The sequence below is a fragment of the Prionailurus viverrinus genome, chromosome E2 (assembly GCF_022837055.1).
Source record: "Prionailurus viverrinus isolate Anna chromosome E2, UM_Priviv_1.0, whole genome shotgun sequence".
NCBI lineage: Eukaryota > Metazoa > Chordata > Mammalia > Carnivora > Felidae > Prionailurus > Prionailurus viverrinus.
Window position 1 is genome coordinate 3915362 of NC_062575.1, and position 236733 is coordinate 4152094.

Consider the following 236733-nt stretch of genomic DNA (forward strand, 5'->3'; position numbering starts at 1 on the left):
CTTTCCGCAAGGGTGAGTTTGCACAGAGAGCGTCTCCACATTTTCCTCCTGCTTCTCTGGGAACCCAGGCTGGTTGCTCTCACGGAGAAAGAGAAGTGCTCTTCTGGGGAGGGTGGCTCTGACCCCAGACCCCAGATTCCCCGCAGTGGGTGGGGGACGCCCTCCGCTGGGGCCGCACCGACCCTGAATCCGCACGGCTGCTTCCTGGCTTGTGTCTCACGGCACAGCCCGTGGGTCTGGACCTTCTGTTCCGTCGAGGCTGTGGAACATGGAGGTCTGGGGGGTCAGTCGTGTGGTTTCGGGCCAAGAATCATAAAGCACATGGGCCTTGATGCCCGCAGGGATGGTGGACATAGAGAACTATGATATTGATATATTGAGATATATATTGATATATATTGATTCTCTTGTCCTTGAGAAACAGTAGCTACAGCGGCTGGGTCTCCCCTGGGCTTGTGCACCAGGTCTGGGAAGAGCCGCAGGTCTGTGCCCTTGAGAGGCTGGGCCACCCCAGGCCAGGAGGGCACCACAGACCCCTCCTCCGTCCCTGTCAGACCTCCTCTCCCTTCCCCCAGACTCCAGCTCTGCCTTTGAGCCCACCTTGTCAGTGGCTCAGCCAGACACTCCCTTGGGCCCTGACCCTAAAAAGCCCCAGGCCTTTCCCTTGTCTGTCTCCTCTCACAGTCCCCGCCCCCTCCACTGGGAGGTCAGTGTGGGTCTTAGAAGCCCCAGGACACATGGAGATCTTCAGCCTTCCTCCCCAGTGTGAGCAGGTGACACGGAATGTGAACGAGGCCACTGGACACATCAGAATCCCATGGAGGCATTAAGTCCCTAGAAGAACCAGGCCCTGGTAGAAGGTGCGAGAGAAACACAGGGTTCACTGAAACGTAAAGCCGGTAGACTGTGAGAGAAGCTTTTAAGAACGGAGGAAACGCAAAAGACCTAAGTCACCATGGCCTGGGAGGGCGGTGAATGACAGGGTGGAGGTGATGCTAGGATTCTGCGTTGTCCACAGGGGCAGGGGCTCCAGCCCACCTTCCCTACTGACGGTCCTGTGTTCTGTGCCACAAATGGACCCAGAGAGGCCCCTGGGGGTCCTGACAGGAATCCAGCCCCCATCCCAGCCCCAGCGGCACAGGAAGCCCTGCCCACCAACGTTTGGACGGACGTCACGGTCTCTTTACCGCATCCAGGACTTGAGGGCTTTCGGTTACAACTGGGATGTTTGAGCAGGAAACTCCTCCTGTCCGGCCTCCCTCCTCCAGCGCCCGCAGCCCCGTCAGCGCCCCCTAACTAGAGAGCCTAACCCAGCCAGCTGGGGGGCAGGGGTGAGTGAGTGCAGAGCACAGCCCAGAGTCACAGGACCCGGAGACAGGACGTCCTACCTGCACAGTGTGCCGCCTGCCTCCTTCCTCTCTGGGCACTCCCCCCCCCCCCCGCAACATGACGTCATCAGGAGAATTTCTAGAGCCCCTTTTGCCTGTGGGAAATGTGTAGTTTGAGAAGAGTCAGCCTGTTAGGACCAGAAGGGGAGCCAGAAACCCCTTTCTGTGTTGCGCCCCCTCTGTCTGTGTCTATCCACGTAACTATGCATCTTTGCACCTGTGTCTGTGTCTCTCCGTGTGTGTATGTATGTGAATACCTGTCATCTCTTCTCATGTCCGATGTACCTACTTGGGGAGCTACTCACCCCCCTATGGGTACGTTCATCGTTTACCCGTCGTCCTGTCGTCTGTGTGTCTCTGCCGTATCATCATCCCGAACCCACCGTGTCCATATTTGCACCCATATCCACGCGTCTACGTATGTTCTATCCACCCACTTACCATCCATCATCTCCTTATCTCTACCTTCCCATCATCTCTGTCTCTGTCCGTCACGGGTTAATACCGGGTGGGCCTCCTCCTGACAGGCGTTCAGCCTGGTGATGTGATATCTCACTAGAAACGGCTTCCAGAAGTCAAGGCCTCTCTGTGATCCGAAAGAGGAAGGTAGGGCTTACCCCCCCCCACCCCGTCCCCGCTTCCTTTCCGTGAGACCACAGACACCAGGCCCTCACAGCCCTTCCTGCTCGCGTCCTGACCCGCAGGCCCCTGTCCAGCCGCCCCAGGACTAGGACAGCGCACAGATGTCCCACAGCCCCATCCACTTCCCTGGATGCGGTAAAGTGAGTGGGGAGGGCAGGGGCAGGGGGGTGGAGACGCCAGCGGGGGCCAGGCCTCACCTCACTTGGCCCTCAGGGAGGACGGTCTCTGCAGGCCCTGCTGCTCTGTCCCCTGGGCCTGAGCCAGCAGTGTGGGGCCCGGGGCCTCTGACAGGTGTGCTAGAGGTTGGGACAGCGGGGGGCGAGGGGGGCCAGACACAGGCAAGGCGAGGGGGGCGTCTGGTTGGGAGTCCCAGAGACTTGTCTGCAGCCAGAGACAGGGGAGGCAGCTATGTTGGGGGAGGGGGGGGTCCTGCTGACTTGGGGAGGTGTGAAGGTCACACGGCTACATCCTTGTCGGCAGCACGCTGACCCCCGGGGAGGGAACCGGTGGCTACTGTGTCCCTCACCAGGCTTCTCTTGCAGCGCTCCGCCTCGCCAGGCGATCCACGCGCAGGAGGGCGAGTCCCGTCCACACGCTCTCTGGGGCAGCCCTGGACAGGAGTCCTGCTCCTTCCGGGAGGGACCCAGGCCCCGAGGTGCAGAGACCACAGCTGTCCTCAGCTGCATGAGGACAGCCCCTGGCTGCAGATCCCCGAGGACGCCTCAGGTCCAGCCCAGCCCGCCAGGCTGAGATTCTCGCCCACAACAACTGTCGCCAGCTCCCTCTTCCCCTTTCTCTGAGGGCCATCAGCCCCGGGTGAGAGAACACATGGGGTCCTTGAGTCCCCCTGAGCCCGCCCCACGTCCATCCCTCAGAGTCCTGTGGGTCCCACCAGCACCTCCCGCTGGGCTCCACCCCCGCCAGGATCTGCTATCCTCATAGCCCTCCATCCCCACTGTCCCCACTGTCCCCGCCTCTCCCAAGTCAGCCAGGCTCTGTCCCAGCTTTGCCTCCGGGGCTGATGCACATAACGGGTGCCTCTCCTCCTGCCCCACTGCTTCCTCAGTCCCCCGCGGTTCTCAGACAGGGTCCCGTGTCACCCCACACCTGCCCCCCCTTTTTCTATTCCTCCCCCTCACCCCCAGTTCAGCGGCTCCAAGCGCTCCGCTCAGGCCGTTAAGCGATACTCGCGCTTCTCCCTTTGGTGATCTCAGCATCTGGGGGCTTCGATTTGACATTTCAGTGGAGGGCTCCAGGGTGTAACTTCCCGCCTCCCCCATCCTGCGGCCCCGCATTCCCAGCTGCCCTCTGGGAACGGACCCCCCGGCTCTCGCTGACACCTGTCACCCGCCGGGAACGGGCCCCCCGGCTCTCGCTGACACCTGTCACCCGCCGGGAACGGGCCCCCCGGCTCTCACTGACACCTGTCACCCGCCGGGAACGGGCCCCCCGGCTCTCGCTGACACCTGTCACCCGCCGGGAACGGGCCCCCCGGCTCTCGCTGACACCTGTCACCCGCCGGGAACGGGCCCCCCGGCTCTCACTGACACCTGTCACCCGCCTTACTCAGGGAGGCCCCCAACTGCACCCGCCATGGGTCTCCACACGTCCCTGTTCTTCTCTTCCCCGGGCGCTCTGTGCCTTTCTCCGCAAGCTCACTGGGATGGCTTGTATATATCTAGAACATTGTTTAGGGAAAGTAACAGGTGCCGGGCGGAGGTGGAGAAACCGGAACCCTAATTAATGCAGGGGCGCGGCGAGCGTAAATCGGGTGGCAGTTCCCCGGAAAGTGAGCCCAGAATCGCTCACTGAGCCGGCGGTCCCAGCGCCCCGCGCGCGGGAAGAAGGACCCGGCGACGCCAGCGCGGTGTGCGCAGGCCGAAGCAACGGAAGCTGGGCCTTGGAGGGTGTGCGCCCTGGCGTCCACGCCGGCGCTATCCACACTCGCCAGTACAGCCGCAGGCTCCTGAGGTGTGGACGAGGGAAGCCAATAATTAGCATCAGCTCTGGCGCTGAGTGAGGACCCTAGTGGCAGGTGTGGGCTGCACAGACGGAGGAAGGAGCCACGTGCCCAGGAGGGTGGGCGCCTCCAGCAGCTGGAAAAGGCAGCGAAACGGGTTGAGTCTCCAGGAAGGAGGGGGCGGGGGGGGGGGCTCAGATCCACGTCAGAGTTCTGACCCCCCAGGATTTAACGATCCCAATGAACCTGCTGCCGGAAGTGTCCCCCTCTGCGCTCCTGTGTTCCGGCAGAGGAGGAGTCTCAGACGCCTGGTCTCCCAAGCTTCTGGAAACGGATTCCGGTGCCAACCTCTCCTGACCAGCGTTCCGACCTCAGTCCCTGACTCTCATACCACACTCTGACCACCAGTGCCCGGAGCCCAGCCTGGCCGCCTTCTGGAGGCCTGGGCCCCATCTCTGCGGCTCTGCAGGGGCCGGGGGCTTGTGCGCAGCGCTGGTCCCAGTGTGGCCGGGATACAGGATGAAGGACGACCTTCCCAGGCGTCACTGCATCTCTGCAGGAGGCAGGGCTCGGCGCGGTGGTTCTCCGGTGTCCTTTCTCTCAGCACAGAGGGATGGAGGGGCCACGCTCAGACTTCTCTTCAGCAGTTGTGCGCCCCCCCCCCCCCCACTGTGTCCGTCTCCCCCGGAGCACTGTCCTCAGCACGAAGGACAGGAAGGCTGCCTGCCAGGGCCCCCGCCTCCTGCCCGGAGTACGGAGCGTCCTCGTTGCACTTTTTGGCACTCGGCTTGCCAGACTCGGCCGTGGAAGGCGCTTCTGAGCCCGGCGCTGTGCTTCCCGAGGGGACCCGGCGCATCATCAGCTCTGTCTTGCTCTCCGGATTCAGTGGAGTCCCAGACTCATCTCGTGTCCCTCCTGCCCTGGACCAGGAACCCACCTTTTCTGCAAGAGTTCTTTTACCGGGGAACCGTATTTACAGAACAAGATGTGCAGGTTATGTGAACTCAGGATACTGGGCTTTTTTGTTCCTTAGGGAGCCAGTTAACACTCAGGGAGGATGGGTAGTGTGCTTTCACGGGGGTATTCCCAGCCTCGATGTGATGTCCTGTCCTGTCCTCTCCTCTCTCCTCCCCTCCCATCCCCTCCCATCCTTCTTCTAGGAAGCCTCATGTCTAGCATGGAGCCCAGTGCAGGGCTTGAACTCACAACCTTGAGATCAAGACCTGAGCGGAGATCAAGAGTCGGATGCTTAACCGACGGAGCCATTCAGGGGCCTCAATGGACTTTTTAGGTTACACTTGTATTTCTCCTACTTCAAATCCCTGCTCCTGATAAATTAACGTAATTACATTTTCGCTTCGCCCTGTGGCTTTGTTGTTAATCGGGTGTAAGCGTATCTTTACCTTGACGTGTTCATATTCGTGTCAGAGTGTGCTCTCCCCGTCTTGTATGATTTAACTGTGTTTTGGAACGTGCAGGACGTTCGTAGGTTTCAAAAGCGAAAACTCCCCGAATTGGGACATTCGAGATGACCCTCCTCACCCCCTCCCCTTTGCCCCACGCCCCCACATAGTGCAGGTGGCTATTTTTGTTACTTCCGGGTTCTCAGATGGAACGCATGATCCGTGGAAAGGGAAGTCCGCAGACACATCCTGCTACTTACCTCCTTTCTTGGATGGAAGTCAGCCCGTTCCAGCTATAGCTTTGTACCCCACTTTCCACTCTTCCAGCTTCCTGTGAAATAAACCGCCACGAACTCAGTGTTGACAACAGTGTTCGTTTATGCCCGGGCGGTTCTGTGTGGAGAAGCCTGACACGGTCCCACCGGGCCACGTGAAGGTGTCAGCAGGGCTGTGTCCCTTCCAGAAGCTGCAGGTGCTCAACAGAACACTGGTGAACAACACGTGACCCAAGAAAACATTTGTAACAGGAGCAAAAAACATCCCTAAACGAAAATGGAAACACAACAGGGCAAGACCTATGGGCTGTTGCAAGAGCACTTCTGAGAGGGAAGTTTATAGTCATGGATGCATATATTAAGAAATTGGAAAGATGTCAAATAAACAACCCAACCTCAAACCTAGAAGGACAAAAAATAAATAAATAAATGAATCCCAAAGTTAGCAGAAGGAAGGAAATAGAGATGGGAGTAGAAATAAATGTAATAGGGAAAGAAAAAAAGAAAGAAAAAAGAAAAGATCAAGGAAACTGAGTTTGTTACTTGAAAAGAGAAACCAAATTGACAAACTTTCAGTTAGACCACCTAAAGGGGGAAAAAAAGAGAGAAAATTCAATTTATCGCAATGAGAGGCAAGACAAACACACCGATCGGGACCGACACTCTTGACCAGAGTGCGGTCTCGAACAGCCAGGGTACAGAGTTTTTATAGCCGACCACATCGTCTTATTATCACCTGGGAACAGAACAAAGGAATAGTTCCCAGGTGGAAACAGTTCAAACAGGCCCTTGCCCCAATCCGATCAAACACTAATCACATCCCTTGATTGATAGGCTAAGGCTGTTATCTCTTAACCTATAGTGTTAAAACTAAGCTGTTATTTCTTAAGGCTACAGGTTAGCCCTACACTACAATTTAACCCTTACAGAATCTATCATCGAAAACCGTTCCTTCTCGGTTATTTCTTTACATAAGTTTTCTGCCCACTTCTCTCCCTCTCTCTTCCTTTTCTGTAGCCTTAATTATTCCATTCTGCCACAGAGGGTCTCCAGTGCATTAAAAACATTTTTTTAATGTTTATTTATTTTTGACAGAGAGAGAGAGACAGAGCATGAGCGGGGGAGGGGCAGAAAGAGAGCGAGACACAGAATCCAAAGCAGGCTCCAGGCTCTGAGCCGTCAGCCCAGAGCCCGACGCGGGGCTCGAACCCACAAATCTCGAGATTGTGACCTGGGCTGAAGTCGGACGCTCAACCGACTGAGCCACCCAGGCGCCCCGCATTTTTTTTTTTTAATTTCATTAACTGAATTCCTCTAGTCTAGAATTTGTGTTTGGTTCTTTTGTACGACCGCTATCTCTTTGTTAAATTTCTCTTTTTGTTCACCTATAGCTCTCTTTATTTCTTTGTCTTTCTGTGTGTTCCCATAGCCCGATGAGTTTCCTCAGTGCGGCTGTTTTGAAACCGTCGTCAGCTGTGTTGCAAAAGTCCGAGTGTGAGCTCGGTTACTGGGAGGCTGTCCTTATCTTTTGGTGGTGATGCGTGTCCTTGACTCCCACGGTCCTCGGAGTTTTGCGTGGCCGTTTTAGCATCTGAGGTGGTGCTCACCTCCGTAAATCTTTAGTTGTTTTCTTCAGGCAGGAGATAGTTTTCATCCGTCCTTCCTTCTTACGAAATTCGTGAGCTTGTATTTCCTTTCTGGTTCTTGCAACCCACCAGGCTGCTGCTGGAACCGCTCTTTTGCTTTGCTACATATTTGTGGCTTGTCTCTTGCCCACAGACCCCGGTTTGTTTTCTGAGTCTGCACAAAATATCTGGCCGCGGTGTGCAGGGAGGTGTGGGTTTTCGCACGTGGGGAGTGGAGAGCGCCCTTGGGCTGCAGCTGGCTGGCATTGAGTGGGCCCCCGCTCACCACTCTCCCTTTCCACGTCGGCTGGTTCAGACCCTGACCGTGCCACCTGGAGAGGGACGACGTTGGCAAAGTTCTTACCCCCTCAAACGCATCTCCATTTTCTTCATTTACAACGAAGGGTCCGGTGCATGTCATTTAAAAATACATGCATCCTCCTGTTCATGCTCTGTCTCTCTCTGTCTCAAAAATAAATAAACGTTAAAAAAAAATTAGGGGCGCCTGGGTGGCTCAGTTGGTTGAGCCTCTGACTTTGGCTCAGGTCATGATCTCACGATCTGTGAGTTCAAGCCCCGCGTCGGGCTCTGTGCTGACAGCTCAGAGCCTGGAGCCTGCTTCAGATTCTGTCTCTCCCTCTCTCTCTCTCTGACCCTCCCCTATTCATGCTCTCTCTCTCTCTGTATCAAAAATAAATAAACATAAAAAAAATTTTTTTAATTAAAAAAAAAAGGGGGGGGGGTCCTGGGTGGCTCGGTCGGTTAAGCCTCCGCCTTCAGCCAGGTCACGATCTCACGGTCCGTGAGTTCGAGCCTTGCGTCGGGCTCTGGGCTGATGGCTCGGAGCCTGGAGCCTGCTTCCAATTCTGTGTCTCCCTCTCTCTCTGCCCCTCCCCTGTTCATGCTCTGTCTCTCTCTGTCTCAAAAATAAATAAACGTTAAAAAAATTTAAAAATATATGCATCCTAACACTCAGTGGGGTGTTGTCTCCTGGTCTCTGTAAATGTTCAGTTGTCTCTCTTCAGCTGTTGCTAGGTTGCCCTCTGACACCTTTCCTTCCGACACAACACATAGGACATTGGCCCTACTCGTTCTATTCCCTAAGTATCTTGAATTTCCCTTTGTGGTCTCTGTATGCTGCATTCTGGAACATTTCTTCAATATTGTATTCCAGTTTTATAAATGGCTCTTCAGCTCTGCCTCGTCCCTAATGGAATGGATTTTTTTTAAAATTTTTTTTTAACGTTTTTATTTATTTTTGGGACAGAGAGAGAGCATGAACGGGGTAGGGGCACAGAGAGAGGGAGACACAGAATCGGAAACAGGCTCCAGGCTCCGAGCCATCAGCCCAGAGCCTGACGCGGGGCTCGAACTCACGGACCACGAGATCGTGACCTGGCTGAAGTCGGACGCTTAACCGACTGCGCCACCCAGGCACCCCTGGAATGGATTTTTTGAATGTATTGATTTTATTGGATTTTCATCTCTGAAACTTCTTAATCGTTTCACGAATTGCCTATATTTCTGTAACATGAGCCATATTCTTGCATCAAAAATTAAATATCTCCTTTAATTTTTTGAAAATATTTTTAATGTTCATTTATTTTTGAGAGAGAGAGACACAGAGTGCTAATGGGGGAGGGTCGGAGAGAGGGGGAGGCACGGAATCCGAAGCAGGCTCCAGGCTCTGAGCTGTCAGCACAGAGCCCAACGCAGGGCTCGAAGTCACAAACTGTGAGCTCATGACCTGAGCTGAAGTCGGACGCTTAACTGACTGAGCCACCCAGACACCCCGGGTAATAGATGAATATTTAGATAAAGGTTACCACGTCCTCCGACATCAGAGCTCTAACCCAAATAAATAAACATCTTCATGCAGGGCCCCAGAAGGGGAAGGAGGACTCTGCCCCAGACACAAGGGGCACTGAGAGACAGGAGGGACTCATGGGCGTGTTCCCAGGAAGTGGAGGTGGATGTTGACATAGGAAAATAGAGAAGTCCATGAAGGCTGTGACAGAAAGAAAGCCCACACTCTGGGACCAGGAGAGGGTTTACGTTTCCTTCTCTATTTCGCTATATTTCTCCTCTGTGTGCATCACCACGGTGACCTTGACCTGAGCCATGCAGAAATGTCACAGCTGTGTTTGCACTGACATGAGGCTGCAGAGGAGCCGGAACCCACACCCCCTGCAGCATCTCTGGGGCCTGGGGACCCCGTGGGAGGTGAAGACCCCCGGGGATGTGCTGAGAATGAAGGAGAAGTCGTAGGGGAGGCTCTGGGAGGGAAGGACGTGCCCTGGTCTCCTCACCTGGATGGGACATCTCAGGAAGCCTTGGGTCCACTTGCTGCACCATCATGGACACCAGAGTTGGGCCCCTGGAAACAGTCTGTTCCCCTTCCTGTGGGGCTGCTGACGTGACAACCCCATCACCAGGCAGACCAGCCCCCAAGTGGCCACACCCTGTGCTTCTGTCTGTCCTCCAAGCACCAAGGTCCCTCCCTCTGCACAGCCGGGGCCAGAGGCAGAGACGCCATGACCCCCACCCTCACGGCCCTGCTCCTCCTCGGTGAGATCTCAGGAGGGGAGAGGATGCCCTAGTCTGGGAGGGACCCACCCCACAAGCAGGCCCTGGGCAGTCAAAGACCTCAGGCACAGGAGGGTCATCGGGAGGAGGGGTATTGCTCAGGACTCGGGGCCATCCTCTCACAGGGACTCTCTCTTCCAGGTCTGAGTGTGGAACCCAGGACCCAAGCGCAGGCAGGTGAGTGTGTCCCCATGTGTTCCATCCCACCTCCTCACAGAGGACAGGGGTCACCCACCAGTCAGCTGGGAATGGAGAACAGCAGTTCTGGGCGGATGGAGAGGGACGTCTGGGGGTTTGGGGTTGAGCTGGGAACTGGGGGTGGGGAAGGTCTTGTGACCGAGCCTCTGTTTCCTTCCAGGGACCCTCCCCAAACCCTCCATCTGGGCTGAGCCAGGCTCTGTGGTCCCCCGAGGTAGTGCTGTGACCATTTGGTGTCAGGGAATCCTGGAGGCCCAAGTGTTCTTTCTGGATAAAGAGGAACACTCAGGGTTCTGGGATGTTCATTTCCCAAAGAAGCCTGGGAACACGGCCAAGTTCTCCATCACACACATGACAGATAGACCTGCAGGACGGTATCACTGTTCCTATCGGAGCCCCGCTGGCTTGTCAGAGCGCAGTGACCCCCTGGAGCTGGTGGTGACAGGTGCGAGCCCCCTCAGGGTCCCCGCCCCAGGCTCTGCCCTCAGGGAGGGGGTCTGCTCCCAGAGCGTCTCCCTCTCACAGTCCAGCCCTGGGGGTATTGTGGGGAGTGGAATCTGAGCCCCATTTAACATACCCCCTCCTCCTCTCCTAGGATTCCATGGCAAACCCCGTCTCTCAGCCCTGCCCAGCCCTGTCGTGACCTCAGGAGGGAAGGTGACCCTCCAGTGTGCCTCATGGGAGAAATTTGACAGGTTTGTCCTGTGGAAGGAAGGAGAACCCAGGCCCTCGTCGACCCTCGACTCCCAGCGACCCACTAGTGGGCAGTTCCAGGCCCTGTTTCCTGTGGGCCCCGTGACCCCCAACGTCAGGTGGACATTCAGATGCTATGGCTATTTCAGCAAAACCCCCCAGATGTGGTCCTACCCCAGTAAGCCCCTGGAGCTCCTGGTCTCAGGTGAGAACCTGTCCCATATGTGTTCCTGTGGTCTCCTCTAGGCTCTGTGTGGGACACCCCCGATCTAGGCTGAGAATGAGGGGTTGCAAGGGAGGGTCATCCAGAGGGACAGCCACCCCTCAGAGGAATGGAGGGCCACGGGGTCCTCCCACCCCTGCCCCTTCCTACAAGCCCATCACTAGGAGCTCCAGGTGGATGCAGGAGGGTCTTTCGGGGCTCCAGGGCAGATCCACCAGAAGAGTTTGAGCCTAGAGGGGGTCTGTCTGGGAAGCTCCAGCCCCCTACCCTCCTCTTGTCTCTTTCCCAGGAACTTCTGGGGGCCCCAGCCCCCCACCCACAGGACCTGGCTCCACAGAGAGTGAGTCACTGGGGCCTCTTTGCTCAGAAGGAGTACAGACAATCTCAGGGAGTCTGAGAGCCTCTCAGAGGATCTACCTCCCCCTGAGATGCTCAGAAACCATCTTGCGTCCAAGGGGGCTGGGAGTCCAGTAAAGATGCCAGGGAGACCACCAGGCTCCAAGCCGACAGAGGAGGGCTGGGGTGGCCGTGGCAGAGGGAGAGGGTGGGGGCCCAGCGGGGGGAGCAGGAGCCAGGCTGAAGTGAGGAGCTCGGATAGCCTCACCACCTCACCTCCCTGGGTTTATGATGTACATGGTAGGGCCCTTTGAGGGGAGAGTTCTCAGTGCTCCCTGAGACGGTGATTTGGGGCAGGTCCCTTTCCATCAGGGCCTCCGTTTCTCTATTTGTGATAGGGGAGAGTCCTGGCTCAGATTTCATGGTCATGTCCTCTCTGACCCCGTAGGGGCGCTGCCCTAGGTCTGTAGGATTGGAAGGTGCACAGTGTGGGTTGCAGGGTGCACAGAAGAGCAGAGCAGTGATGCTGGTGACGTCCCCAGTACTCTTCTGCCAGCCCTGTGGTGCTCAGCCTGGCCTTACCCAGGCAGCCCTGATGGAAAGAAATCAGCATCAAACAGAAACAAACAAGGGCTTGGCGGTCAGGCTCTAGGGGATGTAAATCCCAGATGAGCCACTTCCAGACTGTGGGTCCGCGGACAAGTCCTTTCCCTGTCTGAGTCCCCACTTCACTCCTTACTAAATGCATCTCCTACCGTCTCCCTCACGGGTTTGCTGAGAGGTTTAGGTGGGATCTTGGAAATAATATTCCTCTGTGTGGAACAGACCCACGGGGTGTGCAGGAACTGGCATGCTGAAAAGCCCAGACCGGCCCCACTTGTGAGTGTGAGGTCTGCAGCGGGGAGGACAGGTCTTGGCTGGACCTGGGAAGGCACGGAGTCCGTCCCATGCAGGCCCGGTTCTGAGCACCCCAAAGCCTCTGACAATAGGAGGTGTGTTCACCTCTGGCTACAAGAGAGGGCAGGACACATGGGGACGATGGAACAGGCCATCCCAGTCAAGGTAGGAGCCCAGAGCCTGAAGCAGGTGTCCATTAGGGTGGGCAGTGTGAGGAGGGCACAGGGAGCCCACAGTCCTGGGTTCAAATCCCAGCTCTGTCACCCGCTTCCTGGCTGGGGGATCTGAGGCACCTGACTGATCGCTCTGAGCCTTGGTCTCCTCGTCTGTGAAATGGGTGAAGGCGGGGTGGCCTTCCCCTGGTGCATGATTATAATGGGGATTAGCGGTAAATGAATGCACAGACCCCAGCACGGGTCCACACACAGTAGGTGCTCAGTTAACTGACATCATTGGTTCATTCACGACATCACTTGTGTCCAAGGTCTTGAAAAGTACCCGAAAATTGCGATCGGGGCCTCTGTGACCTTAATCTTGCTGCTTGCCCTCCTCATCCTCCTCCTCCTTCTCCGATTCCGGCGCCAGAAAAAATGCTGCAAGACAGGTAAGCGGATGGCGATGTCTGGTCTCGCTGAGAAGGGAGATCTTACCCTAAAGACATGAAGTGGCTTTTCTTAGAGCACCAGCCAACATAGGGCACCAAAACAGAAAGACGTGTTCAGTTTGGAAAAGCCTCCAAAATGAACAATAACAAAAAAAAAAATGTCTAGGAATCTCTTCCCATCACAACCTCCTTGGGACAGAGATGAGGATTCCCAGGAAGCACAGTTATGAGAGCAGGTGCCCCACATGGGGGTACCTGCACCCAACACCCAAGGACCACGCCGGTGATGAGGGGGGGGGCTCTGGGAGGGATGCAGTCTCCCTGCGGCCAAGAGCAGGGGGGAGGGGTCACAGCGGTGAGGAGTGGGAGCAGGATGCGGAAGTAGTTGGGAGATGAGTTGCTTTGAGCAAATATGTAAGTATGTCGGGGATAAAGGGAGCCCAGTTGCTCAAGATCTGCAGGGATTTATAAATGTGCAAAGGCAGGCGGCTAGAAAAAACTCTGAGCCGTTGTACCGCAATTGGAAGTGTCAGTGGGACCTCATTAAGAGATATACTTACACATCGACGGACACAAAACAGCTGTATGGGTGTGTTGGTTGTCGGGTGCACACACACACACACACACGCACACGTATGTCCCAGCTATGTCCACCAATAAAACCTAGACACTGACAGCAAACAACCATCCAGGTTCTGGCTTTTATATACGGTCCTGTAGTAAAAGGAATGGGGGGGGGGGAGGGGCTCCTGGGTGGCTCAGTTTAGCGTCTGACTCTTTTTTTTTTTTTTTTTAACGTTTATTTATTTTTGAGACAGAGAGAGACAGAGCATGAACAGGGGAGGGTCAGAGTGGGGGAGACACAGAATCCGAAGCAGGCTCCAGGCTCTGAGCCGTCAGCACAGAGCCTGATGCGGGGCTCGAACTCACGGGCTATGAGATCATGACCTGAGCTTAAGTCGGCCGCTTAACCGACTGAGCTACCCAGGCGCCCCTAGCATCTGACTCTTGATATAGGCTCAGGTCATGATCTCATGGTTCATGGGTTCAACCCTGTCCTCACTAACAGCGTGGAGGCTGCTTGGGATTCTTTCTCTGCCTCTCTTTCTCTCTCTCAAAATAAACAAATCGACTTTAAAATGTTTCATAAAAAGAAGGAATTAGGTTTCATCGGAGAAACTCTTTATTCCAGGTTGGGACGGGGGACTACTGGAGGCTGCCGGGGCATCTCAGTGTGCCAGAAAGTGCAAACATTCGCAAAGAATGATGGAGACAGGGCAGAATGACCCAGGAGCCAGCTGGAAGGAACTCCCTTTGGAAAACTCTAGAATAATCTGAGCATCCAAGTATTGGATTACAATGCACTGAATATAACGGAAATCCACTAGTTTATAGAGTAAATTAGTGAATGCATGGGGGCAGAGGGAACACTTTAATGTTCATTTATTTCTGAGACAGAGAGAGACAGAGCATGAGTGGGGGAGGGGCAGAGAGAGAGGGAGACAGAGAATCTGAAGCAGGCTCCCGGCTCTGAACTGTCAGCACAGAGCCCGACGCGGGGCTCAAACTCACAAACCGTGAGATCATGGCCCGAGCCGAAGTCAGATGCTTAACCGACTGAGCCACCCAGGCGCCCCAAGAACAGACACAGACTTTTATTTTATTTTATTAAAATATGCTTAATGTTTATCCATTTATTTTGACAGAGTGAGAGCAGGGGAGGGGCAGAGAGAGAGGGAGAGAGAGAATCCCAAGCGGGCTTTGCACTGTCAGTGCAGAGCCCGACACGGGGCTCGAACCCACAAACGATGAGATCATGAACTGAGCCAAAACCAAGAGGCAGCTGCCTAACTGACTGAGCCACCCAGGCGCCCCAGACCTAGACTTTTAAAGATGTTCTTTCAGTTTTAGAAAAAGAAAATGTATTTGAATCATCCATGCACGTTTTGTGTGTTAGAGTGTAGTGTGTTTTGTGTGTTTTGTGTGTTTTCTGTTTGGTTTCGTGTTGGCCCTGAATCCCAGATTGATGGCGGCGGCTGTATAACCTTGTCAGGGCTCAGATCTCTGAGATCCTAATGCAGCCCCGGGGGCCAGGTTGTGGGGTGGGTTAGAAGCGAATTTCTAACTTTGTGCAGGTGCTCTACATCCTGAGGCTGAGACCAGAGCCCTGCAGAAAAGGTAATTTCTCCCCAAAGATCCTCCCCCAACCTCCCACCTCTGACTGTAGCCGCTTCACTGCTGCCTAATGCCCCTGTTTTCCTCCCCTCAGCTCCGACTCCATGGCTCCTGTCCAGGAGGAGAAGCAGGGTAACTGGGAAGGAGGGAGAAAGGGCTAGGAGGAGGGGTTGGGACAGGTTCTGGGCTTCGCATGAAAACTGCCAAATCTGTGTGATTCCAGGTACATCCCTGCCCCCTGTCGGGCCTCAGTCTCCCTATCTGAGGGTGGGAGGGGCGTGTGGGACTGCAGGGTTTCAGGAATCTTGGCATGAAATAGAATCTTCTCATTCTCCAGATGCTGAGGTGAGAGAGTCCCAACCTGAGGAAGACAGACAGATGGACAGTCGGGTGAGCCCCAGCTCCTGTCCAGGGCCCCCAGCACAGCCTTGTTAATTAGCTAAATCCATGGGCTGCCTCTCCAGCTTCCTATCCCTCAACTCAGCAGCATCTGACCTCACCTTTCCTCTTGAAAGGTGATACACGCAGGCTGCTGGGACACCACTTCTCAGTGGCTTTTTTCTGACATCACGTGGGCCCCTTCTTCTCGGTCTCCTTTTAACTGCTGGTTGTCCATAATGGTAGTGCTGCCGGGGATGGTTGTATAGTTTGTGCACTGCACAATAGTGATTGTGAGGATTGAGACCCTACTTGAGGTCACATGAGTACAAAAGTACCCAAGCCAGGGATTCACATGATCCAATTTATGGTTTGGGTTTTTTTTTTTCATGTTTATTTATTTTGGAGAGAGAGAGACACAGAGTGTGAGCGGGGGAGGGGCAGAGAGAGAGGGAGACACAGAATCCGAAGCAGGCTCCAGGCTGTAAGCTTGTCAGCACAGAGCCCGATGTGGGGCTTGAACTCACGAACCATGAGATCATGACCTGAGCCGAAGTCCAACGCTCAACCAACTGAGCCACCCAGGCGCCCTCATCCGATTTATGTTTTAAAATTATCTCTGGCATCTAGGTGGACAGGTAAGTGAAGAAGGACATAGTGGACGAGTTCCACCCCCCCTCCCCGGATCCCACAGCAGAACCGTGACAGTGAGTCCCCCAGGGGAGTGACTGTGCCCCAGGGGAACCACTCAGGGGTGGGGGTGGCCACTCTTCCTTCCCCCTTGGGAGGGATTGTTGGACAGACAAGTGGGAGAGAACAGTCAGGTGGGTTCTTGCTGCTCCTGGCACCCCGGCTCCCCCACCTGTCACATACCTGACTCCTACTCCCCGCCCTCCAGGCTGCGGCATCTGAAGACCCCCAGGATGTGACCTATGCCCAGCTGAACAGCCTGAATCTTGAACAGGAGACAAGTGCACCCCCTTCCTCACGGGCAGGGGAGCTGCCCGCAGAGCCCATCATGTATGCCACTCTGGCCAGGAAGGACGCACACCCCACACTCCAGGGAGGGGACTGCAGGAACCCCAGGATGCAGTGAGGCTGCCCCCAACGACACTCAGCTAATACCCCCTGCGCCTGGGGACCTCTCATATGGGAGCAGGATATCCTGGAGCTTCAGAAGTCATCTAATTCGCCAGATGAAGAGAAATATCAGCTCCGTATTTTTAGAAAGAAAAGAAAACCCTTCTAAATAACCAGTGGACAAGAGAAGCCAGCCACAGATGAAGACAGGACTTCTTTTTTTTTTTTTTTTTTTTACTCCCATGACAATGCAAAAATTCTACATCAAAGCATAGTTTTACCTAAATGGTAATGTAAATGCCGTATGCCAAGACGAAATGGGGAAAGTCAGTGCCTGAATGCAATTAGTGCCAAGAGAAGAGAGCCTGAAAGTCAACAACGCAGGCAATGTTCTATGGGAGCTCGAGAAAGGACAGCAAATTCATCCCATGGCAGTGGGTGAAAATCAGAAGACCTTACGCTGATCACAAAGAATAAAAAAGAGAACAATCAATTGCGTGAGCTTGGGCTGCTGTAATAAGATACCATAGACGGGGGAGGCGGTGTCGTTAAACAACAGAAATGTATTTCTTCATAATTCTGGAGTGCGGAAGCCCAAGCCCAAGGTGCTGACATGTTTGGTGGTCTGGCGTCCTTCGAGGGTTCTCTGCACGGCTGACGGACGGCTGCTCGTGTGGCCTTTCCTCGGTGGGTGTGTGAGGGAAAGAGAGAGAGCCCTCCTGTTTCTTCTTATAGGGTCACTTACCTTCTTTGGCCGCCCACCCTTATGATCTCACCAACCTTCATTATTCCTTAGAGGCCCCCTCTCCAAACACAACCACACTGGGAGTTAAGGCTTCTGGAGGGGGGAGGGACATAGATACCCAGACAGTTTCATTCCACCCTGTGTCCCTCCCCCAAGATTCACGTCCTTCTCCCACGCAAAGTACATTCATTCCATCCCTACAGCCCCTCCCCCAAATTTACACTAATTCCAGCATCAACAGTCAAATCTAACATCCAGAGTTGCATCTAAATATCTTACAAAATCAGATATGGGGGAGCTTCGGGGTATGGCTCCTTCTAAGGCAGAATTCCTCTGCAGGTGGGAACCCGTGAGCCAGACAAGTGATGTGCCTCCAGAGTACAAAGCCGGGGCAGGGGTAGGAGAGAGAATTCCCACTCCCTGAGGAAGCGATAAGAAAGAAGACAGAGGTGACGGTGTTCAAAATGGAGCAACGCAGCTTCCATAGATCGGCAGGCTCCAGGATGACCCTCTTGGGCTCCAGGCTCTGCCCGCCAGCCCCTCCGTGGCACGGCGCCATCTCCGTGGTGCACGGTGCGTGGTCCTTCTGGGTGAGGACCCCCCCAAGGCTCTGCGCAGGGCCTGCCCTGTGGAAACTGAGGCAGTTTCCAAACTGAAACCAAGGAGCCAGCCTGACCTCTGAATTGCCTTTGGGGGACATTCTTCCCTCTTCTGGAAAACCAGTACACGTTTGTAGACAAGCCCACCGTCCCATCTGGTAGAGTCTGAGAAGGCTTGACGGCTTTCATTCCCGCTGTCCCAGGGGACAGTCCCCGTCCCCTGGCCGCACGTCCGCTCCTACGGTCCCTTAATGTTGGCTCCTCTCTCTCATCTGTCGGACAGTCTTCCCGCTCTTTGTTCTGTGTCCTCTGGCTCAACAGTCCGTGCCTCCATCCACCTGCCCGCTCTGGAGTCTCAGGGGGGCCCCCACCCGCGTTGCTCCTGGCACACGCCAACCCTTTGCTTAGGCGTCTCCTCAGCGAAACATGCGACTGTGTGGGGCGCTTGCCCTGTGCTCCACAAACGTCAAGACACAGCTCAGCCACGTTCTTTGCCGCTTTCAAACAGGGGTCACGTTTTTCCCCACGATCCAGAGCCTCGTTCTTCATTTTGGCCTGAGGTCCTGCCCGAACGGACTTACCCGCCCATACTTCTGTTTGGCATTTCTAAACTCCTCCAGCCTCTTTCCGTTGTCACTCTCAAAGCTTCCGCATCTTTTTTTCTTTTTTAAGTTGTATTTATTCATTTTGAGAGAGGGCTCAAGCGTGAGTGGGGGAGGAGCAGAGAGAGAGAGAGAGAGGGAGAGAGAGAGAGAGAGAGAGAATCCCAAGCAGGCTCCACGCTGTCAGCAAAGGGCCCCAACCAGGGCTTGATCCCACAAACAGATCATGAGCAGAGCCGGAAACCAAGAGTTGGGCGCCTAACGGACTGAGCTGCCCGGGTGCCCCCCGCTGCTTCCGCATTTTGGATATTTGTTCCCACAGCACCGCACTTCTTGGTACTGAAATCTGCATTCGTCTGTTCCGGCTTCTGTTAACAAAGATCGCAGACTGGGTGGTTTAAGGTACGGAAGTTTCAGGGAAGATGCCGGCACGGCTGCTGTCTGGTTTGGGATGTCGGCTGGGGTTGCAGGGAGCCCCTTCTTCCTGCGTGCTCGCCTGGCCTTTGCTCGCTGTGAGCACATAGAGAGAGATGGAGAGAGCGCTCTCTGGGCCTCTTCTTTTTTCTTTTTTAATGTTTATTTTTAAGAGAGAGAGCAAGGGAGGGGTAGAGACAGAGGGAGACACAGAAGCAGGCTCCAGGCTCCGAGCTGTCAGCCCAGAGCCCGGCGCGGGTCTCGAACCCATGAACCGTGAGATCATGACCTGAGCCGAAGTCGGACGCTTAACCCACCGAGCCACCCGGATGCCCCACCTTTGAGCTTTTAAATCAGTTACACTGCCGGTTAAAACGATCCCACAAAACTCACTCTGGGCCCAGCAAATTTTACTGTGAGCGCCTCCGAACAATTATGGATGACAAACACCATTGGTATAGACATTTTTATAGCAAATGCATTTCCGTACATTTCGTAACAAGAATATCACCCTTTGCTCTCCCACGTATGCTTAGATGTAAAATAACGTAAAAAAATGGGGGGAAATATCTAATTACATTACTGCTCCGCTCACATGCATAATGGGGAGGAGACAAATATTTCAATAAAGAATTCTCCCCGACAAATTGGGGACTTAATCTAAGCATTGTCCCCTAAATCTTATAGGCAGGCCCCCAGAATGGGGAGGAGGGCTCTGCCCCAGAGGCAAGGGGCACTGAGGAAGCAGGAGGGACTCACAGGCGTGTTTCCATGCTTGGGGCATGGACGCTGTCACAGGGAAATAGAGAAGTCCATGAATGCTGACAAACAAAGAAAACCCAAATCTGGGGCCAAGAGTGAAATCTTACTTCCTTCTCTATTTCGCTATATTTCTCCTCTGTGTGCATCACCACGTGACCTTGACCTGAGCCATGCAGAAATGTCACAGCTGTGTTTGCACTGACATGAGGCTGCAGAGGAGCCAGAACCCACACCCCCTGCAGCATCTCTGGGGCCTGGGGACCCCGTGGGAGGTGAGGACCCCCGGGGATGTGCTGAGAATGAAGGAGAAGTCGTAGGGGAGGCTCTGGGAGGGAAGGACGTGCCCTGGTCTCCTCACCTGGATGGGACATCTCAGGAAGCCTTGGGTCCACTTGCTGCACCATCATGGACACCAGAGTTGGGCCCCTGGAAACAGTCTGTTCCCCTTCCTGTGGGGCTGCTGACGTGACAACCCCATCACCAGGCAGACCAGCCCCCAAGTGGCCACACCCTGTGCTTCTGTCTGTCCTCCAAGCACCAAGGTCCCTCCCTCTGCACAGCCGGGGCCAGAGGCAGAGACGCCATGACCCCCACCCTCACGGCCCTGCTCCTCCTCGGTGAGATCTCAGGAGGGGAGGGGATGCCCTAGTCTGGGAGGGACCCGCATCACAGCCAGGCCCTGGGGTTTCAGAGACCCCAGGCACAGGAGGCTTATGGGGAGGAGGGGTTCTGCTCAGGATTTGGGGCAACCCTCTCACAGGAACTCTTTTCCAGGGCTGAGTGTGGGACCCAGGACCCGAGCTCAGGCAGGTGAGTGTGTCCCCACGTGTTCCATCCCACCTCCTCACTGGGGACAGGGGTCACCCACCAGGCAGCTGGGAATGGAGGACAGCAGTTCTGGGCAGATGGAGAGGGGACGTCTGGGGGTTTGGGGCTGAGCTAAGAACTGAGGGTGGGGAAGGTCTTGTGATACAGCCTCTGTTTCCTTACAGGGACCCTCCCCACACCCTCCATCTGGGCTGAGCCAGGCTCTGTGGTCCCCTGGGGTAGCGCTGTGAACATCTGGTGTCAGGGGACCCTGGAGGCCGTGGAGTTCTATCTGGATAAAGATGGACACTCAGTGCCCTGGGACAGACAACCCACAGTGGAGCCCAGGGACAAGGCCAAGTTCTCCATCATATACATGACAGAGCAGTATGCAGGCCAATATCACTGTTCCTATCAGAGCCCCGCTGGCTTGTCAGAGCGCAGTGACCCCCTAGAGCTGGTGGTGACAGGTGCGAGCCCCCTCAGGGTCCCCGCCCCAGGCTCTGCCCTCAGGGAGGGGGTCTGCTCCCAGAGCATCTCCCTCTCACAGTCCAGCCCTGGGGATACCGTGGGGGGATCTGTGTCCTATTTAACGTGTCCCTTCCTCCTCTCCTAGGATTCCATGGCAAACCCCGTCTCTCAGCCCTGCCCAGCCCCATGGTGACCTCAGGAGGGAAGGTGACCCTCCAGTGCACCTCATGGATGGGATTCCATAGGTTCGTCCTGATGAAGGAAGGAGAACCCAGACCCACCTGGACCCTGGACTCCCAGCGACCCACCAGTGGGCAGTTCCAGGCCCTGTTTCCTGTGGGCCCCATAACTCCCAACGTCAGGTGGACCTTCAGATGCTATGGCTATTTCAGAAACACCCCCCACATGTGGTCACTCTCCAGTGATCCCCTGGAGCTCCTGGTCTCAGGTGAGGGAGTCCGGCCCTATGTCCTCTGTGTCCTGATGATCTATTCAGGGCTCTGTCCTCAAGAGTTACCTGGGCTGGGATGGGAGCCGGTGGGGGGGAGGGGCGCTCCAAAGAGGGTCACTCAAAGGGCGATCTGCCCCTCAGTAGGTCAACAGAAACCCTCTCACACCTGCCCACCCTTTGTCCTTCTCCTGGGTCTAAAGATGCCAGGTGAGCAGCGGGAGGGTCATGGGGAGGCCACAGGGCAGGTGTAGAAGAAGTCTGAGTGAGATGGGGACTCCTGGATTAGCCCCAATCCCACCCCCCCCCCCCCCGCCCACAGGATCCAACTCAAGATTGTTGTGCTACTGGGCTGTTTGTGCTCCTTCTGAGCACAGATCACCCAAGATCAGTTCTGAGAGCCCCTCAGAGGATCTAACACCCTCTCAGATACTCAGAAACAATCCTGTGTCTCAGGGGAACTGAGATTCCAGTAGAGATGCCTGGGTGACTACATATGTCCAGGGGCTCTGAGGCTGGGTCATGGGGCACATGAGGGAGAAGACTGAGCAGAGACGGGGTCTCTAAGGGAAGCCTCAGTCCCCTACTCAACTACTGCCTCTTTCCTCAGGAACCTCTGGAGGCCCCAGCCCCCCACCCACAGATCCCAGCTCAACAGCTGGTGAGTCACAGTGGCATCTAAGGGCTTTCCTTCCTGTGTTTCAGAGATGCCAGAGCGACCACCAGGTCCAGGGTCTCTGAGGCGGGGGGGAGGAGGGCTGGGGTGGTCATGGCAGAGGGAGAGGGTGAGGGCCCAGCTAGGGGAGCAGCACCACCTCACCTCCCTGTCCTTTGATTATGAGGTATGGGGTGGAGGGGGTCTCAGTGCTCCCTGAGATGGTGATTCGCGGCAGGACCCTGGTCCTAGGTGAGGAGTCCCTCCCTGTTGCTGTCCTCTCTGGGCAGAAAAGGCCAGCTCAGGATGCTGTCTACAGGAAATTCTGAGACAGGATGCAATAAGACTATCACAAGGGGCAGTTCCACAGAGGAGGGTCCACCCAGGAGAGCTGGGATAGGCGGGACCTCTCACCAGGGGAATCGCCACCCCTGCAGTCTCAGACAGGGCTGAGGAGAGAGAGGCATGGACTTAGATCCCTCGACCCTGAGAGGAAATTAGGTCAGACTGAGGTTGCAAGGCAGAGGTCCCACCCACTTACCTCCTGGTGTCTCTGGCTCAGAAGCAGGGTGTTGGCTGCTAGCCAGGGGCAGGGGCAGGGTAGCTGCTCAACTGGAAGGCAGGTAGGACAGACGAGGATGCCCTGTGGGGCTGAGTCTTCGTGGGCTCAGCTCTCCCGAGAGGTGGAGCTTCTAAGATAGGTGCTCCCTGTCTGAAGAGGGGGGGCTGCCAGCAGTGATCCCATTTCTGGCCTCCCACTGTCCTGCCTCTCCCCAGAACTCAGACGTGGGAAGGTTCAGAAAGGTGTGGGAGATGCAGGTCCATGTGATTTTGTGCATCTGGCCTGGGTCTCAGCAGGGCAAGAGGAAGTCCCAGTACAATGGAGAACAGAAATCCCCATCGATTTAGCATCTCAGTTCCTCCTCATCTCACACAAAAACGTGGGATTTTCTCCTAAAAGCCACCCAGCCCTTGTCACCACAATCCTTAGGCCTCCAGCCAGGTGTGGAGAATGTGTGGGATACAGGATGGAGAGGGGGTGGGATGGCAGCGCTTGGTGTGCAGGCCTGACTTGGAGCACAGTGAGGATGCTGGGCTGGTGGAGGTGGGGATCTGGGACGGTCATAGAGGGCAGACCACCCACACCTGAGCCCTCTCATATCATGACTGGAGCTGCCCAGGCCAAGGTGGAAATTGCTGTGGGTGCAGGTGGAGCCCCCACGAGACAATCCCCTAAAGAGAAGTATCCCCACCTGTGGGCACCACTCTGCTGCCCTTATGAAGTTTTCTTTTATACAAATGCTTAGAAATGAGGTTTATAAATGATGCAGACACATTCTAATGTTTTATTCATTATTTTGTCTACATTCAAAGCTTAAAAGTAGTTCAACTACTTTATTCATTTATAAGTATGATTTTTTTCTTTATACTTTCTAGATAATAGTTAAGTATATACAAAACGATACTGGTTTGGTTAAATTAGTTTTATATTCTGTGATTCTATTAACTCAGTACAGATTCTCCACTTTTCAGTTGCTTTACAATTGATCTGCTTTGATTTACTGATAATAATTTTATCAAACTTAAAAAAAAGAAACTTACCTCTTCATTTCCAGATTGTGCACCAAGTTTACTTACAGCAAATACCTTATAATAATGATGACAATGTAAGACGTTAATACAAAACTCAGTGTTGCTTTAAGAAAAGATCTTCATTGATAGCCCTAATTATTTTAAGGCAAACATAAAAAAACTATATATTTATACATATAGTGATACTAACCTGTCCATTTCAGTCTATTTTTCTGTTACATTCAGGTTTCATTAGAAAAAAAAATCTTTTCTTTTTTCCTCATGTTTATTTATTTTTGAGAAAGAGAAACACAGAGCACAAGTGGGGGAGGGGCAGAGAGAGGGAGACGCAGAATCCAAAGCAGGCTCCAGGCTCCCAGCTGTCAGCACAGAGCCTGACCCAGAGCTCAAACCTGTGAACCATGAGATCATGACCTGAGCCAAGGTGGGAAGCTTAGCCAACTGAGCCACCCAGGTGCTTCAGAAAAAAATTCTTTACTCAGTATAAATTAAGAATTATTTCTGGGCTTGTACAACTCCAGGCTTATTCTTTTAAATTTATAGCCCCAGTGAGATACATTTGAAAGACTTCTTGGTACCAAAGATTTGCATACTAGCTCACTGAATGATGTGTATTCTTCATTCATACTCTGTGAATTCTATAAGCTTATGTAGAATTTTCACATGGAGATTTATAATTAGACTGATCTATAATTTTTTTATCTTGTTGCATTTTTTTTGTTTTTTTTATCTTGTTGCATATTATGTGAAATGGATTGAAATAGGTTTGCAGGATTACCTAATTTTGTGCTCACCAGTTTTATAACAAAACTGATTTTCTCTGCTCTTTATGGCTTTGAGACCAGAAGTGTGACATCCTTGGTTCTGGACATTTATATGGAGAGGAGACAGATGGTCTTTGAAGATAAAAATCAAATGACTAGTGTCCTACCTTGAAATCTTACATTCATTTTCAGAGTTAGGATTGACAAACAGAGTTAGAGACAGTGAGGAGGAGGAGAAGGAAGAAGAAGAGGAGGAGGACAGTGGTGATGATGATGGTGGTAATATTGATGATGGTGGTGGTGATGATGATAATGGGGATGATGATGATAACGGTGGTGATGAAGATGCCACCGATAATGATGGTGGTGGTGATGGTGGTGATGATGATGATGGTGATGGTGGTGATGATGATGATGATGATGATGCACCATCCCTCATCTATCCTGCCACACCTGGCCCATCTTCCATGCACCAGCCCCCCCCCCCCCGACCCTGACTCCCTATTCTCCTCTGGGATCCTCCTACAACAACAAACATGGCTTCATTTACTTCTGAAGAGCGTGCTTAGATCTTTCTGGGGACCTGCTATTTACACACATCTTCTCTGGGTCTTCACATTGCTCCTCTCAGCCTCTTTCTCCTATTCAGGAATCAACTTAAATGTCCTCTCCAAGTGCAACCCTCACCCTGACATTGTTCAGACATGTCTCCTTCCTACCTAGGGCATTTCAAGTAATTAACACAACCTATGTTGTATGCATTGAATTCTCTCTCTCTCTCTCTCTATATATATATATATATATATACACATTATATTTGTGACCAACCCCTGTTTCGTGGACACTAGGTCCTGAATTGTTGAAAATACAAGTTATCCTATCCACAAGAGGTAGCTTAGGTGCTCAGAATAAACACAGAGAATACAAGAGCCCAAGTACTTCTGTATTGAGAGATGATTTATCTCAATAAATTCTGAGCTAGGGGGACACAGGAAGACTCTGCTCCAAACCAACTCAGAAGCAAAGTCTAAATTCAAAAAAGACAGGGAGACTGAAATAATCCATTTAGAACAGAGAGGATCCTTCTATAACAGAGAAAGTATCAATTAATGACTCCATAAGAAGTTATAGCATGAGAACAAGGGGAGGTACGAGAACACGCAGCCTGGGGGACAAGTTTAAGTCTCATCAGAAATTCATCTTTCTCCACTTTTTTTTGGCTCTCAGGAGCAGTTGACACCATCAGCCCATCACAAAACAAGTCAGACCACAACACTGGTGAGTAGGAGAAAGTCTCAGTTATGGAAGTGGCATGGAGCATGAAGTCCTGTCAAGGGGAGGTGGGCACCCTGGGTGGACATACAGGATCTGGGCTGATTTGGGTCTCCCCTGACCTCAGTGACCACTTTGTACTCAATTCCTAGTGTCCCACCCCAAAGATTACACAGTAGAGAATCTCATCCGCATGGTCATGGCTGGCTTGATCCTGGTTGTCCTCGGGATTCTGCTATTTCAGGATCACTGCAGTCAGAGAGGAATCCAAGATGCATCCAGGAGGTAAACTCGAGAGAGAACAACGCAACGATCAGAATGACAGAGTCTGGGAAGCACATCTTATGTGCCCAGGAATTTCTGGAAGAGTATGTGAGCCATGTGCTGTGGGAACTGTCAACATTCCCTGTTGCCCAGACCAGTCCTCATCCTCTGTGACATCATCTCCAACCTCCAAAGACTTATTCCACATACCACACGACATAGTGGTCAAGTATATATCTTTTGTCATTATTTATTTGACACCCATAACATTCCCAGGACTAGTAATGATCAGAGAACAGGATCCATGTGAATTTAGCACATACTTTAGTATTCATGCTTGGAGCATTGTGTGAAATCTAGTTAACTTTTGTATAGATTCCTGGGAGGATGGATGGATTCAGGATCGATTATAAATGGAAAGACAGACAGAAAAGTTTACCTCTACACAAACATACACAGCAATCTGCAATAAATTAACTCAGCATCCTCCCTGTCTGCCTTCACCTTTAATTTATGTAAATTTGGTCCCTTGCTCAGTCCTGGTACAAAGAGTTCCTCTTTTGTACTCCACTCACAGAGACTACAAAAAAGTAGTGAACTAACATGAGCTAATCAAAGACAAAGCAAACTGTAGAGGCAGGGTCGCCTACATGATTTGTGGGGCAGCATAGAAAATGAACAGGCAGACAGGGAGACAAACTATAAGAGACTTTTAAATACAGAGAACAATCTAAGGGTCACTGGAGGGGAGGTGAGGGTGGGAGGGGAGATGGGCTAGATGGGTGATGGGCACTAAAGAGGGTACTTGTTGGGATGAACACTGGGTGTTATATGTAAGAGATGAATCACTGGGTTCTACTCCTGAAACCAATACTACACTCTATGTTAACTAACTTGAATTTAAATAAGTAAACTTTAGAAAAGAAAGATGCATTTTCCAAAGAAAGAAAGAAAATGAACAGGCAGTACCCCACGTTCAAATACCAGTGTGGTGAGTGTAGAGCATGAGCCTAGTTTGGAGCCCTGTCTGATCATTCAGATCACCACCCATGCATCCAGATCCACACAGAGCAGAGGCCATCTGGTTATTGCACACGACAGTACAGATCAGCATTTTTTGATGTGTCCCAGGTGCCAGGGTCTGCACTGGGTGCTGCACACACCCCACTGCTGAGTCTTTACCAGAGAACTCTTAGGTAGGGGTCATCTCCTCCCTTATAAAGATGACCTCAGACTCATGAAATTATTTGTCAAAATACACTGGATTAGGGCAACTGTCTACAAATAGGTCTGTTTCCAATTATCTGCCCATCCCACCTCACTGATGCCACCTTGGTAGAAAGCACAACATTGTCCTGGAACAGAAATTTGTAAAGAGAGTAGATCTCATAGTAAATGCTCTTACCACAACGCAAATCAAAAGAGAAAACAGAATTACATACAGGTAATCAAGCAGACACTTAGGCAAGTATGTTCATAGAAGGACTCAAAAGGCAAAAGTGAAACAATCCAAATGTCCAACAACTGAGAATGAATAAACAAACAAAAATTAAAACCAAACCAACAAACCAGAACAAAAGTATTAATTGTCTCCAACTAGTGCTTTGTGCGAAGCAGGAGACAGAATCCACAGTCCAGAAGAGCTCATATCTGGGGGACAAGACTATGAGGAGGCAGGAATGACTCAGGTTTTGATGGAGACAAGATGCTTCTGTCACAGAAAGAGAAAGTCAGAGAGAGGAAGTGTGTGAGAGAGAAACAAACCCACAAACCCAAGCCCAGATCGGAGGGGTGGTTCCCCCTGCGAGTCGCTGAACCATATGATAACGTGCTTTCCATCCTCCTCATCTTGGGGTCACCCACACTATGACAACCCCATTGGGTCCTCCAGTCAACTGAGGCAGGTGTGGGACACCTCTCAATTTCTCACTCACTTCCACATCTCACATGATGACAATCCAGACAGTTTTGCCCTGGAGCCCTCTTCCATGACCCCATCCAGCACCACAGTGAAGTGTAGTCAAAGACTCCAGACGTCATGGTGGAGCCACCATATCAGCTTCCTCCTGGCCCCAACTCCAACCCTCACCTCAGATGAAGTGTTTTATTCTCATGGCTCCAAACCTACCTGTCACTGACCCTCCCGTGAATACACGACCTGCCCACCTTTCTCCACCTTCCTCCCGTGAGACCCATGTCTCTACACATGGCCCTCCATGTGCTGACACCAGGCTGAGCTAACCTCTCCAGCCCCAGCAGGGCCCGCTCCTCCCCACAAGCAAATTCACCTCAGTTCACCCCCTCCCTCCCCAGACCACACACACTGAGTTATAAATACACGTGTGTCTTCCCAGGATGTACTTGCTGAGCACATCTGAACACAGCAGACTCTTCCCAAACCTCCAAGGCCATGAAAACAACAAAGAACTCTCGCTGCCTCTCCCCACTCAATTGTGAATGTATTTGTTACAGAGATTATGTGAGTGGATCCCAAGAACCCACAACACCATGTAGAATTCAGATCAGCTCATCACGCAGTGGTCAGATTAAAGTCAGAGTGTTAACACTGCTGGCTATCAACACCATCCTCTTACAGAACATGAATCTCCAGGGCCTGGTGCCATGACTGGACATGGTAACTACTCACTAAATGTTAGTTGATTGACAGGGTGGTGGAAGGAAGGAAGAGAATTTGCATTTACGGAACTCAGGAAAGGGAAGTGTCTCACCCAGATCACACAGCCTCTGTAAGAGACACAGCCAAAACTGGAGCTGAAATTCGGCCGGCTCCCAGGTCTGGCCCACCCTCCCCGACCTTGGCTTCTGGGACCAGAGTCACTCTCTGGACTTGGGCTTGGCGGGGAACAGGCAGAGCGGCAGGGCCGCGTGGGGTCTGGTGAGACTCACATCTGGTCTGAAAGGTCGCAGGGCCTCTGCTGTCGGGCGTCCTTCAGGGAGAGCAGAGCAAGGCCCCGGAGGGGGTGTTCCCCTTCCTGTAAGGCCTCTCGTGAGGAACCCATGATGGGGACCACAGAGCCTGGGCCATGTCACACCCTATGCATGTGTCTGTCCTGTGGACTCTGAGGACTTTTAAGCTGTCTGCACCGCTGGGACCATGGGAGGCAACGTCAGGACCCAGACCCTCACCGCCCTTCTGTGTCTCGGTGAGCTTTCTGGACAAGAGGAGGGATGGGTGGCTCCCGCCCTGCCCCCAGGCCCTGGGCCCTGAGAGACCTCAGGACTTGGGAGGCATGTTGGGGGCAGGACTTCTGGGGGCCAGAGAGTGACCCCCGTGGTCATTGGACCTGACTGGGCCTGGAACAGCTACATGCGGGTGGGGGGACACTCTCACAGGGAACTCTCTTCCAGGGCTGTGTCGGGGTCCGTGGGACCAGGTACAGGCAAGTGAGTGCTCCCCAGACCTCCTGTTTCCACCCAACAACCCGCTGGGCAGCTGGGGGGCACAGAGGGTCTGGGCTGATGGTGACCAGTCCGGGAGGGGCCTTGGGGTGACAGGTGGGAAACAGGGGAGAAGGGCACCCTTGCAATTCCCCATCTGACTCCTTTCCAGGGTACCTTCCCAAACCCTCCATCAGGGCTGACCCCAGCCCCAATGTCACCAGGGGGACCCCTGTGACCATCTGGTGTCAGGCATCTCTGCAGGCTGATGTCTACTATCTGTATAAAGAGAGGGTCTCTGAACCCACGTCCATGGAGATCTCACAGGAGTCCAGCGACAAGGCCAGTCTCTCCCTTGGATTCATGAGTCCGCACAATGCAGGGCGATACCAGTGTCAATATCACAGCAGGAACGGCTGGTCACAGCGGAGTGACCTCCTGCCCCTGGTGGTGACAGGTAAGGCAGAAGCTGGCCCCTCCCCTGGGGCCCCTCCTCCAGGTGGAAGGGAACAGAGTGTGGCCTCAGGGGACTCTCGCTCACTGTCCACACTGGGGTACGTGGGACGATGGCCCCTTTAACACTGCCCCTCCTTCTCCCTCAGGAGTGTACAACCCACCCTCCCTCTCAGCCATCCCAGGCCCTGTGGTGGCCTCAGGAGGGAACGTGTCCCTCTCCTGTAGCTCACCACATCCATGGCAAACCTTCCGTCTGCTGAAGGAGGGGGGAGCTGACGCGCCCCGACACCTGGAATTGAAGTTCCCTCGTGAGAAGAGGCAGGCACTGTTCCCTGTGGGCCCTGTGAGCACCTCCCATGGGGGGACCTACAGGTGCTACGTTTCTCCAGCTTCCTACTCGTATGCGTGGTCACTCCCCAGTGACCCTCTGCACCTTCAGGTCACAGGTGAGGGGCCCCTGCCCTGCCCCACCTACTTCCTGGGCCCAAATGACTGACCTAAGCCGAGTGCCCAGTGGGGCCTTGGGGGTGATAGAAAGTGGGTGGGGCACTGGCCTCCTGAAGTCAGACGACACACGGAAGCTATGGTGGAGGGGGGGGTGCTCATGAGAGCCTCGCCTCAGGCCCTGGGGCCAACGTGGGGTGTGCATCCCCTGGTGCCTCTGTCCCCTCCCGTCCAGGCGCCTACAGGGAGCCCACCCTCTCAGCCCAGCCGGGCTCGCTGGTGCAGCCTGGAGACAACCTGACCCTCCAGTGTCACTCTGAGGCTGGATTTGACACATTCGCTCTGATGAAGGATGAGGGGCTCACACCTCCCGTGCGTTTAGATGGGCAGCCCAGCCCCAACTTCCCCCTCGGCCTTGTGAGCATCACCCACAGGGGCCGGTACAGATGCTACGGTGGACACAACCTCTCCTCCACGTGGTCGGCCCCCAGTGTCCCCTTGGACATCTTCATCACAGGTGAGAGACCCACTCCCCATATTTCTGTCTGCTCAGGGTGTCGGGGCCATGGTCACCGCTAGGGGTGATAGGGTCCAGGATAAGGAGCAGAGGCTGAGATGGAGTCTAGGAACAGGGACAGAGAAAGGGACAGTGAAGGCCAAGGAAACAAAGGACACCCATCAGAGAGACAAGAGGAACTGAGACGGGGCACACAGAGTCCCAGCAGAGAGGACAGTCATCACCCAGCTCAGGGTCAAGGGTGTGTGAAGGGGGAAGCAGATCTATACAGGTCATGAATTTTCCTCCCGCAGGCCTGTACAGGAAACCGTCCCTCTTGGCCCAGCCAGGGCCCTCAGTGTCCTGGGGAGAGAATGTGACCCTGCAGTGTCGCTCGGAAATCTGGCTCGACACCTTCTACCTGTCCAAGGAGGGGTTACCTGCTCCTCCCCAGCACATTCATCTGCAGGACACAACTGCACCTTATCAGGTCAACTTCAACATGAGTCCTGTGACCTCAGACCATGAGGGGACCTACAGGTGCTACGCCTCATCCAGCACCTCCCCCTACCTGTTGTCACACTCCAGTGACCCCCTGGAGCTGCTGGTCTCAGGTGAGGAACCCAGACTCTGTGTCCATTTTGGACCCAGACACTTGGGTCACTGCCCTGTTACGAGACAGCTTTGGGATGGGATGGGGACGAGTAATAACAGGGGGATCAGCCACCGGGTGATCCCTCCCCACAGGGGATGGAAAAGATGGGGAGCCCCATGCCGTCTCCATGTGTTACCGCCACAAGAGGGACGGGGCGGCACCAGGTGGTTGCAGGGAGGAGACTGACGAGTTTAAAGGACGAGCTTTGAGCAGAGCAGTGGTGCTGAGGGGGACATGAGGACCACAACCCACAGCCTCCTTCCTGTTCCAGACAGCATTAGGAATCTGCAGAGCATCACCCCCCATGGACAATCCTCATGTCTGCCGGGAACAGAATCTTCTTAGCCTAGAGGAAACACAGCCTCCCCAGTCCTAGGCTGAACTTTGCTTTTCCTCTGCACTTCGAATATTTACAGAGGGGCCGTTCCCACAGGACCTGGGGCCAGGGGAGGTGGGAAGTGAAGGGAGGGGCCTCATGTGTGCAGCAGCATTGAGCTCATTGGTGCCCACTGGGTGGTAGTCAGTGTGAGGGGAAATGCATGAGGGAGAATAAGCCCATTTGAGTGCAGAGAAAAGAGCAGACTCCGCCTCTGTCCTTGGTGCTGATATCTAGAAAATAAGAGGATCATGGCACCTATGGAAATAGGTCCACCATATGAAGGGCAGAGTAGGGGCGTATCTCATTTTCTGGTCAGGAGGATGGGGGTTCACTGGAAGTCATAACGCAGGTTGTGTCAGTTCAGCCACTCTTCACTGAGACATTGACAAAATCCTATTCAGATCTGAGAGTTTGTTCTCTCAGTTGTCAAAGGCAGAATCCCATCCCCAATTTAAAAGACTAAATCGGTTCTGAACTTTGGTGTCAGTAAATTCGGTGGAATTCCTCTCTCTTGGGACTTCAGTAACCACTGACATTTTTTGAAAGGAAGGAGGGAAAGGCTGGATTTCTCCCCAATTTCCGTGAGCACTCGATTGTCAGCTGGATCAGGCCATCCTCCAAAACATCTTTCATAAGATTTCATGTTTCCTATTCTCTCCTCCCATCTGAGTGGTACTTGTTGTTTCTTGATATTTCTGTCATCATTTGATCAAAGCCTATCTCATATCTGTAGATCTCTATATTTTTGTTCATGTGTCCATCTGCATTTTTATTTTGTCATTTATCTTTATTTTGCATTTCTTTTCAGTCTTCATACCTAGATGACAAACTGAATAATTAGAAGCAATGTGAGTTATGGTAATCCTCGCTCCTAGAAAAATGCCTGATGTGTGGTGTAGAATCCATCATTTATTTTCAAAAAGAACAAATTGATAGTCAAAGAATAAAACTGCTTTGGAAATAATACAGTCACAAATCAGGGATGATAAGGAGCTGGCTGATGTGAAGGAATGATAAGGTACCCAGACTTTCACTCCATCACACTCCTGATTCTCAGAGCAAAATGAAGCCTCAAATGTTTATTTTTTGCCTCCTAATTAGATGGAAGATGAGACGCTGGAGACGCTTCCCTCCAGGAGTTGAGATTGTCATTAGCTAGTTTCAGGGACTCCCTCGACATGAGAGAAGAGATTACTTATGCATTCCTATGTCTCCTCAACCACACTCTATTTTTGACTCTCATGAGTAGTTGATACCCTCAGCCCATCACAAAACAAGCCAGACTCCAAGAAGATGAGTGAGGAGAAATTCTTGATTATGGCACTGGGCGACAGGTTCAAATTCTGTCAATGAATGCAGGTGACACAGTGGACACGCAGGCATCCCAGCATGATTTCAGTCTGCCCTGATCACAACAATCACTTTGTCCACATTCGCTAGCCTCAAACAGCCAAGATTACACAGCAGAGAATCTCATCTGAATGGATGACCTTTCTGAGTTCCATCAGCTCAGAGCCAGCCTTTAGGAAAGCCTGAGACAGTGACAAATGTGTGGATCTGGAGGCCTCAAAAGAGGAGGGTCCAGCCCAGGAGAGGGTGGAAAGAACAGGGGCTTCCACACCAGGTGTCCCTGATTCTGCAGTTTCAGTGGAGATGAGAGTTAGGTGGGCTGGATGAGGCGTGGGTGAATGAGGATGATCATGAGTAGACAGAGGCCTCCTACTCACCTCCTGATGCCTCTATCTCAGAATCTGAACCATGGTGTCAGCCTCCATGAGACACTCCCCTAGAGAAGAGCCTTCCCTCCTGTGGGCACCATTCTGTTGCCCCCTGTGCAGACCTGGGGGCTTTTGTGCCACTCGGGGCACAACCGAGACCAAGTGGGGCCACACACAGCTCCCAGGAGTAATTTAGTCACCTGTTTGCTTTTTTAAAAACCTTTTTATTAATTTGTCTATTTTGGGTTTGTTTGGTTTTAAATGTTATTTACTATAATTTTTATTTTATATTTCTTTTTTTTTAATTTTTTTTCAACGTTTATTTATTATTTGGGACAGAGAGAGACAGAGCATGAACGGGGGAGGGGCAGAGAGAGAGGGAGACACAGAATCGGAAACAGGCTCCAGGCTCTGAGCCATCAGCTCAGAGCCCGACGCGGGGCTCGAACTCACGGACTGCGAGATCGTGACCTGGCTGAAGTCGGACGCTTAACCGACTGCGCCACCCAGGCGCCCCTATTTTATATTTCTAAGAAGTCAATTATTTTTCAATTGAACCCTTCTGACTTACTGATAATAATTACATCCATCACAAGAAAATTGAAATCTCGCCTCTTAATTTCCAGACTATACATATATTCTATTTGCATTAAATACCACATGATACCGATATCAACGTAAAATGTTAAGATGGACGTGAAGGTCTTTTTAAGGAAATACCTTCTTTTATCACTCAAATTATTTTCAGGCAAACACAGCAAAAATTTCTATTTTCTAAGCATAGAATTACTGACTTATCTATTTCAGTTTATTTTTCCATTACTTCAGGGGCTTATTAGGGAAAAAATCATTTTTAAACAACAAACAAGGAATTTTTCTCCAGACAACTGAACATCTCATGAACAATTATATTTTCTCCCTGAATTTGGCCATGGTGAGATACACTGAAGGCTCTTGACTTGTTCTATGACATCTATCATTCAAACACTCTGATGACATGTCATTCATTCTTTTTTTTTCAATTTAATGTTTATTTATTTTTGAGAGAGAAAGACAGAGTGCAAGTGGGAGAGGGGCATGGAGAGAGGGAGACACAGAATCTGAAGCAGGCTCCAGGCTCCAAGCTATCAGCACAGAGCCTGACATGGGGCTTGAACTCACAAACTGTGAGATCATGACCTGAGCTGAAGTCGGACACTTAACTGACTGAGTTGCCCAGGCACCTAATTCTTACTTTCTGAATTATATAAGCTTACTCAAAATTTTTACATGGAGATCATAAAAAGAAGTGACCTGAAATTGGTTTTTGTTTTTTGAAATCATTTTTTTTTTCATTTTTAGGTCAAAGCAGTTAAAATATAGTTGAAGGATTACCTAAATTTTTTGCTCACCCAGTTTGCTAACACCACTGATTTTCTCTTCCTTACGACTTTGAGATCAAGACTGTGATGTCTTGGTTCTGGACATTTATATGGAGAGAAGAGAGGTTATATTTTAAGATAAAAATCAAATAATTAGTCCTCTCTCCTTGAACCCTTACAGCAGTTTCTAGAGTTCTTCATGGCAGATAAAGAGAGAAACACAAGGAAAGAGTGAGATGAGTAGGAAGAAGTGAAAGAGGAGGAATTGAAGGAGGAGGAGAAGGATGGTAATAATTTTGATGATGATGAATATGACGGTGGTGATTATGACAGTGGTCACAGTCATGATGATGGTGGTGTTGATAGCAATGATGATGGTGATGATGTTGAATATGATGGTGGTTATTTTGATAGTGGTCATGATGATGATGACGGTGGTGATGGTGATGATGGTGGTGATGGTGATGATGATGATGATGATGATGATGATGATGGTGATGATGTGGAATATGCTGGTAATGGTGATGAATATGATGATAATGGTGGTGGTAATGATAATGAAGGTGATGATACCAATTATGATGATGATGAAGCTGGTGATGATGATGGTGATGATGAACATGGTGGTGGTAATGACCATGATTGTAGTTATGGTGATAATGATGCTGATGATAGCAGTGATGGTGATTATGGTGATGATGGTGATGATGGGATGGTGATGATAACGGTGATGATGGAACTTCCCTCATCTATCTTGTCACATCTGGTCCATTTCGTGTCACCAGGCCCCTACATGCCACCTCCCTGTTCTCTTCTAGACCTTCATACAACCACAGACATGGCTTCATTCCTTACTGAAGAGCATGCTTAGAACTTTTTTGGGGACTTGCTCTTCCCAAAGCCTGGGACTCACCTTCTCTGGTCCTCATGTGACTCCCTTCAGTCTTCTCCTATTAAGGATTAAGCTGAAATGTCACCTCCAAGTGAGGCCTTCTCTGTGACACTGTTCAGAACTACCTGCATACATAGACTCACAGAGAATCACAATCCAAGGCAGAAATACCATTTAATGTCCCACTAAGTTGGTAACACCATTTAGAAAATATTATGAATCTGCATATGTGTGTGTATGTGTCACACTGTAAGTATACCTACCTATATGAAGAATGATTTAATGAAAGAACATCTGGATGAGGAATTTGCAAGTGAAGACTGAAAGTCTGACCTGGAGGAAGGAAGCTGCTGGAGACAGAGTGAAAGGGAACCTGCCCCAGAGTTTCAACCTTCTGTGCACCTGAAATTCAGGTTCCCGTGAAAACCAACCCCTCATCCATGGATCCTGGGTGCTCAGTTGTTGAATAAATACAAGCTTTTACACCTACAACTTCCCTTGCATGGTCCTGTACCTAGAATGAACAGGAGAATACAGGGGTTCAAGTGTTTCTGCACAGCAAAGCTCTGCTCCAAAAAGTCAGAAGAAAGTTGCAATTCACAAAACACAGGGAGACAGAAATAATCCAATGAGAACAGAGGGTATGCTTAGGGACTACATAATAGTTATATCATGAGAAGTGGGGGAGATAGAAGAACCCACAGGCCAGGGGATAAGTTTGAGTTCATTCAGCATCTCATCTTCCCCCACTTTTTATTTGTTCCCAAAAGCAGCTGACACCATCCTCCCATCACAGAACAAGTCAGACCCCAACAGTGGTGAGTAGGCGAACCTGTCATGGGACTGGTGTGGAATGTGAAGTCTTGTCAAGAAGAGGCGGGTGCTCTGAGTGGACATCCAGCATCAGGACAATTTTTGTCTCCCTGACCTCAGTGTCCTCTTTTTTCCTCAATTCCTAGACTCCCACTCCAAAGATTACACGGTGGAGAATCTCATCCGCATGGGCATGGCTGGCTTGATTCTGGTGGTCCTTGGGATTCTACTATTTCGGGATCACTCCAGTCAGAGGAGAATCCAAGATGAGGCCAGGAGGTAAACACAAGAGACAACAATGCCAACAGTTAGTGTGCCCGGGAATTTCTGCAATAGTATGTGGGCCCTGTGCCATGTGAACTCCTCACTCGTCATTGTGAGGAGGAGGACTCATGGCTCATGTACAGGGAAAATGCCTGGACTGTTCTGCCATTAAACTGTGGACTCTCCTTCCCAACCATGGTTGGGTTGTCTTGACTGGCTCTTGTCTTTCCCCTTTCGCTGAAACCAGCTTATATCCCACATTGTAGGTATCACTCCACACCTCCATATACCATCACGCTCTGGCACAGTTTTAGATAACCCATGTCCCTCCACTTCTAATCACCATGTACCTTGAGGTCCATGAAGAGGTCTCCATCCCTTCAGTTCAGATAATGCAGGCTGTCTTATTTTATTTTATTTTTTGAGATTATCAAATGAATTATTTATTTTTAATATGGAATTTATTGTCAAATTGGCTTCCATACAACACCCAGTGCTCATCCCAACAGGTGCCCTCCTTAATGCCCATCACCCACCCTCCCCTCCCTCCCACCCCCCATCAACCCTCAGTTTATTCTCAGTTTTTAAGAGTCTCTTATGGTTTGCCTCCCTCTCTCTCTAACTTTTTTTTTTCCTTCCCTTCCCCCATGGTCTTCTGTTAAGTTTCTCAGGATCCACAAAAGAGAGAAAACATATGGTATCTGTATTTCTCTGTACGACTTATTTCACTTAGCATAACACTCTCCAGTTCCATCCACATTGCTACAAAAGGCCAGATTTCATTCTTTCTCATTGCCAAGTAGTATTCCATTGTATATATAAACCACAATTTCTTTATCCATTCATCAGCTGATGGACATTTAGGCTCTTTCCATAATTTGGCTATTGTTGAAAGTGCTGCTATAGGGGCGCCTGGGTGGCGCAGTCGGTTAAGCGTCCGTCCGACTTCAGCCAGGTCACGATCTCGCGCTCCGTGAGTTCGAGCCCCGCGTCAGGCTCTGGGCTGATGGCTCGGAGCCTGGAGCCTGTTTCCGATTCTGTGTCTCCCTCTCTCTCTGCCCCTCCCCCGTTCATGCTCTGTCTCTCTCTGTCCCAAAAATAAAAATAAACGTTGAAAAAAAAAAAATTTTTTTAAAAAAAAAGAAAGTGCTGCTATAAACATTGGGGTACAAGTGCCCCCATGCATCAGCACTCTTGTATCCCTTGGGTAAATTCCTAGCAGTGCTATTGCTGGGTCATAGGGTAGATCTATTTTTAATTTTTTGAGGAACCTCCACACTGTTTTCCAGAGTGGCTGCACCAGTTTGCATTCCCACCAACAGTGCAAAAGTGTTCCTGTTTCTCCACATTTTCCTGATTTGTTCATTTTAGCCACTCCAACCGGCGTGAGGTGATATCTCAGTGTGGTTTTGATTTGTATTTCCCTGATGAGGAGTGATGTTGAGCATCTTTTCATGTGCCTGTTGGCCATCTGGATGTCTTCTTTCGAGAAGTGTCTATTCATGTTTTAATGCAGGCTGTTTTAAAGAATCATAAATCAGCTAAAAAGATGCAGCCTGAATGAGATAAATCCACAAAATACCCAACAACTTCTATGCATCGCTTCACTTCCATCACCTGGTCTGCACTGCCTCTGAGAAACCCACTGTGCAAAATGCTAATTTGTGGCATTGACCAGTGTCTCTGGTGTATCTTCTCCCTTCATAAGCAATAACAAAGTGCCACTGTGAGGTCCCGATGGGGAGCCATGTGCAGAACTGATGTCACAAAACAGTACAAGGCAACATAGGATCCCTTTAATGCCACTCTGCTGGCCCCAAAGTGCACTGGTGTTTCCCAGTATTTGATGTGTAATGTAACAATTGTTTCTACTTCTGTTTATGGCACAGTTTCAGTGAAATCCCAAGACCGAAGCTCCAGCACATCCACATGAGATGCAAAGAGAAAAAGTATAATATCAATCATGGGAGAGGGACGTGAGCACACTACCTAATACATTACTTGTAGGATGTAAGTTACATGAAATTGAGAGACGGGATTATACTTCTCTGCTTACAGTGAGAGACACATAGCTGTGATCTCTTGTAGCTTGAACTACAAACTTTAGTAGCTGTGTACTACTGCTCTTGTAGCTGTGAACTACAAACTTTAGAGAATATTATACATACATACCAGAATTCTTTCACAAGAACACTGACAAGGGATACTCATATTAACCAAAAATCATCATCAGATTATATGCACAGGCAAGAAAAGAGGAAACACAGAAAACTTATGATCTATGTAGGATGTACAAAATTGTACATTCTATATCTGTAAAAATACACCAATAGATTGCAAATGATCGTGTATTTTTATGTTCAAACATGAGAGTGAAAATGTAAGATTATGAAAACCAGGATTATTCTATCCTCATTTAATATGATCTTATCTTATTGATGACATCTATGAAGACCTTATTTCCAAAAAACATGTATTCACAGGTACCTGGGATGAAGACTTGAATGTATCATTTGGGTGACATAATTCAATCACAAAAGCAACCCAATATACACAGGGATGAATTAAGCAGAGAAGGTGCAATATTTACATGTTAGGGTTTTTTTTTTTTAATATGCTGAAAGAAATTTGAAAAGACCTAAGTCAATGGAATGGCATCCCAGGATCACAGCTTGGAAGAAGTGATGTGGTAAAAGTGATGATACCTACTCTCCCAGGCAATCTACCAGATCAATTCAATCCCTATCAAAGTCCCAAAAGCTGTTTCAGCAGAAATTAAAAAGACAAATCTTTAATGCAAAGTTTGCAAAAGGGGGCACCTCAGTGGCTCGGTCGGTTCAGTGTATGACTTTGGCTCAGGTCAATATCTCACAGTTCATGAGTTGGAGCACCACATTGGGCTCACTGCTGTCAGCGTAGAGCCTGCTTCAGATTCTGTCTCCCTCTCTCTCTGCCCCTACCCTGCTTGCTCTCTCTCAAAAATAAACAAACATGTTTAAAAAACTTTGCAAAAGACTCACAATGCCCAAAATCTAGAAAAGGGTGAAGTTGGAGAACACACTTCTTGATTTCAAACTTACTAAAAACAGTGTAATCAAACAGGGTGCTATTGGCATCAACACAGATACACTGATGCATGGAACATTTTTGGAGTATGAGATATAAACCTATACATATGATAAGTTGATAAGTTGACTTTTGACAAGGGTACCAAGACCAGTCAGTGAATAAAGAATAATCTCTTCCACAAATTTGTTGGGAAAACTGGATATCCACCTACAAGAGAATGAAGCTGGATCCTTACACATTACACACAAAAATTAGCTGTAAATGGATTGATATAAGAGCTCAAGTTCTACAGTCCAACAGAAGAACATAGACTAAACTTTCATAACTTTGACTTGGCAACAGTTCCTTCGATATCACACCAAAAAGATAAGTAGTAAAAGAAACAAAACAGATCAATTGAATTCCATCAAAATTAAATATATATGTGCAGTCGAAAGTGGAGAAGACAGGGGTGCCTGGGTGGCTCAGTTGGTTGAGCGTTCGACTTTGGCTCAGGTCATGATCTCACAGTTCATGAGTTCGAGCCCCGCATCTGGCTCTGTGCAGACAGCTAGGAGCCTTAAGTCGGCTTCGAGTTCTGTGTCTCCCTCTCTCTCTGCCCCTCCCCCACTCACATTCTGTCTTTCTCTCAAAAATGAATAAACACTAAAAAAATTAAAGAAAGTGGAAAAGACCGCCTATAAAATAGTAAGAAATATTTACAAACCAAATATCTAACCAGAGAGTAGTATTCACAATATATAAAGAACACCTTTAACTCAACAGCAAAAACAAACAAAAAATCAACTTAAAAAATTAGTCAAGTGGCTTGAACAGACATTTTCACAAACAGGATACACAAATGGGCAGCAAGCATATGAAAAGAGTCTCAGCTGATTCATCATTAGGAAATTCAAATAAAAGCACAATAAGATACGACTTCGCTTCCACTATATTGGCTATAATTTGGAAAAAAATACAAGTGTCATTGAGGATGTGGAGGAATCTGAACCCTCACATTTTGCTTTTGGAAATGTGAAATGGATCGGCCACTGTGGAAAACCCTTTGGCAGGTCATTAAAAAGTTAAACCCAGAATTACCATATAACCAGGAAATTTCACTTCTAGGCATAAGTTTTAGCTCTGCAACATAGATAATTCTAGAAATCCCTGTGTAACCACATGCCGGTAGCGAACAATATGTTAGTGGAACAGAAACCTGCAAAGAGAGTAGATCTCATGATAAGTGCTCTTACCACAATGAAAAACAGAAATAAAAAAGAATTGCATACAAGTCATCAAGCACACAGTTATGCATATATGCTCACAAATGACTCACAAGAGACAAAAAGTGTCAATAATCCAAATGTCCACCAGCAGATATATGGATGAACAAACAAAACGAAAATATGCATTAATTGCCTCCAATTTGTGCTTTGCACCAAGTGAAAGACAGGATTCACGGTCTGGACAAAGAGCTAATTGTCTGGGGGACAAGAGGCAGTGAGGAGGCAGGAATGACTCAGGTTTTGATGGAGAGAAGGTGCTGCTGTTACAGGAAGACAAGGTCAGAGAGAGAAAGTGTGAAAGAGAAACAAACCTACAAACCCAAGCTCAGATCCAGGGGTGGTTCCCTCTGCAAGTCAGTGAACAGTATTATAAAAGTGTTCCCCATCCTTCTTCTCTTGGGGTCACCCAGCCTGTGACAGCCCCATTGGGTCCTCCTGTCAACCAAGGCAGGTGTGGGACACCTCTCAATTCCTCACTCCCACATCTCACATGATGACAGTCCAGACAGCTCTGCCCTGGAACCCTCTTTCCATGACCCTGTGCAGCACCACAGTAAAGCACAAAGACTCAAGACATCATGTTGGAGTTACCATATCAGCTTCCTTCTGGTCCCCACTCCAGACTTCACCCCTTGATGAACTGTTTTATTCTCATGATCCCAAACACGCCTGTCTCGACCCTCCTCTGCACAAAACCCACCCACTTGTCTCCACCTTCCTCCCATGAGACCCACATGTCTATACCTGATACTCCACATGCTGATGACCAGGCAGGGCCTGCTTCTCCCCACAGGCAAACTCACCCCAGTTCACCTCCTCCTTCCCCAGACACCACACACACTACGTTATAATTACACATGTGTCCTCCTGGGATGTAATCACTGAGCAGACTACTTCCCAAACCTCTGAGGCCCTGAAAACAACAAAGAACTCTCGCTGCCTCTTCCCACTCAGCTATGAATGTATTTGTTACAGGGAGTATGTGAATGGATCCCAAGAACCCACAACACCACGTGGAATGCAGATCGGCTCATCACGCAGTGGTTAGATTAAGGTCAGAGGGTTAACACTGCTGGCTATCAACACCATCCTCCTACAGAACATGAATCTCCAGTGCTTGGTGACATGACCAGATGTGGTAACTACTCACTAAACTTTGTTTGTTTTCCAGGATGGTGGAAAGAAGAAAGACACTTTCCATTTACAGAACTCAGGAAAGGGAAGCGTCTTACCCAGATCACACAGCCTCTACAAGAGGCACAGGCAGAACTAGAACTGAAATTGGACCGACTCCCAGGCCCGGTTCTCCCTCCCCCATGTCGTGCTCCAGGACCAAATTCACTGTCTGGACTTGGGCTTGGTGGGGAGCAGGCAGAATTGAGGTCTTGTGAGACTCACATCTGGTTTGAAAGGTCACAGGGCCTCTGCCCTACAATTTTTAACTGAGATGGAGGTCATCAATACGGACATGAGGGTTACTTCAGAGATAGGATCCAACCACTTCCCATTCGACGGTAGTATAGGCATCCTATGGGTCTTGGTCCAAGATTGAACTGTAACTAGCATGCCTGGCCTCCTCTTGGCCCCCAGTGAGGGGATTTTGAGAAAGTTCATGATGAAAAAGTAGCTCCCCTTTCCTGTGGAATTTCTACATCACAATTCCTCATATATGACATTCTGTGAATCTGTTCTTTCTGATCCTGTTATCCCCTCATGTGAGTAAGAAAGGATGAAAGAAGCTACAAAACAACCAGAACAACTAATTAAATGGCAGTAGTAAGTCTTCACATATCAGCAACCACTTCCAACGTAAATGGGTTATCAAAAGACAGCATGACTGAGGGATAGAAAGAAATAACATCCAACTATAGGCTGCCTACGGAAGACTCACTTCAGCTTCAAGTCACAGGATGACTGAAAGGGAAAGGAGGTGCAGTGGAGTGAAAGCACAGATAATAAACGTTGTGAGAATGTAAGGTGTACAAGTGTTGATTGACTCCACCATGGCTTTAGCAAACTCCTCCCTCACATCACATAATTACCATCTCTTTATTTGTGGTGAGAATATTGAAGATCTATTCTCTAAGCAGCTTACAAGGATTTAATACAGTATTATTCCCTATAATCACTATGCTCTGCATTACATCTCCAGAATTCATTCATCTTATAACCGGAGCCTTGTACCCTTTGACCATCATCTCCCCATTTCCCCCAGCCACACTGCCCCTGCTAAACACCACTTTACTCTTCTTTGTTTCTGCTTCTAGGAGCTTAACTTTTTAAAATTCCATGTATGAAATCATACATTATTTATTTGTCTTTCTCTGTCTGATCTGTTTCACTTAGTATAATGTCCTCAAGGTCCACCCTTGTTCCTGCACATGGCAGGAATTCTTTCTTTCTCATGACTGAATAAGATAGATAGATAGATAGATAGATAGATAGATAGGTAGATAGATAGATAATGTACCACATATTTTTATCCATTCATCCATTGATGGGCATTAATGGATATTGTTGTTTCCAGGTCTCGGCTATATGTTCATGGGAGTGTAGACACCTCTTCAAGATCCTGTTTTCATTTCCTTTGGATACATACCCAAAAGTGAGATTAACAGAATATCTAGAAGTTCCATTTTTAATTTTTTTTTTGAAAACTCCCTATTGCTTTCCATACTTGGCTCCAAGGTATATTCTCACCAACAGTGTACGGGATCTTCTTTTCTCCACATCTTCACCAGCATTGTTGTCTCTTCTCTCTTTGATAATGGCCATACTGGTGTGAGGTGATATCTCATGGCAGGTTTGATTTGCATTTCTTTGGTGATTAGCAACACCCAAGGTGTTACTGACTGACGTTTCTCAAGTAGACTCCAGAACTCTCCCAGCACTGTTTATGTTCATGGGTACCTGTCCAGTTGTTGATCTTTGCAGGGGGACAGAGTCTGTGGTCTCCACGTCACCATTTCTGTGACATCACTCTGATCATGTATGATTTCTCCTTTTTTTAAAAAATGTTTATTTATTGGGGCGCCTGGGTGGCTCAGTCAGTTAAGCCTTCAACTTCAGCTAGGGTCATGATCTCACAGTTCTTGGGTTTGAGCTGACAGGTTTGAGCTGTGCCGACAACTCGGAGCCTGGAACCTGCTTCAGATTCTGTGTCTCCCTCTCTGCCCCTCCCCTGCTCATGCTCTTTCTCTCCCTGTCTCTCAAAAATAAATAAACGTCAAAAAAATGTTTATTTATTTACTTTGAGAGAGACAGAAAGCCCGAATATGGAAGGAGCAGAGAGAGAGAGGAGAGAGAGAATCCCAAGGAGACCCCACACTGTCAGCACAGAGCCCCATGTGGGCCTCAAACACGTGAGATCATGACCTGAACCAAAATCAACAGTTAGATGCTTAAACCACTGAGCCACCCAGGCACCCATGTACTGTCTATTCATAAATTTCCTTTGCATCCACAGATTCGATCTTACAAATGTTGCATTAAGTTTCCAATTATGTATTGACTTATGCCTTACATAGTTCAAGGAGATGTGATTAGATCAATTGTAGTTCATAAGTGCTGCATCTTATATGTGAACAAATTATTTAAACAGAAAAAAATAACTTCTTTATAAAAGCATTTTTGTTTTATATTCAATTTTGGTTATAGCTAGCAGCTAATTTCACTAAATAATAATAATAACACCACAGACCGACACACTTTATTGATTTAGAACATGTTTAATGATTTTGTTTTAGATGAGATTTATTGTGAGTACATTTGAGTCTTCTTATGGAGATGGTGATTTGATCTAATCCTTGAGGAGATGAGTTAATCTGTGGATGTGTGGTAATATGTTAACACTTTTGAATTATCACTGCCATTTACTGAAGGACTGGTTTATTATGTATTAAGATACCCTGCCTCTCATAGCTTACTTTTTTTTTTTTTTTCAACGTTTATTTATTTTTGGGACAGAGAGAGACACAGCATGAACGGGGGAGGGGCAGAGAGAGAGGGAGACACAGAATCGGAAACAGGCTCCAGGCTCCGAGCCATCAGCCCAGAGCCTGACACGGGGCTCAAACTCCCGGACCGCGAGATCGTGACCTGGCTGAAGTCGGACGCTTAACTGACTGCGCCACCCAGGCGCCCCCTCTCATAGCTAACTTTTGACTGTCCAGCCTTCTTTTTGTTAGATGAAGATTTACATGTTTTCCAAACAAGCAAAGATAAAAAGGAGAGAAACAAGAAACCCCCAGACTCCTAAATACAGACACAAACTGGTGGTTGCTGAAAGGGAGGTGGTGAAGGGATTAAGAACACACCCTGATGAACACTGAGTAATGGACAGAATTGTTGAATCATTATACTGGACACTTGACACTAAAGTAACTCCGTATGTTAATTCTACCTGAATTTAAAAATACAAATTTAAATTAAAAAATAAACAATTAGCTGAAAAGAAGATTTTTTTGTTTTGTTTTCTACAATTACAGTTTGAAAGCTATACATTGTACTTTTTTTTCAATATATGAAATTTATTGTCAAATTGGTTTCCATACAACACCCAGTGCTCATCCCAAAAGGTGCCCTCCTCAATACCCATCCCCCACCCTCCTCTCCCTCCCACCCCCCATCAACCCTCAGTTTGTTCTCAGTTTTTAAGAGTCTCTTATGCTTTGGCTCTCTCCCACTCTAACCTTTTTTTTTTTTTTCCTTCCCCTCCCCCATGGGTTTCTGTTAAGTTTCTCAGGATCCACATAAGAGTGAAAACATATGGTATCTGTCTTTCTTTGTATGGCTTATTTCACTTAGCATCACACTCTCCAGTTCCATCCACGTTGCTACAAAGGGCCATATTTCGTTCTTTCTCATTGCCACGTAGTACTCCATTGTGTATATAAACCACAATTTCTTTATCCATTCATCAGTTGATGGACATTTAGGCTCTTTCCATAATTTGGCTATTGTTGAGAGTGCTGCTATAAACATTGGGGTACAAGTGCCCCTATGCATCAGTATTCCTGTATCCCTTGGGTAAATTCCTAGCAGTGCTATTGCTGGGTCATAGGGTAGGTCTATTTTTAATTTTCTGAGGAACCTCCACACTGTTTTCCAGAGTGGCTGCACCAATTTGCATTCCCACCAACAGTGCAAGAGGGTTCCCGTTTCTCCACATCCTCTCCAGCATCTATAGTCTCCTGATTTGTTCATTTTGGCCACTCTGACTGGCGTGAGGTGATACCTGAGTGTGGTTTTGATTTGTATTTCCCTGATAAGGAGCGACGTTGAGCATCTTTCCATGTGCCTGTTGGCCATCCGGATGTCTTCTTTAGAGAAGTGTCTATTCATGTTTTCTGCCCATTTCTTCACTGGGTTATTTGTTTTTCGGGTGTGGAGTTTGGTGAGCTCTTTATAGATTTTGGATACTAGCCCTTTGTCCGATATGTCATTTGCAAATATCTTTTCCCATTCCGTTGGTTGCCTTTTAGTTTTGTTGGTTGTTTCCTTTGCTGTGCAGAAGCTTTTTATCTTCATGAGGTCCCAGTAATTCATTTTTGCTTTTAATTCTCTTGCCTTTGGGGATGTGTCGAGTAAGAGATTGCTACGGCTGAGGTCAGAGAAGTCTTTTCCTGCTTTCTCCTCTAGAGTTTTGATGGTTTCCTGTCTCACATTCAGGTCCTTTATCCATTTTGAGTTTATTTTTGTGAATGGTGTGAGAAAGTGGTCTAGTTTCAACCTTCTGCATGTTGCTGTCCAGTTCTCCCAGCACCATTTGTTACAGAGACTGTCTTTTTTCCATTGGATGTTCTTTCCTGCTTTGTCAAAGATGAGTTGGCCGTACGTTTGTGGGTCTAGTTCTGGGGTTTCTATTCTATTCCATTGGTCTATGTGTCTGTTTTTGTACCATATACATTGTACTTCTAATTTTAGGTAGTTATATGTTATTACAGGAATTCTCATTTATAATTTTGAACAATTTTTTAATTCCTCCTCTCTTTTAGTAAAAGGACCCAAACTTTGGCTCAACTCTTAGTACTTACATTTCTCAAAAGCTGTGTCATTCTGTCTGTCTCTCTCTCACCTACACATTTCGGTATTTGGATTCAGCTAATATTTTGATTCAGCTTCCTTAAGTACAAATGTATATGTGTAAGGATATATACATGTAATTTTCCAATGTTTATATCTTTGCCATTTTCCCTCACTATCTCATATTATTTCCTTCATTTCAGATTTTTTGTTCTTCTAACTGAATTACACCATGTAGTGTTGCTTTCACTGAGTGTGAAATCAGTAAAACAGATGAGACTTTGCAGCTCTGAAATGCCTTATTTTATTTTTTATAACCATATTTCAGTAGTACCTTAAATTCTATCTAAATACCAGAACAAAATGGCCAACAAGATTTTAAAGCAATGACTTTCTATTAGTACAAACAAGCTTTCAAAATAGGTATTACACTTATAAACTTTTTAATTATATGAGGTTGGGGAAAGATTGGATAGTATGGGAGACTTTGGAAGCCACCACAAAGATTTCCTTTGGCAGATAGTGTTCTCTCTCTTTATCCAGATACTTCATAATTTTTTTTCTTTTCAAGGAGAGGACAAAATGCACATGCTTGGAGGGGAAATCAATCTGGTGGTTGAGGGAAGAACCCACAACCCCTCCTCATCTCTCTTGAAGGCACACCCTGACCTGGTGACTTTAACATGTGGGACACGAGTCCTAACAGGGCAGATGGGGTGACATGATTCCACAGAATTTACGAATTTGTCTCTGCAGATGCTTTCACTATTGGCCTCAGTAGTAATTTGGCTCAGTATACAATTCCCTACCAACACTTCATTCCTTGGGGATATTTGTCAGTAGCTTCTGGCACCCATTTTTACCTTTGGGAAATGTGGCCTGGAGGTGGCCTTTGCACTTTCCCCAGGAAGTAATTTTAGGACGTTTCTGCAGACGCAACAAGCCTCTGTTGCATATTTTTCAACTGACGTGAAATTCACAAAGAATAACATTAACCATTTTTACAGGTACAATTCAATGTACGATTTTTAAAATCTAATTTGCCCTGGATTTCTTCATTTTACTATGAAGTGTCAACATACGGGTTTTATTTTTAAATGTGCATCCACTACCATTTAAATGGTCTTTCCTCATCTTTGGAAAATACTCAAATTACTTGCCTCTTGGGCAGTTGGGAGACAGCATTCTCCGTCCTTTCTTCCTGACACAGTAGATGTGACCTTGACCCTCCTCATTCTACTCCCAAGTACCTGAAATCTCCATTTCTGGCCTATTCCGCAGTCTGGAAAGTTTCCTCAATATTGTCTTCCAGCTTCCTGACAAACTCTTCAGGCAGGTCTTCCCCTTGACAGAACGAAAGCTTAGAACGTATTCATTCAACTGGATTCTTCACCATTAAAATTTCTAACTCATTTCTATCATTGCCTCTTCAAGTATCAATCATATTCTTTTCTCAAAAATGCAAGTTCCGGGGGCACCTGGGTGGCACAATAGGTTGAGCGTTCCACTTCGGCTCTGGTCATGAGCTCGTGGTTTGTGAATCTGAGCCCCGCACTTGGTTCACTGCTGTCAGCCCACAGCCCACTTCCGATTCTCTGTCCCCCTCTCTCTGCCCATCCCCCACTCTTTCCTGTTCTCTCTCTCTCAAAAATAAAGATTTTTCTTTAAAATTCAAGTTCCTCCATCATCTTTATGATATGAAACACATACCTAATTTAAGATAAGTCTACATATTCCTGGCACTGTACGTCCGTGGATATATTAACAGAATTCTCAATGAGCATTAAGATTGACTTTGTAGCACTGTTTCTTCTTATCAGGACTCCTCTTTGCAGTATACTCCTGTTGGGAGGGCTGAATTTCCACACACCTTATTTTCCACAAAGGTTTCCTCCTACAGCTGCACTGGGAGTCATTCACGATTAGGCAGGCATGCCTGCAGTTGTTTTGCCCTGTGACATCCACTCCCACAAACTTAGTGTCCACGCATAGTTGTGTCTTGCACATATAGTTGGGTCCAATGTCGGGCTCACACTCACAGAGGTCCACGTCTTCCTGCACTACAGTGAATTCTCTTCTGCATACATGGGGCCATGGCTCAGTGCTGACCACGGCTGGTTCTGTTGGCAAAAATATCCCAGTGCCCAACCACAAAAATGGAGAAGGGAGCAACACAGCCTCCAAACTCACCAGAGATCTGATCCCATCCTTGCCTGTGAAGACCTGGGGTTCCTCTCATGTCCACACAGAGGGGAAACATCCACACTGATGACCCCTTGTTGGTCCCAGACACCAGTGGCCAATCAGCTTTGACCTCTTGTTATCTGTTGAGGTTCCTCAATTTGGGAACTTTCTTTTCTCCTCTTCTGCACTTGGCTGTGGCTACATTTTTCAGAAATATGATAAATAGCATCTCTCGGTGTTAGGAACGAACCAGGGCTCTTGAGTGAGCCCATCCATTGTCTACCTAGACAGTGGAGTCAGACAACGCATCCTCTCATGCACCTCTTCCAAGACTCTTCATCTGGCCTGAAATTAGTGATGACTGAGCCACCCCATGAACATGACAGCACGGGCCCCACACCTGCTCTGAGCACTAGGGTTCATGACAAACCTCTCCCAAGGAGGAAACTCAGGTTCAGAGACTGGATGATATTTCTCAAAGTCACACAGTCACTAGATGATGATAGTTGAATCTTTTTTTTTTTTTTTTTGATAGTTGAATCTTTACACAAAGGTCAGTTTTCCCTTCATATTCAGAGCACAAACCCAACCGACTGAGCCCGAAGCTGAAGGCAGGACCAGAGCAATGCGGGGATACCTGCGAACAGAAACAAGGGGCACCAAGGGGCTACGTTTCTAGCAAGATGTGTGGGCGCTGTTGCAAGAAAAGGGAAATCCATGATGAGGGCTCTTGGCAGGGAGAAAACCCACAATCAGGGACCAGGAGAAGAGTCATGTTTTCTCACCATATTCCCCCGTTTTCCTCCTTGAGCTCATCGTCACAGTGAAGCTGAACTCGGCCGGCACAGTTAGCTGTTTAATGCATGCACTGCCGTGAGGCCTGCAAAGCTGGCTGGCCGCGATGCAACACACTGCACATGCCTCTTTGTGATTTCCTGCTGGTGGGGGGAACAAGCGAAGTCACAGGCTGCACATGCGTCCTTGGGATTTCCTGCTGGTGGGGGAGCCAGCTGAGACACAGTCTGCACAACTTCCATCCCACACTCCTTTCCTGAAATATGTTTTGATAAAGGACAACTTCTACAATGTAAAAGTATGATTCCATACAGATAAAAAATAAACACAAATCAACATTTGTATTTACCTCATTGTGAATGAGGGAAGTAGGATGATGCCACCACTGTTTACACAGGACTCCAAAAAGCAGACTCATTTCAGGACAGGAATGTTGAAAGGAATTCTCCAGTGTGAGCGAAGGCTTCTTCCACCTGCTCTTGCCTCCTCCCAGCATTCTCTGTTGGGGCCTGTATTTGAGGATCCTGTACTGTTGATGATTCCTCTGTGGGGTCAGCGATTGGTGATTCTTGACCAAGAGGTGTAGCGAGCAAGCTCCCCCTTCTGGCTTCAAGATCCTTTTTTTGTGGGGTTTCTCTGTATTAACCTTCACACTTCTCCCAACTTGAGAGTACCTTGAGACTGTTTGATCCAAACATGAGAGTCAGTTTCAGACACATGCATACGCACATGGGAGAGATGCCCATAGCTAACAGCACGAGATTTCGTCTGTTTGAGCCCACACAGGGCGGGGTTACTCAATCTGGACCAGGGGCACGTATTACAGACTTCCATCCAAAAACATGGGGAAGGGGAGCCTCAGCTTCCAACCTTTGCCTGGAGCCCAGATATTTCCCCTGTGAAAAGACACTGGGGTCCCTCTAGGGTCCACAAGGATGGAAAATCCCTCTCTATGATCCCTCCATGGTCCCAGGCACCAGTGGGAACTCAACTTTGTTCTCTCTTCCCTGCTGCGGTTCCAACTCCATTTTTGGAAATTTCATTTCCCGTTTCTCTGCATTTGTCCGTGGCTGCGTATTTCAGAATTACTGTGAGTGGCAATATTGGGTTTCAGAACAGACCAGGTCTCCAGTGGGTGCATCAACCAAACAGCTGACTGCAGCATCGGACCCCCAGATCCCATCACGTCATCAGGACCCAGCCCAGGCTCATCTTGCCTGGTCTGGAAACTCACAGTGACTCTTCACTCCTGTGCACCTGGCACCAAATCCCCACAACCACCCCGGGGTTTGCAGTTCAAGACAAAATGCATCAGATGAGGAAACTGAGGCTCAGAGACAGAACATTACCACCCAAGGCCATGTTGACAGTGGATGCTCCGGGAATATTTTGCTGAAGATGTTTTCCTTCAAAATGTAACCTCTACCCCAAATAAATGTCTCCTAAAGTTTACAGGCAGGACCCCAGAATGGCTAAGACAGCTTTGCCCCAGGAATGAGGGGCACTGGGGAGGCGGGAGGGACTCACAGCTGTGTTCCCAGGATGGGGGGTGGACGATGACACAGGAAGATAGAGAAGACCCTGAAGGCTGGGACAGAAAGAAAGCCCCCGGCCCCAGGTGAAGAGAGGGTTTTTGTTTCCTTCCCTGTTTCCCTGTATTTCTCCTCTGTGTGCATGACCCTGGTGACCTTGACCTGAGCCATGCAGAAATGTCACAGCTGTGTCTGCACTGACATGAGGCCGCAGAGGAGCCAGAACCCACACCCCCTGCAGCATCTCTGGGGCCTGGGGACCCCGTGGGAGGTGAGGACCCCCGGGGATGTGCTGAGAATGAAGGAGAACCCGTAAGGGAGGCTCTGGGAGGGAAGGATGTGCCCTGATCTCCTCACCCGGATGGGACATCTCAGGAAGCCTTGGGTCCACTTGCTGCACCATCATGGACACCAGAGTTGGGCCCCTGGAAACAGGCTGTTCCCCTTCCTGTGGGGCTGCTGACGTGACAACCCCATGACCAGGCAGGCCAGCCCCCAAGTGGCCACACCCTGTGCTTCTGTCTGTCCTCCAAGCACCAAGGTCCCTCCCTCTGCACAGCCGGGGCCAGAGGCAGAGACGCCATGACCCCCATCCTCACGGCCCTGCTCCTCCTTGGTGAGATCTCAGGAGGGGAGAGGACGCCCTAGTCTGGGAGGGACCCACCCCACAACCAGGCCCTGGGCAGTCAAAGACCTCAGGCACAGGAGGGTCATCGGGAGGAGGGGTATTGCTCAGGACTCGGGGCCATCCTCTCACAGGGACTCTCTCTTCCAGGTCTGAGTGTGGAACCCAGGACCCAAGTGCAGGCAGGTGAGTGTGTCCCCAGGTGTCCCATCCCACCTCCTCACTGGGGACGGGGGTCACCCACCAGGCAGCTGGGAATGGAGGACAGCAGTTCTGGGCAGATGGAGAGGGGACGTCTGGGGGTTTGGGGCTGAGCTAAGAACTGAGGTTGGGGAAGGTCTTGTGATACAGCCTCTGTTTCCTTCCAGGGACCCTCCCCACACCCTCCATCTGGGCTGAGCCAGGCTCTGTGGTCCCTTGGGGTAGCGCTGTGAACATCTGGTGTCAGGGGACCCTGGAGGCCCAGAAGCTCCATGTGTATAAAGAGGAAGGCTCAGTGTACCTGGACAGACAGCCCACACTAGAGCCTGGGAACAAGGCCAAGTTCTCCATCACATACATGACAGATAGACATGCAGGACGGTATCACTGTTCCTATCGAAGCCCCACTGGCTTGTCAGAGCGCAGTGACCCCCTGGAGCTGGTGGTGACAGGTGCGAGCCCCCTCAGGGTCCCCGCCCCAGGCTCTGCCCTCAGGGAGGGGGTCTCCTCCCAGCGTGTCTCCCCTCACAATCCAGCCCTGGGGGTGTTGTGGGGGGTGGAATCTGAGCCCCATTTAACACGTCCCCTCCTCCTCTCCTAGGATTCCATAGCAAACCCACTCTCTCAGCCCTGCCCAGACCCGTCATGACCTCAGGAGGGAAGGTGACCCTCCAGTGCACCTCATGGACGGGATTCCATAGGTTCGTCCTGATGAGGGAAGGAGAACCCAGACCTGCCTGGACCCTCGGCTCCCAGCGACACACCAGTGGGCAGTTCCAGGCCCTGTTTCCTGTGGGCCCTGTGACCCCCAGGCTCAGGTGGACCTTCAGATGCTATGGCTATTACAGCAACACCCCCCACATGTGGTCACTCTCCAGTGACCCCCTGGAGCTCCTGGTCTCAGGTGAGGGAAGCTGATTTTTGTTGCATCCATGTTTTGACCACCAGACAGGTTATGGAGGCTCTGCTCCCAGGGGAGCCCCAGATCAGAGGGTGGGGTGAGGGGGACACGGGATCTCACAGGTCAGAGACACAGAATGTGAGAGACACTGAGACCTGGGGGTCAGGACAGGAGAAGAGAGTTTTGGGGAGAATCTGCTCCTCAATCCACGACTGGTTGTCTCCCAGGTATGTCCAGGAAGCCCTCCCTCCTGACCCAGCAGAGCCCCGTCGTGACCCCTGGACAGAGGCTGACCCTCCAGTGTCGCTCTGACGTCGGCTATGACAGATTTGCTCTGTACAAGGAGGCGGCACGTGACCTTCCCCAGCACCTTAGCCTGCAGCCCCAGGCTGGGCTCTTGGGGGCCGACTTCCCCCTGGGCCCAGTGAGCGGCTCCCACGGGGGCCGGTACACATGCTATGGTGGACACAACCTCTCCTCCGAGTGGTCGGCCCCCAGTGACCCCCTGGACATCCTGGTCACAGGTGAGGGGACACGGGTTCAGTCAGGGCCCCCGACTCTGCACAGGCCCTGCTGGGGGTGTCCCAGGTGGTGGAGGCTGGGATCAGGGGTGTGGGGTCCCCAGGGAGGGACAGAGACAGAGAGACAGACGGGACGGGGAAGGGGAGAGACTCAGAGGACAGACAGGCAGACTCAGTTCAGAGCAAGGATGGACAGCCCCTCACCTGCCTTCCTCTCTCCAGGACAGCTCCCCTCCACACCCTCCCTCTCAGTGCAGCCAGGACCCACGGTGGCCTCAGGAGAGAACGTGATCCTGCTGTGTCAGTCCTGGAGCTTTGTGGACACTTTCCTTCTGTCCAAGGAGGGGGCAGCCGACCCTCCCCTGCGTCTTAGATCAAAGTACCGAGCTGGGCATTACCAGGCCAAATTCTCCATGAGTCCTGTGACCTCAGCCCAGGGGGGGACCTACAGGTGCTACGGCTCATACAGCAACTTCCCCTACCTGTTGTCACACCCCAGTGACCCCCTGGAGCTCCAGGTCTCAGGTGAGGGGCCCCAGCCCTGTCCCCTCTGTGTCCCAATGTTGTCTTCAGGGCCCTGCGCCCAAGAGAGCCCTGGGCTGAGACAGAATGGAAGGGGCTCAGGGGAAGTGTCACCCGAGGGGTCCGCCCCTCAGAGCACAGGAGGGAAACACGCCCCTCCCTCCCTGCCCTTTTCCTTGTCCCCGTCACCACAATTCTCCAGGTGGAGGAGGAGGGCCCTGGGGGCCGCAGGGCACGTGAGGGAGAGGACTGTGAGCAGAGACAGGGTCTTGAAGGGAAACTCCAGCCCCCTCCTCTACTACCGTCTTTCCCCCCAGGATCCTCTGGAGAGTCCAGCCCCCCAGCCACAGATCCCAGCTCAACAGCTGGTGAGTCACAGTGGCTTCTGCCCAGGGCTTTCCTTCCCGTGTTTCAGAGATGCCAGGGCGGCCACCAGGCTCCAGGGGCTCTGAGGCCAGGGGGAGGAGGGCTGGGGTGGTCATGGCAGAGGGAGAGGGCGGGGGCCCAGCTGGGGAAGAGGCAGCCCCCTCTGCCCACCCCCCACCCTCCCCGACCCCAGGAGCCTCTGCGGGCAAGTGAAGGTCTCTGTCAGGAGGAGGCGGGTGGGTCCATGGGAGCAGGGGTTGGCTACACTGTCAGTTCAGGCACCTCTGGAGACACTGGCTTGGACACGCCCCTCCCCTGCCTGGGCCTCAGTTTCCCCAGGTGTAAAGGAGAGTCGTGGCCCAGATTAGATTTCCCCTCAGTTCTGGCCGTGGCTCCGGCCCCGTCCGGGGGGAGAGGAGGGCTCACAGGGAAGCCCCTCCGGGTCGGGATTCTATGGGGACCTGGCCCTCTGCAGCGGTGAGGATGACCCTGGAGGGGGAGGGGCGGGAGGACAATGGCTGGGGGCCTTCAGGTAGTGAGGGGAATCTGGAAGGACCCTCGGCCCCAGACGAAGACGCTGGGACAGACCCGCCTGCAGATGAGGAGCCCAGAGCCCCAAGCTGGTGTCGGCCTGGGGGGTCAGCATGAGGAGAGCGCAGGGAACCCACAGCCCGGGTTCCAGTCCCAGCCCTGCCGCCTCCACGCTGGGCCACCTGGGACACGTGATCAGCCTCCCTGTGCCTCACTTTCCTGTCTGTGGAGGGGGGGGGGGGGGGCGGCAGTCCCCTGCTGCATGACCCTTGACAGGGTCAGAGGTGAATGCCCAGAGCCCAGCACGTGCCTGGCACACAGCAGGCGCCCAGTTAAATGGCATCACTGGCTCCTTCACGGTGTGGCTCTGCCCAAGGTCCCAACCGGTACCTGTACGTCCTCATCGGGGCCGCGGGGGCCTTCGTCCTGCTGCTCTGCCTCCTCGTCGTCCTCCTCGTCCGTCGCTGGCGTCAGGGCAAAGGCAGGAAGCCGGGTGAGAAGGGACGGAGGTGACCAGCCCCAGGGGGTGGTGCCTCTCCCGCGGGTGGATGGAGAGTGGCTCAGGGCCCCAGCCAGAGGGAAACCAGACGCGGGAAAGGCCAGCGTGGAAAGACACTTCTGCAGAGTCTCACGTCGGAGAGGCTAGAAAGAAAACACCGAAGGTCGGCACCCATGTGCCAGTTGAAGGTGTTTTCTTCTCTTCCGTCTCGGGAGATGTTGAAACACGGGCAATATGTGTGAAGGGTTCCTTTCCTCTGGGATCACGTGGCGGGGGTCGTAACCTCCCAGCCCAGGGGGAGGCTGATTCCCAACTTCCTGCAGGGGCCGCAGACCCAGAGCCCCAGGACAGAGGCCTGCAGGACAGGTAACTCGTGCCCGCAGACCCCCGGGCCCCCACCCGCCTGCCCGTCTATGCCCCCTAACACCCCATCTCCTCCCCAGCTCCGGGCCAGCTGCCGCCACCCAGGAGGAGACCCTCTGTGAGAGGAGTGGGGCCGCCCCGGAGGGTGGGGGCTGGGAGGGGCTGGTGGCTGGGATTGAGGACGGCGTCCCTGCACGTGTGGCCTCGGCCCCTCACCCGCCACTGGAGCCCCTGGACGGCGGGGTGGGGTGTGAGCCCAGGGGACCTTGCCAAGAGACACGCCCCCCTTTCTGCCCCAGCAGATGCCGCCGTGCAAGACGCACAGCCCGAGGAGGGGGTGGAGCTGGACCAGCGGGTGAGACCCCTGCTCCCATGTAGACCCCGAGGGCCCTCCTGGTGCCAAACGTAAACCAACGGACACTCCTGTGTCCTCACACCACCCGGTCGTGGCGGTGTCCAACGGGTGCCCTCTCCCTCCTTGGGCACCCCGGGGCCTCTTGCCGTGACCTCGCGGGACCTCCCACATGCCCCCCTTGACTGGTCCTCACCCGCCGTCGGACTTCCGGTTGTTGGGGTGCTCGCCCAGGTCTCAAGAGGGTGCGTGAAGAAAGGAATCACCCGCAGGTCTCTAGGCCCCATTCGTTCATTTGCCCGGCAAATGTGCACGGAGAGCCCATCGTTTACCAGGCCCCACCTAGTGCTGCAGGCACGACAGTGAGCAAACCTGACCCACGCTCGGCGAGCTCACCTTGTGGGTGACAGACCGTATACGAGGAAGTGGGCAGTGTCCTGGAGTGCAAAGTGTGGCTGGGGAAAATAAGGCAGGAGGTGGGGGTAGCAGGCGCCAAGGTCCTTAGGCAGCAACATGCGTTTTCAGGAAGGTGGGGGTGACGGCCATGTGGTTGGAGCCAAATGAGCAAGAAACAGTGTCAGGAACAGATTCAGAGCCGTAGGAAGCACCCAGATGCCCTAAGGCTCAGGAAGTCCCTGAGGAGTCCACCAGGAGATTGACCTAAGCTGCCTAAAAGTTCGAAAGCATCGCTCTGGCAACAGTGTGGAAAACTCACCGAGGCTGTCGAGTGGAATCAAGGAGACGAATCTCCCCCTCACTGTCTGTCTCCAGCAGGACTCGGAGGATGGAGACCCCCAAGGAACGACGTATGCCCAGGTGAGCCACTCAAGATCAAGACTCAGTCGGGGACCGGCCACTTCTCCTTCCCCCCTGTGGGGGGGATTGCCGGACACAGAAGACAAACAAGCAGAGCAAGACAGGCAGATGGACAGTCAGGTGGGTCCTCTCTTCTCCAGGCTCCCAGGCTCGCCCCACCCCAACCACACACCTCCCCTCTCCCTCCGCCCACTGCAGGCTGCCGCATCTGACGCCCCCCCAGATGTGACCTACGCCCAGCTGAACCGCTTGACGCTCAGACGGGAGACGAGTGCACCCCATTCCTCCCAAGCCGGGGAGCCTCCAGCAGAGCCCAGCGTGTATGCTGCTCTGGCCATCCGCTAGCCCAGGAAGGGCCCACAGCCCACACTCCAGGGAGGGGACCGCGGGGGCCCCAGGAGGCGCAGGAGCTGCCCACAGAGGCCGCCTAATGGCCCCAGCCAGCTTGGACTCCTAACATAGACCAGTAAGAACTCCTGGGACCCTCTGGGAGTGACCGGATTCTGCCATCAAAGATAGCTAGAGCCCCTACATTTTGGAAAAAAAGCAACAGACTTCTCGATAATCCGTGAGTGAAATAAGAAAACCAAAATGGAAATGGGAGAATGCTTACGCTGAATAATGTAAATGTTACACATCAGACCTATGGCGCAGGAAAATTAGCAACCAGGAACGAACGTATTAGAAAAGAAAAAGCCTAAAAAGTCAATGGCATCAACTATTGTACCAAGAATTTAGAAAAAATAGCAAATTATTCCAAATGAAGGTAGAAGGAAGGAAATTATAGCGATAAGAGTAGCTACTAATGAAGACAAACAAAAAATAGAGCATAATCAATAAAGCCCAAAACGTTTATTCGTGAAAACATGAAACATATTCATAAATCCTAGCCACAATGCCAAGAAAGACAGAGAGAGAGAGACAGACAGACAGACAGACAAAGAGGACATTATGAGCACAGCATCACATCCTATAGACTTTAAATACATAACAGAATTATTGTTTATTTTTATTACTTATTATTATATTATTAACGATTTTGTGCTAATACATTAGAAAATGTAGAGGAAATGGACAATTCTCAAAAATGCAAAATGATGGAATAGGGATAAATAGAAACTCTAAATGCCGTATGTATAAAATATGTTGAATACACAATTAAAGTTTTTTCCACAAAGTGAACTGAGTCTGGAAAGTTTCACTGATGAATGCCTCCAAACACTGATGTACTCATAAAAATACACACACACATGCATGGACACGGCTACATACATGTGAACATGCAAACACACATGTGGACACACAGGCACAAACATACACCTATAAACACAAACACGTGAACACACATGTGTACACAGACACATGGACAGGCCTACATACATGTGAACACGTGAACACACACAAATATGTGAACGCACATGTAAACACATGGACACATATACGCACAAACACAGGAACACACGCACGCAGAGACACATGGACAGGCTTACACACATGTGAACACGTGAACACACACAAATATGTGAATGCACACACAGACACACGGACAGACCTACATACATGTGAACATGTGAACACACACTTGAGCACACACAGACACAGAAACACCTACACACATGAACACACACATACACACACAAGAACCTGTGAACACACGTATGCACACGTGGGCATATGGACACACCTACATCCACAAACACGTGAGCACACGTGTGAACACACATGCACACATACACATACCAAACTTACACAGGCTTCCCCAGAGAACAGAGAAAGAAGGAATGCTCCCCTGACACATTTTATCAGGCCAGAAAAACAAAAATTAACACGAAAACCTGGCAAGAAAACTACAAACTGGGAAAATCACGGTGAGCTCCGTCGCATGGACTCAGGTATAGGTCCCTAAACAAAATATCCAGAGACAAGGTTCAGCGATCTATAAAATAGGTTAACATGTCATGACAATGCAGGTATCTTTTTTTTTCAGGAATGCCTGGTGAGTTTCATATCCAAAATCAATACACTTCAAACATCAAAATAAGAAATAGTAAAGCAAGACAATAGCAACAGACGCAAAGCTTTTGATAAAACAGATCGCCAATTTATAATAGGGATAATTTTTACAGGCAAAAGCTTGAAACCTTTGTGCTGTGAAGGAGACTCAGACAACCATGTTCGGTGCTGCCACTTGTATTCAATAAGTAACCAGCCAATTAAATAAAGCAAAAAAAAAAAAAGTGATAAGCACTAAATGTGTAGAATAATGCTGTATTGATTATTAATGGATCCCAAAATTGTGTGCATGGACTATTCAAAATCATATAAAGATCCATGATTCTAATTTGAAAAGGATTTATGCAATGTGTCTGGACATATCATCAATGTCCAAAAATCAACTGCATTTCTGGGGGGCCCCTGGGGGGCTCAGTTGATTAAGCGTCCGACTCTTTAGTTTCGGCTCAGGTCATGATCTCACGGTTCATGGGTTCAAACTCCACATCAGAGTGCAGGGCCTGCTTGGGATTCTCTCTCTCTCTCTCTCTGCCCTTTCCCCCACTCATGCTTGCTCTCTCACTAAATAAATAACCTTTTAAAAATAAAAATAAAAATCAATTGCATTTCAGACGTCCACTTTGGGGGCCCAGAGAATGGGGAGAGCAGGTTAGGGGCACCAAGTACAAAGGCAGAGGGTCAAACTGCGGGGTCCTCTCCTTTTAGAGCGCTGGCCACAGGCACATTATTTCAAACTCTGAGGCAGCGAAAGCAGATGACCACCATCTGCATGGGGATGTTTACTGGATGCATCATACAGTGATGTTCCTCTACTAAGATTGTAAGAAATGCAGATAAATGACGAGCACTGGGTGTTCTATGTAAGTGATGAATCACTAAATTCTACTCCTGAAACTGTTATTACACTATATGTTAACTAACTTGGATTTAGATAAAATTTAAAAATAAAATAAAGAAATATGGATAAGTTAAGGTGTTAGGTTAATTCCCAGAGTCCCAAAGAATTGGGAGAGGCACGATTCATCTTAGGACATGTCGCTTCATGGCGCGTTTTTACACACTGAAGGTTTCGGCAACCTGCGTTAAGATTTTATTTTTAGAAAGAGAGCGCGCGCAAGGGAGGAGACAGAGGCTGACTCTGTGCTCAGCGCGAGTCTGACGCGGGGCTCAATCCTGGGAACAGGACCTGACCCAGAAAGAGTGGCATGCTCAATCGACCTCAGCCACCCAGGAGCCCCAGCATTTTAAAATTAAGGTATGTACTTTTTTTTTTTTTTAAGACATAATGCTATTGCCCACGTAATAGACCACAGTATAGTATAAACAGGATTTTTATACCCACTAGAAAACCAAAAAATTCATTCCATTTGCTTTATTGCCATATTCCCTTATTGGTGGTCTGGAATTAATTCTCCAATATCCCCGGGTGTGCCTATAATCCTAGAGCGGGGGTGGCTGCAGCCCAGAGAAGGTGGACATCGCCACTCAGAGGCTCGCTAGCGGGTCCTGTGAGGTGACCGCCCAGCGGCGCAGGACGGTCCTCACTTCCCCGGGGGCGGACGCCGTGACTCCAGTCAAGGACAGACGCGGGCGGCACACTCTGCTCCCCGCCCCGGCCCTACCTGTCCTCTCCGAGTACTTTTCCGCTCGGCACCACCTCTTCTGATTGGTGCAGGCTGGCGGCGTGCGCGCTGACGTCACCAGGCAGCGGCGTTGCTATAAAAGCGAGGCCGGGCCGCGAAGTTTCTCTTTCTCAGCTCTCGGAGGCTACGGTGAGGGTGAGTGTGCTGCCCGGCTCTCTGGTCAGGGTGTGGGTTGCAGGGGCGTAAGGACCTTCCGACATGAAATGAGTATGTTAAGGCGGTCGGAGGTGGTTGGACGGGACTGCAGAGCGGTGGCGCTGGGCGAGCCGGCTTTGGCGGCGTCGCGGGCGGTTCTCGCGAGCCTGCGGCGGCGTTGTGGGACTGCGCAGGCGCCGTGCGCGGCTCTCATAGGCTCGGGTTTCCGTCCCGCGCAGGCACACGCGGATATTCGCGGCCAACATGCCGGTGGCCCGGAGCTGGGTTTGCCGCAAAACCTACGTGACCCCTCGGAGGCCCTTCGAGAAATCCCGCCTCGATCAAGAGTTGAAGCTGATCGGTGAGTAGTGTGACCCGGGTTTCTGTTTCCGGGCCAGGTGGGGCTTGGCCGGCGCGTGGGTGAGGCCGCGCACGTGCTCATTGCCGCGGGCGTTCTCGCGTGAGCGTCCCGCCTCCCCCCCCCCCCCCCCGGAGGTGGGCATGGTTTGGGGTCTGGCGGGGTTGTCCAGCCTTGCGTTTGCACTTGGCGGGGGCGCCGAGCTCGCTCGCCCAGCAACCAGACCCCTCTCTTCGCAGGCGAGTATGGGCTCCGCAACAAACGTGAGGTGTGGAGGGTCAAGTTCACCCTGGCCAAGATCCGCAAGGCTGCCCGGGAGCTGCTGACGCTGGACGAGAAGGACCCGCGGCGGCTGTTTGAAGGTGAGGGAGTGTGCGCGAGCCCACGGGAGGGACACTGGGTGCCGGGCGCCGCCGGCCTCCCTCCCGCCTCTGCTCGTCCGTTGGTCAAAGGTCTGGGCCGAGCGGGGGGAGCCCACCTCTGGCCCTGAGTGGAAGTCATTCGTGGGAAAAGTGGGTCTGGAGCCAAATCCCCCTTTTCTGTAAGCGTGTGACGCGGGGCTCCCCAAGCATTGCCTGCTTTTATAAGGTGGTCAGCGGTGTTTTCCAAAAGCCTGAACGGGAAGGCAGCCTGTAGGGTGATGATTTGGGAAGGGAATGCAGATCATTTGGGAACTTTACCACCTTTCCAGAGCAACAGCTGATTTCAATCACCTTATGATTTTCTTGTTTTTCAGGGTTGTAAGATGGCAATAATGTTAAAGTAGCTGGAGTTTTATTTTTCTGAGTTTTTTAGATTTGTTACTTAATCTGCAGGACAGCTTCCTAGGGGTAGCTTATGATACATTTTACAGGTGATCCTCTCATAGTGGGTCCAGACAAACTCAGTGATGGGGTGGACTGAGAAGAGTTTCCAGGAAGCTTAGAGAACATGACCAACAGTTGAAACAGTATCTGAATGTGAAAGAAGTCAGTATCCATCCCACGATGGCTTGTGAAAGCTTCTGTCACAAGTGTACAGGTCACTTGCTCTGTGTTAACTCCTAAAGTTAGGCCGCCTGGAAGCTCTCCTCCTGATACTGCTTTTGGCCTGAGCTCGGGGACACTTGGTTTATAGGGGGGGGCTGGGAATCATGTTTTGCTTGTTTCTAAATTTTTGATTTCCAATCTATAGCTGAGAAGGAAACTGCTTTTACATTTGAGCCTTCACCATTGTGGTTGGGCGGTCAGTCATATTAGAGGTTGAGAAAGCTCTGGAGCTTGTTTAACCATCACCGATAGATCACGTGATCATGAAAATTCCGGAATCCCCAACCCTGTGGATGCCTGGGTGGGACTTGATCTAAAAGTCTTTGTGGAGCCAGCCAGTTAATTGAGGGCAGAGGGACTTTCTGAAGATCAAGCTACTCCAACCCATGGTCAGATACGCAGTCCTGTGGCTGACCGGGCAGGTGAACCCAGAGTATTTGTGGTTTCCCGTGGCAGAAGTGGACTTTACTGGGGAAGGCAGCCCATAGGTTTGTAGGCATTTAGTAAACGAAGGTGTTTAGCCCGACTGGACAGGAAGAGCCTGCAGGCTCTCTGCCTATCCCTGGAGGTGTTTGTCACTGGTCCAGCCTGGGGTCTAGCCTTCCCCACTAAAGGCAAGTGACTGGGTGAGAAAGTGTTCTGATATTTATTAAAAAGGCTTTGACTCTTAAACTAGTTGCAGCCAGCACTTGGCTGGGAGCGGTTTGTGGCTCCATCCCCATGGCAGCTATAAAGAAACAGGTATAACATCCATTTTTCAGATCAGAAACTAAGGCATTTTAATGCTTGCTTCGTGCCATTAGGACGAGGAAAGGCCTTTTAATGATAGTGGTTTTATTTTACGTAGAAATTTCTAAGATTCTAAAATTGATGTCAAGTTTCTGTTCTCTAGCATGAGGACAAAAAAGGCAAAAAGTATCCTAGCTGGTAGATAATCCCAAACTAGCTTTTGTGTGGGGGCATTTTTTGTATTAATATTTGAATAATGTCTTTTTTTAACCAAGGTATAATTCACAGACTATATGTGGTTTTTAGATGTGTGGCATGATTCAATATTTCTGTGTACCATGAAATAATCATAATAAGTGATGTAGTTCATTTCTGTCACTATCTGTAGCTTAAAGTTTTCTTGTAATGAGATCTTTTAAGATGTACTCCATTGGTGCAGCAACTCTTGACTCAGGGTTGTGAATTCTAGCCTCACGTGAGGTGCAGATATTACTTTAGAAATAAAGTCTTAAAGATGTGCTCTCTTGACAACTTTCTCGTATACAGTGAGTATTCTAACTGGAATGTGGTACTTTTTGACCACATTCACCCGCTGCCCCTGTGACTCCGGCAACCACCATAATGTGCTCTGAGTCTGCGAATTTGGGGTATTTCTGTTGATGGTAGCTTTGTGTGGATTCCATGTATAAGTGAGATCATGGCCTTTGTCTCTGATTGACTCCACTTGGCATGGACCTTGGGGTCTGTCCGTGCTGTTGCAGGTGCTAAGATTTCATTCTTTTTTATGGCTGAGTAATCGCCCGCTTTGTGGGTGCCGCATCTTTTACCTGTTCAGCTGTCATTCGGTGAACACTTAAAGTTGTTTCCATGTCTTGGCCACTGCAAATAATGCTACAGAAAGCGTGGGGGGGAGCTTCCCTTTTCCAGTTAGCGGATTCGTTTTCTTTGGATAAATATCCAGAAGTGACATTGCTATGTCATCATAGTTCTGGTTTTGACTTCTGAGGAAACTCCATCCTGTTTTCCAGACTGGCTGCACCAATCTCACATTCTCTTTTAAATTTAACGTTTGTTCATTTTTGAGAGACAGAGCATGAGCAGGGAAGGGGCAGAGAGAGGGAGACACAGAATCCGAAACAGGCTTCAGGCTCTGAGCTGTCAGCACAGAGCCCAACGCAGGGCTCGAACTCACGAACTGCGAGATCCTGACCTGAGCCAAAGTCGGGTGCCCAACCAACTGAGTCACCCAGGCGCCCCTACACATTCTCACCAACAGTGCACGAGGGGAGGGTTCCCTTTCTTTACATTTTCACAGACTGTTTTTTTGTCTTTGATACTGTTTTTGGCAGGTGTGAGGTGACATCACTGTCGTTTTGATTTGCATTTCCCTTTATCCTGAGAGAGCACAAGCCAGGGGAGGGGCAGAGAGGGAGAGAATCCCAAGCAGGTTCTGTTATCAGCACGCAGCTGGCTGCAGGGCTCAGTCCCACAAATCGTGAGATCATGACCTAAGCCAAAATCAAGAGTCAGAGGCTGAATCAATTGAGCCACCCAGGCACCCTGGTATCATGGATATTGTAACAATACTTCCAAACCATAGGCATGGAATACCTTTCTATTTTAATGTTTTAGGGGTTTTTTTGTTTTTGTTTTTTTGATGGTGGGGGGAGCACAGGATCTGAAGCTGACTCTGCACTGACAGCAGAGACCAATGTGGGACTCAAATCCATGAGCCATGAGATTATGACCTGAGCCAAAGTCAGATGCTCAGCGAATTGAGCCACCCAGGCACCCCTGTTGATGTTTTTGTAAATGGGAAAATATCCTATCTTAGGTTGAGTATTCGTTAGAGTGAAGAACGAAGCCATACTAGGACTTGGGATGTTGGGAAAGGTAGAGTGTGTTTCTCCATTTTGATCGTCTTTCTCCATTAGCTGTGCTAGAAAGACTGCAGTTTTCCAGGGGCAAGGGGTCATGATGCCAAGAATCCGGGATAGTACAGAGAGCTTCCTTGAATTGTCTTGCTCTAATTAATGATAAGGTCACTTGACGAGAAGTGAAACTAACCCTTTTTAAGGAAAAGCAAAGTTGGGCTTTTACCCCAGTGTCACGGTGTTAGGCTATGAGCCTGTGTGAGTATGAACTCTGGGGACAGGGTTTGCCTCCGGGATCCCAAGTCCTGGCCGCTGTGGAGTGGTCAGGGGCTGTGGGCAACTTGCAAGGCCTCCTGCGCCTGGGGGTTACTGGCAGAAGGGCATGACTTCATGCCATTGTTGGCATGAACACACCATAATTTCTCAGCAGGAAACCACAGATAGAATGGTAGAGCATATGACATACTCCTTAAACGTGTGCCCAGTCTGAGGCTTCTAGGGCCTAGAGGCTAAGTGCTGACAGCCCTATGTTGTCAGGGAAGGCGGTTGAGCCTCAGATTTGACTGACTAGTAGCGGTTTCTTGACTCCAGCAGGTTAGGTCTTGACCGCTGCGCTTCATTGTGGGAATAATGGGTTAGCAGCCGCAGCACCTAGTCTTTGGGGGCGGTGGGGAGTGGTTAAGTCCTCTGGCAGGATTGTCTCGTTACTCTCCTGACAGCTCACGGAAGGTTCTGTTCCTTGTTTCAGAGAACAGAGGTGGGTGTGGTCACCTGCCCTCCTTGGTAAGACAGGTAGGTATTGCGTGGTTGTGAGGATTATAGGAGCCACACTGTGGCCACTGTGTTGGATCTTACATCAGTCACGGGCCCTGCTTCCCACTCACATCCCACCTCCATGCTAGGGAGCTCCCAAGAAGTCTGAAGTGAGCCGGAAGCCCGAATGTGTGCTTCTTTCCCCTCCTACCAGGTAACGCTCTGCTGCGGCGCCTCGTGCGCATTGGGGTGCTGGACGAGGGCAAGATGAAGCTGGATTACATCCTGGGCCTCAAGATCGAGGATTTCTTGGAGAGGCGCCTGCAGACCCAGGTCTTCAAGCTGGGCTTGGCCAAATCCATCCACCATGCCCGCGTGCTGATCCGCCAGCGCCATATCAGGTACTCCCTCTGGGCTCCCGGAGTCTCTCTTCCACCCCATCCTCTCCTCTGGTGGTTGCCCTCGCTGAGTTTGCTGTCCTTACCTCCTGTGCAGCCCTCGGAGGTGACGGGTGTGAACATACCTTGAGGGTACAGGTTGACCCAAGCAGAGAGCTCATGGGGTGCTGGGGGACAGCCTCATCCTCCCCCTAGCCCAGCGCAAGGGTCACTGCGGCCTGAGCCGTACACCTTGTGAAGGCTTCTGCAGGCGTGCAGGCAGCTGGACAGGTAACCGCTCTGGGTGCGCCCAGCTGGCTTGAGTGGGTTCGTGGGTTCGGCTGTCTGTTGGGCCCCCCACCTGGTGACCGTCACGTTCTTGCACAATGTGGGCGTTAATTTGGTAAGCTCGCCTCAGTCCATGGTCTGATGCTCAAGTGCCAGGGACTGCAGGGGTCTGGCTGGCTCCAGGTGGCAGCTGTCAGGGCAGAAGGGTTCTGTATCTGGGTGCTCTGTTTGCCCTCTGTCGGGTTCCAGAGAACCTGGACGGGTGGCTGCTTGAAGGACTGTGATGCTGCATCTCAGGTACTACACCTGAAGCTCAGTTGAGTTTTAAAAATCAGATCCTGGAATTGCTGCCATGTTGCCTTCTTACTTAGTGGTCACATGTGGGGTCTACTTGTGAATGTTTCCATTTCTGTAAGATGCGAACAGGAAAAACTCTCTCCTGCGATGCTCTGACGCCCTCCTGATCGCACAGGCGCTGTGGGGTCAGTGTGGCTGCAGCACCCACTCTGCCGGCTGCAGAGTCGAAGCAGAGAGTAGGGTCTCATCCTGCTGGGATCCTTTCCCCCCTCCCCTCACCTGCCATCCCCCCTCCAGGGTCCGAAAGCAGGTGGTGAACATCCCATCCTTCATTGTCCGCCTGGACTCCCAGAAGCACATCGACTTCTCCCTACGCTCTCCATACGGGGGTGGCCGCCCTGGTCGCGTGAAGAGGAAGAATGCCAAGAAGGGCCAGGGTGGGGCTGGAGCCGGAGATGACGAGGAGGAGGATTGAGCCCACCTGCCCCACCGCTGGGCTATGGATTGCCTAGTTTTCTAGTCAGATAATAAAACAGAATCAACCCTTTGGAACTGGTGTTTATTGATGGGTCTGTTCTCCTTCCTTCTCTGAACACACAGGCTTCTGTGGTGGGAAAAAGCTCAGGCTTCCTCATCCTAGCAAGTTCACGCTTGGAGCATTGCCTCTTGCTTAGAGGGGCCTGGGGAGCCTACCAGCTGGGGGTCCTTGTTGGGGTAGGGGAAGTACACCCCACTCATGTCTGCTGCTGGGAGCCAGCTGTTTGCATTGGGGTTGGGTGGAGTCCTTTCCTGGCAGAGAAGTAGTGAGTGGGGGTCGGGGGTGGGCGCAAAGAGCTGAACGTGGGGTCACTGGTGGAGACGAACTGCTGTAGTTGGGTTTTGGTAGGAAGCCCTTGAGAAGGTGAACAGACTGATTTCAAAGCTCATTTTGGTGGGGTTGGGAAGTGGGTGAGTCCTAATTAGGGGCCTGTGGGAAAGGACATTTAAGACCCAGCTTCGCAGTGACGGTCCTGGGAGGCTGCCTGGCTGCCACGAAGCCTACAGAAAGTCCTGAGTAGTCATATCCTAGTGCTGGTTGGTAGGCCCTGCCCTTCCCCCACCACCAGGGTTACCACTTGGTGGTCTTGGCATTTGCATGGGAATCCTTGGAGTCAGGGTCACTTACAGGAACCCTAAGGTCAGCTGTATGGTGATGGGAATTCCTGGAAGCAGTTTCCACAAGGTCCCAGTAGTTGGGTCCTTGTCCTGCCTCCAGGCTGGGTGGGATCAGGTAGTACCCACTGTGGGCAGCTCCTTTTCCCTCCAGGCTCCCTGCAGGAGACCTCGCAGACCCCTGGAGTGTGGGGTGTGGGTCCTGCTTGGGCTAGCGGATGGCCAGAGATGCATACACACTGGGCTCTGCTGGAGGCTCTTCTTGGGAGGAAGCGGGTCCACTTGTCACCCGCCTGAGGGTCAGGCAGTTGAGCTGGGCATAGGTCACATCCTGAGGGTCTTCAGAGACCAAGCTGTTGATCTGGGTATAAGTCCCATCTTGGGAGTCTTCAGAGACTACAGCCTGGAGCAGAAGGAGAGGAAAGGCATGTGGCTGGAGCAGAAGAAAGCCTGAGGCCTGGGGAGGAGAGGATGCACCCACGGGGGGGGTCTAAGGCCCTGTTAGACACCGTGAGGGATGGTCTTGAGCCCCCCTTGCCCTCCTTCAGTTTGTATCTGGGGGAGGAGGGCTGTTGGGGTCCAAAATGCCTACTGCCTGGACACAGCTGGTACGTGGATGGTTGGCCCCTGGAATCTGGTGCTGGGGGAGGGCAAGGCTGGAGGTAGGAATTGAGTGTGGCCATCAACGTGGATGGACAGGCCCCCACGCCCCCACAGGGGGTTCAGCCCGTTGGCCAGGGAGAATCGCGTGAACAGCCGTGGCTGTGGGTGGGACAGATGGGGAAAGACTGAACAGAAAGAGGACTGAGCTAAGCTGCAGGACCACTTTGTGTAGGTTTTAGGAGGTGCCGCCTCTGGGCCTCTACTGGCCCAGGGCCTGGATTTCAGCCCTTTGTGCAGGGCACAAGCAGCCCTAAACTCCAACCCTGCCCCCTTGACCTGAGTGTCCCCAACAGCTCGACAGAAGAGACCAAGGACCCTGAGGTTGTAGCCGCCCAGAGAGTGGCGTGCTTCCAGAAGGGAGAGGCTGCGGGCTGCCAGGTGGAGTGTCTCTGCTGGATTTGTCACATGAACAGAGAGGCAGGGGTGCCCTGGTCAGCACCACAGGGAGCCCACCTGGCTGTCCAGCTGTGTGTCCTCTTCAGCCTGTGTGTCTTTCATGACAGCATCTGGTAGGGACAGAAAAAGGCGGTCCCATCTCTTGCCAAGATCCCTTGAGATCTTGTATGGCAGGAGCCCAGAGAAGATCAGTGATGTTACCAGGCCACAAGGTGATCAGATGCTCTCTCACACCCGAGCCCAGGACCCTCTCCCAATCCACGGCCTCCACTGCCCACCCACATTCTCTGGGCCCGCCTCCTCCCCAGGGTGGCCCCACACTTCCCCTTACACAAGTTCTCATCCTGGGCGGCTGTGGCAGCGGGACCGGAGCTGGGGAGAAGACAGGGCTGTTAGGCGGCAGTGAGGGGGCCACCAGCTGGTGAGAGTGGGGTCTCGGAGAGGTCTTACCTCCCACGCAGGCCTTCATCCTCAGGCGCTGGGATTGTGGCTGCTGCTGCTGCGGGGAGTTGGAAATCAGCCTCCGGCACCCCACCGTGGAACCCTCCCCTGGGCCTGCCTTAAGCTGAGGATCTCAGAACTGGAAAGATTATAATCCCCTCCCATCACCGTACAGAATTCAAAACAAAGACGTTCCAAACAAAAAACAAAACTTGGATGTTTTTTCAAGCATTTCATAAATTTGAGAAGGCAAAAAATTAAAATATTTACACGTATGCTCACATGTACTCCTCTCTCCAGACTTTCTCACTGGGCGATGCTGGAGTTCTACGCTGGCCTTTCCCGCGTCTGGTTTCCCTCTGGCTGGCGCCCTGAGCCACTCTCCATCCACCCACAGGAGAGGCACCACCCCCTGGGGCTGGTCACCCCCGTCCCTTCTCACCCGGCTTCCTGCCTTTGCCCTGACGCCGGCGACGGACGAGGAGGACGACGAGGAGGCAGAGCAGCAGGACGAAGGCCCCCGCGGCCCCGATGAGGACGTACAGGTACCGGTTGGGACCTTGGGCAGAGCCACACCGTGAAGGAGCCAGTGATGCCATTTAACTGGGCGCCTGCTGTGTGCCAGGCACGTGCTGGGCTCTGGGCATTCACCTCTGACCCTGTCAAGGGTCACGCAGCAGGGGACTGCCGCCCCCTCCCCCCCCTCCACAGACAGGAAAGTGAGGCACAGGGAGGCTGATCACGTGTCCCAGGTGGCCCAGAGTGGAGGCGGCAGGGCTGGGACTGGAACCCGGGCTGTGGGTTTCCTAATGGGATTTTGGGTTTTTTCCATGCTGTCCCCTTACCCCTCCCCCACTGGCAGAACACCAGAGTGGAGACCTGTTCACCAAACCCAATCTGCGCCCCGCCCAAGCCCAGATCTGTCTCCCACTGTGCACAGGCCCAACACCCCTTGGGGGCCTGTGTGGATGTGCCGTGTGTGTGTGTGTGTGTGTGTGTGTGTGTGTGTGTGTGTGTGTGGACACGCATCCACAAGGGCAGGAGGGAGGGCTCTCCCCTTCCAGAGCTCTAAAAGGGGCCATGCTGAGGGCGTTCACTAGAATCTCTCAGTGGGCCTGTTGTGCTGACAGTTAGCCATGGGTCTCGGAAAGGGACGGACTTGTCCAGGATCCCACAGCGGGGGAGAAGCAGATCTGGGCCTGAACCTGATTTCCAAGCCTTGCTCTCTCCCCGACTGCACAGCAACTCTCGGGCTGAGCCCCCGTTGCCGTCTGTGGGGGTGAACTCAGACACCTCCTGTGTGTGCCCACGCCCCCCACCCTGCCGCACCCCACACACAGTGCAGCCACCTTCTTGCCCTTTGCAATCAGAGGACTTGTCTCGGTGAGAAGGAGCTTCTCAGGCCATAATCTCAGGAAGAGACTGAGGCAAGCCTAGACTGAGCTCCTCCCACCCACATCTCCCAACAGAGACTCCACTTACCCCTCCATGGGGTGACTGGTGCATCCTCAGAGCCTCCTGGGGACCAGGAAAGAGAGGTAAGGAGGGGTGTTCTATGCTCCCCACTTCAGGGTGCTGGTCCCCCAGGTGGGAGCCCACCTTTCCCTCCGCCATCTGGCCCAGACTCAGAGCCCCCCGGAGCCCCGTGGTCACCCCTGACACGAGCCATGCCAGAGATGGTGATCTTGGTCCCCCCAGGGATCCACGCCTCTGCTAGTCCCCCACTCTCGTGTTGGTGTCTCTCGGTGAGGAGCTCTTAGGACTGGAGACTGGAGGAGGATGGGGGTGGTCGGCCTCTGGCCTCACCTCCCTCCTTTCTGTCAGGACCTCAGCAGGCAGGGTAGGAGGCAGGGATGGGGGTTGCTGTGACCATCCCTCTGAGAGCTGAGGTTCCTGTCTGCCGCTCCCCTCCTTCTGTGACCCCCTGACTCCCGTCCCAGCCTAGCATTTCTCCGTTGACAGGTCCCTGACCACGACGACACACAGGGGACAGGACTGGGGCCCCTCACCTGAGACCAGCAGCTCCAGGGGGTCACTGGGGTGTGACAACAGGTAGGGGGAGGTGCTGGATGAGGCGTAGCACCTGTAGGTCCCCTCATGGTCTGAGGTCACAGGACTCATGTTGAAGTTGACCTGATAAGGTGCAGTTGTGTCCTGCAGACGAATGTGCTGGGGAGGAGCAGGTGACCCCTCCTTGGACAGGTAGAAGGTGTCGAGCCAGATTTCCGAGCGACACTGTAGGGTCACATTCTCTCCCCAGGACACTGAGGGCCCCGGCTGGGCCGAGAGGGATGGTTTCCTGTATAGGCCTGCGGGAGGAAAATTCATGACCTGTATAGATCTGCTTCCCCCTTCACACACCCTTGACCCTGAGCTGGGTGATGACTGTCCTCTCTGCTGGGACTCTGTGTGCCCCGTCTCAGTTCCTCTTGTCTCTCTGATGGGTGTCCTTTGTTTCCTTGGCCTTCACTGTCCCTTTCTCTGTCCCTGTTCCTAGACTCCATCTCAGCCTCTGCTCCTTATCCTGGACCCTATCACCCCTAGCGGTGACCATGGCCCCGACACCCTGAGCAGACAGAAATATGGGGAGTGGGTCTCTCACCTGTGATGAAGATGTCCAAGGGGACACTGGGGGCCGACCACGTGGAGGAGAGGTTGTGTCCACCGTAGCATCTGTACCGGCCCCTGTGGGTGATGCTCACAAGGCCGAGGGGGAAGTTGGGGCTGGGCTGCCCATCTAAACGCACGGGAGGTGTGAGCCCCTCATCCTTCATCAGAGCGAATGTGTCAAATCCAGCCTCAGAGTGACACTGGAGGGTCAGGTTGTCTCCAGGCTGCACCAGCGAGCCCGGCTGGGCTGAGAGGGTGGGCTCCCTGTAGGCGCCTGGACGGGAGGGGACAGAGGCACCAGGGGATGCACACCCCACGTTGGCCCCAGGGCCTGAGGCGAGGCTCTCATGAGCACCCCCCCCTCCACCATAGCTTCCGTGTGTCGTCTGACTTCAGGAGGCCAGTGCCCCACCCACTTTCTATCACCCCCAAGGCCCCACTGGGCACTCGGCTTAGGTCAGTCATTTGGGCCCAGGAAGTAGGTGGGGCAGGGCAGGGGCCCCTCACCTGTGACCTGAAGGTGCAGAGGGTCACTGGGGAGTGACCACGCATACGGATAGGAAGCTGGAGAAACGTAGCACCTGTAGGTCCCCCCATGAGAGGTGCTCACGGGGCCCACAGGGAACAGTGCCTGCCTCTTCTCACGAGGGAACTTCAATTCCAGGTGTCGGGGCGCGTCAGCTCCCCCCTCCTTCAGCAGACGGAAGGTTTGCCATGGATGTGGTGAGCTACAGGAGAGGGACACGTTCCCTCCTGAGGCCACCACAGGGCCTGGGATGGCTGAGAGGGAGGGTGGGTTGTACACTCCTGAGGGAGAAGGAGGGGCAGTGTTAAAGGGGCCATCGCCCCACGTACCCCAGTGTGGACAGTGAGCGAGAGTCCCCTGAGGCCACACTCTGTTCCCTTCCACCTGGAGGAGGGGCCCCAGGGGAGGGGCCAGCTTCTGCCTTACCTGTCACCACCAGGGGCAGGAGGTCACTCCGCTGTGACCAGCCGTTCCTGCTGTGATATTGACACTGGTATCGCCCTGCATTGTGCGGACTCATGAATCCAAGGGAGAGACTGGCCTTGTCGCTGGACTCCTGTGAGATCTCCATGGACGTGGGTTCAGAGACCCTCTCTTTATACAGATAGTAGACATCAGCCTGCAGAGATGCCTGACACCAGATGGTCACAGGGGTCCCCCTGGTGACATTGGGGCTGGGGTCAGCCCTGATGGAGGGTTTGGGAAGGTACCCTGGAAAGGAGTCAGATGGGGAATTGCAAGGGTGCCCTTCTCCCCTGTTTCCCACCTGTCACCCCAAGGCCCCTCCCGGACTGGTCACCATCAGCCCAGACCCTCTGTGCCCCCCAGCTGCCCAGCGGGTTGTTGGGTGGAAACAGGAGGTCTGGGGAGCACTCACTTGCCTGTACCTGGTCCCACGGACCCCGACACAGCCCTGGAAGAGAGTTCCCTGTGAGAGTGTCCCCCCACCCGCATGTAGCTGTTCCAGGCCCAGTCAGGTCCAATGACCACGGGGGTCACTCTCTGGCCCCCAGAAGTCCTGCCCCCAACATGCCTCCCAAGTCCTGAGGTCTCTCAGGGCCCAGGGCCTGGGGGCAGGGTGGGAGCCACCCATCCCTCCTCTTGTCCAGAAAGCTCACCGAGACACAGAAGGGCGGTGAGGGTCTGGGTCCTGACGTTGCCTCCCATGGTCCCAGCGGTGCAGACAGCTTAAAAGTCCTCAGAGTCCACAGGACAGACACATGCACAGGGTGTGACATGGCCCAGGCTCTGTGGTCCCCATCATGGGTTCCTCACGAGAGGCCTTACAGGAAGGGGAACACCCCCTCCGGGGCCTTGCTCTGCTCTCCCTGAAGGACGCCCGACAGCAGAGGCCCTGCGACCTTTCAGACCAGATGTGAGTCTCACCAGACCCCACGCGGCCCTGCCGCTCTGCCTGTTTCCCGCCAAGCCCAAGTCCAGAGAGTGACTCTGGTCCCAGAAGCCAAGGTCGGGGAGGGTGGGCCGGACCTGGGAGCCGGCCGAATTTCAGTTCCAGTTTTGGCTGTGTCTCTTACAGAGGCTGTGTGATCTGGGTGAGACACTTCCCTTTCCTGAGTTCCGTAAATGCAAATTTTCTTCCTTCCTTCCACCACCCTGTCTGTCAATCATTCCGTGTTTACTGAGTAGTTACCATGTCCAGTCATGGCACCAGGCATTGGAGAATCATTGATGAGGCTGACAGAGTCCTTCCTTCCCTGGACTCATGGGGCTCTGATTAGTGACAACAGACAATACAAATATTCAGGTAGGAAAGAAACAATTCTGTTTTCGGTCTTACAGGACTGTTCCAGGTTGGAACTAAAAAGAAAACAGATTTGGGGGGGGGGGGGGGTGCTTGGGTGACTCAGTAGTAGTTGGGCGTCCAACTTCGGCTCAGGTCAGTATCTCACAGTTCATGAGTTTGAGCCCCTCGTCGGGCTCTGTGCTGACAGCTTGGAGCCTGGAACCTGCTTTGGATTTTGTGTCTCCCTCTCTCTCTGCCCCTCTCCCACTTGTGCTCTGTCTTTCTCTCTCCCTCAAAAATAAATAAACATTAAATAAAGAAAAAAGAAAAAACAGGGAACCATGAGATTCGATAACAGGTAGATGTCATACAACCTGTGGTCCCTCTGGGGTATGGAGGGACAGAAGGCAGGAACCAGGGGTAGCAGAAATGGGAGTGAAGGGCATCCTCAACTAGAAAGATCTTGAGCTGTTCTCAGAATTGAGAGCAATCAGGAGGAGGCCAGGGCCTTGTCACACAGGAGTCTGATAATCACGCCAGCCTTAGAGAGTTCATCTTTAAAGCAGTGGGAAGATTTTAGCCAGCAGACAGTATGAACGGGTTTCTGTTTGGAAAAGACACTGTAGGAAATAAAATGTGGGAGGGCTCTGTTGAGAATTAGTTGTATTGATAATCAGTAGTGAAACCCCAGCACTCATCTGGCTGTGAGATCCCGTATTGATCAGCATTTTAAGTTGTTGATGGGGTTTTTTTCATTGAAGCCTTACAGGAACCTACGACACAAAACACATTTAGAGTTGAGTGAAACGAGCCAGGGCGGCCTCCCAGTCTGGCAGGTGGGAGAGGAGCTGGCCAGGTTCAGACTGGCTGATGGGACAGCCAGACAGAAGGCACAGAATCGTTGAGTTAGCTCAGTTTGTATGCACTCGGGGAGGTGTTGGGTTTGGAGGGTGGGTTTTCTTTGTGGGGCTGGTGGGTTTAGCTCCGGCCAGACGGTCACAGCCTCGCAGATGAGATGGTGCAACGTAGAGCTTCGTAAAGGAGAGGGTGGGAGCGTTTGGAGCCTCACACGGGACCGGACCAGGCAGGGTGATTGGAAGGGTCCCTTGGAGATGGTGGGAGGGAGGAACAGGGGAAGGGGGGCCCAGTGGGAGGAGGAGGAGGGAGGCCGGCGTGGTGATGCACACACGCTTCTTGAGTCTTGCGATGGGTTGGCCGTTAAGAGGGTGCCGAGGGGTGTGGTGGCGTGTATCCGGTGACTGGACGTGAGCGCAAGAGCACGGTGGCGAAGGCTCTTCGCCTTCTGTCTCGTGCCTGGAGGAGCCAGTGAGGCTGCCCCAGGAGGATGATCCAGGGAGAGGAGGGTGTCGGGAGGTCATCGAAGACAGATGGTCATTTCTCCCAAGGCAGCACAGCCCTTCCTCCTGCCCTGGTATTGTGGATTTTCTTTACCCCCAACACTTCCCTTCACTGACTTCCTTCTTCCTGTAAGTCATCACCATCTTCTTTTCATCACCTCCCTTCAGAACATCTGAGTCCTCTCTGCCGCCTCAGGGCCCCGTCCCCTCCATGGGATAGCCTCTCCGTCCCATACTGTGCGTCCCTCTTGCAGGCACTGGGTAAGAGCAGGCGCTGGAGGCAATTCAGAGATTTAATTGAAGCTGAAACACTGTCAGTATTCAGCACATACTTCCCCTTCCTGAGTCTTCTGTTACTCATGGTGATGAGATAGGGGCATCTCCCCTCAGGAGTGCTGTGATGCCTGAGACACACAGGGGCGATTTCACGTGTGGCTTGTCGGCATTCAGGTGACTGCAGTGTCAGAGTTCATATCGTGGGGCCACTTGAAGGCCACACTCCAAACACACCGAAATGCTAGATAAAGATTTGTAAGATGTGTAGCCACAGTGAAAACAAATCAGAGCCAGAAATGCAGCGTGAATCCCTAGACGTAAGCAGAGACCAACGCTGAGTGGGCTTGGTGATGCATCTCAGGGACGGGCCCCAGGACCTGGTTTGCTGTGTCCACGCGGTGATAGGTGGCAAAGCCCCAAAGGAGATACGGGTTCCTGGTGTGAGGCCAGGAGCTCTGAGCCTGCTGCCTGTCTGAATGGGGGCTGCAGTACCCCCACTCACTGATCAGAGGTCATGCCCAGACACGACAGGATGGGCAGGTACCAATGTACACCCACATGTAGCATGAGCTCAGTTTTGAGTGATCCGCGCACCTGCTGGAACCCTAAGCAGAACACTGAGTTTGGGACACCTCCAGATCATAAGTCTGAAGCAGTTGCAAGCTGGTCACTTGTTGAGGCCTTCACAATGCAGGAAAATGGGGGTGATAACTGCTAGGAAGGGGTCAGCTCAGTGGCAAAATGACCGAGTGTACACAATCAACTGTGCCGTGAAAAATAGAGCACAGACCTGGTCACTGAGGGAATTCCCAACCAAGGCAAGGGAGAGAACTTGAAAACTGGAAGGAGACTTAAAACTAAGCATGCTTTAGGTCCTCAGAGGAAGATGAGACATGCGTGATATAAGAAGAGTTGTTCAGTGGAAACAAAGAGGTGCTCCCTAAGGAAATTTCATAGGTCAAAACTCATTAATTGAATGAAGGAACTCAAAAGATCTATTCTCTAACGGATAGAAGATAGCTGATCAGAAAATTGGGGAACTGGGAAACAGAACTCAGGAGGTATTCCAGAATGCAGCGGAACATCATAAAAATAGAAACCCAAAGGATAAGATCTGAGACATGGAGAACAGAATAACCAGGTCCCAAGACACATCTGTCCTTCGTTTTAGGAGGAAACAAGAGAATGGTGAAGTGGCGGTAAGCAGGTGTCATTTTGGAAGTGAAACCAGAAAAGTGGGCAGCACGGGCTGTCAAAGCTGAACTGTGACTGGGAGCTACATCCTCGAAAGCATGCCACACTGTCAGTACCCAAGCAGGGTGATAACCTGCTCAAACAAACATCCACCTTGCCCAGAAGATTCTGTCAGAACCCAGTGTCTCCTGATGTAAAATTCAAAGAAACAAGCAAGTCTCAGTAACACTCAAAGGAAAAAATAATCAACAGACACCAACCCTGAGCTGACCAACCGTCAAAAGCCAGTTTTATAATCAAGCTTCATGAAATAAGGGCAAACACTTGTACAATAAATGGAAAAAATAGACTTCTCCCAGCATAGGAATTATAAGGGGGAAAGAGGAAATTTTAGAAAAAAATTAAGTAACTGAAATAATTCATTGTGTCTAGTGGCAGGATGATGACAGAGGCAGGGGTCCGTGAACTTGAAGACAGAACAAGGGAAGTGCAATCTGAACAGTAGAGGAAAAAAAGATATAAAAAATGAATGCGGGGTGCCTGAGTGGCTCAGTCCATTGAGCGTCCAAGTCTTGATTTCAGCTCAGGTCATGATACTAGGGTCATGGGATCAAGCCCTGAGTCGGACTCTGTGCCGAGCGTGAAGCCTACTTGGAATTTCTCTCTCTTTCTGCCTCTCTCTCCCGCTTGCACTCTCTCTCACTAATGTTTATTTGTTTTTGACAGAGAGAGAGAGACAGACAGACACAGACAGACAGAGCATGAGTGGGGGAGGGGCAGAGAGAGACAGAGACGCAGAATCCGAAGCAGGCTCCAGGCTCCAGGCTCCGAGCTGTCAGCACAGAGCCCAACAACGGGGCTCAAACTCACGGACCGTGAGATCATGACCTGAGCCGAAGTCGGACGCTCAGCCGACTGAGCCACCCAGGCGCCACTCTCTCTCTCTCTCTAAAATAATTTTTTTTTTTAATTTGTGGGGTGCCTGGGTGGTTCAGTGGGTTAAGCGCCTGATTCTTGATATCGGCTCAGGTGGTGGTCTTGCTGCTGTGGTACGAAGCCAAATCAGACCCCACTCTTAGCTTAGCCTGCTTGGGATTCTCTCTCTCTCCCTCTGTCTCTTCCCTCCCCCACTTTCTCGTGTTCTCTTCCTCAAAATAAACAAAATAAAAATCTATCAAAAAAGATTTTTCTTTAAAAAATAAAGGTAAAAAATTAAAATTGAACACAGATTCAGCGATTTGTGAGTCAATGTATATAGTCAATCTTCCAGCAAAAGGAGAATGATACTAATGAAGAAAAAAAGTTTGAAGAAATAAATAGCTGTCCATTTTACAGATTTGTTGAAAGTCATACATTGACATGTACAATGTCCAAGATGATCAGCAAATGCAAAATAGGATGAGCTTTAAGAACCGTGCCCATGCACATCATAATCATAATTCAACTAGTCAAAACCAAAAAAAAAAAAAAAGAGAGAAAGAAAGAGAGATGCCATTTTACATAAAGAGGGAAAACAATTAGAATGATTACAGATTTCATATCAGAAACCATCACAGTCAGAAGATTTTAAAGTTCTGAGAGACAGAGCCAACCTAGAATTCTGGATATATTCTTCAGGAATGGGATTCCTGGGTGGCTCAGTCAGTTGTCTGACCCTTGATTTTGACTCAGGTCAAAATCTCATGGTTTATGGGATCAAGCCCCACGTTGGGCTCTGCACTGGCAGTGCAGGTCCTACTTGGGATTCTCTCCCACATGGCCCTCCCCAACTCATTCTCTCTCTCTCCCTCTCTCTCTCTCGAAATTTTTTTTTAAAGGAATGAGAGCAAAATAAAGTCATTCTTAGAGGAAGGAACATGGGAAGAGTTTGTGACCAGCAGGTCTGCTCCACAAGAAATGGTAAGTTCTTCAGACAGAAGGAATTAATTCTAGAAGGAAGCCGGGAAGTTCAAGAAAAAGAGATGAGAAAAAAAGGTAGATAACTAGGCAAATACATACTTCTTTCCTCTTACATTCATTACCATACGTATGGCTGTTGAAAGCAAAGCCAATAATGTTGTCTCGGAAGCTTTGAATATATGTAGGTGTAATACATACAACACATACAACATGTGAGGGTGAAGGCCCTAGACACTTGTAAGGCTTCTGTGTTTCTCTGAAAGAAGTAAAATATTAACTCTATGTAGAGTCTGTGAAATTAGGTGTGTATAATACCTACAACAGCTACTTTAAAAACAACATATGGAGATACAGAGTTATAGTTACCAATAGGTAAAATGGAATGCTTAGGGGCACCTGGGTGGCTCAGTTGGTTAAGCATCTGACTCAATCTCAGCTCAGGTCTTGATCTCAGGGTCTTGAGTTCAAGCCCCACATTGGGCTCCACCTTGGGTGTGGAGCCTCCTTAAAAAGTAATTAATTTAAAAAGTGGAATACTTAAAAATATACCAAAAAGCCAAAAGAAAGCAGGAGAGGGAAAACTGAAGAACAAACAATAAGAGGGGGACAGAAAGCAAAGAGTAAAATGATAAACCTAAAATCAACCTTATCAATAATTACATTAAATGTAAACGGTGAGAGCACAATTAAATGGCAGAGACTGTAGGACTGGATTAACACCACCATGACCCAACTATGTGCAGTCTACAGGAGGTAAAAGGAGAAAGAATACATTTTGCAAACATTAATCAGAAGTTAAGCTTAAGTAGATTTATTAGTTTCCTATGATTGCTATAACAAATAGCCACACACTTAGTGACTTCCAACAACAAAGATTTGTCTTACAGTTCTGCAGGTCACAGGTACAAAATCACTGGGCTAATGCCAAGGCGTCAACAGTGCCACTTGCTTTTGGTAGCTCTGCAGTGAGAATCTGTCTCCATGCCTTTTCAGCTTCCAGAGGCAGCCTGCAGCATGTGGCTCCTGACCCCTTCCTTCCATCACTGCAGCCTCTTGATTCTGTCCTCACATCCCCCACCATTGGCTCTGACCTTTCGCCTCCCTCTAATAAAAAGCCTGTGAATACATTGGGGTCGTCCAGATAATCAGGTACTTTATTTAGTCACATTTCCAAAGTCTCTTTGGCCTGTAAGGTAACATCCTCACAGGTTTCAGGGACTAGGGCATGGATGTCTTCGGGAATTGGGAGGAAGCAGCAACTTTCTATCCACCAAAGTGGCCATACTCTCCAGGACAGTACAGTAAAAGATACCAGGTGAAGTAGGCTTTGGAACAAGAAAGTTATCAGGGATAAAAAGGTCAGTTCACCAAGAAGATGTAGTAATCCTAATCATGTATGCACAAAACCACAGAGCTTCAAACACAGAAAGCAAAAACTGTCAGAAATGAGAGGACAAGTAAGTAATAGTTACTTGTCAGTAAGTATGGTTACTCAACAGTTATGGTCAGGGATTCCCTTGGTAATTGATAGAGCAAAGAGCAAATCAGCAAGGATATAGAAAACCTTAGCTACACTATCAACCAACTTGACCTAATTGACACAGCACTCAACAGCACAATACACAGTCCTTTCAAGTGCACATGGAGTATTGGCCAAGATAGTTCGTATCCTTGGATACAAAACAAAGCTCAACTGATTTAAAAGAAGCAATATCTTACATCACTTCTTTTCAGACTCTAATGGAATTTAAGTTAAAATCTATTACTATAAAGATAATCTCAGGGCACCAGAGTGGCTCAGTCGGTCAAATTCCTGACTCTTTGATTCAGCTCACCGTGTGATCCCAGGGTTGTGGGATCGAGCCCCATGTTGGGCTCAGTGCTGAGTGTGGAGCCTGCTTGAGATTCTCTCTCTCTCTCTCTCTCTCTCTCTCTCTCTCTCTCTCCCTCTCTCTCTCTCTCTCCCTCTCTCTCTCTCTGTCTCTCTGTCTCTCTGTCTCTCTGCCCCTCTTCCCCACTCATGCTCTCTCTCTCTAAAATAAAAAAATTTTTTAAATAAAAAAAAGATAATCTGGAAAATCTTCAGCTATTTGGAAATTAAACAACACACTTTTAAATAATTCATGGGGCAAAGAGGAGCTCAAGGAAAATTGGAAAATATTTTGAACTGAATGAAAATGAAATCAGCATACTAAACGTTGTGGGATGCAGCTAACACGCGTTTAAGAGGAAAGTATGAGCAATGAGTGTTCATATTTTAAAAAGGGTAGTTTCTAGTCACTAACCTAAGCTTCCATCTTAAGACACAAGAAAAAGAACAACTCACCCCAAAGTGAGCATGATAAAGGGCAGAAGTTGGTGAAACCAAAAATAGAAAAACAGTAACAAAAGCCAATGAAACCCACTGCTGATTCTTTAAAAAGACCAATAAATTGACAATGCCTGGCCAGGCTAATCATGAAAAATGGAAGACACAACTTGCCAAAATCTGGAATGAATGACAGGACATCACTACAAACCACACTGACATTAATAGAATATAAGAGAACACTGCAAACTCTGTGCCCCAAAATTTGGCAACTTGAATGGCTCAACTCTCTCTTTTTCTTTTTTCAGTATAGTTGACATACAATGTTACATTAATTTTAGGTTTACAACTTAGTGATTTGACAGCTTTATACATTATGCTATGTTCACCAAATTATAGCTACCCTCTGTCCCATCACATTGCTATTACAGTATCGTTGGCCATAGTCCTTGTGCTGTGCATTTTATTCCTGTGACTCACTCCACAACTGGAATCCTGTATCTCCCACTCCCCTTCACCCATTTTGCTCATTCCTCCACCCTTCTTCCCTCTGGCAACCATGAGTTTGTTCTCTGTATTTGTAGGTCTAATTCTCCTTTTTGTTTGTTTGTTTATTAGATTCTACTTATGAGTGGAGTCAAATGGTATTTGTCTCTCTCAGTCTGACTTATTTCACTTGGCATAACAACCTCTAGGTCCTTGAATGGACCAACTCCTGAAAGACAGAAACTACCAAGACTCGTTCAAGAAGAGATAACCTTAATATTCTTTAAAATATTAAATTGCATATGTAGTTAAAACAACTTTCCAACAAGGAAAACTCTCAGCCACAATGTTCTCACTGGCATGTACCACCAAACATTTGGGGGGAAAATACAATTCTACACAATCTCTTCCAGGAAGTAGAAGAGAAAGGAAAATTTGAACAATATTGTGAGCAAGCATTATTCCAAACTCAAATTAGAAAAAGACAGTACAAGGAAATAAAGCTGCAGAACAGGAGTCCTCAAAAACATAAGTGCTAAAACCCTCACCAAAATATTGATAAATAAAAGCCAACAGTATATGAAAAGGACCCTAGCATCACAACGAAGTGTGATGTATTCTCAGATGACAGGCTAGTTGAACATCTGAAAATCAATAAAGGTAATCCATCGCATTAATAGACTAACAACAAAAACAACAACATCATGATAAATGCATGCACAAAGATTTGATAAATAAAACGCTCAGCTGTATGCACTTATGAGGGAACTTCCTTAATCAGATAAAGAGCATCAACGGGGGCACCTGGGTGGCTCAGTTGGTTAGCGTCCAACTCTTGATTTTGGCCCAGACCTGATCTCACAGTGAGATAGAGCCCCACATTGGGCTCTGCACTGACACCATGGGGCCTGCTTGGGATTCTTTCTCTTCCTCTCTCTCTGTCGCTCCCCCGCTGGTGCTCTCTCTTTCTCTTTCAAAACAAGTAAATAAAAGTTTTTTGTTTTGTTTGTTTGTTTGTTTTTTTAAAGAAGAGAATCAGGATGCCTGGGTGGCTCAGTTGGTTAAGTGCCCAACTCTTGGTTTAGGCTCAGGTCATGATCTCACAGTTTGTGAGTTTGAGCCCCACATCAGGCTCTGTACTAACAGCACGGAGCCTGCTTGGGATTCTCTCTCCCTCTCTTTCTGCCCTTCCCCTGCTCGCACCCACTCACTCTCTCTCAAAATAAATAAGTAAACTTAAAAAAAAAGAAGAAGAAGTTCTATGAAAAGCCTTTAACTAATATTCTGAATGCTTTTACCCTGTGAAACAAATTGCTGATAGTCTCACAACTTCTATTCAGAACTGGCTAGCAGTAAGACAACTGAAAGAAATAAAGGCATACAGATTAAAGGGGAAGGAATATCAATTGAATTTTATTCTGTAAATCAACAAGGAACAATTGGAAATCAAAACTAAAATATTATAATAGCTCCAAAAAGCATACACATGTAGGCATAAGTATAGATGTGTAAGATATGAAGACTGAAAACTATAATACTTGGCTAAAAGAAATTAAAGAACTGGGGCGTCTGGGTGGCGCAGTCGGTTAAGCGTCCGACTTCAGCCAGGTCACGATCTCGCGGTCCGTGGGTTCGAGCCCCGCGTCGGGCTCTGGGCTGATGGCTCAGAGCCTGGAGCCTGTTTCCGATTCTGTGTCTCCCTCTCTCTCTGCCCCTCCCCCGTTCATGCTCTGTCTCTCTCTGTCCCAAAAATAAATAAAAAAACGTTGAAAAAAATTTTTTTTAAAAAAGACAGATACCACATTTATTGATTGAAAGACTCAACATTGGGGGTACCTGGCTGGCTCAGTTGGTGGAGCACACAACTCTTGATCTTGGGGTTGTGAGTTCAAGTCCCATGTTGGGTATGGAGCCTACTCAAAATATAAATAAACAAACAAAAGACTCAACATTGTCATAAAAAGAATGAAATCTTGTCATTTGCAATGACATAGATGGAACTAAAGAGTATAATGCTAAGCAAAATAAGTCAGAGTATAATGGTAAGCAAAATAAGTCAGAATTGATTTCACTCATGTGGAATTTAGGAAGCAAAATGAAAGAGCAAAGAGAAAAAAAAAGAAAACCAAGAAACAGACTCTTAACTATAGAGAACACACTGATGGTCACCAGAGGGGAGGTGGGGGGGGGGGGGAACGGGTTAAATAAGGGATGGGGATTAAAGAGTGCATTTATTGTGATGAGCACTGGGTGATGTATGGAATTGTTGAATCACTATGTTGTACACAAACTAATATTACACTGTATGTTAACTAACTGGAATTAAAATTAAAAAAAAAAAAGACTCAACATAGTCAAGATATCAGGTCTCTCTAAACTGATATGCAAGCCAAATCAAAACCCCAACTAGCTGGGGCACCTGGCTGACTCAGTCGGAAGAGCAAATGACTCTTGATCTCGGGGTCATGTACTACAGCCCCATGTTGGATTACTTAATTAAATAAATAATTTTTTAAAAATCCCAACTAGCTGTTTTAGCAGCTGACAGGCTGATACTAACATGTATGTGGAAATATGAAAGCAATAATAGGGGCACCTGGGTGGCTCAGTTGGTTGAGTGTCCAACTTGATTTTGGCTCATATTGTGATCCCAGGGTCGTGGGATCAAGCCCCTCATCGGGCTTTGTGCTGACGGTTTGGAGCCTGCTTGGGTTTCTCTCTCTCTCCCTCTCTCTGCCCCTCCCCCATTCATGCACTCTTTCTCTCTCTCAAAACAAATAAACTTAAAAAAAAAAAGAGCAATAATAGCACAACAATTCCGAAAAGGAATAAAATTGGACATCTTCTTACTCCAAGATTTTCTGTGAAAGGAACAAATGTAATGGATGGTGTGGTATTTGCATAGAGATAGGAAGGTGGAAAAAAGAAACAATAGAGATGCCAGAGGTAAACATGTATGATTGGTTGACTTTTAACAAAGGGACAAAAAGGAGGAAATTGAGGAAAAGATAATAGCTTCAACAAATGTTGCTGGAACAACCAGATACCTTTTTGGAAAAAAAAAAAAAATGAACCTAGACCTTTACCTCACATCATACACAATAATTCACATGAAGTGGATCTAAGACCTAATAGCAAAAGTCAAAACCATAAAGCATCTAAAAGAAAATATTTTTGGGAATGCAAGCTGGTGCAGCCACTGTGGAAAACAGTATGGAGGTTCCTCAAAAAACTAAAAATGGAACTACCCTACGACCCAGCAATTGCACTACTAGGTATTCATCCACGGGATACAGGTGTGCTGTTTCGAAGGGACACGTCACCCCAATGTTTATAGCAGCACTATCAACAATAGCCAAAGTATGGAAAGAGCCCAAATGTCCATCGATGGATGAATGGATAAAGAAGATGTGATATATATAGATAGATATAAATATAGATATAGATATAGATATAGATATAGATATATACAGTGGAGTATTACTCGGCAATCAAAAAGAATGAAATCTTGCCATTTGCAACTATGTGGATGGAACTGGAGGGTATTATGCTAAGTGAAATTAGTCAGAGAAAGACAAAAATCATATGAGTTCACTCATATGAGGACTTTAAGAAACAAAACAGATGAACATAAGGGAAGGGAAACAAAAATAATATAAAAACAGGGAGGGGGGCAAAACAGAAGAGACTCATAAATATGGAGAACAAACTAAGGGTTGCTGGAGGGGTTGTGGGGGGGGTGGGCTAAATGGGCAAGGGGCATTAAGGAATCTACTCCTGAAATCATTGTTTCACTATATGCTAACTAATTTGGATGTAAATTTTAAAAATATATAAATAAATACAATTAAAAAAAGAAAGTTATCAGAATGAAAAAAAGAAAACATTTTAAAAAATCTTTACAACTTTGGATTAGACAAAAATTTCTTAGTGAGGAACAAAAAGCACAAACAATAACCAAAAAAGATTCTTGGACTGCATAAAACTAAAGACGTATGCTCTTCAAAAGACAGAATTGATAATGGAAACAGCAAGCCAAGACTAAGAAAAGTCTGTGTGTATCTGTGCATGTCTGATAAAGGATTATATATAGAACAAATAAGGACTTTTACAAATAATAACAAACCCCCCCATATGAGCAAAACAATTTGAACAGACATTTCTCAAAGAAGATATATAAATAACAATGAAGACATGAAAAATGCTCAACATCTATAATTATTAGAGGAATGAAAATTTAAAAGATATCAATAAAATGGATGAGTTTTTCAGAACATACTGCACAAAAGAGTGCAGATGTGACAGAGCACATGTTTATGATTTCATTCCTGTGAAGTTCTACAATGAGCAGGACTAACCCGTAGAGAAGGAAAGCTGGTTGCTGTTTACTTCCATCAGGTTGACCGACAAACTCAGCATGGAATTTTAAGGAGTGATGGCAATGTTTTAGTATTGATTGTGGTGGTGGTTTTTAAATGAGTTCTGCATTTGCCAAAGGTGAACACACTGCACACCTAAAGGGGTACATCTTACAACTCAGTGCACACACACACACACACACACACACACACTAGTTAGGCTCCATCAGTGTCCATTCCACCGGGGATGAAATCCTCTTGCAACCACTTGTCTGATTTGCTTCCATAGGAATGAAACACTACTAAGGACTTGGTGTCGGTCTCCGCTGCTGAAGCAATGGACGTTGAGCAGTGTGTGTAGTTCAGTCACTCTTGGTGAAAGGCATACCATAATATGAGACTCCCAAGTGCCCTCTGTCTTCTGCCACCTGTCCATAGGCCCCTGCATGAACACTGGGAAAGGAAAAACAGAGGCTGGCTGACATCTGCCCAATAAGCCACGTTGCCCTGTTGGCCATTAAGGACCATGTGTACAGGGGGCTCTCTTGGGGACATTTATATCTGATTCAAAGACCCAAGTGCTTTGTGCCCACCCCTACACATCTATGCATACACATGCCTCCTTCCTAGATATCCCTATCTCCTCCCTACCTGATTCTGCTCCTTCCAGTCCCCTGACCATGGAGGTGAGGCATTTGCTACTATCCAGGAGTCTGTGTACATCACATCTAGCCAGATCTCTTTCCACAAAAAGTGTATTATTGTTTCATCCTGCTTATTACTCATATACCTGCTCACTAAGGGCATTTTCCCTCACTGACATTTTTCAGAGTCCCATCAGTGTAGCTGTAGAGCAACACTACTCCAAAACCTGACACCGCCCCAACACAAGCCAGGCCACGCAGCTGTTGATGACCCCCGAAGAGAGGCGTCATTGTGAGAGCCTAGGTGTGTCCTCTGGACCTTTTCATGGCCACAGGCCTACCACTCACCCAACAGTGGGTTGCAAACTTACCAAAGGGTGGAAATGGCCACAGCTAGCTCATCGTGGACACTTCCAGTTGTGTACACACACGTGTCTCTCGTCAGTCATACAGTTTCTATTGGGATCAGGGGCATCTTTTTATTTTTGTATTTTTTTATTATTTTTTTAAGAAGCTTTAATTCACTTTATTTTTCTTGTACAAAACTGTGTGGTGGACACCAGAAGCAGCTTTTTAAATGGTGCCTAGCTGCCTTGTGTGGGTGATGTGTTGACATGAGCCCAAAGCCCATTTGGGCTCGGCAGAAGGGTCACACAGCATCCCGACACACACGCCTACTCCCAGCAGCAAGATTGGGCAGGTCATGGACAGGCCACGGGGGTCCTGGTGGATATGAAAAAGTTGTGCTTATGATAGACTCTAGCCTATCAGGTGTGCATTATGTCTAAAAAAAACAATGTACATACCTTAATTTAAAAATACTTTATTGCTGGGGCACCTGGGTGGCTCAGTCGGTTAAGCATCTGACTTCGGCTCAGGTCATGATCTCGCGGTTCGTGAGTTCAAGCCCCACATCAGGCTCCGTGCTGACAGCTCGGAGCCTGGAGCCTGCTTTGGATACTGTCTCTCCCTCTCTCTCTACACCTCCCCCAGTCATGCTCTGTCTGTCTGTCTCTCTCTCAAAAATAATAAACATTAAAAAAATAAAAATGCTTTGTTGCTAACAAATGTTAACCATCAGCTGAACTTATAGCGAGTCATAACCCTTCTGCTGACGGAGGGTCTTGCCTCCATGTTGGTGGCTGCTGACTGGTCAGGGTGGTGGTTGCTGGAGACAGGGTGGCTGTGCCAATCTCTTCAAGATGACAACAGGGAAGTTTTTCACAACAGTTGACTCTTTCTGTCACAGTTTCTCTGTAGCAGGTTTCATACCATTTTACCCACAGTAGACTTCTTCCTAAATGGGAGTCCATTCTTTCAAATCCCGCTGCTTTACTAAGTTCGCGTGAGGTTCTAAATCCTTTGTTGTCATTTCTACAGTATTCACAGCGTCTTCTCCAGGAGTCAGTTCCATCTGAGGAAACCGCTTTCTTTGCTCATCCTTCAGGAGTGAGTCCTCATCCATTAAAGTTTTGTCATGAGAGCAGAGCAATGTAATCTCTTCTTCAGGCTCCACTTCTAATTGAGCTTCTCTTGCTGTTTCCACCACATCTGCAGTTATGTCCTCCACCGAAGTCTTGAACCCCTCAACGTCGTAATCAACTTCTTCCAAACTCCTATTGATGTGGATATGTTGACCTCTTCCCATGAATCACGAATGTCCCTCGTGGCATCTAGAATGCTGAGTCTTTTCCAGAAGGTTTTCAACTGACTTCGCCCAGATCCATCAGACGAATCACTGTCTATGGCAGCTATATGCTTACGAAATGTATGTCTTTATTGCTAAGACTTGAAAGTTGAAATTCCTCCTTGATCCACGGGCGGCAGGATGCGTGCTGTGTCTGCAGGCATGAAAACAGCGTTCCTCTCATTGTGCATCACCATCAGGGCTCTTGGGTGACCGGGTACACTGTCAGGGAACAGTCATATTTTAAAGGATTTTTTTTCCCTGAGCGGTAGGTCTCCACAGTGGGCTTAAAATATTCAGTAACCCCGTGGTAAAGAGATGTGCTGTCATCCAGGCTTTGCTGCTCTGTTTATGGAGCAACATTCTTAAGGGCCCTGGGATTTTCAGAGTGGTCACTGAGCTCTGACTTCCACTTAAAGTCAGCAGCTGCGTTAGCCCCTAACAGGAGTTGGGCTGTCCTCTGAAGCTTTGAAGCCAGGCCTTGACTTGCCCTGTCTGGCGATGAGAGTCCTATGTGGCATCTTCTTCCAGTAGGAGGCTGTTTCGTCTACACTGGAAATCTGTTGTTTGGTGTAACCACCTTCACAAGTGATCTCAGCGAGCTCTGGAGAACCTGTTGCAGCTTCTCCATCAGCACTTGCTGCCTCACCTTGCACCTGATGTTATGGAGATGCCTTCTTTCCTTCAGCCTCCTGAAGCACCTCTGCCAGCTTCAGACTGGTCTTCTGCCGCCTCCCCGCCTCTCTCAGCATTCACAGCATTGAAGGGAGTCAGGGCCTTGCTCTGGAGTAGCACTTCCAACATCCTTCACGAATTTCTCCTTTGCGTTTACAGCGGGGATGTCTGGCACCACAGGCCTAGCTTCTGGCCATCTTGGCCTTTGACCTGCCTTCCCCATTGAGCTTAAGCACTTCTCGTTTCTTCTGATTTAAAGGGAGAGACGTATGACTCCTCCTCTCACTTGAACACTTGGAGCCACTGTAGGGGTATTAATGGGCCCAATCTCACCACTGTTGTGTCTTTGGGAACAGGGAGGCCCACAGAGAGGGAGAGAGATGGGGAATAGCCGGCCAGTGGAGCAGTTGGAACACACACAACATTTATTAAGTTTTCCCTCTTATTAGGGTGTGATTCGTGGCGCCCCAAACCAATGACAATGGGAACGTCAAAGATCACTGCTCACCCATCACCATCACGAATATAATAATCATGATAAGTCTTGAAATACTGGGATAATTACCGAAATGTGACCCAGAGACACGAAGTGAGCAAATGCTGTTGGGAAATGGCACCAGTATATTTGCTTGACGCAGGGTTGCCCAAACCTTCAGTCTATAGAAAACTCAGAGCGCCTTGTGTGGAGCGCCATGAAGGGAGAGTGCCAGTCTTTCCTCCAGCCCCTTCCCGTCTGTAGAAACGCCATTCACGCCAGCGGTGCACTGATCACCATTAGAAGTATGCATGCATTGACGTACTTAGTCTCCACATGCGTTGACGTACTTGGTCCCCACATGCGTTGACGTATTTAGTCCCCACATACATTCACGTACTTAGTCCCCACAGGTGTTCGCGTAGTCTCCAGCACTGCTTCAGGAGCCCCGCCAGGGACGCTGCCCTCCCTCATGACAAGGAGTCACTAATACGGTCATCAGACCTGTTGTGCGGAGGCAGATCTGAGGCACCAAGCTTGCCCAAGATTACACGATATGGAAACCAGCGAAGACCAGGCAAAGGAGAAGAAACAACGGCCACTGTGGCCAAAACACAAAGGCAGGCAGAGGAGTGGGAAATCTCAAAGTGCAGACCGAGGAAAGCAGGTGCCCCCTGCCCGGAGCCTGTGGGACCAGGGGAGCTGAGGCAGGCTCACTGCAAGTCGCTGTCTTACCTTAGTGGTTATGGGAGCATATTTGCCTGTCTCTTGTCGGTCCTAAATTAGAGTCAGGGACACAGATTAGGGGAGCTGGTGGTCACTCCTCAGGCCCTGGCCATTTTGGAGCAATTGTTACAGGGTTATTGTCTGGCTTCCTGCACGGCTACTAGAGCTTGCAGGCAGGCCTTCTGGGCAGGTGGCCACAGGCTGTGGGTCAGAATTCTATCTTGTGTATGGTCTGGCCATCCGTTTGTCGTGCAGTCTCTCAACAAAGGAGGTCAGGCCAAGGCTGGAGCTGAGACGGTCCGGCCCTATGCTCCTAGCGGGCAGTGCCCCCTCCTCTGAGAGGCGGAGAGGCGGCTCCTCTCTAGCCAGACCCGTGGATGGAAGTCCTGCAACCCCTTGCTCGCTAAAATCCCCTGGACAAGTTTTGCAACCGTTCCCTGCCTCAGCTTCCTCCCCTGTGAAATGGGGGTGTTGGAGAGGCCTACCTCATGGGGTCGCGGTGAGGACTGATGAGACAGTCCACACAGACTGCTGAGGGCAATGGCCGCGCAGGAAAGCACTGTCAGCATCATTGTTGTTACCCTCACCATGTATTGCTGTCTTTCAGGCTCCCTTGTTCATTTTTACTTTCTTGTTTAAAGAGTAGCTCCCAGACGAAAAAGCTGTAGGAGGGCAGAGGCCTCATCTTTCCTAGTGATCAGTGTCTTAGGAGAGGCTCAACTATAGTTAATAGTCACTAAATTGTTAAATGTATGAATAACGGGGGTGCCTGGGTGGTTCAGAGGTCCAGCGTCTGACTCTTGGCTCAGGTCATGACCTTGTGGTTCGTGGGATCGGGCCGCACATTGGGCTTCCCACTGGCAGTGAGAAGCCGGCTTGGGATTTGAAATTCTCCCTTTCCCTCTCTCTCTGTCCGTCCCCTGCTTGCACGTGTGCTCTCTCTCTCTCTCTCTCTCTCTCTCAAAATAAATAAAGCTAAATAATTTAAAAACGTTAACTTAAAAAAAGTTAAATATATGAATAACTCTATGTATGCGTCATCAATGATTGACGTTTCTCACAACCCCCTCCTCCAGTTCATTAATTTGCTAGAGCGGCTAACAGAACTCAGAGGAACATGTTACTTACCCGATCACTGTTTCATTACAGAAGAATGTAATGTAATGGAGACGCGTCGGCTAGGTGTGGGGACAGGAGGTGGGGCCTCCGTGCACCCTCCGGGTACGCCGCTCTCCCGGAACCTCTCCGATCCCATCCTTTGGCATTTTTATGGTGGCTTCATTACATGGGCACGATTAATTAAATCGCTGGCAGTTTGTGAGCAACCCAACTTTCAGCCACTCTCTCTTCCCTGGAGGCCACTTCATCAATATAAACCCAGGTGTGGTTGAAAGGGCTGTGTTAGAAATATCAAGACACCTTTGTTGCTCTTAAGAAACTGCAAGGGTTTTAGGGGGACTATGCCAGGAATGGGGCTGAAGACCAAATGTGTATTTCTCATTATAAATCACACCAGTGATCATGGTGAGGCAAATAAATCAAGAAAGAAGGGGCATACAGGAGGGGTGTTCAATTTTCGGGTCAGGTTACCATGGAAGGCCTGAGAAGGTGACATGGAAGGAAAGGCCAGCGGGCAGTGGCGGACAAGACCATGTGGCTACCAGAAGAAGAGCATTCCCGGTAGAGTCATGGGAGCCTGCGTGGAGGGAGCAGCATAAGCAAGGAGGGGGGCACGGATGGGGACGGAGAACGTGCACCGTAGGGCCTTTGCTTTGACTTTGCGATGGAAATTACTGGAGAGTTCTAAAGGGGAGGGACACATCAGACCCACCTATTTACCCAATTACACCAGCCGCCAGCCATGCTGTTGAAAACCGATGACAGGGGCGCTTGGGTGGCTCAGTCGGTTGAGCATCTGACTTCAGCTCAGGTCACGATCTCGCGGTCCGTGAGTTTGAGCCCCACGTCGGGCTCTGGGCTGATGACTCAGAGCCTGGAGCCTGCTTCCGATTCTGTGTCTCCCTCTCTCTCTGCCCCTCCCCCGTTCATGCTCTGTCTCTCTCTGTCTCAAAAATAAATAAATGTTAAAAAAAAAAAAAAAAGAAAAGAAAACCCATGACAGAGGGGCAAGGGTGGAGTCCAGGGAGAGGAGTCAGGAAGCCACTACAATCATCCACGTGCGTAATGTCGTTGCCTTTGCCAACGTGTTGACCGTGAAGGTGGAGTGAAGTGGTCAGATCGGGTCTACAGTGTTTGGAAGGTAGCACCTATAGGTTTTTCTTAGACCAGTTTTAGGTTCGAAGCAAAGGTACAGAGGAGTGTGCCCCCTGCCTCCACTCATGCACAGCCTGCCTCTCCCATCCTCAACATCCCCTGCCAGAGGGTACATTTGTTACCACCGATGAGCCCACACAACATGTCATCAGCACCGAGGCCGTAAACATCAGGGGTCACTCGTGGTGCTGTGCCTTCTGTGGGTTTGGACAGATAATGATATATACCCAACATTTTGGTCTCACAGAGTAGTTTCACGGACCTAAAACTTCTCTTTGCTTCTCCTGTTCATCCCTCCTCCCCAACCCATCAGCCACTCATCTTTTCAGTCTCGTTTTGTCTTCTCCACAAAGTCATACAGTTGGAATCGTATGGCATACAGCCTTTTCAGGCTGGCTTCTCTCACTTAGGAGTGTGCATTTAAGGGTCCTCCATGGGAGCGCCTTGGGGGGCTCAGTCACTTAAGCCTCCGACTCTTGATTTCAGCTCAGGTCGTGATCTCACAGTTTGTGAGCTCGCTGAGAGCACAGAGCCTGCTTTGGGTCTCTTTCCGTCTCTCTCTCCCTCTCCCAAAATAAATAAACTTAAAAAAAAAAAAAAAGGATCCTCTATGTATTTTTGTGGCTTGACATTTCGGCTCTCTTTAGCACTGAATAGCATTCCATCATCTGGAGGGACCACAGTGTATTTTTCATTCATCTACAAAGGACCTTGGTTGCGCCCGAGGGTCGGCAATTGTGAATAACGCCGCACTAAAAACATGCACGCGAAGGTTTTGTGGGGTCATAAATGTCGGACTCCTCTAGGTAAATCCAAGGAGCATCACTGCTGGGGACAGTGGCACCCACTGTGGATGGTGAGGGTACACTCAAGTTTTGTGAAAACTCTCCACACCATCCTCCCAAGTGGCTGTGCCACCCTGTTCCCTACCAGCCAGCCGTGAACCAGAGGTCCTGGCGCTCCACGCCTCGTCAGCACTCGGTGGTGTCGCTGTTCTGGATTTCCGCCCTTCACGCAGGCATGTAGCGGTATCTCATTGTTGCTTGACTCTGCACGGCTCTGATGGCACAGGGCGTGGGGCACCTTCTCACGCGCTTGCTTGCCAGCTGCAGGACGCCTTCAGCGAGGTGTCCGTCAGGGCCTCCGATCGTTTTGTTTTTTGGGCAGATTGTTTCTCATTGTTGACTTCTAAGAGCTACAAAATATTTTGGACGACAGTCCTCTATCAGCTGTCTTGGACAGGACTTTCTCCGTTTTTCATTGTAATGAAGTCCAGCTTACCAATTCTTTCATCGGGCACACCTTTGGTGTTGTGTCTGGAATATCACTGCCACACCCACGGTCATCTACGTTTTCTCATTACCTCCCACAAGTGGTCTAGCTCTGCATTTTATATTGAGGTCTATGATCTATTTTGAGTTAATGTCTGTAAAGGGTATGAGGTCCGTATCTGGATTTTTTGTTTGGTTTTTACATGTGGATGTCCTTACAAATTTTGTTTAAGCAAGCTCTAGGCCCAACATGGGGCTCAAACTCACGACCCTGAGATCAAGAGTCTACCGAATGGGCCAGCCAGGCATCCACATGTTTTTTAGTGAGGAATTTTTGAGAGAAGACATAGGTACTGAGTACTGAGTCAACTAAGTACTTTGTTGGAGAGAAGAGAGAGCCTGGAGAAGATATTTACAAGCCAGTTACCAAAGAGGCACAAAGAACAAAGCGTTAACCAGGCTGGGGTTAGTGTCCTGGTTTAAATTAATCTAAGATTACTGGCAGTTGTGGTTCTAGCAAATGTGTTTACTGTGAAGGGTAGGAGAGAAAGAAGAAACTGGGGGCACACACTGAGAAACTAGAGAAACAGACTTTCAGCCCCAGAATCATTAACCATGTGACTAGACTTCAGTAACGAAATCTATTTGACAAACCTATACATTTAAAATATACGTAGGGGCACCTGGGGTGGCTCAGTTGGCTGAGTAACCGACTTCAGCTCAGGTCATGATCTCACGGTCTGTGAGTTCAAGCCCCGTGTCAGGCTCTGTGCTGACAGCTCAGAGCCTGGAGCCTGCTTCAAATTCTGTGCCTCCCTCTCTCTCTGCCCCAACCCACTTACATTCTGTCTCTGTCTCTCTCAAAAATGAAGATTAAAAACAAAATTTTTTTTAATAAAAAAAATAAAAAAGAATTTGGGAGCACCTGGGTGGCTTAGTCAGTTGGGCATCTTACTCTTGAATTTGGCTCAACTCATGGTCCCAGGGTCATGGAGTCAAGCCCCACGTCAGGCTCTGTGCCGAGTGTGGAGCCTGCTTAGGATTCTCTGTCTCTCTCTGCTTCTCCTCCCCCAACAATTGCACACACACTCTCTCTAAAATTAGAAGAAAACAGGCACCTGGGTGGCTCAGTTGGTTAAGTGTCCAGCTTCGACTCAGGTCACGATCTCGCGGTTTGTGAGTTCAAGCCCCATGTCCGGCTCTGTGCTGACGACTCGGAGCCTGCTTCAGATTCTACGTCTCCCCTTCTTTCTGTCCCTCCCATGCTCATGCTCTGTCTCTGTTTCTCAATAATAAATAAACGTTAAAATTAGGGGAAAAAAAGAGGGGGGAGTCCCTGAGTGGCTCAGTGGGTTAAGCATCCGACTTCAGCTCAGACCATGATCTCATGGCTTCTGGGTGTGAACCCCACCTTGGGCTCTGTACTGACAGCTCAGAACCTGGAGCTGTTTTGGATTCTGTGTCTCCCTCTCTCTCTGCCCCTCCCTGGCTCGCGATCTGTTTGTCTCTCTTAAAAATAAGTATTTAAACATTTTTTTTTTAAAATTAAAAAAAAAAAGTATAGGTGTAGGGTAAAAATAATTCTAAAAATAATTCTATACACCTGAATAAACACCACCCAGGTCAAGAAAAAGACCACCTCCAGCATTCCCCAAGCCTCAAGTGCCCTTCTGGACACTCCCCTTCCCTCCCCTAACTCCTGTCATGAAATTGCGAACTCACGTCCTTCTTTTCTGCAGGTGTATAGGCATTATTTCATTTATGCCTTTGTATGCATCTGAAATGTTCCGTGACAATCTTTTCAAAAGGAGGTTCAGTGCGGTGGACAGAGTTCAGACTCTGCAATCAGCAGGACCAAGTTTTAAATGTCAGCCTGCTGGATACCTCCTAGATGTGTGACCTCCTTCAGGCCTTTCCCTCGCCGGCTTACACAAATGCAAAGGCCCACGCTTCCCAGGATTGCCGTCGGGATTGAAATCACAGACTCCATGTTTATTCAACAAGTTTACTGGGACCTGTTGGGACCTGTGCCCGGTAGAAAACAAACATGAATCAAACCCAGTCTTCACCCTCAAGAAGCTCACAGTTTGGAAACAGGTAACTACAAAAACATTGCAGCCAATAAGTGCTCTGAAACAGGGAGGGAAGTAAGAAGGTGTAGTGTTTATAAATCCGGACTCAAAACTTAACCGCAGAGAGAGGGAGGAGGGTGTTGAGGCCTCCCGCGCAGATGTGAGCATGGGACCATCTAGAAAGGCTCTTTCCACAGATGCAGCCACGTCCCCCTAGGTCTCTGGAGTTCACTGCAGGCTGGCCCACTGCAGGGAGGTGTAGACCACCTTACCGTCAGGCTGAGGAGAACACAGGAGCAGCGTCTTTTTGACGCTGGTTCCCAGGCGGCCGGCAGAAACCAGGTCCTGGAGTGGAATGGGGTCCCCAGGAGCCCAGCACTGAGCAATGTAATGGGCGTGGAAACGAAGTGGGTCACCTGGGTGAGAGAAGAGACATGTGGCAATTTCCAGGGGCAGAGGGCCGGAAGACGCTGGAATGTCCATAGGTAGGACATGGGAACCATCTTCGTAATCGCTATGAATATTTAAAAATAGCTATTCTTGGACCCAGCAATTCCACTCGTGGAATTTTTTTCTTACAAGGATAGCACCCCTAAAATGCAGAATAAAGCTCTTCACCCTGTTATCATTTACAACCGCTAAGAAACAGAAATAACCAAGCCACAGACTTGTTAAATTCAGGGTCTCTCAGTAAGACTGGATAGCATACAGCCTTTAAAATCGAAACAGTGTACCAACTTGGAAAAGCCAATGATACAGTGGGACAGGGGCAGGAAGCTGCCACACACCAACAGCATAATCGTCCTTAAACGACAAACCGAACAAGTAACTGAATATGTCACTGTCGTGACGTAAGAACCAGGATCACAAAGTCAGGGAAAGCCGTGAGGAACACATAGGACATCACATCAATGTCCAGGAAGAAGTGACTCCAAGAGACTAAAAGAAAAAAAGAATTTACAACGGGACGGAGTAATGAATAGATGGGATAACGGAGTTAATACAGCAAAGGGCCACACAGTAAATATTGTTTTGTGGGTCATGTTACAGGTACACACCTCGCTCCTATAGCACAGCAGAAGCCACAGACCATACGTAAATAAGTGCATCGGCCTGCGTCCCAGTAACTTTCTCTTTAAAAACTGGTGGGCCGCATTTGATGGGGGCTGCAGTGTGCCCCTGGATTAGATAAATGTGATCGAGCAGAGTAGGAACCAGTGGGGCACGACACAGAAGATTAAGTGGTAGGTAATGGAAGTCTCCAAGAGCAAGGCTACGAGACATCCCATCTGACAGGGGAGTGTCATGGCAACAGGAAAACAAGGCCCAGGCTGGCAGCTGGGCCTCCAGCAAGAACCCGGCCAGGAGCCAGGCATCTCTCTGGCTGGTATGACACCTGCTGAGAAGGAAGCATCAAAGACTTGAGAAGTTACCCCAAAACTGTTCTTAGAGGCTTACTGTCTTTAAAGTTCAGGAGGATTTACTGTTAGAAATATTTAAGGGGCACCTCGGTGGCTCAGATGGGCAAACGTCCAACTTCGCCTCAGGTCACAATCTCGCGGTCCGTGGGTTTGAGCCCCACGTCAGGCTCTGTGCTCAGAGCCTGGAGCCTGCTTCAGATTCTGTGTGTCTCTCTCTACCCCTCATCTGCTCTGGCTCTGTCTTTCTCAAGATAAATAAATGTTTAAATATATTTAAGGGATCCAGACCTTGACTATTAATCTTCAGGGGACAAGGATTCCACGTATATTTCATATACTGAGTATGTATCGTTTTAGAAATATTGATCCACTAGAGCTAACAGGCCAGTCTTGTGATTCAGTTTCAAATGTGTGATCGAGTTATTGGTGGAGTCAAACTTTTTTTAACCTGAAATTTTGTAAGTGTATTAACAGCATTAGAACATATAAACTTAAAAAGCACCCCATTTGTAGTTTTTTAGATCTGAGTTAGCGGCAAGTTCTATAACCAGGAAAACCATCTTCCTTAAAAAGGAAAATATATTAAAATTTAAAATGCAGCTTATCACATTGAAAATTACTTAACTCCTTTTGCAAGTGGGATCAAACTTAGACTAAGAGTCCCCTTAAAATCTGCTAGACTGAAAAGATTTATAAATTGAACTGGAAGCTTCAAAAAGAACTGGATATTAGCATTCATATGATTAGTAAACTGACTATTCATTTTCTTTTTTTAAAAAAAATTTTTTTTTTCAACGTTTATTTATTTTTGGGACAGAGAGAGACAGAGCATGAACGGGGGAGGGGCAGAGAGAGAGGGAGACACAGAATCGGAAACAGGCTCCAGGCTCTGAGCCATCAGCCCAGAGCCTGACGCGGGGCTCGAACTCACGGACCACGAGATCGTGACCTGGCTGAAGTCGGACGCTTAACCGACTGCGCCACCCAGGCGCCCCTGACTATTCATTTTCAAAACCAAAATAATCTCTTACATACGGGAGTCACACACACACACACACACACACACACACACACACACAGCAGCAGCAGCAGCAGCAGCAGCAAAGTAATCAAAGTGTGGTTATCTGCAGAGCACAGGGCAGGCACACTGTCCTGGGTTCCTAAGCCAGTCCCTTAGTTACCTGTTCAGTCTCAGAAGAGACGCAGGCCCTCGCCTCACCTCAGACACACCAGTCGGTCTCCAGTGAACAGCTAAGACCTGACTACTTATCAGGTGCTCCTATCTTTCTACATTCTCAGGAGGAACAAAGAGGTTGATTTTCCTGCAGACTTATTTTTCTTAACCTTTCAGTTACACAATAAAGGCACTCTTACTACAAATTCAAAAATTAACTGATACAGCAAAAGGCTCGTGTTCCTACACCTGATGCAAATTCCCTCCCAGAGGAAACCACTGTACTTGGGCTGGAGTCCGTGTTTTCACACCTTTTTCCACTTGTTTGATAGGATTCTCTTCATCTACTCACACCGTTTTATCTTAAGTTCTGTCCACATTCTTTCACTGGAGCCGTAATTTTTAATGCTACTTAAATAACGTGCATAAGACTGCACGGTAACATAAACTATAGAGTATTTTACCATACACGTTTTTGACAAGTGGTTCTTTTTCTCCCCCTTTGGTCATCTTTTCACAAATGTACATGGACCTACGTTACTCTGACGACTAGCACCAGTGTTTAACTGCTAACCCATTCATAATCATTCTGGGGGCACCTGGGTGGCTCAGTCGGTTACGCGTCCAACTTCAGCTCAGGTCATGATCTCGAGGTTCGTGGGTTCCAGCCCCACGTTGAGCTCTGTACTGACAGCTCAGAGCCTGGAGCCTGCTTCAGACTCCGTGTCTCCCTCTCTGCCCCGCCCCCGCTTGCTCACAGTCTCTCAAAAATGAACATTAAAAAAAACTTTTTTTAATTCTGCTTGTTTTCTAATATTTCACTACTTTAAAGGATCCTGTGATGATGATTTCTTGTATGTTCTGTGCACATATCTAAGTGTCTCTAAGTGAAATTTGGGGGTCAAAGTAAGTGCTTAATGAAATTTACTAAACTGCCCTCCAAATGAGCTTGGGTTCCCAAGTGTCTCCTGTCCTTCCACGGGTTTCAGACGCTGAGAAAAGGAAAAAGGAAACATGCGGACTGTGGAGGGGTTGTGAAAAAAGGGGCCACAACTGGAGGTCCCCACCCAAACTCACCAGGATAGACCAGGAAGTCACCCCCAAACTTGCCAGCAGCACTGAGGAAGAAGCCTCGCTCCCACAGGTCTCTGTAGATGCTGTAGCGAAGTTCATGGAGAGGACGGCCAGCATGGGGCCAGTCTTTGGACTGGACGCGCCAATCCAGGGGTCTAGCCTTGATGGGTCGGGGCCTAGCAGTGGCCAACTGGACCAGCAGGGCGGACCTGGGCAAGGGGGCCACCCCATCTGAAGGCCCTGGCTGGGGAGAAGAGGAACCTGGGGGAGGTGAATCCAAGAGAACGGGGTGAATTCAAGGACGACGTCTTTTCATCCTCCAGGGAGTCCCAGGCCGGGATTCCAGCCAGGATTCCCAAAAGACCTCTCCCTCCCTTCCCCTGGTCCCTGGACTCCAAGTCTCAGCCTCACCTGCTTCCTCGTGCTCTCCAGAAGCCTGGCTGGCACTGGCCTCATTCTCCGGGGGAGCCTGGTTCCCACCCGGCTCCTGGCTCCCACCGGCCTCCTGGCTCCCGCTGCTCCCTGATTCCTGTTCCAGCCTCTGCTTCTTCGCAGCCTGGCCCTCCGCAATCTTCTCTAGGAGCTCCTGACGACGAGTCTCACGGGCCTCGGCTGCCAGGGCGCTTTGCTCCTGGAAGTCTTGCTCTTGCTGGCGTTTGAAGGATGCCAGAGCCTGACAAGTAAATCGGCGAGAATCCCAGGATCCAAGTATATCCCGCTTTAGAAAGCCAGGTATCCTGACCCCCTGACCCCTCCCAACCTCAAAGCCCGAACTCGGAGATGCCAATCTCCTGCACCCACATTCTTCCAGAATCGAGGACGCCCTGATCCCTCCCACCTTAGGGACCGAACCCGCGGAGTCCAGGTGTCCTGCCTGTACTTCCGCAGGTCCAGGGCGTTCGCGCCCCCGGCCCGCCCCTTACCAGGCTGTGTTGGCGTGGATCCGGGCGCGGGGCGCTGACCAGGGTCACGGCACCGATCTCGGCCAGGAGCCGCGCCTCCTCGGGCATCAGCAGCAGCGGGAGGCCCAGGCGCGAGTTCTGGCGGGGCCCGCGGGGCAGGGCGCCCACCGTGCGGCCCCCCACTCCCAGACGCTCCCGCAGTGCCTGCACCGCTTCGGCCCCCCATACCAGGGAGCGGCCGTTCGCCACCTCCACCACCAGCATCCTCCTGCGGGAGCCAGGGGGACACAAAGGTCACCGACTTAGCGCTCCCACCGCTTAGGGGTGGGGAGTGAGGGGGCGGGGGTTCAGCGGGGCCCCGCCCCTGAGCCCCGGGGGTGGGGCCTCGTCAAGGCAGCCTTTGCCACCTGCTGAGTCTCCAGGCCGAGCCCCGCCCCCTCAGCGATCCCGCCAGGCCCCGGGGCCGCCGAGACAAGACCCCGCCCTCCGCCGAATCGCTGGGGCCCCCAGGACCCCGCGGTCGGCGTCCCGGCCATCTCGCCGTCTGGCTCCGAGACAAGCCTCCGCTAGTGCAGGGCCACGCCCCCTTCGGGTGGCTCGGAACTCGGGCCCGCCCCCTTCCGAAGCCCCGAGGCGCGGCCTCCGGGCCCCCTCGCACTGGGTCGGACGCCCACGACAGAAGGCCCGCCCCCGCCCGGCGCCAGATTTCGGGCATTCGGACCGCCTCGACGCGGCCGAACTCGCAGCCCCGCCCCCTCCCGAACGCAGCGGTCCCGCGATCGGGCATCCTCGGCTCCCGTCAACCCCGCGGCCAGGCCCCGCCCCCTCCGGCCTCAAGCACTCCCAGTTGGGGAGTACCCGCCCCACTGAGCGAACCCCGCGGCCGGAAGCCCCTCCCCCTGGGCACCACGGTCCGTTCTCCGTCCGGGCGGGCTCACCCCCTCGTGAGCGCTCCCCTCAGAATGCGGCACCGTCCTCTGACAGAACCAGTTAGTCACCTCGTAAACACCAACTCGCAGTCCCGGCGGAGCCACCCCCTACGTAGCGCGCCACGCGCTGCTTCCTCCACCCCTCCGCATCCCGACCCTCTGCGTCAATTTCGTCACACCGCCACCTCAGCGAAGCGGGAAGTCTAGGATCCGCCCCCAGCGGCGCCGTAGCCCCGCCTTCCTCGTAGAGTGGAACACCTTGGCCCCGCCCTCGCGAGGGGAACGTCCCCGCCGCTAGGGTTCCGCCACTAGAGAAAGTGTGGCTTATTACCCTGGCCCCGCCCTATGGTGACGTCATCCACAGGCCCCGCCCCCTCCTGCCGGGATGCTGTTCGTTCCGCCCCTTGAAATGTTCCAGATCGCTGCCTCCTTCGTGTTGCCTAAGTCTGTGGCCCCGCCTCCTTCTCAAAGAACGAGACTTCGCCTATCGCCTAACCTGGGTCACTGGTACCCAACTATGCTCGAAGGAAACCAACGATATGACCCCGCCCACATCCGGCCGAGGCTCTTGGCCCCGCCTACATCCGAACGGAGACCTCCGAACGGGGACCGAAGCTTGTGGCCCCGCCTCCAAACTGCCGCCGATTCTGCCCGAAGGAACCCGAAGCGGAGACCCCGGCTTCTCCCCGGGCTCCCGTCCGAGCCCGAAGCTCCGGGCCCCGCCTCTTTACGTGCACTGGGCTCGGCTGCCGAGGCGTAAAGGTGCAGCCACGGGCTGGAGCTGTCGGGTGCCGGTTGCCGGCCGCTTCCCTGCCCGGCCCGCAGCCTGACGGGGCAGCACATCCGGCCCGGGACCACGACAGAGCAGCGCGCGCTGGGCCGGGGAGGCGTGGCCACAGCCGGGGCGCCCGTGGGCCCGGACCGCTTGGCCGCCTCCCGCCCGGCGGGCGGCGCGGAGCCAGGCCCAGGTGGGCGGGGGCACGGGCGACCTGGGGTGAGGCGGGGGCTGCGGACCGGCCGGCGGACGGGGGCGGACTCGGCGCCGGGAGCGCGGCCGAGCAGGGGGTGGTGTAACCGCCTGTGGCTCTGCCGGAGCCGGTCTGACCTGCGCTGGGGGAGTGGGGACGTACGGGGTGGGGGGCGCCCTCCAGGCTTTAGGTGGAAGAAACGTCTGCACCTTGGATGGAGGTGGAGGCTGGAGTCTGGGTTCTCAGAGAGGGAGGGCCCGAGTCCCTGGATCCTTCCAGGAGGAAGGGGCTGGGAGCTCTGGAATCCTGGGCTCTGCAAGGGAAAGGCCTGGGACAGGGGTTGTTGCTGGGTTCTCAGCGAGCGATGACTGAATCCGTGGGTCCCCAATGGGGGTTGGGGGATTAGCTTCGATTTCTGCGATCGCAGGGGGCGGGGCCGGATTCCTGAATCCTCGGAGGAGGGGCTGAGAGGTCTGGATTCCTGGGTTCTCCAAAAAGCGGGGCTGGGGGTGTATTGCTTCATCCTTGAAGGAGGAAGGTCCTGGAGGTCCGGATTCCTCTGTTCTCAGAGGAGAGGGGCTGAGGGTAGGGCTCCACGATCCTCCACACTGGGGACTAGAGGGGGTGGGTTCCTGAATCCTGTAAGGGTGAGGGGCTGATGGCCAGGATCCCTGGGTTCTCACAAACCCTCTGCCCCTCCCCCAGACCATGTCGCCTGAAGAATGGACTTATCTAGTGGTTCTTCTTATCTCCATCCCCATCGGCTTCCTCTTTAAGAAAGCTGGTGAGTCAGGTTCCCTCCCTAGTGGAAAATTGGGGGGTGGGGGGCACCTGGCAGGGGACTCCCTGGAAGGGTCCAGGCTTATGCTGTCCCTTCTCCCCGCAGGACCTGGGCTGAAGAGATGGGGGGCAGCAGCTGTGGGCCTGGGGCTCACCTTGTTCACCTGTGGCCCCCACACTTTGCATTCTCTGATCACCATCCTTGGGACCTGGGCCCTCATTCAGGCGCAGCCCTGGTGAGGATTTGGGGTGGGGGGGGCGGTGTGGAGGGAGAACAGAGGGGGAGGAAGCAACCTGTTTCCTTTTTGGGTCTATCTCCCTTTCTGCCTTTGTCTCTGGGTGTCTCTTTTTATCTCTGGATTCGCCGTGTGGTTTGGTCTGTGTTTCTTCCTGTCCGGCCTTTTTTTCTGGGTCTTGTCCCTGCGTGTTTGTCCTGGTTCTTAATATCTGTATCATGTATTCGGGAGAACGGGGGACCGGTGGGCCGGCCCTGCCACCATTCATATTTGTATCACGTCTCCCTTTCTTTCTCCGTGTTTCTCGCCTCCCTCGGAAAAAATGGAGGCCTGAAGGGTTTTCACCCTAAAGCTTATCGTAACCCCTCCTCATTCTCTTCTCCGTTGTGGCGCATTTCTGTGGGGCTGAGCCCCCTCTTGCACTGGTTCAGTCTGGCTCCTCCCGTCCTTCCCCCCCTTGTCTGTTGGGGGGGGTGAGGGAGGGCTTGTAGCTAGAATCTGGGGGAGGCGGAGTCGAGGTCCCTGTACCCAGCACGCTCGTCCTCCTGCTCTGCCCCAGCTCCTGCCACGCCCTGGCCCTCGCCTGGACCTTCTCCTACCTCCTGTTCTTCCGCGCACTCAGCCTGCTGGGCCTGCCCACTCCCACGCCCTTCACCAATGCCGTCCAGCTGCTGCTGACACTGAAGGTCAGACGCCCCTCCACCCCTCTCTTGGTGCCAGGGAACGGCCCATCTTCTCGTCCTCCTCCACACCCACTCTCGGGGGCAGTAGGGGAGGTGGGATTTTTATCTCCGGAGCACCCCCAGGGGCAGGACTTCACCTCTCAACTGTTCCCGGGGGGGGGGGAAGAAGTAGTCCCTCCTTTCCCCGCGCCAAGTAGGTAACCGCGGCCAAGTAGTGCAGGTGTCATTTGGTCTTTGCCGTGTGCCAAAGGTTGAGCTAAGTGCTTCACGGACCAGTTCTCGAGGAGTGCATCTTGGTAGCAAGCCATTTAGCGAAGGAGGGGGAAACAGCTTTGGAGAGAAGGCGCTTCTCTTCTCTGAGGGCACAAAAACAGGACACCCGTGTCTGGCTCGAAACCACCTGGGGAGATGGGCGAAAGCAGGTTCCCAGGCCCCACCCCAGACCGAAAAGTCCTGAGTTCCTGTGTGCTGGGCTCCAGCGACATGTCACACAGGACACAGGACAGTCACGTGAGGTAGCGAACCAGGTCTCCCGAGCATCTTGTGTTCTCAGTGGCCCGGGATGCAAGGGCAGGCCGGAGTTGGTTGGCTGAGAGTTGGAGGAAGAGCCTTTTGGCCTGTAGGAACAGCACGTGGAAGGGAGCAGGCTGAGCCCGGTGACTGGGCGCCAGCCACAGTGAGTGTTCATCGAGAGACGGAAGGGGAAGGGGAGTGGGGCCAAGGTGAGGGGTTTAGGCTTCCCAGGGGGCCCAGGATCCACCGGAAGCGGTTTTGGGGTTTGTCGCCAGAAGAGGTAAGGTGACCACATTGACGTGTTTGGAACTGCGCCCTGGATGCCCACAGAGTTGCCGCGGGGAGCGCAAGAAGGGATGAGGGCAGCCTCCTTGATCAGAGTCCCGCTGACCAGCAGTGGTGGCCTGACCCAGGCCATCGGTAGGCCAGTCAGAGCCCCAGGAGCAAGTGCCGCGTTGGGGATACTTTGAGGAGTCCTTCTTGACAACAGTGTGGGTGGGCGGGGGGCGGAGGAGCCAGAAGGGACAGTGAGGATCCTGGGCCAGCCACGGGAGCCGGTACCAACCCTGGGGACGAGAGCGGGGCTGGTAGTCGAACAGAAAGGAGAGTGTTGTGTGGAGTCCTCCCTCTGCCTTGAGAGGATGGACCAAGGGACACGGCCCAGCCCTCACACCTGCCTTCTCCCCTCTGGTCCTGGGGCTCCCTTCTGGCAGAACCCAGGGGGAAGCCGGAAGGCCGGCTGAGGCCTGTGGCTGCCGTGTCAGCCTTGGGCCTGCGGAGAAGGTGGAGAACAGGCCTGCAGGGGCAGGCCCGTCACGTTCAGCCTGGGGGCTGGGCAGCAGAACGGAGGCCAAAAGCTACAGACTCAGAGACCTACAGTAGATTTGGGGAGTAAGGAAGGTTCCCCGCCTGAGCAGTTAATTGCCTGATGGTGGCATTTGCGGAGGGGAGAGCGCCACCTCTGGGGAACGGTAACGTGTTCCGCTCTCGAGGCCATGAGTTTGAGGAACTCGGTAGGCTTGTATTACTGACAAGAGGCACTTTGAATGGTTTTGGGGATGGAGGAAGGAGCCCAGACAGGGTACAGCTTGGAGATCATGAGAGCGTGTGTGGTATGAAGCCACGGCCCGCGGGAGAACACAGAAGGGGGAACGAAGAGACAGAAAGGCCCAGGAGGCAGTGCTAGGGAGCACCTGTGGCCAGAAGCCGCCACCCTGCGACTCATGACTCTGGATGCCGAGAGCCGCCCATGGACTAGAACCTCAGCTCCTGGTGGCTTCCCTTGGCTGCAGGAAGGCGAGGGTGAGGAAGGCCCGGGGTCTGATCTGTCCCCCACCCGTGCCCCTTCCTCCCAGCTGGTGAGTCTCGCCAGTGAAGTTCAGGACCTGCACTTGGCCCAGAGGAAGGAAATGGCCACGGGCTTCAGCAAGGGGCCCAGCCTGGGGCTTCTGCCTGATGTCCCCTCTCTGATGGAGACGCTCAGCTACAGCTACTGCTACGTGGGAATCATGACAGGTGAGTGTGGCTGCGTACCCAGCCCTGCCTCCCTGCATCTCGTCACCACTGCCTGTCCCCATTCTCCACCCGGACTTTGGTGCCTGTTCTGTGATCCTGCCTCTGTTCCAACATCTGCTCCTTTTTTTTTTTTTTTTTTAAGTATTTATTTATTTTTGAGAGAGAGAGACTGAGTGCCAGTGGGAGAGGGGCAGAGAGAGAGGGAGGCACAGAATCTGAAGCAGGCTCCGGGCTCCGAGCTGTCAGCACAGAGCTCGAGGTGGGGCTCAAACTCACAAACTGTGAGATCATGACCTGAGCCAAAGTCAGATGCCATGCAGGTGCCCCAGCATGTGCTCCTCTTGAGGGCGAGCATCTCTGCCTGGGTCTACATCAGACTCTCCCGCTGGCCCTCCAGAGCAGAGACAGACTGTTCTTGGCCTCAGTGGTTCCTTGTGGCTTCTTGGGAGCAATCAGGAGACAAAGGAGCAAGGTCTATGCAACCCTGATGTTTCTATCACCCAAGGAACAAATACATTCACATTATGCTCCCATTTTTAGCGTCCGAAAATATTTTCCATTAATGTTGATGTCCTAGGAGGTTTTCTGTCTTTTTTCCCTAAGATTTTTTTTAAGTTTATTTATTTACTTTGAGAGAGAAAAAGAGCACAAGCAGAGGAAAGGCAGAGAGAGAGAGAAAGAATCCCAAGTAGTCAGCGCAGAGCCTGATGCGGGGCTCAAACTCACAAAGTGAGATTGTGACCTGAGCTGAAATGAAGAGTCGGACGCTCAACCGACTGAGCCACCCGGGTGCCCCTAGGAGGTTTTTATGACAGCTTTATGGAACCGTAACTGATATGTTCACCCACTTAAAGCTACATGCAGCTCAGTAGTTGTTAGCATAGTTACAGACTTGTGCAGCCATCACCACCATGTCATTGTAGACATTGCATCGCCCCAGAAGGAAACTCTGGACCCTGTAGCCATCGTCCCTCAAACCGCATCTGCCCCCAATCCCTGGGAACCACTGACTGACTCTCTGTCTCTATAGATATCCCGGTGCTGGTCATTTATGAATGGAATCCTACTCTCTTCTCTCTGTTCTTTGTGACACGTAAGGCTGTCACTTCCGTTAATCCGCACCTGCTCCCTCCCTGGGCCAGGCCGCCAGTTTATCTCCAGTTTATCTCCAGCGCTACCACTGTCTCCTGTTTTCCACCGGTGACCCTCTGCAGCCCCCGCCCTGCTCAGGGGCCAGGGTAAATGGCATCCCAGCACCTCTCTGTTGGAAGAGCCTACAGCGGTTTCCTGGCTCTTAGAACAAAACCCTGAGTCCTCCCTGCCTGCAACCCTCTGACCTTTTCTCAAACCACTCTGTTCCTCTCCAGTTGCACTGCCCTACTTCCTCCTTCATGCAGAGGTCACCCCACCCCACCCCTCGGGTCCCGCCTGTCTGCCCCTGTGTTTCTTGGGGACTTGTCTCCATACCCCCCACTCTCCAGCTCTTTGTTCCTCGCTGCTTAGCGGTCTGTCCTTTATCTTTTTCTCTGAGCCCTTGAACTCCCCCTCTCTGGTTTCTTTCTTTGCTTTCTTTCTTTCTTTTATTTTTAATGTTTATTTATTTTTGAGAAAGAGACCGCAAGCGGAGGAGGGGCAGAGGGAAAGGGAGACACAGAATCCAAAGCAGGCTCCAGGCTCTGAGCTGTCAGCACAGAGGGGCTTGAACTCACAAACTGTGGGATGGTGACCTGAGCCGAAGTCGAACACTTTCAGGACTGAACCACCCAGGCGCCCCTACTTTATTTTTAAGTAATCTCTACACCCAAAGCCCCACGTGGGGCTTGAACCACGACCCCCAAGATCAAGAGTCTAAGACTCGCTGGTTTCTTGTCCCTTTCTCTCCGAGTCTCCCTCCTCTTGTTCCCGGTTACCTAGCCCCACCCCCTCCCCCACTCCTCAGCGCCCAGTCTCAGCCCCCCCCCACCCCCCCACCTCCAGACCAGTCTCTGACGGCTGCCCCTCCCTCCCGCCACAGGCCCGTTCTTCCGCTACCGCACGTACCTGGACTGGCTGGAGCAGCCCTTCCCGGGGGCCGTGCCCAGCCTGCGGCCCCTCCTGCGCCGAGCCTGGCCGGCCCCGCTCTTTGGCCTGCTCTTCCTGCTGTCCTCACACCTCTTCCCGCTGGAGGCCGTGCGTGAGGACGCCTTCTACGCCCGCCCGCTGCCTGCCCGCCTCTTCTACATGATCCCCGTCTTCTTCGCCTTCCGCATGCGCTTCTACGTGGCCTGGATTGCCGCCGAGTGCGGCTGCATTGCTGCCGGCTTCGGGGCCTACCCCGTGGCCGCCAAAGCCCGGGCCGGGGGCGGCCCCACCCTCCAATGCCCACCCCCCAGCAGGTCAGGCGGCGGGAGGGAGGCTTCCCAAGACCCGGCAGGCCCCGTCAGCACAGGCTGGCCCTGCCCCTAGCAGGGAGGAGAGCGGGGGAGCAGGGGGTGCAGCTTCGCCCCCTGCTGTCAGTGGAATGTCGCCCCTTGGCCACCACCGCCCACCTACCCCTGCCCTAGGGAGCAGTACTCTTCATACCTGCCACTGCCCCCTGTTGCTAACGCTTGTCACCTCGTGGGATGGTGAATTGCTCTCTGTTGCTAGGAAAAGGTGGTATCTTAGCAACCATGTGCCTCCCCTCTGTTGCCATGGAAGTGTCACCCCGATAACCCGGTTGTTCCTGGTTACTTGGGATACCATCTTTGGGCTGTGATGGGGCCCACCCTTTGTCGCTAGGGAGATGGTTACCTAGCAACTGGACTGCCCCTCTTTGTTAGGGGGGCGCTTCCCTAGCAACCAGGACCTGCCCCTTCCTGCTACAGGACTCGCTTTTCATTGCTATGTAAATGGCACCCCCTAACCTGCCCTTGGTTACTAGATGCCAGCGCACAGGCCCCCAACCATGTGATGTCCTCACGTAACAGCCTGCACTTTCTGAGGACATGGCGTCCCTGACCATGCTGTCCTCTGGCAGAGAGGACACCGCTCCCAGCAACCGCGGGTGGCTTTCCTACCACTGCTGAGGAAGTACCCCAGTAACTGTGGACTGACCTTGTTCCTAGTGCCACCCCCCCTCCTCGTTCTTGAATTGCTAGCCTGGAACTAGGGGTTATCTTGTTGCTAAGGAAGTGTTGCTCTCAGGTTGCTAGGGAAATGATGCTTCTAACCACTGGGACTGGACTCCACCTCCCCACCCCACCCCCCACTTCCCCCCTCCCCCATCCCCGGTTCCTAGCAACCATCCGTAGACCTCCAGTTACTAGTGAGGGCGTCCGCCAGAAAATGGCAAGCAGGAATTGAAGGGCTTTTGTAATAGATGGCTCCCCTCCCATTCTCAGAAGCCACCTACCCTGGGGTGGGTGAAAGATGTTCAGCGCCACTGGGACTGTTGGCACCCGAGATCCAGGAGCCACTGTAGTGCTGGAGATGACACTTAACTGAATAATCATAAAGGCCAGGAGGGGCCCTTTCTGGAAGTGTTTCTAAACATCCTAGGCCTTGTTCCTAAGGAATACCCTTTCCCTAGCAACAGAGACCATCAGGTGTCACGTGGGCCTCAAACATCTCCCTAGCAACCACAGTGTCTTGACAACTTAGGACCACACTGGGCGGCTGCTCTGAATACAGTGAGCTTGTTTGCCCTCCCCTAGCATCTGAGACCCCTGAAGGGTCAGGTTGCTGAGGACTCGTAGCTTAGCAACTGTAGCCCCTCAAGGCTTTTCGTTGCTGTTGTAGCCCTGAGACCAAGAGAAGGAGGACCCCTTGTCAGTGAACTGTTGTGCCCCCGCCCCCAGTCTTCGTCCGGGAAAAGGCTCCCTCTGGGCTACCCTCTCCGGTTGCCCTAGCAAATGTGACAGCCAGAGCTCTGGCCTGGCCGCGATCCCCTCCTTAGCATCCGGGGCTGGGACAGTAGCCAGCGTCAGGAGGGGGCCTGGCTGAGCTGCATGTCTGTCCCCCACCCTCATCCTCCACCCCCCCCAGTCCGGAGAAGGCGGCCTCCCTGGAGTACGACTATGAGACCATCCGCAACATCGACTGCTACGGCACTGACTTCTGCGTGCGGGTGCGGGATGGCATGCGGTACTGGAACATGACGGTGCAGTGGTGGCTGGCGCAGTATGTCTACAAGAGCGCACCTGCTCGCTCCTATGTGCTAAGGTGAGCGCGCCTGCCCTGGGAAAATACGGAACTACACCTCCCAGTAGCGCCTGGGGCTGCTTGCGGGCTCCCGGCCGGGCCTCCGCCCCAGAGGGTCATGGGAGTTGTAGTTTCTTGAGCCCGTTCCCAGCCCCTGATTTGCATTGCTCTGGGGTAAATCGTTCCCTTTCTCTGGGCCTCAGTTTCTACTTGTGTAAAGTCAACATCCTCGGACAGAAGCAGTGTACTGAATCCTGTGGACTCTGGCCAGACTTTCTGGGATCCTGGCCCAGCCAGACACAGAGAAACCTTAAGTAGCTAGTTGACCTGTGTTTCCTCAACTCTTAAATGGGGGTGATGCTGTTAACTTACTTCAGAGATTGATGAGAGGTTTAAGCGATGTGAACATACCTAACGTGAGGCCCGCCAGGTGAGTAGTCACCGTATAGTAGCTTTTATTCATTATTCATCCGATACTTCTTGAGTGGAAACTCGAGTGTGCCAGACATTGTTATGTTTACAACCTTAGGACGTAGAGCTTACTACCCTGGTTTCAAAAAAAAATTTTTTAATGTTTATTTGTTTTGAGAGAGAGAGAGTGTGTGAGTAGGGGAGGGGCAGAGAGAGAGGAAGACACAGAATCCGAAGCAGGCTCCGGGCTCCGAGCTGTCCACACAGAGCCCGATGCAGGGCTCGAACTTGTGAGATGATGACCTGAGCCGAAGTCAGACACTTAACCGACTGAGCCACCCAGGCTCCCCGCCCTCATTTTAAAGATGAGGGAACTGAGGCTCAGAGAGGTTAGGTAACCTGCCGAGTGTCACTCCGCCTTCCCAGAGCCACCAGATGAGGTCAGGACGCCGCTGCAGAGCTAGGAGCTAAACCTACCTGGATGTCTGGACTGGGCACGGCCTGGATGTGGGGATGAGAACGTGAGGAAGTGAAGCGTGATGCCAGGTGATGGCTGTGAGTGACTGAGATGGGAAGACTGGGCAGGAGGAAGTTTCCGGAGTGGCTCGGGTGAGGGAGTGAAACTTGGGTGGAGTCCCACGGACTCCCAGGTGACTGTCAGGTTTTGGTTGGGGTTACTGGATAGGCGGTCAGTTACGGGACTCTGGCGCAGAAGGAGGAGATGGTGTGAGAAGCAGGCGCTCAGGTGCCTTCAGGCAGCGGTACCTAACACTCGGGCTGAGCAGCAGGTCAAAGCAGCGGGCGCTCCAGTGTTTCGGTTAGAGGTTCTCGGCTGGGGGCAACTGTGCCACACTCCCCGGGGGCATTCGGCAACGCCTAGGAGCCCTTTGTGCCATAACTGGGAGATGCTACTGGCAGCCAGTGGTTACAGCCCCCAGACGCTCTTCAACACCCTGCGCGGCACGGGACGGCCCCCGCTCCAGCACAGAATGATCTGGCCCCAAATGTCAGTAGTGCTGAGATTGAGAAACCCCGGTGTAGACGAGGGACGAGGAGGAGCCGGCCTAGACGGAGCCGATGAGCTCAGGAAAAGCTCGGCAGGAAAGCAGAGAGGGATCATTTGTGTCGGGTGATGTCAGGAGCTTCAGTACAACAAAGGCTCGGGCTTGGGTGCGACGGGAGGGTGCGGGGGAGTCTCCAGCAACCTTGACAGGAGCAGTTTGGAGGGTGGAAGTGAGAGCCAGCTGGAGTGGGGTTCCAGGGAGGACGGAAGCGGGGAAAGGCTGAGGGGGAGCACGGACTGTGCTTGGGAGAGTGTGCAGGTGGGGAGAGCAGGTAGGGACCACAGCTCAGAGTTCAGGTGCCTGTGTGGAGTTCAAGGTGCCTGGTGGGCCGTTTATGTGCGTCCCTTCCACCCTGTTTCTCCCTGTCGGAGAACGTCTCTTGAAATGCTCCCGACCCGGGAATTCTGTCCCCACCATTGGCAGAAAAGAAAGAACACGGTTTTGTTATTAAAGAGCTAGCATTGAGCCAGGCTGTGCACCACGTAACCCGCTAACGAGATTACCAAAACGAAAAGAAAGCTCGCCTTGTCGTCGGAGCCACCTGTCACAGTCCCCTGCACAGCATGCTCCCGAGAGAAACGATAACCTGTCCTCGAGTAAGAGGAGCCACGACTGTTTGCGGTGATGCACGGTCTCCTGTTCTGCCCAAGTTCAGTTGGTAATGGGGTAGCCACCTGTGCTGATCGTCTCTACCTGAAGGAAGAATGCAACTAGGTGTCCAGCAGGCGGTAGCGTGATGCCAGGTGCCTAGGATGAACCCCCACAGTGGCGGGGAGACAGGGGCTCCAACTCCCATGACATTTATAGTTCAAAGACTGGGTACCACCACCCTCCAGAAAAACATTCGTGGACTGTGTTTTCTTAAGGCTTATTTCCAAGCCTTTCCAAACGTCTCCATCTATATCCGAAGGACGGAGAAAAGTTTCTGAAGCACTATGTTTTTTTCGTGGAAGTGGCTGAAGAAGAGAGAGAGGGGAAAAGGTCTCCCTTTTGGGCAAGAGTGAAAATTCAGCCTTTTTACGGACTCTATGCCTCCAAGGATGGGGGGCAGCATTATTGTGTCCTTAGGTTCAAGCACCCTGATGTGCCCCAGGGAAAGGCTGATGCCCACAGACAAGGAAGAACCCACATCTCCATTCCAGGCGGAGTCCTCTGTGGTGATTTCTGTGTCTCTGAGGAAGGAGGGACCGGAGCCTGAATTTATAGCATTTTGGGGTCCAGAGAGAGAGGAGACCATGGCTAGAGATGACTGAGTCTTCATGAATCAGGAATTCCACTCTTAGATCCCCAAGACGAAATGGCTAGGGGCTCAGGTTCATGGGTCTTGAGGGAAGCTGTGATAAGAGGGCATTAACTGGGTTCCTGAAAAGAGAATAGTGATTCCTGAGTCTGAGGGAGGAGGGGGCTGGGGGCCTGGACTCCTGGGTCTGAGGGAGGAGGGGGCCGGGGGCCTGATTCCTGGGCCTGAGGGAGGAGAGTGGAGTTCAGGACTCCTGGGTCTGAGGGAGGAGAGGCTGGGGGGGTCAGGACTCCTGGTCTGAGGGAGGAGGGGCTGGGGTTCTGGGCTCCTTGGTCTAAGGGAGGAGGGCCTGAGGAGTCAGGACTCCTGGGTCTCAGGGGTCTGTGCTCCTGGGTCTGAGGGAGGAAGGAAATGGGGGCCTGGACTCCTGGGTCTCACGGAGGCAGGGCTGGGGGTCTGGGCTCCTGGGTCTGAGGGAGGAGGGGCTGGGGGCCTGGGCTCCTGGGTCTGAGGGAGGAGGGGACTGGGAGTCTGGACTCCTGGGTCTGAGGGAGGAGGGGGCTGGGGGTCTGGACTCCTGGGTCTGAGGGAGGAGGGGGCTGGGGGTCTGGACTCCTGGATCTGAGGGAGGGGGGCCTGGGGAGTCAGGACTCTTGGGTCTCAGGGGTCTGTGCTCCTGGGTCTGAGGGAGGAAGGAAATGGGGGCCTGGACTCCTGGGTCTCACGGAGGCAGGGCTGGGGGTCTGGGCTCCTGGGTCTGAGGGAGGAGGGGCTGGGGGCCTGGACTCCTGGGTCTGAGGGAGGAGGGGCTGGGGGCCTGGGCTCCTGGGTCTGAGGGAGGAGGGGACTGGGGGTCTGGACTCCTGGGTCTGAGGGAGGAGGGGACTGGGAGTCTGGACTCCTGGGTCTGAGGGAGGAGGGGGCTGGGGGTCTGGACTCCTGGATCTGAGGGAGGGGGGCCTGGGGAGTCAGGACTCTTGGGTCTCAGGGATCTGTGGTCCTGGGTCTCACGGAGGCGCGGCTGGGGGTCTGGGTGCCGGGGTCCTGAATCCGAGCCCCTCCCCCAGGAGCGCCTGGACCATGTTGCTGAGCGCCTACTGGCACGGCCTCCACCCTGGCTACTACCTAAGCTTCCTGACCATCCCGCTGTGCCTGGCGGCGGAGGGCCGACTGGAGTCGGCCCTGCGGGGGCGGCTCAGTCCCGGGGGCCAGAAGGCCTGGGATTGGGTGCACTGGTTCCTGAAGATGCGCGCCTACGACTACATGTGTATGGGCTTCGTGCTGCTGTCCCTGGGAGACACCGTTCGGTACTGGGCCTCCGTCTACTTCTGCGTCCACATCCTGGCCTTGGCCGCCCTGCTGCTGGGGCTGGCTTTGGGCGGGGGCGGTCCGGGCCGGAGGAAGACCGCGCCCTCGGCCGCCAGCCTGGCCCCAGAAAAGCTCCGGGAGGAATAGGCTGCCGCGGCACCCTTTGCCAGTCGGCCCGGCCACCAAGCTTCTTGCTTGGGAATCCTGTGACCCCGGCCGCCGTCTCCTTTCCCAGAAAGATTGCTGGAGCGGCCAGGAACCTGGCGAGGATTCCCGTCTCCGCTCCGTACCCTGCGTCCGACGGAGCCGGGCTGCAGCTCTCGCTGCTTCCCCGCCCTCTGCCCTCTGCCCCGAGGGCTCAGGACAACCCTCGACCACCTAGGTGTCCCTGCCCCAGCTTCCGGAGAGAGCCGCACTCCCCGACCCTGCCAGCAGGGGCCGCCAGGCACACGGCTTCTTGGGCACACGTCCTTTTCCTGGCACATGGTGTGGGGTAGGAGCTTCGGGGCAGGTTCTGGGAGTGGGGAACATCCTCCCTGGGGCTTTCGTCCCATTTGTACCAGGATTTCAGACCCGGAAGGGAACATAACCCTCCCGTTTCATAAGGGGGAAACTGAGGCATCGAGGAGCAGGCCTGCGGACATGGTTCTTGCAGCTTCCATCTGAGCCACCTCAGGGTCCCAGCGCACCTGTCACCCTCCTGTCATTCTCTGGCCTGAGACACGGTCAGAATGTGTGAGCCTCCGCCAATAAAGTGTTTCGCAAAGACCGTACGTGTGCCTGTGGGTGATCGACGGGCGTGGGGCTCGTGACGCCGCACTTCCAGGGACCACGCTGGCGTCCGTGGGCTTGTTCCTAGGACGTTTCCCAGCAGCCGCCCTGACACCGAAGTGCTTGCCGTCCTCCCACCACCGCCACCTGGTGGCCAGGTGAGGACCTGCCCGGGGTCCCTTCCTTACCTGGGGCAGTCCCCGCCCAGCCGGCCGCTAGAGACGGAAACAGTCGCACCTGGGGCCATGGAAGCGGGCCCGACGTGGGAACCGGAGGCCTGGGACTCCTCCGGAGGCTGGCCGGCACCCCGGGGGGCCAGAGCAGGTGGGGGGAGTGGGGGGGGGCGTCCTGAGGGAGGCAGGGAATGGAAGCCTGGACTCCAGGGTCCAGAGGGCAGAAGGGGGATGGTTTCGGTTCCTGGCTTTCTGGGTGGGGGAAGGGAACCAGGGCGTGGGACTCCTGCGTCCTGGGGAGGGGTCTGGAGGTCCAGATTCCAGTCTCGGGGGAGCGGGGGGGGGGGGTGAGGATTGCAAACTCCTGAATAAGAGAAAAGGAAGTTGAAGAATGGGCTCCTCAGCCCTGGGGGGCCCACATTTGGGTGCTTGCAGAGGGGCCCTGGGTCCTGCACTCCCAGATCTGAGGGAGGAGGGGCTGGGGGGCCCAGACTCCAAGGCCTGAGGGAGGAGGCCCTGTGGTTCAAGACTCCTGGGTCTGAGGGAGGAGGGCCTGGGGGCCTGGACTCCAGGGTCTGAGAGAGGAGGGCGTGGAGTTCAGGATTCCTGGGTCTGAGGGAGGAGGGGATGGGGTTCAGGGCTCCTGGGTCTGAGGGAGGAGGGGCGGGGGGGGGGGGAGGTCAGGACTCCTGGGTCTGAGGGAGGAGAGGCTGGGGGGGAGTCAGGACTCCTGGGTCTGAGGAAGGAGGGGCTGGGGGCTGCGAGTCCTGCACCCTCCCAGCCCCCGCTCCCCTGCCCCAGGCCCCTCGCTCTCCTCTGTGCTGAATGAGCTCCCCAGTGCCGCCACCCTTCGGTACCGAGGACCCGGGGTTCTCCCCTGGGGGGCATCGGGGGAGGAGGAAGAAGATGGAGAGAGCAACATCCAGGCCATGGCCGAAGGCGCCCAAAAGGAGCTGGGAGAACCCATCCCCTCCAGGGAACTCCCCTGGCCCATGCAGGCCCGCCGGGCCCACAGGTGAAGCTCACCTCCCGCTTCCTACCCAGCTGTGGGCCGAGTCTACGCGGTGTCCTCTGTCTCCCCCTGCCTGTGTCCCTGCTTCTCTGACTCCGGGGAGTCCTGCCTCCCCGACCCTGGGACTCCCTTCTCTAGCCTCCGGGCTCACGTTCTCTGTCTCCGCTCTCGCTCTTTCTCTCTGTGTGTTCCTCTCTGCTTGATGTGTGTCTCTGTGTCTGTCTCCTGCCTACTGACGCTTGTCACTGCTCCTCCTTTCCCTGCCGCCACAGAGCTGGCCGGGCTGGGGGATGATGCCTGGTCAACAAGGGGCTCCCGGCGCTGTCCGGAGTACAGCCTTCCCAGGAAACCTTTCCTAAGCCCGCTTGGCGTAAAGCTCAGACCATGTGGCTCTTTCCTCAAAGCAAAGTGCGGCGCTGGAACTTTCGGAAGGCGCGAGAGCGTCGTGCATTCCTAGCCCCGAGCTGCACGACGTCAGAAGCAAGTGCCAGGGCCGTCTGAGGACGGGGCCCCGCGTCCTGAAATTGTTCTCTGAACCCCTTCCTTTCGGGTGTTTATGGAGGTTCCCCTACACGGGCGGGCTTGATTAAATCTTGGGCCAAGGGCCATCGAACCCCGCCTCCAGCCCCGCTGCTCCCCCGGGAGGTCGGGGGTGGGGCTGCAGGTTCCAAGCCCCTCCCCCTCCACACCTGCGGGTGGTTTCCCTGGCAAGCCCCCCCCCCCCCCCGCCCTACCTGGAGTCCAAAAGTCACCTCGTTTCCGCTGCAGACGACACCAGGATCTCTTCACTTGGTCTCCCAAGGGTTTTTATCGCTCCGCGCCAGGAACAGGGACAAACGCCAAACCAAACCTTTTCTTTTCACTTTTCCTTTATGATACCTGCCTCCAGACAAATGCATGAGGCACCCTGCGCAGCCCGGGAGTACTCCCACGGCGAGCGCCCGGGCAGGCTGCACCTGGGGCAGGAGACTCCGCCCTGGGGAGCACCCCCACGTGCCCCTGTCACCCCCCTCTCCCCACACAGGTCCTGTGTGATGATCTCCCAGACCTGTGTGACGATCACTTCCCTGCCTTCCACCCGGGGGCGCACCCCTAAAGAGCACGGCGCGAGCGTGCTTGTTCTGAAACTCCCAGTAGACCCCTGCACCCTCTGATTTCCGCCTGGCTTCCTACGTGTCTGCTCCTATCGCTGGAGAGCATCCCAGCCCGGTCCCACTGGCGGGGTGCTTCGCCGTTTGGGGGTGTCCACTCGGGGCTGCCAGGCCCTTCATTTTCTGTCTCTGAATCTGTTTCTGTACCAGGCAGAGCCATGCCAGGGACAAAGTGGCCCAGGGATCGGGTTCCAAGGTGGCCCAGTGGGCCCTGCGGCTTCGGCGGTCCAAGGAGAAGACCCAGGAACGCCTGCACACCTTGCAGCCCTGGGCGTGGACGCTGAAAAGGATCGGGGGTGCGGCAGGGCTGAGGCTGCTGGGGCGGGCCCACTCCTGGGTCTGAGGGAAGAGGGGCTGAGGGGTCTGGACTCCTGGGTCTGAGGGAGGAGGGGCTGGGGACCAGGACTCCTGGGTCTGAGGGAGGAGGGGCTGGGGACCAGGACTCCTGGGTCTGAGGGAGGAGGGGCTGGGGGCCTGGGCTCCTGGGTCTGAGGGAGGAGGGGGCTGGGGGCCAGGACTCCTGGGTCTGAGGGAGGAGGGAGCTGGGGGCCAGGACTCCTGGGTCTGAGGGAGGAGGGGCTGGGGACCAGGACTCCTGGGTCTGAGGGAGGAGGGGGCTGGGGGCCAGGACTCCTGGGTCTGAGGGAGGAGGGGGCTGGGGGCCAGGACTCCTGGGTCTGAGGGAGGAGGGGCTGGGGGCCAGGACTCCTGGGTCTGAGGGAGGAGGGGGCTGGGGGCCAGGACTCCTGGGTCTGAGGGAGGAGGGGGCTGGGGGCCAGGACTCCTGGGTCTGAGGGAGGAAGGGGCTGGGGGCCAGGACTCCTGGGTCTGAGGGAGGAGGGGCTGGGGACCAGGACTCCTGGGTCTGAGGGAGGAAGGGGCTGGGGACCAGGACTCCTGGGTCTGAGGGAGGAGGCGGCTGGGGGCCTGGGCTCCTGGGTCTGAGGGAGGAGGGGGCTGGGGCAGGACTCCTGGGTCTGAGGGAGGAGGGGCTGGGGACCAGGACTCCTGAGTCTGAGGGAGGAGGGGGCTGGGGGCCAGGACTCCTGGGTCTGAGGGAGGAGGGGCTGGGGGTCTGGACTCCCGGGTCTGAGGGAGGAGGGGTTGGGGGCCTGATCCTAGGTCTGAGGGAGGAGGGGTGGGGGGGGTCAGGACTCCTGGTCTGAGGGAGGAGGGGCTGGGGTTCAGGACTCCTGGGTCTGAGGGAGGAGGGGGCTGGGGGTCTGGACTCCTGGGTCTGAGGGGGGAGGGGCTGGGGGTCTGGGTTTCTGGGTCTGAGGGGGGAGGGGCCGGGGGTCTGGACTCCTGGGTCTGAGGGAGGAGGGGCTGAGGGGTCTGGACTCCTGGGTCTGAGGGAGGAGGTCTTAGAGGACCATGACGTCTGGGTCTGAGGAAGGAGAGGGCTAAGGGCCTGGACCCCTGGGTGTGGGGCAGGGGCGGGGGCCAGGACTCCTGGATCTCAGGGAGGAGTGGCGGGGGCCAGGACTCCTAGGTCTGAGGAAGGAGGTTCTGGGGGACCATGACTTCTGGGTCTGAGGGAGGAGGGGGCTGGGGGCCAGGACTCCTGGGTCTGATGGAGGAGGGGGCTGGGGGCCAGGACTCCTGGGTCTGAGGGAGGAGGGGCTGGGGGCCTGGGCTCCTGGGTCTGAGGGAGGAGGGGCTGTGGGGTCTGGACTCCTGGGTCTGAGGGAGGAGGGGCTGTGGGGTCTGGACTCCTGGGTCTGAGGGAGGAGGGGGCTGGGAGTCTGGACTCCTGGGTCTGAGGGAGGAGGGGCTGGGGGCCAGGACTCCTGGGTCTGAGGGAGGAGGGGCTGGGGGCCAGGACTCCTGGGTCTGAGGGAGGAGGGGGCTGGGGGCCAGGACTCCTGGGTCTGAGGGAGGAGGGGGCTGGGGTTCAGGATCCTGGGTCTGAGGGAGGAGGCGCTTAGGGCCAGGACTCCTGGGTCTGAAGGAGGAGGGGGCTGGGGGCCTGATTCCTGGGACTGATGGAGGAGGGGGCTGGGAGTCTGGACTCCTGGGTCTGAGGGAGGAGGGGCTGTGGGGTCTGGACTCCTGGGTCTGAGGGAGGAGGGGGCTGGGGGCCAGGACTCCTGGGTCTGAGGGAGGAGGGGCTGGGGGCCAGGACTCCTGGGTCTGATGGAGGAGGGGGCTGGGGGCCAGGACTCCTGGGTCTGAGGGAGGAGGGGCTGGGGGCCTGGGCTCCTGGGTCTGAGGGAGGAGGGGGCTGGGGGCCAGGACTCCTGGGTCTGAGGGAGGAGGGGGCTGGGGTTCAGGATCCTGGGTCTGAGGGAGGAGGCGCTGAGGGCCAGGACTCCTGGGTCTGAAGGAGGAGGGGGCTGGGGGCCTGATTCCTGGGACTGATGGAGGAGGGGGCTGGGAGTCTGGACTCCTGGGTCTGAGGGAGGAGGGGCTGTGGGGTCTGGACTCCTGGGTCTGAGGGAGGAGGGGGCTGGGGGCCAGGACTCCTGGGTCTCAGGGAGGAGGGGGCTGGGAGTCTGGACTCCTGGGTCTGAGGGAGGAGGGGCTGTGGGGTCTGGACTCCTGGGTCTGAGGGAGGAGGGGGCTGGGGGCCAGGACTCCTGGGTCTCAGGGAGGAGGGGCTGGGGAGCAGGACTCCCGGTTCTGAGGGAGGAGGGCCGGGACTCCAGACTCAGAAAGCAGCCCCCCGCCTCTGTGGCGCCCCCTGCAGGCCAGTTTGGCGCCGGCACCGAGTCCTACTTCTCGCTACTCCGCTTCCTGCTGCTTCTCAACGTGCTGGCGTCCCTGCTGAAGGCCTGCATGACACTGCTGCCCACCTGGCTGGAGGGGATGCCCCCGGGTCCCCCTGGCCCTGACACCTCCTCACCCTGCGGCTTCTACAACCCCGACCCCCAAGGCCTGGTCACCTTCCCCACCCACCTCTTCAGCTTGCTCTCAGGAGTGGTGAGTGCCTGGGTCCCTGGGAGACCCCCCCACCACCCCCCCGAGCCTGGGTGCCCCACCCCCCATTGCCTAGCCCCACGGTGACCTTTCCCTCGGCAGGGTTTTCTAGAATGGTCTCCTCTCTTCTATGGGTTCTACCCACCCCGCCGACACCTAGCGGTCGCCTACCTGTGCTCCGTCTTTGTCATTGGCCTTCTGCACCTGGTGCTCATCCTCCACCGGTCAGTGACACCTGGGACCCCGGGGAGGGAGTCGTGGTGCTAGCAGACCCCTCCCCAAGAATCCGGAGTCTCCCTCCGTGATCCTTTTCTCTCAGTTGGAGTTGAAATCACACTTAAAAACGTTTCATTCGTGCTAAAGACCAGTGACAAATTGGGAAGCTTCTCCTTCCCGTGGCTTCAGAGTCTAGAGCGGGAAGGTAAGATCTTAACCACACAAATTTAACGACATCTTTTCTGGAGGGGAGCATGCTTTGTAGGAAACAAACGGGTGATTCACTCGTTCCGGCAACAGCTGTTTATTAAGCACCTACTACGTGTCGGCCGCCGTGGTTCTAGACACAAACAGAAACCAGGCAGAGTCCTGTCCTGGGGGAGCTGACAGTTTACCAGGGGGAGACAGGTGATAAGTAATAAGCCGTAAATGAGTCAACGACACGGTGCGTTAGAAGGTGACGGGGGCTCCGGACACAGATGCAGCAGATGAGGCGGGCCGTCGGTGAGAATGTGCCAGGCTGCTGCATTTAGGGGTCCCCCAGGGATGCCTGGATGAGACGAGATGTTTAAATAAAGGCGTTGAGGGGGTGAGGGGTCTGGTCAGAGAAATACCCGGGGAATGAGCACTGCAGGCAGAGAGCACAGCCAGAGCAAGGCAGGAGCAGGGATGCGTGGCGGAGGGTGCACGGGGAGGTGGGGAGAGCCACGGGGGATGCGCCCCACTCCGTAAATGACGTGGCTGCTCTCCAAGCGCCAGGGGACTCACTGCAGGCTCTTGAGCAGATCACCCCGATCTGATTTAGGTTTCAAAGGCTTCCTCTCTGGCTCTGTGGTGGACGGAGGAGGGAGAAGGGGGGCAAGAAGGAGAGAAGGGAGGAGAGTCGGGGATGCGCAAGCAGCAGGTGCAACAGTGACGGGGCTGTGGCGATAATCCAGGCAAGAGACAGTGGTGGTTTGCTCCGGGCTGGGGTGGTGGCAGGGGTCAATTTCGGATCTCTTTCTCTCCTTCCTTCCTTCCTTCCCTCCCTTCCCTCCTTCCCTCCTATTGAATTTCTAGCCTCCCCCCTCAGCTTTCTTGAGATATCATTGACCTAAATCACACTGCGTAAGTTTAAGGTGTTCAAGGTGCTGATTTGATACATTTATGTGTTGCAACGTGATTCCCACCCTGGCATCAGGTGACGCCTGCATGTCTTTACATTATCACGTCTTTATTTATTTATCTTGAGAGAGAGTGCGCGCGCACAGGCCGCAGTGGGCCAGAGGCAGAGAGACGGTGGGGGCCGAAGGATCTGAAGGGGGCTCTGAGCTGTCAGCACAGAAAACGTGGGGCTCGAACCCACGGACCATGAGATCATGACCTGAGCCAAAATCAAGAGTCGGGGGATCAAACGACTGAGCCACCCAGGCACCCCTCTATATTTTCCACTTTAAAAATACCACACATATCCAGAAACATGCAGAAACCAGAGGGTAGGGCTTGGTATGTTCCCATGAATATCAAGAAATGGAACATGGGGTGCCCGGGTGGCTCAGTCGGTTGAGCGTCCGGCTTCGGCTCAGGTCACAATCTCATGGTTCGTGGGTTCGAGCCCCGCATCGGGTTCGAGCCTGGAGCCTGTTTTGGATTCTGTGTCTCCTTCTCCCTCTGCCCCTCCCCTGCTCACTCTCTCTCTTTCTCTCAAAAATAAACATTAAAAGTTTTTTTAACTTGAAAAAAAAAAAGAAATGGAACCTGACCAGCCTCCAGAAGCCCCTCAAGATCTCTTCAAGCTCCCACGTTTCTCCCCCAACCCCCCCCCCCACCATGGTTTGTGTCAACACCGTGGACTGCTTTCACCTGTTCAGCATAGAAGAGGGAGGTTCTCCATGCCTGTTGAGCAGGGCCCAGAGGATTCCCAACGACTGGTGGGTTGGGGGGTGGGGGGAGGTGGGAAGTTAGGAATGACTCCAGGTGTTGAGCCTCTGGAAGGGGCAGGGCTGTGGTCGGACGGGGCGAGCTGTGGAAAGGGCAGCACCCGCGGGGGGTGTGGTTTCGGCCGGCTGATTCTGAGATGGCTTTGGACACACGAGGGGAATGATGACTAGGCAGTCACATGTGGGCTCTGGAGTCCGGTCTGCACTGGAGACACAAACGTGGGACTCGCTGGCATTCAGGCAAGCCTGGGGGTTCTCCCAGGGGAGGAGAAAATAAAGTGGAGTGCCGTCTAAACTCCAGGCACTGTGCCAGGGCCCAGGGATACCAGATGAAGGTCCCCCACCTTTGTGCGGCTCACAGTTCACAAGGGGAGGTAAACTGCGAGATAAATAAAAAGCCAATTTTCTGCTGAAAAGCAAATCAGCTAGGGGCACCTGGGTGGTTCAGTCGGTTAAGCGTCTGACTTTGGCTCAGGTCACGATCTCACGGTAAGTTCAAGCCCCGTGTCGGGCTCTGTGCTGACAGCTCAGAGCCTGGAGCCTGCTTCCGATTCTGTGTCTCCCTCTCTCTCTGCCCCTCTCCTGCTCACACTCTGTCTCTCTCACTTTCAAAAATAAATACTTAAAAAATTTTTAAAAAGCCAATCAGCTATTTCAGTTTGGGAGCCCCATCTAGAAACCAGATGGGATGCTATGATCGAGGTGATAGGACAGGGAGCTGCAATTTTTTCTCGATAAAGGCCAGATAGGAAATCTTTTCATCTTTTCCGGCCACACAGTCTCCGTGTGAATTAAACTCCGCTGTTGTCCGGCTAAAGCAGCTGTCGACAGTAAGTAAGTGAGTGCACGTGGCCGTGTTCCAATAAAGCTTTATTTACAAAAACTGGCCCCGTAGTTCGCCACCACCCTGTGATAGAGAACGGGCGGGGACCCTCGTTAAATGGAGCGGTCAGTTAAGGACTATCTGAGGAGGCGACCCGTGCAGAGAGCCCAGAAAGATGAGAAGGAGTGGGCCAGGTGAGCGGCTAAGACCTGGGCATTCCGGGCACTGGAAACTGCAAGGGCAAAGGCCCTGTGGTGAGAAGAGGTTTGGAGTGTTCTGAGACTGAAAGGCAGGGGTGGGGGGGAGTGGAGGGGGAGGGGCCGGATTTGAGCTTCAACAAGTAGGTGGGGGCTGGGTCAGGTGCGCGCTGGCTGGCTGTGCGATGAAGGGGCCTAAACGTCAGAACAAGGAGAAGCTGTCGAATAGGTTTTAAAGGGCAGTAATGTCTCATCTGCATAAAAAGAGGGTTCCACGGGCACAACAACAGAATGGATTCAAAAGGGCACGGGTGGAGGCAGAGACCAGGTGTCAGTCCTTCCATAGGTGTCCATGGAAGGGGAGCTGGGGGCTCACGCACGCCAGGCCGGTGAATGTGGAGACGGAGCCCCCTGGACCGCTTTTCTCTGCGTGTCTGTCCCCCCTCTGGGTCTTTGCCCCGCTTCTCCGAGTCTCTGTCCTCCTTTCTCTGGGTCTTTCTCCCCCAACCCTCTTCTCTGGACATCTGTCCTTCTGAGTCTCTGACTCCTTTCTCTAGATTTCCTCTTCCTTGTTTCACTGTTTGTCCCCCTTCCTCTGAATCTGTCCCCTTTGGGGTCTCATTGTCCCCTCTAAATTTCTGTCTCTCCCCAGGGTCTTTTTCTGTGTCACTCTGGGTCCTGTCCCCTTCTCTCTGGAGCTCTGTCCCTCTCTACTGGGTTTCTGTCTTTCTCTGTCTCTCCGGTGTCTGTGTTCCCGAGTCTGCCCCTGAATCTCTCTCTTGGTCTCTGACTCCTTCTCTGCTAGGTAGCAGCTCGCCAGATGCCCGAGGCCCTAGGGTTCGTCTTCCGTTTGTCCCATAGGAGGGGGCTGACCTTCCACATCCTGTCTCCTGGCCCTTCCCCCCCTTAGCTCCGTGTCAGGACTGAAACAGACGTTGTTGGCTGAGTCCGGGGCCCTGACCAGCTACAGCCACCGCGTGTTCAGCGCCTGGGACTTCGGGCTCCGTGGGGACGTCCACGTGCGGCTCCGCCATCGCATCATCCTGTACGAGCTGCAGGTGCGCGTGGGGGTCTACACTCGCACAGGGACCGGAGGGGGCGGGGCCTCGCCCAGGGATGCGGCTCGCAGAGATGCCGGCTGGAGCTTTCTTCTAAGGAGGCGAGCCTTGGGAAAGGAGGGGGCTGGGAAGAGGCCACAAGATTAATGCCTGAGGTCAAAGGGCACAGGGAAAAGCCAGCAGCAGGAAGGCTGCGGGGCCTGAAGCTCCTCGGGGTAAGATCCAGGCCAGCAACCGGGAACTGGGCGCGGGGCGGGGCCTCGGAGGGGCGGGGCGTGGGGTCTGGGGGCGTGGCCCGTGGTGCTGGGTGGGCCTCTGGGGGGGCGGGGCCGGGAGATCTAAATGGTGACCTAGAGGACCATGGAGGGGCTGGGACAAGGATTACAGCAGTCCTCAGAGGGACGGTGCTGTATCAGTTCAAGTTGAGCAGGGGCTCTGGACCACCGGCCGGGCCTGGGGGGGACTGAGCCCAAATGCCCGTCTTTCTCGGCTTCAGGTGGAGCTGGAGGAGGCCGTGGTACGGCGCCAGGCAGCAGTGCGGACCCTGAGCCAGCAAGCCAAGGTGTGGTCGGTGCGGGTTCTGCTCAATCTGCTGGTGATTGCGCTCCTGGGAGCAGCCTTCTACGGGGTCTACTGGGCTACAGGGGCCACTGTGAAGCTGCAGGTGCGGAGGGTCCTGGGGGAGGGGAGTCCTGCGGGCCTGGGCTCACCTTTCCAAGGTTGCAGGGCCTGAAGTCTAGAGTTCCTGCGATCTTGGAGAGAGGGGTGTATGTTCGGACCTCGGCCTTCGGGGCGCTGAAGGAAGAAGAGGCTGGGGGAGGGCGCTCCTCCAGAACCCCAGAGCCTCTCTGCTTGGTCCACCTTCTCTCGCAGGAGATGCCCCTTGTCCAGCAGATGCCACTGGTGAAGCTTGGGGTGGATTACCTTCCGTCCATCTTCATCTCTGGGGTCAACTTCTTGCTGCCACCTGTGTTCAAGCTCATCGCCCCGCTGGAAGGCTATACTAGGAGCCGCCAGATTGTTTTTATCCTGCTCAGGTTCTAGCCTTTGCAGGGTGGGTGGGGGGATGATGGCAGGGCTGGTCTGAAGGGCGCTGGCTGTAGTTCATAAGGCACGGAAGTCCCCAGGATATGGGGCCCAGTGAGCTCTGTATTCAGATCCTGACTCTTACAGAGCCTCAATTTCTTCATCTGTGAAATGGGGAGAATGGTGAGTGTGTCCCGCACAGGAGGGGCCCAGCACATGGTGAGCACTAGTCAGGGCTGATTCCCCTTCCTCTCCCTTCCCTCCATCGGCTCCGCCAGGACCGTGTTTCTCCGCCTGGCCTCCCTGCTGGTGTTGCTCTTCTCTCTTTGGAATCAGATCACTTGCGGGGGCAATGCTGAGGCTGAGGAGTGCAAAACCTGTGGCTACAAGTACAAAGAGCTACCGGTGAGAAGGAAAGAGAGGGGCCCCAAACCCTGGGCCCCCCTGAAGGAGAGGAGGAGCTGGGTGGGTCCAGACTCCAGGTTTAAAGTGCTAGAACGCCCCTCCTCTTGAGGACATGGGTAGGGATGTTCGAGAAAACTGAGGATCCCCAGAGAAAGGATTGCAAGGATCTCATAGGCTTGCGATTTGGAGACTTGGATGCTTGGCCCTTAGCTTCCTGGGTCCTGAGGTCTTTCTGACACGTGACTTCTTTCCTCAGTGCTGGGAGACGCGGCTGGGGCAGGAGATGTACAAACTCCTGATCTTTGATCTGCTGACTGGACTGGCTGTCATGCTGCTCATCCAGTTTCCTCGGAAGTGAGAGCCCCGCCCCTCGCGATAGCTCCGCCCCTTTCACAATCCCGCCCAGACACACAGACCCCGCCCCCTTGTCACCTAGTTACTTCTGGCCCCGCCCCTACCCCCGCCCTGGGCCCCCGCCTCTGGGCACACCCCCTCCGGGACTTTGAAAGCTCCTCCCCTCCTCAGACTTGCTCCCTTCTGATTGGTGGGTGGGGCGGTGGAGGCGCCTCTGACTCGGCCCGGCCCCGCCCCTCAGGCTGCTCTGTGGCCTCTGTCCCGGGCCGCTGGGACGCACGGTGGGAACCCAGGAGTTCCAGGTGCCCGACGAGGTGCTGGGACTCATCTACGCGCAGACGGTGGTCTGGGTAGGGAGTTTTTTCTGCCCTTTACTACCTATGCTCAACACGGTCAAGTTCCTGCTACTTTTCTATTTCAAGAAGGTGAGGAGTGTGATGGACTTCTGAGTCCTGGGGGAGGCGGGTTGCGAGGGTCCCCAACCACTAGATCCTGAGAGAGGAGGGGTCTGGAGGACAGACTTCTGGATGTGGGAGGAGGGGTCTAGGGCGTCTTTTCGGTCCGAGGAAAGAAGGGCGCGGACTCCTGGGTCTGATAGCAGCAAAGGTCTAGGGACTTATGGGGGCACCAGGGACCCAGACTCCTGGATGGTGAGAAAGGACAGGCTAGGGCTCAGCTTCTTGTGTCTCAGATTTCCCCCTTCTCCCCCCAGTTCACCCTTTTCTCCACCTGCTCTCCGGCCTCCCGCACCTTTCGGGCCTCCACAGTGAACTTCTTTTTCCCCTTGGTCCTTCTTCTGGGTCTGACCATCTCTGCTGTTCCCGTCCTTTATAGCATCTTCTTGTAAGTGTGAGAGGCGCCTGCCTCTTCCTCCCTCCATCCCTTCGCTGTCATCCAGGATTCTGAATCTTGACCATCCTTGAGCACTGTCTCTGACTTCTTCAGGATCCCACCTTCTAAGCTGTGTGGCCCCTTCCGAGGTCAGTCGTCCATCTGGGCCAAGATCCCTGAGTCAATTTCCAGTCTCCCTCGGATCACCCAGAACTTTCTCTTTTTCCTGGGGACCCAGGCTTTTGCTGTGCCTCTTCTACTAATCTCCAGGTGAGCGGGCCCAGACTCCTAGGTTTGAGTTCGTGTATTCTGGGGCCCCCGCTGCCTGTTTCTAAGAGAGGAAGGGGCTGGGGACCCAAATTCCTGAGTCTCAGGAGGAGAGGATGGGGCGTGGACTTGTGGGTCTGAGGGAGGAGGAGGCGGCTGGGGTCCCGGACTCCTGGGTCTGATGAAGGAGGAGGCTGGGGGTCCAGGTCTCTGGTTTCTAAGGGGCCATGCATTGAAGATAGTCTAAGAGCGTTTCGGGTGTGGCTTCCATTGCTGTCTCCTCCAGCATCCTGATGGTGTATACCTTGGTCTTGGCTAACTCATATGGACGTCTCATCTCTGAGCTCAAACGCCAGATAGAGACGGTGAGCCAGATCGGGTTCCTGGGAATGGGTCCTGGATATGGAAAGAAACAGTGGGGAGAGGCGTCTCACCTCTACCTCCCTTTACCCTTTACGTAGGAGGCGCAGAATAAGGTCTTCCTGGCACAACGCGCTGTGGCACTGAGCTCGGCCAGCGGGGCTCTTTGACCTCCCCTACCCTTGCTCAGAACGATGTCCCACTTTCTGACCCAGACCTGCCCCCCCAGACCCTTTGTAAGCCTCCGGCACGTCATCTGTAAAATGGAGGAAGTGGAGAAAACCCATGCCCTTAACAGCCTTGGGATTCGGGGATTCCCAGGACTCTGAAGCTCCCCCACCCTTGGACTCCAGTGAACGTCTCTCTTTTATCAATAAAGATGGCCCGCCCAGCTTGCAGAGAGTTGTTTGTAAATCGCATCCTGCAGCGGGGGCGGGGGAGGAGTCGAGAACAAGCCAATCAAGTGAATTGGCCTTGACAAGACTTGACAGACGAGCCGGCCAATTAGCGGCCGCGTCCGGTAAGCTTCAGCGCGGGGACACGTGATTGGCTCAGAACCCTGGTAGGAGGCGGTCGCTAGGCTACACCAACCCAAATTCGGGCATCTCAGCTAGTCAGCTCTCCTTACGGACTTGGGGGCGTGGCAACCAGCCCAGGCCCAATCCGTAGCTAAAACAGGAACAATAGGGAGGGGCACTCTCCCGCCAATAGGAAGTGGTTGGAGGCGGGCCTGCCAGTGGGTGACCGGCTACGACGCCATGAATATCTTGCCCAAGAAGAGCTGGCACGTCCGGAACAAAGACAATGTCGCCCGTGTGCGGCGTGACGAGGCTCAGGCCCGGGAGGAGGAGAAAGAGCGTGAGCGGAGAGTGCTGCTCGCTCAGCAGGAGGTAAGCCCCCAGCGCGGCCGGAGGGGAGTCCCGGGCCGATCGCGCAGGCGCTTTGGGATTGGCCGGAAGTGGGGGTGGCGCGCAGGCGCGGTGCATCCCGTGAGGTAGGAGGGGTTGGGCGCCGCTGGAGGCGCGTGTCCACCTGTGGCTGTGTCCACCGTGCGGGGCCCGCCTAGGCCTCCGCTTTGTCTTGGTGTCCCCCACTTGTGTCTTTCGCGAGGCTGAAGAGTGCCTGGTACAGAGTAGCGGCCTGTGAAAAGTGAACCCCTGAGCAGTTCAAGGAAACTCGGACTAGCTTGCCTGCACAACCTCCCTGTTGAGCGTCTACTGTATGCTCGCCCGGTGCAGAGCTTTTGACCTGCAGTCTCTCAAGCTGTGGGGCGAGCCCTCTCCCTGCCCTCCCCGCTCCAGGGGCTTTCCGTGTAACTCCTAACCTCCTGCTTATACGTAGTTTTGTTCTTTAGTGAATCTGATCCTCAAAGCTGACTGCACCTCGAGATGGGCTGGGCTTTTAAAATTAACCTATTGGTAGAGATTGCACGCCGTGGTGGATGGAGCCCTGCCTGTAATCCAGATCGCCTGTTGGCATACTTTGGGCTGTTTGTCTCCACCCGAGATTGGGAACCCTGCTGGTTGACTGTTGGGGAAGGAGGCAACTTACAAACCAGGTGTCCTGCATTCCCCCACGCCCTCCGCGGGCTGGGACAGGTGCCTCTTCTGGACCCCCAGCACTAAGGACCGCGTTTTCTGTGGTCCAGCGTCACACCTATGTGAATCACATCGAGGTTCTCAATGTTGTGCCTGTGACTGACTCTTCCCCAGGCCCGCACAGAATTCCTACGGAAGAAAGCCAGGCGTCAGAACTCACTACCTGAGCTGGAAGCAGCAGAGGCAGGAGCCCCGACTCCCGGCCCTGTGGACCTATTCCGGGAGCTGCTAGAGGAAGGGAAAGGGGTGACCAGAGGCAACAAAGAGTACGAGGAAGAAAAGCGACAGGAGAAAGTAAGTTGGGCTCCCACCTCATGAGTGATGGGTGGGGCTGGGGGGCGTCTGTCCTCCCGTGTGACTAACAGGGTGGGGGATTAAGTGAGCTGATAAAGAGGACCCAGAGGGGTCCCGGAACCTAGCACTCAGATGGCAATAAACAGCACTTCTAAGCCTGCAGCCACTTGGAAGTGGCTGCTAGTTGCAGACCCATTGGCCTGGCGTCCAGGCCCTGTTGGGGTTTGGGAAGTGTCCAGGAGCTTTGTCGGCGTAAAGCGGATCCTGTCACTTGCCTACTCGGGGATTCCCACCCAACTCTGAACTTGCCTCCCTCCTTTGCGCCTTGCTTGCTGCTTTGTCTTCAAATTATATCCTCAAAGATGCCTGCCTTTGAACCCTACAGGAACACCACCTGTCCTTCCCTTCTGTGCTTTTTGTTACTGAACCTGCACTTGTGCCCAGGGCTGGAGGCTCACCTGTGCTGGTCTTTTGTGTCCCTAGAACATAGCAGAGCTGGCTCGTGACCTCTCTCCAGCACCTGTTGGCTAAACTGGTTCTGCCTCGCCCGGGAGGCTTGGGCGTCCTGGTATCCCCTGTAGGCCTCCCTGCGAGAGCCATTCTTGACATCCGCACCTCCCTATTTTCTGTCCTCTAAGGAGAGGCAGGAGAAAGCTCTGGGGATCCTCACATACCTGGGCCAGAGTGCTGCAGAAGCCCAGACTCAACCGCCTTGGTACCAGCTCCCCCCAGGGCGGGGGGCGCCCCCACCTGGCCCAGGTCCAGATGAAAAGATCAAGCAGCGCCTGGACCCTCTGCGGGAGATGCAGAAGCACTTGAAGAAGAAGAGGCAGCACAGTGGTGATGGTGGTCACAGCAGAAAGGGAAAGGAGGGGCCGGACAAGCAGCGGCCGGAAGCGTAAGGAAGCTGGGCGGGCGGCGTCGGGGGCTGGCTGGGCAGAGAGGTGGCCTGGGCACCGTGTCTGGGGGTCTGCAGAGCAGCGAACTTTCAGTCTTGAGTGTGCAGTGGCTTCCAGACACTGCTGTGGTAAATCGAGGGATGTTGCCTCGTTTTCAAGATTTTGCTCCTTCTATGCTAAATAGTAACAGATAAAATCCACAGGCACACAAAGCTCTCGGGGGTCCTTGAGACCAGTTTGAGAACTATGGGGTCACTAAGAGCAGGTTTGTGTCCCTAAGAGGACAAAGCCCTGAGCAGAACTGGCATACAGTCTCCTGTCTTCTACAGAAGGGGAAACTGAGGCCCCAGCTGTGCTCATCGTCACAGCTGATTGCTGCTGGGTGCCCCTCCAGAGCGAGAGCGCTGCTCTTAAAGATGGGGGTGGTAGGAGCCCACACAGGGGGAGGCTGAGGTCTTAACGCACTGCATGAAGCCAGCTTCTGGCCCGCAGGCATGGGGTCCAGGTGGCAGCTCCTCCTTGGCGGGGCGGGGGGGCGGCACTCTGGGGCCTATGAGCTTTTTAACCAGACTCCTGTGCCCCCAGACGCCCATCCCTGGACCAGCTTCGAGCTGAACGTCTCCGGCGGGAAGCAACAGAGCGTGCTCGGGCAGAGGCCCTGCTGGCCCGAGTGAGGGGCACGGCCCCCCCGGAGGAACAGCCTGTGGAGATGGACGAACGGCGGGGGCGGTACAACTCCCAGTTCAACCCCCAGTGGGCCCGGCGCCCTGCCAACAAGACCCCAGCGCTTACGGACTCCTGGGGGGATAGGAGAGGCCGCAGCTGCCAGCCGTCATATAAAACTATTTATTCATAAATATTTTCCAAAATGAAAATAGGTTTACCAAAAAATGTCCCTCACTGGGGAGGGGAGGAGGGGGCAGCCCTCGCCCCCGGGCCCCCAGGGTGGGGCTGCTTCCTGGGGATGAGAGCTGCCCCGTGGCCTGGGGCCTCCCCCAGTCTCCCAGGGCAAGGCCCTCACCTGGGCAGGGGGATCAGCATGCGGGGGGGAGGGGAGGGTGGAGGGGGGGGCCGGTGTCACTGGAGGTCCCGGTCCTCCAGGTAGCGGTACTCAAAGGTGAAGCCTTCCTTCTTCCGCTGGCCCCACTTCTCGTAGTCAAAGTAGATGTAGGTGCCCTGGCCAGGGGAGAAGGTGGTCAGTGAGTGGACGCAGAGGTGGCTGGGGACCTGGGCTGGACCGACAGACCTAGGGGACAGATCTCAGGGCCAAGGAGGGGCCAGGCGCGGGGCCCAGGGCCCTGCATGCACCAGCTGACTCCCTCCACCCTCACCAACCTCTTCTTGGGCAGGAAAGGTCATCCTGCCCACTTTAGAAGAAATGGAGGCACAGAGAGGACGTGCGCTAGAGGCTCGGCCTCGTTTACAAAGTGAACTAGGACTTCTCACGACGGCTGGAGCTTGAGCACTGAGCTGGTGCTTGGTGCTCGAAGTCTGGCCTAGCCTCTAGTCTTCGCAAAACCCTGCGACCGTTCCCCCGTCCTAGAGAATGGAACAGGCTGAGTCCATATCCAGGCACGCCGTCGGGACAGACGTTTTATTGGTGACAGTGCTGGGGTGGGTATTGCTGAAGGATCGATGCCTTGAAAGGTACTTGGAAGGTTACTTGGGACCAAACCAGGATGGGACAGTAAGTCTGGTCAGTGTCAGAGACGCAGTTGGGGGTGGGGGGGGAAGCGGGGGACTGGTTCTGAATGAAGGTCTGAACTGCTCAAAGAACCTGAAAGAACCGGGGGAGGGGGGGAGGGGGAAGGGAGGGAGGGGAACCGAGTTCTGAGGACAAGGACCCTGTCAATACTTGGCATCAGGCAAAGATTTGGAAGAAAGCACTGGAACATGGCCTTTAAGTTATTTGAAACAAAGTACACCAGTGATACTTACTAGGGAGCAGGCGCCATTAGGTACTTACAGGTCATTAACTCATTTAATCCTTGTAACAACTGTGTAACGTGGGTGTGTTAACCCCATTTTTACACGTAAGGAAATGGAGACTGGTTCAAATGACTTGCCCAAGGTCACCTAGCTAGAGCCATGTAGTCTGGCCCCAGTGGTGTGCAAGTGGGGGGTTTCCAGTTATCAGAACATAGGAAAGTCGTTAAATAAAACGGTTTCCCCATCCGTGTTTGCTAGTGAGCCCCCCGCTCTGCCCGGTGTGGGGGGACAGGAGGGGAAGGAGACCGACCGTCGAGTGCCCTGTGTGAAGCGACCTGTGCTCGGAGGTGGGAGAAGCCACACGTGCCACCGTGCCTGAGCAGGTGCCCGGCAGAGGCATGGACCTTGGGGCTGGGAAAGGCTCCCCTCCGGGCAGACGGTTAGGCTGGGCCCTGAGGGGTGACAAGCCACTGGCGGGCAGGATGAAGAGGACAGTGGTCCAGGTGGAGGTGAGGGCCCCTGGGACAGAGCTGGCTGCAGGTGAGGGTGTGGGAGGGGGGCCGGCCCGCAGGCAGGGCGGGGCACAGGGAGGGGCCCTCACCTGCTCAAACTCATCAGTGATGGTCTTGGGCTCCTCGTGCCTCTGGAACCACATCATGTACTTGGTGTGGAATCGCCAGGACTGCTTCTTCAGGGCCTTGGCTGCCAGGTACTGTGCCTTCGTGCCCTGGGGGAGGAAGGGTGCAGCCGGGGATCAGGGGGCCCCCAAGCCGGTGGGGGCGAGGGGCACAGAGCATCGGGGCTGACCCCGGGCCCCGCCGAAGACCGAAGTTGGGCTGGATGGGGCGGACGGGGATGGGCTGGGGCACGGAACATACCAATGCTGGTCAGGAGGAGGAAATGGCTTTCAGAGAGGCTTTGAGAAGGAAGAGAAACTAATGCGTGAAGAGCTGAGAGGAGGCATTCTGGAAAGGTCCCCCAGGAGGGATGCAGGGGGGGTTATGGCAACTCCCTGGGGTCATGCAAAGTGGCCTCCAGGGAGCAGTGTGAGGCCGGGAGACTGAACTGGGGGACCCCCTGCAATGGCCCAACCTAGCCCCCCACCCCAAGGCGGACATATCTGTGCTGCAGTGGGAGCGGGGACAGGTTTGCCTCGGGGAGGGACAGGACTGAGGGATGGGGAGGGGGTGCGGTCCCAGGGGCCGCAGAGGGGCACCCACCTCACCCCTCCAGCCCGAGGGGGGACGGCGGCGGTGGCGGCGAAGCCGGGGGGCCCGAGGCTGCCCCGGGGGCCCTGCTGTACCTCCAGATAGTAGAAGATGAAGAAGAGGGTCTCGGTGGACAGGCGCTGGTAGAACTCCACGGTGTCCGAATGTGGGGGTGGCATCTGGTGGTGGTAGGGGGGCGTCGGGCAGGGGTTCCGAGGGAGGTACTGCCTGTGGAGGAGCAGGAGGACTAGTTGCAGTGCCCAGCAGTCTCTGCCGTCTCAGGGGTGGGTGCAAACCCAGACCCCCCCCCCACCTCAGGTGAATGGGAGCTTCTTAGGCACCTGGTCACCCCAACAGTGAACTCCTCAGCCCTGCCCCCCACAGTGGACAGCCCCAAGTTGGGTGCCCAGTAGTGAGGAGGACCACCAGCAAGCTTTACTTGACCTCTCAGGACCGGGGAACCTGATCCCCACCATGGCCGCCGCCCTCACACTCGGCGCTGGGTGCCAGCCCCTCACCGGATACGCTCGGAGTCTGAGGGGTGGGGCATGTGATGCCAGGCGGCCTCCTCCATGGCCTGCTGGTACAGCTGCTCCTTGGTGAGGGGTACGGGCCCCAGTGGACACACCCCCAGTGACAGTGGGATGTTCACTTCCGACAGCTGGAGGGGTGGTTGGGCTGAGGCTGGAGGCGCGGACGTGCTGCTCAAGATGATGTCTGTGGGGAGGGGAGGGGAGGGCAGGGTGAGGCCGGTGTGGGGCCTGCCCTTCCTCACCACACCACCCCTACCTCGCCCAGACCCTCACCTCGCTCGGTTAGGTGCAGTGTTGGCACAGGGTCCTCGATGCCGGAGCTGATGGCTGCCCGCTCTGCCATGGACTTGAGAGAGCTCAGAGGCTCAGGAGCCTGGGGAGAGGGGAGAGCTGGTACGCCACTTGCCGACTCTGCAGGAGGCTCGCTCACCGAACAAAGGCCCCCCGCCGGCCCTAGCCCTGAGGTGGGGATCCACCAACAGAAGTGCCCAGTGAGTGTGGCCTCTGCTGTGCACAGGGACACCCGGCAGCACGCCCTTCTCCAAGTGTGCCCACTCCCAAGTGGCACTGCTGAGGGGCGGGGTCTGTACCCACCCACCCTGCCTCTGGCCAGTGTAGGACCAGGGTCAGTCTCCTGCTGCCTCTGGAAACTCCACTCCTCACTCGCTGGTTAACAGGCTGGCCCAATGCCACACTGGGGCAGGTTATGACCCGCAGTCCGCCTGTTCCTCCCCACTGCCCGGTCACCAGGCCTGGGGTGCGGGCCCTGAATGTCCCTGTCCTCTCCCACCCCCTCCTCCCTCCATCCTGTTCTCAGTAGCCCCAGAGGGACCTTCCTAGCCACATCCTTTTTTGTCCCTTCTCTCGTCAGAACCCAGTGTATTTTTTCAACACCCTAAAAGCTACTGATCCCTTCTCTCCAAAAAGATGCTCACTCCGTGAATTTCCCAGCCAGAGTACGTCTGAAACGAGAGTGCTTGCTCTGGGCCACAAGCCATTCCAAGAGCTTCAGTAGGATACCAAGCCTTTCAGAGCCCCCTCGTAGTTGGGGGTTTCTCCAGATGAAAGTGCACAAGGCAGTGTGGGACTTGGACTCTTTGTGGAACTGAGATTAATTAAATGCACCAGCCCAGGAAGTCACTTCTGTACCTTGCTCCCATTTCAGACCTAGGGGCTCAGGACCCCACTGCCCTCCCCATGGACACCCTGCCACCACAGCCTTGCAGCCAGCCTCCTTTCCCCACTACTGCGGAGCCTTTGTGCTGATGTCAGCCCCTCCTAGAACTCTGGCACAGGAGAACCCCTCCTTCCTCCATTAACCTTTCCCATTCTGGGTCCCTGGAGATCTGTCCCCCTTAGAGATGTGCCCCCCGAGGCCTTGCTGGGGTATCTTCCCCAGGTCAAGTCAGAGACACCTATGTGGGGCCACAGCACCCTCTGCCCCCCCACCCCCTTACAGTCACATGAGGCTTCCGGCACAGAAGGTGGGACCTGGGTGCATTCACCCAGCATGAAGCATGGCCCAGAGCGGATGTCAGTAAAGGAGGGTAGTGAGCTAGATGGTGGGGTGTGTGAAGGAGGGAGGACTGGGGACAGAGATGGTGGGGGGGAAGCCAGAGAGCACAAGCGCAAGTACAACCAGGAGCAGAAGAGAGAGTTGGCAGGCCCTGAGGGCAGGACGGTGGAAGAGCCGCGAGAAAAGGGGAAGGTGCAGGGGGCAGGGAAAGACCCGGAAAAAAAGCAAGCAGGCGAAGGGGAAAGAAAGCCAGAGCTACACAGAGTGAGGGACAGGGCAGGGAGACCTGCAGGAAGGGGACAGTGAACACCTACAGGGAAGACAACGGCGTCAGAACACAGAAGCTTGGGGCCCACCTTGATCTCCGGGGCGGTGCTGAACTGTGGGGGTCCGTTGAGCAGGGCGCCAGCTGCCTTGGCCTCGCTGAAGCTGGGTGTCGGAGAACTGGGGGGGTTCACAGGAAGCGGCACCAGGAGGCTGGGACCCCCTGTGTTGTTCCCTGAGCCTGGGGCCACACCCCCAGCCCCTGTTGGGGCTGCCGCACTGGGTTCCTTCCTGGGAAGGGGAGAAGGGGAGAGGACTCAGGGCATAGGAGAGACTGATGGTCAGGGGAGAGAGTCAAAAAAAAAAAAAAAAGGGGGGGGGGGAAGCCCAGAAGGTGGGGACCCATAAGGGCGTCCAGTCCTGGGGGTCAGTTCCCCTCTAAGAGCCACAGAGCTGGGGAGCCTGGATTCTTGGGGGCCCTAACACAGGCCGTGTGGCTGAGGGTTCACCAGCAAACACACAGTCTTGTGCAGTGGTCCATGGAAGAGGGGGGTGTGGGCAGGGAGCGTTCCACCCACGGAACAGAATGCCCCCCACTTGGGGCTGCCCGGCTAGAGCCTGGCAGTCAAGCAGACCCAGGGAGCAGGTCTTGCCTGCGTCCCTCGAAGATCAGAATCTTTCTGGGGCAATCTTCTGAGACAGGGACGCACAGCAAAGGTTTGGCCTGAGAACTGGAGCCACAGCTCCCTCAGGGGAGTCGGGAAGGCCCGGTGTGGGTCACAGAGAAGGGATTGTGTGGGGACTCCAGGAACAATCCTAAATACCCAAGGCGTGCCTGGAACGCTGCATAGGGCACAGCCCGGGGACTGATGTTGGAGGGACGTGGGGACCGGCACCCAAGTAGGTGGAAGAGGTCCCGGCAGGCCAGGGCAAGGATAGAAGCTAGACACTCACGTGGTACTGGGAGGGGGGTTGTGGGGGCCAGACGGGGGGCCCAGGGCCTGGCTGCTGGCATTGTTGCCCCCACTGCTGCCGAGAGCCACCTCGGCCGGGCTGTCTGCCACCACCGAGCTGTAACCTGGGGGAAGGAAGGAAGGAAGGAAGGGGGAGTGACAACGGGCCACCCCAGGGCCACCCCACCCCCCACAGCCCCCCTGCTTACTGGTGGCACCGTTCTGCTTGCCGGTGCCTGCCCCTCCGCTGCTGTTGCTGCTGCCTCCGCCGCCCCCTCCCCCACCGGGCTGGACGCTGGGGGGCCGGGGCTGAGTGGTGCTGGACCCACTGGGGGCCGGTGGGGCCACAGCCTGGGCATAGGGGGCGGGGGTGCCTGAATTGTGGCTGGGAGCTGGGCTGGCCTTGGGACCCAGGGCACTTGAGGGCGCTGCTGGCGTGGAGGCCCCGTTGTTGCCAGGGGCGGTGCTCAGGGCGGAGGCGGCGGGCGGGGGGCCAGACGGGTAGCTGGGCGGCACAGCCGGGGATTGAGGGTGCTGGCTGCTGTGGACGGGCTTGGAGCCATTTTTGGCGGGAGACTGTGGGTGGGGGAGAAGAGGATCAGGACCCAGTGGGCCGGCAGGTCCCCCAGGCCTCCCGCACACAGCCCTCCCCCAAGCTGGGCTCCACGGTCCTCGCTGGGCCTGCTGTCCCCAGCTGTCCCCTCCTGTGGCCTGACGCTCCAGGCTGCAATCACCACCTTCATGCCGAGAACACTGGCATTCTAGCCCACACCAGCGTCCCACACCCCGTGTGGACGCCTCTGCACAACATCCCACAGGGCTGCCACAGAAAGCGCATCAGGGAGACGAACCCGCTGACAGACTAAGTCTGATGACAGGGGAGAAACTAACGAATGCACTCGGTATGAGACCAGCTGGACCCAACTACAAGTCCAAGAGGAGGAAAAACAGCCTAGAACTGGCCAGTAATTCTGAATGTCACCCAAAGGGTCAGAAAAGCAACTTGAGGGGCCACCGCTGACCCCCACCCCAGAAAGTAGAGGAATGAAGTGCCCAGGGCACACCCCGCAGCCAAGCTATTTGCCAGGCAAGTGCTACTGGCCAACCAGCACTCCTGTCCTCAGGTGGGCCGCCCTGGCACCTCGCATGCCACACATCAAGGGGTCTTGAGACCAACTCCCTCCTGGTCCCCCGAGTCCTACACAAGCCTCATCAGTGACAAGCCACCAGGCTCCTGCCTGACCGCCTCCTGATGAGAGCAGTGCTTCCTACAGTGTGTGCTCTGGCCCTGTGCTGGCGGGGTGGGGGGTGGGGGGTGGGGGGTGGGGAGGGGCTCACTCGGGGAGGACAGAAATCCCGTCAATAGCACAGCCAAGGCTTGTGACGAGGCCCACGGAAACCTGTTCGATTTCAGACCTATCGCCTCTCCAGCCTGTTGGCTCTACAAGGTGGGGGTCCCTCTGCCTGACCCAGCTGGACCACCTCTAGCCACCTGCAAGCTTTTGGTGTTGACTCACCCGTGTCACCTGCCCCTTCCCACACCAGACAAACCTACATCCTCCTCTAACGCACAGGGCAGGTGCCACATGCCATCCCCTCAGTCCACATTCACACTGGCCCTCCTCAGGGCTTGAGAACCAATGACAGAGTCACACCCACCTGGCTGACTTCACTGTCCGTGGAGCGCCCCCTCTTCTTGTCATCCTCAGAGTTTTCCTGAAGGAGGGGAGGCGCCCTTGGAAACCCGTGTCACCTCTAGGCCCCAACCAACCCTCCCAGGGCCGTTCCAGCACCTGTGCCCTTAACCTCACAGGGAACCCAGGGTCCTAGTCTCCTGGGAGCCTCTTCCAGACCCAGGAGCCCCTCTCCTTAGGGAATCCAGCCCTGGATCCCTGCCTAAGCTGCCCTGCTGCCAGGCCTCCACCGCTGGCCAGGGACCCCACTGACACTCTATGGCCCTACGGCCTGGATCCAGGACATCTGGACCCCACCCCCTCCCTCACGCCGTGTTCCCGCGTCCTCACTGTGGTGCAGTTGGCCGGGCTGGGTGGGATGGGAGAGCTGGAGGTGGTGGAGGTGGGTGTGCTGCTGGACTGGTTGAAGATCTCATCCTCCATGTGACTGTGGCTGGGGGGGGAGGTGGCGACCAGCGCCTGTGCTGTGGGGGCAGGGGGGGGCGTGCTTAACAAGCTGGGACGCCCCCCCACCCGGCCCTCACTGCCCTGTGCCCACGGGCCAGCCCCGGGCCTCACGAATGTCCTCGAGGTCCAGGTCGTCATAGAGAAACTCGTTCTCCTCGAAGTCGGGGTCCTGGGACGAGTCAACATAGTACTCGACGTCGTCCTTGATCTTGCGGATGGCATCCACGAGGATGGAGTCATTGTCCAGCATGCGCAGGATGGTCTCCAGCATGCGCACGTGGTAGCGATGTTTCTCGATGTGCCGCTTCAGGCCCTCGATCCGGTCCTGCTTCTGCTGGCGAGCCCAGGGCCAGGCTCAGGGGCTGCACGGCTCCTGCCCAGGCCCCTCCTGCCCCCACAGAACCTGTCCTCAGTCCCCGACCCCCGGAGAGACCCAGAGGCTCTGCTCCAGCCCCTCCTGACACAGGCAGTGTGAAGTCCACCCACCCTCTGACGTATGAGAGGCGCAGGGACCGCCAGCTCCCACCCAAACATCCCTGGAAACCTCTAGAAGACCAGGCAGGCCTGTGCTTCCCTACAATGCGGCCCTGACAGCCCAGATCTCTCAAATGCAGCATACCCCACACCCCCCATCTCGCTCTAAGGATAATAACAATGCCCAATTAGGGGGGACTTGCCGAATGCGACCATGATCACCTTTGTAACGGTCTGTCATCACACCTGCCCACCCTATGCATACACCCAAGGGAATCCAGAGTTGGCAGCTCAGCTCCTCCTCAGGCTTCTGGTCTCTATCCCCCAGCACCTCCACAAAGACCTACTGTGTCACCCCCCTAAGCTCCAGCTTCCTAAACAGCTCAGTCCCAGACACCCAAATCTGGTGCACCTCCCACTGCCCCCCACCCCCGGACCCAGCTCTCCGTTCCCTGTACTTCACGTGCCAACAAGTACACATGGTTTGCATCCCCCTGAACCCACACCCCACAATCTGGAGTCTGTGAATATGGGCCCCTAGATCTGGCTTTGTCCTCGACTGCTCTCCTCGGGCCAAAGGAGCGGCTCCCGCGTCCCACCTTGCCTCCCCCTACCATCTCGGCCCTCGGCACCCAGCATGTCCATCCACTCTCTTGCCTGGTCTGCGACCCCAGAACCCAGCGCGTGCTCCCTCAAACCACTCCTCCTTTTCATGGCACCACTGTTTGCGGAGGCGGGACCCCTGAGGCTGCCTCCCCTCCACATGCCACTCTCCCCAATTCGCCAGCCCCTCTCTGCCCTCTGGACGCAGGGTCCCCCCACTCACATCCTTGTCACCCTTCTTTTTGCGGGTCTGCACCGACAGGGACTCCACTTCACTCTCAAACTGGTCCACCTGCATGTTTAGGGTGTCGATGGTATTCTGCATGGGGGGAGGGAGTGGAAAGGCAGGTGGTCAGCCAGAGACCCCACAGTTGCCCGGTGACCAGGGCCCTGCAGCCACTTCTCCACCCGGACTCACCGTGAGCCACTGGCCAACCTCCTCTTTCTCCTTCTGGGCGGGGTCCACCTTCTGTGCCAGGCCCAGGCCCTCCTTGCTGTAGGCTTTGGTCTTGGTCTCTCGCTCCACAACTTTGAACCGTTCCATTTGCTGTGGAGAGCATGGTTGGCAGGGGTTCCAAGAAACCCTCCTCTTCCCAGGACTCCTAGGGACCCAGGAATCCAGCCACCTCCCCCCCCCACCTCAGGTACCCAGCTTTGGGCTCCTACCGTCTCGATGAGCTTGCGGTTGTCTATGAGCTGCCTCTTGTCCTTGATCTCGTTGGACGCTACCCATGTCTTGATCTGGTCCCTCAGCCGCTGCAGGTGGGAAAAATCGCGATGGTCACACTGCCTCAGGACGTGGTTACTGAGGCTGCCACCCCTCCTCCCTGTTCCCTCTGCCCTTAGGACACAGAAATCCAGGTCCCCAGTCCCCTCACTTGAAGCTTCTTAATCTCCTTCTTTAGGTCAGCCTCATACTTCTCTTTCTGGTTCGCGTTGGCTGCATTGTGGAGCTGAGGGATGGAGAGAACACAGGTGTCAGTGTGGGACTTGCTGTCCTCATGCCCACTCCAGCGGCAAAGCTCCAGTCTCTGCGGGCTGGGGACTGTGGGGGACACCCCCTAAGCCATCTCAGAGCTGCTTCTTAGGTCCTCAGCACCTGGACCCACAATCCCTCTCCCTGGCCCATGCCTAGAGATCCAGAACCTTTTCCCGTGCTCTCCTCCCTGGAGACCCAGATTTGTACCTTCTGCCAAATGTCTTCGAACTGCTCCACGCCCTCGGACACCTTCTTGAGGCAGCGATCAATCTCACCTGGCAGGGGAGGAAGGAAGGCTGTTAGCATCCTGCCCAGGCAGCAGGCATCCAAGGAGCTGTGAGGACAGCGAGCACGTGGCCACGCAGGCAGTGGGCAGTCAACCCAGTACCTTGGAGTTTGCGCTTGTCCGCCATCTTCCCTGCCCTACAGACGCACTCTCTTCATACTCTCCTGGAGTCGGACGCTGCTGAGAGATAAGGAAGGAACACAGGTATTCTCTGGCTGGTCCATCAGAGAGACACGAACGACACTGGGAACAGCAGGGCGTGGGGGATGGTAAAGGGAAGACGCGTTTACAGTGTAACGACTGAGACCAGGCCAAGTTCCACTTATGCAGCCTCAACAGCCCAGCATGGGGGGCTGAATGAACGTTCTGGAAGAAACGTTCCACCAGAACACTCTGGAAGTTTGTGGAAACAAGGAAGCAGACATACTTTTGGTGTAACTCTCACCCAGGCAGTGAAAAATTGCTGAAGCACAGAACACCTTCTCCCCAGGTGACACTCCAGAAGATGGTTTAGGGCAGGAAAAAGTCAAGCAGCACATCGCTGAGTGCTGGGGATGAAGGCACGGGGCCTGGAGGCCACCCTCCCACAGCGGGGCAGGGCACACGGGTGACTAGAGTCCTGACACCAGAGAAGCTACCCCTCAGACAGGTCAGAAGAGAGTCTGCAGGAGGAAGAAGAGCCTGATGCCGTCTGTGCATGAACCGTAAGGGATGGAGGGGAAGCACCAGGGGTGCGAAATGCCTGCCATTAGGAAGAACTACTTCCCCCCCATTAGGAAGAGCTACCCTCCCCGCCCCCCCCCCCCCCCCCCAATCGTGACAGGGCTGGGACCAAGCAGAAGAGGGCCTCACGGCACCAAGTTTACTCCAGAGCAGGAGACGATGCTCCTGACCCAACACCAATGCCGAGACTTAGTCTTATGGGAGCAGAAGACCACGAGAGTGCCCGGAAATGAGTGAGGTCTCACAGAGACAAGGGTGAGGGGCCTCCGCTGTGAGGCAGCGATCTGCGCACGCAAGTACATATTGGATGCGCTGGTAATGCAGACACCGGGAAACACAAACCTCTAGGACGTGTGCCCAGTACCTAGAGATAGGGCTATCTTCACCCTCAAAGTACACGACACGCGGAAGACAGAGCTCAAAGAGGAGTCACCAGGAGCTCTGGCCCAGGGGGAAACCAGAGCTGAGAGCCCGACACCAAGACCAACGGAGATCCAGGGGGTCTCCTGCACTGCCCGAGATCACCCCCTAGAAACGGGGCCTGACTGAAAAGCAAGGCTCCCTGAGATAGGGGGGCTCCCACTCTACAGGCCCAGGGCAGGGGGCCCCAGAGCAGCATGGACTAAACCCAGGACTGAGCCTCAAACCACGGGGAGGCCATACCAGGAGGGTCCCTGCCCACCGGGAAGGACTTGTCTCAGGAACAGTACCTCCCGGCCAACAGCACTTCCTGCAGTGGATCTGTGCTGCCCATGCCACTGGACACGGAGAACGTGGCTCGTGCACCGAACAAGTGGAATCTTTCATTTGTATTTCAACTGTTTCAATCACACACAGCTGGTAGCTCCCGGTGGGATGGTGTACCAGAGAGCACGCTCTGGAACCAGAGGCCCTGAGCTGGTACCAGCATGGTCCACAGGGGCCCACTGTGGACAGCGGGGGCTGTGACACCTTAGACCTGAGGGAGCATCAGTCTCCTGGAAGGGCCCACCAAGAGAAGAACAACACCCCGGGCCCAGGCCCAGCTGCCACACTGAGGTGGGGCCCAGTCCCCACACAGAGAAATGCCAGCTCCAGGGCAAGGCAGCCAGAAAAAGGACGGAGGAGACAGTTGCACAGAGGGGACTCAAAGCCTTTGATCTGGGAGCTCAGGACAGAGCCAGGACTCCCAACACAGAAATGCCTCTTCCCGCCTGGGATCAGGGACAGGGACGTTAACACAGGAGTTTGCACCCCTGCCTCCGGTCCAGAGGGAGGGAACGCCTACCTTCTATCCCTACACGAGGCACTCCACACTGAGGGGCTGGGACACCTGGCTCAATGGGTAGGTGATACCCCTAAAAGGGGAACAGACTGGCAGCAAGAAGTCCTGCAGGAGTCAGAAGCAAGGTGCCAGGGGGACAAGAGCCCCAGCCTGGGGAGGTGAGGTCTCAGATCCTCAAGCGGGGAACAGCTGAGGTCCAGAGAAGACAACACCAGGTCTGGGGGAGGCGCCACGGGCCCAGGGTACCTGCACCCCCTAGACAGGGCGGATACAACGGGGGCAGGAGCCCCTCCCTCTAAAGAGAGACCCCACTTCAAGACACCTTCGATCCCCCAGCAAAGGACCAGAGAGAAAGAAAGCCTGGGCCCTGAAGCGGAGGTGCCACCATGGAGAAGTTCCATTCTTAAAGGGCTGGGAGCCCCACTGCTCTTGGGGGGACCCAGCAAGACCCCGCAGCAAAAGGTGGCCGAGACAGGGGGCAGCTCAGGCACCGAAGAGCCTGCATGCTCATGGCGAGGGGTCTCCAACAAGACGGGGGAACCTGGGAACCAGTCTCTGTCCATGAGAGCAGATCCCCTCGAGGAGCAGTGTGCCAGACGCCCAGGGGGGCCAGCAGCCATGTAAATGAGGGACACAACTGATGAAGGAGAGCCTCCGAGATCTGACCTCAGGGAAGAGGATGCAGTCACACACAGGCCTGGCAGGGACCACACAGGAGGGGTGGAAGGCCTAGTCCTGGGAGCTGACACCGGGGGATGTGGGGGGGGGGGGGGATCCCTAACCCTGGGGGCTGTCATGTGCCCCCAAGCAGAGGCTTCCCAGTGAGCCAGGAGCTCGGCCACTGGGAGGTGATGCTGGAGGGCCATCCTCACCGAGCACCTGACACTGTGGAGGAAGGACGTGTTAGGCCCTGGGGTGGAGGTACTTATCTGCCCACTGGGAGGCCCAACACCAAGGATGGGGGGGCCTGGGAACCCCACTGTGGAAAGCTGCCCACAGCGGGGTCTCTCCCCCACCACACGGAATCACGTCTCAGCCGAGAACAGAAACCTTGGTCCCCCACAGCCAGACCCCACGACAAGTGCACCAACACCTGAGAGGCAGGAACCTTGACCCTGGGGGGTGGGCGGGGGCAGCGCTGAGAGTTTCCTGCCCCTGGAGCCCCCGGAGGACAGAACACAACCCCAGCCAGCACAGCCCACGTGTCACAGCACGGGAACCTCACATCTAGGAAGCTATTCCCCCGAGTGTGGGAGCGGGGAGGGCGAGCCCCGGATCCCATCAAGTTCACACACTCGCGGCCAGGGGACCCAACACAAGCACCAAGGGGGGCGGGACCCCAGCCTTCTGGAAGGACTTATGTGAACGGGGGACAGAAGACTCAGATGTAGCAGCAGCAGCAGCAAAGGGACACGCTGGGGGCAGTCCCCAAACAGCGGGGGCGTCAATGCTGGGGGAGGGGACAGCCCTGCTCGGAGAAGCTGGCACTGCTTAGAATCAGGGGTGCTTGCACTGCCAGGGGCAGGACACCGTCTGCAACCCGGCGAAGGCAGGAGCTTTGGAAGGTGTCACCAAGCCGCGAGGAGGCTAAGTGGGAGTGACACCACAGGCCGGGGGCTCGGGGCCACAGCACCAGCGGCGGACACGCAGCCCGCCCCGAGCAGGTACCGCTCAGGACAGCCCTGACCCCCGTAGACTTCTCGCCGCAGGGGAAACTTTGGGGGCGCGCAGGGGGCCGGGCCCCGGGAACGGAGCCCCCCGCCCCGCCCGCGGGCCTGGCTCGGGGTTGGGGGGCCCGACCCCCACGTGAGGGCGGCCGCCTCGCCCAGGAGGGGCTGCGGCCGAGGGGGGCGGGCACCCGCGGCCGGGGCGCGCCCGTCCCCGCGGCGAGGGGCCGAGGCCGACGCGGAGGGGGCGGCCCCGGGCACCCGCACCCCCGCGGAGGAGCCCGGCGCCGCCGCGGGGCGCGGAGGGGGCGCGAGCACCGGCGGGCGCCGGGGCCGCCCCGGTCGGGAGCCCGCGCCGGGGCCGGGGGCCCGTGGGGGGTCGGCCATGTCGCGACAGGCGGCGGTGGCGCCGGGGCGGGAGGCGGCGGGGAGGGCGGTGGTGGCGCCGGGGGAGGAGGGGAAGGGGTCCGGCCCAGTCGAGCCTGACGCTCTCACCACAGGAGCTGGCGCCGCCGCTGAGGAGCGTATCGCGACAGGCGGGGGAGGCGAGCGCCCGCCGCCTTTTTCTCGCGCCCCGGGCCCGGGCGCTATCGCGATAGCGGCGCGAAGCGGAAGTGGGGTGGGGGGAAGTGGGCCCGGGGTTGTTCTGACGACGGGGTCGGGGCTCAAGGGAGGCCGCGGCGTCTGCCGATGGCTCCGCGGAAGCTGACCGGGCCGGTCCAAGATGGCGGCGGCGGAGGAGGCCTCCCTCCTCTCTTCTCGTCTCTGGCGCCGACCCGCCCCCGAGCCCCGAACGGAGGCCTATGATTGCTCCTGCGGCACGTCGCTCTTGCCCCTCGGACGCGCTCTATTGGCTCTTGGCGGGGATGCAGCCGGCCCCCTCTTGCCGAATGGGCAATCGCTCCAAGGCGCGGCGTTCGATTGGCCTCCCGCGCAGACTGCTAGGATTGGCTCTGGTTTTCTTCCCCGCTCCTCCTCCTCCCCGCCTCAGGGCACAACACGCCAGCGCGAGGGCCCGTGCGTCAATCAAGAGACCATTGGCGTGCTGATTGGATACACCCGCCCCCCTCTCCTAAACTAATTGGTCGGGGGGAGGAGCTAGGCTGATCAGGGGCGGGAAGTCGTCCGTCAAGTTTAGAGCCATTTTTAATTGGTTCTGAGGGCATATTCTACCCCGCAGCCATTGGTTGGCTCCGGAAGTGGGCGGGGAAAGCGGAGGAAGGCATGGAGCGTGGGCGTTAAAGGCCGAGCACCTAATGAGAGAGAGACAGGTACCTTCAAGCAGGGGCCGAGCTGGAGTCGTCTGCCACTCAAAACAGCCCTGGGGCCACCGGGGAGGAGCTGGGCAAGAGGGCCCACCCCCTTCCCCTCGTTGGCCCTGGCCGTTGCCATTCGCCCCAGCGTATCCTGCAACGCCGCGAGGGGGTTGGTACCCGCCCCTGAGGCGTGTGAAACGGGGCGTAGCAGGCAGCGTCGGCTCCTGGACACATCCTTCCGCATCCCTTGTGTCCCAGCTGCGTCGTCTTCCTGCAAGTGTCTGTTGGGCATATCTCTGAGTCTCTGTACGGTGAACGGAGGGAAGGAAGCAGTGGCCAGTGCCCCAAATCACTGGCACCTCGCATACCCATGGCAGGGGCATGGCGTTTCTGTCCTGCCTCGGCCTAGTTGTGCGGTTACCGTGGGGCACTGTCCTCCGCAGCCCGCTTCCTCGGTGTTGTGGGTACGCTGCAGAAGGGACAGAGGGGGCTACCCCGTCCTCTCCCGCTCTCTGCTCTGCGCTCCAGCGGCGAAGACTTGCCGACCTCGTGTGCAGGATCCACTTTTGCACTTCTACCGTCGTTTCCACGATAATCCAGTTTGCCCTTCCGGGGTTTGCATTCGCAGAAGTACAGTGACTTGTTTGCTGAATGAATACGAAGGATGAAGTGTGGTTGACGACTCGGTAGGCAGTGGTACCCGAACCACCCACGAGGTATTTGCTCCGGGTCACACAGTCAATACATAAGAAAGATAAACCCAAGGAAGATGCAATTAAGAGCCGCATCTGAATCATCTGACAAGGCGAGATGACTAAAAATGCAGTGGTCTTAGGCCCACACGGACCTGAGGAGTGAAGCCTAGAGATCTGTGCTTTTACACACTTCCCTGGGTGATTCCCATGCTTACTGGGGTTTGAGAGTCATTCATCAAGAGCTTCGCTCTTCAAAGTGTGGCCCTTGGATGGAGCAGGGCCTCTCAGGTCTTGGGAACCATTTGAAGACTTGCTAAAATGCAGATTCTGGTTCAGGAGATCCCAGATTCTGGTTTTTGACAAGTTTCCACGTGATGCTGATGGTCCACACTTGGCACTTTTGAGTAGCAAGGATTCAGATCAGTGGTTCTCAAACTCAGCTGCAATTAGAATCACCTGGGTGGCTTGGAAAAAAAAAAAAGCCAGACACTCAGGGCTTACCCTAAATGAATGAAATCTGAATTTTCGAGGATATGAACCAGATAGTAATTTTTAAATCTGCTTAGATGATTCCAACATGCAGCTAATCTAACAGAGAATTTTATGGAGCAGTGGGTTCTCAGTGACGTACCTGGACCAGCAGCATAAACATCACCTGGGAACTTATTAGAAATGCACATTTTTTAGCTCCCCCATAGACCAATTGAATCAGAAACTCTGGGCCCTGAAACCCTGGTTTTAACAAGCCATCCAGGTAATTCTCAAGCATGTTCAGTTTTGGGCATCTCTGTTCTAAGACTATGCGGGACTGCTGCACCAGGTGATGCCGATTCTTTCTTGACTCTGGCCACGGAGGTGGAGGCTCTGAAGAGGGCGGGCAGAGCGCCCTCCCCCGGGCAGACCCATCAGCAGAGATCAGCAAAGGCTGTCCCTTCCAAACAGGGCTCATCTAAAGACTCCAGGATAAACGTGGGGCCACAGCTAAGCGACCTAGGTAATTTGGCCAGCCACTAGAAGGATCCCCCGGGGTGATGTAGACTCTGATGTGAGAGAGGAGACTCAGAGAGCTGCCAAGGTCCACAGACTGAGCCCTGAACTGAGACACACTTAGAATAAGTGTGATGGGGGGCGGCCCAGAGAGAGGAAGAGGAAGGGAGATCTCAGCTAGGACCCAGCCGGCTAGAGCCCCAGGGAGAGCGCGAGAGATGGAGGGGGGAAGGCGGGCACAGGTGCAGGGCGGGCTGTGCACCCACCTCCTGGGTAACTAAGAGGGGCACTGCCCTCACGGGTCAGTGACCAGGCTCTGGCACTCTGTGGAGCCCGGCTCCAGAGCACAGCAAACGGCCCCCGTGTGGGGCTCTTCCTGAATTAGCTCTTGCAGGGTAGCTGCTGGGACTGCTTCTGTTGCCAGCGTTGTCCCCACCTGCCTATAGGCCACGTGCCCCTCAGCCAAAGTGAAGGAGACCTTGGCTGAGCCCCAGTTCCAAGACAGCCTGAGGGGCTCCACTTGCTGAGCTGGCAGGAACTCTGACAGCACTGAGTCCCTGCCAGCAGGGAGCCTGTGTGCTCGGTCCCATCGGGGCTTGGCTCACCACTCCACACACTGGACCCTGACAGGAAGCCTAACACCGAGCAGGTCCTGGGCGTCCTTCACGTCCTCACGAGGGACCTGTGGCATGGAGGCTTGCACACCTGAGACCCCACAGCCACCCCCGCTGGCCTGTTTTCAGGGCTGGGGCTTTGGGCAGCCATATCACTTGGGAGAATCAAAACAATGGACATTCTCCAAGTGGTCTGGAGACGGAGAGGGCTCTGCTCTTCCTGGAATCCAGGACAGGGAAGCAAAGGGCCAGGTTGGGGCCCAGACACCACCTGGATCGGGAGCCCCAGCTTTGTCCCCCAAGCCCCACAGCGGACTCCTCCAGTCGTGCAGGTGTTTGACAAATGATCACTCCCCAGGAACAGAACCTGATAATGTGCTTTTAATTGCACTTTTTCCAAAAGTATCTCCCTTTCTAGGTAAAAAAGATGAAGCGTGATGAAGACTGGCTCTATCCCCCAAGATGGGGAGGCCGTCTTGGCGCTCAGGGGGCCGGCTCCTCCCATGCCTCCTCGGACAGTCCTGGCACGGGGCTGCTGAGGGACACTCCCAGCCCGATCCTGACCCGGGTCCCTTCAGAAGGGCAGGGCCCATAGCTTCAGGGGCAGCCACCTGGGTACAGTCCCTCAGGTGGACATGATGCCGCTCTTCTCGCCCTTGACCTTGAGGAACTCGGCCATGCTGGAGAAATACTTCTGGTTGGCCTCGGCCACCTTCTTCTCGGCTGCTTGCGGGTTCACAATCTCCAGGCCCTAGGCAGGCGGGGGAGGTGATGATGGGGTGGGGAGCTGGGCTGGCCGCTGACAGGTTCCCCCCCACCCCATCTCCCGGCCCAGTGAGAGGATCATGAAATGTCAGGGAGCCCTTCTCAATGGTCCTGGGGCTCCAGGTGATGAGGACAGTTTGCCAGTCACCAAACTGCCCCCGCCCCAAAGGAGGACCTGGGCATCTGAATATTTAACAGGTCCTCCAGGTGATTTTAAAAACACAGTTTCAGAACAGCCAACCCGGTTTGGTTCCTGAGTAAGGAAACTGAGTCACAGAGTGAAGCGGCTCCCCTGCCGCCATGGTGCAAATCACACCAACCCCGGTAGGGACAGTGACCCGCACTGGGGGCCCCACAGTGGCTGGCACCTTTCCCAGCATCCTCCACACGGTAATCCTCACCTTGCGGCTGAGGCCTCCCTGGTGGCCTCCAACCTGACCCCTCACCCCCTCTTCTCCGTGCACTTTCCACTTTCCAACAGGCTGTGTATCTTACCTACCTGACCTGCCACCCCATAAGGTCCACAAAGGCAAGGCTTACTGCCTGGTGTCTGTGGTTTTACCCCCGGCCCTTCCAACGGTGCAGGGGACTTAGGTGCTCAGCAGACCCTTGCTGACAGAGGAAAGCTGTTCTGTTTGATGCCGTGGGACACACCAGCCCTCTTTTGTGGGCGCGTAAGCCAAGGAAGGGACGGACGCAGTGGCTCCATCCTGTGCACTGGCCGGGCTGGGACCTCACCCTCCCAGCCAGCTATGAACCTTCTTACGAGGGCCTGCGGTTGTCCCAACTACCCAGCACCTCAGGGAGGGGCTGAGCCCGCTTGAGGTCACAGGGTCGCCCACAGCCTGAGTCTAAAGCCAGCCGGGGCTTGCTGGCAGGACCGTGTCCCTTCTGTCCCTGCTAACTTGGGCACCGGGGGGCCATGCCCTCCAGGGGCTTCACTGATGCCCCGTCCACACCAGCCCCGTGAGGAGCTCGATCGTGTGCCTGTCTCACAGGAGAAGAGGCTGAAGCCCAGGGCTGCTGGGAAAGCTGGGAGTGGAACCGCCTGACTCCGGCGTCCAGTACCTGGAGTGGGGTGAAGGCCACACTGGAGGCTGTCCCTGAGGAACGGTCGCGGATGGTGGACTTCCCTCCGTACACCACACTCTGCTTCTGCAGTGTCCGCTGTGGGGAGGTGGGGGCAGGGGACGTCTGGGCTTGCCCCGGGCTTGCCCACCGGTGCCCCCTCACCCCTGGACCCGCCCAGGCCTGGTCTGTACCTGCAGTGTCTTGGAGATCCTGGCTTTGGTGGCCTCGTTCACCTGTGTCTGCCGTACCCGCCCGCTGCCTGATTTGCCCAGATGGCCCAGGCTGAAGCCCAGGTCCTCCTGGTAGGCGTCCTCCTCGATCTGGTGGGAGGAGAAGGCATCCCGGAGTTAGCCACCCTCCATCAGCTAGACACCCAGGCGTTCACCTGATTCAGGTGCCTGCGGGGCCAAGATGACCCCCGAGAGTGGCCGTGTATGCATGCACACGCGCGTGCACGGCGTCAACAACCGAAGCCGGGCTCGCAAACCAAAGGACACTCGAGCTAGTTCTTGCAGGACCAGCAGGGCGATGATCAGAGAAGAGAGTGGCGGAGGTGAAGCCAGGGGAAGGACATGTACGGGAAGGGCGGGGGGCAGGGGGGGATAGGGCCGGCACAGAGTGCTGTGTAGGGGTGCATGGATGTGGGGGAGAGACTGGAGGCGGGCGTAGTGCCCCAGCAGAGAGGAGAAACGTGGCAGGGGACAGAGGGACAGCGCTTGTGACAAAGACAACCCCTGAGGCCCCGCAGTGGGAAAGGGCGAAGTGTCCGGGTCGGGGTTCTGACCTCTCCAAAGCTCATGCGGTTGGCCTGCTTCCGGATCTCGGTCAGCCCCAACCGCTCCTTCATCTTGCGGTACCTGGGGATGGGCACCGGGGGTCAGCTGGGGGGTGAGCCCCTTCCCTTTCCCTCCCCCCGACCCCGGGCCTCGGGACCCACCTGCGGCCGCCTCGCTTCTTGCGCTGCCCGTCCAGGGGCGCAGGCAGCGGCTTTACCTGCTTCACAGGGGGTGGCTCCTGCCACTTGTCAAACTTCCGCTCGATCTCGTCCTTCAGCTCGTAGCCCACCTGGGGAGGGCGCGAGGGTCCCATCAGGGCCTGGGGGACCCGTCCGTTCTCGGGCCCAGACTCCTCACTGCACTACACACACAACTGTCTCCTCGATGGGGGTGCAGGCAGCCCCTCAAATGCAACACAGCCAACCCCAGGCCCGCGCCTCCTCCCCAGCCTTTGGCCCCAGCCTCTGCAAGTGGGGTCACCCGGGAGCCTCACCTCCGTGCTTTCTCTCCCAGCAAGCTCTTCCTTCAGAGAGACCCCAAATGCCACCCCCCTCCAGCACCTCTGCTGCAGCGAGGTCTCTGCAGGACCCACCCCGCCCCACCGCCAGGCTGGGGCCTGCGCACTGGCCGCTCCCTCCTCCTGGGTCTCTTCCCCCAGGCACTCACGGGAGCGGCTTGCTAGTGTGACCCAGGTGTATGTGCGTTACACCTTCACCTCTTCAGAGAAGCCCCCCGCCCCCGACATCCTGGTTAAACAGCGCCCACCTCCCCCACCAGCCCGGCACCCTTTGACCCCTACTCAGCAGTGACACGGCGCCCCTGGACACAGCACAGATGTCCCTGGCCCCCTCGCCCTGCCCCCAACCAGAACGTGCATGCGCACACAGGGCTTTGGTCTGAGCGGCTCACTGCGGTACCCCCAGCATCTCGACCAGCGGTTGAGAGGAAGAGAGAAGGGAGGGAGATCACAACCCTGAACGCTGTGCCAGGCTGGGTGTCTGGACGCCAGTGCACAAGACACAAAACACATCCCCTTTCACAGAGCGGGTCTGCTGAGGAACACAGAGGCGAACTGAATGACGGTCTGGATGGTGACAGGTCCCGGTGCAGCAGGCAAAACCGCCCCACCAGGGTGTCCACATCCTCGTCTCCACTCTGGATGGAACTTTGTGGGTGTGATCAGGTGAGAAATGTGAAGACGGGGACGATCTAGATGGCCAGCGTGGGCCCCACGTCATCACCGCGTCCTTAAAGGAGTCAGAGGAGGACCCGTGGAGACAGGCCTCAAGTCAGGGAGAGACAGAAGACGCCACGCTGCCAGCAGTGTGGACGGAGGAGGGCTGCGAGCCCCGGGCAGCAGGCGCCTCCAGAAGCTGGGAAAGGCAGGGGGCGGATCCTCCCCAAGAGCCTCCAGAGGGAACGCTGTGCCAGCACCTGGATCTCAGCACAGTGGGACCCTCGGCGGACTTCTGACCCACAGGGCTGGACGACACTAATACACGACACACCCCCCTCCACACACTTAGAACAGTGCTTGTGTGTGCTGGGTCCTCTGATGGTGCCTCCCCCCAGGACACAGGACACACCACAGACCCACACAGATGCCTGCCCGTGCCTCACCTTCCCCTCTGTGCTCTCGTGGAAACTGTCCACGCGGGCTGCCAGCGTGCACTTGGCCGCCACCAGCCGGGCCGCTTTCCGTCGGAGATCCTGGAGTAGCAGGAAGGGGCACAGTCAGTGACCGAATTCGTTTGAGAGCCCTGAGCATTTCAGAAACCACAGGCACCAGGGTTCACCCTCTGCCCACCAGCACTTCACCGTCCCTGCCACGCGTTACTGTGAAAACCTGCAATAACGTGTTACCGCAACAAACTAGCATCATTGCTGTTTTCTTTCAGCCCACTTTTCAAAAACTTGAGCCCCTTTGCACAGACACCTATATTACTGCAGTGGAAGACTGTCACATACTAAAAAGAAAGTGATTACAATAGAACACATCCATCTGTGCATCAGAAAATTGCGTCCTGTGCCACGAAAGGCAGGTGGACCACGATCTGAGATGCACCAAGATGGCGCACGTAAACCCACAGCCACGTCTCAATAAATAGCGATAACAAAGTTGGCAGTGGCTTCGAGTGGCGAAAAGCAGCCTTGCCCTAAGAGTTCCGGCCTGGCCCTCAGCTCTGGGAGGTAACCTTTGTCGGCCTGGGACCTTGGACAAGGCAGAGACCAACCATGTGACACGCTCAGGGGGGTGTCTGGGTTACAGGATCTCAGTCAACCTGGAACCCAGATCAGCCACCTGGGCTACCCAGTCAGGTCTACACAACTCAACCCCAGAGAAGACTCCCAACTTGGAGGCTCAGTGGGGCTTCCCTGGTGGCGGTTCCCCCGCACGCTGTCACGTGTGGAGGCCGGGAGCGACGTGGGCAACGGGGAGAGGAGGTCTGGAAGTGCCGTGGCTGCTACTTCTGGCTCCGACCCCACCCACTTCCTCCCTTGGCTGCTGGGAGTCTGTTCTTTCGTGACAAACCACAATTCAAGTGCGTCAGCTCAGTGAGTCTGCACCTCCCTCTAGTGGGTTATTGAAGCTGGGGGTGGTTTGGGGACCCCTGCACCTCACAAGCTAATGCTTATGTTGCTTCATGTGCAAGCGTGACCTGAAGGTGTTGCATACATAAGAGTCCTAATCACAACCCTGGGAAGCAGGTTCTATCCCCCCCATTTTACAGACAGGGAGACTGAGACACAGAGCTCACATCTCTTGCCCCGTTGTTAATCCCAAGCCCAGCACATCTGCTCCAGGGTCCTTGTTCTTACGCTCCATGTGACCCTGTCGTCCGAGCTCCTGACCACTGTTGTCAGCTGTGACTAGTGGGAAACGGGGAGCAGAGGGGCAAGTTGCTGAGGCTCACACTGCCCCCCAGACAAGGCTGCTTCTGCCACAGCAGAAGGTTCCACGGGGACCACGTGTCGGGGCGGCTCACCGGGGGCAGAGACTGCACGATGTCGCTGTGGTAGATGTAGCCAGTGTGGGGCAGCACAGAGGTGGACGAGAAGCCAGACAGCGTCTTGCGCTGGGCCCCAAGCAGCATGATGTTGCAGGCGGGCATCTTGGAGAGGTTGGTCAGGCCCCCAGCCACCCCTGCGGCAGGAGAGAGGGAGGGAGGAGGTCAAAGGAAACACGGCACTTGTTTGGGGGCTCACCGCACACTTAGCGCCTTAACCTGAGCGTCTGGTTGAGTTCCCGAGCTGGCCCTGCTAGGGAGGGCTGATGGGTCCCGCTTCGGAGGGAGGACTCAGAGGAGGCCCAGAGAGGTGAAACCACCTGCCTGAGGGTGCACAGTGCGGAGGCGGCCCAACGGGAGCCCCCAGAGTCTACAGAGCTGCACAGCCCCTGCTCTGTGTTAGAACAGCGGCCACCAGGCTGGGGACTCTCTGATGACGGGGCCTGGTGTCAGTCACCCTTGGGTTCCCGTGGGCTTGTCTCCAGGCCCAGCGCAGAGAAGCTGCAGATACAAACGTTTACCTTTCACGGGGGACTGCTGTGTGCCAGGCTCCGCACTAGGCATCTTTAAGGATTAGGTAAGCGATCAAGGCATGGTAACTCGCAAGTGAGCAGAGCGCCCCCCGCCCAGAAGCTGACATCAGAGTCCCCAGAACCTTCGTGCTGCCTTATAGGACCGAAGGGACTTTGCAGGCACAGTTAAGGACTTTGAGAGGGGCGGGAGGGAGGGGAGGATTCTATGAAGCACAAGGGTCCTTGTAAGCTGAAGGGAGAAGCAGAGAGTCACAGGGATGTGAGACAGGAGACTTTAAGTGGGGGAAAACCCAGAGCCAAGGGTGCAGGCAGCCTCTGGAGGCCAGGAAAGGCCCGGAAGCGGACTCCTTCCGCTCCTTCCTCCTAGAACCCCCGTAAAGCAATGCAGAAGCCTGCCGACACCTTGATTTCAGCCCGGAAGTCACAGGCAAGTAGCACACCGTCAATCACCACTGGGGAAACTGAGGCACGTGAAGATGGGAGGTCAGTGAGGGGGAGGCAGGATCCACACCTGAGGTGATCTCGCCCCGAAACCACCGCAGCCCCGCACACACCTGCCACTCCAGGCTGTGCTAGGAGCTGAACCGTCTCCCCCCAAATTCCTGTGTCGAAGCCCCACGCCCACGACCTCAGAATGTGGCTGTGTTTGGAGACGAGGCCACGAAAGAGGGGATTCGGGGGGAATGACATCACTGGATGGGCCCTGACCCAGCACGACCGGTGTCCCCACAAGAAGAGAGGACAACACAGATGTGCAGAGGAGAGGCCAGTTGGGCAGACGGCCCCCTGCAAGCCGAGAACCCAGCCTGCCGACACGCTGCTCCCGCCTTCTGGCCTCCCAGCCTCCAGGACCCCGTGACAACGAACCTTGGTTTTTAAGGCCCCCACTGCCTGCCGCCCCCGCCTGTGCTACTTTGTTATGGCAGCCGAGCAACCTAGCACACAGCTGCTCCACCCAGGTCCCCGAAGAGCCCCTCAGCTGAAGGGGCTAGGAGCCTGAGGGGGCGCCTGCTCGGAGACCGCAGGGAGTCTGAGGAGGCCCACCCTTCAGTCCCAACCCGTCATCAGGACTGCTGTCCCCATCTCATGGATGAATCCGTGGTCCTGACGGCTCACACCGCCTGTGCTGGGCAGCCCAGGGGTCTGTGCGGAGCCGGGAGCTGCCGGGATGTGCTGGCCGAGCAGTGCCGGGGTCCCCAGCAGCCACACCACCTCCTCCGGGCTGGTCAGGCCAGCCCTCCTCAGGGCCACCATTCTTTCTGCGGGTCTGCAGGACAAGCAGGCTGGCCGACCTCTGCGATCTCCAGGAGGGATGACAGGGAGAGAACAGGGCACTGGGGCCCTGGGCCAGATGCCCCATTTCTTACACGAGGGGTGTGGCTTCTCCACGATCACACTGTCCAAGGTCGGCCCTCTGCCCCCACTCTGCCCCAGGACCTCACCCATGATCTTTGCGGCTGTGGACGCCCCGATGATGATGGAGAGGTTGGGCGCGATGAAGGACATCCGAGACTCCACGTACTCGTAGATGCGGTGCTTGGAGGCGTTTAGCTCCAGTGCCATGTCACAGGCCTCCTCCAGCCGCTCCAGCTCCTCCTCCGACAGCTGCTGCCTGTGGTGGTTCGGGACTTAGGGATGTGGCTGGGACGGACCTGGCCCCTCCTGGGTACCCTACCTGACGGGCACAGGAGCCCTGTCCTTCTGGCTGTGTGCTCATGCGCACACGCACGTGTGTGCACACGTGCACATGTACACATAGCGTCTATGCATGCACGCACGTGTGCACATATACACGTGTAGCCACAGCATATATGCGTGTGTGCACATATATACTTGCACGCAAGCATATATGGGTGCACACGTACATGCGTAGGTATGACGTGTATGCATGCACGCACGTGCGCGCGCATACACGTGTAGGCACAGCATATACACGCGCACGCACACGTGTGCACATGTACACACAGCATATATGCACGCATGCACATTGTGCACATATACGCGTGTAGGTGCAGCATATGTACGTGCACGCACACACGTGCACGTATATGCACGTAAACATAGCACATACACGTGCATGCACGCATGTGTACATATACGTGTGTGGGTATGGGATATGTGCACACACACACGTGTGTGTGCACATATACACGTGTAGGCACAACATATATGTGTGGATGCACGTGTGCGGCCTCAGGGCTACTGTAAGTGCTATTAGCCTGGAAGCAAGGGCTGCTGGGAATCCTAGGTTTTCAGTCAGCACCGCTTGTCAGCCTGGGCCGGGCCCTTGCCCACGTGCCCCTGCCGGCCCCTCCTCATCCTCCAGGCCTCAGCCTCGCCGAGCACCAAGGTTCCTGCCCTGCTGCTTCCCTCGGGCACCATCACCAGCTGCGATCCACCGAGCCTCCCGTCCACCTCTGGCGCTAGACAGCAGCCCCCCCAAGGGCACCCCGCCCCAGATTCTCAGCAGCGTGCCCAGCACACCCTGGCACACGGAAGGTGCCGGGCTAGTATTTGCTGAAGGAAACCACAAAGGTGGGCTGTCATCACTGTCACTTTACAGAGGGGACCCGAGGGCAGGACGGCGAAGGGACCCGGCGGCCACAGAGCTGCGAGCCGGCAACCAAACCGGGCCATACCCCACCCTCCCTCAGTTGCCCCGTCGCGCTTATGGCGCACAGACAAGGGACCATGGAGCCCGCCCTAGGCCCCTACAATCAAAGCCCAGTGGGCTGAGGCTCAAGGCTGCTCCCCCCAGTGGCGAGCTAGGAGCCCAGTGTTCTCCCACTAGAGACCCTGGCCCCTGCATGAGGCTGAGTCGTCACCTCCTCCAGGAAGCCACCTGCCCCAGTCTGGAGAGGTGCCCCCCCTCTTGCGCCCCAGGCCACTCGGCACCTGTCTGCACTCTGACACTCGCCCTCCAGCCTGTGACCTGCGTGTACACCTGCCTCTCCCCAGACAGGAGCTGCTTTGCTGAGTTCTCTATCTCTGTCCTCAGAACAGTGCCTGGTGCTCGGTCAGCATTTATTCAGTCAACAGAAGTGCAGCCCGAGGGAGGTCTCCACGCCACAGGGCTGTTCTGGAGCTAAGGACACGTCCTTCTCTTAGACACGGCACGGATGCCACAGGGGCAGGCGGGCACCAAGGGCCCCAAACCAGGTCCCTGCCTTTACGGACACCTTCATCCCAGCGAGGGGAAACGTGCCCGAGACAAACGCTTGTAACCCAGGCTGGCCCTCTGCCTCACCACTCAGGACCCCCAGGCCCCACACTCACTCCACACGCGTGGGACAGAAATGAGCTGTCCTCCTGAGACAGACACCCGCCCACTGGGACCCTGAGATCCTCCTCTGCCATTAGATGGGCCCGCGGGGGCCCCGGTGACTCCTCGCCCCTGAGCACGCACCCCTGGGTGGTGGAGGCGGTGACGCTGACGACCATGATGGTGGCGTTGGTCAGGATCTGCTGCAGGTTCTCGTTGTTCTTGCACTTGTCCAGGCTGTTGCCCAGCTCCTGGGGGCGAGAGGGCAAGAGAGGGGAGGCCCGGAGACTCAGGGAGGCCCGAGAACCTCTCCTGCTCATGCAGCCACCCGGGTTTCTTCTGGGGACACTGGCAAAGCTGGGCTCTGTACACAGAGGACCTCCCACCAGTTCCAAGAACTTCCCCGCTGAGGGCATCAGCACCACACTGCTGATCCAGAACCGGCCACCCAGGGAGGCCCCGCCACCCACGTCAACTCGGAGCGCAAACACAACCGTGCTGCTTCCCTGCACGGACGGCCCCCTACCATCCTCCTCCCCTGGACTCACGAGGGAGCCTCCTCGCCCGTGTCCCTGCCTCCACCTGGGCCTGACCCTCCCAGGGCTTTCCTGTAAGGCCCAAAGCCTTGGAGGTCAGATGGCATCCAGCCTCACCAACTTTGTCTCCCCACCGCCGACCGCCTCGGGGTCTTGGTGCTCATAAGTTCCCCCAAGTCTCTGCACGGCTTCCCCTGCATCAACCTTCAGATTTCCACTCAAATGCCACCTGCTCCAAGCACGGCCAGAGAAGTGCTGGCCAACACGGGGCACCCCCTCATCTCCCTCCCTGCTTCCTCGGCCTCAACCAGCTCCAGCCCTTCTTGGGAGGCCCACCCAGGGAAGGAGTGGGCCTGGAGGCGGGCAGAGCAGCCTTGAGAACATTCCTTCCAGGCTCCACCCCTTTCTTGCTGGGAAGCCTAGAGCAGCTCCTGGCCTCAAGAGAACAGGGAGGGCAGATGAGCCCTCAGGAGCCGTGGCTCCAGGCCACTCACCTGCTCTCTGTTCCCAGTGGCCGAAGGCTGACTGAGGGGAGCCTTTCCCCTTAGACCCGGGGGTCCAAGGGCAGGGCCCTGCCCCCCATCACTCAGTTCTTCCTGAGTCCCCACTTTGGTGCACTCACCTTGACCGTGCGGATGTAATCCAGTGCGTTGGGGACCAGGGACTCCAGTTCGGGGAATCGCTTTGAGTACTTATCCCGGATGAACTTGTGGATGATGTCTGAAGTGGACAGAGAGGCGAGGTGTCTGATGAGGGGGCAGGCGGACTCCGCTGACTGTCCCCAACATCCACTGCCCCTCTTCCCTTAGTGACTGAAGCCCTGAATTTAGCGGGGCTCACAGCCCCCCAGCAAAAATGCCGTTTCCCTGCTGCACGCAGCCACGTGAGTTAGTTCTGGTTTACGACACGTGATCTGAAGTGACAGGCAATTTCCAGGATACCCCTTAAAGAGCTGTGCCCTCCTCCTCCTTCCTCTTTTGCTGGTGGGATGTGGAGGTGGGCAGTCACCTTGGACCCTGACACAGGTGGCAGATCAACAAGACAGAAAGGGCCTGACACCAGATGCCGCGACTTTAGGCCTGGGGTCCTCACCCAGACTCTCACATCACAGGAAAACACACTTCCTTCTCAAATAAGCCACTCTGCTACAGCAGCCGAACCTGGCCTTGAACTAAATGAGGAGTCTGGGGGCAGGACCCTGGGGAGGCCAGTGGGGAAGGCGAGCAGGATCCTGCCTCTGCCCTCCTTGGGGACTGGAGAGGGCCGTGAGGGACGCCAGGCAGGGCCATCTCTGCTCGCCCTTCAGGGCACTCACTCAGTTCGTTCTCGATCTCCACGGTCAGGTTGTTAGCGTCCACGATGACCCGGTATTCAGGGGCCGCCTCGACTGGTCCCATCACTGTGAGGGGGAAAAACAGCCTGGGTGTGTGTGTGTCTAGGCTCCCGCAGCTGGGGGGAGACGGGGTGTGGCTGGAGGGGCTGGAGGAGTAAGCCTGGAGGTGGGTGTGCATGTCTGCAAACCTCCCATCTCTCCCCCTCCAGTGCACCCTCCAGGCGTCACAACCCCATCTTGCCCTGGAACTAACCCTCTGGCGGCTCCCCACACCACGAGGCCACGGGCCTAGCTCCCCAGACTGCCGTCTGAGGCTCCCAAAAGACAGGAAGCCCTGGGAGAACAAGAACTGCGTCTGTTTCCCAGGGCTGCCCCCTCCCTGTGCCCAGAACAGCGCCTGGCACACTGGTGCCACTCAGGGGTATCCGCCGGCCTCTGCACCGTCCCAGCCCCGCCTCTCATGACGCCCCAAAGGGCTGACTGCAGTGCCTGAGCACCCAGGGCTGCTTTGCTCTCCTCTGGGCCTCTGCATATGCTGTTCCCTCCCCCTGGTACATCCCTTCCTCACACGGGTTTCTGAAACGTTCCTCTCCAGGTTTCAACAACGATCACAACAACGATGGTGAAGGTATCACCATCAGCAGCAGGAGCAGCGGCTGACACACACAGGACTTACCGTGTGTCTCCCACCGTCCCAAGCATCTTGCAGGCATTAACCTCTTACCCACAACCAGCCAGAGGTGTGGGCATCAAACTAGACCAATGTTGCACAGAAAGAAACAGAGGGACATGGCCTGATGTCACAGAGCCAGCAGATGGCAGAGCTGAGATCTGGCCCCAGAATCCACATTCTTAACCCTGATGGCTCAAGTGTCTCTACGTCCCTAGGACTCGGAAGGCACCCCGGAATCCTCTCTGCTCCCTCTGCACCCCCGCGTATCCATTAGACACAACCGCCACCCAGTGCTGAGATGTCCCATGCCCGCCTCCCACTCTAGACGCCCGGTGACATCAGGTCTGACTTAACCATGAGCCTGACCCGACACGTCACTTTCACTGCTCCCCACGGCTCGTCAGATGGAGACGCCCCCTAGCCTGGTGTTCAAAACCCTGCAGGATCTGGCACTTTCTTCTGCCGCCATGAGCACAGCAGATAAGCGAGGCTCTACACACACAGCTCCTTCCCAGAGCACGAGGCCGCTGTTCTCCGTCTGGTGTGTGGATTCACACTTCAAAGTCCGTTTCAGGTACTGGCTCTTCCCTGGCCCCGGAGCTGGGGTCAGCCCGCCCCTCCAGCGGCTCCAGAGTCCGGAGCCCCCTCCGTCCCAGCAGGTGCTGCCCACCAGCAGCTGCCTGGACCTGCCTGTCAGCTCCGCCAGAGCCTGAGCTCAGAGCGGAGAGCTGGGCGGATTCCCCAGGGCACCCGGTGCCTCCAGGGGCCCGCTACTGAGTGCCTTAGGAAAACTTTAAAGGAAAGAAGCAAAGAGTGGGGAGCGGGTCTGACCACACCGCTGCTGTGCCTGACAGCGTCCCGTGGCTGCTTCAGCAGTAAGGTCCATCCCAGAGCTCCCCCTTGGCAAGAAGACTGTGCAGCAACATGAGCAACCTGTCAGAGCTGGGCTGAGCGCTCGAGACACCCCAGCACTCCCGGAAGCTGGTGCTCCGATAACTGCCCGCTGCAGGGTCACTCGCTACTTACCGAATGATACCAGTTTCCACACACAATAGCAGTAATGTTCCTTCTCTTTCTTTTTAAAAAAATTTTTGTTACATTTATTTATTTTTGAAAGACAGAGAGAGACAGCACAAGTGGGGGAGGAGCAGAGAGAGAGGGAGACACAGAATCCGAGGCGGGCTCCAGGCTCTGAGCTGTCAGTACAAAGCCTGATGAAGGGCTCAAACTCACAGACTGCAAGATCATGACCTGAGCCAAAGTCGGACGCTTAACCGACTGAGCCATCCAGGCACCCCACCTTCTTAAGTAAACTGAAGGAAAAAAGCACGCTGGTTTAGAGAAAAATGTACAGTAAATAACGAAACGAGTGGTTTACGGAGGTGGCAAAACCCTTAACCGGACACGTGAATCACTGACACTTGAGAAGCCTTGAGGGGAGTCCTTCTGCAGCAAGTAAGCGCTTGGCAAGAAGTGTCAGCTTCATGATGCAATGTATTCTCAGGAGAGAAGGGAACCGGGTTGGGATGCAAAAGAAAAAGAAAGGGGCGCCTGGATGGCTTAGTCAAGTAAGCGTCCGGCTCTTGGTTTCAGCTCAGATCACGATCTCCCAGTTTTGTGAGATTGAGCCCCGTGTCAGGCTCTGTGCTGACAGTGTGGAGCCTGCTTGGGATTCTCTCTTTCTCTCTCTCTCTGTCCCTCCCCTGCTTGTGTGCTCCCTCTCAAAAGTAAATGAATAAATATTAAAAAAAAAAAGAAAAAAAGAAAAGAAAAAAGAAAAGAAAAGAAAAGAAAAGAAAAGAAAAGAAGGCTCTCAAAAAGTCTGAGAAGGAGACAAGCCGAACTTTCAAAGCTACAAGCAGCAGAGGAGCCAAGGGGCGGGGCAGGGGAGGGACGTGGGAGGGGGAAGTTACCTTCTGAAGCTTTGGCTTGCTTGCTGATATACTCCTCGATCTTCATCATGATCTCAGCAAACTGCCCAGGGAAGACAGGAGAGTCGGAACTCGGAACTCTTCAGGAAAAAGAGCTACTGCGCACATCACCCCTGCGGGGAGCCCCTATTTACAGCCCGCTCACCATCTTGCTGTCCCACAGCTTGGCGATGCTCTTGACCGAATCCCCGGAAAGATCCAGCTGTGTCTCCTCCTGCACATCCTCGATCGCCGGCTCCTCTTCTTCCTCCCCATAGCTTCCTCCTTCCTCCTCTTCCGCCGCTTCCTCAAGGTCAGCCAGAAGCTCATCTGCCAGAGACATGCCGAGACCTATGGGAAGGGAGAGCGAGGTCCCCCCTTCATTAACGAGAGGGGGCTTCTCCCCAAGAAGGCCCTGGTACTTATTGGATCGACCCCACAAGCAAGCAAGCTCCATAGGGACAGGTGTTTTCATCTGCTTTGTTCTTCAGCTTCTAACTGTGCCTGGCATATAATAGGTGCTCAATAAATACCCAGTGAATCACTCCATGAACAAACCTCCCAGAACCAGGTGGTCTCCGGTCACAGCTCCCACCACCTACCCTTCTCACACTCACGTCACTGGGCAAGACACAGCACGCCCCTCATGCCACCACCTAAGACTTAAAAAAAAATTCACATCCTCTCTTTGAGATTGGACGTCTCCTAGGATCCTTTTTTCTCCTATAACAGAGACCCCTCCCCAAAACTGTAGGGCCCCAAAAGAGTGACAGATATCCTAAAATATTGATCTCCCTAGACATCAGGGCAACCAGGTGGGGCCTAAGGTGTCTAGAGCCCCCAGGCCGGTCCCCTCTGGCCATGAGCAGCCTCCTCACTACTCCAAGCGCTGGACAAAATTAGTATTTTGAGTCCCAGAGGGTGGAAAAGAATGGGAAACACTACTCATCAAGATACAATCCCACTGTTTTTGTTTTTTTTTTTTTTAACGTAAAACACCTCTCCTCCTTCCCGTTCCTCCTTCCTTTCCATAAAACAACCCACCTTCCTCATTTCCTTCTCTTCTACACTGCCGTCCCTGGAAGGAAGTATAAAAACAGAGGCTGCATGGGTAATGTGTCGAGTGAAGCACGCTGGGGGCTGGGCCCCCGGGAGCAGCGGGACTCGGACACCGGGGGCCTCACGGCCAATGTAAACGCGCAGCCGAGGCGCAGCTGCAGACACGCCTGGCCAAGCGGCCAAACATGTTGTCAGGTGCTCTTTCCTCAACAAAAGAGATTCAGAACTTTGACGCAGAATCTCTGTTTCAAAGTTTCCATGCGATCATTTAAGTGGATAATTTAAAACTATAACCCCCCGAAATCCCCGCAATACAGGCCAAACCCAACGGATCACGGGACAGATTTGGCCCCTGAGGCGGCAGTTGGGGACAAGCCTCAGAAGTCCAGTTGCGCGTATGAGACCCTCCTGCCTCCCTGCGCACGCCGGCCCCTGGCCCCAGGAATCAGGGCTCCCGCCCTCCCCGCGTCCGCAGCGCACACACCTCTTCCCAGCCGGCAAGACGGTTTCTAGGCGAGTCGCTTCCCGACAGCGGTTGACGCTCACCGATGACGTCTCAGCTTCGCGCCATCGTCGCGGCAAAGCTGCGCTCTGATTGGCTCCCGCCCCGGGCTACCTTTGGAACAACAACTTTATTAGCTCCTGCCGCTAGGCGGAGAAGCGGTGAGTCCGAGAGGAGACGGGTCTGTCCGGTTTACGGCCTGCCGAGGACTGAGGCTGCTAAGCGGAGAATCGCCGTAGCCGGGCGAGAAGGTGCCGAGACAAGAATAAAGACGGGGGTAACTCGGACGACTAGGAGAGGAGTGCGACGAGAAAGCAAGGCCTTTAAGCCGGGACTCGGGGTGGAGGTGGAGGGGGTGGGGAGTGAAGCCGGAAATAGGGAACTACAACCCCCAGAAGGCCTATCGGCTAAGTCCCGGATGCCTTGGTCGTAAAGCCTGATGGGACAAGTAGTTTTGCGAAAGACTTAACCTGGAGGTTTGCGAGGTTGGAAGTTCTGAGACCCGCGGCGTCCGAAGAGGGAGACAGACATGGAACTGGAACAGAGAGAAGGGTGAGTGGCTTTGCATAAAACTACGACTCCCAAGAGACATTGCGGTTGCAGCACGTGCAGCCGTCTGCGCTTTTAGCTGAGGGTGGATGGGTATTGTAGTTCATGCAACTGCTTTCGCTTAGCGCTCTTAAGGGACCAGGGTCTGTGCTGGGCCATCCGCGGGGAGAAAGCTACGGTCTGGAGTTTTGGATCCTAGGACCAGGGGTCGGGAGCCTGGGCTCCTGGATCCTGGGACGAAGGGCTGGGGGCTTGAACTCCTACGGATCCTCGGGGAGCAAGAGTCTGGAGGTCTGGATCCTGGGACGAAGGGATGGGGCTCGGACTCCTGTGGGACTCTAGGATCTGAAGGATCCGGAGGGGGCTGGGGGCCGGGAGTTCAGGGTCCCTGAGCCCCCTGACCTTGCAGGACCATGGCAGCTGTGGGCTTTGAGGAGTTCTCAGCGCCGCCAGGCTCAGAGTTGGCTCTGCCTCCGCTGTTCGGTGGTCACATCTTGGAGAGCGAGCTGGAGACAGAAGTGGAGTTCGTGTCTGGGGGTCTGGGCGGCTCTGGGCTCCGGGAGCGAGATGAAGAGGAAGAGGCCGCCCGGGGACAGCGGCGGCGCCAGCGAGAACTAAATCGAAGGAAGTACCAGGCGCTAGGTCGGCGCTGCCGGGAGATCGAGCAGGTAGGTGAGTGCGGATTCCCCGGCTTGGGGGCCCCTTGGCCTAAATAACCACCCCTTCCCCGTCTCTGCCCATATGCCAGCTTTCCTTACCTAGCTGAATGAACCTTTCATTCATTTATTCATTCATGGTTCGTTTGCTCTGCGCCTGTTACCTGTCGGGCACATGCAAAGCACCTGGAGAGCGGTGTGCTCACCAGCGACCCTGACCACCCAGATCAGCTCACTGATGTTTCCTACGTGCCTCTGGTGCTCCCGCTGATCAGGCTTTTCAAGTCCCCCTTACCCCTCACGTCAGGCTCTCACGTCCTGTCCATCCTGCCTCTTCAATCCCACTTGGATCCTTCTCCTGTCCATCCCCGTGGCTCCTGCCCCAGACACAGGTTCTATACGCAGCATCACAGCATCAGCTTCCTTGGTGAGAATGAGGAACGCACCTTTGGCAGGGACCAGATCTAGAAAGGCCAGGAACACCAGGGCACGAAGTTTGGGTTTGGTTTTGTTTTGAAGGGAGGAGGAGCTCCTGAAAGTTTTCAAACGGAGGGAGGAACAGGGTCAGATCTGGGTGTTTGAAAGACTGAGCTGGGTTGTGTTAGTGTCACAGGCCTCCTGTCACCAGGTACTAAGTAACGGCAATGCACCCTCCCGTAGTTATGGAGGCTAGAAGGGCAAGGTCAGGGCAGCGGCGGGCTTGCTTGCTGGCAATCATGGTGTTCCCTGACCGGTGGATCTCTGCCTTCATGTGGTGTTCTTCCTGTGTGTGCCTCTCTGTGCCCCAGCTTCCTCCGTTTGGAAGGACACAGTCATGTTGGATTAGGGCCCACTTAGTGACCTTTGACTCCAACACCTCTGTGAAGACCCTATGTGCCAAGGTCATGTTCTGCGGTACTGGGAGAGTTAGGACTCCACCCACACCATCCAACCCCTCACAGTGGTGATGGGGAGCGCTGGAAGAGGGGCGGCTGGTGTAGTGGCCCGGGCAGGACGGGACGAGGTCTGAGCTGGAGCAGGGGGTCAGGAGGCGGCAGGTGGAGACCGCGGGTGGGCGTTCAAGCCGTCTTAGGATGAGGAGTGCGTCAGGCTGCCTGGAGCAGGACCTCGGTTCACCCAGGGCTGGCTGGATGTGTGCTCTGACAGGAGGTGTTGGAGGACCACAGGGCAAGTGGGAGGGAGCAGTCAGCCCCGTGTACTAAAACGTCCCCCCTGAAGCTGCACTAAAGCCCAAGCTGTGTACGCCCAACGGCAGCTAGGATGTGCACAGGACGTGCAGAGCCATTTGGTTTTATGTATGTGTGTGCATGTAGGCGTGCACTAGATGGTTTGTGGACAGATCGGGTGTAACATACACGAACCAGACAGCATACATCTCGAACTAGACCGTGGTTGCCTCCACACCGTCCTTCAGCTCACCCCGACCTTCCTCCCTCCTCCACCGCTGCTTTCTTACTCTTCCCCCTGGGGACTGCTCTCGGGGATTCCACAACAGCAGTGACAGCAGTAACATTTCATCCTGGGAATCCTGCGTTCACAGGGCTTTTCAGTACCCGGGTGGTGCCATCAGAGCGACCGCTGTCACAGGGGAGCACCCACCGTGTGCCAGGCTCGCCCAAGGCTTTCCGCACAGGGCATCTCCGGGCCCCTGCTGTCTCCACCCACTCCACGCCCCACCCCTGCACTGCCCCAGCTGGCAGTGGGGACCCCAGCCCTGTTTAACACGTCATGCTGGGGTCCACAGGGACTCAATCATCTGCTTAAATGGAGCTGGCGTTTGAGCTTCTGCTCTTAGCCCCACCTCCCCGCCCCACTCCCCATTAGGAATAGGTGGTGGTGTTATTCCTGTTTTTACAAATGCAAACACCTGAGGCTCAGGGAGGTTCTAAGGAACTGGCCCAAGGTCACCCAACAAAGTGGCAGGCTGGGGTCGGAGCCCACATCTTCTGACCCAGGGGCGGAACCTGCTCATCTGTGTCTTTCTGATGGCCCCGAGGTAGCCAACTCCTGCCTAATCTCCAGCAAGTTGGCCTGTTTGGTGTTGCGCGACACTTGACATGACAGAAAGTCACGCATTTATTAGCAAGTATGCGTGGAGCACCGCCTCTGCCAGGCTGTGCTCAAGGCACGGGGACACAGGCACAAGTCCCTGTCCTTCGGAGCTAATGTCCTGGTGGGGGAGACAGACGGTGAGCAAGAAGAAAAGTGGGTGGGCGAGGAGGCAGTGAGGAGTGTGGGAAGGAAACGAGCCGAGGAGGGGCTGGGCGCCCAGGTTCTGGGGGGCAGGGAGAGGGTGGTGCAGTGTAGTGGGAGGTCTGGGTGGACTCCCTGACTGGGAATGTGTGAGCTCAGACTTGAGGGAGCGGTGCAGGCGTGTGGGGGAGCCCCCAGGACAGAAGGAGGCCCACGGGAGTGGAGGGGATGGAGGGAGAGGGGCAGGAGAGGCGGCGGGGGGTGCTGTGTGGCCGCTCCCGGGTCACGGCACGGCACGTGTGGAGTAAGGGACGGGAGTCCCGGTGACCCGTGCGCTCTGCTGCCTCCCTGCAGGTGAACGAGCGGGTCCTGAACAGGCTCCACCAGGTGCAGAGGATAACCCGGAGGCTTCAGCAGGAGCGGAGGTAACCCCTTGCATGTCAGGCCGGGCCCCCTGCCTCCGCTCCCCGCTGTTGCTTCCGCCACCTCTCGGGCTGCGCTTGCCCCCAGCGCTTGCCGCTTGCCGCTTGCCATGGCCGGGAGTGGAGTGGAGTCGGCCTGGCGGGGAGAGGTGGGGTGGGGGGCGAGGAGAGGCGGGGCGAGAGCGAAGGGGCACGGCGTGAAGCCACGGGCTTGGCTTCGGGCAGTGTTGCTGAGGGACTCTGAGCCTGCTTCCTGTCTCAGTTGAATACCCACAGGTGGCGACTTCACCTGAAACTTCATTAAAGTTGAAATTTAACATCTGTCAGGACACACTTAGTTCCTTGAAATGAAATAGAAAATTCGCAACATCAAAAAGTCCGTTCCTGTGTCACTGTCACCACATGCCAGGTGCTCCCCAACAGCAGCAGGTGGGCAGTGGTGACTACAGTGGATGGTGCAGGTGCGGGAAGTTTCTGGGTGCACTTCTGGAACACTTGTAACACCGTGGCAAGGCCACCTAAGCGCTGCCAACCCTCGATCCTGTCTGTAGCTCTGGACAGTGACTTCTGGTCACCTCACAGGCATCCAGAACTAACCCTGATCTCAGCCCCCCCGCCCCCCCCCCCCCCCCGTCTGCTTGCGTCGGAGACTGAACCTTCCCAGCTGCTGCTTTCTGTCCCCCCCTCATCTGCTGCAACCTCAGAACAGACCCAGGATGCCAGCACCCTGGGCCCAGGGACATGGCTCCTTGTCCAATTCCTGCCACCCTCTCCCTGGCCTCTTAACCTCTCCCAGGTCCCCTGTCCCAACACCCTGGGTGAACCACTTTTCCTATCTGCACCAGTAGCCAACATCCTCTTTACAGTAGAACCAAGAGAGCTTATGAAGCCAGCGGTGGCCTGCGTGGCTGAAACATCACAAGGTTGGGAAGGTATCTGTAGCTGGTAAACTCCCCTCAACAATACACATCAGTCAGGACGGTTCACCGTCTGAACCATCTATCTGGAGCTCAGCGCTGTGGTTCTCACAGTGTGGTCCCTGGACCAGCAGCGTGGGAACTTGCTCTTGGCTCAGGTCATGATCCCAGGGTCAGGGGATCAACCCCCTGCATCAGGCTCTGTGCTGACAGTGCAGAGCCTGCTTGGGATTCTCTCTCCCCCTCCCTCTCTGCCCCTCCCCTGTGTGCACTCGCTCTCTAAAAAAAAAAAAAGAAGTGCCACTATGTAAAAACGGTAAGGCAGTTCTCCCAAATTTAAGAACAGAATTACCATGAGATCTAGCAATTCCGTTTCTAGACGTGTCCCCAGAAGAATCGGAAGCAGGTCACTAGCAGAGGTGTGCACACCCAGGATCCTAACAGTATTGACAAGAGCCTAAATGTGGAAGGCCCCAAGCATCCGGGTATGGGTGAGCGGAGGAACAAAATGTCTGCACGTGAGAGTATGATTCAGCCTTAAAAAGGAAGGAAATCCCACCACAGGCTACACCGTGCACGAGGAGATTGTGCTTAGGGAAGCAAGCCTGTCCCAGAAGGACAAGATACCACATATACGAGGCACTCAGTCAAGGTCTCAGGGGCAGAAAGGAGAATGGTGGTGGTTTAATGGGGCAGGGTTTCTTTCTGGGAAGAGGAAGAGAGCCCCGGAGTCGGATGGTGGGGCGGTTGCACAGCAGTGTGAATGTACTTAATGCCGCGAAGCTGCACTCTTAAAAACGGTTCCGCTGGCAAACCGTATGTTATGAATGTCTTAGCATAATTCTTAAAAAACACTTTTTTTAGAAGTTAAAAAAAGATAAAAAGTAAGACGGACCAAGTCACTTCTCTGCTCAAAACCCTGCAGAGGCTCCCAGCTGAGTCCCCAGCACACCCCCTGCTCCTGCCTCGGGGCTGCTGTACTCGCTGTGCGTTCAGCCAGAAAGGCTTTCCTGCCATTCCCTCCCCTCCGTGAGGCGGCCCCCACCGTCCATTTGAGGTTCAAGCCCTCTTCCAAGTATCCTTGTATTCTCCTCCCTACTTTTCCAGCTTACTCTTTTTTTCTTATTTTAGAGCGAGCACGTGTATGCTGGCGGGGGGGGGGGGGGTGGGGGTGGGGGTGGAGGGGGCCAGGGGGAGAGGAGAGGAAGAGTGAGAATCCCAGGAAGGCTCTCTACACTGTCAGCACGGAGCCTGACGCAAGGCTTGATCCCATGACTCTGAGATCATGACCGGAGCCGAAATCAGAGTCGGACGCTTAGCGGCCTGAGCCGCCCAGGCGCCCCACAGCTTACTCTGCTCTGTTGATTGGCTGATGGTCCCCCTGCAAAACTGAGCTCAGTGTGCACAGGGGTTTCGTTTGGTTCCCCGATGTGTCCCTAGCACTGAGAACACGGGTGCAGAGCTGGTGTGGACACACCAGGAGACTGCATGATAAACACTCCTCCGGGCGCCGGCCCACAGGTAGCATTCAGAGCTTAAACAAACAGAAGAACCCCAAAGGCCTGGAAGCCGAGACGGAAGCGGAGAAGGTGGCATCAGCAGGAGTGCCCTGCACCTTTCTCTAGCCCTTTGGTTCCTGGTAAAGAACTCAGCCGACGCCGGAATGTTCTCTGAGCCCGCACACTGAGCACTAGGAGACGCCACTGTCTAGCTGCAGGGTCACCCTCACGGCCACCCGCCCACACAGGGTTGTTGCGTCCTGTCAACAGTTAACAGTGAAGAGAGGTCACCTAGTGCGGCCCAGGGTCCCGCTGGCTGGGCAGGTATCAGGCACCAGGTCTCAGATTTGGGAGCTCCAAACCCCTTTCCCGACCCACCGGACGCTGATGCTGTGCCCCTGGGGGCCTCTCTCCGGAGCAGGTTCCTCATGAGAGTGCTGGATGCCTACGGCGATGACTACCGCGCCAGCCAGCTCACCATCGTGCTGGAGGTGAGCGCGGCCTCCTGGCGGGCCGGGCGGGCTGGGTGATGGGATGCAGCCTTCATCTGCTGCCCCTTCCCCCCACCAGGACGAGGGCAGCCAGGGCACAGATGCTCCCACCCCTGGCAACGCGGAGAACGAGCCCCCAGAGAAGGAGGGGCTGTCCCCGCCCCGAAGGACACCCGCACCCCCGGAACCCAGCAGCCCGACCCCTGGTGAGGGGCCCAGCGGGCGCAAGAGGCGGCGAGGGCCCCGGGATGGACGCCGAGCTGGAGCTGTGCTGACTCCAGAACTGGCCCCAGTGCAGGTGGGACCAGGGCTCCTGCTTTGTGACAGTGCTGTGGGAGCCGGGCCCTGCAGCCCATGCAGGCTCAGGACTGGGGCAGCTGGAGGAAGCAAGTTGGGCTGCAGGGGCTGGGATGGGCAGGGAAGGAGAAAGCTGGAAAAAGCCAGGTGGGGACTTGGGTGGAAAAGGAAGGAGAGAGACCTGGAGAAGGGAGGGGTAGGAGGGGGGCAGGAAGGAGGATGGAGAAGGTTGGGAGAGACCTGGAGGAGGCTGGGTAGGGGGCAGGTCGGAGGACTGGAGCAGGTGGGGACAGAGGAGGAGGAGGATCAGAGAACAGGGGTGGAAGGGAAGGCAGGGCTGTTGGGGTTCTCCCCGAGGTGCCTGAGGTTGTCTGAGGAGGCAGAATGGTGAGGCCAGAGGCCTTTCTCTAGGTCCCAGGCTTGCTCATGCCTGCCCCTCTCTCCCCCAGATTAAGGTGGAGGAAGACTTCGGCTTCGAAGCAGATGAGGCCCTGGACTCCAGCTGGGTTTCTCGGGGGCCAGACAAACTGCTGCCCTACCCCACTCTAGCCAGCCCCGCCTTTGACTGACCCCCCTGCCTCCAATAAACTGACCCACAGACTTGCCTTGGCCACCGTCTACTGTTTCCACCTCTGATCACACACAAGCTCAGATTCTGGGGTCGCTTTTCACATTTTATTGGCCACAGGGGAGGGGGCCTCCTCCATGTCACCGGAGGTGCTCACAGTTTCTTCAGCCACTCCAAGCTTGGACCCTCAGGGTCCTGGGGGTGGCTGGGCACATCAGGCATGTTCCCATCATCTCGGAGGGGCACTGTGGGGCAGGAAGGTCGCCCACTGAGACCAGCAGATCTCGGGAGGCCCATAGAGAAAGGCTAGACTGGCAGTTTATACCCAGAGAGGGAAACGGGACCCCAGGGGAGAGAGGGGACACAGAGAAGCAGGCGTATAGAGACACAGAGGGATGGGAGAGCAGAGAGGGCAGAGACCCAGAATGACAAAAATCCAGAAAGCAACAGAGTAGGAAACCCAGAGAGGAATACAAATCTGCAATGACAGAAACTCAGAAGTGTAAACACAGACAGGAAGTAAGTTTTATGGCACGTGGTTTGGATCTCAAAAGAAAAAAACAAAGTCCAGCCTGCACTGCAGAATCTGTCCCAGCCGAGGAAAGACCCACCCATTCTTACTCCTCCCCCAGCACAGGGAAGTCTACCCCCACCCCCACCCCTTCTGGGCAGCCCTCCTTCCAGCTCACCTGGATAGTTGTAGGGCGTGGCCTGGTTGATCATGGTGGCATATTTGGTGAAGGGGCTGATGGTGGGCAGAATTACAGCTGTGGAGAGACAGGAGTGAGGCCCAGGGGACAGTGGCTCTGGGGCGGGGGGTTGGGGGTGGTCAGGGGTCCTGGCCCCTCCAGGAGGCCCCTTGGCACTCTGGGATCCCCATTTATCATCAGGAGAGGGGGTGGAGGGAAGAAATAGGGGTGGTCACCGAATGAATGCAGGACCATAGAGGTGGTCATGAAGCAGCAGGGGTGGTAGAGGAGGGGAGCATTTTGGGAATGTTCCAAAGAAATCATGAACTGTAACAAAATCAGGGAAAGGGGGGTTGTCATTGAGAAAGGATTAGTCTCTGAGAAATTACAGTTCACCTAGGGTGGGAGCCAGGAGTCCCAGAGGGAGTATAAAACAATGTTCTAGGCCAGCACTGTCCAAAACAAATGTAAGGGCCACATCTTTAATTTCCCACCTTCTAACACTCACATTAAAAATAAAGGATACAAATGAATTAAAAAAATTTTTAACCTGATACATCCCAAACAACTCAGCATATAGTCAACATGCAAAAAGCTTGAGGTATTTTATATACTCGTCCTGTTCCTTGCAATCTGGTGTGTACTTTCCACGAGCGTAAAAGTGCTTCTTCTCAGGTGCTCAGTGGCTAGTGTGGCCGGTGGCGGCCGTATGGGACAGAGGCTCTAGAACCTTACCCAGTGTGTGGCCCACAGATAAGCCGTGCTGACAAGGCCTGGGACCCTGATATAAACGCTGCATCCCAGACCTATGCAATGACAGCCAGCGAGTGACCCCCAGTGCACGTTGAAGTATGAGTAGCCTTGTTCTAGAACAGAGGTGATCAATCAAGGCAGCACTGAGGATTTGCAAAGGATACAGATTCCCCTGCTCCACCTCCACCCCACTCAACTACACACTGAATCTGGTTGATAGCGAGTGTGGAAAGTGGATAGGATTCGGACATTTTTACCGCTCCGGTGCTTTTAATGGACACCCAGGGCTGAGAACCTGTCCCTTAGAGGGATCACGGCCTCTTGGGTAGGTGTGTACGGGTGGGAAGGAGTCATAATATTGGCGAGGGGGGTAGGCAAGGGGTCGGCGTGGGGGCGCTGACACACGAGCGGAGCAACAGAACGTTGAGGGCGGCGACGGGGCCTCGGAGCTCCAGGATGGACGCAGGTGGGGAGCGATGGGACCTTCGGCGAGGGCGGGGAATGGGGGTAAAGCTGGGACGCCAGGTGGGGGCGATGCACGCTCACGCACCGAGGCCCGCGATGGTGAAGGACGCGACCAGCACCGGCTCCTTGGCCCAGACATCCTTGAGGAAGGCGGTGAGTCCTGGAGCGGGGGCGAGGAGGGTCACCCCTGCAGGGGATGCCCCTGATGACCTCTAACCCTCTCGCGCCACCCCCACCCTGAAGGAGCCCTCTCGTGATCTCCGCGTCCCCCGCTAACCCCGACCCCTCCGCCTCTACCGGGACTCGGCCCTGCCCTACCCCCGACACTGCTCGGGGCTCTCGGAACCACCCGGCCCCGCGCGCCTGCGGCGCCAGCACTTACTCCCCGCCATCTTGGTCGCGTCGTCGGCGGCGGCAAGAGCGCGGAGCACTCTGGGAGTTGTGGTCCCTGCGCCGGAGGCTTCGCTGAATCTGCGCGTGCGCATTGGCAAAGAGCAGCTGTCCTGGGCCGCGGCGAGGACGCGGAGTACTCTGGAACTTGTGGTCCCCGCGCGCGTCTCCGCAGTCTGAGCCCGCGCGTGCGCACTGCCGCAGAACAGCTGTCCGAAGCGGTGGCGAGAAAGGGGGCGGCGCTGCAGATGTAAGTGCAAACCTGTCTCTTTCGCCTAGGAGTCACTCCGGAGCTGTACTCCCAGTCCTCCAGCTGCGACCCATCTAAGGCGGAATGCAATAGTCCTCAGTTTAGAGTTTGCTCAGGAAAGCCCATTTTATAGATGGAGAAGCGGAGGCTGGGAGAGGACAAATGACTGAACTATCATTTGAGGTCGCAGCTCAACATCAGTTCGTCCTGGAAGCTTTAACTCTCATCCCAGAAGGGTTAAGGGCCTTCTGTGGATTCTCTCAGCGCCATATGTGTCCTCCATAGTCGCTCACCTTTTTCTTTTTTCTTTCCTTTCCTTTCCTTTCCCTTTCTTTCTTTCTTTCTTTCTTTCTTTCTTTCTTTCAACTCACACGGTCGGCCTCTCTCTTTACATCAGCCTGGGAGCTGCTCTAGGGCAGTAATAGGGTCTGACTCCTCTCTGTGCCCCCAGAATAGTGCAGCACAGGGTCTGGCACATAATAAGTGCTAGTTGTCTTTTTTTTTTTTTTTTTTTTTTTTTTAATTACTGAACTGCCCATTCTCCCAGCTTTTTCCACAGTACCATGGGGCTGTGACTCTGTCACCCAGAGGCCCCCACTTCCCTCCTCTCTTCCTTAAACAGAGCTCTGACTTTCTGATATTGCATTTCCTGAGACGTTAGAGGGCACGGCTGAGCCCTGGCTCCTACTTCTGCTCCAGCCGAGATCTGCCCACCATGATCCTGGTGCTGATCCTGCTGCTGCTGGCCCTCTGTGAGCTGCTCCCCCCTTCTCCCTGGGTCCCAGGCTGGCTGGGGTGCAGGGAGATAGGCTGTGTGGAGCAGGTGTGGGGCAAGGATGAGGGCTACTGAGTCTCCCTGAGGGCAGGTACAGGATAGGCAGCACTAGCTGAGGGTCCCGAATTCTAGGCCAGAATAAGGGGACAGGGCAGGGGGGCCAGATCCTTGGGTCCTAAAGCAGGAGGACACATGGACCCTGAATTCCTGTTCCTGGAAGGGAAGAGGAGGGAGTGGGGACAGGATTCGCTGGGTGTGGAGGCAGGAGGATGCTAGGGTACCTGAACTCCTGGGGATAGCAAGTGTAGAATCCTAGATTCTGATGTGGGAGGGGATGAAGCCAGACCACTTGGGTCTCTGGGGAGAAGGGAGCTGGGGGTCCAGACTCCTGACCCCCAGGGAGGAGACCCTGTGGGCTCAGATTACTGTCTCCTGGAAAAGGGGAAGGGAGTCCAAGGGCCTGAACACTGGGTGTAGAGGCAAGAGGGGGCTGGGGCCAGACTTCGGGCTTCTGAAGTAGGTGAGGACTGAAGTCCACAGTTATGGCTACCGAGAGAGGTAAGATCCTGTTTTCCAGAGGAAGGAGGGCCTGGGGACTTAGGTTCCTGGGTTCACAATGAGATAGGATGGCAGCAGCCTAGGGCTTTGAAAAGACTTAGCCCCTCCACCTTCCGCAGGGCCTCTGTGTGATGCAGACATCACGCCAACTGGTGAGTAATACCCTCCATCTGTTCACCTGTATGCTGCTGACAGCCCATTTCCAACTACTCAGATTTTCTCTTGGTGCCCAGCTTCACCCCAGATTTCTGTATTTTCCTCCCTCCCTCCCTTCCCTTCTTTCATCTTGTCTCCCCTCTCCTTCCTTTCTTTCCTTCTAACCTCACTCCCTTTAGTGACCAGGATAGGTGAGTCAGCTAAAGAGATGTAAGCTTCACCATATTATTCATTGACAACTTTGAACAAATTACCGCTTGCTGTTTCCTTCTCTGTGAATGGGCTTTCCTGTGGATGTAATAAAATCACCCACGTGTACGGGTCACCTATCTGGCTCAGCGGGAAGAGCACGGGGCTCTTGATATCGGGGTCATGAGTTTGAGCTCCATGTTGGGTGTAAAGATTACTTTAAAAATAAAATAAGGGGCCCCTGGGTGGCTCAGTCGGTTAAGCATCTGACTTTGGCTCAGGTCATGATCTCATGGTTCATGAGTTCAAGCCATGCATGCATCAGGCTCTCTGCTGACAGCTCAGAGCCTGGAGCGAGTATTTTAAAAATTAATTTAAAAACCCTTGGCTCAGAGCTTGGCATAATGCAGGGCGAGAAATAGGATCTCTGGGGGCGCCTGGGTGGCTCAGTCGGTGAAGCATCTGACTTCGGCTCAGGTCATGATCTCACCGTTCGTGAGTTCGAGCCCCGCATCAGGCTCTGTGCTGACAGCTCAGAGCCTGGAGCCTGCGTCAGATTCTGTGTCTCCCTCTCTCTCTGTTCCTCCCCTGCTCGCTCTCTCTCTCTCTCTCTCTCTCTCAAAAATACGTAAAGATTAAAAAAAAAAAAAAGAAATAGGATCTCTGGCAATGCCGAGTATTGCCCCATTTGGAACCCTACATCCACGAGAGTAAGATTCTCCACCCTGAGATAGCCTTGGGTTTCTTTACAGGTTTTGTCCTTTCTTTTCTTTTTCATTCCTTTTCTTTTCCTTTCTCTTCCTTTCTTTCTTACCTTTTTTTACTTATTTATTTTGAGAGAGAGAGAAAGCACGAGTCAGGAGAGGAGTACAGCGAGAGAGGGAGAGAGGGAGAGGGAGAGGGAGAGAGGGAGAGAGGGAGAGAGAGGGAGAGAGGGAGAGAGAGGGAGAGAGAGGGAGAGAGAGGGAGAGAGAATATCCCAAGCAGCTCCACACTGTCAGCTTGAAGCCCAATGCGGGGCTCAAACCCACAAACCGTGAGATCATGACCTGAGCCGAAGTTGGATGTTCAGATGGCTGAGCCACCTAGGCACCCCTCTTTTCAATTGGGGGGTTTTCTGATTGGTGAGATCTCTTCTTTCTCTGAAACCTCCCCACCACATGACAACTTCAAACAAGAATCACCTGGAAAACAACTGATACTTAGCTATCAATTTATTTTAAATTATTATTTTTTAGTGATAAATCTAACATATATTCATGATTTAAAAATTATTACCAAAGGACTTAGAAACTCCCTCTTTCACTTCCCCATCTTCCTTAAATAAGCTCTGAATCCTTATTTAAAAAAAAATCCCCATGCATTCAGGCACATGTATGTATTTATATACTTCTTTGTTTTCTTGCTGAGGCAAAATTGATATTTCATGACCTACAATGTTCTGCCTCTCACATTTTTCACTTTACAATCTGTGTTGCAGATGTTTCCGTATTATTATAACTAACTCTGCTTTTTTAAAAAAATACCGTTTAACATTTGCTGATGTATGCTAGGATTCTATTTTATTGGTCCTATTGATGTATATTTAGGTTATTTCCAGTATCCTCCTCCGGCCCTACCCCAATCAATAATTCAGCGAGTGCTCCAGTATGAGCTTTTTGTGCCCATACAGCTACATTTGTGTAGGGCAGAACGGGAATTATTGGGTTGTTTCTCATTTCCTCTGTGTATTTTGATAGAAATGGACAAATTGCCTTCTCAAAAGGTGCACTTAAGTGGACCTAACTACTCGTTTGACTCTGTCTTCACCCAAACAGGATATAAACCATTGTTTAAATTTTTGACAAGCTGATATGCAAAAAAAAAAAAAAAAAAATCTTAACTGTTAATTTTTTTAAATGACTGCTACTAACATTAAGCAACTTCCCCTCCCCCCGCCATGTGTTCTAATCGATTGGACTTCCTCTTCTGTGTACTGCCTTATTCATATAATTTGTCCAGTTTTCAACTTGGCTGGGTTTGGGATTTCTTTCTCTACTCCTTTTTAAAAAATGTTTACTTATTTTTTTTTTCAACATTTATTTATTTTGGGGACAGAGAGAGACAGAGCATGAACGGGGGAGGGGCAGAGAGAGAGGGAGACACAGAATCGGAAACAGGCTCCAGGCTCCGAGCCATCAGCCCAGAGCCCGACGCGGGGCTCGAACTCACGGACTGCGAGATCGTGACCTGGCTGAAGTTGGACACTTAACCGACTGCGCCACCCAGGCGCCCCTAATGTTTATTTATTTTCAAGAGAAGGGAGAGAGTGCGAGCAGGGGAGGGGCACAGAGACAGGGAGACACAGAATCGGAAACAGGCTCCAGGCTCCGAGCCATCAGGCCAGAGCCCGACGCGGGGGCTCGAACCCACGGACCGCGAGATCGTGACCTGGCTGAAGTCGGACGCTTAACCGACTGCGCCCAGGGCTGCTGCTTGTCTTCTAGCTTATTTCTTCTATTCTCAAACACAACTTTAAAAATTTGAAGTCATCAAATTAATTAACCTTGTCTCTCCTGAGTTTCTTGTTTTATGTTTTAAGATAGCTGTCTCTGGGGCGCCTGGGTGGCGCAGTCGGTTAAGCCTCCACCTTCAGCCAGGTCACGATCTCACGGTCCGTGAGTTCGAGCCTTGCGTCGGGCTCTGGGCTGATGGCTCGGAGCCTGGAGCCTGTTTCCGATTCTGTGTCTCCCTCTCTCTCTGCCCCTCCCCTGTTCATGCTCTGTCTCTCTCTGTCTCAAAAATAAATAAACGTTAAAAAAAAATTTAATAAAAAAAGATAGCTGTCTCTGCCCCCAGGACAAATATATTTTCCTGTATTTTCTTCTCATACTTCAACAGTAAAACAAAACAAAATAAAACAATGCAGGTCTTTAATTAACCTGGAGCTGCTTTTGGGGAATGGTCTCAGGTACAGATACTACTTTTTTTTTTTTCTTTCTACCCAAATAGATAGCGAGTTCTGGCAACTATTGAAATATGTTGACTATGTTAAAAATAGTCAAGAGCAATTTAAAATTGCAGATTTCTGGGACCCAATCCCTTGACATTATGTTTAAAAACCATGGAGTAAGGGGCGCCTGGGTGGCTCAGTCAGTTAAGCATCTGACTTTGGCTCAGGTCATGATCTCATGGTTCATGAGTTCAAGCCCTGCATCAGGCTCTCTGCTGACAGCTCAGAGCCTGGAGTATTTTAAAAATTAATTTAAAAACCCTTGGGGTGCCTGGGTGGCTCAGTCGGTTAAGTGTCCGACTTCGGCTCAGGTCATAATCTCGCGGTCCGTGGGTTCGAGCCCCGCATCGGGCTCTGTGCTGACAGCTCGGAGCCTGGAGCCTGCTTCAGATTCTGTGTCTCCCTCTCTCTCTGACCCTCCCTGTTCGTGCTCTGTCTCTCTCTGTCTCAAAAATAAATAAACATTAAAAAAAAATTAAAAACCCTTGGCTCAGAGCTTGGCATAGTGCAGGGCAAGAAATAGGATCTCTGGGGGCACCTGGGTGGCTCAGTCAGTGAAGCATCTGACTTCAGCTCAGGTCATGATCTCATCACAGATCATGAGTTCGAGCCCCGCATCAGGCTCTGTGCTGACAGCTTGGAGCCTAGAGCCTGTTTCTGATTCTGTCTCTCTCTGTCTCTTTCTCTGAGAAATGAACAAACATTCAAACAAACCATGGAGTAAAGCTTAGGAGTTGCCCTGATGCTCTGACTTGTAGCTAGTGTTGACAATCCTTGACTGGAGTCAGTGCCTCCTGTTTTGCAAGCAGGAAACTGAGGATGAGAAAGAAGCAGTGATCGCCCCAGGTGATTCTCTTCCCACCCCATCTCCTCGGGCTCTCAGGAAGCCCAGGGACCCAGGCAGCCCTGTTTATTCAGTCCCCCCAGCCTCATACCCCAAGCCGTGGCTAGGGGCTCAGCCTGCCGCAATTGTAACCCCTGGGGTCAACGTGACCTTGAGTTGCCGGGCACCTCAACCTGCCTGGAGGTTTGCACTCTTCAAGTCTGGAAGGATCATCCCTGTGCTGTACCGGGGCGTGTCCATGGAGCTGGCAGAGTTCTTCCTGGAGGAGGTGACCCCAGCCCAGGGGGGCAGTTACCACTGCTGCTACCGGAGGCTAGGCTGGGGTCTGGGTGTCTGGTCCCACCCGAGTGATACGCTGGAACTGCTTGTGACAGGTGAGGTCCTGGGGTGGGGAAAAAGAAGGGACACTGGGGCAGGATGAGGGAGGGAAAAGGAGGGACGGACATACAGGGAGAGAGAGCTGAAAGAGACATAAAGACAGGCTTGTACAATGACACAGAGGAAAAGAGCTACATGGGGGGAGAAAGAGAACCAGAGAAGCAGGGGTGATTCTTAACAGGGAGGACTGTGCCCCCCAGGTGATCTTTGGCAATATCCGGAGACATTTTTGGTCGCCGTGACTGGGGAGAGGTGTGCTACTGTCATCCAGTGGGTAGAGCGAGACCAGAGATGCTGCAAAGCACGGGGCAGCCCGCACCCTCCTCCCGTAAAACAAAGAATTATCCAGATTTATCCAAAATGTCACTAGTGCTGAGGTTAGGAAGCCTTGGGAGAAACCCGGAACCACAAGGAGAAAATATTGGGGAGACACTGCCTCTGAGATTCAGGACAGTAAAACACACGGGACGGGGGGAGAGAAAAACACCGAGAATTTTGGTGAGGCAACAAGCGGAGAGAGAAAAGGGGACATCGAGGGAGATGGAGATGAAGACGCGGAGAACACAGAGAAAGGCATACTTGGGGACGAAGACACAGGGGGAACACAGGGACAAGGACGCAAAGGGCACAGAGATCCACGAGGAGGCAGGGAAACTGAGGGAGACACAGGCAGAGATTGAAAGGGACGGACAGGCTGAGGGAGGGGAGGGGGGAGGGGGGATGAGGAGGGGAAGGGGAGGGGAGGGGGAGGGACGGAGGGAGGAAGAGGCCGAGGGCGGAGAGGGAAGGGGGAAACGAGGAAGGGGGAAGGGACCAGGGAGAAGAAGAGGGAGCCCAGGAGGGACCGGAGGGAGGGAGGCCGAGGCGGCAGGAGGAGGGGGAGGAGGAAGAGGGGCGAAAGCCGGGGAAGGGCGGGGGGGGGGGGGGCGCAGGGCCGCGCCAGCGCTCGCCCCCGTCCGTGCCCCTCACAGACGAGCTGCCGCGCCCGTCGCTGGTGGCGCTGCCCGGCCCGGTGGTGGCGCCCGGGGCCAACGTGAGCCTGCGCTGCGCGGGCCGCCTGGGGGGCATGAGCTTCGCGCTGTACCGCGTGGGCGAGGCGGCGCCGGTGCAGTACCGCCGCTCGGCGCAGCCCTGGGCCGACTTCCCGCTGCGCGGCGCCCGCGCGCCCGGCACCTACAGCTGCTACTACCACACGCCGTCCTCCCCGTACGTGCTCTCGCAGCGCAGCGAGCCGCTGGTCATCAGCGCCGACGGTGAGGGCTGCGCGCGGCCCCAGCCCCTGCTTCCGGACCCGCGGCCCCTCCGTGCTTTCCATCCTGGGGGTCCGAGCCCCCAGCCCCTTCTCATGGGACCCGGGGGTCCGGGCCCCTAGCCCCTCCCTGCTCCCCATCCTGGGGGTCCGGGTCCCCAGCCCTTTCTCATCGGGCCCGGGGGTTCGGGCCCCTAGCCCCTCCCTGCTCCCCATCCTGGGGGTCCGGGCCCCCAGCCCCTTCTCATCGGACCTGGGGATCTGGGCCCCAGGTTCCTCCCTGCTCCCCAACCCGGGGGTCCGGGCGCCTAGCCCCTCCCTGCTCCCCATCCTAGGGGCTCGGGCCCCCAGCCCCTCCTGCTACTCACCTGGGGGTCCGGGCCCTCAGCTCCTTCTCATCCGACCAGGGGGTCTGGGCCCCTAGCCCCTCCCTGCTCCCCAACCCAGGGGTCAGGTCTTCCAGCTCCTCCCTGCTCTTCAACCCAAGGGTCCCGCCCCCCAGCCCCTCCCTGCTCCCCGCATCCTGGGAGTCCGGGGCCCCCAGCCCCTCCTGCTACTCACCTGGGGGTCTGCGCCCCCAGCCCCTTCTCATCTGACGCCGCGGTCGGGCCCCTGGCTCCTCCCTGCTCCCCAACCTGGGGGTTCGGGCCCTATCCCCTCCTCCCCAAACCCAAGGGTTCAGGACCCCTGCTCACACTGACCCACCTCAACTTTGAGACTGGGAATTGTGTCTGCAGTCTCACCCTGGAGGCTAGAGACCAGGAGGGCAGGGCAGGCCGAAACTGGGTTCGGAAGCTGAAGACCCCTCTTCCTCCTCGCTGCCCTGCAGGCTCAGGCTCCTTGGACTACACACAGGGCAACCTCGTCCGCCTGGGGCTAGCCGGCCTGGTGCTCCTCTCCCTGGGCACGCTGGTCTTTTTGGACTGGCGCAGCCGGAGTCGCATCCCATGTAGTGTTCGGCCCTGAGTCCTGGAGGACTGGACATAGACGCCCTGAAGCGTGAGAAGACTTTCCAGAGGTGGCGAGAAGAAGCAGGGATTCCCGGGGTTGGACCGGCGGCCCTTGCAAGAGCCCCACAGCTGGGCTGAGCCCAGCTGCCGAATAATAATCTGCTTCATACTGTGTGTTCTCCCTCCCTTCTGGGCCAGTACCTCCTAGATCCGTGGAAGGCTTATCCGTGGTTAAGGCTTCCCAGTCACAAGGCCTGGGTTCGATTCCCAGTGCTGCTGCCTCCTCGCTGGGATACTAGGAAGATGACCTTTGCCAAGTCTCAGTTGCCTGGACTGTAACATGGGCTCACTGATAATACTCACTGCCTAGGATTATTGTAGGATTAAGTGGGCAACACGCACAAAGCCCTTAAAAGCGACTGGCCCATAGCAAACGCTCAATAAATGTTGGCTATCGGATGAGTGTGGTTTCTACTCAAGGCTCAGGGCTGGAATGAAGTCACAGTCTTTTTTTCCATGGTGCCAGCTCCAGCTCACCTTGTAAGCAATTCGCTGCCACTTCCTTCGTGACATCATTCCCGGTCGCCGAGCAAACCTCTTTCAACCCCCTGCTCAGACCTTCCCCAAAGGTGGGCCGAGGTCAGATCAAGTGGAACTCCTCTAATTACAGCTTCATTCGCATGCACTGCAGACTGGTTTCTTGAGCCGTCATTAGGATTAAGAGGCATCCACTGCCAAGGCAACAGCAAGGGCGGTGTGCACAGTAGACCTTTGACGTGGACATTAACACATTGCACCTGGCCTGTTTCCCCGCTGGCTCTTGGCTGCCTTCGAGGTTGTCAAAATAACATAAACCGTTCCTCACGCAGCCTGCTTGCTCTCCCCTCTTACCTCTCTGGAAGGCCTGACTACATTCAAGTTTCTCCTGGAAAATGGAATGGAAAATGGTGGAACAGAGGGGTGGCCTGAAGCTCCCCCCTGGTCATACGGGAAGTCAGTGGCGCATCAGGGAGGCTCCCCCTGACTTTGTGCTTCCACTCATTTCTGGTTCCTTTGCTTTGCCACCACCCCCTCGCTCATTTCTCGTCATCCATCCACCTGCTCATTGATTCTCATCCTTCTTTCCTTCCATCCCTCCGTCCCCTTTGCACTTGCTCTCATTGGATTTTCTATCCTTTCTTTTGCCCTTACCCATCATTCATTCATTCTTACACCCATTCCTCCCTTTATGAATCAGTTAATCAGCTTACTAATCCAGTCACCTATTTACTATACTTATTCAGTATCTATCAACCAACCGATGCGTTTAATTCTTTTTTAAAGATTTTGGGGGGGCGCCTGGGTGGCTCAGTCGGTTAAGCCTCCGACTTCAGCTCAAGTCATGATATCAGGGTTCGCTGGTTTGAGCCCTGCATCAGGCTCTGTGCTGACAGCTCAGAACCTAGAGCCTGCTTTGGATTCTGTGTCTCCCTCTCTCTCTGCCCCTGCCCAGCTCACACTCTGTTTCTGCCTCTAAAAAATGAATTAAAAAACATTTTAAAAATTTTTAAAAAGATTTTGGGGCACCTGGGGGGCTCAGTTGGTTAAATGTCCGACTTTGGCTTAGGTCATGATCTCATGGTTTGTGGGCTGGTGCCCCGCATAGGGCTCTGCGCTGACAGTTCATAGCCTGGAGTCCCTCTCTCTCTCTGCCCCTACCCCCTTCGTGCTCTCTCTCTCTCTCTCAAAAAGAAATAAACATTAAAAAAATTTAATTCTTGGGGCGCCTGGGTGGCTCAGTTGGTTAAGCATCCGACTTCGGCTCAGGTCATGATCTCACGGTTCGTGGGTTCGAGCCCCGCATCAGGCTCTGTGCTGACAGCTCGGAGCCTGGAGCCTGCTTCGGATTCTGTGTCTCCCTCTCTCTCTGCCCCTTCCCCACTCGCGCTCTGTCTCTCTCTCCTTCAAAAATAAATAAACGTCAAAAAAAATTTTTTTTAATTTAATTCTTCTGGGGCACCTGGGTGGCTCAGTTGGTTGGGTGTCTGACTCTTGGTTTCAGCTCAGGTCATCATCTTGCAGTTCATGGGTTCAGTCCCTGCATCAGGCTCTGTGCTGGCAATGCAGAGCCTGCTTGGGATTCTCTCTCTCCCTCTCTCTCTCTACCCCTCCCCTGCTCTCCCTGTCTCTCTCAAAATAAATGAATGAAGTTAAAAGATTTTTTAAAAAATAATTCTTCTTTAAAGATTTTATTTTTTGGGGTGCTTGGGTGGCTCAGTCAGTTAAGTGTCCGACTTTGGCTCGGGTCATGATCTCACGATCAGTGAGTTCAAGCCCTGTGTTGGGCTCTGTGCTGATGGCTGGGAGCCTGGAGCTGCTTTGGATTCTGTGTCTCCCTCTCCCTCTCTGCCCCTCTCCCACTCATGCTCTGTCTCTCTCAAAAATAAATAAACATTAAAAAAAAGATTTTATTTTTTATTTTTTTTCAACGTTTATTTATTTTTGGGACAGAGAGAGACAGAGCATGAACGGGGGAGGGGCAGAGAGAGAGGGAGACACAGAATCGGAAACAGGCTCCAGGCTCTGAGCCATCAGCCCAGAGCCCGACGCGGGGCTCGAACCCACGGACCGCGAGGTCGTGACCTGGCTGAAGTCGGACGCTTAACCGACTGTGCCACCCAGGCGCCCCAAAAAAGATTTTATTTTTTAAGTAACCTCTACACCCAACGAGCCACCCAAACTCACTCCACCGACTGAGCCAGCCCGGTGCCCCAACTTATGCATTTACTTATCCAACAGGCCTGAAGAGTCCTTCTTCCTAAAGTGGGGAGAGGGGGAGGGGAAGGTGGAAAATGTAATAACAACAGAGAGGGATGTGTGCCCCACCGAAATGAGGCATAAAGCAGGAAAGGCACATATGAGTGCTGAGTGGCGAGAAGGGCTTGGAGACGGAAAGTGTGCGTGGGAGGACGAGAAAGGCATGCAGGGGAGCCAGGTGAAAATAGAAGATTATTGATGGCTAACGTTATTCATAGAATATTACTGAGTGAGCAGTCGTGAGAGTACTAACTGCATTCTCTACCAGTGACGGTGCCTCTGCACCGGTCGGTCCGCAGGGCAACCCCCATCATCACCACCACCAGCCCCCTACGGCCTGTGTGTGTGTCTGGTCTGGGACTTCAGAGGGCCCTTGCCGTCAGGCTGTGGGGTTTGTTCCCCGTGGTTGTGCCGCAGGACCAGGACAGCAACAGTGACGACAGCCGTCCCTTCCAGTCTGTGGAGTCAAGTCTTCTTTGGTCTCCTCGGTCACTTCCACTTCTGAATGAGGAAGAGGAAGGGGAACGTGATCACATTTAACAACTGCAAAGCAATTTACCGTCCCTGAGGCGGTGGTTCCTGGTATTCGTCACCCACAATTGCTCAGCACTTACAAGGCGTTCCTAAGGAGGCCGTGACAGATCTGCTCCCCTCCCTCCTCCCTAGTTCCTCTGGCCGGGTCCACCACTCTCAGCCTTCTGGCCTCAGAGTAGATGCCGTTTCAACTGCCAACTTTTGCCCGGCCTACGTGTGTTCCGTAGTGCCCTGTCGTCCCCGAATCGAGTACTTGGACCGTGTTCTGATTCTCTCTTTCCCAGACTAGACCACAAGATCCTCCCAGGAGTGGCCAGGTCGTTTCATCACTATGTCTCCAGGGCCTGGGAGGGGTCTTAGGAAGCACGCACTGTGTGGCTCAGCATGCTGAAGATTAATTATCTAAGCAGGCTCTGTACTTTCGCCCTTGGGCAGTGAGCAGAATGACGGCCCCCCCCCAGAACGTGATGTCCCAATTCCTGTAGCCTGTGAAAATGTTACACATGGCAAAAGGGACTTCCCGGGTGTGATTACGTTAAGGGTCACGAGGGGAGGTTATCCTGGACTATTCAGGTGGGTTCCATGCAGTCACGGGGGTCCTTATTAAAAGAGGGAGATAGAGGGGTGCCTGGGTGGTTAAGCGGCTGACTTCGGCTCAGGTCATGATCTCACAGCTCATGGGTTCCAGCCGCGCGTCGGGCTCTGTGCTGACAGTTCAGAGCCTGGAATCTGTTTTGGATTCTGGGTCTCCCTCTCTCTCTGCCTCTCCCTTACTCATGCTCTGGCTTTCTCTCTCTCCTTCAAAAATAAATAAACATTAAAAAAATTTTTTTTTAATTTAATTATTTGGGGCGCCTGGGTGGCTCGGTCAGTTAAGTGTCTGACTTCGGCTCAGGTCATGATCTCATGATCAGTGAGTTCGAGTGCTGTGTCGGGCTCTGTGCTAACAGCTCGGAGCCTGGAGCTGCTTCAGATTCTGTGTCTCCCTCTCTCTCTCTGCCCCTTCCCTGCTCACGCTCTCTCTCTCTCAAAAATAAATAAGCATCAAAAAAAATTTTTTTTTAATTTAATTCTTCTGGGGCACTTGGGTGGCTCAGTTGGTTGGATGTCCAACTCTTGGTTTCAGCTGAGGTCATCATCTTGCAGTTCGTGGTTCAGGTCCTGCATCAGGCTCTGTGCTGGCAGTACAGAGCCTGCTTGAGATTCTCTCTCTCCCTCTCTCTCTACCCCTCCCCTGCTTGCTCTTTCTGTCTCTCTCAAAATAAATGAATAGTTAAAAAAAATAAAAATAAAGAAAAAGAATTCTTCTTTAAAGATTTTATTTTTGGGGGCGCTTGGGTGGCCCAGTTGGTTAAGCGGCTGACTTCAGCTCAGGTCATGATCTCATGGTTCGTGAGTTCAAGCCCTGTGTCAGGATCTGGGCTGACAGCTCGGAGCCTGGAGCTGCTTTGGATTCTGTGTCTCCCTCTCTGCCTGTCTCCTGCTCGTGCTCGCTCTCTCTCTCAAAAAATAAACATTAAAAAAAATTTTCTTGGGGCGCCTGGGTGGCTCAGTCAGTTAAGCGTCCGACTTCAGCTCAGGTCATGATCTCACGGTCCGTGAGTTCAAGCCCCGCATCGGGCTCTGTGCTGACCGCTCAGAGCCTGGAGCCTGTTTAGGATTCTGTGTCTCCCTCTCTCTCTGACCCTCCCCTGTTCATGCTCTGTCTCTCTCTGTCTCAAAAATAAATAAATGTTAAAAAAAATTAAAAAAAAATTTCTTTCAAAAAGAAGGGAGAGGCAGCAAGGTCAGAGTCAGAGAAGGGAACCTAGAGACAGAAGCAGAGGTCAGCATGAGGCAGGGTCACAAGGCCAGGAACGCAAGCTCCTCTAGAAGCTGGAAAAGTCAGGGACCTGGGTCTCCCCTACAGCCTCCAGAAGGAAGGCAGCCTCTCCACCCATTTTGGACCTCTGACTTCCAGAACAGAAAGATAAAAATTTTATGTGATTTCAGGCCACAAGTTGGTGACAATCTGTTACAATAGCAAAAGCAAAGTTAATACTATTAGCTTCAGCGGAAACCTCTTTTCCTTTTGTCGCAAACCTGGGCCTGTTCATCCTTAGGATGTGCATTTTCGGCCCCGAGCCCTGCTTCCCCTCCCAGTTCCCATTCACCCACTTGGGACACATCTGTCCAATGCCCACCTCGCGTGGGGCACTGTGCTGGTGCTTGGGGACACAGCACACACACCCTGCTCTCATGAAGCTCACCCAGGAAAGCACGGGCCAAATTGGTAGTCGCCGTACTGATCAGGGAGCACTTTCAGCTGCTGTAACCAAGAGACCCCACCCCCCACCCCCCGCCAAAGAAAAAGAAAACCATGTAATTTGATTTCTCTATCACTTAACAATATATAGATGAAACAGTCTAGGGCTGTTTATCAACAGCTTTGTTTTTGTCAGTATGTAGCTTTCCTAGGTGGTTCTGAGCCAGCACGAAAGGAGGACCAAAGAGAGACAAAGAGAGATAGAGAGGGAGGGAGGGAGGTATCACACACAATCATTTTTTAAAAATGGGAGGGTGGGGCTCCTGGGTGGCACAGTCGGTTAAGTGTCCGACTTCAGCCAGGTCGCGATCTCGCGGTCCGTGAGTTCGAGCCCCGCGTCGGGCTCTGGGCTGATGGCTCGGAGCCTGGAGCCTGTTTCCGATTCTGTGTCTCCCTCTCTCTCTGCCCCTCCCCTGTTCATGCTCTGTCTCTCTCTGTCCCAAAAATAAATAAACGTTGAAGAAAAAAATTTAAAAAAATGGGAGGGGGTTTCTATTACTTAAAGGAAGACACGAAAAGTGGATGCTGGGAAACCATTTGCCTCTCCATCAGTACAACCAGAGCAAAAACCAAGAGGGAGTTTTGAAAGCCTCTAATAGGATTTGATCCAATCAGTGGAGATCTCTGATGGATTTGCTGAAGAAGTGAGGTGAGATCTGAAAGTTGGGCAGACCTTAACTAGACAAAGAGGGGCTGGAAGGGTGTTCTAAGCAGAGGGAACAGCCTGTGTAAAGGCTCCCTCCGGAGGAAGCTAGGGGGTTGCGGTTGGGAGACCGAAAGTCGTGTGCTGTTGCCACCTTGTGGTCACATCATGTTCCTTGATGGGTAAGGAAATCCCTGAACTCACCGGCGGCGCGTCACAGGACTATTCTGGCTAGACGAGTGTCACTTCCAAGCTGGAGCATTTAACTGTAAGAACTCCCTCCTCCCCACTCTGAGTTCCCTCTTGTCTCAGACACAGTGACCAGCAGTGTTTGAGATGGTGGCTGGTCCACTGGCCTGGCTGCCTGAGTGCCAAGGATGAGCCGGGCCACCCTGCAGGCGTTTTCTACACCTGTCTCCCTGCCTCAGCTGGCTCCCAGGCACTCCTCCTGGGAGCCCATCCGTGTGACCATCTTCTCGCACACCCGTCTCCGTCTACTCAGGCTCTTGTAAAATGCCACACGGGTGGGTGGTTTGAACAACAGAAACTTATTTCTAGCAATTCTGGAGGCTGGGAAGTCTGAGATCAGAGTGCCAGCATGGTTCTGGTGAAAGCCCTCTTCCTGGCTTACGGGTGCCCTCTTGTATCCTCGCATGGCAGGGGCAGAGGGAGAGAGGGAAGGAGAGAGGGAGAGCAGGGGGAGAGGAGGAGAGGGAGAGCAGGGGGAGAGGGAGAGAGGGAAGGAGAGAGGAAGAGCAGGGGGAGAGGGAGAGAGGGAGAGCAGGGGGAGAGGGAGAGAGGGAGGGAGAGCAGGGGGAGAGGGAGAGAGGGAAGGAGAGAGGGAGAGCAGGGGGAGAGGAGGAGAGGGAGAGCAGGGGGAGAGGGAGAGAGGGAAGGAGAGAGGAAGATCAGGGGGAGAGGAGGAGAGGGAGAGCAGGGGGAGAGGGAGAGAGGGAAGGAGAGAGGAAGAGCAGGGGGAGAGGGAGAGAGGGAGAGCAGGGGGAGAGGGAGGGAGGGAGGGAGGGAGAGCAGGGGGAGAGGGAGAGGGAAGGAGAGAGGGAGAGCAGGGGGGAGGGAGAGAGGGAAGGAGAGAGGGAGAGCAGGGGGAGAGGAGGAGAGGGAGAGCAGAGGGAGAGGGAGAGAGGGAAGGAGAGAGGGAGAGCAGGGGAGAGGGAGAGAGGGAAGGAGAGAGAGCAGGGGGAGAGGAGGAGAGGGAGAGCAGGGGGAGAGGGAGGGAGGGAAGGAGAGAGGAAGAGCAGGGGGGAGAGGGAGAGAGGGAAGGAGAGAGGGAGAGCAGGGGGAGAGGGAGGGAGGGAGGGAGGGAGAGCAGGGGGGGAGGGAGAGAGGGAAGGAGAGAGGGAGAGCAGGGGGAGAGGAGGAGAGGGAGAGCAGAGGGAGAGGGAGAGAGGGAAGGAGAGAGGGAGAGCAGGGGAGAGGGAGAGAGGGAAGGAGAGAGAGCAGGGGGAGAGGGGGAGAGGGAGAGGGAAGGAGAGAGGGAGAGCAGGGGGAGAGGAGGAGAGGGAGAGCAGGGGGAGAGGGAGGGAGGGAAGGAGAGAGGAAGAGCAGGGGGAGAGGGAGAGAGGGAAGGAGAGAGGGAGAGCAGGGGGAGAGGAGGGAGGGAGGGAGAGCAGGGGGAGAGGGAGGGAGGGAAGGAGAGAGGGAGAGCAGGGGGAGAGGGAGGGAGGGAAGGAGAGAGGGAGAGCAGGGGGAGAGGGAGAGAGGGAGAGCAGGGGGAGAGGGAGGGAGGGAGGGAGAGAGGAAGAGCAGGGGGAGAGGGAGAGGAAGGAGAGGGAGAGCAGGGGGAGAGGGAGGGAGGGAGAGGAGGAGAGCAGGGGGAGAGGGAGGGAGGGAAGGAGAGAGGAAGAGCAGGGGGAGAGGAGAAAGGGAAGGAGAGCAGGGGGAGAGGGAGAGAGGGAAGGAGAGAGGGAGAGCAGGGGGAGAGGGGAGGGAGGGAGGGAGAGCAGGGGGAGAGGGAGAGAGGGAAGGAGAGAGGGAGAGCAGGGGGGAGGGAGGGAGGGAGAGCAGGGGGAGAGGGAGGGAGGGAGGGAGGGAGGGAGAGCAGGGGGAGAGGGAGACAGGGAAGGAGAGAGGGAGAGCAGGGGGAGAGGGAGGGAGGGAGGGAGAGCAGGGGGAGAGGGAGGGAGGGAAGGAGAGAGGGAGAGCAGGGGGAGAGGGAGGGAGGGAAGGAGAGAGGGAGAGCAAGAAAGGAAGGAGAGAGGAAGAGCAAGGGGAGAGGGAGAGAGGGAAGGAGAGAGGGAGAGCAGGGGGAAGAGGGAGGGACGGGAGGGAGAGCAGGGGGAGAGGGAGAGAGGGAAGGAGAGAGGGAAGAGCAGGGGGAGAGGAGGGAGGGAGGGAGAGCAGGGGGAGAGGGAGGGAGGGAAGGAGAGAGGGAGAGCAGGGGGAGAGGAGAGAGGGAAGGAGAGAGGGAGAGCAGGGGGAGAGGGAGAGAGGGAAGGAGAGAGGAGCAGGGGGAGAGGGAGAGAGGGAGAGCAGGGGGAGAGGGAGGAGAGGGAGGGAGAGAGGAGAGCAGGGGGAGAGGGAGAGGGAAGGAGAGAGGGAGAGCAGGGGAGGAGAGGGAGGGAGGGAGGGAGAGCAGGGGGAGAGGGAGGGAGGGAAGGAGAGAGGAAGAGCAGGGGGAGAGGGAGGGAAGGGAAGGGAGAGCAGGGGGAGAGGGAGAGAGGGAAGGAGAGAGGGAGAGCAGGGGGAGAGGGAGGGAGGGAGGGAGGGAGGCAGGGGGGAGAGGGAGAGAGGGAAGGAGAGAGGGAGAGCAGGGGGGAGGGAGGGAGGGAGAGCAGGAGGAGAGGGAGGGAGGGGAGGGAGGGAGGGAGAGCAGGGGGGAGAGGGAGACAGGGAAGGAGAGAGGGAGAGCAGGGGGAGAGGGAGGGAGGGAGGGAGGGAGGGAGGGAGAGCAGGGGGAGAGGGAGACAGGGAAGGAGAGAGGAAGAGCAGGGGGAGAGGGAGGGAGGGAGGGAGAGCAGGGGGAGAGGGAGAGAGGGAAGGAGAGAGGAAGAGCAGGGGGAGAGGGAGGGAGGAAGGGAGAGCAGGGGAGAGGGAGGGAGGGAGGGAGGGAGGGAGAGCAGGGGGAGAGGGAGACAGGGAAGGAGAGAGGAAGAGCAGGGGGAGAGGGAGGGAGGGAGGGAGAGCAGGGGGAGAGGGAGGGAGGGAGGGAGGGAGAGCAGGGGGAGAGGGAGACAGGGAAGGAGAGAGGAAGAGCAGGGGGAGAGGGAGGGAGGGAGGGAGGGAGGGAGGGAGAGCAGGGGGAGAGGGAGAGAGGGAAGGAGAGAGGAAGAGCAGGGGGAGAGGGAGGGAGGGAGGGAGAGCATGGGGAGAGGGAGAAAGGGAAGGAGAGAGGGAGAGCATGGGGAGAGGGAGAGAGGGAAGGAGAGAGGGAGAGCATGGGGAGAGGGAGAGAGGGAGAGCAGGGGGAGAGGAGGAGAGGGAGAGCAGGGGGAGAGGGAGGGAGGGAGAGCAGGGGGAGAGGGAGAGAGGGAAGGAGAGAGGAAGAGCAGGGGGAGAGGGAGAGAGGGAGAGACCTGATGTTTTCTCATGTCTCCTTTTCTTTTAATGGTTTTTAAACAATTTTTTAAATGTTTTTATTTTTATTTTTGAGAGAGAGAGAGAGAGAGAGAGAGAGAGAGAGAGAGAGAGCGAGCATAAGCGGGGCAGGGGCAGGAGTGAGGGAGACAAAAGCAGGCTCCAGGCTCTGAGCTGTCAGCACAGAGCCCGACGCGGGGCTGGAACCCACAAACAGTGAGATCATGACCTGAGCTGAAGTCGATGCTCAACCAACTGAGCCACGTGGGTGCCCCTAATGTCTTTCTTTTTAAGTTTATTTTTGAGAGAGACAGACTGTACTCTTTGTACAGAGACAGAGTACAAGCGGGGGAGGGGGAGAGAGAGAGGGAGACACAGAATCTGAAGCCGGCTCCAGGTTCCAAGCTGTCAGCACAGAGCCCAATGCGGGGCTCGAACTCACAGACTGTGATATCATGACCTGAGCCAAAGTCGGACGCTTAACCGACTGAGCCACCCAGGCGCCCCAATTCCAGCCAATTTAGAACATGCATAGAAGCAAAAGGAAAAAAAAATATTGAGCACAATTCCACCACTTGGAGAATAAACACTTAAAAAATACTAGATTTACCCTTCTAGATTTTTCCATGCACACGTCAGCTCCTGCCCATTGCCTGGGTCCACTGCCTGGGTTGTCTCTCTGTCTGCACCTCAGCCAGGGTCCCCGAGCTCATCTTAAGAGCCCCTTCCCACGAAAGATCTAATGAGTAGAACATTTCACAAGAGATTTCACCGAGGAGGGAGTTCAATCATGTCCCCACAGCAAACAGTTTTCAAACCCACCACAGAACTTTCTCTTCTTCAAATTCCTTGTCCGCCATGCTGCCTGCCACTGAGGGTTCTTTTCTCTTACCTCCTCTCTGTAGGGCCTGTTGTCTCGTTCTCCCAGATCCTCATCCGTCCCTGATGCCTTGTGACTTCTTCCCTCTTTGCCCTCAGCTCCAGCTCTAACCCTGCCCTCAGGGTCCCTGGGACATCACCCAGAAGTTGTGCACATCTCTTCTGCTTACACCTATGACCAGAAGGACCTATGGTTCCCCAATGGAGAGAAATGGGTCTCTTATTCTGGACTGCTGGGGGCCCAGCTCTTTTCAGCCACTTGGCAAAAGGGGACAAAGGCTAGCAATTTCTCCCATGCTTTGCATATTCATGGACATGCCTTAGGAGTGGATGATTGCTGTGCTGGGCATGAAGCCTGTGGGAAGTGGCTTGAGAGTGTGTTGCAATAATCCTTTCCTAACAGAGACCAGAAGACACAAAGTGTGGGTAGGTAGAACAGAGGTTTGAAAAACTGGGAGCAAAGCTGTTCCTGCCTGTCCTGGAGTCAAGAGAACGTTTTGGCTCACCACCAACAGCAAAACTCAAGGAAGATCCTTGAAGGAGGCTTGAGGGGGGGGGGGGGGGCGCCATGATGCCCCAGCTCCCGACCTGGCTCCGCACCGGTAAGCCCTGCGGGGGCAGATGGGCTGTGGCGGCAGCTGGAGTTGGTGGGACCTTTGGGGGCAGTAGTGGGGTGGGGGTGAATAAGCACAGACTAGAACCTTCCATTCCCTGAATACATGTTAGGCACAAGGACGCTTTACACACATTTTCCTGTTTCCCCAAACTCAGTCATCCCTGAACTGCCCAATGAATGACATTGTGCCCTATGTCTGTGACATGTCCCGGGTTTTCACATTAGTATTTTTATGCTCAACTCTATTTTATTATTTAAAAAAGTTTTAAAAATATTTTATATATTTTTGAGAGATAGAGAGAGAGAGACAGAATTCGAGTGGGAGAGGGTCAGAGAGAGAGGGAGACACAGGATCTGAAACAGGCTCCAGGCTCTGAGCTGTTAGCACAGAGCCCGACGCGGGGCTCGAACCCATGAACTGTGAGATCATGGCCTGAGTTGAAGTCGGACACTTAACCAACTAAGCCCCCAGGCACCCCTATTTTATTATTTAAAAAAAATTTAAGTTTATTTATATTTGAGAGAGAGAGAGAGCAAGTGGGGGAGGGGCAGAGAGAGAGAAAGAGAAAGAGAGAGAAAGAGAGAGAGAGAGAAAGAGAGAGAGAGAGAGAAAGAGAGAGAGAGAGAGAGAGAGAGAGAGAGAGAGAGAGAGAGTCCAAGCAGGCTCTGCACTGTCAGCTCAGAGCCTGGCACATGGCTCAAACTCATGAACCCTGAGATCACGACCTGAGCCTGAACCAACAGTTGGACTCTTAACCGACTGAGCCCCCCTGGCTCAACTGTACTCAACTCCATTTTAAAAGATCTGTAAAACTCAGGTATTAGTGGGAAAATCTGTGCCCCTCATCAAAAACAGACCCGAACCGGCCCCAGTTTTCCCCGGTCTTGTTTCTGAGAGGTAGCAGTGAAGCCGGAAGCTATGTTCAGCCGAGAGCACCCGGCTGTGGTATCTTCCAGGGGCTTGGTGGAGAACGAGCTGGGAACTGAGAAGAGAGAGACTTTCTCACACAGGCTCAGTGATACCCTCCTGTCATCATACGACCGGGAGTCACCTTACATCTCTTAGAGAGCTTCTCCAAAATAGTCCTCTTCCCCATACTGCATTCGAGGAATCTGAAAATCAGCCCTGAAGTCCATGCCAAGGCCACTCAGCTACTAAGCAGAAAAGCTGAGCTCAAATTCTGGTCTGCGCAGGGCCAAAGACCGTAATTCTCCATGGAGCCACACGAGGGAACTGAAAGGGTCCGACGTTGGGGGGGGGGGGGGGGGAGGGCTCTGGGGTGGAAACATCTGGAGGCTGAATAAAGGGAGTCATGGTTAGCACGACCACAAGAAGGTAAGTGAACAGTGAATCCCTCTTAGGAAATGTCCGGCAACCTTTTCAGAAGGGCTCTGTGGCCACAGGTTGTCGGTTCCACTCAACCGGTCAGAATGGCCCTCATCTTGCGACAAGTGTTGACGAGGATGTGGTGCAAAGGGAGCCCACATGCTCTGTTGGCAGGAATGCACACTGGTGCAGCCACTGTGCGGAAAACAGTTTGGGGGCTGGTTCCTCAGAAAGTTAAAAACAGAACCACCCAGCGATCATTCACCCCACTTCGGGGCTGTGTGTCAGAAGGAAGTGAGAACAGGAAATTGAAGGGATATCGGTGCCCCCACGTTCATTGCAGCGTTATTCACAAGGCATGGAAGTGACCTAAGTGTCCATCCACCGACAAACGATGGAGGAAGATGCAGCATGTTACATACAAGGGGATGTTATTCGGCCGTGAGAAAGAAAGAAATCCCACCATCTGAGACAACACGGAGGGACCGTGAGGGCATCGTGCTCAGCGAAACCAGTCAGAGGGAGAAAGACACTGGACTGCTTGTATGACCTCACTTGTATGTGGCACCTAAACATGTTGACTTGTTGAAACACGACGGTGGGATGGTGCTTGCCAGGAGCTGGGGGTGGTGGGGAGAGGGAGATATGGATCCAATGGTACATGCTTGCAGTTCAAGGATGAGTGAGTTCTGAGGCTCTAACGTACAGCATTGTGACCACAGATGGCAATATGGTATTACGTGCTTAAAAAAAAGTCTCAAGATAGTGCCCAACGTCCCTGGTGTGTGTGTGTGGGGGTGGGGGTGGGGTGGGCAGAACCACTGTTATATGCTAATCAAACTAGAACACCTATAAGAATGTGCAGGAACATATTTCTTGGGGTCAGTTTGGTCTAGATCTGAAAGTAAGGCCCCCAGAGGGGAAAGGTGGGGGACATACACTTCATCCTTCCAAGTAATACCAATCTTAGATTTCTGAGATTTACTCTGGGGCACCAAGGAGATGACTCATGGCCAACCGTAATGTCCGAGATGCGTTTCGGTCATACCTTGAGGGCAGACAGAAGTATCTCAGCACAAAGGACTGTGTTCTCAGTGTCTAGATGTCCCCTATCATAGGGCAGGGATCTCCCCACCTCACTCCATGTCCTGACTCCTGGGAGCTGTGGATACCTTCCTTTACATGGCAGAGGAGATACACACAGGGTGGCAGGTGGAATTAAACTTATCAGTTGACCTTGAAGTAGGGAGCTTCTTCTGGATTACCTGGGTGGTCACAGTGTAACCGCAGGGTCCTTAAAATAGCAAAGCAGGCAGAGAGGGTGCCAGTGCACCAGCCATTGATAGTTTTAAAGTCAGAGGGAGGGGCGCCTGGGTGGCTCAGTCGGTTAAGCGTCCGACTTCAGCTCAGGTCACGATCTCGCGGTCCGCGAGTTCGAGCCCTGTGTCGGGCTCTGGGCTGATGGCTCAGAGCCTGGATTATGCTTCCGATTCTGTGTTTCCCTCTCTCTCTGCCCCTCCCCCATTCATGCTGTGTCTCTCTCTGTTTCAAAAATAAATAAATGTTAAAAAAAAATTAAAAAAAAAATAAAGTCAGAGGGAGAGGCTGCCATGATGAGATGCTGGCATCTCTAGAAGTTGGAAAAGGCTGGGGAATGGATTCTTGTCTAGAGCCCCAGAGGGAACACAGCCCCAGAGAGACCCTGGGTTTAGCAGTGAGACTGTTTGGGCGCTTTTCTACCCCACAGAACTGCAAGATAATAAATCTGTGTTGTCACAAGCCACCAAGTTTCTGACAATTTGTTAACGGCAGCCATAGAAAATTAACACAAGGTGCAAACCAATGCCCACGCCAGATGGGTTCTTGGGCAGGATGCTGGGACCAGCCGTGAGCGGGACCTCCAGGGTCTGGTCTCAGCGGCAGCACCCGCCCCCCCCCCCCCCCCCCGGGGAGGTCCCTTGAGACAGGGCTCAGGTCTCACGGACAGACGGTTCTCTTGCAGGGCTGTGTGCTGGCCAAGGAAGCAGGGGGACTGACGTGAGTGTTCCTTCAGTTAAACCCTCCCTCTCCTTCGCTCCAAATTCCCCACATCCCTTCTCTTTCCTTCAAGGGGTTTCCTGACAGCAGGCGAGGGCACCAAATCCTGTCCCCAATCTGCTTCCTTCCAGAGCCCCTTCCCAAGCCCACCCTCAGGGCCTGGCCCAGCTGGGTGGTGCCTCCCAGAAGCAATGTAAGGCTGCAATGCCGAACTCCGACCAAGAATGTCAACTTTGCTCTCAGAAAGGGAAATATTCTTTTGGATTTTTCACGATCATCGGCTTCCAAGGAGGGCCTGGCTGAATTTCACCTCACTGACCTAAGAAGCAGCCATGCTGGAGACTACACCTGTGAGTGCTACAGACCAGGGGCCCCGGACATAAGATCACCGCCCAGTGAGGTCATCCTGCTGCTGGTGACAGGTGAGGAGCAGGACGGGCCTGGGGGAGGGACCATAGGACGGGACAGAGAAGGTGGAGAAACACAGCAACAGAATGACTTGGTCGGCCTCATCCAGGGCTCGTGGGGTGGGGGGACCTCCTTCCCGCAGAGTCGAAAGAGGGTGACACCAGGGATCTGTGTCCCACACTCAGCAGGAACCCCCCGTGGGAGAACAAGGGTGAGTGGGGGACACCGGGCTTCTCCCCGTGACCTCGGAGCCTCCTTTCTCTTACAGGAGGTCTCCCTAAACCTTCCCTGCAAGCCCACCAAAGGGGTGTGGTGACCGCAGGAGACGACGTGACCCTGCAGTGCCAGAGGCCAGACAATATTTTCGGGCCCATGAGGTTCGCCCTGCTGAAGGCGGGAGTGGCAGAGCCCATCCGGCTCCAGACCCCAGCCAGCAAGGAGGTGGACTTCTCCCTGCAGACTGTGACAGTCGGTGACGCCGGGAACTACAGCTGTGTCTACTTCCAGACCGGGACTCCTTTCTGGGCCTCACAGCCTAGCGATCGTCTTGAGATCCGGGTGAGAGGTGAGGTTTTTACCATTGGGAGGACCCCAGCTGGATTACCTGCCCGCTCAGGTGCTGCCAGTCTGTCTCCACAAGATTCTGCAGCTTGGAGCAGTCATTTGGGAAGGACTGAGGGAGGGCCAGGATTCTGTGGAATAGAGCAGAGGATCTTCTGCTGAGAGAGAGGGAGCACCAATGGTGGAGATCACATAACTGGAGGCTGGGAGGGGGGCTTTCCACTGTAGGTGACCAACTGTGTTGTGAGGGGGCCAGGCCTGGAGGAGGAGGGATCTGTAATAATTGACCCCCACCCTCAACAGGAAAATAAGATGTAGACACAAAGTCATTGCTGTTCTCCTGGGAAGGGCACAATTCATTTAGACTCAAGTGTGGATGACACCTCCTGGGGTTATACAGGAGGAGAGTCTAGCAAGAAGGCAGAGGAGGAGGGAGAGAATAACAAAGGGTCCAGGAAACATCTTTCCAAGAAAGATTCAGACTCCAGGAAGATCTCAGTTTCATTTTAACCGGGACTCTGGCACTCTTGCCTTTAGCTCAACTGAATCGAGTTTTTCTCTTCCTGCTGAGACTTTTCCTTCTTTTTGAAAGGAATGATTTTTACAAATTATGGCAAAACTGCATAAGGTAAATTTTGCCATCTTAAGTATTTAAAAAAAAATTTTTTAACGTTTATTTGAGAGAGAGAGAGAGAGAGAGAGAGAGAGAGAATCCAAAGCAGGCTCCAGGCTCTGAGCTGTCGGCACAGAACCCGACTCATGAGCTACAAGATCATGACCTGAGCGGAAGTTGGATGCTTAACCAACTGAGCTACCCAGGTGCCCCTTAAGTATCTGCCTCCAGAATGCTCTGTGTCTTGCAACACTGAAACTCTGTCCCCATCAAACAGCCTCTCCTCACCCCTCCTCCCCAGCCCCTGGCACCCACCATCCTACACATCGTCTTAGTCAATCTGACGAATCCAACGACCCCACATCATTGGAATCATTGAGTATGTGTCTTCTTATGTCTGGCTCATTTTGCTCAGAATAATGTCCTCAAGGCTCAGCCACACTGTAGCACATAACTGGGCTTCTTCCTTATTAAGGCTGATAGAGTCCCATTTTATGGATAGACCGCATTTTGTCTCTTCATCAGCTGATGGACGTTTGGGTCGTTCCCACCTATTTGGCTGTCGGCCGGTCACCTACTGGCCATCGCTTCTTCCGGATGTATACTCAGAAAGGGGATGGGGCGCCTGGGTGGCGCAGTCGGTTAAGCGTCCGACTTCAGCGAGGTCACGCTCTCACGGTCCGTGAGTTCGAGCCCCGTGTCGGGCTCTGGGCTGATGGCTCGGAGCCTGGAGCCTGTTTCCGATTCTGTGTCTCCCTCTCTCTCTGCCCCTCCCCCGTTCATGCTCTGTCTCTCTCTGTCCCAAAAATAAATAAACGTTGAAAAAAAAAAAAAAAAGAAAGGGGGTTGCCGGATTATATATTACTTCTGCTTTTAATTTTTTGAGGACCCACCACCCTGCTGTTCTCCATAGTGGCCACACCATTCTACATTTCCACACCCAATGCACACGGATTTCTGTTGGTGTGTTTCTGAAACAGATGTTTTTTGACCCTTGTGTATTAGGGCCAGTTTTGAGGACTGAGTTTGTCCAGGACAAGGGGAGGGAGAGAGGCCAGCAGGAAGCAGGCATCCTCCCGGACGGGGGTACTGAATCCTCCAGGGTTGATATGGGGCCAGTCATAACTGCACAGGGCACTGACCAATGAACCCAGATTCTCCCAAACCACACACGGGGGAGGCATTCAGGGCCTCTGAGAAAAACCACACGGGGTACGAGATTCTGAAGTCAGTGGACCCGCAACTCACTTCTCTCGTCTGTCAAGTTGGGGGGAGAGGGGGACAGTGATGCATACATCTGACCATGAACTTCTGTGAGAAGGAGACATAATAGTAATCAATTATAAAGGAGAGTTGGATGATTGTATTAGTCATGGCACTTGGTTCCAAGTGAAAAAAACACCGATCTCGAAGTGACCTAGAAAAGGTGAGGTCCTTGGAATTAAAGGGGTCATTCAGGGCTGCCCAACCCGGCACTACTAACATTTGGAGTTGGATAATTATTCTGGGGGGCAGGTGAGGAAGAAAAGTGCCTCCTGTGTAACATAGGATGTTTGCAGCATTTTGGATCTCTACCTACTCCACGTTCCCTTTCCCAGCTGTGACAACCATGGTGTCTCCAGACACTCCAGACGTCCCGCAGGGGGCCAGACTGTGCCCGGCCAGACACAGCTGGGATCCAGAGCTAGTGAATCTTGGGAAGCATGAGGATACCACCTGGCTTCACAAACTAGAACGAGGGACTGGAGTCTTGCCCAGATTCTCTTCCTCTCTGACACTTGTTTGTGTCTTTATTGTACCTGTTTCATTCTCTTTTAAACTTTTTAAAATGTTTTTATTTTTGAGAGACACAGAGCGTGAGTGGGGGAGGGGCACAGAGAGAGAGAGGGAGACACAGAAGCTGAAGCAGGTGCCAGGCTCTGAGCTGTCAGCGCAGAGCCCGAAGTGAGGCTTGAACTCACGAACCGTGAGATCATGACCCGAGCCAAAGTCAGATGCTTAACTGCTTTATGGACTGAGCCACTCGGGCACCCCTGTTTCATTCTCTTTTAGTGGGGACCAGTTCCCTCTTTGGGGCAGAGATCTTGGCTTTTAAAGCTGAGTTTCGTAGCTCATAAATTCTACTCCTGGAGAAGCATCTGGCTCTCCTTCCCAGAACAGTTCAAAACAGACAGATAGACAGACTGGGGAGGGCTGTGAATAGTCCTGGTTAGCTCAGCCTCTAGATCGATCCTAGGAAATGCTCATGGAAGGATGCCACTCAAGAAAACCCAGCACCATCCAGGGAGACTGGAATGTAGGAGGGTAATGAACAGTTCCTAAAAGAATGAGAGTCGCTACCCTTTGATCCGATCCTATGGGCTGAAGGTCTGTGTCAACCTCCCCCCCCAATTTCATGTTGAAATCCTGACCCCTAACGTGACAGCATTAGGATGTGGGGGCCTTTGGGAGGAGCTTAGGTCATAAGGGCGGAGCCCTCATGAGATCAGTGCCCTTCTAAAAGAGACCCCAGAAACTCCCTTGTCCCCTTCCTCCACGTGGGGCTCTAGAAGTCTGCCGCCCAGAAGAGGGCCCTCCCTGGACCACGCTGCCCCCCTGGTCTCGAACTTCCCGTCTCCAGACCTGTGAGAAAAAGGTATCTGCTGTTCATCGGCCCCCTAGCCTGTGGCATTCTGTTAGAGCAGCCCCAATGGACTAAGCCGACGAGGGAGAGGTACGCCCAGCAAGTGTGTTTGCTTCAGAGTCACAGACCTCCGAACAGAGCAAGAAAATCCCAAGGTCCGGAGCCCATCGGCCACACGGGGTAGAGGAGAATGTTTGTCTCTGCCCCCTGCTGGGGCCATGGAGCCCAGGAGTGAGGCAGGGAATTCTCACATCTAGGATTCACCTGCTTCATGCTGTTTTCTAGGTCAGCGTGAAGGACATTCCATGTCCCCTCCAGGGAGAAGTAAGGCAACTGGGGGAAAGGGGAGAACAACCACACAACCAAGGATGGGCACCCGTCACTTGGGTACATGGCCCCACCATCTGCAAGTGTGTGTACGGACTCTTGAGTTGCAGATAATTATAACCGCTTGGATTTGGGCTGGGGCCAGTACCTAACAAGCTACCTGCCTACACATTCCTTAGCTTCCCTCTGTCTCAGCTTCTGTATCTGTCAGGGGTTGATAGTAGTACCTACACAAGGGACTTGTGCTTGGGATTTTGAGCAGTTATTTTACCTAAATCCCTCCTAAACTGTGTCCGGTGGACAGCAAAATATTATCTAAGGATCTGCCATTATTATCATTATGAAACACCCAAAACTTCCTCCTCTGACTACTGAAGCAGCTTTATCAAGAACTCCATAACTCAGGGGAGACTTTCCAGGAAACAGAGAGCCTGCATATCCCTCGGAAGGTACCAGTAAATATCCTTATCGTTATAATGAATGATAAATATTAGTGGAAAATTCCACGACCTGTTAAGGGCTTCCTGGTTCTAAAAAAGCCCATGGGTGCGTGTCTGTGTCTTTAACTCAGTTCAACTGTATGTGACACGGTTAAGCACCGATGAGATGGTCTTTCCAAAACAGGATGATAAAACAGAACGGAAAGAAAAATACCACAAGCTAGATTGGCTCTCTGTAGGAGGGGGAAATTTTACATAATTTTGGGTTCTTCCACAGCTGGTGAATCATTTTTTTTTTCCCACTTCTTTATTTATCCTTGGCATATGAGGACACTTCTGAGTTTCTTCCTCGATGGTCATAAATATTGCTGCTTCTGACATGAATACATCAGTGACAGGACACTTCACCAAGAAGGACCCGGGAAGCTGTTGTGAAGTTCAATGTCGACTTTCCTGTCTTCCTTCAGCCACGGTTCCAACCCTGGCAACTGTCGCCAAGGGCAAGACTGAGGAAGAGAGGAGGACATCATGGCGGGGAGGGGGTGTTTGGCAAGCAGACGACTGGGCACAGGTGCATTGGCAGATTGTTGAAAATGGAGCCCGAGGGTTTCCCTTTGGGATCCCCCAGAGCCTTTTACAAACCCTCACAGTTTTACGCGGCTCTTGCAGGGGCCAGAACCGTGAGGCTGCAGCTACACCCCCGTGTTTGACTTGTGGGGACGTGAGCGTCACCTGACTGGCCAAGGGCAGGAGGCGGGGAGAAGGTGGGCGGCAGGAATCCTGACAGAGGACAAGGAAAGAGAAGTCCCTCACTTTTGGGTCACCTCTTATTTTCCTCAGGCCACTGGTTGTCCGCTGGGGGCGATTTTGCCACTCGGCAGAGTATGGCAACGTCTGAGACAGTTTTGGCGGTCACCGCTGGGGGTGGGGGATGCTTCTGGCATCTAGGAGGTAGAGACCACGGATGCTTCAAAACACCCTACGAGGCAAGGACCCCTCCCTGCGAAGAATCATCTAGCCCCAAATATCAGTGGCGCCCAAGAGGAGAAATCCTGCTGTAGACCCACCGTCTAGTTTCCAGTTAGACACCAGAGTTCTTGCAGGGAGCTCACAGGTGGAGACCATACTCCCCTCCAATTCCTGAAGCCTCGAATTACTTCAACTACGTGCCCCAGACCAGTAGCTGTTTCAGAAAATACTTACCAGTGATACTGGCATCACCTGTCTTCCTTGAAGGCCGCTTGTGATGTTTGGGTTTTTTTTTTTTTGTTCTCCCTTTATTCCGGTTTGATTTGTCTCCAGGCTCCCAGAGATTTCTTCGGAACCAGACCCCAGGGTTTCGTGGGGTTTCCTCGTCATTTCCGAAGTTGGAACAAGACGAGTGCAGTCTCTGGTTCGGAGGAGAGCAGAATGCAGCTGGCGGTGGGGGAGGCTGAGTCGGCAGGAGGAGGCTGGGACAAACGGTGTCCCACCTCCTGATGGTGTGGCTGTGCAGGGCAGAGGTGAAGAACCATAGGCGGTACCACAGGGAACAGAGGAGACAGTGGCCAGGAGTCCGCAGGCTTCCCACGCTTGCCTTCTCTGAAGTGTAAGGCTGAGGGTAGGGGTCGTGGCTGCAGGCTCGAGGAGGCGGGGCCAACACAGCTGTGGATGATAAAGGCAATGAAGAGTCATGTGGTGTCACATCAGTAGAGCTTTGTGAAGCTCGGCTCTGCTACTCACTGGCTGTGTGACCCCGGGCAACTCTGGAGCCAACAAGCTAGAGACCCCGGGAAGAGGTGATGTCGAGTCTGAAGGCAGCCGGAAGCTGAATTCCTTCATCCTCAAAGGAAATCAGTCTTGTCTCCTTGGACCTTTGACCGATTAGAGGAGGCCCACCCATATGATAGAGCGTAATCTGCTCCACTCAAACTCTACTGCCTTAGATGTTAAACACATCTTCTTTTTAATGAATTGACTTAAGACTGCATTTGCTTTATTTGACTGTAATTCCAGTGTAGTCAACATAGAGCGTTATATTAGTTTCAAGTGCCAGCTTCCTGGCCACCATTCTAGGCTCGTATTAGATCCAAACAACTGGGTACCGCGGCCTAGTTGAGTTGACACATAAAATTAACCATCACACCCGCCCACATAAGAGTCTTGGGGTCCTTGAATGGGGTCTGGACATTTCTGGAATACACTCACCTTCTCTTTCTGCATTCCATCTTACTTGTTTCCTAGCTAAACATAAAACTCACAAAAATTTCCCTCCAGAAACCAGCAAGACAACGGATGAGGATTAGCTTTCTTTTGGGGCACCTGGGTGGCCCAGTCAGTTAAGCGTCCGACTCTTGATTTCAACTCAGGTCACAATCTCACAGTTTATGGGCTCGAGCCCCGCATCGGGCTCTGCACACTGTGCAGAGCCTGATTGAAATTCTTTCTCTCTCCCTCTCTCTCTGCCCCTCCATCACTCTCTCTCTCTCTCAGAATTAAAAAAAAAAAAAAACAAAAAAAAAAACCTAAAAAGAAAAGAAAGAATTTCCTTTCTTTTGAGAAATCTGAAAAAGTACTATCTAGTAGAAATAACAGTCAAATAGCAGATAGTCACGTATCTACCACCCATAATTATACTTGTTCACATTTTGTCGTATTTGCCCCAAAGCTGTTTTCTTTCCACAAGATAAAAAAAAAGAAGTCCTTTTTCTCTCTCAACATTACTTCTGTTATTTTTCCCCTTTCCAGAACTTTCCGCCCTGAAGTTGGTGTTATTTCTGTGCAGGTTTTTACACTTTTACTACATAGACATGCCTTTGTAAACACAGCATAGAGTTTTACATTCTATTTACAATTATTTAAGTTTAAAATTTAACTATAGGGGGCACCTGGGTGGCTCAGTCGGTTGGGCAGCCGACTTTGGCTCAGGTCACGATCAGGTCTGTGAGTCTGAGCCCCACGTGCTGACAGCTCAGAGCCTGGAGGCTGCTTCAGATTCTGTATCTCCCTCTGTCTCTGCTCCTCCCCCTCTCACACTCTGTCTCTCCCTGTCTCTCTCTCTCAAAAATAAATATTTAAAAAAATAAAATAAATAAAATTTAACTCTAGAATTCTCTCTTCTAGATAAAACTGAAAGGAAATCACCCAAGGGAGCAGAAACAGGACTCGGTAGGAGCACAGATCTTACGTACACTCATCCACGCGTGGGATGAGATATCCTTGTGATGCTGTGAACTGTCCACACCTGGGAAAGTTCTCAAGGATGTCTGTCTGTCTTGTGGTGACGCCTGAATGCTGTGGCTCAGTGCGAGGTCTTTCGAGGTGGGTAGGATTAGGGACGCAGCCCTGCCTAGTTACCTGGGCCACTTTGGAAAGGGAACTTCAAATCTCTGATGCCCCAGCTTCTGCATCTGTGGTATAGGCATCACTCACTCTGTCGCTCTCCCAGGATACTTGTGTGAAGAGAATGTCGTGAGAGCTCCAGCAAGTGGTAGGAATGTGATCGACGGGAGACACAGTGAGGTGCCTCAGTGCACACTCAGGGAACCACTGACCCTCTCACCTACTATCCTCTCCCCAGGGACCACGGGGATTTTTTTTCCCCCTCGCTGTGGTCTTTGCCCTTCTCTTCCTGCTTGGAGCCTTCCTCATCTACAAATACACCCGGTGGGGCGAGTTCAGGAAAACAAGGGCTAAGTACCTGGGAGGAAATGGGAGAAACAGAACGGGAAAGTAACATCACAGGGTCAACACTGTCTCTGTCTCTTTCATCCCCAGGGGCGGCTCCCGACAACATGACCAAATGGTAGAGCTACTCAGCAAATCCCATCAGCCCATACCGAACCCTTCCCCCACTATTGCCTTGACCACTCAAGACCCCCTTTCTTACCTGAACCTTTCATGTGCCCCCGACCAGCCCCGATGATCATCCCCAAGTGTCTCTCCACGTCCTCTCTTCTCATGACCACCTTCCACTTCTCGCTCAAGGTTCTTCCCTTGGATCCTCTCCTCGTGGACCACACTGTCCCCAACCACTCCTCCTCCTCAGCTCTCAAGACTTTGCTGAGCACCTGAATGACGTGGGGACCCTCGTGTGGGGTGTATGAGCGTGGAGGAGGTGGGGGGGGGACTTTGGTTTACACATGATCTTGCTGGGCGCCTCACCTCCGCCTCCCCGCAAGGATCCTGACATCTCGCTCCAATTCCCTTTGTCTCCGGTGCCTCACTGTTTCTCTTTCAGCTCCTGCTCTTCTGAGGAAAAAGTGGGGACAAGTAATCAGCCCAGGAAAGAGAGCGATGGTGGGTACACGTGTGTGTGTATTTGGATGCGTGTGGTGTTCTCAAATAAGCATGTATATTTGAGTGTGTGTCTGTGAGTCTGCACGTGTAGGTGTGCAGGGATATATGTACGTGTGTGAACACGCATATGCATGTAGAGGTACGTGAATGTGTGTGCATGTGTATAGACGTGCATATGTTTGTGTGTTGTGCATGCACACGGGTGTGGTTTGCACGTCTGTTGCACGTGAATGTGGCGTATGTGTGTGTCACGTGCATGCCTTATTTGTGTGTGCACACACACGTGCGTGCATGTGTGTGAGAGGATGTATAATGTAAATGTGCATGTGAGTGGGATTGTGTGTCCAGAGTTAACCCCTGGGGCCTGGGGGTGGAGCAACAGCAGGACCTTTTCCCTCCCAGATACAGCCACAGCCACGATGAACTGCCCTCCTGCGTCGGTGAGTGTCCCCTGCGGACATTTCCCATCCCCTCCTTGTCCCAGGCTCTCCGTTCCTCCTGCCTGTTTTGTCAATGGTCTGGGCTCCCGCGTCCATCCACCGCCACCCTCACTCTACACTCCAGGAGAATCTGGTCTGAACCCTTCTGTGCCTTCTCTGGCCAGGGGACCTTCATCCCATGTCCTTTCTGAGGACATTTTCCCAGGTGACTTGTGATGAACATCACCTTTTTGTTTTTTTTGTTTTTTTACGTTTCTTTATTTTTGAGAGACAGAGAGCAAGCAGGGGAGGGGCAGAGAGAGGGGGAGACACAATCCAAAGCAGGCCCCAGGCTCCGAGCTGTCAGCACAGAGCCTGACGTGGGGCTCCAACTCGTGGACCGTGAGATCATGACCTGAGCTGAAGTCGGACGCTTCAGGCACCCCCACATCACCTTCTCCCTGGGATTAAGAGGGTGGTTTAATGAGCTCAGAGACACAGAGGGGTCAGTGGGATCTCAGGCACGCTGTAAGCATTCAGTACCCTGAAGCTACTGCTATTATAAACCATTGGTCATAATCGCGGGTAAGTGACTCTCCCACCCTGAGCCTCAGGGTCTCCATGCGCACAATGGGGGTAATATGCCCCACCTATTGGTGCAATTTAGGAAAACACGGTAAGAGCTCTTTGTAAAGCACGTACCGCGAAGTACCCACACAGCACACTTATTAATAGTAACGTTTATTTTATCCTTTACATTCAGTTTCTTTTACAAAATTGTGGCGAAATGCACATAAGCCTAAAATCCACCATTTTAACCCGGGATAGTCACAACTTTCGGAATATTCACAACGTTGCCCAGTAATACCCCACGAATCCAGTTCGAGAACATTTTCATCGCCTCGAACGAAACCCCACACCCTCTAAACAGCCTTTCTGCACACCCACACCACCACCCCAAGCCCCTGACAACACTAGCTTCCTGTCCCTAAGGATTTGCCTACTCTGGACATCTCACATTCACACTAACATGATGGCTGTCTATTTGAGTTATCTGAAGTTTCATAACAAATCATCCCCAAATGCAGTTGGTTAAGGCAACACTTAGGATCTCAGTGTCTGCAGGGAGGGAGTCTGGGTGTGGCTCAGCGACGTGGTCTCTCATTGGGTCTCACAAGGCTGGGAGTTGGGTCTCACAAGGCTGGGACAAAGGCATTGGCTGCTGGTTCAGGCTTGAGTAAGAGAGGATTTGCTTCCACACTCACTCACTCAGGTGGCGGTTGGTGGGACTCAGGTCCTTGCTGGCTGTTGGCCAGAGACCACGTTGGCCATATGGGCCTTTCCTTACCGCAGCTCCCAACCCAGCAGCTGGCTTGATCAGCACGAGTGAGGGAAGCAGGTGTGAACAAGATGGAAGTCATAACTTAGTCTTTCATAACCTAGTCTTGGACACGACACATGACAGCCCATCCTTCTTGCTTATTCTGATTGACAGATGCAGGTCACTAGGTCCCGCCAACCTTCGAGAGGGGAAGGGACTGCACGAAGACTCGAAGGGCAGGAGGCTCTTCCTAACACAGCTGTCTACCACACTGTCATCACAAACACTAAATCTCCACAATCTAACACTCTTTCCCGGGGGGACTTGATCCTTCTCTCCCTGCTTACCTTCAGGATGAAGCATCCCAGGTCTCAAGAGCTGAGGAACCCCACGGAGTGACATATGCTGAGCTGGACATCAGAGCCCTAAGTGAGGGTCCTTCCAGCCAGATGGAACAGCCCCTGGAAACCTGTGTGTACTTGACCCTCAAGACATAGCTGGGAGAGTACCTGGAGCCCAGCAAACAAGATCTTCCGATGGATGATGGAGAGCCCTTGGGGCACCAGGCAAATGGGGATCCCTTTCCTCAAATCTGCAATGAAGACTCGTTTCCTTCTAAAAATTTATTTTTTACATGAGAGGTATCAGGGTGCTGGGGTGGCTCAGTCGGTTGAGCGTCTGACTTCGGCCCAGGTCATGATCATGATCTCATAGTTCATGAGTTTGAGCCCCACGTCATGCTCTGTGCTGACAGCTTGGAGCCTGGAGCCTGCTTTAGATTCTGTGACTCCCTCTCTCTGTCTGTCCCTCCCCTGCTCGTGCTCTCTCTCTCAAAAATAAATAAACATTAAAAATTTTTTAATAAATAAATAAATAAATAAATGAGAGGTATCATTTGCAGAGTGAAATGCACAAATCTTGCACAGCTAAGTGACTACAGATAGATGACTGACAGACAGATATAGATATATAGATATCCCAGTAATCTATCTCTACCTATCCCCTTTGGTATAACCACCATCCAAATAAACACAGTATTTCCAGAACTCCAGGAGGTTTCCCTGTGACACCCTCCAGTCAACCACCACGGCCCCAGAGACCCTTCCTTTTTCTGCCTTTTCACCACCTTTTCATCACTTTTCAAGCCTGTTCTTCATATGCCCTCACATACACGTGGCCACGCTATGTGTTCTCTTCTGTGTCTGGCTTCTTTCACCCAAATACGTCGTTCCTGAGGTTTATCCCCGACGTTACATGTAGTTGTGTTTTCTTCCCTATCTACCGCTGAGCATCACTCCAATGCACATTCATGCCACGGTCACGGAGAACGGTCTCCAGGGGATGGACAATTGGGTTGTTTGCGGGCTGCAGCTTCTGTGGGCCAGCTTGCACGAACACTCTTAGCTATGTCTTTGCAGACATGGGCACATGTGCACACATTCCCCCTGGAATATAAATAGTGGGATGGCTGGGTCAAAGAACAGGTGTATGCTTAATTTCATTTGCTACTTCTGAACAGTTTTCTAAGGGGGTTGTACTACTTCCTACTTCCTTCCTGACAAGCGCTCAGTGTTTTTCTTGATAGCTGCTCTTCTGTTCACACTCCCTTCTCCCCACAAAGCTGCTCCATCACCTTACACAAGTTTGTGGGTGCGAGCAAAGCCTTCACTGTGACCTGTGACCTCCAACTATTCTCACTCCTGGTATTTGTGTCCCTGGGCCATCCCTCCCCCAGTTTTGTCAACTTGCTTCTAACCTACAGAATATGGCAAAGGAGATAGGATGTCACTTCAGCGGTTATGCTACTGAAGAATACAACTGCCATCTTGACAGTGGGCTTTTTCTACCTTCCTTGTGCATTTGGATGATGATGTGGAATCCCTGTTTTGGGAAAAGCCCACTTGGCAAGGAACTGAGGGCCGTCTCCAGCCAGCAAGGAACTGGCTTCTTCCAACAAGCATGTGGGCTTGTGTTGTATAATAAAGAATTTGGCTGGTCGTTGTCCCTGGCTCCCGGGAGCTAATCTCTAAGCGCTTGGAATCTATCTCTCACCCTTTTTTGAAGTTTATTTATTTATTTTGAAGAGACAGAGGCAGTGCAAGTAGGGAGGCGCAGAGAGAGAGGGAGAGAGAGAATCCCAAGCAGGTTTCGTGTTGTCAGCACAGAGCCCGATGTGGGGCTCAAACTCACAAACTGTGAGATGGTGGCCTGAGCTGAAATCAAGAGTCAGACACTCAACTGACTGAGTCCCCCAGGGAACCCCTTGGATCTCTTGGGTAACAGCAGCATCTTTATTATTCACAGCAGGCACCTTGGACCACACCTGAGTTTATGGCAGTGAGATGACTCAGGATGGGGGCTGGTGGTGCCAGAAAGACCATGTGATTACAAGGTTACAGCCTTGACCTCTGGGGATGAGAAGAGGCTGCAGATAGAGTCAATCATGTGGGCAATGCTGCAATCAATCATGCCTATGTGATGATATCCCCAAGAAAACTGTGCACACTGAGGCTCAGGGAGTTTTCTGGCTGGTGACACATCCTGAGACCATAGGAAGCTTTGCTTTTGGGGCCCTCCCAGGCTTCACCCTATGTGTCTCTAAATCTAGATGGTCTTGATTTATATCCTTTATAATAGAAATTGTAATCATAAATATAGTGCTTTCTTGAATTCTTTGAGTGGTTCTAGCAAGTTATTGAACCTCACGGAGTAGTGGGAACCTACAAAAATTTAGGTCATCTGTTCATGGGTGCAGGTGGCTCGGGAACAGCTGAGCACACAGCTGGTGTCTGCAGTGAGGACAGTCCTGTGGGCCCCTCACCCTTAGCCTGTGAAGTCTGTGCTCACTCTGGGTGACGCGTGTCAGAACTGCAGCACGGAAGTGGATCCTTCCCCAGCTGAGCTTCCGGATTAGACCCCAGCCCTGGCTGACTCGGCGACTGCAGGTCACAGACAACCCTGCTCAGCGATGCTTCGGCTTTTGGCCCCCAAAACAATGAAATACTGAAGGTGTGCTGCTTAAGCTGCTACCTTCAGGGTAATGCTGTTACACAGCAATAGATAACTGAAACACTCACACCGTTGTGGGCATCATTCCACAGAATGGACCCAAGACACAGAGACACCTTCACCACTGTGGGCCAGGGGTGGGGAGCGTCATGTGATTTTCTGGAAAGGAAATGGGCTTTGGAGACAGAGCTGGGTTCCAACTCCTGCACCTGCCTCTCCTACCTCTGTGTCTTTGTGCAAGGGGACCTGCCTCACTGCCTCTCAGGTTACATATTCCCAGTTAATTTGCCCCCACCCGCCACATTTTACCAAGTACAATTTGGCATTTCGTCAAATACAATTTGGTAAAAAATAATGGTTCAGGGGCGCCTGGGTGGCTCAGTCGGATGAGCGTCCGACTTCAGCCTGGGTCATGATCTCGCGGTCTGTGAGTTCGAGCCCCGCGTCAGGCTCTGGGCTGATGGCTCAGAGCCTGGAGCCTGCTTCCGATTCTGTGTCTCCCTCTCTCTCTGACCCTCCCCCGTTCATGCTCTGTCTCTCTCTGTCTCAAGAATAAAAAAAATAAATAAATAATGGTTCACCTATACCATGAAGTCAGCAAGTTGGTCAAAGTGTGGGTAAACTGGGATTTACATTAAAAATAAATTTTTTTTTTAATTAGGGGTGTGTGGGTGGCTCAGTCAAACATTGGACTTTGGTTGAGGTCGTGATCTCATGGTTCGTGGGTTCGAGCCCTGCAATCTCACGTTTGTGGCTTTGAACCCCTTGTTGGGGTCTGCACTGACAGTGTGGAGCCTGCCTGGGATTCTCTCTCTCTGCCCCTCCCCACTCACACTTTCTCTCTCCCACTCAAAACAAATAAATAAACTTAAAAAATTTGTTTTAAGCCCCGCCCAACTGGGCCAACCTCACTCTTTAGGAACACCATGCGTCTCTCTGCCTGCTTAGTTTATGGACTATAAAGTGCTTCATAGTTTGATTTCTAGGGGAAAACAATACAATTTCAATTGTATTTCAGTTTGCTGGTCCATCTATTCATATTTTTTCTTTTTCTTGGATACAGAAAGAGAAAAAAATTTATTTTTATTTTCAATTTTATTAAAAATATTTTAAATTTTTTCCTACCGTATTTTTTATTTTTGTAAATTTTTCAAATTCTATTTTACTTCCATCATTTCATCTTATTGTATTTCATTGTATTCATGTTTTCAAATTTTCAAACTTTTTCCTTTTTTTTCTTATCTTTCCCTTTTTTCTCTAATCTACCAAGCTCCTTTCAACAACCAGACCAAAACACACCTAGGATCTAGCATCATTTATTTGATTTTTTTTTGTGTATTGTTTTTAATTTTTTAATTTTAATTTTTTTACGTTATTAATTCCTTTTATTCCCTCAAAATGACAAAATGAAGGAATCCCTGCCTCAAAAGAAAGAGCAGGAAGAAATGACAGCCAGGGACATAATCAACACAGATATAAGCAAGATGTCTGAACCAGAATTTAGAATCACGATAATAAGAATACTAGCTGGGGTTGAAAATAGATTAGAAACCCTTTCTGTGGAGATAAAAGAAGTAAAAGCTAGTCAGGATGCTTTGAAGTAGGCCTCACGCCCAGTGTGGAGCCCAACGCAGGCTTGAACTCATCACCTGAGATCAAGACCTGAGCTGAGATCAAGAGTTGGATGCTTAACCGACTGGGCCACCCAGGTGCTCCTGAGGATTTACATTTTTAAGTTGCAGCAGTGCATTTTCCTACCTAGAGACAAAACCAATGAAGGAAGCATCAAGAAATGGAAAGGTGCCGTTTCGGACCTTCTGATAATTTCATTTCTTGGCTAAGTAACAGCCTGTGAGTCCCACACAGCGATCTTGGGTGCAGAGGGCACGGCGTCCCCCGAACCACTGTGCATCCTGAGGAACGTGGCTCAGTGGCCACACATGAAGGTTACTAGAGCACTGTGCTGTGAGGGTCGTTCCAGCAGGAGCTGGTCTGAGCTATTTGGCTGGCATGACGAGGTACCCCATGACACTGACTTCTGGTCACGGGAGGAAACCTACTCACTCCTAGTGTTGCTCTGTGACCAGAGGTCCAAGGAGTCCCGGGGAGGTTTGTGCCAGCTTCTCACAATTAATTACTTATTGGTAAACGTGAGAACAGTGATTTATACCGGGTCCCGTGAGACCCATCCAGAGGGCTCTGCCCCTGGGGCTGGCAACATGCCCATGATGGAAGAGGAAACCCAAGCCCAGGACCCGTTTTGGGTCTCCTGGTTCTGAGGTGCTTTGTGAACGTACTGGTGGGTCCTGACCCAAGAGAGAAAGCCCATCTATGCAGCTGTGAGGAAGGACAGAATTCCTTTTTGCCTGGGATACATACTCTCATTTTATTATTTTTAAGTTTATTTATTTTTATTTTTTTTAATGTTTATTTTTGGAAGAGACAGACAAAGTGTGAGCAGGGGAGGGGCAGAGAGAGAGGGAGACACAGAATCCCAAGCAGGCTCCAGGCTCTGAACCATCAGCACAGACCCGATGAGAGGCTTGAACCCACGAACCGTGAGATCATGACCTGAGCCATGGTCGGACACTTAACAGACTGAGCCACTCAGGCAACCCTAGTCCTCAGCTCTTAAGACAGTGGACAATGTCCAGCAACCTGAGTGTTTGTCCAGCATTTTCCAGTATTCTCAACAGTGAAATATCTTCATCTTCTCTTAGGAATCCTTCAGGCTCATGCCCCAGGTACGGGGGGGGGGGGGGGTCGCATGTCTGATGTGTGAAATCTGAAGACAGACAAGGACTGAGGACTTCCGTGAGTCAAATCCTTGAAGCTGGGCATGTGAGGAACATGTTGCAATCAGCAGCACTGAGAACGTTTCCAGAACGTATCTGTGAAAGGAGGAACTTAACAGTTAGAGAAACCTTGTTCCTGCCCACACTCTGGAGTCGTGAGTGAGGTTGTGGACGTCCCAGCTCCGCTCCCTCCCACGGGCTGCACAGCTGAAGACACGGCTCTGGACAGGCTGGTTTGCTGCCATGATCCCTAGGCTACTCCCACTGCTCTGTCTCAGTAAGTCTCACGGGGCGACCCTAGAAAACAACAGACTCGGTAAGAGGTTTGGGCTGGGGATTGAAAGAGAAAACAAAAACATCAGCCTTGGTTTATTGAGCGCATACTACGTATCAGAAATCTTGCCGAGTGCAATCAATGCACACATTACTTCTAAACTGGTGCTTTACAAATTTCAGTGAATGTTCCAAGTTCATGATTTCTGCAGAAAAGCCTTTGCTACCTGTACTTGATTGGCTTAACGTGTTTTTTTTATTTAAAAATAATGTTTATTTATTTTTGAGAGAAAGACAGAACACAAGTGGGGGAGGGGCAGAGAGAGAGGGAGACACAGAATCCGAAGCAGGCTCCAGGCTCTGAGCTGTCAGCACAGAGCGCGACGTGGGGCTCGAACTCACGAACCATGAGATCATGACCTGAGCCGAACTTGGACGCTTAACCAACTGAGCCACCCAGGCGACCCTTACATGGTAAGCACATTTCTGATGACACTATCATGTATCTGTCACAGAAATACTTTACTACATGGAGATGCTCAGGCCAATAGCACTGTTTTGCCATCACAGAGCCTGACGCGGGGCTCAAACTTACGAACTGTGAGACCATGACCTGAGCTGAACTCAGAGTCGAATGCTTAACCAACTAAACCACCCAGGCGCCCCGGCTTAACGTGTTTTGTTTTTAATACTGACTTAGCCTTTTTTACCTAAATAAAAGTGCTTAGGAAAGAAACTTTCGGTACTATGAATGAAAATCCAGGTCGGGGCACCCAGTGGTTCGGTTGGTTGAGCATCGGCTCTTGGTTTTGGTTCAGGTCATGGACCTCATGGTTTATGGGACTTGAGCTGCGCATCAGGCTCTGCACTGACAGCATGGAGCCTGCTTGGGGTTCTCTCTCTCTCCCTCTCTCTGCCTCTTCCCCACTCAAGAACACACAGACACAGGCGCTCTCTCTCTGTCTCTCTCTCAAAATAAATAAATAAACTTAAAAAGCCCAGGTCAGGGGCGCCTGGGTGGCGCAGTCGGTTAAGCGTCCGACTTCAGCCAGGTCACGATCTCGCGGTCCGGGAGTTCGAGCCCCGCATCGAGCTCTGGGCTGATGGCTCAGAGCCTGGAGCCTGTTTCCGATTCTGTGTCTCCCTCTCTCTCTGCCCCTCCCCCGTTCATGCTCTGTCTCTCTCTGTCCCAAAAATAAATAAACGTTGAAAAAAAAATTAAAAAAAAAAAAGCCCAGGTCAAATACAGAAACTATAAAGTAAATGCAGCGAGAAGGAAACAGTATTAGCATTCTCTAACTATACGTTGGTCCTTGTCAAGCTTCTGGGCCTGAGAGCTGCTAGTTCTCTGCTATGGAGGCAATTAGCCCCCATCCAGGTATGTCAGAGGCTAGCTTCAAGGAGGCTCTCTTGGTGCTTACTGCATACAATCACGCAGCGCTTGGACTGTCCTTCCTTCCGCCTCGAACTCATCATGTCTAACACTGATGGGACGTATTCCACACTTGGGAAATACCACGCTGGTCTCCACCCCTCAAAAAATAAAAACAACACTCCCCACAACACAAACCCTGCAAGAGAGAACGAGGTCCACGTCTGCAGATTAGGAATCCAATCTGAGTCTGCAGAGTCAAGTGCCTTGTCTCAGATCGCACAGGTGGTATGCAGGGAAGCCGGATCTCAACCCAGAACCGCCGGGTTCTAAAAACGTTTCCACTCAGCCAAGATGTTCAAGTAAGAGGGACACACACATGGGGTCCTTTGTATGGAGCACTCTAGGAGTGTCTGAAAGGGTTTCGGGGTTGGAAACCCCTGAGGAGGCAGAGACGCGTGATTCAGAATGTCCCCAGTGATGGACCAGAGACCAGAACTGGTCTCCAGAAACCAACAAAGCTTGATATCCACAAACAGGAAGGGAGGACTCACGTCAGCATGGCTCTTTGCACTTGGCTTCCTGCCATCGCCACGGATCTCTGATCCCAAGACTTCAGGCTTGCTCGCAGAGGGCCCCTTATGTCAGAGGCTCGTCGTAGGAAGACACGCCCGTCTGTGTCCAAAAAAAATATGTCTACTATTCCTTTTATCGTTCATTCTCCTCTGGCTGGGTTAGGCACAGGTTCCACTAGCAATGCCTTCCAGAGATTGTCTCCGGACACATGTCTGAAATCTTCACTGCTTTTGATGGCTGAGTACTATTCCACTTATATATGGATCTCATTTTGTTTCTCCATCCGCCTGTTGGTGGGTGCCTGGGTTGTTCCCACCTTTTGACTATTCATTCTCTGCCTCACTGCAATGAGATAAACCTTTTTCCATGTTTGGCTTTGAGAGCGAGTGAGTCTCTCCTAAGAGGACTTCCTCTTGCTTCATAAGCAATGAGGCCTCTAAGCAAGTGTCCTGGTCAAGACAGGGGTGAGATCAGATGAGATGTGCCGGGGGCTTGGGGCCGAATGATAAACCCTACGTGGCCTGAAGGTGTGTCCAACCACCATCTACCAAGTTCCATCTCCTTCCTGCTAACAGAGCACAGGAAGCCACTGAAGCGATTAGGCCCATGTTTCTAACACATCTCCTTTTTTTTTTTTTTACCCTGTGTGGACCACCAGTTTTGTGTCTCAGCAGTGAGAAGGGGGAAACTACCAGTTATTTTTTTTTTAATTTTTTTAACGTTTATTTATTTTTGAGACAGAGAGAGACAGAGTATGAACAGGGGAGGGCCAGAGAGAGGGAGACACAGAATCTGAAACAGACTCCAGGCTCTGAGCTATCAGCACAGAGCCCGATGCGGGGCTCGAACTCACGGACCGCGAGATCATGACCTGAGCCGAAGTCAGATGCTTAACCGACCGAGCCACCCAGGCGCCCCGAAACTACCAGATATTTATGCTAAAACTGCCTCCCTCCCTCCATAGTTCTCTGATCCCAAGACGTCAGGCGGCCCCACAGAGCAATCCTTACATAACCTCCTTACCTCCCTCAAAGGTGTTTGGGACTGAGCGTCTTGAGGAGTGCAGGAGGGGGCTGAGGGACACAGGGCTGGGACTGCAAAGGCTCTGAATTTTCACAGGCCCCGAAATGTCCCGTGAGGCAAGACAGAGCACACGCTGACTTCTCTGTCCTAATCGCAATCCCCTTGTGAGCTGTCCCATGCCATCTAGAATTTCTTTTTGCAGACTCCCACTTTGTCTGGCATCGGTGAGAATTTTCTTTTCAATACCGTAAACACACCCATTATGTTCTGCTTTTTATTACATTAAATATATGTAAATAATATTGATCCTCTTAACTCTCTGTAAGTATACAGTTCGGTGGCATTTCAGTGCATTCACAACGATGTGCAACCTTCACCCAAAACGTTTGTCATCCCTGACATAAACGCTGTACTCGTTCATCAATACTCCTTTCTGCTTCCTCCCCAGCCCCCTGATAACCATGAATTTGCCCATTCTAGCTAGGTACTTTGTGTCAGTGGAATCACACAGTAATTGTTCTTGGGTGTTGGGCTAATTTCACACAGCAAAGTGTCATCCAAGTCCACTCATGATGTAGCATCTATCAGCATTTCATTGCTTTTAATGTTTACTTATTTTTGAGAGAGAGAGACAGAGTGAGAGCAGGGGAGGAGCAGAGAGAGAGAGGGAGACACAGAAACAGAAGCAGCTCCAGGCTCTGAGCTGTCAGCACAGAGCCCGCCGTGGGGCTCGAACCCACGAACTGCGAGAGCATGACCTGAGATGAAGTCAGATGCTTAACTGACTGAACCACCCAGGCGCCCCAGCATTTCATTCCTTTCAAATGGCAGAAGAGTATTCCACTGTCTGTACAGACCACAGACCTTTCCTTTATCCACTTATCCTTCACTGGATGCTTGGGTCTTTTCATGTTTTGGCTATTTATCACTTTTTCTTTTTCTTTTCTTTTTTTTCAAAACATGGGATGTAGTATTTTTGATTTCCCCAGACAATTTTAGCACAAAGGCCTGGTAACTTCCCCCTTTTCATGACGAAGACACAAAACTGGTTCACACAGGGAGGGAGGGAAAGAAAGAAAGAAAGAGAGAGAGAGAGAGAGAGAAAGAAAGAAAAAGAAAAAAAGGAAGAAGGAAGGAAGGAAGGAAGAAGGAAGGAGGAAGGAAGGAAGGAAGAAGGAAGGAAGGAAGGAAGGAAGGAAGGAGGAAGGAGGAAGGAAGGAAGGAAGAAGGAAGGAAGGAAGGAAGGAAGGAAGGAAAGAAGGAAGGAAGGAAGGAGGAAGGAAGGAAAGAAGGAAGGAAGAAAGGAAGGAGGAAGCAGGAAGGAAGGAAGGAAGGAGGGAAGGAAGGAAGGAAGGAAGGAAGGAGGAAGGAAGGAGGAAGGAAGGAAAGAAGGAAGGAAGAAAGGAAGGAGGAAGCAGGAAGGAAGGAAGGAAGGAGGGAAGGAAGGAAGGAAGGAAGGAAGGAAGGAAGGAGGAAGGAAGGAAGGAAGGAAAGAAGGAGGAAGGAAGGAAGGAAGGAAGGAGGAAGGAAGGAAGGAAGGAAGGAGGAAGGAAGGAAGGAAGGAGGAAGGAAGGAAAGAAGGAAGGAAGAAAGGAAGGAGGAAGCAGGAAGGAAGGAAGGAAGGAAGGAAGGAGGGAAGGAAGGAAGGAAGGAGGAAGGAAGGAAGGAAGGAGGAAGGAAGGAAGGAGGAAGGAAGGAAGGAAGGAGGAAGAAAGGAAGGAGGAAGGAAGGAAGGAAGGAAGGAAGGAAGGAGGAAGGAAGGAGGAAGGAAGGAAGGAGGAAGGAAGGAAAGAAGGAAGGAAGAAAGGAAGGAGGAAGCAGGAAGGAAGGAAGGAAGGAAGGAGGGAAGGAAGGAAGGAAGGAAGGAAGGAAGGAGGAAGGAAGGAGGAAGGAAGGAGGAAGGAAGGAGGAAGGAAAGAAGGAAGGAAGGAAGGAAGGAAGGAAGGAAAGAAGGAAGGAAGAAAGGAAGGAGGAAGCAGGAAGGAAGGAAGGAAGGAGGGAAGGAAGGAAGGAAGGAAGGAAGGAAGGAAGGAGGAAGGAAGGAAGGAAGGAAGGAAGGAAGGAAGGAGGAAGGAAGGAAGGAAGGAAGGAAGGAGGAAGGAAGGAAGGAAGGAAGGAAGGAAGGAGGAAGGAAGGAGGAAGGAAGGAAGGAAGGAAGGAGGAAGGAAGGAAGGAGGAAGGAAGGAAGGAAGGAAGGAAGGAAGGAAGGGAGGGGAAATCTCTTAAGTATCTGTTGACTTAGAGCAATCACTCTCTTCCAATAAATTCTGTAAACAGGCTTGATGTTATTTTTCAGGAGATCGTAGAACTCAGACAAAACGTGTCTACCACATTTGGGCATTAACAGCAGGATGTCTGTGGGTGCTCGGAGATACACCTAATAACTGTCAATTGCAAATTTCTTTCTAAGTCAACAGATTTTTTTTTTAAGTTTTTATTTTTGAGAGAGACAGACAGAGTGCGAGAGGGGGAGGGGAAGAGAGAGAGGGAGTCACGGAATCCGAAGCGGGCTCCAGGCTCTGAGCTGTCAGCACAGAGCCCGACGTGGGGTTCCGACTCATGGACCAGGAGATCATGACTGCAGCCAAAGTTGGACGCTTAATGGACTGAGCCACCCAGGTGTCCCTGGCATAGAGCAGCCTTCAGCATGGGGTGGGGAGGGGTTCTTCCGGCACAAGTGAGGCTGTCTGCAGACTGTCAGGCCCACTCAGGGTCTCAGACAAGATCAGAGGTGGCCCAGGGTCACATTCAAGTCCCATGCTTCCTGATCTTTTTCAGGGTTCCTGCCTTCTACATCCAGGGTGAATTGGCGGAGGCCAGTGGGGGGAGATGTTCAGGAACTGTAACACCAGCTTGACAGAAATGCAAGAACCTGTCCATGATAGAGGCTGCGAATCCAGGGGTCTGTGGACGTTTGTGAAGCCAGGAGAGCCCCTGGAGTGGCAGGTGGCATCCAAAGAGGAGACCTTCTGTGGGAAATGGGGCAGGAGCTGAGGGCAGAGCAGAAGCCTGGGTCCAGCGTGGGGAAATGAGAAACCCAGATGCGTGACCTCCAGGGTCCGGTCTCAGCGGCAGCCCCCCGGGAGGTCCCCTCGGGATGGGGCTCAGGTCTCACGGACAGATGGTTCTCTTGCAGGGCTGTGCGCTGGCCAAGGAAGCAGGGGGACTGACGGTGAGTGTTCCTTCAGTTAAACCCTCCCTCCCCTTTGCTCCAAATTCCCCACATCCCTTCTCTTTCCTTCAAGGGGTTTCCTGACAGCAGGCAAGGGCACCAAATCCTGTCCCCAATCTGCTTCCTTCCAGAGCCCCTTCCCAAGCCCACCCTCAGGGCCTGGCCCAGCTGGGTGGTGCCTCCCAGAAGCAATGTAAGGCTGCAATGCCAGACCCCGACCAAGGATGTCGACTTTGTTCTCAAAAAGGGTAATGTTATTTTGGACTTTTCACGATCACCGGCTTCCAAGGAGGGCCTGGCTGAATTTCACCTCACTGACCTAAGAAGCAGCCATGCTGGAGACTACACCTGTGAGTGCTACAGACCAGGGGCCCCGGACATAAGATCACCGCCCAGTGAGGTCATCCTGCTGCTGGTGACAGGTGAGGAGCAGGACGGGCCTGGGGGAGGGACCATAGGACGGGACAGAGAAGGTGGAGAAACACAGCAACAGAATGACTTGGTCGGCCTCATCCAGGGCTCGTGGGGTGGGGGGACCTCCTTCCCGCAGAGTCGAAAGAGGGTGACACCAGGGATCTGTGTCCCACACTCAGCAGGAACCCCCCGTGGGAGAACAAGGGTGAGTGGGGGACACCGGGCTTCTCCCCGTGACCTCGGAGCCTCCCTTCTCTTACAGGAGGTCTCCCTAAACCTTCCCTGCAAGCCCACCAAAGGGGTGTGGTGACCGCAGGAGACGACGTGACCCTGCAGTGCCAGAGGCCAGACAATATTTTCGGGCCCATGAGGTTCGCCCTGCTGAAGGCGGGAGTGGCAGAGCCCATCAGGCTCCGGACCCCAGCCGGCAAGGAGGCGGACTTCTCCCTGCAGACTGTGACAGTCGGTGACGCTGGGAACTACAGCTGTGTCTACTTCCAGACCGGGACTCCTTTCTGGGCCTCACAGCCTAGTGATCGTCTTGAGATCCGGGTGAGAGGTGAGGTTTTGCACCATTTTTCAGAAGTTGGAGAAAGTCAATTCATTTCTTCATCAGCTTGTTTTTATTTTGGCTGTTTTGCTTGCTTTCCCAGTTGGGTGGACCCATCACTGACTTACAACACTATCAGTTTAAGGTGAACGACGTGCTCTTTTTTCTACCTGGAGAGCGTCGCTTCTGTTCCTTTCTGATTCTTCTTTCTCTTCTGATTTTACCGTCATCTCCTTCTCACACCTGCCCTTTCCTAACCTCGAGTCTTTGGCCTTTGTTGTTCTGTATTCCTGGAGAATTGCTCAAGTTGTTCTTGCAAACGATCCATCCCGCCAACCGTCAGCGTCCCTTCCCCTACCCTTTGCGTCTCTTAGACTTGTGGGTCGTCCCGGTGATGGCAGCCTCATGGCTTGCGGTCTCGTTCTTAGTGCGCGCTGCTGCCCTGGCCGCCAGGTTCTGGGTCACCCGTGGAGGATCTTCCACAACCATCTTGTGTGTCTGGCCAGAACGTTGCTTCCTTGGATGCCACACCCCGTGCTTCCGTGGCACCGTAGACGTGTGCATGTGAGCCGTGGTGGCCCATCGCCCTCTGGTTGGAAAGCAGGGACCGTGCAGCCAGCACAGACAGGTGCAGAGGGCACCCTGGGTCTGCGACGTCACCACAGGTTCCTCCCACGGACTCTGTCTCCGGGAAACGTTGTGGCTGGTGGGCTCACACATGAACTCTGCACCCACGGCCTGTGTGACATGGAAGCTTCACTCGCAGGTCCTCTTAGGAGCCAGGGCCAACCCCGAGCCCAGGTCCTGGTGAGGAGCCCAGGTACTCATTAGGAGCCAGGGCCAATGCCAGCCCAGGTCCTCATTAGGAGCCAAGGCCAACACTGAGCCCTAGCTCTTCTTGGGTGCGGTGGGAATGAAATGCACGGTGCTCTCGGTGCTTAGGTACTGGGCTTGAATTTTCTTGAGCTCACGGCCGCCTGAAGTCTTTGCCGTGAGGAGGGGGTGCACAAGCAACCACCGAATCATTTCCACGCTCGGGGCAGCATCTTTGGGTTTTGGTCTTGCTCCTAAGCCTGATTCCTAATACCAGGAGGGAGAAGGGAAAAGGGACACGTGGGAGGGTCAAAAGATATGAAGAGCCAATAAATGAAGGAAGAGAGACCGAGCAGAGAGAAGACAAAGGACAGAAGACCAAGGAAGACCCACTAGAACCCTCACGAAATCCCACGTTGGGTTTTCAGTGATTACAACTTCAGGGCGGCCACAGCTGACCACTGGCCAGGGCACACAAGTGGGTGCAGGAGCGTCCCGTTGGGCAGATCCACGTGGGAAGGATGGACACTCCTCTACTGGCTGGTGCTGACGCTCTCCTCTCTCCCAGTCCCCCCAGGTGCCATATCGAGGGACTACACCACGGGCAACCTCATCCGCCTGGGTCTGGCTGCCCTAGTTGTGGTTATTATGGGCGCTCTCCTGCTGGAAGCCTGGTGCAGCCAGAAGGAGTCTCCACGTGGATCCACGTAGAACAACTGAGCACTTGTCTTGTTCACGGGCTGGTATAGTGACACGTGGTTCTCTGAACACCAAACTCCACCATGGGGACATGCTGTTTCTCATCATGGGCCCAAATGATACTTTGGGTGGGATATTTCTTCAGCACGTGGGACTGTCCTGTTCCTCGTGGGAACATTCAGCACCATTTCTTTTTCTCATTAAAGAGCAGCTGAAGCCCCAGTCATTGTGGGACAAGATAATGAGTGCTATCAGGACCTTTCCCAACATTCCTAGATACGGAGGATGGGAGGTGGGGTGGTGTTCCCCTGCTGGAGAACCTGTGTTAGGAGGCCAGGGAAATAATATTCTTCCTCTTCCTTCCTCCCCTGTCCTTAGGTGTGTACTACCCACATGCCCCAGGGCTTCCCAGGGAATGACGAGTGCAGATGGAGAGACCTGCCGATCCTTAACAGTCCTGTGGAACCTACATTCTTAGCTCTATGAAGAACTACTCAAGGACGAGGCTTACCTCTTGCCATAGCTTTGCCTGGGGCAGAGCACAGAATGGATCTTAAAGACACACTCAAAAAATTTGGATGATTTGAAAAAAATACTTAAAACTTCAGAGTCTGGCTGGGTAGCACGTGCAGTTACCTCCATAGGAACTGTGATGCCATTGATATTTAGGGAAAACACTGCTTCCGGCATATTATCGACTCCCCTCCATTCTCTATTTTGTACTTCAGGACCAGCAATTAGTCAAGTGTGAAACTTTCTTTATCCTATGTGTCTTTTCAATTTTATTTCATAGATTCTCCACATTTTGCCTAATTTTGGGAGGCTCCCTCTCAACTTCATAGCATCAAGTTGCTTCTGAGTTGTACCCAGGATTTCTTCATCGTCTGGTGCAGGTGTAAAAAGGTTATCCACAATATTTTCACCTTCACGATCTGTTGCTGTTTGTTCATAATCCTGTTCTCTGTCACAAATACTCATTCTTATTTTAGAACTATTGTCTCCTCTCTTAAAACCCGGGAGATACGCTTATAAAAATCCAGTTCTGGGGTCGCCTGGGTGGCTCCGGCAGGCATCGTGACTGTTGACTGCAGTTCAGGTCATGATATCAGGTTCATGAGATCAAGTCCCACACCGGGCTCTGCACTGAGTGTGTAGCCTGCTTAAGTTTCTCTCTTTGTCCCCCTCTGCCCATCTCCCCCACGTGCTTTCTCTCTTTTTCTCTCAAAAAGAAAAAAAAAGTCCTGTTTGGAGTAGAGATGATTCTTGCAGATGTAATTCTTTGTTTCATCTACTTCGTTTTGTTGCACTGGCTTTCATCACACCATGGACGAATCTTGCTTCGGGGTGCTGGGGGCAGACAGGAGCTTCTCCCAGGCTGCAAATCTTTTGTCAGACTTTCTCAATGTGGACACTCTGGTAGCCTCAGGCACCAGGAGAATTTTTCTGTTCCTTCTACCCAATGAGTAAAAATCATGGTTCCTACTGAGAACAGACCCCCTTGGCTGGTGTTTGGCCAAGAGTGGTCAAATGGACAGAACTTTGGATTTATGCCCAGTATGAGTGTGGCACATCACAGAGACACCAGTTGTTCACTGGACAACCACGTCTTGCTTCAGTCTCTGCCTTGGCCGTGCATGCAACAGACTTTGTGATGTTTCCACCCCCTAACGTGTGAGTGCCCATGTCTGTTTCAGACTGCCTTTCCTCTTTAATCATATCTTATTTTTATTTTGAAGTCATTCAATTCACAGGAAGTTGCAAACTCAGGACAGATACTTGTACCCTGCACCCAATTTCTCCAATGGTTCCATGACATGTCCATTACAAGATCCAAACCAAGAAGCTAACACTAGCACAATGCGAGGGTAGGGTTTGATGTTGTTTTGTCACGTGTAGATTCGTGGAGCCACCAGCATAACCAACATAGCGATCCATCTATCACCTCATGCTGTGCCTTACTGTCACACCCACCGGTCTCCCCAACATCACCCTCCAACCTGGGCAACCACCGGTTTGTTCTTCATCTTTACCACTGTGTCATTTTCAGAATGTTTTATGTGACATCACCTGACTTTCTTTTCCTGACCTGTGGGTCACGTGAGAGGAAGGAAGGGAAAGGCTGGAGGAAAGAGGTCATTGCCCACATGGAGCTGTCCTCCGTCCAGGGGTTGCAAAGCTGAAGAGGGGTCCTTGGATCAGGACCGTGGAACTCCTTCCTTCCTTTGCTTTGGTATGTTCCTTAGGATGGTATGCTGGGGGGTTCAAGATAAGGGTGGATGGACAGGTTGAGAGACGCGGAGAATACAAAAGACACAACACTGGTTGTATTTACAGATTGCTTCACACATGTCAGGGCCCACGCTGCAAGCTTTACATCCACTCACCACTCAAATTTTTTCCAATATTCAAATATGTACATGCCACATTCATGACTGTGTGCTATGCCTGCACCACTGTTTCTCATTTAGTAATTTACTAATAGGAGTCAACGTTTGTTCTTTAAATACACGTTTTTTATTTATTGCATTAGTTAGCAATAATTTAAAAATGCAGTGTCACCCACCTGGTAAAGGAGGGTAAATATAAATATAGAATATGATGGAAAGGCAAAAAATGTTAGGACATGCTAGCCTTACACTGTTGATGGTCAGGCTTCTGAGCCCACGGCCAACCACTCCCTAGTTACGAAGAGTGATGAGCCAGAGATAAAGGTGTTCTAAAGTCGGCTTGAAATGCATCTTCTCTCCTTGATGTGATCAGAAGGGCATAACGTGATTGAAAGGGTAATAACTTTCTAACGCCATGATCAAAGCTATAGAATACCACGTCACTGCATTGCCCAAAATCATCTCCTAGAGCATTCTGTGGGACATGTCACTCTGACCTTTGCAAACACTCCTGTGTGGTGGGAATTAGGCCCACTTGGATAAATGAGGACCCTGGGACCGATGGCTGAGGGTTCCTGCTCAGGGCCACAGGGAGAATGAGCAGAGAAGTCAAAGCCCAAGTCCGTCTGCTTCTAAAGGCATTTCTGTTTCCACTGGGTTACAATGGGAAATTAAGACGGGTACAAGTATGGGGTCTTCAAAACAGAAATGTCCTTGGGGTACCTGACCAGATGCTGAGGGGGGGACATTCCAAAGACACAAAAGGGAGGAGCTCATGATGCCAAGTGAAAGTCTAGTCACAAAGACCATATAATACACGATTCCACTCATAGGAAAGTCCAGAGTAGGGAAACCCACAGAGAAAGCAGGCTAGTGTTTAGGGCTGCAGGTGGTGGGGGTAGGGAAATACAGCAAAAGCTTTAGAGTAATGGGGGGTCATTTTGGAGCCATGAAAACGTTTTAAATTTGTGTGGTATTTGCACGCATCTGTGAATAAAGGAAAGCCGCTGGACTGCACGTATTACATGGGTGAACTGTATGGCATGTGAACTACATCTCGATAAAGTTGTTTTAAAGTTTCCTGGGTGTGGAACAGGGTACAGCTCAGGATGTCTGTCTACAGGAGCCAAAACCCCTGGTTTCATCGGGCAAGGATGGCATGTGGTTCTCAGCTTGGTTTTGGGCACCGTGACTGGATCCAAGTTCTTACCACATCTCTCTGATCCCTAGATTCGAGGATAGTCTATGTGCTCTCTTTACATCAGACCCTCACCGTGGGAAAATGAAAAGAATGTCCTTCTTAGGCCTTCTAATTGTGTTTCCAGGAAAGAAGTGAATTCAACTCATGTTTTGGAGCCTCCTCTCCAGCGCACGCGAGTTGTGGTGCCCGGGCCCGATTTCCTTATCCATACAACGAGGACAGTTATGCCCGTCTGCAGGGCTGTCACAGTGATTAGAGACTGCGTGCTCATAGGAAGATGACTGCTATTTCCACGGGGGAATGAATCCTATCGTCCCCTCCCCCTGGCTCAGGAGCTATTTCTACTGGAAACCCATCACATAGGACTGTCTGTCATCTGTCAGCGAAGAAAGCATGTCCCTCCTGTCTTCTGTCCTTGAGAGAACGTGTGCCCCTGTGATCAGGCTTCGAGGCAGCCCCAGTGAGATCCTACAATGGTCTACAAAAGTCTACAAAAGACTTCTACAGTGGTCCCCTCTGATCACTGTGGAGGTGCTGTGCAGAGTGCACCTGAGTTCTGTGGCCTGGGCCAGTGTGATGAGAAGCCAGGTGGTCAAGCCTGTGTCCAACCAACATGTTCTTCCTAATCATATTGGGCGAAACCCTGGAGTCTCAGAGAGATATACCCCAGTTGGGAAGCAGGGAGAGGGTCCCCATCCCCACCAGCAGCATCCGTGGCAGTGAGTGAGGGCAGGCATTGGGGAGGCAGGAACTGAAGAGCTCTGAAGGTTTCAGAACCTGCATGGTCCTCAGTCAAGAGGCGGCAGGTGGAGGGCACTGAGTTCTAGCAGGAATTCACTTGAAATGACTACACGATGCTTCTGATATTTTTTCTTAACTAAGTTTAATTTACAGGGTAAGCTGGACTCTCACACTTGAGTGCCTCCCTCTACTCTGATCTTCCAACAGCTATGGGCAGCTTAAGGTCCTCTCACATTCTGTGACTCCAGACATCCCACTCGCTCCCATAGGAAATCTCATCTCCACCACTAAATCTGCTCACACTGTGTGCGGTCTGACCATGGTCTTCTGCCTTCTGCCCAGTTTCAGCAACATCAGAAGTGGCACATGCCCTCCTGCCACAGTACGGCCCATCACAATGGGGACGGATCTGTTCTGGGGCTCTGCCCTCTCTGCAGGGACCGGGCAGGAGGGACAAGGGCCCAGGCCCCTGGCGCTTTGATGCACAGGGACCAGGCTCTGTCTAGACGTGGGGGTCGTGCTGCTTCCCATGTGCAACTTCTGAGGCGTCCACAGGTCTCTGCTCTCTCTACATGTTTCTTTCCTCCATTTTTTGTGTTCCTCTGACTTTGCAACAGCAGTCCTTAGCATGCCTTCGCATATGCCCACTATCTTCCACTTTCTGACTTTTCTCTTCTTTCTTTCTTTAATAAAAAAATGTTTTTAATGTTTATTTTTGAGAGAGAGAGAGAGAGAGAAAGAGAGAAGGCGTAAGCTGGGGAGGGAGGGGCAGAGAGAGAGAGAGACAGACAGACAGACAGAATCTGAAGCACACTCCAGGCCCTGAGCTGTCAGCACAGTGCCTGACGCGGGGCTCGAACTCACAAACTGCGAGTTCAAACTCAAACTCATGACCTGAGCCCAAGTCGGCTTAACCGACTGAGCCACCAAGGCACCCTAGCTTTTCTTGATGCGTGCACGTGTTTGCACCTAAAAGTCCTATCAACTTCTCACTTTCCCCCAGAAACACCAAACCGTTTTTCCATACGGGAGAAGGAAATTTCTCTTCTTAGAAATGCATGTCTAACTAAACTCCTTGTGAACGTAGAATCTTTATTACAGTAATATTCATGCACAGGCATGACGTCAATTTCCAGGAGCTCTTAGCACTCAGGCAAAAGTACGTACCCACACAGACACTCCACATATCACACTATGACCGTTCTCTATCCCAAACTGCACTTAATCTAGCCATTTCTTCTACAGCCCCTGATACATTTAAAAAAAAATTTTTTTTAACGTTTATTTATTTTTGAGACAGGGAGAGACAGAGCATGAACAGGGGAGGGTCAGAAAGAGGCAGACACAGAATATGAAGCAGGCTCCAGGCTCTGAGCTGTCAGCACAGAGCCCGACGCGGGGCTAGAACTCACGGACCGCAAGATCATGACCCGAGCCGAAGTTGGCCGCCTAACCGACTGAGCCACCCAGGCGCCCCCCCGCTGATACATTTTCTAGATTGCTCCAGCGGGGCAATAGCCATGAGGCAGTCTGGGGAAGCCTGGTGACTGAGTCTTACTCTAGCCAAGTGCTGCCAGTATCTAAGGAAGTCTGTCATAAAGTGACTGGGAACCTTGTTCCACAACAATAGCTTGTATCTCATGGGTGATTCTTTTACGCTGTGTGTTTGGCCAAAGAGACACAATAGATGGTGATTATTTTCCCTACTTGTTCTTTCATCCCAAATTCCCTATCCTTTCCTTGTCCTTCTTTAAATTTTTTTTTTTTACATTTATTTATTTTTGAGAGACAGAGTGAGACAAAGTGAGAGTGCGGGAGGGGCAGAGAGAGAGGGAGACACAGGATCCGAAGCAGGCTCCAGGCTCCGAGCTGTCAGCACAGAGCCCGACGCGGGGCTCGAACCCACGGACCGTGAGATCGTGACCTGGCTGAAGTCGGACGCTTAACCGACTGCGCCACCCAGGCGCCCCAACAATTTAATTTTCGATGACTCTGTCTTGTTCTCCAGATGCAGGGTTTCCACAGCGCTCTGCTTTTGTGTCATGTTTGTGGTACCAACTTGGGTCACCAGGCCTGTACTACATCGTTGAAAATTACCTTTGTTTCTACTATAATTCTACTTCACTGGATGCTACAAATGAATTTCTCGGTTGATAACTTTGTGTCTTCCTGATTCTTCCCACAGTCAATAAACATTTTATAATTAGAAATGAAGGCCTGGGGGCGCCTGGGTGGTGCAGTCAGTTAAGCGTCCGGCTTCAGCCAGGTCACGATCTCGCGGTCCGTGAGTTCGGGCCCCGCGTCGGGCTCTGGGCTGACGGCTCGGAGCCTGGAGCCTGTTTCCGATTCTGTGTCTCCCTCTCTCTCTGCCCCTCCCCCGTTCATGCTCTGTCTCTCTCTGTCCCAAAAATAAATAAAAAACGTTGAAAAAAAATTTTTAAAGAAATGAAGGCCTGTATGGTCAGTAATGAGAGGGGGAGGGGACTTTCTAAATATGGTGGCATCATCGGGGCCTGGGTGGCTCAGTCAGTTAAGCATCTGACTTCGGCTCAGGTCATAATCTCACGGCTCCTGAGTTTGAGCCCCGCGTCGGGCTCTGTGCTGACAGCCCAGAACTTGGAGCCTGCTTCTGATTCTGTCTCCTTCTCTCTCTGCCCCTCCCCTTCCCATTCTCTCCCTCTCTCTCTCTCTCAAAAATAAACAATAAAAAAATTTTAAAAATATGGTGGCATCATTAGAAATTGCTCTCCATGGACCTCACCTCAGGGAACGTGTTTACCGCTGAGTTTACAGATAGACTCGGCAGTAATTGGGATGTGTGATGTTGAGAAATTCCCTGTTTATAGGCCATAGCTATTCCCAGTTCTACTGAGAGGGATGATGCACATACAGGCTCCTCCTTAGGAACCAGGTCCACAGCCAACCTCAAGCCCTACTTGGTTGCAGCTGATATGCACCACGACCCAGATGCTTAGCTTCTGAATTCCAAAATTCCTGGGCTCACTGCCTATATGAAGTTTAAGTTTTGTGCTATGAGGATACTGGGCCAGCTACGAGATTTTGGCACTCTGCTGGAGCCGTAATGGGTTGATTTTTGTCCCCCAAAAGGTATGTTTGAGTCCTAACTCCCAGTACCTGTGAATGCAACCTTATTTGGAAATAGCATTATCTGGTCTTTGCAGATAATCATTTGTTAACTTCACATGAGGGAATACTCTTACTCAACGTGACTGGTGTCCTTAAAAGATGAGGAGTAAGTAATGACACCGAGACATACTGAAGGAAGACGGCCATGTGAAAACAGAGGCTGAGATTGGAGGGATGTGGCCACAGGCCAAAGAGTGCTTGGAGCTTCCAGGAGCTAGAAGAGGAAAGAGGGAAGGATCTTTCCCTAGAATCTTTGGAGAAAGTATTGCTCTGTCAACACCTTGACTTCAGACTTCTGTGGGAGGCCGGCCCCCGGTGCCAGGCTGAGACCGGGTCGAGCAAAGGCTCCCTGTCGACTCAGCCAACCTGGTGGTTCCCCCTCCCATTCATGTGGGAGGCCGGGCCCCAGTGCCAGGCTGAGACCGGGTCGAGCAATGGTTCCCTGTTGACTCAGCCAACCTGGTGGTTCCCCCTCCCATTCATGTGGGAGGCTGGGCCCCAGTGCCAGGCTGAGACCGGGTCGAGCAATGGTTCCCTGTCGACTCAGCCAACCTGGTGGTTCCCCCTCCCATTCATGTGGGAGGCCGGGCCCCAGTGCCAGGCTGAGACCGGGTCGAGCAAAGGCTCCCTGTTGACTCAGCCAACCTGGTGGTTCCCCCTCCCATTCATGTGGGAGGCTGGGCCCCAGTGCCAGGCTGAGACCGGGTCGAGCAATGGTTCCCTGTTGACTCAGCCAACCTGGTGGTTCCCCCTCCCATTCATGTGGGAGGCCGGGCCCCAGTGCCAGGCTGAGACCGGGTCGAGCAAAGGCTCCCTGTTGACTCAGCCAACCTGGTGGTTCCCCCTCCCATTCATGTGGGAGGCCGGGCCCCAGTGCCAGGCTGAGACCGGGTCGAGCAAAGGCTCCCTGTCGACTCAGCCAACCTGGTGGTTCCCCCTCCCATTCATGTGGGAGGCCGGGCCCCAGTGCCAGGCTGAGACCGGGTCGAGCAAAGGCTCCCTGTCGACTCAGCCAACCTGGTGGTTCCCCCTCCCATTCATGTGGGAGGCTGGGCCCCAGTGCCAGGCTGAGACTGGGTCGAGCAATGGTTCCTTGTTGACTCAGCCAACCCGGTGGTTCCCCCTCCCATTCCCTCACTTTCAAGGGCATACGAAAGCCTTGCCAAGGCTGAGAAAGTTAATTCCTGAAGCCTGTGGTCTGCAGGTGTTGGCAGTAATGCTACCTCCCTTTTTCTACCCCGAGTCAGATAGACACAAACATGGGAATTGTGTTTTGCTAGCAATCTATCAACAAGGTCTTGTGACCCGTTCAGAAAGTTCGCAAGGTACACAGAACTAAATGTTTTGGCTGGCAGTGATCATGTGAAACCTGTTTATTCTTAGAATGGCCTGACCCATAAGAGTCTGGATATAAAACATTGTGTACAGCAACAATAAAGCCATCACTTGGGCCATCAGCCCAGGGGAGCCTCCTGTTCCCAAACTTTCTCTTCTTTTTTTCTTGCATTCCCCTACCCTCAGGACCCTGATCTCGGTGTTTGTTGCGCCGGTCACAACAGACTTCGAACCTTCAGACGGTGAGAGAATACATTTCTGTTGCTTTATGTCACCCAGTTTGTGGCATTTCGTTATGACAGCCTGAAGAAGGCAATAAAAGTGCTCTGAGTCTTTTGTGTTGCTCCTAATCCCTAATCCCTGGAGGGAGAAAGGAGAAAGGAAATGTGGGAAAGTGGAAATGAGATAAAGACCAAATAAACGAAGGAAGAGAGAGAGGGCACAGAGAATATAAAAGAAAGAAGACAAAAAGAAGGGCCATTATAGACCTCATGAAATCCTACACTATGTTTTCAATAAAACTTGAGCGAAGGTACAAGACCACTGGCCAGGAAACACAAGCAGGTGTGTGAGAGTCACATTTGGTAGATCCCTTTGAGCAGAAGGGATACCAGTCATGATCTCATTCTCTGTTTCCGTTTTCTCAGGTACCACACTGGGGGATGACACCAAAGTTAACCTCATCCGACTGGGTCTTTCTGTCATGTTTCTGATTATCACCAGGACTGAAGCCTGGCATAGCCAGAAGCAGTCTCCACAAGGAACCACGTAAAGCAGCTGGACTTTTGTAGCGATGTATGGTTCCTTAAACCCCAAACCCTATCATAACACTTCCTGTTTCTCAGTAGGAGGGCCAATGGCCTTGTAGGTGAGGTATTTCTTTACCATGTGTGCCTGTCCTATTGATTACAGAAACACTTAGCATCTGCTTTCCCCGTTAAATACCAGTTAAAGCCCCCAATAAGCACGGGAGAAGAAGAAAAGCACATACTACAGTACTTTCTCGAACATCCCTAGATATAGATGTTGGGGAATGGGGTGGTATTCCTCTGGTGGAGAACCTGTGTTTAGAGGCCAGGAGAAATAATATTCTTCCTTTTCCTTCCGCCCCCCCACTGTGATTTCTTTCTGTCCTTCGCCCCATAGACCCCACAGCTGCCCAGGGGAATGATGGGTGTTGATCAAATCAGACCCACTGACCCTGAACAGTTTCTTTTGGAACGCACATTCTCACCTCTGTTGAGAATGTTGCTGCTCCAGGACAAGATGACGGCTTCCTCTTCTGTACTCTTCACCTGGGGCAGAGGACAGGCATAAAGATTAATCAAACAAAATATGAATTTATGCAACACATAACAATTAATCTTTCTCCTACTGGTCTACCATTTCTGTCATAAACCAAAGTTCTATACGTGTGTGGGTCTGTTTCTGGGATCATTATTTATTTGGTCAGTGTGGCTTTTACTATGCTTTTTCCTGACCTCCTATGTTGTGAGCACTTTCTCAGGTACTACTGGAAATATGTATATATTCCTCATGAAGTATATGATTAAATACTTTGCCCTTTTTTAAAAAAAAATTTAATGTTTATTTTTGAGAGAGAGACAGAGAACGAGCAGGGGAGAGGCAGAGAGGGCGACACGGAATCTGAGGCAGGCTCCAGGCTCCGAGCTGTCAGCACAGAGCCTGACGCAGGGCTCGAATTCACAAACCGTGAGATCATGACCTGAGCTGAAGTCGGACGCTCAACCGACTGAGCCACCCAGGTGCCCCTACTTTGTCCATTTTTTAATTTGGTTGTTAATCTTCCTGATACTGTGTGGTAAGAATATACATAATCTGGGCATATGTCCATTATTAACAGACACATCTTGCAAATATTTACCTCAGTCTGCTACTTCTCTTCGCATTTTTAAATGAAACTCTGCATCTTCTTAAAAGTCGGAGTTTTGACGAAAGTTCTTCTTTTACAGCTAAAACTTTTGTATTCTAACCAGGAAGTCTTGCCACACATATACTATGCACCCTTAATAGATGGTATCAGCTAACAGTCAGTGTTCATTCTTTTCACATATAGATTAACTCAGTTGTTCCTGCACCATTTCTTGAAAGGATTCTTCTTTTTCCACTCAACTACCTTGGCATTTTTGTTTAAAAACCAGTTTGTCATAGATTCATGAGTTGATTTCTGAACTCTTGTTCCAGTAATCCATTTTTCTATACTTTGGCTTATACCACACTATATCGATTACTGTAGCTTTTTAAAAGTCTTGAAAACAGAGGCTATTGGTTTATCAGATTTTTAAATGATCCTGGCTCTTCTAGATCTTTTTAATTTTCATGTACGTGTAAAAAAATGTTTTAAGTATATATATTTAAATTTTTTTAAGTTTATTTATTTTGACAAAGAGAGAGAGAGAGAGAGAGGGAGAGAGTAAGTGAGCACAAGTGGGGGAGAGGCAGAGACAGAATCCCAAGTAGACTCCACATGTCAGCAAAGTCCTACATGGGGCTCAAATTGACAAACTGTGAGATCGCGACCTGAGCCAAGATCAAGACTCCGACGCTTAGCTGACTGAGCCACCCAGGCACCCCTTTAAGTATATTTTTAAGTTTATTTATTTATAGAGAGAAAGAAAATGTGTGTGTGAGCAGGGGAGGGGCAGAGAGAGAGGGGGAGAGAGAATCCCAAGCAGACTCCACGGCGTCGGCACAGAGCCCAGTGAGGGGTCTGATCTCATGAACCTCGATATCATGTCCTGAGCGAAAATCAAGTTGGACGCTTCACTGACTGAGCTACCTAGGTGCCCCATCAAATGCATTTTAGAATCAAATTGTCAATTTCTCCCAAAGGCTACTGGGATACTGAATGGGCTTGCGTTTACACCACACATCAACTTGGAGAGAATGTGAACCTTAATAATATTGAGTGTTCTGATCCAGGGGCATGGTTTATCTATTTTGATTTTATCTCGTCAGTGTTTTGCCTTTTTCACTGTTCAGCTCTGACATATGTCCACTTTAATTTTATCCTTAAGTTTTTCACGTTCGTTGATGTGATATAAATGTTGCTGCTTTCTGAATTATCGCTTGCAGTGGTTCCCTGCGTGGGCGTATGAATACATTATTGTTTTTGTTACTGACAAATGCTGCTACCTTCCAAGTTCAGACATTATTTCTTACAACTTTTTGTAGATTCCTTAGAAACTTCTACATAGTTTATCATATTCTTTGTGACTAAAGACAGTTTTACTTGTTCCATTTCTATTCTGCATGCCTTTCTTTAAATTGCCTAATTTCTTGGGGCACCTGGATGGCTCATTCGGTTAAGCGTCTGACTTTGGCTCAGGTCATGATCTCGCGGTTCGTGGGTTCGAGCCCCGTGTCGGGCTCTGTGCTGACAGCTCGGAGCCTGGAGCCTGCTTGGGATTCTGTGTCTCCCTCTCTCTTTGCGCCTTCCCCGCTCACACTCTTGTCTCTCGAAAATGAATAAATGTTAAAAAAAAAATTTAAAAATATGCTACTACTTGTAGGTTTTTCACAGATGCCGTTTATAAGTATAAGGACGTTCCCTTCTGCGTCCTGATTTGCTGAAACCTCACACCTTATAAAAATGAAATCAGGGGCGCCTGGGTGGCTCGGTCAGTCGCGCATCTGACTCTTCGTTTTGGTTCAGGTCATGATCCCAGGGTTGTGGGATCAAGCCCATGTCGGGATCCATGCTGGGCAAGAAGCCTGCTTAAAGTTCTGTTTCCCTCTCCCTCTGTCCCCCTCCCCAGCTCGTGCTCTCTCTAAAATAAAAATGAAATAAAAATAGATTATCCAAGTGAAGCCACATTCACAGGTCTTGGAGGTTAGGAGTTCAACATCTTCTGGAGGGACACAAATCAACCCATTTGAAAGATGGCTGACGGCCTGTCTACCCCATTATTTAAGTGTTTGTGTATCTTTGGTTGGAATTGTTAGAACTACTTCTTCACTTGACTCTGTCAGATTTTGGAAAAAATACTTAAAAACACAGCATATGGAGCGTATACTGCAGAAGGGAGAGATTTGTGGTCATTTAATGAGGTTCTTATTCTTTCTTGTAGTCAGAGGACCAAACACTACGACGTGAATTTTACCTAACCTTTATCAGTGAATTTTCTTTTAGTGAGTTTTTGAATTAAGAATCATTACGGAGGGGCGCCTGGGTGGCTAGGTCACTTGAGCGTCTGACTTTGGCTCAGGTCATGATCTCGCAGTTTGTGAGTTTGAGCCCCACATGGGGCTTGCTTCAGATCCTCTGTCCCCCTTTCTCTCTCCCTACCCCCCACACCCTCTCTCTCTCTCAAAAATAAACATTAAAAAAACGAATATGGGGCAACAATTCTCCATTACCAAGCATTACAAAAGATATAAAATGCATTGAGTCTTCTTTGATATTTATCTTTCATGAAATCTATTAGTAATGGGAATGTTTCCACCCAATGGAGTGTCCAGTTAAGGACGCCTAAATAGCATCTATAAACTGCAGTGAAAAGGAGCGCGTACTAAATTAGAAACACAGAAAATTAAGATGAAAATAATCTCACAACATACAAATTAACATCTTTTTAAAGAAAGGTGCAATCTGCAGATATCTCATCTGTAGCAACTTCCAGACTACACGGTGTCCAAGTACAGGAGGAAAGCCTTCTGGCTTGCCAACCATTCCAGAGTGCGACACAGTGACTCATCGCTTGCACACTCCAGTGTGTGATCCCTGCAGATATAGGTGTTCTTTTCTACAACCACAGGACACCCCTTAGAGTCAGAACTCAACACGGATACACGGCTGCATTCTCGTACTCAAGAGCTCATTCAAGTTGTGCCAATGGTCCCAGGACCCCCTTTCCCAAGGAGAGAATCCAGTTCGGGGTCATGTGTGGCACTCAGCGGCCACACTTCCTTCATCTTCTTCCCTCTCCAATGGTTTTCCCTTGATTTTCGTGAGCTGAGATTACAGGCTAGTTACTTTGCAGAACGACCTCAGTTGGATTAGTCTTGTATCCACTCACATTCAGATTCAGGTTATCTGTAGGTCAACAGAACCTTCGGAAACATGATCTTGCCTCCCAGCAAGTGGCACACCATTGTGACTTGACTT

At 53.4% G+C, this 236733-nt stretch overlaps 16 protein-coding genes and 2 long non-coding RNA genes across 62 annotated transcripts; 13 read left to right on the plus strand and 5 right to left on the minus strand.

Moving 5' to 3' along the window:
- The first annotated feature begins 2035 nt into the window (after positions 1-2035).
- LOC125153749 (uncharacterized) lies at positions 2036-5750 on the plus strand. The gene is made up of 2 exons (XR_007147553.1): positions 2036-2170; positions 2573-5750. It is a non-coding gene; the product is annotated as an uncharacterized LOC125153749 (long non-coding RNA).
- A 3324-nt stretch (positions 5751-9074) lies between these two features.
- LOC125153035 (leukocyte immunoglobulin-like receptor subfamily B member 3) lies at positions 9075-16956 on the plus strand. 5 transcript variants are annotated; one of them, XM_047835896.1, is made up of 11 exons: positions 9581-9861; positions 10021-10056; positions 10238-10522; positions 10673-10975; positions 11283-11333; positions 12711-12830; positions 14966-15008; positions 15100-15137; positions 15343-15395; positions 16014-16021; positions 16282-16456. In XM_047835896.1, exons 1-11 carry the CDS (start codon positions 9828-9830, stop codon positions 16310-16312), a joined length of 1002 nt encoding a protein of 333 aa, XP_047691852.1. In that variant the 5' UTR covers positions 9581-9827; the 3' UTR covers positions 16313-16456. The 5 variants fall into 5 exon arrangements, with proteins under 5 accessions (XP_047691853.1, XP_047691852.1, XP_047691850.1 ...); XM_047835897.1 differs by lacking the exons at positions 9581-9861; positions 16014-16021 and adding an exon at positions 9075-9516 and having other exon boundaries at positions 16282-16956; XM_047835894.1 differs by lacking the exon at positions 16014-16021 and having other exon boundaries at positions 9586-9861; positions 15343-15350; positions 16282-16956.
- Positions 16957-20069: 3113 nt separating this feature from the next.
- LILRA5 (leukocyte immunoglobulin like receptor A5) lies at positions 20070-26348 on the plus strand. Of its 4 annotated transcripts, none has more exons than XM_047835900.1 (7): positions 20070-20202; positions 20360-20395; positions 20578-20862; positions 21009-21311; positions 21922-21972; positions 25551-25601; positions 25748-26073. In XM_047835900.1, exons 1-7 carry the CDS (start codon positions 20169-20171, stop codon positions 25882-25884), a joined length of 897 nt encoding a protein of 298 aa, XP_047691856.1. In that variant the 5' UTR covers positions 20070-20168; the 3' UTR covers positions 25885-26073. The 4 variants fall into 4 exon arrangements, with proteins under 4 accessions (XP_047691856.1, XP_047691857.1, XP_047691854.1 ...); XM_047835898.1 differs by having other exon boundaries at positions 20073-20202; positions 25840-26348; XM_047835901.1 differs by lacking the exon at positions 21922-21972.
- Positions 26349-28567: 2219 nt separating this feature from the next.
- Positions 28568-36934, plus strand: LOC125153034 (leukocyte immunoglobulin-like receptor subfamily A member 6). Of its 6 annotated transcripts, none has more exons than XM_047835890.1 (8): positions 28568-29023; positions 29229-29264; positions 29548-29715; positions 29861-30160; positions 30394-30675; positions 30969-31268; positions 36430-36477; positions 36619-36934. In XM_047835890.1, exons 1-8 carry the CDS (start codon positions 28975-28977, stop codon positions 36753-36755), a joined length of 1320 nt encoding a protein of 439 aa, XP_047691846.1. In that variant the 5' UTR covers positions 28568-28974; the 3' UTR covers positions 36756-36934. The 6 variants fall into 6 exon arrangements, with proteins under 6 accessions (XP_047691846.1, XP_047691844.1, XP_047691842.1 ...); XM_047835886.1 differs by having other exon boundaries at positions 28575-29023; positions 29431-29715; XM_047835887.1 differs by having other exon boundaries at positions 28575-29023; positions 29431-29715; positions 36433-36477.
- Positions 36935-52155: 15221 nt separating this feature from the next.
- LOC125153378 (leukocyte immunoglobulin-like receptor subfamily B member 3) lies at positions 52156-58487 on the plus strand. 10 transcript variants are annotated; one of them, XM_047836476.1, is made up of 13 exons: positions 52156-52224; positions 52384-52419; positions 52602-52886; positions 53036-53338; positions 53563-53859; positions 54079-54381; positions 54696-54746; positions 55652-55768; positions 56098-56140; positions 56218-56255; positions 56437-56492; positions 57261-57425; positions 57504-58487. In XM_047836476.1, exons 1-13 carry the CDS (start codon positions 52191-52193, stop codon positions 57648-57650), a joined length of 1875 nt encoding a protein of 624 aa, XP_047692432.1. In that variant the 5' UTR covers positions 52156-52190; the 3' UTR covers positions 57651-58487. The 10 variants fall into 10 exon arrangements, with proteins under 10 accessions (XP_047692432.1, XP_047692433.1, XP_047692430.1 ...); XM_047836477.1 differs by having other exon boundaries at positions 52176-52224; positions 57261-57305; XM_047836474.1 differs by having other exon boundaries at positions 52176-52224; positions 57264-57425.
- Positions 58488-61015: 2528 nt separating this feature from the next.
- On the plus strand, positions 61016-67352 carry RPS9 (ribosomal protein S9). The gene is made up of 5 exons (XM_047836499.1): positions 61016-61096; positions 61336-61457; positions 61694-61816; positions 66053-66239; positions 67098-67352. The coding sequence occupies exons 2-5, from the start codon at positions 61361-61363 to the stop codon at positions 67273-67275; spliced, it is 585 nt and encodes a 194-aa protein (XP_047692455.1). The 5' UTR covers positions 61016-61096; positions 61336-61360; the 3' UTR covers positions 67276-67352.
- Positions 67346-74109, minus strand: LOC125153379 (leukocyte immunoglobulin-like receptor subfamily B member 3). Of its 3 annotated transcripts, none has more exons than XM_047836485.1 (12): positions 73707-74109; positions 73466-73501; positions 73015-73247; positions 72570-72869; positions 72055-72336; positions 71462-71761; positions 70935-70970; positions 69895-70011; positions 69462-69510; positions 69343-69383; positions 69069-69121; positions 67346-68355 (listed from the first exon to the last, which is right to left on the minus strand). In XM_047836485.1, the coding sequence occupies exons 3-12, from the start codon at positions 73157-73159 to the stop codon at positions 68164-68166; spliced, it is 1515 nt and encodes a 504-aa protein (XP_047692441.1). In that variant the 5' UTR covers positions 73160-73247; positions 73466-73501; positions 73707-74109; the 3' UTR covers positions 67346-68163. The 3 variants fall into 3 exon arrangements, with proteins under 3 accessions (XP_047692441.1, XP_047692440.1, XP_047692439.1); XM_047836484.1 differs by having other exon boundaries at positions 69462-69507; positions 73015-73299; XM_047836483.1 differs by having other exon boundaries at positions 73015-73299.
- On the plus strand, positions 69874-80186 carry LOC125153389 (uncharacterized). Of its 2 annotated transcripts, none has more exons than XR_007147473.1 (3): positions 69874-69997; positions 78978-79059; positions 79947-80186. It is a non-coding gene; the product is annotated as an uncharacterized LOC125153389 (long non-coding RNA). The 2 variants fall into 2 exon arrangements; XR_007147472.1 differs by having other exon boundaries at positions 80053-80186.
- A 15768-nt stretch (positions 80187-95954) lies between these two features.
- Positions 95955-101743, minus strand: TSEN34 (tRNA splicing endonuclease subunit 34). 2 transcript variants are annotated; one of them, XM_047836494.1, is made up of 5 exons: positions 101605-101743; positions 100628-100874; positions 100116-100377; positions 99708-99965; positions 95955-96451 (listed from the first exon to the last, which is right to left on the minus strand). In XM_047836494.1, exons 2-5 carry the CDS (start codon positions 100868-100870, stop codon positions 96264-96266), a joined length of 951 nt encoding a protein of 316 aa, XP_047692450.1. In that variant the 5' UTR covers positions 100871-100874; positions 101605-101743; the 3' UTR covers positions 95955-96263. The 2 variants fall into 2 exon arrangements, with proteins under 2 accessions (XP_047692450.1, XP_047692449.1); XM_047836493.1 differs by having other exon boundaries at positions 101545-101689.
- A 428-nt stretch (positions 101744-102171) lies between these two features.
- MBOAT7 (membrane bound O-acyltransferase domain containing 7) lies at positions 102172-115183 on the plus strand. Of its 5 annotated transcripts, none has more exons than XM_047836488.1 (8): positions 102172-102503; positions 103209-103287; positions 103390-103519; positions 104079-104205; positions 106071-106230; positions 108245-108605; positions 110236-110412; positions 114174-115183. In XM_047836488.1, exons 2-8 carry the CDS (start codon positions 103212-103214, stop codon positions 114559-114561), a joined length of 1419 nt encoding a protein of 472 aa, XP_047692444.1. In that variant the 5' UTR covers positions 102172-102503; positions 103209-103211; the 3' UTR covers positions 114562-115183. The 5 variants fall into 5 exon arrangements, with proteins under 5 accessions (XP_047692444.1, XP_047692446.1, XP_047692443.1 ...); XM_047836490.1 differs by lacking the exon at positions 102172-102503 and adding an exon at positions 102612-102633; XM_047836487.1 differs by lacking the exon at positions 102172-102503 and adding an exon at positions 102700-102723.
- A 176-nt stretch (positions 115184-115359) lies between these two features.
- On the plus strand, positions 115360-128294 carry TMC4 (transmembrane channel like 4). Of its 5 annotated transcripts, none has more exons than XM_047836468.1 (15): positions 115360-115509; positions 116160-116373; positions 117672-117817; positions 120211-120443; positions 120543-120664; positions 124506-124653; positions 125150-125317; positions 125527-125690; positions 125958-126084; positions 126341-126438; positions 126680-126863; positions 127151-127281; positions 127384-127539; positions 127823-127901; positions 127998-128294. In XM_047836468.1, exons 1-15 carry the CDS (start codon positions 115431-115433, stop codon positions 128064-128066), a joined length of 2118 nt encoding a protein of 705 aa, XP_047692424.1. In that variant the 5' UTR covers positions 115360-115430; the 3' UTR covers positions 128067-128294. The 5 variants fall into 5 exon arrangements, with proteins under 5 accessions (XP_047692424.1, XP_047692425.1, XP_047692426.1 ...); XM_047836469.1 differs by having other exon boundaries at positions 125150-125215; XM_047836470.1 differs by lacking the exon at positions 127823-127901 and having other exon boundaries at positions 127998-128130.
- LENG1 (leukocyte receptor cluster member 1) lies at positions 128182-131562 on the plus strand. The gene is made up of 5 exons (XM_047836492.1): positions 128182-128416; positions 128608-128786; positions 129609-129788; positions 130427-130686; positions 131273-131562. The coding sequence occupies exons 1-5, from the start codon at positions 128182-128184 to the stop codon at positions 131541-131543; spliced, it is 1125 nt and encodes a 374-aa protein (XP_047692448.1). The 3' UTR covers positions 131544-131562.
- CNOT3 (CCR4-NOT transcription complex subunit 3) lies at positions 131520-145992 on the minus strand. 5 transcript variants are annotated; one of them, XR_007147471.1, is made up of 18 exons: positions 145723-145992; positions 141676-141753; positions 141495-141562; positions 141187-141261; positions 140975-141064; positions 140727-140855; positions 140532-140627; positions 139343-139565; positions 139115-139248; positions 138750-138806; positions 137300-137666; positions 137092-137215; positions 136230-136428; positions 134631-134730; positions 134343-134541; positions 133837-134052; positions 133218-133343; positions 131520-131863 (listed from the first exon to the last, which is right to left on the minus strand). XR_007147471.1 is itself a non-coding variant. In XM_047836465.1 (18 exons), exons 2-18 carry the CDS (start codon positions 141698-141700, stop codon positions 131765-131767), a joined length of 2244 nt encoding a protein of 747 aa, XP_047692421.1. In that variant the 5' UTR covers positions 141701-141750; positions 145723-145991; the 3' UTR covers positions 131520-131764. The 5 variants fall into 5 exon arrangements, 4 of the variants coding, with proteins under 4 accessions (XP_047692421.1, XP_047692423.1, XP_047692420.1 ...); XM_047836465.1 differs by having other exon boundaries at positions 133920-134052; positions 141676-141750; positions 145723-145991; XM_047836467.1 differs by having other exon boundaries at positions 133920-134052; positions 139343-139562; positions 145723-145991.
- Positions 145993-149138: 3146 nt separating this feature from the next.
- Positions 149139-164316, minus strand: PRPF31 (pre-mRNA processing factor 31). Its single transcript, XM_047836486.1, has 14 exons — positions 164190-164316; positions 162813-162997; positions 162650-162710; positions 160046-160129; positions 159353-159450; positions 158339-158445; positions 156375-156544; positions 154379-154536; positions 153012-153101; positions 151553-151680; positions 151400-151472; positions 150807-150935; positions 150613-150711; positions 149139-149530 (listed from the first exon to the last, which is right to left on the minus strand). The coding sequence occupies exons 2-14, from the start codon at positions 162987-162989 to the stop codon at positions 149405-149407; spliced, it is 1500 nt and encodes a 499-aa protein (XP_047692442.1). The 5' UTR covers positions 162990-162997; positions 164190-164316; the 3' UTR covers positions 149139-149404.
- Positions 164317-164346: 30 nt separating this feature from the next.
- On the plus strand, positions 164347-171841 carry TFPT (TCF3 fusion partner). Of its 2 annotated transcripts, none has more exons than XM_047836497.1 (6): positions 164347-164759; positions 165166-165424; positions 167960-168030; positions 170865-170934; positions 171014-171232; positions 171681-171841. In XM_047836497.1, exons 1-6 carry the CDS (start codon positions 164737-164739, stop codon positions 171798-171800), a joined length of 762 nt encoding a protein of 253 aa, XP_047692453.1. In that variant the 5' UTR covers positions 164347-164736; the 3' UTR covers positions 171801-171841. The 2 variants fall into 2 exon arrangements, with proteins under 2 accessions (XP_047692453.1, XP_047692454.1); XM_047836498.1 differs by lacking the exon at positions 164347-164759 and adding an exon at positions 164797-165047.
- A 51-nt stretch (positions 171842-171892) lies between these two features.
- Positions 171893-174206, minus strand: NDUFA3 (NADH:ubiquinone oxidoreductase subunit A3). Of its 2 annotated transcripts, none has more exons than XM_047836501.1 (4): positions 174089-174206; positions 173792-173866; positions 172489-172566; positions 171893-172044 (listed from the first exon to the last, which is right to left on the minus strand). In XM_047836501.1, exons 1-4 carry the CDS (start codon positions 174189-174191, stop codon positions 171953-171955), a joined length of 348 nt encoding a protein of 115 aa, XP_047692457.1. In that variant the 5' UTR covers positions 174192-174206; the 3' UTR covers positions 171893-171952. The 2 variants fall into 2 exon arrangements, with proteins under 2 accessions (XP_047692457.1, XP_047692456.1); XM_047836500.1 differs by having other exon boundaries at positions 173792-173893.
- A 687-nt stretch (positions 174207-174893) lies between these two features.
- On the plus strand, positions 174894-182896 carry OSCAR (osteoclast associated Ig-like receptor). 2 transcript variants are annotated; one of them, XM_047836496.1, is made up of 5 exons: positions 174894-175098; positions 175799-175831; positions 179935-180234; positions 181210-181491; positions 182317-182896. In XM_047836496.1, the coding sequence occupies exons 1-5, from the start codon at positions 175062-175064 to the stop codon at positions 182451-182453; spliced, it is 789 nt and encodes a 262-aa protein (XP_047692452.1). In that variant the 5' UTR covers positions 174894-175061; the 3' UTR covers positions 182454-182896. The 2 variants fall into 2 exon arrangements, with proteins under 2 accessions (XP_047692452.1, XP_047692451.1); XM_047836495.1 differs by having other exon boundaries at positions 174980-175098; positions 179826-180234.
- A 10799-nt stretch (positions 182897-193695) lies between these two features.
- On the plus strand, positions 193696-223989 carry TARM1 (T cell-interacting, activating receptor on myeloid cells 1). 5 transcript variants are annotated; one of them, XM_047837240.1, is made up of 7 exons: positions 214062-214179; positions 219925-220092; positions 220283-220318; positions 220566-220740; positions 220995-221291; positions 222664-222838; positions 223173-223989. In XM_047837240.1, the coding sequence occupies exons 2-6, from the start codon at positions 219976-219978 to the stop codon at positions 222804-222806; spliced, it is 768 nt and encodes a 255-aa protein (XP_047693196.1). In that variant the 5' UTR covers positions 214062-214179; positions 219925-219975; the 3' UTR covers positions 222807-222838; positions 223173-223989. The 5 variants fall into 5 exon arrangements, with proteins under 5 accessions (XP_047693198.1, XP_047693195.1, XP_047693199.1 ...); XM_047837241.1 differs by lacking the exon at positions 214062-214179 and adding an exon at positions 214597-214649; XM_047837239.1 differs by lacking the exon at positions 219925-220092 and having other exon boundaries at positions 214042-214179; positions 220450-220740.
- Positions 223990-236733: the final 12744 nt, after the last annotated feature.

Excerpts from the sequence above, each read along its gene's own strand:
- LILRA5 (XM_047835898.1), top strand. The coding sequence starts at position 20,169 with ATGACCCCCACCCTCACGGCCCTGCTCCTCCTCG. Across the intron at positions 21,312-21,921 it reads CCTGGAGCTCCTGGTCTCAG|GAACCTCTGGAGGCCCCAGC; the intron begins GTGAGGGAGTCC and ends CTCTTTCCTCAG. Across the intron at positions 25,602-25,839 it reads CAAGTCAGACCACAACACTG|GATCACTGCAGTCAGAGAGG; the intron begins GTGAGTAGGAGA and ends CTGCTATTTCAG.
- LOC125153378 (XM_047836476.1), top strand. The coding sequence starts at position 52,191 with ATGACCCCCATCCTCACGGCCCTGCTCCTCCTTG. Across the intron at positions 52,420-52,601 it reads CAGGACCCAAGTGCAGGCAG|GGACCCTCCCCACACCCTCC; the intron begins GTGAGTGTGTCC and ends GTTTCCTTCCAG. Across the intron at positions 52,887-53,035 it reads CCTGGAGCTGGTGGTGACAG|GATTCCATAGCAAACCCACT; the intron begins GTGCGAGCCCCC and ends CTCCTCTCCTAG.
- TMC4 (XM_047836468.1), top strand. The coding sequence starts at position 115,431 with ATGGAAGCGGGCCCGACGTGGGAACCGGAGGCCTGGGACTCCTCCGGA. Across the intron at positions 125,691-125,957 it reads ATTGTTTTTATCCTGCTCAG|GACCGTGTTTCTCCGCCTGG; the intron begins GTTCTAGCCTTT and ends CGGCTCCGCCAG. Across the intron at positions 126,439-126,679 it reads CTCATCCAGTTTCCTCGGAA|GCTGCTCTGTGGCCTCTGTC; the intron begins GTGAGAGCCCCG and ends CCCGCCCCTCAG.
- LOC125153034 (XM_047835886.1), top strand. The coding sequence starts at position 28,975 with ATGGGAGGCAACGTCAGGACCCAGACCCTCACCGCCCTTCTGTGTCTC. Across the intron at positions 29,265-29,430 it reads GTGGGACCAGGTACAGGCAA|GGTACCTTCCCAAACCCTCC; the intron begins GTGAGTGCTCCC and ends ACTCCTTTCCAG. Across the intron at positions 30,676-30,968 it reads CTTGGACATCTTCATCACAG|GCCTGTACAGGAAACCGTCC; the intron begins GTGAGAGACCCA and ends TTCCTCCCGCAG.
- NDUFA3 (XM_047836500.1), bottom strand. The coding sequence starts at position 174,191 with ATGCGCACGCGCAGATTCAGCGAAGCCTCCGGCGCAGGGACCACAACT. Across the intron at positions 173,894-174,088 it reads CGCGACCAAGATGGCGGGGA|GGGTGACCCTCCTCGCCCCC; the intron begins GTAAGTGCTGGC and ends CATCCCCTGCAG. Across the intron at positions 172,045-172,488 it reads CACGCCCTACAACTATCCAG|TGCCCCTCCGAGATGATGGG; the intron begins GTGAGCTGGAAG and ends CCTGCCCCACAG.
- TARM1 (XM_047837239.1), top strand. The coding sequence starts at position 214,146 with ATGATCCCTAGGCTACTCCCACTGCTCTGTCTCA. Across the intron at positions 220,319-220,449 it reads AGGAAGCAGGGGGACTGACG|AGCCCCTTCCCAAGCCCACC; the intron begins GTGAGTGTTCCT and ends GCTTCCTTCCAG. Across the intron at positions 220,741-220,994 it reads CATCCTGCTGCTGGTGACAG|GAGGTCTCCCTAAACCTTCC; the intron begins GTGAGGAGCAGG and ends CTTCTCTTACAG.
- LENG1 (XM_047836492.1), top strand. The coding sequence starts at position 128,182 with ATGCCCTTAACAGCCTTGGGATTCGGGGATTCCCAGGACTCTGAAGCT. Across the intron at positions 128,417-128,607 it reads CCAATTAGCGGCCGCGTCCG|GAAGTGGTTGGAGGCGGGCC; the intron begins GTAAGCTTCAGC and ends TCCCGCCAATAG. Across the intron at positions 130,687-131,272 it reads GACAAGCAGCGGCCGGAAGC|ACGCCCATCCCTGGACCAGC; the intron begins GTAAGGAAGCTG and ends CTGTGCCCCCAG.
- RPS9 (XM_047836499.1), top strand. The coding sequence starts at position 61,361 with ATGCCGGTGGCCCGGAGCTGGGTTTGCCGCAAAACCTACGTGACCCCT. Across the intron at positions 61,458-61,693 it reads TCAAGAGTTGAAGCTGATCG|GCGAGTATGGGCTCCGCAAC; the intron begins GTGAGTAGTGTG and ends CTCTCTTCGCAG. Across the intron at positions 61,817-66,052 it reads CCCGCGGCGGCTGTTTGAAG|GTAACGCTCTGCTGCGGCGC; the intron begins GTGAGGGAGTGT and ends CCCTCCTACCAG.
- MBOAT7 (XM_047836487.1), top strand. Across the intron at positions 103,288-103,389 it reads CTTCCTCTTTAAGAAAGCTG|GACCTGGGCTGAAGAGATGG; the intron begins GTGAGTCAGGTT and ends TTCTCCCCGCAG. Across the intron at positions 110,413-114,173 it reads GCTCGCTCCTATGTGCTAAG|GAGCGCCTGGACCATGTTGC; the intron begins GTGAGCGCGCCT and ends CCCCTCCCCCAG.
- TSEN34 (XM_047836494.1), bottom strand. The coding sequence starts at position 100,870 with ATGCTGGTGGTGGAGGTGGCGAACGGCCGCTCCCTGGTATGGGGGGCC. Across the intron at positions 100,378-100,627 it reads ATCCACGCCAACACAGCCTG|GCTCTGGCATCCTTCAAACG; the intron begins GTAAGGGGCGGG and ends TTTACTTGTCAG. Across the intron at positions 96,452-99,707 it reads TGACTTCCTGGTCTATCCTG|GTGACCCACTTCGTTTCCAC; the intron begins GTGAGTTTGGGT and ends TCTCTCACCCAG.
- LOC125153379 (XM_047836483.1), bottom strand. The coding sequence starts at position 73,755 with ATGGGAGGCAACGTCAGGACCCAGACCCTCACCGCCCTTCTGTGTCTC. Across the intron at positions 73,502-73,706 it reads CACCGCCCTTCTGTGTCTCG|GGCTGTGTCGGGGTCCGTGG; the intron begins GTGAGCTTTCTG and ends ACTCTCTTCCAG. Across the intron at positions 69,122-69,342 it reads CGCCCAGGATGAGAACTTGT|ATGCTGTCATGAAAGACACA; the intron begins GTAAGGGGAAGT and ends TGTCCCTACCAG.
- TFPT (XM_047836497.1), top strand. The coding sequence starts at position 164,737 with ATGGAACTGGAACAGAGAGAAGG. Across the intron at positions 164,760-165,165 it reads GAACTGGAACAGAGAGAAGG|GACCATGGCAGCTGTGGGCT; the intron begins GTGAGTGGCTTT and ends CTGACCTTGCAG. Across the intron at positions 165,425-167,959 it reads GCTGCCGGGAGATCGAGCAG|GTGAACGAGCGGGTCCTGAA; the intron begins GTAGGTGAGTGC and ends GCCTCCCTGCAG.
- CNOT3 (XM_047836465.1), bottom strand. The coding sequence starts at position 141,700 with ATGGCGGACAAGCGCAAACTCCAAG. Across the intron at positions 141,065-141,186 it reads AGGAGATTAAGAAGCTTCAA|CGGCTGAGGGACCAGATCAA; the intron begins GTGAGGGGACTG and ends TCCCACCTGCAG. Across the intron at positions 139,249-139,342 it reads CCTGGACCTCGAGGACATTC|CACAGGCGCTGGTCGCCACC; the intron begins GTGAGGCCCGGG and ends CTGCCCCCACAG.
- LOC125153035 (XM_047835893.1), top strand. The coding sequence starts at position 9,828 with ATGACCCCCACCCTCACGGCCCTGCTCCTCCTCG. Across the intron at positions 9,862-10,020 it reads CACGGCCCTGCTCCTCCTCG|GTCTGAGTGTGGAACCCAGG; the intron begins GTGAGATCTCAG and ends TCTCTCTTCCAG. Across the intron at positions 15,138-15,342 it reads TGTCCAGGAGGAGAAGCAGG|ATGCTGAGGTGAGAGAGTCC; the intron begins GTAACTGGGAAG and ends CTCATTCTCCAG.
- OSCAR (XM_047836495.1), top strand. The coding sequence starts at position 175,811 with ATGCAGACATCACGCCAACTG. Across the intron at positions 175,832-179,825 it reads TGCAGACATCACGCCAACTG|GAAACTGAGGATGAGAAAGA; the intron begins GTGAGTAATACC and ends TTTTGCAAGCAG. Across the intron at positions 180,235-181,209 it reads GCTGGAACTGCTTGTGACAG|ACGAGCTGCCGCGCCCGTCG; the intron begins GTGAGGTCCTGG and ends TGCCCCTCACAG.
- PRPF31 (XM_047836486.1), bottom strand. The coding sequence starts at position 162,989 with ATGTCTCTGGCAGATGAGCTTCTGGCTGACCTTGAGGAAGCGGCGGAA. Across the intron at positions 156,545-158,338 it reads ACCGCCTCCACCACCCAGGG|GCAGCAGCTGTCGGAGGAGG; the intron begins GTGCGTGCTCAG and ends GAACCACCACAG. Across the intron at positions 154,537-156,374 it reads CACAGCCGCAAAGATCATGG|GGGTGGCTGGGGGCCTGACC; the intron begins GTGAGGTCCTGG and ends CTCCTGCCGCAG.